Raw genomic sequence first — 288,358 nt, forward strand, 5'->3', positions numbered from 1 at the left:
ACTAGAGAGCTGAAATTTGGTACCAATATGTATATCAATCACGCCAACAAAGTGCAAAAATAAAAAATAGAAAAAAATGTTTTATTAGGGTACTCCCCCTACATGTAAAGTGGGGGCTGATTTTTTTTTTCATTCCAACCCCAACGTGTGATATATGTTGGATAGGTATTTAGACTTTCTAGGAAAATTGTTTTAAACTTGATAGGTTCAGTAGTTTTTGAGAAAAATACGGAAAACTACGGAACCCTACACTGAGCGTGGCCCGACACGCTCTTGGCCGGTTTTTTACACTGTAATTTAACGCGACTGAGCTAAGTGCTCACTTAACGGGTGCGGCTCGGTTACCGGACGGCTTCCATGTCATCGATATAACGCTGTGTACACGTCGGCATTAAAGGGGAGAGAAGACATTTTGACGCCATTTTCAGCTATTAGCAGAAAATCGGCAATTCGTTGAAAAGCTATTTTCCCCTCACTAGCTCGGAAACACGTGTTTTGTCCTTTAATACCAGCGAGTAAAAACGTATTTTATCCACTTAGTGCTAGAATATTTTTTCTATACTCCGCCTGATGGAAAGCGGTCAGGTCACCGTAACCTATGGACGCCTGCAACTCAAGGAGTGTCACATGCGCGTTGTTAACCCATTAGAAATATGACAGTAGTCATTAAATGGTTGGGAAAACTTTTTAACACAATTGAAGTTCAGTTTGTATTAAAAAAAAATCCCAAAACTGGACCTTCAGTTGCCTACTATGATACCTATAGGAGGAATGGGGGTGATTAGAGGTAAATTCTTAACCCATCACGACGCATGGAAAAATCAATAATATTTTTAAATAATATTTTTAACGACTCTAGTGCAATTCACTTCATTCATAAGTAAATTACGAATTTCCGCAATGCACTTACAATTACGATGTACCTACTCATTCACAACATGAAATTCGACTCCAGTTCCTCCTTCTGTGCAATAACATCTCCCTTTAGCTAAGCTCACGCCGGAAGGAGGAAGGCTGGGTAAACACGGGGCTTTCCCACAGTTCTAATGGCCGCCGCGCAAATATCGCGACTAATAACACTATGCTCTACTTGATACCTCTTCGAGTTTTAATGACTTACCTATTTATTTAGTTTACGAGTAGACAACTTGTCTTGCGTAGCGGGTCAAGCCGAAGGTTCTGGGTTCGACTACCGTCAATGGCATTTATTTATATGATGAGCAAAGATATTTAATCCTGAATCATGGATGTTTTATGTACTTAAGTATTTGTACATTGTACATTTGTACCTATATATTGTCTGAGTACCGACAACACAACATTTCTTGAGCTTATTGTGAGACATAGTTATTTTGTGGAATAATTTTCTTTTTATACTTATGGCCTACTTGCACCAACCGCTTAACTCAGGGTTAGTGGGCTGTCAACTGTCAAATTCCATATGGTGGGTTAACCCTCCATTTTTGTTTGTGCAAGTGCACTGTAACTATACTATTCGAAAATATCGACTAGGTCCTATCTATTTAACGATCCTGAGAGCGTTGGATTCACCGAGTTAAGCGCTCATAAATAATCAACTTAACAATCTGTCAATAGTAGTGTTTGAAAAGTGCATTTTAATTTGTAAAATCTTTTACAAACCTCATGTACACCTACATACTTGTGAATAAAATTAACCAACTTCAATCTTCTGAAGATTGTCTCAAAAGAAGTGGTCGGTAAGATATCTGTTTCTTACGCTATTTTTGAAGATGTATTACATTACAAGTTTACAACCGAATAAAAAAATATTTAGAATACAAATTGTCAGTTCTATTTATGATTTATATTCATAACTGTTGACATCCACAACTATTACTCCGCTGTTTGAAAAAAGTTTTGTGTCTACAAGATAAACACGCACTTCCAATAAATATCTATTTTTATCACACTTTTTATCGTTCAAGTACATAGAAGTGTGGCACAAATAAAAGCAATTCTAGCTCAATCAGTCTAGATCATCTCAGAACGTCGGTGCTTTTCTATTGAAACGAGCGTAATTTATGAGGCCAACGGGCGTCCTATCAATATTACTACTTGCTAAAGGTCTTGGCCCTCTACTTACGGGCCTGCTGGTGACAGTTATTGATTCACTTGTAATAAAGAAAGGGGTACAATGATCTGATGTTATCGGGAATAACCTAGTTTCTATGGGACTCTTACGTTTCCCGGTTACGTTTACTTTTGTTTTATTTGCGATTTTTTTATGTTTTTTTTTAAGAGATCAGTTTAATAAATATATTATCAAGAGTTTAGCGCTTTTGGGCACCTATTAATTTAAATTATAGAAACCTTAGCACTACTTACAACAAAGAACATGTCTAACCACTTTTTAAAAGTTATAAATCGTTGATAAACCTTAGCAATCGATAATTTTAAAAATTGCCTCCAAGGAAAGTAGCAGGAAGTTATTTTTATCACTTCCGTTCATTATTTCTGGAATCAGATTTCCAAACTTTCTGAAAACCAAGAAGAAGACGTCAATAGAAATCAAAGACACAGATACATATTGTACTGTAGAATCAATTACTCATTTCGGAAAAAAACAATTTGTAAAACTGTTTTTAAATAGGCAGATATTTTTAAATATATAAAATCTCCAACTCCTGGAAAAAAATATGATGTATCTACGTAGAGTTGTACGTTTAGACATCTTACATGTTTTGTTTCCTTTTCACGTATTTATCTTGTACTAAGAAATCCTTACAAACTATTAACGTTTATACCAAAAATAAAAACATAAACCCAAGCCACGAAAGATGGTATGTGGTAATTAGGGTTCCGTAGTCACTAGGAACCCTTATAGTTTCGCCATGTCTGTCTGTCCGTCCGTCCGTCCGTCCGTCCGTCCGTCCGTCCGTCCGTCCGTCCGTCCGTCCGTCCGTCCGTCGGTCCGTCCGTCCGTCCGCGGATAATCTCAGTAACCGTTAGCACTAGAAAGCTGAAATTTGGTACCGATATGTATATCAATCACGCCGACAAAGTGCAAAAATAAAAAATGGAAAAAAATGGTTTATTAGGGTACCCCCCCTTACATGTAGGGGGCTGATATTTTTTTTCATTCCAACCTCAACGTGTGATATCGTCCCCTTACTGCAAATACCGACTATGTGCAAAAAAGTGATTTTGAGATAATGCGATTTTAATGTTTGAAGGTACGATTTCATATGAAAACATGAAAAAAATTACTATTTGTATACAGCATTCTACAGCCCGTATTGTGTTGTTTAATACTTAATCGTAAACAATATCCAGGCTAGATTTGATTGCCGATAAAACTACGATTTAAAAAAAATAGTAGCAAACTTAGTTGGTTTTTCCTGTAGAAATAAAAATTTGTATATTTCTCTTATTAATACATATAAAGCAGTGTTTCCCTTTGATTAAGCTTTGCTTTTCATACACTTTACTTATGATTTGCAAAAAAAGAAAAAATATACAAAAGTTTTGAACTTATTTCAAAATATATTAAATATTCTCAATGACATAGGCGGTTTTAGTTGCAGGAAATATAGCTGCTCTAATTTTATGTTACAAAACTTCACTTATCATTGATAATTTAACTGGTACATTTGTAATAAAAAGTTTTTTAACATTACTAACCATTAATAATACTTTATTTATGGTTTTGAAGAGTTATTCTCAAAAAAAATTTTTGAAAAAAATCCTCTTCAACCGGTTTTAGGAGATTTTTCACAAAATACTTTAACCGATTTCAGTAAAATTTAACAAGAAGTAACGCAATAGCATTCCCTTGAAATCACAAAAAGAATTTTACAAATCGGTTAATGCGTTTTTGGGTAATAGCATAATATGCATAGGTACTTACTACATACTAGTTCACTGTCTCAGCAATCCGAAGTCCGCCATAATTTATGTTCGAAATTTCACTATCTACACTGTTACATTTAGTATAGGTAAATAGTTTTTGTACGCTCAATAACCTGAAGTAATAGTTTATTTAAAGTTTTGTAGTATTTACGCCAAAGTCACTAAAATGTAGGCGTAGCTGATGAGGTAATAAGTAAGAAAAAGTAATGTGTAACGGTAATTACATAGGTTTCTGGGGCGATTTAAAGCAATCATGTTTGCAATATTCTTACGCCCCCAGTTACACGCAGTGTTTTTCATCACACTTGCAATAAAAAGATAAAAAAGTATTTATGGTAGTCCAAAATACAAATTTAAACACTTTTTTGGGAAAAAGTTTTTTCTTTTACTCCTGATACGCCTTCGTGCGATTGCACACTTACTGCGCAAGAGTGATAAAAAGTTATTAAACAACATCTTCATCGCTGGTGGAATTCGATACAAACACGTCCGTAACACGGCTGACAATGCTAGACTAACTAGGTATTAAGTGATTGGAAGCACTCATGGTACTATTTAGTTACGATACCTTTGTCAAAAAGTCTGCGTAAGTCCATTTTCTTGAACGCAGAGATAGCTAGTTGTTTATCGAGCTTTAGACCGAGATAGAAATATGATATGATACATTAAGAGGTTTGAGGTGGTTCTACTGAACTGGAGTTTAATTTGTGGCGTTGATTTCCTTGCCTTGTGCTACGTCCAGATCTCGACATGAACTTAAGCCTAGTGCCCACTAAGCTCGCCGAGTCGAATCTCATTAATTCGCCTTCTGCATTTCTTATGAAACTACGTCCATTAGCGACGCGTCGAATCGGATTCATCGTTCATTGTAAATGTATGCAGGGCTCAATTCGACGTGCCTCGACTCCACCTAAGTGTCCTCAAGACTTTATTCAGCCTTTGTGACAGAGATTTAATACCTAAAGGGTACCATGAGTGGTTTAAACCACTTAATACTGCAGTTGGTAAAGTGGTACACAGTTGTGACATCTGAAGTCTACTCGTACCGTAGGTATGCTAGTAAGTAAAGTAAAGTAAAGTTTATTCATTGTTAACTGTGTACATAAGATGGTATGATATACAGGAAATACAGTATCAACAGTTGCCCATTTCGAGCGTACAATATTCTTAAAAACTACTGACTATATTAGCTTACTGGCTAACTTATAATTATTACCCGGTATATTTCAGAAAAAAACTCATTTAGGTTGTAGAACATCGTATGAAAAACGAAGCTTTATTTAAGACAAAAAATGGGTTATAATTATGTGTAAAGAAGAGAAATATGCAAACATTTATTTCTACAGGAAAAACCAACTAAGTAGGTATTCGACTGTTTCATTAAATCGTATTTGATCGTCAACTAAATACATTCTGAATATATATACGACAAAGTAGTAAACAAAAAAATATAGGGTTTAAAATGCCATACACATAACGTAAATTTCTTCATGTTTTCATATAAAACGTGCCTTCAAACTTTCAAACCGCATTATCTCAAAATCGCCTATTTACACATAGTCGGTATTTGCAGTAATAGACCGTTATCCTTTCCTTCGTCACATCACATGCAAAACCAATTATAGTCCCTATACAACTTTTTGGTAGAATGAAATTGCTGATGTTTGTAAACAAACATCTTCTGGAAAAACATCTTAAAGACATTTGGTGTATTTAGCCTGGCTTAAAATAAAGAATTTTGTTGATAGTTTTATTTGCAAAAATCAAATATGTACACATTAAACTTTTTTGTAGAACATAAGATGGCTACTTTAACAAAATGTTTAAATGCAAAAAAACACTATACACCATTAAAAGGTTCTACTTGGCGGATAAAGCATAAAAGTTTATATTAAATATTCATATTACATTCTGGCAGTTTATAATGCAACAAATTGACCATTAAGTAACTTTATGCGGAAGCTATCTTTTGAATGCAGCGTCGTATCAATACATGGGTTTTAACATATTGTAGCCCTTGAAAACCTTATTCTATAGGTGCTAAAAACTCGATTTCGTCAAAAAGTCACTTAGTCGGTATTTGCATTAATGGGACGATATATTGTTGGATAGGTATTTAAAAATGAATAAGGGTTTACTAAGATCGTTTTATGATAATATTAATATTTTCGGAAATAATCGCTCCTAAAGGAAAAAAAAGTGCGTCCCCCCCCCTCTAACTTTTGAACCATATGGTGAAAAAATATGAAAAAAATCACAAAAGTAGAACTTTATAAAGACTTTCTAGGAAAATTGTTTTGAACTTCATAGGTTCAGTAGTTTTTGAGAAAAATGCGGAAAACTACGGAACCCTACACTGAGCGTGGCCCGACACGCTCTTGGCCGGTTTTTTTTATACGTACCTTACTTTCAGCTTCCATTTACCCATCCCCGTGTACAAAGACGTGCCGCTGTGCGAATGAAATCACATTTTGTCGCGTCATTGCCTCAAAGCATTAGCACATTAGCTAATGGCGTGTGGCCCTAAAATGGATTTCTGATGGAGACCAAAGGTGAACAGCTTGAAAAAAATATATTTACATTCGCAGATTTGGTGACTCTAACGGTATTCAGGAATTTTAATTGAGTAAAATGAAATTCCTCGACAATACGCGACACGTTTATATTTAACCTCTTTTTTGACAGCTTACATTTTAATATTCGAAATATGTCCGCTGTCTCTTTTTGCTTTTTTTTTTAAAAAAACAACAGTATAACAGCTTTATCCCCTAAATTTGTTAACACCGTTTCATTAATTTTAGGTGTACTTTTTATGTCAGCATTTTACGTTAAATAAACTAAGAAATATAAAATAGAACTTCGACATAAATGCGACGTAAAATTAAATCCCATCAAAAACAAAACTTGTAAAAACACCAAGTCTTCGCAACTCAGTTCTTCTGGCGTAAAAAGAGTTGAGATCCCTGTAATACAAAGTCGGAAACAATTTTGTCATCGGTGTAAGTAATATGATAACTTGTGAGATACATTGTATTTTCATGCGATTGCCAAGTCAGTCCATTTTCTTTAAAACATGAAATATTTTTCATATTGATATGATCGCTATGAGTAAAATGTTATTAGGTTAGCTATAGGTAAACTACGTAATAACTTGTGGCAGAAGGTCCTTTAAGTAGGGACTGAATAAATTAACCGACTAGGTATTACAGGGATCTCAACACTTTTTACGCCAGAAGAACTGAGTTGCGAAGACTTGGTGTTTCTACAAGTTTTGTTTTTGATGGGATCTCATTTCTTTTTGTAGACTCTCTGTAGATAGTCCAACTTTTTTCTTTCTTTCCTATTTATAAGCATAATATACATTGTACATTTGAACCTCCTCATACACGTCTTAATAGGTATATGGCTTTGGGGCTGATAGAGGATATCGTGTTCATGCACCTACGACATAACAGAGTCAGAAACCCGACTTTAAATAAGAACGTGAGCGTAGCAAATGCGAAATTTTGACTAAGTATGTAAGTAAAAGATGCATTCTGTCTACCATTTGCACTTATTTCTTTATGTTCAACAAATAAAAGACATTTGGCGGAACCAGTTAACGCGAGCGAAGCGAGCGCGAATTTTTTTCCTATTATTGACTCAATTTATCAAGACTCAACCCGCTAGTGGACAAGAAGGGGGAGATTATATAAAAGCCCTTGTATTTCATAGGCCAAATATACTTATAGGTCCAGTAACTCTGCCAGCATGCCCATTTCGGTGTTTTCTTCAGTAGGTCCCTTCGGTTCCCTAGTGTGCTCACCATCACGCTTACGCTCCTTTGACTCTCTGAGACGTTTTGCGTCTTTGGCGGCTTTAGCTTTATAGAGAACTCCACTTCGGACTGTATTTTAACTATTTGGATTACGACGTAACTTTGTAACTACGTAACTTTATTTGATGTAAGGCAACACCACATAATTGATACAATTTCAATAAAATAGGTATTGTCTTTCAAAGGTTTGTCAATTACTAAAATCCTCCTTTCATGGCACCTTAGCAGCAGCAAGCGCCTTATGAATATTGTACACTGCGACATTTTGTTACATCGTTCCACAATCACTTCAATATCTGAATTAATTCGTGTGTAATGTGCGCGCCCACGCAATCTAAGTAATACTTTTTTTTTTTTCACATGTAGCTGTACGATTTTGGCGGCCCCCTTACCATTTGGCGCCTAGAGCGGTCGCTCTACTTGCTCTACGCTTAATCAGCTACACATTCTTTCACCTTAACCCATTGCAAATTAGTTGAAAAAATGTACACATATTTATGATCTCGACTGTACCTCGAAACATACAAGTTTTTTTCACATTTGAACATAATATTTAGGTACGTATTATTTAATTGTATTTTTTACAACACACTGATTTATTCACTGTAATTACTGCACATGCAACCTTGCAATCCTATATATTGATATAGGATTACAAAGTTAGTTATGCGGTTGGTGATGTAGGAAAACTGATTGTTTGAAAATTTAGTTTACAAAGATATGTATTCCTAAAGAGGGTAGGCAGAGCACATGAAACTACACTTTTCAGTGCCACCGTTGGCAAATTATTAAAGGGTTGTCAGCCTATTCGCACACACCACAATGGAATCCATATCCCATAGTTGACTTCTACGACTTCCATATGAGGAAATGGGGTTGTGAGATTTTTAACCCATCACCACTCCGGGCATCAGTATAAATTTATTATTTTACATAGACAGGTACACTGATTTAGGTATTCACTGCAAATCAACTGCAAATATAACTTGGTAATCCCATATATTGATATGAGATTACAAAGTTATTTATGCAGTTGATGTATCTAAAAACCTGTAATGAAATTGCACATTTCTTAATTTTTGTGTGATTTATATACTAAACACTTACTGTATTCTAAATTTGAAGCTTCCAAGTGTACTAGAAGTGTCTTATTATCATTGATGATCGTGTGTCAGTCAGCCAGTGAGTGACAAAACTAAGAAACTTTGGCTAGTAATTATTCCTAAACTATTGGTTCAAATTTAATGAAATTTGGAATATAACGTGTTTATACAATGACTACTTGGGTGCTGAAAATTGAGGCTTCTAGTTTTATCCAGAACGGAGTAACAGGGGGTTGAAAATGGTCTGAAATGCTTCGAGAAAAGGATGGTACGGCCGTGCCCCTTTTTGCTCGACTTGACGGGGGCACTGCCGTGCCCCCAGATGTATACTCTAAAACGCAATTTACCAGTGATAAGATTTCTAGCAAGCTACAACACGTATCCAAATGTTCAACTCCCAGATGGTGTAACAGTCCTTACTCAGCAAAAACTAATTAACATTACGATATCTAATGGACTAATCTACAATATGATTATGATCGGGCAACCCAGCTTACTGTCACATTATTACCTATTATATCGCTTAAGTACTGTGTTAATAGCCCCAGCAGGCTATCGATGAACTGATAAATACGGGTTTGTCACGTATATTACATGTACGATATGGTCAAAAGGTGAAAACCAATTACAGAACGGTCTCAGGGAAAACGTGCGCCCGTGTTACATACAGAGAAAACTGTAGATTGAGTTTTGAATGATTCACGGTTATTTTCATTAGACTTATATTGACCGGGATATAGACCGTGATTACCTTTTTGATTTTTGTCGAGCTCCCGATATTTCGACGCAGTTGCATGGTTTTCCGTGATCATGATGCATGCAACTGCGTCGAAATATCGGGAGCTCGACAAAAATCAAAAAGGTAATCACGGTCTATATCCCGGTCAATATAAGTCTAACTGTAGATTGATTGATAATTGTCAATTTAATTATTCCTTTATTCCACTAAGGACATGGTTTCGGTAAACAATATTACCTACTTACATAGCAAACATCCGCTTTTTAAATAAATTGTTTTTTTTTAGAAAAAAAAACATCAAATTGAACTTAAATCATAATAAATTAGACTGGGTAAAGTCATATGCAAATTAGTGATATGTAATATTTCTTAAATTAAAACATACATAAACTTAAACTAACCATAAAACTATGTAATAAATAAATAAATAACGTAACGTAGATATATCGCTAGTGTGAAAACGACTGAATGCTGTTAGTTAGTTATTTGTTACTGATCCTACTTAGTAAAAATAAATACTTAAATAAGAATGAAAATAAATGCAGAGAAAAATAAATAAATAACAAAAATATATTGGCGTTTGACAAAGTTATTTTACAATCTACAAGATTCTAGTAGGCAATTTATGAAAAAATCTTAAAATAGTTGGGGCTGCGGAATAAGTTACCGAATATATATTGGTCACTGGTTCCCTCCTTGGCGAGTGTCCTCACTAACTTAGGTTTGGTTTAGTTGAATGTTTGAATGTAGATATTTTTTTTTCGCTGGGGATCCCCTTTAACTATATGAATGAAAATATTATAGGTACACATGTATTATACGATGATGCATTTTTCTTTCTGTCGTGACACTGATATACTGTCACTTCTTTTTTTTATTTCAACTCCTTGTCGACAACACCCGACAATGAGGCCGTAATAATGTTATTAACAAGAGGTTTTGAATAAAGGCGCAAACAATAGTAATAATCGCTTACATTCTCATTATTTTAACTTAGGACTCTAACAATCATGGGCTGATGTCCCGATTCATAAAAATATTATACACAGAGTTTTTAATGATTCACGGTTATTTTCATAGGTCCTGTAGATCTATATTATCACATTGGTGTCGGTGTGCGAGATCGGAGTCAGGGAAAAATGTCTGTCTCAATATTCGGCTCGAAATAATCGGGAATTTCGCTCTTCCCGTTATCTAGTATATCGCAATATGACAGGAAATTGCTTTCTCCGGAAACTTTCACTCGCCATTGTGCGTACCTGACGATTTAGATCACCGTTTTATTGTATTGCCAAGTGCGAAGGGGTGCCTTCACATGCGAATAAGGAAAATCCACGAACGTGGGAAATTCCTTGGAAGTTGGGAAGAGATAGGAACTGCTGAAGTGGTTAGACTTATTTCTAGATTCAGTAAATGCGATCAGATGTTTATGCGTGACCTTTATGTAGTTTTATACATATTCGTCAATCTTTTCTGTGTAAGAAAATCAGTACATGCGAGTGCATCTTACATGACATTTGGACACTGATCGAAATCCTTTTTTATGTAAAAGCACTTTTTAAATACAAATGTTGATTATATCTGACTGAAAATTAGCATAAAAATAGGTTTGATACATATTTAGTAGTTAGTATCATTTATAACTTTTTTTTTAACCTCTTAACGAAATAATAATTTATTCACAACAACAAATTAGCCTACAAATTAAAACTAAATTAAATCTAAAAACTAAAAAACTTACATCAAGTATAAAATAAACCTACTGGAAGAGGCCTCCCTGCGGGTCTTTATTGGTTCCCATAATTTTTTTAGTCCGATTTTTACAATCCATAACGTTGTTAGTCATAATTTTTAATAGTCATATTATCATTAGTCATAAAGTTGAATGTCAGAAATTGGAGGTCAGATTTTTGCAAGTCATCATTATTGTTAGTCATAAACATTGTTTGGCATAATAATCAAATTGCATTTTGTATTAATAATATTGAAAGCAATAAACATGTTTGTCATAATTGTCGTAAAGTATATTTTCGCAAGTAATAATGATTACTGTCCACATTAACTTTAATCATAACATTCAATGGGATCTATATTATTTTTAATTATAAGGAACACAAGGTAACTAACGAACCTACCCGAGAAATGAAAATTTTCTCGTTGGGCTCACTGATTTTCCCGCCATTTCGTCTTTTACATGTATGTGTTTAATTTTTCCATGTCGCTTTTAAGAATATTAGGCCCCGCCAGCGATTCGACGGAGCCCCGCTATGCGGGGCTCCTATTTCTGCTCTGAATGAAACAAGGTAACTAACGAACCTACCCGAGAAATGAAAATTTTCTCGTTGGGCTCACTGATTTTCCCGCCATTTCGTCTTTTACATGTTATGTGTTTAATTTTTTCATGTTGCTTTTAAGAATATTAGGCCCGGCCAGCGATTCGACGGAGCCCCGCTATGCGGGGCTCCTATTTCTGCTCTGAATGACACAAGGTAACTAACGAACCTACCCGAGAAATGAAAATTTTCTCGTTGGGCTCACTGATTTTCCCGCCATTTCGTCTTTTACATGTTATGTGTTTTATTTTTTCATGTTGCTTTTAAAAGTATTAGGCCCAGCCAGCGATTCGACGGAGCCTCGCTATGCGGGGCTCCTATTTTTGCTCTGAATGACACAAGGTAACTAGCGAACCTAGCTGAGAAATGAGGATTAAAATACTCAATGAGCTCACTGATTTTCCCGCCATTTCTTCCTTTGCATGCTGATTTTTGTAGTATTCGGCTTCGTCAACGAGTAGAAGGGGGGCAGGGGTCCTATTTCCGTTCTAATGGACGCGAGGTAAATGCGGACTACCAATAAAGTCATAAGGTATAATGTATCGATTGTCCACATTTTCGTTAGTCATAATTTGGTTTTTCTCAAAAACGCGTAACTTTTCAGGATTGCCATAAAACAAACCTAACCTAACCTATCTATAGGTGACCCTAATGAAACCGTTTCAGAATTATGACTAATGATAATCTGGCTAACAAAGGGATCCGTTTTAAATGTTATATTCATCAACTTTCTTGATTCTAAGATTATAGTATTCCATAATATGGGCTGTTAACGTTAGAACTATTAAACGTTATTCGTAACAAAGATTATGACTTATGAGGTTTATGCCTTAAAACTGTATGCAGAACGATTGTTCTGCATACAGTTTTAAGGCATAAAACTTTGGACTGATTAGTAGGGCTTCAAAAAATATGCCTAGTAATATTTCTGGATAATTATTGTTATGCCTTTCAATTTTATACTCATCAACTTTATGACTTTTAAGGTTATGGCATCCAATATTATGGGTTGTTAATGTTAGTACCATTAAGCATTATTCGTAACAAAAATTATGACTAGTGATGTTTATGACCACAAAATATATGAATAACAACTTATGACTAACGAAATTCTGACCAAAAAGTTTATGGGAAAGAAAGGGGTCCCCCTCCCTGCGCAACCCTTGGTGAAAAGGTGCTCATTGCACTCTCCGCGTTACCGCGTTGAATAGCAATGGAATGATATCTAGTCGTGTGATAACATTGTACACTATTTCACCTAAATACAACCTAGATTACTTTTAAATGTACAAAATTTGAATGACATCAGGAAGGCAATCATGGTCGCGCGATAAATGATAAAACATCAGGCCGTCCCTATTGTTCTATTTGTAAGTGCGATAGGGACGGCCAGATGTTTTATCATTTATCGCGCGACCATACTTACAGGTCCTGCCAGTGGATGTCATTTTGCTATCGATGTCCGTTCGCATAGCCCTATAATAAAGTGCAATTTAGGTACTTCTACCGTCTTCAAAAGAAAATTACCCCACAGAATGAATGTTTATAACCACTCTCTTACCTAAAATTGCAACGGAATTGAGAAAAAGGCTGGCTGGCCGCATATGTCTCGGCTATTGGCATGGTTCCACTGATTCGGCTACTCCGTCGCTGCGGCTTCGTACATCAGCGCTGGCACGGTGATGGACACTTAGTTATACATACATTGCTTCGTACAATATTTTTTTTAGTTCCGGAACTGCTGCAATTTGAAAGAGTAGGTACCTTTGTGACGCATTATGTTATTATTTTCCAAGCTGAGATTGGCTACAAGTTGAACATGGCTGCGTCTAAGGTCTACTGCTTTTAATTAGCCTTGGACTTCAATGAACAAAACATTTGCATCATACTTTTATTTCTGTGGAATAATTAAGAAGAATCTCTCATTAAATTTAATTAGAAATTAGGAAAAATTTTACACCTCTATTGTTTGAAACTGCTTCAATGCACTCAAAACAATTGAAAAACTTCGCATTGCCGTAGATAAACTTAGTAAAGGGCAGGTCAAGCGGTAGCCAAATCGATTGAAGTGGAGGCCCGAGGCAGATTCATGTAGCTTGCGCCAATGCTGTTTAGGTTAGCTTAGAATTGTTTGAACAGGTTTTGAAAATAAGCCAGCCTTTGTCGTGGAACAATTTGAGGTAGTTTGTAGTACGCTTTTGTTATTCTGAGGCTTTATTGTCAAGTAAAGGCTTATAAAGTTTTGAGGACAACGTGCACTAAGAAAGTTGGATAATGGGTAACACTGTTCTAATATTGATGAACATGTTTACTTATAAGAAAAGGTATGGCGTAACAGGCAAGGTAAGCAGCAGTTCTCGAAAAGTTTGTACAAAAATTAAGGGAAAAGTTAAATTTGTTTTTATTGATTCCTATTTTGTTACCAAGATTTTGTTGATGAATTGAGATTTTATTAAGTTTTATTTCGTCATTAAGGTTCTCTAGTATCTATATTTTCTTAATTATAACAATTATCCTGTATAATTATATCTTACGAAAGTCGAATTATATTACTAAATGTTGGTAACAAAATAGGATCAATTAAAATTTGCTGACGTGTCATTGTACAAAGTTGACGGGAATTGCTGTAAGATAAACTTGTAACTAACAATTTACACGAGTCCTACGCCTGAAATAAACGTGTATTCAATAAAATTTTGTTGAGGTCTATTTTCAATTTGAAAAAGGTGCTGAAATATAATTCTAAATTTATAAATTGTCAACTTTTCAATCTAAGCAGCCATTAGTTACGCTTACGCACCGTATTTCCGTCGTTTCTCAACATTCGTCTTAAGTAACATATTTTCCTGTTCATTATTTCTGCATTTTTGCGAAACAAAAATATCTATCTGGGAATATTATCTTAATAAAACCACGGGACTGACATTGACAAATACTGGGGAGGCCAATTCCTTTATTGTAAGTTTTTATCATGCCAACTTTGACGTCATAAAGTGAAAACAAATAACTTTGAACGTGGGTTGGTCGTGAGAAACATTTTGTTTTACGCAGGGTACTGTTTCTATTTTTATTTATTCCATTTTTATTGTAAGCTTGCGTTATTCCCTCATTTCGCTACAGGTCATGGCAGCCCGAGGCCCTTTTTGACAACTAATCACAAGATTTGGCGTAGGTTTCAGTTTTACGAAAGCGGCTACCGTCTGATCTTTCAGCTCAAACGGTGGGATTCGTGCGATTTCGTTACGATTGGTGCCATCTGTTTAAACTTTGACCTACCTGCCAAATTATGAACAAGGTAATTTTTTTCTTCATTTGTCATTTGGATTAGATATACTCATAAAAAAAATGTATGGGTCAGGCATAGTGTTAAATGGTACCTACTATATAAATGTATTGTGTTTTGTATGTTTTAGCAGGAATTTCAAAAGTAGTTTTGCGTTTTCCATACTTTATTGCTTGTTTATTATTTCTCGCATTCCCAACTTGAAACGGAACCCTGGTTTTTATGTAACGAAATGAAACTAGGCATGATACAGCTACAAACGTTGACTGTTGTGAAAAAAAAGAAGGTCTTTGTTTACGCATTGAAGTGCTCTGTATTGTTTTCACAAGCGGTTAAAACGAGGCACAAAAAAAAGAAATATAAAGTAAGTAAAAGCTATGAGAAATCAAGAAATATCAAGATTTTTTATGCGAACTATCTAGTTAACTATCGCGTTCAGTTATTTTAAAATGTCTTATATTTTCAATATGTGACGAATCATAGCCTTTTGTGAGACATAAGTAATTAGGTATTCAAATAATTATTGAATATACGGTTGTACTCACGTTATTATATCGCTATTATACTTGTAACATTAGTTATATAATTTGGTAAACTAAACGTTGTAAAGTGATAAGAACAATGAAAGTTTCTATTAGGTACTATCAGCAGCAAAATTTCATGGAGAAATTATGAATTAATTCATCGATAAAATCGCCATGCACTTTTGCAGCTGCAACCTTTCTTTCGGGTGATACTACAGCTAGCCGAAAATAACCAGTGAGATTATTTCTGTCTATGTTTGAACAGGCCCTTTTCCTGGTCAAACGGCCTAATCTAATAATATTCTTACGCCGTTAAAATGGGAAAATACCTTTTTCACGGTCGTGTTACGTTAAGAATTTAGGAAAAAATATTAAAACCCTTCGAAATTAAAAAATAAAAATCATTGTTGATCTCAAACGTTTAATTATTCACGATCAAAGTGAATATTCCTATTACACGGGCTTATCAAGTTGCGATCGAATACCTAATTTATATTTGAGCTTATTCTTTTTCCTCTGGATTGTATAACAAGAAAATTGCCTCCGGGATGTTGTGACATGTAACTAAATACGAAAAATCTCGTTGGAGTGTTATATCTATGTTTTGTTGTCGGATAATTACTTTTTAGGAAATGTAAACGGATATCTTCCAGACTCATCAGCTATCAAACAACTCTAAATATAATTTATTTTATTTTTGAATACCATAGGGATAGGTATTTATAAAATTTATAATTGTATATAGGTATTTCATAAAGCATAATTCCATCATCTACATAATAATATTGTCAATAATAAATATTTGATATCACAACTAATTAATACCTTCTCTTTTTCAGTGACCATGAGATATATCGGAAATGTTGTGGTGGTCAAAAATGTTACAACACGCATTCTACATGCCTTGCCAGTTTCTAATAAAAAAAGACACACGGAGTGATGAGCGATAGAGACAAAACAATAAAATGATACAACTAGTTTGGAAGAATAAATGTGTTTGCCTACTCTCGCAAATCTCCGCAATTCAAAGTAAGTACAGAGACCTACAATGAATCAGTAATATTTGCTTGAAGAGTAGGGTTGCTTTCAATATTCAGGATTTCTGTAGCGGAGTAGCTCATATTTCGGGGGTTAGTTTATGGGCGGCGGTCCACGCCTAAACTGCCGGGGTGTCTATCGTAAAGTAAAAGGCCCATAGTGCCCGAGAGTAATATTTTTGCCGGATGGACGTCTCAATGGAGGCAGATAGATATCATGCTTTATAGCACTTTTTAGTGTTCGAACGTAAAAATTACGGCTACGCTAAGTGTAGCTGAGATGAGTTTTAAATACTTAACTAGGTATTGAAAACGTCACAGAAAATGGTACTTATTGTGAGAAAATGAACAGCGCCCCCAAACTGTTACTTACTTCCAAAAATTATGTTCATTTTTAATGACGTTTTATTAAGTAACATAGTAAAACGAATGATATCTACGCAATTCAAAGACATTTCCAAAGATGTAAGTTATTTGACTGAGCGTGATCTCTCCAGATATTCTTTTTTGATGAAAATGAACAATATTTCCAAAATAATTTTATGAACTGCTTTGATTAAATAAAACCGGAGAAATCTTTACCCCTAAAACTGCCAGTAGTGATAAAACAACCATTTTAAAACGTAAATAAAAAGTTAGAGCCCATGATATCCCTCTGAAATATCACCGGAAATGAAGACTCGAACAAACAAGCCGGACAAAGTGGGGGCACAAATAATAAGGAATTGTGGGGACCGGTCGGTTTTAATGAGTCATGAAAGAACATTCGTCTACTGACATTGCTTTTTATTCGGGTTGTCTGTAATGTGGATGAGGTTCGTTTATTTTAAGATATTTTGTAAAAGTTGGAAATAAATCAAGTTTTCTTTATGATATCTATTTTAGTTTATAAGAAATGTTATGTTTCGAACAAACTATGCAGATACTCTGTTTAATCTAGGTTATGTTATATAAGCATTTTAGTAGAAAAATAACCTTATTAGGTAAACATTTCGTAAGTTGAAAGACAGCAACGGAAATTTTTCTTAGGTGATAACTCGTAAAGGGTTAAAGAAAGGCGATACATACACCACGATTCACGAATCAACATAAAGGTGTCCAAATAGGTACTACGTAACATTTATCAAGTATTTTTAATTTAGATCTATCAAAAGTGTAGGATGATAATAAATCGCTTTCTTGATGATAATAAAATCAGAAAACATTGTTTTCCATATTTTTAATATCTGTAAGTCCTCTAGCCTGCACTGAATGAACTACTCTAGCTTTGACGTACAATATAAAGTTGCAACAAGAAAACATCAGGCGCTTCATATCAGTAAGCCCACATGACATAATCTGCCCCAGTCATTGTTATTATTTCATTGCGTTGTCCCTCTCACACATTATTGTATTACAGGTGTAAGTAGTGCGAAAAGATTTTTCTTCGTATTTTTACGGAAACTTTCGTATTTGTCATGCTAGTTCAGACAGTGTCAATGTCTTGTACTGAGACTGACTGAAACAGCAAGACACGTTCGTACTTTTCTGTAAAAATACGAAGGAAAACCTTTTCGTACTACATCTATACATTTTGTAGCCAATGTACAATTGTACACCATAACCTATCATTCATTTTATACTAAGAGCAACTGTCTATAGTACACTATGTTACCTCGATGTTGGAATTCGAGTGCCTTGTAATTTTGATAGATGGTGTGATCAATTCTAAGGCCGAATGTACATGGACGTTAATGGCCGTATGTGATTGGAGTTTATGACGTTTACCAATGTGTGCTAAGGTGATGTATCTACCAGAGGTTCGGAAATGAATCTCCCATGCAGCTCTCACTGCGTAATGGGGTTAGCAAAAATTTCTAAGGTTAAAGGTGGGTCTGTGCTTGTAAGATGTGGCTATTGTGACTTAAAATGCTGAATTCAGGGCAAAATATTCATAAAACAAAAACAACACTTTGACGCTACAAGAACTATTCCAACCGGCCATCCCTCAGTAGGCATTAATAGTTATATGTTTTACAAAGGGGCAAAGTTTTTGTTTAACCGCACGTACCAATATTGATACCCTAGCAAGCGAAGGATTCTAATATGGTTCAAAAAGTGGAATCTTGAGCATTGCGAGTGCGAGGGTTTCAAGGCACGAAGGTCAAACAAACTTTGCTACCGAGTGAAACACATTTTTCACCACACCAACACGAACAAAATATTGACTTATGAAACATGAAACTAAATGAAATCCATCAATTTATTCAATATTAGTGATTCAAAATCATCATAATACATAGGTAAAATCTACCTGTCCGCTTAAGACGCTTTTTCATTTAGAATCGCTAAATGGTAGGTAAGTGTTAGTTCATTTATTTTGTAGGTTCTCAGCGACGCAGCATTCCTAAATATAATTGAAGCAGATTTTATTGATGGTGTCGACATCTATTTAAAACTATTATTAATATGACCCGGTTTAAATATCTCAGACGACCAACCGTTAATTTAAGAACCAAAGAGTTAAAATCCTTTCTATAAAGTTTCATTCCTATGATAACATGTACATGATGTGTGGCTTCCAATTACTGCCCGAAGTATCTATTGTTGATGGTAGTAAATCTTGTTCTTCAAATGGTAATTCAACCCGGCGACTGTAATGACAAAGTACCTATCAAATTGTATATTTTTCATAAAAATGGTTCTGCTATAAAAGTAGGTATCAACCTATTATCTAATACTTACTCGTTGAATAAAAAATGGAAAAGTTTTATTAAAAGTTTACAAAGAAGTAAAACAATCGTTGAAAGGGAGAAAACAAATTTTCGTAGAGCCCATCTCCTTAATTCTGTCGAAGGCAACCGAATTCAAAAGAATGCGCACTTTTACGACAGCCCAAGAACTGTGCTCTCTCACAGACGATGTTAAAGATAACAATTTTTATATTTCTACTGTAGGCCGAGTCGTGTCCCGCGAAAATGAGCTGACTTTTCATAACGTTTACTATGAACATTGAAGATTTTTAAGTACTGCTGTAAAAAAACTTTATTTATGTAGGTACAATGCTATTTGTTATTAATTTATCGCTGCATAGTGTTTTCGACACCATTTTAACAATTTTATCATTAAAGCTTAATTTTTTTTACGTTTAATATAAAAATAATGAAATGAAACCTTTAAAATGAAATGTATTGTACCTATGACCTTAGCCTATCCAGGCTCTTAAAAAATATATTAGGCAGGACGAGGATAGTGGTATCCATACTGATATTATAAATGGGAAAGTGTCTGTGTCTGTTTGTTTGTCCGTCTTTCACGGCAAAACGGAGCGACGAATTGACGTGATTTTTTAAGTGGAGATAGTTGAAGGGATGGAGAGTGAGATTTTGCTGGCTATTGTTTGTCTCTTTCTAACGCGAGCAAAGCCGCGGGCAAACGCTAGTTTATTATACATCCTGTTTTTATTGAATTCCGTTAATACAAATTGTATTTGATGTAATGAATCTTCCCTTAAAGTTAACGGAATTCAATAATTGCCGTGAAAGACGGACAAACAAACAGACACAGACACTTTCCCATTTATAATTTCAGTATGGATACCACTATCCTCGTCCTGCCTAATATATTTTTTAAGAGCCTGGATAGGCTAAGGTCATAGGTACAATACATTTCATTTTAAAGGTTTTATTTCATTATTTTAATTTTAAACGTAAAACAAATTAAGCTTTAATGATAACTCTTGCGGTTATCGAGTTATTAAAAAAAATAGAGATGATTGCTGAACACGTGTGTCACAGCCTTTACCAATTCCTAATGTTATTTGTTTTGACACGTGCCGTCAATCACTTGACACTAACTTGAATGTTATTATTAAGGGTCTCTCACACTAGTTAATTCATTTATTATGTATTAGAATGATGAAATTGTTTTTTGTGAATTTAACTTTAAGTGATATATAGGGCGGTTCCTGATAATGAACCTAACCACTTGTCGAATTTAACGGAAAACAAAAAAAAACACGGTGTATAACTTTAGCCCGCTGTAAAACAGCGTAACATTAACTACGCTGAACCAACTAAACCATCTGCAAGTCCAATTTCTTAACACATGCATATAATCTCGTAGATCCACAGCATGAGAGTGCATATTTACACTGGGGCGAAGTCGTATACTCCCAGAGATATGCAACTCTATTCGGAATTAAAATTGGCCTGAGGCCAATATAATCGCGTAGTGCTGTTATATTTATCGCCTCAACCTAAGTGTGTTGCTAAACGATTATTAGGTTCTATGAATATTTTTGCATATTTTGAGATTTTTCTGCGCGAAATATTACAGTGACACACTCATGAAAATTACTTTTTCAGTTTTTCAGCGCTTGTGACCCCGTTCATTTGAAATATGTTGTCGTGAAACATTAAATAAAAACTGTACGGCGTGATTCAGGAGGTGTGAATATTATCAAACCTTGCGCATTCAGTAAATTATTGTTATTTTATTGTAAAAATAGTGCGATACAACTGCAGGAAAGAGAAAAAACCGGCCAAGAGCGTGTCGGGCCACGCTCAGTGTAGGGTTCCGTAGTTTTCCGTATTTTTCTCAAAAACTACTAAATCTATCAAGTTCAAAACAATTTTCCTAGAAAGTATTTATAAAATTCTACTTTTGTGATTTTTTCATATTTTTTAAACATATGGTTCAAAAGTTAGAGGGGGGGACGCACTTTTTTTCATTTAGGAGCGATTATTTCTGAAAATATTAATATTATCCAAAAACGATGTTAGTAAACCCTTATTCATTTTTAAATACCTATCCAACAATATATCACACGTTGGGGTTGGAATGAAAAAAAATATCAGCCCCCACTTTACATGTAGGGGGGGTACCCTAATAAAACATTTTTTTCCATTTTTTATTTTTGCACTTTGTTGGCGTAATTGATATACATATTGGTACCAAATTTCAGCTTTCTAGTGCTAACCGTTACTAAGATTATCCGCGGACGGACGGACGGACGGACGGACGGACAGACAGACATGGCGAAACTATAAGGGTTCCTAGTTGACTACGGAACCCTAAAAAGTAGTGCATATGGCCCTTTGAAGTTTCGATCTAACAAGATAATTATGTGTTCATACTTTGCAAACTAGTGCGGGAAAAAACATCATATGCATTGAAAAATATTTCCATTTATTTTTATTTAGAAGTTCATAATAATAACAGATGTACTTTTATGAAGCTATTCATAACTGCTTGTAAATTATAACAAGCCATTAGTAATTCTTTATCTACTTACCGATTATGTTTATATTACTTTAATGTAAATGACAACATATTATCAGAGATGTGTTAAGTTTTATGAACCACAGACCACAGCGTAAACACTAATGTCACATTGAAAGTATTTATTTCTAATGTAAACCGTGTGTAAACCTGTGTTAGATTGTATTGTGTAGGTAACATTTTATGATTATTATTGTTAATCATTTTTTATCGATATTACTTAGGTATAAAATTTGTTTAAGACAGTTATCCTGAGAAGTACAGCCGGCGTATCATGCTTCCAATTTTATCACACGTGGTTAAAACATCTGTCACTCTCATACTGACATACTTGCCAAACCGTGACGGTTGCTTTATAAGTGATAAAATTGGAAGCGTAATACGCCAGCAGCCGGCGTATTATGATTCCAATTTTATCATTTATCCACGTGGATAAAGCAACCGTCACGCTTTGCCAAGTATGTCAGTGTGAGAGTGACAGTTGTCTTATCCACGTGGACAAGTGATAAAATTGGAAGCATGATACGCCGGCAGGACTCATTTTTAAGAACAACACAAGACCATTTCAGAGAAAATTAGATTCCAGTGAAGCCTAAGTCTGATTTCAGAGCAATCTAAGTAGGATTAAAGAGCGAAACTACGGTTGTAAGGTTGTATTTATATATTATATATATCGTTGTCTGGGTACCCACAACACAAGCCTTCTTGAGCTTACCGTGGGCCTCAGTCAATCTGTGTAAGAATGTCCTATAATATTTATTTATATTTATTTATTTAAGGAGAACCGAGTTTGCTGCGGACTATTTTTTTCGACAGAGTGGGAATGCAGTGACGCACGATGTGTGGGACTCGCTGTTTTTTTCAACTCCCTAGCGGGAGGGGGGGGAAACTTGGCCCTAAATACTAAAAACCCACTCGAGCGTTTCATCCTCTTTGCCGTTCGCGAGAGCGCGTTCTGGGACCGATGTCATCATGTCATTCATTGATGCGGACCCTACATAACCTAATTCAAAATATTCCAATATGAACTAGCTACTATAAGGGCCGGTTGCATCAAACCTTCTGTCGCCGTTAAAGCGTTTGTTAAATTTTATTAAGTTCCATAGACGTCTGCTGCGTGACGATGATGTATCTGTCAAATGTGGTTGATGCAACTGGCCCTGATTGTGGTATGGAAATGGTTGTATCGAAATATCTCGTTTATACATCTCGAGCATTTAATCCTTGCAGAGGTAATCTGCCGTGGTCAAAACCGTTATTTAGATGGGGATCCACTTACACACGATATAATTGTATTGGCCCTGTGCCAACGAGTACAGTTTCATCTGTAAATGGGTGTATATATAATTTTTATTACGCCGCTTATGTCTGGGTTACTCGGGTGTGAAACGATTTTGTAAATTCATTGCAGATGAATGGTGAGATGTTATGTTTTGTTGCTAAACATTTCTGATTTTAGTACTGTATGATGTGGCCCATTAGATTGTTTAAAGGTAGGTAATTTAAAAATATTTCTTTAACATCAGAATTATTCTATAAAATTCTATAAGATACAAAAAGAGTAATTTTCCACAATTCAATGTTATTATAACTGTAACACAGCGTGTTTGTTTATTTATGATACAAATTGATCTAGCCTCTTAAGGCCCACCATAGTTAGTTTTCCTATTTTGAATTTGAACTTTGTTCTATAAGTAAATTGGTGACCATTTCGATTGTTTCATAAAGCAATGTAACAATGGAAAGTCTACTTTATTTGGGTCATGGAAGATTCAAATTAGATTGCAACAACTATGTACATTGTAATGTACATTGGGCCTTACGAGGCTATAGATAATTTATCTACACATTTAATTTTAAATCTTAAGACAAATTGAGACATAAATTTGCGATATTAATAATGAACCGTGCAAATAATTAGTAGGTACTTATCTGCAATTATTCTGTTACATGGAATTACCCTAACTGACTTTGACCGATGTGCAGCATTGCAAATTATTATAATTTCACTAATTTGTTCCGCAGCCCTCCGCATAATTACAACAGCCTTCAACAAGTAAACAATTACAATTAGCCGTTCATTAACCTAAATTGAAATTATTATCAATCGCAGCTTGGTAATTGAAATCGATTGATTGGAAAATCTGTTTAATCCTCGAATTTATCGAATAATATGGGTACTTTAGCTCCTTGTTAGAAAGAGGGAACGAATTCAAGGCATGTCATGTTTGCAAGAAAAGCTGACTATCCATAGAAAATTAGGTTTCTAATTGCGCTGTTACCTACTAACAAGTTGTATATTTCATTAAGAATAGATATATTTTATTTTATTATATTTAATTTTGACAGTCTATTCTCAGACTTTGCTGGTTCGGTCACTTACTTAGAATGGGAAACGATCGGGCTGTCAAGAGAGCGTTCTTGGGTCGACCGGCTGGTGGCCGTCCGGCGGGTCGACCCAGGTGTCGCTGGGGGGACAGTGTGGTGGCGGATCTGCGTCGGCTTCAAGTCAGTGACTGGCAAAAAGCTGCGTAGTTTCGGGACAGGTGGCGATCTCTCGTTTCGGGGGTGGGGGGGGGGTGCCTAAACGTCATAAAAAAAATACGTGAAAACTTTCAACCCCTCTTTAAACCCCTTAACAAATACATAGACATACCTTATTAGGTGAGGTGGTAATAGTACATTACGATACGAGTGCGAAATAAAGGAAGTTAAGATAAGATAAGATAAGATAAGTTTCTGCCTGACAAAGAAATGACCCACTTTTCGAACTAGTGCGTAAAAAAATACCATCTGTACTGAAATAGTACATTACGATACAAGTGCGTAAAAAAGGAAGTTCGAAACGAGTGGCGATAAATTAAAACACGACCGAAGGGAGTGTTTTAAATCGACACGAGTTACGAATTTCCTTTTGCACGCGTATCGTACGACGTTTTTCAGTACAGATGACCCTCCGAAGTTTCGACCTGGCATATAATGAACCACTTCTCGCACTAGTGCGTAAAAAACACCATCTGTACTGAAAAATAATTGTATTAAGTAACGGTTGTGTTGTCCACTTTCTCCGTACAATCTATGTAATTTTCCGTGACGTTCACGCTATCGAGTAACTTGTTTAAAACTCGGGGTAGCCACACAGGAAACTAGTTCTTGTTTATACTCATAAGTAGGTAAGCTACGGTTGCTAAGCAGTCGTTATTGATTTACGATTCAAATGACACAGGCTTTTTTTTTCATCGCCTTAGTCAGCGCGCATCCGACAAAAGTGACAGTTATTGAAAACACTCAGTGATGTTCATATTTAATTAAAGTGCATATAGAATGCTAAGACCAACGGCCATCGGTTCTTCAATCTTTTTTGTCTATTTGTAAATAAGAACCATATTTAAAAAAAAAAAACTTAAATTTTTATGCACTGAAATAGATACCATACACTAAAGAAAAAGCAGTCAATCCCACTCAACTGGTGCAAGCACAAATTGCTCGCCCTTAGAGTTGGTCAAAGGCGTCTAGCCTTCAGAGATAACATACACTAGAGAAATTTTGATGGGTACCTCGGCGCGCGGCGGTTGAGGTGGTGTAGCGGTTTATCGCGTCAGCCGCGTTAGCTGGAGACCCGGGTTCGTTTCCCGGCTTCGCAACCAGTGGACTTGATCGCTTTTTCTTTAGTGTATGGTATCTATTTCAGTTTATAATTTATATATAGTAGTGTTACTACTTAAAAAAAAAAATACATAATTTGATTTGTTCTCTACATCGTTATATTTTTATGATTTTTATAAACATGGTCTAAAAAACACTTTTATCGAAATTTGATTTTAGTGAAATATATGAAATCGACATGTTTGGATTTACCTTTAAAATTAAAATCTCTTTTATTTTTGAAAAGTCAAAGGTAGCACAACTTGCGTTCTCGCGCGCGAGCCAATACTTGAAGTCGCGGGCGAGTCTATATACATCAACCGCGAGGTTGATGTATAGACTCGCGCGCGAGAACGCAAGTTGTGCTAAGCCTACAGGAGTAACCTACTGAAACTTGAGCATATGCTAGTTTCCGATACTTCAAATAAAATATTTTATGCAGTGTACGAAATAAAGCACCACATAATTAGAAGAAACATATGGACAGTAGTTATGTTTAAACATAACTTATATTTAATAAGTCAAAGAGAAAGATATAAAGTAAATAATTTGACCGTGACGAACCAATCATTTGTTTCAGTAAATTTACACAAAATATTAATTACACATTAAATTAAACGTAAACACACACACAGACATTAATATGCCTTTATAACACATTTGTAAAAGCTAGCCGCTGATTTTCAAATTGAATTAAGCGAATACAATCTGTGAACCGACCGAATTAAAACGGATACCCTTTGTCTGTTATAACCACGTACGTATTAAATCGAAATGTATTTTAGCTATTATTATATTTGCATAGGATTCACAAGTTCTGTCTACAACACATCCATATCTACTTATTAATTAAACATCAATTTAATTGGATTAGGAAATGTTTTTTCAGGGTTGAGTTGTTTACTTTCGGAATTTTATAAATGACATTTTTTGTCAATAATTGTAGCTTTCTGTATTCTTTTCTCCTGGTAGACAGATAATACCAATCAGCGAATCGCAAAATATAAACATTTTCTAATAAAAAATATATATCACATAACGTTGAAACGCGTGTGAAATAAAACCGTATACATATTATGCAATATCGTAATTATTCTCTAGGATTATTCTTATTAATGAATACTTGTAACACCACTAAATTCACGAAAGTTAAGCTCAAGTAGCTAGAATATGTGGTTTTCTTTATAAAAGTATACCGCTTCTTATGAACTAAACGTTTTATCTAAAATCCCAACAGCCGGCCTAGCCAAAAGTGACAATCGTTGACGATACGTGGCGATCGAAACGTATTCTGGCTCCATCGCGCCACTTCAGAAGAGCAATAGGGAGGGGAAGCATAACGGCTCAGACACGACATTGGTCTAAGCGCGACCGCAATGAGCGGCGGCAATACATTGGAGCGAGACAGCGATGGGACTCTTCATTCGCACGTATGGCTGCCGCTCACCGCTGTCGCGCTTAGACCAATGTCGTGGCTGGGCCGTAAGGACCATAGAAGCATATAGACATGCAGGGCGATTTGTATCTAAATACGCCTGTCGCAAGTTCTTCAACACACAAAACGCACATCACGCTTAGGTATAGATGGACGCTCCTATTGTGCAATAGTGCAATACACGGCGTGTCATTTCCATCTCCGTGTTTTTTTTATGGGACAGGAGGTAAACGACCAAACAGGTCGCCTGATGGTAAGCGACCACTGCCGCCCATGGACACCCGAAACACCGGAAGTGTTGGAGGTGCGTTGCCGGCCTTTAAGATGCGCTCTTTTCTTGAAGGTTTAAAGGTCCTATCGTCTGTGTGAATGCAAACGACAAGTGAGTTGTGTGATCGATCACGCACGCTCGCATCGCAAACTGTATGCTCAATGAGCTAACTTCGACACGTCCGCCGGCGGTTTATTCACTGTCCAGTATTATATGCCCTGAGATGGAAGCCTGTTACAAAGAAAGCCACATATTCTAGCCACTCGTCACTATGCAATGCATGAATGCAGCTTCTCTCTCCTATCCGTAATCATGCAGCAAAGTACCTTTGTAATCCGATTTCACGGCACACGGACGCAGTAGATATTATAATAATTAACCCGTAATCAGTCAAAGCATTAATTAGTCCTTATCTAATTCAGATAAACAATTATCTAGCCTATCGAACTGATTTATCTTAATGTCAAATAATGTAGATAGTTGTATTTTGGTCGTTGTGTTGTAATCTTGTTTTGGTTTATTTCGGTACGTATATTGTAACATGATTTTTTATGTCAAATACTACAGAATACAATAACTTATTGTGCCAAATTCGAAATGAGTAGTAGCCTATTATTCAGGTAAGTATAAAACAATGTTACAATATCCAAATCTCAAAGGAAGGGGTTCTCAATTCGTCTGTTTTTTTTTTAATGTTTGTTCCTCGATATCTCCGTCGTTACTGCACCGATTTTGAATTTTTCTTTTTTTAGTTGAATGTATATGCATACAGATTGGTCCCATTTTTCTCAGAACCCAGTTCTGATGATGGGATCCTGGAGAAATCGAGGGAACTCCCCAAATCTGAAAGGCATACATATTATGGTGATTTTTGTGTTTTTAAAGGAACAGCATGCATTTACGTACGGAACAGTGACATTTGGTGCAGTGGAACTCCTGATAATGGTCAGAATGGAACTCCTCAAATCTGAACGGCACACTTATAGTGACTTTGGTATTTTTGGTATTTTTATAAGAACAGCTTACACTTACGTCCAGAACAAAGACATTTGGTGCAGTGGAACTGCTGATGATGGTCAGAACGTAACGTCATCCAAATTTCAAAATTGGTTCAGAAAATAAAAATTATACAGACGAATTGATAACATAATCCAACATTTGAAAGTATTTATCACCAAAACCCCAAAGGAAGGCGGTGTTTTTTTCTTAAAAATTATTGTTATTCCTATATCGCTGTAGGTAATTTGATTAAAATAATAATACCTTTCTGAGAATACAGTTCATTTTCGAATAATAGCTAAGTAGATTTAAGCCGTACGTTAATATCATCCATTTTAATGAGCAAGTAATCTAGTAAATGTTGGCCTGCAGAATAATATTTGAACACAATTATAGTATAGATAGGTAATTTAACAGGTCATTGCATTTATTTCATATGAATTCCATAATATCAAATTGTTTCACAGGTCAAAAAGTTTTTTCTCAAACATTGTATGAAATATTGATGTTATGTGCCTTATAATTGGCAGCGAAGTATGACGTTGCAGGTGCGGTTAGGACGATTGATAGATAATGGAATTTCATACAAACCTTGCAGGCCAAGGCCGGCAAAGTCTTCTTTTTTAATTTCCAAACACAGATAATTGTGACATAACATCCAGGTATTTAGCCAATTAAAAAAAAACTATAAGGGGCTTTATAGACGTGCCATCTGCAACTGGTACGGGCCCTAGACAATATTTGATTTTGGGTGCGCTTTCATACAAAAAAAAATTTTTCGTTTTTTTTTATTTTTTTTTAACTTTTTGTTTTTTTATAAACGTATACGGTGTACCAAAAGGGAACGAAAATTCGATTATTTTTGCGCTACGACGCACCGTTTAGGAGATACAGCCATCCAAAGTTACTATTTTCAGTAGACTTTATTTATTTCATACCATGTTTGAGAAAAGCACTATACATACCTCGGCGGGAAATGGGGTTGCCGGCCGAAGACATATAGACGGCCGAGCGAAGCGAGGCCGGATAGGTCTGAGGTCCTTTGTCCCGGCCTCCGTAGTAATGTACTATTAAGCGATCGAGCGTTTTAAACTATACTAACTGGCAATATTTTGTGGATATTATGGGCTGGCTATCTATGTAAAAAAAATGAAACATCAAATATCGAAATATCGTTCAATTTTCCCTTTCTTCGGGCGTGGTCTCCATATTTTACCGAAATGTAAGATATTTTTGTGTTCCAATGTGTATGTGTAGATAATGTGGAAATTTCCTGGTTTTGTGTTCAGTACCAGCTATATAAAACCTCCTTAAGTATTGCCGGTTATAGAAATTCAAAAAAAGCTTTTTGTGTTTTTTAGATTATTTATGTACGTGAGGTATTTTACATCATTCTCTTGCCCTTATCCCAGTCACTTGGGTCGGCGCAGCATGTCTTTCTCTTCCATACATCTCTGTCACTCGTCATCTCATCATTAACTCGTTTTAGTTCCATATCATGTCTCACACAGTCCACACAGGCCATCCACCTCTTCTTCATTTTACATCATTATAATATAAGAAACTAAGACTAAACTTAAAACCTAGCTAATGTCTAATATAGCCCCTTGAGGCATTGTACCAAGGATACTGGCGTCATTTCCTCGCTGTATCGCAATGCTGATACGTTGTGCGAGGAAGTTGCCAGCTCTTCGGTCACCGTTACCTCAAACGGACGCTTTGCAATTTCTGTGAAATGAATTGGCTTGAATTGAATGTCATATCGGTCAACTGCCCGGTTTGTCCGTAACCCGTAACATAAATAAAACACTAATGCCTGTGTGGTGACGGGTTAAGAATTTCACCACCCTTTCTTCCCGTGGGTGTCGTAGAAGGCGACTATGGGATATGGGTTAAATTGTGGCGTAGGCGAGAGGCTGGCAACCTGTCACTGCAATGTCACAGTTTCGTTTTCTTTCAACCCCTTATTTGCCAAGAGTGGCACTGAAGCTTTAGTAGTTTCATGTGTTCTGCCTACCCCTTTATGGGATACAGGCGTGATTGTATGTATGTATGAGTATAAAACACTAATTGGTCTGCCAAAGTAGGTTACTTAGGGCTATTAGCGGGCATTGTGTGGAGTAAGAACAATAATTAACAGACATTTAAAATTACGTGAATACAAGGACTTATCTTAAGCAACGGAACCATTATGTAGAATAGGTATGTAGGTACGTATTAGTTCGGTATTCGAAACGCATAATAGATGTGCACTTAATTTATTTTGTAAGGTTCATATTTTTAAATGTCTGGTACGTACCAACGTACGATGCTTGTTTCAATCATGCTTGTGGAAGTAAAACATCCGTTTAGGTATTTTGTATATGTACTTATTTACAAACATGACTGCACAATGAACACTGGACTTTAACTCATAGATAACTAAATACTTACAAGTTATTTTATCGTTAGTGCAAAATATGTATTTAAATTATTATCCAATTTATGGTGGTCACACACTGGCTGTTATATAACATTTATAACAGCCAAGTGTGGGAGCACCATTACGAGTAGAACAGTTAAATGGATGGAGAGTACATTAAGGCGCACCCACTATGACTAATGTTCATACATCCCACAATTCGATCATAAAATGAATTGTAAACCTACCATCTATTGCTTATCAGACTTTCCTTCCCTCTTTCAAACTTTGACCGTGTTTTCCTGCAGTCGCGAGCGAGATAACGCTACAAATCTAATTGTAGTGCCGTAGTAGCTAGTTCTACTCGCGACTCGCGCGCATGCCCAAGCGCGAGCGCACTTTACAACAATGCGCGCAGTTTAATAATAAAAAAAAGAAATACAGCAAAATTATTTAGCAAAATAGTATGGAGTTATGTTAATTTGTGACTTTGCATTTATTAAACAAACTTGTGCGGTCTTCGATTGTATTCTCAGTTTTGTTATTATTTTGTTCAGTGCGGTTCTCCTTCGATTGATTAACAAAGACGATTTATTAAGATTTGTTGTAGGTACGTATAAAATATACCAATACTTTATTTGAATTAAATTCGCTCGATAAATTAGAATTTATCTCATTAATGTAGTTTAAATATTTTAAAATTTAAAATCAGGGACCGTATTCGAACCGTTTTACAAATGTCAAGTCGCATCATTTGAAAATCTACTGTGGATAATGGTCGCATATCATGATCAAAAACTTTTGTGAAAATATGCTATGCTTTCAAATTTATTTCAAAGATAAGTGGCAGTTATTATCGAAATTACTAAAATTAGTTATTCGTCAAAAGATCGTACTTAAATAACAAGTACCTAAAATTCGAATTCTGTTCAACATCGTGATTACGAGTTGTTCAACCCAGATAATCTGTACCTTTATCTAAATAGCCCTAGGTCATATATAATACTAGTTAAGTACCTACTTGTCTACAGTCTCTTCTTACTAATCATTTCTAAATTACTAAGATTGAAAATATGGTTAGTACTTATACATTATAGTAATCCACTAAAGTATACCACTTTTATTATGGGACCATACCTATCAATCCATTCAATGACCCGTTCTAAACAAAACACCTACGAGTACTAGACGTTTAACGATACCTAGATACCTACTGATATAAAATGTATTTTGCATGAAATATGAATAATAAATGAATATTGCATATATTTTTTCTTAATTCAAGACAATGCCCATTGTCCTTTAGTATCGATATTTACGTCAATCAAGGCATCAGTTCAAACGTGATCTATCCGTACTGAAAGTTATGATAAGCTGCGTGTTGGCTACAGTGCAGGTTATTTTAAAAACAAATTTTTGAAGTAAGTGTTTATTACAATTTTTCTTTTACACATGTATATAATAATGGAAATAAAAAAAATAATTGTTACAGAACAAAAACAAATATAAAAAAAAAACAACAAAAGAACCGGTTTCTGGAAGTGAACCCAGGATGCTGGCGGAGTTGCCCCTGTGCACCGCCATAGTTTTTGGGCGATGAAAGACCTTGCCCTGTAGTACCCCGAGTCACTTATTTGTCTATTCAGTATTTATTATATGATATGTAAGGCTTATGATACGATTTAGACTATATCATGAAATGATAAAGAACTGGGAGGAAAGTATGCCACAAATTAAAATATTGAATGGGAGTATAATGTCGATGGAATGGGAATGGCGTTGTTAAAAGTCAGAAGTAGGTCGTGCCTATCCATTCGTCAAAAATCAGAAATAGTAACTCGTTATTGCGCACATCTTTGCATTTACAATCTTGTAAAGCACACAATGATCTTCACTGATTAATATAATACAAATAAGTCTTGACATCGAAATTATCAAACTTCCATTATAAAGACAGAGTTTTTCTCGTCAGAACTATTCTTCTAAGCATGCATTCAGACGAGTTCACAGTCTGTTCGATATTGATCCCTTTGATAATTCATTGTCTAGTCTGAAATCGTAAGTGAAACGCAAATTGTAATTGTTTTTGAACTTGTAGTATTTGTTCTGATGAATCTCTTGGTCTATTTGTATTATTTTCAAAATTTGTTCTAAATTAAAAAAATGTTTTGTACTCGAGTAATAACGTTTGTAAGTTTGTTTTTTTTACCACTCTGGGATAATCCAAATAACGAAAATTTAATTTACATAAAAAAATTATTTACAATTTTTTTCAATATAAGATTGAGAACATTAGGTAATTAAAAATATATTTTAATTTCTCATGTTCTGAACGTTGACGGTTGAAGTTTTTTAAAAAATGTAGAAAATAATACGTTTTTTGTTTTTCACTAAGCATTGAACTCTCCAAGTACGTTCTTTGTTTTGCAAGATTTTGTTAAAAGTTTGGTTTTAAAATGTCTTATACTAATTTCGTTTATCCATGTTCCACACTAATATTATAAATGGGAAAGCGTGTGTGTCTGTTTGTTTGTCCGTCTTTCACGGCAAAACGGAGCGACGAATTGTCATGATTTTTTAAGTGGAGATAGTTGAAGGGATGGAGAGTGACATAGGCTACTTTTTGTCTTTTTCGAACCCCACACTTCCCTAAAATGGGGGATGGAAGTTTGTATGGAGCATTCCGTTATTTTTGAACTTAACGCGAGCGAAGCCGCGGGCGTAAGCTAGTAATAATATATATATATATATATATATATATTTTTTTTTTTCGTTATAAACAAAGAAATATTACAAAAAAGGTTTGTACCTACTTATCTGCCAAACTGCACAGCAGTTTGTTGGCAGAAAATTATTCTACCCTCCACCATTTATGTTGAACCACTTATTTTGTATTTCATACAGTGATAAAAAAGTATGTAATTTAAACATGCAAGTATGTCCTACCCAAGGTATCCAAGCACTAATCTTATAAAAGTAAAAATAATCAACGACAGCAACTTTAATGTTGGGTTTGGAGTAAATAATTTTTTTTTAATGTTTAACTACCTATTTCATAAAAAAAACTTTACTCATCGTCATCATCCTCCTTGCGTTATCCTGGCATTTGCCACGGCTCATAGGAGCCTGGGGTCCGCTCTGACAGCTAATCCAAGATTTGGCGTAGGCACTAGTTTTACGAAAGCGACTGCCATCTGACTTTCCAACCCGAAGGGGCCTTAGGCCTTATTGGAATTAGTCCGGTTTTCCTTCACCGAAAAGCGACTAGCAAATATCAAATGACATTTCGCACATAAGTTCCGAAACACTCATTTGTACGAGCCGGGGTTCGAACTTGCGACCTCCGGATCGAAAGTCGCACGCTCTTACCGCTAGGCCACCAGCGCTTCGCAGAAAAAAACTTAACTAAAAATGTTAATTACTTAAAATTTCCCTCAAAAAATCCCTACTACAGTAGTTTGTTTATATTTAGATTTTTGCACGTGTATCTTACTTTCCTCGTGTTTGCAAGATAATGTAGAGTGCTTCATTGTATCCCTTGGTTAACAATCTACTATTAAACATTGTATCTCAGCGTCTTCCAACTTTATCAAGTAAACAAAATTTACTTTGAACATTTTATACCCGCCCTCTTTATACAACGTGAACCTGAAATACCTTAAAGCTTTTGAACACGTATTCATGACAACAGGACGAATAACTAATGTTATATCAACATTTTCTTTTGATTGTGAGTTTAGGGATTGTATGTTACATACCCAACATTATTTAATGTAACTGGGCTCCTGAATCGTTGGTTAAAATGTTAGATTTTTCGAGGGCCATGGTGTATAATATCGAGAGCCCTTTAGTTGTTTGCATTAAAATTTGTATATAGAAATTACAGACGTTTAATGGAAATCAAACAAACGTGGTTGCGCCCAAATTAGATTGTTTAATCCATTTAGCCGCTTGGCAGGTTTCGTTCCCGCTACTTCTGATGGTTAATTAATCGCTGGATTACAATCTGTGGCTGTTATTGTAACTAAGGCTCGATCTTGTTTTAAATTGTGTTTACTTTTATGTTCTTTGTATTAATATAGGATCACATTCTCTTGTATGTAAGTGTGGGATATTGTTTTGAGCACCTTAAAACACTCGATCATATATACGTATCTAATAATCCTGATCAATTATGTATGTTCTTTTGTTTATGCCCTTGCAATGCAAAAAAAGCTTCAGTGGAATAACATATTGATCATAACAGATTTATTCTAATTGTATAATATGTACAAAATACATTCAAAAAATATCTGGTATCAAGGAACAAAAATATACCGCCTACTTTCACTTTATTTTTAAATACATGACTCTAAGAAAGTAAATGCAAGTTGCAGCAAGTAGGTATGTACACCATATACCTACTATTACTGATTTATTTACACTGTTTCAGTAATTTTATATTTAACTAAGTAAACGAGACAAATTTTCATTGTTTTACGTTTTGTACATGACGTTTTCTGTATCCTTTGTAGAGTTATTGTTATCCAAATATGTGTGTGAACGGGAAAACGTCCCACTTTGTCGATTGCTATAAAACCGCTTTGTCAGTTTATTCATATAAAGATACAAGTAAATCTCGCCTTAATGGTAACCGACAGAGTGGGACGTTTTACTAAACACACTCACATATTATGACGAGTTGTTAATTGCCCATTTAGACGGTACGAGAACTCGCATACAAGTTTTATTACATTGCGGTAATTGATGGCTGTTCAAAATTGTATGTAACCTCAACAGCCCGCAATGTAACTAAAATCGCATGCGAGTTTGCACGACGTTTAGACATCAGGCCTAAGTCTGACGTAGATGGAAATTCGTTTTGTAACCCTAGGTGTAATGCTATTACCAAGTATAACTTAGTGAGGTACAATATTCATGACCTTAGACCTCAAGCCGACACCTTGTAGCTCATCACGGATGCCATACCAAATCGATTTCAATGTATTTACACTCTACAGTGATAGAGATAAGGTGGTTATCGGCTTGATAACGTGGACGATTACAAATCATTTACAGTTCAATGTAAGAATTAAATTATCGAAGCATTTCTACCTAATACCTATTACTACTGAGGAATGTTTACTTATTGTTTAGCTATTCACGTTAGGCTGTATCTTTGAGAAAGGAGTTCGAAGTAAAGAGATCTGCTTTTTTTTAATACGTAATGACAAAAATTGTAGAATATAAGAAAATCAATACTTAAATTATTCACTATCTATTATAATTAGGCATTATTGAAATTTAATCAAAAAATCTAAAATAATTATTGACATATTATAAATTGAAATAGATATCATACACGAAAGAAAAAACGGCAAGGGCCACTGGTGGCCGAGCCGGGAATCGAACCCGGGTCTTCAGCTTACGCGGCTTACGTCTTTACCACTGGACCACACGCCCGGCGGCGGCGGGGGGTGTATTTTTCTTTCGTGTATGATATCTATTTCAATTTATAATTTATATATACTTAGTTGTGTGACTACTTGAAAAAAAAAAAATCAAAAAATATTCAACAAAATAATTTGATTTGTTCCCTAGTTGTAATTGACATATTATTTAGTTATAAATCTTCCGTGAGACTCAAAACACATTTATTATTTATTTAAGGAGTACCAACAGTTATTTACACAGATCATACAACAAACATAAAAAAACAAAGCGCCAATTACAGGAACTCACAGGTAGTGATAGAACACAAATAAAAAGATGTACACTTAGTGCACACATTCGTGTCACTGCCCACGCGATTTTTAATTTAGTCTTATTACCAATATTCAACCCTTAGAACTAGGGTAAGTATAAGTAATAAACATATAAGAGTCAATATTTTCGATCTCTGTACTGTATGGATCGGATGTATAGGTATAATTGTTGAAATTGACTGTATTTCAACCCAAAGAGTTCATTTTTGACACTGGCTTATAAATATTTAGGTTGCCTAAAAATACTTGCTGTTTATTTTTGAATTTGAATTATTAAATTTGAACCTACTCATATTGCAATATTTGTGAGTGTGTTTAGTAAAACGTCCCACTTTGTCGGTTACCATTAAGGACAGATTTACTTGTGTCTTGATATAAATAAACTGAAAAGCGGCTTTATAGCAATCGACAAAGTGGGACGTTTTTCCGTGCACACTCACATTTTATTCCCACTCATTACGGAACCCAAAAAAATAACTTTAAGTACCCGATATCACCGTTATTGTCTACGTTCATAGTCGTCTCGTTTTTATAGTAAACTCCAGGAATTATAAAGCTAGTAGTAACTAAGCGAACCCACGCAACGTTTTGCTTCAATTTATTTGATTTCCTTGCAAGCAAATTGCCACAACTGAGTACGTAGCCAAATGCACGCTGACGATAATATCGTTATCGTAGCTAGCGCACCTCTATCGCTGTTCCGTATTGGAACGACAAAGCCAGACTGCGTTTCGATCGGCGTTTAGCGTCAACGATTGTCATGTCAGCTAGGCTGGCTGGTATAGCTTCGTGTCCTCTAGTATCTAAGTGCGTCCATTGTACTCCTACAATCATACAGTGTATCTCGATATAACACTCTAGCAGTAAGACCACAAGAGTGTAAACGGATGTGCGCGATGCAACAGCTATTAATTGGTATATTAAGATATACAGATACATAGCTACTCGTAAATCAATTCTTGCAAATGGAATTGAAACGATCTCCAAGGTTGATTGCGAATAGCATCCTATCTTGATTAGATATTTAAAGTATGCGTATCTACACTATCTACGCTGCAGTAACTTATTCAAAATATAAATTTAACACACATTCATATGTTACTTCATCTCTTTTAAACTCAGAAAACATAAAAAAAATACTTACATTGTAAATAAAATGTGAATTGGTATTAACAATTTTAAAACATTATTAAAAGCAAAGTTAGTAAATATAAAAAAACTCTACTAGGTACTTCTACAAGAATACCTAAGTACTTATAAGTACAATAACTTTAAGAAATATTTTTAAGAATACAGACTTCAAAACTGGTATTTCATCAACCTTTAAAATGTATTTATAAATAATTTGACATTGACCATATTTTGTATTATTATTTTCAGGTATTATGTCTTTGAAGATATAGTACGCAAAAGAACAAAATGGTGGAAATAAGCAAACCGTTGTTCGCGCAGGCGTGCCAGAATTTAGACTGTCATGTTTTACTCCATCCCTGGCATGAGAGCTGTATAAAGTCTATGCCCCATACGTACATCCATTCATTTATAGGGAGTGCCAAGTTTTACTCAATAATTTATGTAGTAAGTATTATCAAACTATTAATTTATATTTATACATCAGGGCTAACACATGATTAGCGCGACAGCATACATCACATTTATTTCTTCTAACTTAGGACATAAGGACGTGGAGTCTATGTCGCGGTGACATAATTTCGTGCCAATCACATGTTTAGTTTAATTAATAATACGTCAAAAATTAAATTTAAATACGATATCGGATAGGTCAGAGTAAAAAGTATCATTTCTTCAAATCAACACACAAAAAATATTGTCATTCGTGTGTAGAGCAAATCTTTGACGTGATTTGCAATTCGAATCAGGTTTCAGCTATATAGGTATCTAAAAATAAGCGTCGTCGCGATACGTTATTTACCACAGACCTTTTTGTAACGGGCATAATTATCTGTTTGACGTTCATCTCCGCTCCTTCATATTATTAGAAATAAATGAATATGAATTAACTAGTCAACATTTATATCATACAAATTTGAAAAATGTATAATAAAGTTATAGATTCATTTACACCATTAGATTAGAAAGAAAAGAGTGATCTTTTCTTTCTAGTCTATATATGAACTAACTAAAAATTTTCAGGCGCAAATTGTTATGCGAGGTAAAAAATTGAAGAAAAAAGAGGAGTGGTTCAAAATGGGGGAGTATTACGCCAGGTCCGTTATCCTCGGGGGAGCTATCTGCGCTACTTGTTGCACTTTTGGATGCATTTTAAGGTAATATCACAGAATATATAATAGTACAAGTACAGAAGGCTCACTCCTTTAATGTTCACAAAATGCCACCATTCTAAATTCTTACCTACATTAACAAACGAACAGCACGCGAGCAGCCAACATTGAATTTTATTGCACCTCGCGAAGGTCGTCACCACTGAATGGGCCGCGAACTCGCGGCCGCCGACACGACATGTACTTGTAGCGCGGCGATAGAATTGCGTAGTGAGCCGGCCCTGGTAATATTTGACTTTATACCTTTCCTTAGTTGACTTTGAACCACAGAGAACCTCCTATAGAGTGCCAATCTTGTAAATTTTGTGCGTGCTACAATCACCAGTGCTTGGGGCGCGAGGAGCGGGAGGGGAATGTGTTTAGCGCGCTGCGATTGGTCGTTTCAAGGACGGCAGGCAGTCGCGCCAGATGAAAAGGAACAGAAGTATGACTGTCCCTCTACTGTCGCGTAAGTGGCCAGTGTAAGTTGACCTATGCCGGCTCTGAATAAATTATAAATATGACTTATTTAAATTTGAACTTCTTGTTACCTTTCCACACCATTTCACACTACAGGTGGACATCTTTAAGGCATCAAAATACCCTTTTTCAGTTTTTTTATTGCGAAAAACACGAGCTGCTTTCGGGTCGGTTACTTGGTCGTTACTGATCGGGATCGGGCACGGCGAGCGCCCGCGCTTATATTATCATGGCAAATACAACTGAGGCTGGTGACCGCGAGTCGTCTTGTAATGGATGTCTATAGGGGTTGGTCTGTGCTTTGAACTTAGTTGCTGTGTAACCTAGAAGACTTGACATCAGATATGTATATCGTGATACCAAATTCTTATCACAAAAGTCTGTATTAGGTATGTAACAAACTTTTCAACAGTATGTAAACATAAATCCATCCATGTTTTTCACTGCCCAGTTTTCTTTATTCTGCTTAAACACATTTCACCCTTTCTTCACTGGTTCTTTGGCCAGGTGCCGTAGCCGAATGGCATTTCTGCGACGCGAAACGAAAACGAAACGCCGCCAAAAGTTAGTCTGGCTCTGTCGCGCCAATACGCAAGAGCGATAGAGATAGATATCTACGAGCGTTTCGTTTCGTGAGCGTTTGTGCATTCGGCTACGCACGCAGGACACTATAGTTCCAAGTTGCATTTAATTTCTTATTTCAGACGGATGTTGGGAAATAAATTCTACTATTATTCGCTATTCCTTATACCTAGTACAATAAATGGTATATTTATATACGTTGAACCTCCAAGCAGAAGAGGTCTGGTAATCAATTTATTTACCAGCTTGGTAAGTCTTTAACATAAAAAAATGTTGGGGTATAGGTATATGTGTGTTTGTTATATAAAATCCATAATTGTGTCGCTTAACTTCAAACCTGGGTAAATCCATTCTGCTTTAAGGTTGAATATATAAAACATAAAATATGATCTGAAAAATAATCAACCTTATAGCAGAATGGATTTACCCAGTTTTGAAGTTAATCGACACAATTGATATAATTATTTAATATCAATTCAGTTGTTGTTTTGATTTTAATTACATGTTGTAGCCACATTAGATATGATTCTTAATACAAGATAAAAGAGCGACAAATTGTAAATGTAAAATAGAAATAATAGAGTATGGTTTATTTATATTTTCAGATGATGGAATACTGGATCACGACTATGGAACGAGCTGGTTACTTATCAATGACTAAATCGAAGCAAACAATCATGTTCATGCTGGGAAGCGCTGTCCTTTTCTACCTCATGCGTTTGGAGGGAGATAAAAAGGAACGGACACCACTATTTTGGTTAGCAGATGTTTTAGTTCTAAATGCTCTCTTTAAGATACCTTTATAGACGTAGCAACGTGAAACATTGCACACGGCTAATTGTGGATAGCCCTTTCCATCTAATTCTAGTAGTAGTAGTAGTAGTAAATACTTGCACTGAACAAATTACAAGTACAGTGAAAAATCATAATGGTTATATGCACAAAGGCGAGCTTATCCCGTTAAGGAATCTCTTCCAGCTAACCTTAGAATGACTGAGAGAGGAAAATAGGAAATGGTAGACAAACACAACTAAAGTGCATCGGCATATCGTCACTACTTTTTAAAAAACTTGTATCTTCGTCTGTCAATGAAAAGAAAATTGTAGTTAGTATTGTATGGAATGCATATAGACTTACTGCGTTTTAACTTTGAGGAGCAGCGTGAGATACGAGATTTTTTCAAAGTAGTGATGATATATGGGCATTTTCAGAAATTGGACCCAAAATTAATGACAGTTGTTAACAAAAATTATCTCGATGTCAGTTGTGCGTTAAGAATAAAATTTGTCTAAAAACCAACTTTTTTGATGTTCTAAATGTAGATGATTGCTTATAGTTTATGTAATTAACACAAAAGCAATATTTTTATTGAAATTTTATGCTTAACTGTCGTAACAAAACTGACATCGAGTTAATTTTTGTTTACAACTTACACTCATTTTGGGTCCCAATTTTTGAAAATGCCCATATTATACAAACTACCTATCAACATATTTTAATTTTATATGATGAACAAGATAATCAGAATAAAGGGAGAACGATGGGTCGTCTATAACTATGTACGGAAACCATACACACGGCACGTTTTCGTCGATAGACTGAAAGTGTCAAAATATTAAATAACACATTTTGTTCCCATTTTGAGCAACATGGCATAAAGCAATGACTCATACAACACCCACTACTTCGAAGTTTACTCACGGCCAAGTTTATGAATTTTTTCGAGCGTTTGACAAAGATAAGCCGGCGTTAACGTTATCTTCTATCATTCATAGGAATAACAGTTAAGCGTAATCTTGTTGACATCATTACTCATACAGGATATGTCTTAAATGGTTAATTTTAGGGTACCGTACCACAAAAGAAAAAAAAAACAGAACCCTTATACGATCACTTTGTTGTCCATCTGTCTGTCTGTCAATCTGAACATCTGTCTGGACATCGAGTAGAAATCTCAACAAAAAAATATACTTAGGGCCGTTTATGCCGCAAAAGCCATATAAATAAATAAATAAATATTGGGGACACCTTACACGGTTCAAACTGTCCCAAACTAAGCAAAGCTTGTACTATGCGTGCAAAGCGACGATATACATACTTATATACATAGAAAACATCCATGACTTAGGAACAAATACATATAATATTATACCGCCATCTCAAAGAAATCAAATCTAATAGAGAACTTCCCATTAAACTGGAAATACGAAAATTTGCAAATAATTCAATGTTTAAAAAAAGAAAAATCCAAAATTATACACAAAACTAAAATGTGCACAGAACCCCACACAAATAAGCCGATTTTAAGTTTGTTTATTTATTTATATGAAGCGTTAATACTTAAGTTTTTGTTTTTACATAGTAAAATGTGTAGTGTTAATGTTTAATGTAAATGTAGTTATAGCATATAAATATATTGCCACGCCCTAATAGGGTCCATGAGCACACCTACTTTGTAACATCTTATAACACCATGGATGCAATAAAGAAATATGAATATGAATATGAATATTTTGTTTACAAAGCGTGGCATGATACGGCATGATAATAAACTTTAAGATATGTAGATGTATATTCGAATGCAATAGATAGCTTTGACCTCAGTAATAAATTATGGACATAAAACGTCTTAAATAAATTATTAAGTTATATATGAATAGAAGTCTAAAAAAACAATGATAAGTATTTGCTTATAATGTATTAGAGGGGTCTGCTTCAGTAATCGGTCAGGGGGGCGATTTTTGAATCGCGGCCATTCGATTTCGTGAAATTCGTTCAATAATATCTCCACCACCAGCGGTTTAAATTCTGCTAACAGAATCGAAAACGAGTGGTCATTATCACTAGTTTTATGATTACTAGCCGTCCTTTTTTTCATATATAGCATTACGTCGTTTTCCACAGACTATCGAACGGCGAATTCGTGCATTCCAAATTCAAAAATCGATTTAAGTTCCACTGGCCATAAATATGGTAAGAGACAATCATACTTTTTTATTGCGTTCCAGGTTATTTACGCCAGAAAAGGTGAAACAGAAAACAAATGATGATGACACTCCCTGTCCACACAAAGGGCCGTGTTTGCGATATATCTTAAAGGTAAGTACATTTTAAGGTAAGCCTGTGTGGTGACGGGTTAAGAATTTCACCACCCCCTTTCTTCCCGTGGGTGTCGTAGAAGGCGACTGTGGGATATGGGTTAAATTGTGGCGTAGGCGAGAGGCTGGCAACCTGTCACTGCAATGTCACAGTTTCGTTTTCTTTCAACCCCTTATTTGCCAAGAGTGGCACTGAAGCTTTAGTAGTTTCATGTGTTCTGCCTACCCCTTTATAGGATGCAGGCGTGATTGTATGTATGTTGTATGTATGTAAGTACATTTTGTACAAATAGAATTAAAAACACAATACTCATACAACTTCGGAGATGTGTAAGGGCAAGGGCACCGGAATGGTATTATTTATTACATTTTCCTTAAAAAAAAATCATTTTTTTCTAAATAAAAAAAAAATATTAATTTTTTTAATAGGATTATGTGAAATTTCTTAGAAAAGAGATATTTAAATTAAATGGATTAGGATACAAGTCGTATAGGTACTTTCCAGCTATGGACTAGATTTTGATATAAGTAGGTATTACATTTTTAGCTACTTCTGAGTTGTTCAATTAACAGACTGCTAATATTTAATATGTTTGTATTTAAATTATTACTTACTTTACTTCTAAATCATATCATATATTTACCTACTGTCCACGCATGTAGGGGTGGACAGAATATCTTGGGGTCGTGGATGAGGTGAGCTAAATGACACTCGTAGTCCAGTACATGCACGTATAATTGATTAAGTGTGATACATAGGTGTTGAATATCACTGATTTTAAGCGGACGGGCGCGGCCGTCCGTCGCAAGATTGCTGAGCGAATTGAAGTATCGCCCCCACTTCACCGCGCCCCGCACCATGCGTTGCGCCGGCGACGGCTCCCGAAGATGCCCGAACAAAGACGAGGCGTTAACATCCTCCGCGGCGTTGAAAGCATGCTGCTTTCAAGAGATCAGCTGCTGAAGACTGATTTTTAGGGATCGGTCTGATCATCCTTTGAATTATTTCCCTCGTCATTGGGTTCAGGATCAGTTGGCAGAAGACACATCTTGTTTACGGCCCTTTTGATTAGACCTTTTTCTGTTTGTATATCAGCGACCCGACAAACACCATCAGGGCCCTTGTAGAGATGAATGACACGCCCCATGCGCCATTGTAGCGGCATCAGGTTGTCTTCTTTTAAAAGCACGAGATCACCAAGCTGGATTCCTCGCTGATTGGTTTTCCATTTCACGCGCTGTTGAAGTTCAGCCATGAATTCACGACGCCATCTCTCCCAAAATTGCTGCCGGAGTAGCTCGATGCGCTTGTATCTGGTAGCTGGATTTCCCGTGACGGGTAGAGAAGGCACAGAAGAAGTCAATGGCCGAGAGATTAAAAAATGCCCTGGGGTAAGGGGATTCATGTCGTTGGGGTCTGACGAGAGAGGAGTGATTGGTCTGGAGTTGAGGATAGCCTCTATTTGCACAAAAAGAGTAGTCAACTCTTCAAACGTCAGGTTCGCGTTGCCCGCAATACGTTTTAAATGAAACTTAGCTGCGCGGACGCCGGCCTCCCATATGCCACCGAAATTTGGCGCGTACGCGGGAATGAATTTAAAATTAATGGATTCGTTAGCCGCGTAATCCGAAACTGGATGACAGCTGGACCGTAAAACTCTACCCAGCTCATTGTGCGCGCCTACAAAATTTTTACCGTTGTCGCAGTAAATAAACTCGGGCTTGCCCCGACGCGAAACGAACCTGCGTAGACACAGTATGAAAGCCTCAGTGGATAAGTCGCTTACTACCTCGAGGTGAATCGCCTTGGAAGCGAGACAGACAAAAACGCAAAGGTAGGCTTTAGTATTACGGCTACCGCGTCCTTTCTTATTAGCTATCATGAAGGGACCGGCAAAGTCAATCCCAGTAGAATGGAAAGCGGAACTTGATTCTACTCTTACACTCGGTAGGTCACCCATTATAGGCTGAATTGTTTTACCTCGTTGCCTAACACAATCAACGCACTTTTGAGATATACTCCGAGCTAAATTCCTACCACCTACTGGCCAGAACTCTTCCCGCAGTGAAGACAAAATCAACTGAGCACCTGAGTGATATAGACGCAAGTGCTCGTACCTCATAAGAAGTTTTGTAAAATGATGCTTAGCATCTAACACAATTGGATGTTTTTTATTAAAATGATAGTTTGATTTGCTTATTCTCCCTCCTACACGTAAAATACCACTGGGATCTACGAAAGGGTTAAGAGATAAAATTCTACTTCGGTTATGAAGTGGTTTACCCTGGCTCAAATTTTGGATGTCTTTCTGAAACGACTGCGCTTGACATTTTTTAACTAAAAATGCCAGTGAGTCTTTAAGCTCCTGAACTGATAAAGGTCCCTTAAGTTTAGTTTTTGATGTCTTACAGTTATTTATAAAACGGAAAACGTACGCATAAATCCTTTTTAAACGTACATAACTCGAATGTCGATCGAATGATACGACGGGATCACCAAAACTTGAGGTTTCGTCTCTGACAGTTGTTAATAACGCCTTGACTTCAGGCAAGTCTGAAGGAGCTTGAGGCATAGAAGGCCACTCCACAGAATCCTTCTTCAGAAACGAAGGACCTTCCCACCAGAAAGACAAAGACGGCAGATGCTGCGGATCAACACCCCGCGATGCTAGGTCTGCCGGATTTGAATCCGTAGGTACGTGTCTCCACTCGTGACCTTGAGTCAACTCATTAATTTTATTTACTCGATTGCGTACGAAAGTTTGCAGAGTTTTAGACTGCGATTTAAGCCAACCGAGAACGACCATACTATCGGTCCACATAACATATTTATCAATTTTAGTTTTTATAGACTGAGCTACTTTCGTGCACAATTGAGCGCCCAACAAACTGGCACACAGCTCGAGCCTTGGAATGCTTAAAATTTTTCCACTTGGGGCCACTCGGGCCTTTGCGCAAAGCAATCGAACTGTGACATGATTATTGCTATCAACCGACCGCAAATAAACACAAGCTCCATAAGCCTCTTGGGACGCATCAGCAAAACAATGAATTTCTGTGCGCTCAGTATTAGGTAAATCGGAAAGAACATGTCTACTAACATTTATATTTGACAAATGATCCAAATTGTTGACAAACTTCAACCACCTTTTTTCAAATTCCAAAGGCACTGGAGTATCCCAGTCCAATTTAGCAGCCCATAAATTCTGAAGAAGAATCTTAGGTTTTATAATACAACAACAAAGAAGACCCAATGGGTCGAACAATTTGCAAGTTGTAGATATGATTGTTCGTTTTGTTATTTTATTTGGCGGTGCAAAGTCTATAGGAAAATGCAACGTATCCGCCTGAGGGGACCATTTTAGGCCTAAAACGGAAGCATCATTATTAAAGTCAAGGCAATTTGTAGACCCTGACTGATCTTCTAAAAGTTGTGGACAATTTGTGCGAAACTTGCGCAGGGGAAAGCATGCAGAATTTAGGACCTTGACAACATTTTCGTAAATATATTTCAACTCTTCTACCGTTGACGACCCTGTGTTGAGGTCATCAATGTAAAAATCATTTTTGATAACATTAGACGTGACTTCATCCTGACATTCAAGAGCTAGTTGCTTGAGACACCTTGTGGTGACAAAAGGTGCCGAAGCCATCCCATACGTAACAGTGTTGAGCTGAAAAATCTTGACAGGCTGATCAGCCTGGTCTCTCCACAAAATGAGCTGCAGGTGGCGCTGTTGTTCGCTGAGGGAGACCTGCCTGTACATCTTCTCTATGTCAGCTGTCAGAACGAACCTATTAGTACGGAAACGCAAAAGAATTGAAAATAGGTCACTTTGCACAACCGGACCTATAGCCTGAATGCAATTCAGACTCTTGCCAGAGCTTGTCAGAGCTGAAGCGTCGTAAACGACACGAAGCTTGGTAGTTTCTTTTTGCTCACGAATAACACAGTGGTGGGGCAAATAGCACCCGAAACTTGGCCGTCCCACTTCAGTCATATGTCCCAAATCGGCATATTCTTGCAAAAAATCGCGATATTGATTTTTGACGATGGGATTTTTATCTAACTTCTTTTCTAAGTTTAAAAAACGTCTCATAGCTATAGGATATGAGTTTCCGAGAGCATCCTCGGGTTTTTCTTTGAATGGCATCTGTACAGAGAATCGACCATCAGGTAAACGAACTGTATTTTCAACATAATGAGTTTCACAAAACTCTTCATCAATAGATAAAGACTTACAATCGGAAGGCAAATTTTCCACCTCCCAAAAACGCTTCAGAGAATCATCGACATCTTGTAGTGACGTCTTGCGCCTTGTAGTGGCTAAATGACAATAAACATTGCATCGGTTGTAGCTTTCGTCCGTGCGACCAGCTACTAACCATCCGAACTTACTATCTTGTAGGATGGGTTTTCCTTCTCCTAACTCTACTTGATCAGGTTTAAGAACCTTGAAAAATTTGTCCCCTGACAACAAAATGTCGACCTCATCCGGTTTATAGAACAACGGATCGGCTAACTCAACATGGGGCAAATCCAATTTTTCAACATCAATTGCTACATAGGGAAGATCATCCGCAATTGTGGGGATCACCCAACAATTAGCATCTAATTCATACGAATTAACGCGAGACCTAACCTTTAGTTGGATACGTTCGGATATCTCCGTTTTTTGTTTATTGATCCCAGTGATATCAAATGGTTCAATTTTATTTGTGGGTAGATTTAACTTTTTCTTAAAACTCTCAGAGATGAAAGACGACTGACTAGCATTGTCTAAGAGCGCGCGAGCGAGATGAGTAGTATTACTCTTAGGACAATATACTTCGACCTGAGCCGTGCACAACATAACTTGACCCGACTCGTCATCATCTGCAGTTGACATGTTAACGGAAGAGTTTATACGTTTTGCAGTGTCGGTAGTTGCAACCTTATTATTATTATTACTGACACTTTCACAGTGTAAAAGTGAATTGTGTTTTTTCTTACAATTACGACAGGAACCCTTTAAAGTGCATTGAGAACCATCATGTCCCGCTCGAAGACAATTGTTACAAAGTTTATGTTTTGACACCTCCACGAGCCTGTCCTCCAGACTCATAGATTTAAACTTGGAGCACTGGTAAACATGGTGGTTCTGCCCACATACTAAACACGAATTAATTCGTGGTCCCTCGCCAGCTGCAACAAAAGACTTAGTATTCTTGTTTTCCTTAAAAACAGGTTTAATTTCATTTGACCGACTGCAAAACATCGTTTCTAAAACATTAGCCCGATTACGCAAAAACTCCTTAAAATGTTCTAAAGTAGGTAGTTCAGAAGAATTTTTATTTAATTCGCCTGAGGGTAGGCGTGAAAAACTGCCTTTATACTCCTCCCACTTTCCATTTGTTTTGGGATCTAACTTCGCCGAGACCAAAAATATTACTAATGGGTCCCAACCCTGAGTTGAAATACCTAACGTATCCAAAGAATTTAAATTTTTAGATACAGTATCTATTAAATACCTTAAAGATTTAAACGATTCCTTTTGTATAGGATTAATATTTATGATCGCGCTCAAATGATTATTTATTAAAATATTTTTATTATTATATCTTTCACACAATGTGTTCCACGCAAGCTCGTATCCGCTGGCAGAAAAATCAATTGACCTTATTACTAAACTAGCACTTCCTTGCAATGAATTCCGTAAATAGTGGAATTTATTTATCGGCGCAATTGATTCGTTATTATTGATTAATGACTCAAATAAATCCTTAAACTCCAACCAACGTGTGTAAGTTCCATCGAACGTCGGCAAATTTATTACTGGTAGACGAACTGACGCATGTTTTTCATCACAAGAACTAAATTTAGTTGAGTCATTACCGCCACCATTTTTGGCCGAAAACGTATCAATTATATCCTGCGCTAACGCAATTTGTGAATAAAAAAGACTTTCGGTCTGGGTCCGTTCTGCTATTTGTTCATCTAAATTAGAGCAAATATCTTCAAGTTGAACTTGTACGGCATCATAATCAACCATTATTTTACGAAGTCCATCTAATCGCAAACTCAGCTCCTTTACTACTAAAGACGAGAGCTCGGACCCTTGTATAGTTTTTACAAAGTCTTTAAAAACCGTCAATTGACTTTTAAGCCCACCGCGCCTTCTATTTAATTTTTTAATTAATTCCTCAGTCATTTTTTAAAATAAACAATGAGCTAAGTAAATAAAATGGTGCAATCAAACCAGTAACACGATCCAGCCGTCAATCCAGCACCCGCTGCCGCCGAACCCGCCAGCAGCACCGACCGCGTCAGGCGAACCCGGCTCCGCGGCGCTCGTACTCGCGAACAGCCCAGAAACCGCTTAGCAACAGGCCCCCAGTCACAGCGCGCAGCGACGAGTACACTGGAATTTACCACAACGGACTTTGAACCATAGGAATTCACCTCAATGAACTTTGAACCTATATTGCAATTGCTTTTTAAATGCAAGTTTAACTGGTCTAAACAACTAAAATATATTTTTAATGCGTCGAAGCAAATAAACGTATTAATTTTTATGCAGAAGAAAGAAGGAAAAACGAAAATATTGCATAGAAGTAGCAAGCGTGGCATAGAACAAAGAAAGTAACGGTAGGTATGTATTTTTAACGGTACAATGTACGCTTACAAAGATTTATTTAAATTGTCGAACTTTAAAATTATAATTACTAGCTTATTGTTACTGAATAAAACTTAGGTGAGACGTGCAACTTATTGATTTATATAGAAATCATTTATGGCAAGCGATAAGATTAAAATAACGGTGCACAAAAAAAAACCCGGCAAGCATTATTGAGCTAATTACCGAAAGTAAACAACTTCTTTTGCAATTTTAAATGCATTGATCTGTACGGAAACCAAGCAAAAATAATTAAGTGCTAAAAGTATAGTGCAAATTGGCTAGTACGCATAAAGCTAGATACATAACCTGACGTTTGCGAGTAGGCTAACACTAATTATAGCAAATGGAAGTTTTATAAAATTAGGGAACAAAAGGAACGGGCTTACTTTATATCGGCATTGACTTTCGATGTTCTTTCCAACTTGTAGTGTTGTAGAATCCAAAGCGCCACAGCAGTAATTCCCATCTCTTTGTTCTCGATGTCCGTTATTTCTTGACCGCCGCCATTACAGTCGCACGAACTCCAACAGTCGCCTCATGACCGTTTGATTTAGATTCGAAGATATTTCACGGTCGCCACATGTCCACGCATGTAGGGGTGGACAGAATATCTTGGGGTCGTGGATGAGGTGAGCTAAATGACACTCGTAGTCCAGTACATGCACGTATAATTGATTAAGTGTGATACATAGGTGTTGAATATCACTGATTTTAAGCGGACGGGCGCGGCCGTCCGTCGCAAGATTGCTGAGCGAATTGAAGTATCGCCCCCACTTCACCGCGCCCCGCACCATGCGTTGCGCCGGCGACGGCTCCCGAAGATGCCCGAACAAAGACGAGGCGTTAACACCTACTTATAAAAATTATAAAAACTTGGTGCAAGTAGGTACTTTACCTCCTTGGTGGTGTCCTATGTAGGAACTCCTAATATTATGGCCGTGGCAATATGCTGAGGTGGAGTCCTATTTTAACGTTTATGTTTTTTGTTTGCATGTCTTTTGTTTTATTTGTACTTACTTTGATGTAGCGTTAAATAAATGTTTTCTATTCTATTCCATTTAATTTCAATTGCTTGAAGAATACGACTATTCAAAAGTGACTATTTTTAACCCCCGACGCAAAAACGACGGGGTGTTATAAGTTTGACGTGTCTGTCTGTCTGTCCGTCTGTCTGTCTGTCTGTCTGTTTGTCTGTCTATCTGTGTGTGTGTGTCTGTCTGTGGCATCGTAGCTGCCGAACGGATGAATCGATTTCGATTTAGTTTTTTTTATTTGAAAGCTGAGTTAGTCGGGAGTGTTCTTAGCCATGTTTCATGAAAATCGGTTCACTATGTCGCGGTCGGGGGTTTTTTCAAAATTTTAATTTTATATTATTTCAGGGTGCTGCCTCGTACTTCGCTGTAGGATCAGCTTTAACCCTCGCGAGAGTCATCCTGCCCAGACTCGGATCCCCAGGGAGAGCCTTCGCTTCGGTTCAGCGCAAGCACTTCAAAATGGGCCTTTTCTTCGGTTCATATATCGGTATTTACAGAGTACGATTTGTTACTATGTATTTAAAGGTGAAGTTTGGCATAAAAAATGGTATCAGGAATGCAAGTTAGCTTAAATTCTTCACTACTAGTAAAAATTCTAATCGTTAGATCTATTTCTCCTAAATCTTTTCGTCTAGATAAATCTACGAGACTACTTGCATGCATGCTTTAATGCCTTCATTTCGTTATTTTACTAGTTATCATGGTGTGTTTCAGGACACATAGTAACGTTTTTTATTTCAAGAGTAAAAATGACCAATATTGAATATTAAACTATATATTGTATTACAGGCTGTGATATGCTACCTGTGCCGTAAACGAGGCGTAGACTCGGCGTTGTACGCGCTGCCGGCTGGATACTTGGCTGGGCTGTCGTTCCTATTCAGTCCGACCTTGGGGTTCGCGACTGCATCAATCACAGCAGCATTAAAGGTGAGATAAATAGGATAATAATCGTGTATGTGCTGCACATATTCAAGCCTTTGCAAATATGTGTAAAAACACTACGCAAAGAACTCAAACTAAAGAACCTTGTTTTCATGATAAAAAAAACTTTGAAAGCTGTTATGTCTCGAGTTTACACGCAGATACTTATATATACCATAATCAAACCTACAACCCTGAGACAGGAATTTCATAGAAACAAGAATAAAAGCATACTATTTTCCATCACTTCTACTTTTATATTGGTTGCCCACTCACTAAAAGATTTTTTTATTTTATAAACCTTTCGTGTGTCGTAATTATTTTTTTCATATAGTTTTCTTGTACGCGGATCCTCCTTCCTGCATAGGTACAAGTTATTAATAGTCCTGAGTAATAAAATAAGAATGACATGCGTGAATCATATAATTTTGACTTTAATTAATAATTACCGATGTATTCTCCTCAGTTGTACTCAACGGTTCTCTACGAGAAGAAAATACTGCCGAGCAACATCCCCCTAGCAGAGATAATGTATTGCTTCTGCCAGGGAACTCTGTTCCACGCTCGGTTCATGCACCCGGAGACTGTGCCTAGCTACATGTTCAAGCTCACGAATGGTGTTAGCAATGGAAGGTATGTCTTACAATAACCTAACCTAACCTAACCAGTTTAGGAACAGATGCCTATGAAGGGGCCTAGTCCTCAACAGAATGAAATGACGTCACGGTCCTCAGACACCGGAGCACTCAATCTGAATCTGAATCTGAATATAAGCTAACCAGTTCAGGAACAGATGCCTAATGAAGGGGCCTAGTCCTCAACATAATGGAATGACGTCACAATCCTCAGCATTGAGGGAACGACTGAAGAAGTAGAACCAGTTTAAAAATAGAAAATATGGGTTTTTTTTTTAAATTAATGACGGTAGTAAACTTATTTTGTTTCAGAACTCAATTACTATCGGACAATCTTCAAGCAGTGGCAAAAATGGCATTATCCTTATAATAACGACAATATAAAAAATGTGGTGGTCTTATACAACATGAATGACTGGTGATGGTGAAGTGGATATTGGTATTATTTTGTGTCCACAGCTGGTAAAATTTCCCACTTTGTTATATGCGAGTTGTGTTTAAATAAATAATTTATGGAAGGATACCTTACTTAGACTAATCAAAGCTGCGACGATGTATAGGTACCTACATACATATTTGATACGAATAACCTATAATAAGCGGCTAAGTGGAATTTTCTGCCGGCCGTGGACACATTTATTTGTAAAGTAGGTTACGATAAGTGCAAAAAATGAACATAAGGGATTATAAATTCTCATTGACCGCAGCGACCGCGTTTTAACTCGATTTGCTTTTTGTATGTCCGGATGTTCTTCTCTACAGGTCACAATTCACAAGTGATTTTCATGAATTTTTGTAACTAGATTCTATGTAAGATTTTTTTCTTGATATAGTTTTTAGTGTATAATGCAGAAATTTCCATAAATGGCTTAAATGCCAATTGATTTTAAAACTATCGTAACTTGATTATTTATTTATTTCATTTGTCGATACGTTAACATAACATTACAGTAGAGCTTATACGCCATGAAACTTAAATAACTAACTATCATGATAATGACTTTCCGTATAAATTTGCGCGACAGAGCCAGATTGAGTTTCGATTGGCGTTTAGCGTCAACAATTTTCGGCTTGGCCGGCTGATACCTACCTGTCCCTATTGCACTCTCCTGCAATATGTTATATTTCTTTTATATTATTTCTGCACATTAAACCGACAAAACAGTAATGTGAACAAAGATAAAATTACGAGTAGTTATACAAAATATGAACATGTCATATTATTTAAAGAGAATACTGCCCTCATAAGCCCTCAAAACATATCTCAATTTGCTCGCGTTGCCTGTCCGGGCAAACAGCTTCGAGCTACAGGCCGTCTGAGAACAGTCCCCCGTCGCATGGCACTTTCAAGAACCCGCGTGTCATCGGCCCTACTTACTACGAACACTTACCTGCCGATCTTAGGAATGAGCCATTTATGACGAAGCATTTAAGCGCAAATTGAGAAACCTTTTGTTAGATAACCCTCTATACTCTGTAAATGAGTACATGGAATTGAATTTGTGATAGCATGCATTTGATTACACTGACTACGGATTTTATTTCATTTCTTAATTTTATTGTGTTTTGTGTATTTCTATATTTGTAAATGACGATCCTTATCGGGAGAAATTATTCATTTTATTATTTTCAATTTATAATGTAATTTTCGACGATTATGATGAGAAGATAAACATAACTTTGGCATGTAACAAATTTATAGTGTAATTTTTATCATGAAATAAAGAAATCTAATCTATATCTAAGGCAATTAGGTTAGCGGTATCATAAATAAAATGATAATGCAAAAATACCTATACCTCAATATCTTGAGGTATAGGTATAGGTATGTTATCACTGACAATTACATTTTCAGTGGCATTTGTTTTTGAGATACCGCTATTTAATCAGGAGGCACACTGACATTTTATCCTGCCAGGCGGCGCCTGTGCAAGTGTCTAGGCATGTCACTTTCATTCATGTGTGTGAGAGAGAAAAAAATATCTTCTTCTCGCTCTCACGTATGAAATTTTTTATCTGTTCAATGGATTAATAAGGTGGCGCCATCTGTCATAATCTTTTAGTGTGCCTCCTCATTGCTTTACCGGGGCAGTAAAGAGGACTGAAATTATTTAAACTATACGTGGTCATATAGTTAATTAAAACACAATTTTGTTTTTGTTATACAGTTATTTTATTCCAAATCAACACAACATTGACTTTTAACGATTGGAGTCCAGAAATTAAACTGAAAGTTTCGTGTAGTAAATTGCTTCGGTTTTAAATTGTATCAATAGGTACGTCCGTACGAACTTTAGTCTCAAGTTTTTTGTTTGCCGCCTCGTGCAGTGCTCGAATCGACTGGGTCTATAACCAGTACCTTCTTTAATCTGCCTCCGTCTAAACCGTCTTTATATTCTGGTGGACCAAGATTAAACCGGCAGATTGATTCGCACTGTAATAAACACCAATTTTATTAATTTGCATAACTAATTTCACCATTCGAAAATAATGAGCCTTCGTATGGTGTCGGGCTAAGAATTTCATCACCCCCTTTTCGCTCTCTGCGTGCGTAGCCGAATGCACAAACGCTCACGAAACGAAACGATCGTAGACTATACATACATACATACAATCACGCCTGTATCCCATAAAGGGGTAGGCAGAACACATGAAACTACTAAAGCTTCAGTGCCACTCTTGGCAAATAAGGGGTTGAAAGAAAACGAAATTGTGACATTGCAGTGACAGGTTGCCAGCCTCTCGCCTACGCCACAATTTAACCCATATCCCATAGTCGCCTTCTACGACACCCACGGGAAGAAAGGGGGTGGTGAAATTCTTAACCCGTCACCACACAGGCAATCGTAGATATCTATCTCTATCGCTCTTGCGTATTGGCGCGACAGAGCCAGACTATCTTTCGCGGCGTTTCGTTTTCGTTTCGCGTCGTAGAAATATCATTTGGCTACGGGGTCCTGGGTACAGTCAGCCAAAAAGTGGTATACCACTTTTCGACCTTATGTGTTTATAATTTTTAAGAAAAAAAAACCGCCTTCCTTTGGGGTTCTGGTGATAAATACTTTCAAATGTTGGATTATGTTATCAATTCGTCTGTATATTTTTTAATGTTTGTTATTCGATATCTCCGTCATTTCTGAACCAATTTTGAAATCTGGATGATTCTGAAGTACTTACAGATGAAAATGATTATCAGAACGGAACTCTATCCAGGGGCGGCTCACTCTTCATCAGCAGTTCCACTGCACCAAATGTCACTGTTCTGGACGTAAGTGCATGCTGTTCTTATAAAAATACCAAAGTCACTATAAGTGTGCCGTTCAGATTTGAGGATTTCCGTTCTGACCATCATCAGCAATTCCACTGCACCAAATATCACTGTTCTGGACGTAAGTGCATGCTGTTCTTATAAAAATACCAAAGTCACTATAAGTGTGCCGTTCAGATTTGAGGAGTTCCATTCTGACCATCATCAGGAGTTCCACTGCACCAAATGTCACTGTTCCGTACGTAAATGCATGCTGTTCCTTTAAAAACACAAAAATCACCATATGTATGCCTTTCAGATTTGAGGAGTTCCCTCGATTTCTCCAGGATCCCATCATCAGAACTGGGTTCTGAGAAAAATGGGACCAATCTGTATGCATATACATTCAATCAAAAAAAAATTTTCAAAATCGGTCTAGTAACGACGGAGATATCGAGGAACAAACATTAAAAAAAAAAAAACATACAGACGACTTGATAACTCCTTCCTTTGAGATTTGGAAGGCGGTTAAAAATAGAGTCGAAAAGTGGTAAACCACTTTCTTGGCTGACCGTACCTATTGTAGAAGCCGATTGTGGGATACGAGTTAAATTGTGGCCAATCAACGCCTTAAATTGACTGACTATATGAAACTTGACCAGTTTCGTGTGTTCTGCTTGCTCCTTTTGGAAATAGAGGGATAAGTTTACGTAAAAATATGTGAAACATAGAATAAGCATACAACTTAATGGTAGCTGAAATTTAAAATAGGCTCCTGAGGTATTGTACCAAGGTTGCTGGCGGCTTTTCCCGACCGTATGGAAATGCTGATACATGGTGAGAGAAAGTTGCTGGCTGTAGAATTACACATTAAAAGGTTAGTAGACCTCACAGGTAGGTCCATAATACCTACTTTACAAAAGGGGCTCTTAAGTAATCGAAATAAAGCAAAACAGTGACATCCTTAAAAAATTGTTATGTCTTTTTTAGGGTTCCGTAGTCAACTAGGAACCCTTATAGTTTCGCCATGTCTGTCTGTCCGTCCGTCCGTCCGTCCGTCCGTCCGTCCGTCCGTCCGTCCGTCCGTCCGCGGATAATCTCAGTAACCGTTAGCACTAGAAAGCTGAAATTTGGTACCAATATGTATATCAATCACGCCAACAAAGTGCAAAAATAAAAAATGGGAAAAAATGTTTTATTAGGGTACCCCCCCTACATGTAAAGTGGGGGCTGATATTTTTTTTCATTCCAACCCCAACGTGTGATATATTGTTGGATAGGTATTTAAAAATGAATAAGGGTTTACTAAAATCATGTTTTGATAATGTTAATAGTTTCGGAAATAATCGCTCTTAAAGGAAAAAAAGTGCGTCCCCCCCCCTCTAACTTTTGAACCATATATTTAAAAAATATGAAAAAAATCACAAAAGTAGAACTTTATAAAGACTTTCTAGGAAAATTGTTTTGAACTTGATGGGTTTAGTAGTTTTTGAGCAAAATACGAAAAACTACGGAACCCTACACTGAGCGTGGCCCGACACGCTCTTGGCCGGTTTTTTTTACATTTTAATACTTTAATATATAACATATAATAAAACATTAGGGACATTAAATTATGTCTCTTTTGCAAACCAAAGTAACATTTTACGATTTTGCTTAACTTTATTGTTTAATATTAAACTCTCATCTAAGCTCTTTTCACAACTAGACGAATCAAAATATACAGCTTAAGACGCAACAAGATGGTGATATTTCTCCAAACAAACGCTCTAGACTGTTGTTTTTTTAGGGTTTTGAAGCTATATAATGTTTTTTTTTAACACAGATCTTATCAATATCAGTTAATTCATAATACTACTTACACCTTCTAGACTGTAAAAGTTGTTCTTGTTTCCGCCACAGCCGGAGTAAATGGTTTCCCTACAGACGTGCCATCTATTGTCATAATACCATCTCGTGTCTGCTCCGAAACAGAAGCCGTAGTCAAAACTGAGTTTACAGTACGTTGGACGTTCCGCTAGAACAACAAGCAAAGCTAGTCAGAACAACCTGCTTGAGGGTTAAGTAAACCTCATAATATCATCAATTTCAAATAACATTTGCAGCAGCTAAAATCACTGCTCAACTTAATTTGGTATGACTATATTAGAGCTTAACTGTCTATGGACTATATTAATTGGAGAGTATTAATAGGAGTCGGCGGATTCATGATGAATTTATTTCCAGTCATAAAAATACAAGCAAAAGAGCAGTGTCGTTGTCGTAAGTTATTAATAAGTTTTGCGCTATCAAGAACGTCCCGGAAAATTATATTCATCGTATAGAGAAGCCGAGCAGCGCCCTAAACGGTTACTAGGATCAAAAATGGCATAGATACCTACATCTTCAAACTGTTTAAAATTTACCTTTTTGACCAGGCTGGGTCGTGCATTGTTTGGAGCATTCGTCGGCGGTATCGAACCGGTTGCCGTTGCCTTGGCAACCGCCCCAGCGGAAAGTAGTGCAGTTCATACTCTCCGGAGAAAAGTAGTACATCATAATTTCGGCGCGGCAGGGCCCTTCGTCCGGCATCAGGAGACATACTCTGTTTATAACTAAAACATAATATGTTTAAATTTAGAAATTGTTTAGGTACGATCGATATCGTATTAGTTTAAATTTTTTGAAAAAAACCCCCGAGTGCGACATAGTAGACCGATTTCATGAAACATGGCTAAGAACACTCCCGACTAACTCAGCTTTCAGACAAAAAAAAACTAAATCTAAATCGGTTCATCCGTTCGGGAGTTACGATGCCACAGACAGACACACACACAGACAGACAGACACGTCAAACTTATAATACCCCTTCGTTTTTGCGTCGTCGGGGGTTAAAAATAGCAACACTAATCTAAGGAAGCTGTTTGTAGTTTTGCTCTGCTCTTTTTCCTTCTGTCAACCATAATTAGTATCTAACCTGAATTTATAGTAACCAATTATACTGAACAATTTAAGTGATAAATAATCTTTGTGCACTTATCTCTAAGTGTTTCTAATAATCCTAATTGATGTCATTACGGACACCAGGCACTTTGTTAATCGTCGAATATTTATACTTGTTGATGAGTACTAGGTTTTTCCGTTATTCTTCGTTTATCTTGAATAGATTATTATTTTTCATTTAGACGAGATGTCTAATGATTCGTTATAATAATTAAATAAAATGAAACTGTGAGAACAACTTTTAGTATTTGAGGTTTGAGTCTTCCCTACGGTGTCCGCAAAAATCCCAGCTTTCTTTACTCATTTACTAAATTTAAACTAACCTTTTGGTATATGCACGGTGGCTCTACTCAGTAACTTCGTTCGTACCGTATTATAGGATATTTTACCATTTGTGATGGATAAAGTAAGTAATAATGTAAACAAGAGACATTTATACGTCATATTTCACTATAATATCAAGGACTATTGCACACTTGCTGATGTTAGCGAGGTAGAAAATAGCAATAAATTTGTTTTATTGCACAGTATCGATGCAGTTGTTATTGAAAGTAATATATTTTCGCTTTCAGTTATTTTTATGTATGTATAAAATAAAACTTCTGTCAGTGTCCGCCAAATATCCGTACATAGGTAAACTTATTAAAGGTTTTTTAAAAATCGAACTACTGTGCAATAAGTCCAAATAATATCTACTGCTAAAAATATAACACCAACCAACATAATCAATGTCATTTACTTTGAGAAGACAAATACGGGTAAAACTTTTGAAGTAGGAGCATGCACCTGTACCCTAATATCACCCGCCTTTCTAGATGGTAGACGCATACCATTTTTAAAGCCTTTTACGTACCGTATAGGCAAGGCGCTGGCGTAACTTTATAATACATCCATAAATTAAAGCAGCCAAGACAAAATACTAACGAACTCCCCAACTCCGCGTAAATGAGACTACGGCTGCCTCAGCCGTACAGAAGATACAGCTGCTTAAGTCAAAATATACTGTTATTTCCTGAGTTTAGCAACTCTGTTATTAAAACATTTGAAACAGGCGCAGATTTAGAATACACATTGCGAGATATTTATGAATAAGTATTATTAAAGGAAATAACAACAAAACTGTTGGGACAGTGTCTTGCACTGTAAGCACGTGAGAAACGTAAAGTATGGCAATGTAGTAGGTACTAAACATTGAAAGGGCAGGTTTAAAAGCTTTGATACCTACTACAGTTAAAAGTATAAGAATTTTCAAGCCCATTTTTTATAGCAAGATTATTTGAATAACATTATCATAATTATGTTTGTGTAGTTGCAGAATTAATATGCTGGACATTGCTGCTTATTTATTCCTATATCACTGAGTCATTAGATCCCTCAAAAAGTATGGAGTGACAAGGCTGTGCGTCCCATCTGCTCGCACGCGCACGATGCCGAGATAACTTGAGCTCCGAGCGCCGCCAAATCTTAACGAGTTGCCAGTTCAAATCCTATTCTATGACGTTTTTCTTGCGCTAAAACTCAATTTCCATATGTATTCGCAGTATGAAATTCAGAACAGCTTTCGCGAGGCGGGTAACATTTGCATTGTTAATTGTGGCTTCAGAACTATGGGACACGCCGGCGTGGTGTTTACAAACCCGGCCATAATTAAAGTTTGATACCTACTTGCAGCGAGGACTTTCATTGTTGCAGCGGGTTAAGAAAGTTTTTGACAAAGCAACGCGGCAAGTTCGGCTGGGTTGTTTCGCGGAAATGTGGGATGAATGCTGTATTCTAAATTTTCTCAATAGAGCGGTAAATGCAGACAGTACCTACCTACTTAATAGTAGTGCATTTCGAAAGTATTTTAAAATCCTTACGAACGAACAACAATATCTCTCTGATGTACTATTTCGATGTGTCATAGAATGACTACGTTACTTTGATTTTATTTTTGGCTATAGTAAGTAACCGTTGCAGGCTCTATAGGTATACTTTTTCAATAAAATGAATCATCAGTATTTTAAAATCCTTACGAACGAACAACAATATCTCTCTGATGTACTATTTCGATGTGTCATAGAATGACTACGTTACTTTGATTTTATTTTTGGCTATAGTAAGTAACCGTTGCAGGCTCTATAGGTATACTTTTTCAATAAAATGAATCATCAGTCATTTTCCATGACGTCTATTGAGTAACGTACCTACTAAAAACTTTGGTAACCACACAGGGATCAAGGTAGGTAAATAGGTAAAACACGGTGTATAAAAATACAGGGTGAAATAAAAAGGTCCGTCCGTTCAAACTTTGCATAGTAACTTTTAAGGTCTTAATGAACAATTTTTATTATGGGGCAAATCGCGAAAAAAAATTGGCTGATCCATAGAAATGAGCGGAATCATGACAGTCGAAATGTATGTATGAAACAGCCAAAATTTGTTTGCGATTTCAGCATTGGTCCCATAATAAATTTTTCCCCTCACTAGCTCGGAAACACGTGTTTTGTCCTTTAATACCAGCGGGTAAAAACGCATTTTATCCACTAGTGGGTAAAGTAATTTGACCTTGAATAAAGTCAAATTAATTGCTTTAAAATTGATAAAAGTAGGTGAATCCAGTAATTAAGATGATTTACCACCTGTAGAACTACTGGAAGCAGTGATAAACGCATTTTTTTGCGTTGTAGTTTCCTCGCTATAGTGAGGGGAAAAGTTTTGTGTTACACTCGGGTGCAAATGTATTTTACTTCTCGTGTGTTAAAAAACTCGCAAGTTCAGGATTCTATTCTCGAACCACTCGCTTCGCTCGTGGTTCAACTATAGAATCCTTTCACTTGCTCGTTTTTCAATTCCACACTCGGCGTTAAAATACAACTTTGCCCCCTTGTATAACAAATAACTATTGTCCATTATGACCTCAAAAGTCACTATGCAAAGGAGAATGGACATTTTGTCCCATGAGTGTATACAGGTGGAACATAGCTCGTTTGAAGGGGCTTATTAATAGCATTATTTTGTTGTATGACACCAATTTTGGATCACTTGCAGGGACTAATTTAAAAAAAAATGTCCCCCCCCTCTAATTTTTGAACCATAAGTTTAAAAAATATGAAAAAAATACTTTCTAGGAAAATTATTTTGAACTTGACCTATCAAGTTTGTGTATAAACAACCTATTGTTCAAAAGTTTAACGGTCCTTTTTATTTCCTGTAGGTGAAGCACGATGTATAAGTAAGGTTATACTTATATGCACACTTGCACAGCAGCTATATAATTGGCATGCGGGAGTGCAGTTTCCTCGCACCGCAGCTCGGCTAGGCAAATAGAACCAGCTGCGGATTTGCCAACATGATGAACAAGGATTTACACTTCTCGTCAAAATTAAAAACGTTTTATATTTCGACCTTTCTTGTCTGCTTTTAACTATTTCAGGATATAAATAGGTACTTGATTACGAGACGGGACGTGTCATCTGCGGTGATTTACTCCCTGAAAGCCGCTACACGCTCTTGTGTTTTTATTTTTATTTATTTTATTTATGGGATAGGCGGCAAACGAGCCAACAGGTCACCTGATTGTAAACGATCACTACCGCCCATGGACACCCGAAACACCAGAAGTGTTGGAGGGGCGTTGCCGGCCTTTAAGATGGGTGTACACTCTTTCTCCTTTTAAAATAAGATCGTGTCTGATATTTTGCGGCACTTGTTAACCGACTTCCAAATCTCATAATGAGGAGGTTATCAATTCGTCTGCATATTTTTGTGTCATGTTTCACTAATGTTGCAGGTAACTCTACAACTGAATTACACGTATATGGGCATTTTCAGAATTTGGGACCCCAATTAGCGTAAGTTGTTAACAAAAATTAACTCACCGTCAGCTTTGTGACGATAATTAAGCATGAACTATCAGTAAAACTAATGATTCTGAGTTAATTACATAAACTTTAAGCGATATATTAACTCGCTGTCAGTTACAACAACAGTTACAACTGTCGCTGTCAGTTACAACGCTGACAATTAAGCATAAAATTTATCTAAAAATTTAATTTTTTCACATTCTGATAATCTGATTATCATAATGTGAAAAAAGTAAATTTTTTGCTTAATTGTCGTCACAAAACTGACAGCGAGTTAATTTTTATTAACAACTTACGCTAACTTGGTACGATATTTCAATAAACTAAAGTATTCAAATGGCTGTCAATGTGAAATCCAAGGATCCACCATAATAACGAAACATAGGAAAATGCACTGAACCGACTGAAAGGTATTTCCTCCCGTCTTGATTCTCGGGAATCCCTCTATCGCGGGACTTCTCAATCAAAGTCCTGGCAAGTCAGTATTTTTATTTATAGGTGAATGCAAACTTTTTAGTGGTTCTTCTGAGCTCCGAAGCTTTGTAAGTGCTTTGTTTGTCTTTTTTGTTTAAAATACTTGGCTTCGAATCTGATTCACTACTAACATTGGGTTTTATAGTTAGGTTCGTATTGATCGCTTTTGTTTGGCGATAAGTTTAAGATATAAAGTAAATAACATTACTTTTCTTTTATTGTTTGTACTATTGTGCATTTCTTGTATGTTTCGTCCAAAATAGTTACATTCAGAGACGGTTTTATTTAACTTTTCCTAGAAATATCTGTAGTTATATGCTGACGGTTCACTTTCTATCCGTGAAATATTCCTTCATAACTGTAGACGAACTTTACTATAAAGAAAATTGTTGTCAGGATGTCAAGTTCTATTGTATAATGTACTTTCTTACATTCGTGTAATTTGTTTAGAAAAAAAATTAGTAGTAAGTACTATAATTGGCATTAATTAAAGTAGCTGGTACAACCCAAGTAACATTTTAGTGCTATAATTTTGGTTTTCGACGCCAAAAGCTACTATAGATGTCGTATAAAGGTTTTCGGCGTGACTGCCTGTCGTATAAAAGCCTCCAGTAACACCTTTTAGCTATATAAGCTTATACCGCCAAAAGGTGTTATTAGGAAGTGATGTAAACGTTTATATCACCATTTTATAGAGCCGCTATAGGCCTGGTCTATAACAGGATCAAATATGACTACTATAGATCTATATTATTGTATAATAGTGTTAGGAATCACTGCTATGCAATCAATTTGCGCTATTAAGGTTCCCGACAAGCCGCTATAGTTGTTGCGTTATACAGCTAAAAGGTGTTATTAGGAAGTGATGTAAACGTTTATATCACCATTTTATAGAGCCGCTATAGGCCTGGTCTATAACAGGATCAAATATGACTACTATATAACAATATTATTATATAATGGTGTTAGAAATCACTGTTATGCAATCAATTTGCGCTATTAAGGTTCCCGACAAGCCGCTATAGTTGTTGCGTTATACAGCTAAAAGGTGTTATTAGGAAGTGATGTAAACGTTTATATCACCATTTTATAGAGCCGCTATAGGCCTGGTGTATAACAGGATCAAATATGACTACTATAGAACAATATTATTATATAATGGTGTTAGAAATCACTGTTATGCAATCAATTTGCGCTATTAAGGTTCCCGACAAGCCGCTATAGTTGTTGTGTTATACAGCTAAAAGGTGTTATTAGGAAGTGATGTAAACGTTTATATCACCATTTTATAGAGCCGCTATAGGCCTGCTGTATAACAGGATCAAATATGACTACTATCGAACAATATTATTATATAATGGTGTTAGAAATCACTGTTATGCAATCAATTTGCGCTATTAAGGTTCCCGACAAGCCGCTATAGTTGTTGCGTTATACAGCTAAAAGGTGTTATTAGAAAGTGATGTAAACGTTTATATCACCATTTTATAGAGCCGCTATAGGCCTGGTGTATAACAGGATCAAATATGACTACTATAGAACAATATTATTATATAATGGTGTTAGAAATCACTGTTATGCAATCAATATGCGCTATTAAGGTTCCCGACAAGCCGCTATAGTTGTTGTGTTATACAGCTAAAAGGTATTATTAGGAAGAGATGTAAACGTTTATATCACCATTTTATAGAGCCGCTATAGGCCTGGTCTATAACAGGATCAAATAACCTACTAAAGAACAATATTATTGTATAATAGTGTTAGGAATCACTGTTATGCTATCAATTTGCGCTATTAAGGTTCCCAACAAGCCGCATATAGTATTTTTAGTAGTCGTATTTTAACAGAAATTAAAACCTAACTATACCACTATTTTGGGATATAGTGGCTTTGGAAAACACTGCTACAGTATTTAACACTGTAGTAGTGATATAAATACCATTATAGAGCTATTTTGCTGTATAATGAAGTTTTCAGGATACGTTTATATAGCTTTGAAAAGCGTTAATAGTCGTTTTCTAATGCCTTTTATATCTCATCGCCGTATACGTCACAATGACTCTTTTATATCACAGAACTGTGAAATAATGGTTTCGGTATCTCTTTTAAAACACAACAGCGTTATAGCTGAGTTTACTATATGTTTTATAAAAAAAAAACTGTTTATAAGATCTTTCTATAGTAAAACATTGAAAACAAGTATTGTTTTCTATATAAAGAACTTATAAGTTAAACTGGATCATAGTTAAAGTCTCATGCAACCCTAATTGAATCCACAATGGCGGGCTTATGGCAGTGAATGCGTATGATAAGTGACATAGTCGAACTATAAAAGCGTATGTTTTACTTCTTGGATCCATAGTAGAAACTATGGTGCCAATAATTTTATTGTATTAAATTATATTTATTTATTTTATTCAAAACAGGTATAAATCGAGGGCGCACTTAAAATACTCCATTAAACTAATATTCTTTTAACGGTAAAATTTCCATCGCATACCTTTTTGCAGTAATGATGGAATTATACGAAATCCAAATTATTTTGATTGACACTAAACTTCACAAGTTCACACGCCACTTTTCATAAAGTTCCTCGTTTAGAACAGTTTTTGTTAAATATTACACATTAAATTATTTTAGAAATTTCATTCATTCGCATTAAAAGGGACGGCAACTGCTATTACAGAACAAAAAACCTGTATAACGGAATCTCAAATGCTACTATAGCATAAATTGATACTATAATAGCGTTACTGTGTCCTCTATGTCAACAAATTAGCACAATAGTCATCATCACATCACCATTATAGACCTTAAACGTCACGGATGATACTGCTATAGCCCTATTATATCACTAAATGGTTGCATAATTGCGCCAAATCGGCTCTACAGTACCAATATAGACTATTTATAGGACCATTCAATGTGATTTAATTTGGTGCTCTCGACCACTATAGGACCAGGAATTGTTACTTGGGAACGACACCTTTTTTAAATTGACGTACGTGCTGAAAAACTCTCATTCTGAATAGATTTGAGGGGTATTTGATTTGAAGTAGCGTTAGTATAAATAAGAATACTTAAGTGAATCTCACAAATGATTGACCCAGAATGTGGAATCTAGGCATAGCTAAACGAACGGAAGCGTGCCATAGCCAGAGCGCAGAGTACTCTAATGCAGAGCAAACGGTATTCGGATAACAGGTCCATTCCTCGAAATTCCTGGAATTTGTAAACAGCTTCAATATTTAGTAGTACATTTCAAAATTTTGCTTCTGTGAATCTCAATCTTACAGATTTAATTGAAATTTCAAAACTATATTGCTCATTTCAGATGAAGTCTAGTTAAAAATCTCATTTTGTGGCTTACCGTAATGACGAGATTAGTAACATATATTTCAATTTTCAAACGTTCGACGAATAACGATCAAAAGAACGATACATTTTTGGGTCAGATTCAGTGGACTAAGTAGTAGGAGGGGTCACTTTTGCTTATTCTACTTGAATCATTTAGCAAACTTTAAATCACAAAGTTGAAGAAAAATACTACTCTGCATGTGACCGTACATACTCTCTGCATTTCTTCCTACGCTCTCTGAGACTATGTTTGTTCATTAGAGGGGTTTTAATTTGATTTTTCTACCGTTCTAATTGCACCTCGCTTATAATTTTCTGCTCATTTATGCGGGCAAGGGCACAATTAGTTTGCACCGTTTGTTGAAAACGAGGGCGGCTATCTTTAGAGCTCTCATTGTGTTAGCGGTTTGCAGAAAACTTTTCATTTTGTTTGCATCTCATGTGGCTGTGGAATACGTTTGTTTTTATGTAAAATTATTGATGTATATTTGATAACTGCGTATTCATTTAGGCATCTATTATACTCGTAGTAAAGTTGGCAGACTATAATGATTATGTAGATTTATACATTACATTAAAACCCGCTTGAAGCTAAAATGCATTTCTCCAGTTAATGTTTCTGATTTAAAATTCTCGATTTTTCAAATTGTTATTTTTGTATCGAGACTTCATAGCATTTTACATAAAGAATGATATTTCTGACGTAGATTGTATAGTCTAAGATATTGTGATAATAGTCTCTGAGAAGGCTACTTATCTAAAAAAAGCTAGCTAAATGAAAGTTAAAAAAAGTTAAATGTTCATGTAAATAAATAGTTTTCATTTAATTATTTGTTGGATGTTTGATACATTACGAGTAAATATCATTTACCGACCTAACTACTTTTAATAAAAACTTTATTTAGGTACCTATCTAGGACAGGTATTATTCATTTATTATATTATACATACTTACATAAAGTTGACAACAATCAACTAGCTCGAGCTTTCAGAACTTTACGTACGAGTAGACCCACACTTGGTCTCATTTATCAACTTGAACATGTTGCACTCTAGGGATGTCACTCGGTCGACACACACAACACTCGAGGTGTTTGGTTTTTTAACCGGCGACATTTGTTTTATATGAGGGTCTCCATATGACTCGAAATATGTCGCCAATCGCGATATATTAACGTGAGTATATCCGTATATTTCAATATTGGAATATATGTCTCACGAAAGTTTAACGTGAAGATCATGCAGAGATAGAGATATTAACACATCGGCCCGTCCCCTGCCTCATTATAGCGTATCCTTAAGACGGATGACGTTCTGAACTGTGTATTTTAATGAAAACTAAGACACAGACGTCACCTAACGTTTAAACCTATCCTGTACACTGTTTCCTACGTAAACCAGAGTAGCGTCAAGGTGCCAATCGACATGCTGAAGCAAGCAAACCGTTCATACCTCACTGTTGTACTGACATGGATAAGTGATAGAAAGATATACTTAGGTACGCAAACGGTTGACATCTAGCTAGGCCTGTAGGCTGTAGTGCATTTCACACATTTCATTGTGACATCAGCCGACACTGACCTGCTACGACGACAACAATCGACAACAAAGGCCTGTTCCTGGATTATCTTCAATCATGTTCTGCGAACGATCTAGGATTCTCGGAATTTTTCCATATTGTCAGTTCACATTTATCCAACAACGAGAACCACGACGGGGACTATTATCAATCTCACAATACAGGACCTCTAGCCGCACTAGTATCTATATGTATACGACACGAAAAATGTATGTAATTTTAGGGAAGTCTCCATTGAAAATGTGAGACCATCCTACAAACACTTCAACATTTCCAGATCTTATTACATCCACAAAATATATGTATAAGTAAGTACGATTCACGTTAAGTCATCCTTGTTTTAGAGGTGGACAGACGATATATATATGTACGAAGAGAAATAACCTTAACTTAACCCTTAAATGCATAGTGATGTATATGCATCATGTATTTATAACTCAATTGACAGCATGTCAAAATTCAAATTTGAATAAATCTTTGTCAAGGTCATGCATTTAAGAGTTCAGGAACAAATATCTGTGTTCACAAAATATTGGGTTGGTAAGAAAGTAATGAGCGAATCATAACCAATATTGTAATTTTTATTTAATTTATTATTTTAATCATTTATCAAAAATATAACGGCCTTCGTTATCTACTACTTGTCTCCATCGTTCTGGTAAAGAATGAATAGCATCGGCGAAGAAGTTCTTAGGTTTAGATTCAAAAAACTCAGCTATGTACTGTCGTAGATGGGCTTCATCATCGAACTTTTTTTCATTCAAGGCATTGCTTAGCGATTTGAACAATGCGTAATCCGTAGGTGCCAAGTCTGGAGAGTACGGTGGATGAGGTATCACTTTCCAACCTAGCTCCAATAGCTTTAGCCGAGTCACTTTTGCAATGTGTGGGCGATCATTGTCGTGTAAGAAAAAACTTTAGCATGCTGTGGATGATTCTGACAGATTTTTTGGTTTAAATTTTCAAGCTGATTACAGTATACTGATGCGGTAACAGTCATTCCACTTGGTAGAAGTTCCCAGTGAATAATACCATGAATATCCCACCAAACGGACAGCATAACTTTTTTCGGGTGAGGCTCTGTTTTTGGTGCCTCTATTCCTTTTTCGTTTGGAGCTAGCCACTGACGTTTGCGTGTTTGATTTATATATAAGACCCATTTTTCATCTCCAGTGATAAGATGGTCCAACCAGTTGAATGTGCGGCGAAAAGACAGAAGTTGTATGCAGATATCGGCACGGCGGTTTAGTTGATGTCTATCAAGTTCGTGCGGTATCCAAACACTGTATTTGTAATTTTTCCCAACTCGTGTAAATGTGTTTCTATGGTGACATGAGAGCAGCCTAACTCGGTAGCAAGAGTACGACTCGTTAGCCTCGGATCTCCTTCAATTAAGGTTTTTAATTTGGCTACATCAATCTTCACCGGTCGACCAGACTTAGGTTGATCTGATAATGAAAAGTCACCACTACGAAACCGCTGGAACCATCGTTTCGCCGTGGCCTCAGACACAACTTCAGGAGCAACACGCTGACATATATTACGCACTGCTTCGGCGGCTGAATGGCCAGACTGAAATTCATATAGTAAGCAATGCCTTACATGCACTTTTAATTCGTCCATTTTCTTCCATATATTAGCTCGGCGACAGCTAGTGAATGACTGACGAGAAACTGTGCGACTCGCCCTTTATATACTTTCGACCATAGAAGATTCTAGAACTCTCTCAAAAATTTTATATGGAATTCAATCGATCGCTCATTACATTACCAACCCAATAAATGCCTTGACCGGTATTCGAAAAAAGAACAATCGGTGTAGCGAGGAGGCAGGCTACTACCGACTAGGCCTGACCGGCCGTCGTAAAGTTGCTGTTAGCAAGCTCGTACTAAAATAAAACAAAAGACCGACTTCAGTGACGTATATAACATGAAAGATAATTGGTTTACTGACGATTCGCCAAAAACCGTTTCCCAAAGTTTCACATCCCAAACTATTATTCCCAAATTATCATTTCCCAAATAAACGTTTGGCAAAACAACTTATCGCAAATTGACATTTAGCAAAACTTTTTTTGGCAAGTATTTGTTTAACTAGGGAACAAATCAAATTATTTTATTGAATATTTTTCGATTTGTTCTTTTTTCAAGTAGTCACACTACTATATATAAATTATAAATAGATATTGTTCCCGGCTCGGCCACCAGTGGGCCCTGTCGTTTTTTCTTTCGTGTATGATATCTATTTAAATTTATAAGTATTTGTTTCCCAAATAATTACTTGGTCAAATTTCATTTTACCAAATATTATTTAGACAAATATATTGTTAGGCAGAATTTCCATTTCCCAATATACTATAATTAAATGGCGCACTAGAAATTTGTTTGTTGATTTTATACTTTGTGTCCAAGATTTGTATGAAATAATTTTCACTTACATCTCCTGATACATTTTATTAAAAAGAAACCTGATGTTTTCAAGACCATTATGTTCTAATATTAATTATTTTATTACATTAAAAAGTAAATTCCGGTTTGCTCACTGTCAACCTAACATGCTCCTCCTCACTTCGCTCGTCGTCGCACCTAAACTGACTCTATCACACACGAGTTTTCTGTTACAATACTAATAAAATTATTACATTACATTTATGCCTTGTAATATTTGGATGCTGATAAGCAACAATGTGTCAACCCACACGCCAACCATTTTGAGAAAATGGCGTCTAAAGATTTTTTCTCATTTTTTTGTGTTTCTCTTAAAAAAAATTGTTTTTATATAGATTGTTGTGTTTTTCAGCTATAATACGTTCAGTAGTTGTGATTATTGTAGCTTAATTTCAAAACAAACTTCAATTTGACGAAATAATGCCCTTTTCTTTTATTGCGAATTGTTCGACGACGTCAAACTTTTTCAAGACTGTGTTATGATACTTAACCCACTTTTGCTAATTGTTTAAAAATATCTATGAGTCTTAAATAAACATGTTAAAGCACATAAATTGTTGTTGTAAAATACTCTACCTATGCATATTTTTAACTTTATAAGTGTTAAGTAACATATCAGTCATGGTCACTTATGTTATTAGGTATGTAGGAATCAATACATTATTTATTAATCAAACCTTTTAATGATTTTTCTACTCCCGAACTGTTATTCGTCATTTACAGGATTGTGCGTATCGAAAAAACTGAAAACGCATTGTTTGGTTCTGTAATCATGGCAACGCATTGCATTAACGATACTGCGTGCGTGCGCGGGAAGGCTTTGGGCAGCTGAGCTGACAGTGCAAACCTTTGCAATACAGGAAACAGTATGAATTTCGCGAGAATTATTAAAAAAAAACTATTAAAAACTAAGTGCATGGTCGTTGTAAAAGTATTGTATGCAATGGTGTTTAACTGACTCCAAAATACTCGTGGAAAGTACGCCACTCATATTTCTTGACCTCCTTTAAACGCCTGTTGAATAAAATACTATAAATTAACTATTAGAGTAATGATCATTTCTAGACACTCGTTACAAAAACCAAATAATCATCTTTAAAAATAAACTACTTATGTAAAATATACAACAAAATATTTTTTCACGCTAAGAAATAGACTAAGTCATTTAAATTATGAATAACTCATGACTTGTACAAGAACAAAACATAAAATATCTTTAACAAAATAATAAACTACCATTCAGTAAGTATTCAAAAATCAAACAATATTTTTATGCATACATTAACACGTCTTAATGTAATTAGTAATTATAAAAAAATAGTAGCTTATATTAGATTTTTATATAAACACGTACTTGTAAAAAATGTTTGCAAATTATAATAACGAATATGTATATTCATGACTTAAAATGTTCAATTTCGTACTGAATTTACCATTCATGTGCAAAAATATACTAATGGACTAAGTCATAACTTATTCAAACATAAATTAATATGAACAGTTATATTTTACAATATAGTGTCATGGTACTTACACCAACAACGAACAATTTATTACCCGAATATAATTTAACAATAATGACTTATGTTTTATAACACGGGTCGTAGCATAAAACAACGAATAAAATATCATTTTGCAATAATCATTCAAGTCTCATAGTGGGTAACTATGTCATTTTTTGCGTTTCGCAAGAATGAGTCAAGTGTAAAAAAATCGTTGAGTCAACCCTTATAACACATTATTGTAATTTAAATATGTCTTCTGCCAATTACTATAATAAGTTAAGGTTCTTGACACATTAATGCAAAACAGGCAACACACGATAAAGGATTTGTGTAAACCTATTTTTTTACTTTTGGGATAGTGAAAATTTTCAAAATGAAAAGGTCATTTTTGCAAATAGAAGTTTAAAAATCCAGCTATAACATGGCATTAAAATCTCATTTTTTTAGTTTTTGTGGGTTGACACATTATTGCTTATCACCATCGATTTATTGTCAAAAATGTAGTTTTGCATGGTGTAATAGAAACAATTTTTGACAAAAAAGACAAAATAAGTTTTTTCAGTAATTAATTAGACAAAAATAAAGCTGAGCAAACTTTTCTTGTCCAACTGAAGCACTTGGGAAAGCAGTTAGGGTTATACAAGTTGCATTATAACAGTTTGGGAAATTATAATTTAACAGATTTTAAGTTTGTCAAACATATGGGAAAGATTGATTTGGTAAACATGTAGTTGGCAAAATTTGTTAGAGAAATTAAATTTGGCAAAAAATCTTCGATAAATTAAATCGATACCGTAGAAATGAAAATGCAAATGTCTAAATAGTTTAGAAATTTGCGATGTGAAATTTTGACCAAACAAATTCATTGCGAAACATACCTTTTCCAAACAATAATTTGGGAAACGAAACTATTGCGATATTATCCGCGTCGGCTCTTGTGATTCGTATTTGTGTGTCTATGTATTTCTTAGAAAGGGTGCCATTTTGAGCAGAGGCATAAAATGTTAATTTTTTTTAATAAAAAAAATGAATCATATTTAATATTTTATTTCCTCGTGTCATTATATACATTTAATTAAATAGAAAAATCTTTGAAGACAATCAATATTTGCTAACTAATTCGTAATCTGAAAGGCTAAATATATTATTCCATTTACTTTTCTTACAATTAGTTTACTTAATACTAGGTAGCATTAATATGTTTTATTCCGATAGTTATGTACACAAGTTTTACTCTAAATTAGAATATTCGATTTAGACATTATTCGCTTGTTACGTGCTTATATTAACGCAGACTGAGATGTGCAAGGAAGTGGAATCTGATTTATTTTGGGAACTATTATTTTTATATAAATAATCATTAGCCAAGCCAGCATAACCATTAAAAATATATGGAAAAATAAACAAAATCTAAGAATACCAATTTAGTTTTTTAAAGTAAAATAAATAGTCTTTCCAGACCGTATAGTCAAGAAACTTTGCTAAATAACTCAACTGCTGGTGTGCTGAAACTGTATACTAAGCTTATCCTTAGCAAACAGATAAAAAAGGACATTTATCTGCTAAGCCTCCGAGGCTTAGTTGGCCAGATCGATTTTATGAGTGTTCCAAAAAGTCACAGGTTTGAGTCCTGCTAGAGGTGTGATTTTTCCATTTTCTACCTATTTATAGTATTTATTTAATAATTTGTTGGTAGTATCGCACTCAGACGTTTATGCTGGCAAAAAAAGAAGTTGGTAGCATTGCTACATTTGCTACTGGCAAGCTTTCATTGAAAATTGAGACTCTGGTCCAAGTTAAGAATGAGTAACAACACTGTTAGGGCAACTTGCACCACCCGCTTAACTCAAGGTTAGTGGATTGTCAATTGTCAAATTCCATAAAAAATGGTGAGTTAACCTTGGGTTAACCCCTTCATTTTCGGTGGTGCAAGTGACCCTTAATAAATTAATAACCTTTATAACGCAATAAACCACGTTACAATAAATTAAAAATGTAACGGGTTAAACGTACCAGTGTTTTACACGCTTTTGTCACATTCACATTTACTCTACAATAAACTACTGGCATCTTCTGGGACATGGTTGGTATTCACGGCATACTTTCCTTTTAACTAAGAAGGACTGGACTCCGACGAAGTTAATTTTGTGTAACAAAAGCAAAAAATTAAATTGTAGGCTCCTTAAACTGAGCAACATTTGTTCAGCTACTTTTAAAAATAACGTGTATTTTGATTTTTATCACCCTTGAAAGTTTTTGGTAATGTATTGCGAATTCTGTTAAGTCTAAAGTGTGACAGACAACGAGGTACGATTCTTTGTATGAAGATTGTAAATCCTATATAAATAATCGTTTATTGAAGCTAATATTTATTTTTTATGAAAAATTAAAAAAATAAAGACTTCATAATGTTGTGAAAGTCGCTGAACAAATGTTGGTCTGCTTAAGGAGTATACGATACAATCTCTAAGAAAGTACAATACGTGGCGGGGACTTTTCATATCAGGAGGAGGAAAAGATTCATGCTGATTAGCATGATTAGCATTGTTACAATTCAAATTCGTGGCTTCAAATATAAAGTGCAGTGCGCAGCTAAATGTGGCAACCATCAGATAAGATTAGCAACAACATATACATTATCCTGCATAATTAGAATTATTTTTAATAAGACTGATGCAGTGAATTTAATATTTACCTAAATGACAGACAGACATGAATCTTATCATACCTGCGATATTCTAATGGCCAATAAGTGACAAAAGCGGCTTTTTAGGAGTAGACCCTATTAAGTACAGGTTCTCATCATAGTTTTCTTCAAAGTTGTTATCATAGGCTTCTCTGAAGACGTCTTGGTTGAACATGCCGTAGTCTTGAGCCATCACGATGGGCAGGAACAGCATGAAGAAGATCAGAAGCCAGCTGGTGAAGCATCTTGAGGCGTTGCTGCCGAGTGTGACTGAAACGCAAAATGTAAACTGGTTAATACATTTGTTGGATTTAGGGCCGGTTGCATCAAACCGTTTGTCACCGTTAAAGCGTTCGTTAAATTTTATTGTATGGGAAGTTCCATAGACATCTGCTGTGTGGCGATGATGTGCCTGTCAAATGTGGTTGATGCAACTGGCCCTTAATCTAGTTAGTCTGCATTCAATTGTTTTGTATTTTACCCAATGTCTCTTAAAAACTCTATCATGAGTGTTTGACGTTTTTTAATACGTTACTCGGTACCTCGAGTTAACGTGTAAAAGTCACGTAATATGTACGTGACAGTAACTAACTTAGCTCAGTTAAAATGATTGATTTAAACGATTAGTTCTGTTTTGAATGCACGAGTAGTATTAATTCATGGGATATAAGTAAACGACTTAATAAAGTACGACTTTAAGGATGTAATTTTAAAGTTAAAGTAAAAGTTACGCAATTAACGAAAGTTAAGGTCACATTCAGAGTAGCATCTTCAGTTAGCACTAGTGTGGCGACACTGTTGATATCAATTCAGAAATTCAAACGTGAGTTTTGCTACAATCTCGGTTTCGTTTTCATTACAATCAAACTGTTCATAACTTTCAAAACTCGAATTTAATTTAAGAGACTATAATTTGGCTATAATAGAAAGAAAAGAAAGTTCCAAATTCAACATTAGAAAAATTTGACTGGGTCTTACGAAGGTATTTATCTAAATATACAAAATAAACCGCTGGTCTTAGAGATTCCAAATTTTTCACGTAGATTCCTTATAAGATGTAGAGGAGCACTAAGAAAGGATATTTCAAAATTCACCTCCTAAGGGGGATGAAATGGGGGTCCAAAGTTTAAATAAATAAATAAATATTATAGGACAATCTTACACAGATTGACTGAGGTCCACGGTAAGCTCAAGAAGGCTTGTGTTGTGGGTACTCAGACAACGATATATATAATATATAAATATTTATATACATAGAAAACATCCATGACTCAGTAACAAATATCTGTGCTCATCACACAAATAAATGCCCTTACCGGGATTCGAACCCGGGACCGCGGCGTAGCAGGCAGGGTCACTACCGACTGCGCCAGACCGGTCGGAGTTTGTATGGGGAAACAAGATTAGATTAGTACGCGGGAAAAAGCTAGTTAATTATTAAAGGCACCGTACCAGGGTTGAAGCATTGCCCGTTTCACCATTTCTATGTACTCTGCGCTGTGAAGCTAAAGACGACTTATCAAAGCATGTAACGTAGTAGGATCTAATTCACTTAGCAAGCCGGCTCAAACTTGCCAACGGGTGGCCATTCACGCGAGATTATCGGATTTGTTCACGACTAGCACTTCGCAGCACAAAGCTGATATCATAGTCTGTTGTTTATCGTATCGAGTCTCCTCATTAGCACGCAAAGTAATTTCATACAAGTTTTAACTTAAAAAATATTTTAAGCGGGTTACTCACGTATTAAGTCGATATAGCGTTCGACATGTTTCGGTCCAATTTCGAGGACCTTTCTCAAGAGTAGCGACCCGGCCTTTACATGTCGAGAGCGTGACGCATACTGCGGGCGCTAGCTCGGTGCGCGCGGCTGCTGAGGACAGGCGCAGGGGGGTCGGCGGCGCGGGCGACGTCACCGTGGCGAGATCGGAGCTACCCACTATGTTACTTTTGTCAAAAGCAGGATTGCACACAACACTTACTACTAAATACTTACTAATAAATATTTTTAAATATGTATGAGTCTCACAGGAGTTTTATAGTTAAAGTTTTAACTTGTTATTTATCTTCCGTTAGCTGGTAAAATTGGGTTGTCTATTGTTTGCCCGACAGTCATTTAACATAATATTCATTTGCCCGAATCTAACTTGCCTGAATTTCATTTGCCCGAATGATTTGTTTACCATAAAAATCATATGACATACTCGTTGTTTATCCGAATATTACCTTCCATAATCATACAATGCCATACTATTTGTTAGCCATATTATTAAGTGCAATAATATGGTTTCATAGAATATTCAAACGCCATAAGCAATTATTGCCATATTAATTGTTGCCCATATTATTACCTAACCTAACCTACTTTCTGATAGCAGTTTCATTTTCCAGGGGTCACAGTTCTAACCTAACCTAACCTACTTTTCCAGCAGTTTCATTCTCCAGGGGTCACAGTTCTAACCTAACCTAACCTACTTTCTGATAGCAGTTTCATTTTCCAGGGGTCGCAGTTCTAACCTAACCTAACCTACTGTCTGATAGTATTTTCATTTTCCGGGGGGTCACAGTTCTAACCTAACCTACTTTTCAAGCAGTTTCCTTTTCCAGAGGTTCACAGTTCTAACCTAACCTAACCTACTTTCTGATAGCAGTTTCATTTTCCGGGGGTCACAGTTCTAACCTAACCTACTTTCTGATAGCAGTTTCATTCTCTAGTCCTTCTAGTACCTATTATAGTAGTTTTCGATTCTGCCAAAGCACATTATGGAAATTGACTTTTCTGGACGCTAATTTGTATGACAAATGATGGTATGGAATGTGGTAATTACGGATTTCGATGATTCTGACAAATGACATTATGGAAACTGACTTTATGGGAAACAAAGTTTCTGGCACTAGATTAATATAGTAAACAATGATTATGGCATAAGTTGTTATGAGAAACAATATTATGATTGTTGAATAGGATGGCAAATAAAATTATGGCAAATGAAATTCTGGCAAATGGGGGTATCCCGTAAAATTGACTTTCAAATGCTGATTTTTAATATTATTCTTTTGGTTTTGATTTTATTCGATTTTTTAAAGGTATTATTTTACTCCGTGTCCGTGTGGTAAAAAGATTTGTGTTTCACTAGGTGGAAAAATTTGTTTGACCCTGATCAAGATTCCACTTTTCGAATCGCACACTAGGTTCCCGACTTTTCGCTCGAATGGTCAAACTTAAAGTTTGTCTCATTGCCAAACAAATAGCTATTAATAATGCGACTACTTAAACACAAATTAAAATATGTACTTCAAATAAAATTGTATCTAGATATGTACTGTATCATTTAAGTACTTGGTTCAGCTACTTGGTTAGCATCGATTTAAAAAATTAAAATTAAATAAAAAAGTAAAAAAGTGAAATAAAACTATAGACACGTATTTTATCGCGTATAATGAATTTACAATTCACCACGAACGCTGTAAAGTGTTCGAAACGTCGGGATGAATTGTAAATTCATTATACGCGATAAAATCCGTTTCCATAGTTTTATTTCATGACTAACTATCGCGGTAACCGAAGACAATATTATAAATAATTCGATTAGTCCCTAATTTGAATTCGTCCGGTGGCTTTTCTTCTCACAAGAAATCAATAGAGAACTGCAACTAGTTCTACCGAACGTGACTCACTTCTTTCCGGACGCGGATCAGTCTCCGGAGTAAAGAAGTCCAGCTTCGCGGACTCGTTATAGACATCGTACACCGTGGCATTGCAGGTGACGCGCAGGCGGCCGCCGGGGAAAAGGTCTGGGGAGACCTTCAGCTCCACGCCCACGCTGGCCCAGGACAGCCCGCCGTCCCACGGGTGCAGGGTGGTTTCGGATGAACGTAGCTGGAATCACATATGATGTCGAATTAGTGTGATACTTGGCTAGAGCAATTTTTTTAAATACTACCTCGGTGGCAAACAAGCATACAGTCCACCTGGAAAGCGGTCACCGTAGCCTATGGACGACTGCAACTTAAGGTATGTCACATGCGCGTTACTAACCCATTAGAAACTTGTACACTCCCCTTTGCTGTGTTAAGTACACAGCAAAAAGCAGTGTACAAGTTCTAAGGAGGATTCGGATTGCCGACGACTCAAAGGACAACAGACGGAACAAATCAAAATGAGTCTTGATATAAGGCCAAGACTTGTATTGAACGAGAGCGTGTGTTTAACTGAGTCTAAGAGCAGTATCACACCAGCTGTCGAGCAGAGCTAGCTCATAGGCACTCTATCGACCTTTATAATACGACATAAAAGTATAATACGCGAATAAGATGCAGAACGGATCAGTCAAAGGCGTCTGTGAGAGCTACCGATCCGATTCTTGCTCTTGCCGTACTGTGCAAATTCTTTCAATTAGATTATTAAAAAAATATGAATATTTGGGACCCGTTAAGGTACATTGTAATCATCAGTGTTGGTTGAACATGAACATTCTTAATTAGGTATAATATTTTTTGACAAACTACTGGATAAAAGGCCCTACTTATGTAAGTGTGTGATGAATAACTTGCTTTGGTGCAGAAACATTGTAACTATCACCAAAAAAACAAAAATAAACTTCACAACTGCCGAAAATTCCACAATCCCTCATCGTACCCATAGGTCCCATAGTGATTCGTCGTACACCTAAAAGGTAAAGAATCTTCAACACAAATTGTTCAGTATATGACTCGTAAAAACAAAACAAGTGCTTATTGAATAAATTACAACAACCTTTTATACAAAACGATGAAAAGGAACAAAAAACATCCAGGATAAAAAGCGTATCTCTATTGAACGTCGCACGACTTCTTATTAGGGGAGATTTTTTAGCAAATAAGTACCGTAACAGTTTTATAAAGTATTGTTTTATATTTAAAACAAAAAATAACCCGGTTTGGAAAGCAATTGAGAAAGAAAAAAGTTTTTGTAAATATCAACTCAATGACGGAAAGTTGAAAAAAAAGGTGGATTTGAAGGTTTAAAAAGCATTGAGCAAATTAAAACTAAAGTAAGTAGGTGGCATGCATCAAATAAAGGAATTTTAACACAAAGAGTCATACCTTAGAACACAAAACCTCTGCCGCCTGTTGTGTATAAAATTAATTGTAAGGAAATATGTTATTAAGCGTATTTGCAAATTATAAAAGTGTAAACTATAAAGTCACCAAAAAGTAAATTTTAGTTTTTTTCTTAAGATCAGGGCACTAAAACATTATTTAGCAACTATAAAATTATTATGACCAAAAGAGATCTCTAAAATACCAATAAATCTCTGAATATTTGTAAATGAGAAATAAATTATTTACGACTAAAAGTTTGTGCATTAGTCACACTATCTGAATTCTGATTGGAAAGTAACAAAAATTTCTTCATTTGACATGACAAGTTCTTTTGGACATCGGGCTAAATAGAACGTAAGTATCACGTGATTAGTTTCGTTTCAGATTCAAACTATGGGCATCATGATATTTCCTAAATATGTCCGAGAATAAGAGTTTTGAATGATTCACGGTCAGTTTCAGTAGACTTATATTGACTGGTATATAGACCGTGATTATCTTTTTATGGTCTATAGCCCGGTAAATATAAACTAATATCCGAGTTTACCAAGGATAATTATTCAGAATAGCTTGCGTGCATATTGCAGATAAATCCGATAAAGTTTTGAATGATTCACGGTTATTTCCATTACGTCCATCTTCCCATCTTTCCATGACTTATATTGACCGGGATATAGACCGATATTTCGACGCTGTTTGCATTTGCATCATGACTACGGAAAACTGACGAAGGCGGGTGGATTCACACTCGATGGTCTGTCCATACACACTACACTCAGTGTCACTACGTTTGTTCAATTCTGACTTCACCGGTTTTTTATTTACACAAACAAATCACTGGATGCCATACATTTGACAACAAAAATCAAAAAGGTAATCACGGTCTATATCCCGGTCAATATAAGTCTAAATCCGATAAAGTTTTTATACGAACCGGTTCATCGTTGATGTAAATGGTGAGGTTGGCGGGCGGCTTGGCGGGGGCGGTGGTGCAGTTGGCCCGCAGCAACTCTCCCGGCTGGTACTTCTCCTTCTCCGCTTGCAGCACTGGCTGGCTCTCTGGTGTCACTGAAATAAGCAGCGACGACATTTCAATATTCTGTACTTAACACAGCAAAAGGGAGTGTACAAGCTTCTAATGGGTTGGCAACGCGCATGTGACACTCCTTGAGTTGCAGGCGTTCATAGGTTACGGTGACCGCTTTCCATCAGGCGGGCCGTATGCTTGTTTGCCACCGACGTAGTATTAAAAAAATAACCCTATTGGTGTCGTTACGCAGGTGTCTAAGTATAAGATATATTGTAGGTATTCATACAAGGTCTGTAGTATGCACCTACTGATTTAGATGTTTTTGACCCCCGACGCAAAAACGACGGGGTGTTATAAGTTTAACGTGTCTGTCTGTCTGTGGCATCGTAGTTCCCGAACGGATGAACCGATTTAGATTTAGTTTTTTTTGTTTGAAAGCTGAGTTAGTCGGGAGTGTTCTTAGCCATGTTTCATGAAAATCGGGCCACTATATCGGGGGTTTTTCAAAATTTTTATTTTGTGGTTAGGTTAGTTTGTTACAATGACAATGTGTAATTTGTCTTGCCAGTGTTCAAGAAAAAAAAAATTATATTCTTTTCATCTATAGATATTTAGAACAGTTTTCCAAGCCCCGTAGCCGAATGGCATTTCTGCAACGCGAAAAGCCACCGAAACGCCGCAGAAATGTAGCCTGGCTCTATCGCTCCGAGATAGATAGTTACGAAAGAGATATTATCGTGAGCACTTGTGCATTCGGCTTCGCACACAGGATGCCCGATACTTGGCTACTTGCACTTAGAGCGTTCTTTTATCCGCTACTATTGATGCCGTGTGATGGGAAAGAAATACCGTTATAAACTTATTGCTACAAAACTACCCGCTAGCAAATCTAAATGGTGGTTAGTAAAGTAGTGCCTCTATTCCTCAGTTTTATCAAACTTAAGAAAAAGTAGTCCGTTCAGCAGTCTCGGCCAGAAACCAATCATATTAATTTGCTTTGCGGTCAGCTCTTTGAGTTCTCAGCACTATAACATCTAAAGTTTGACTTCGAAGTTCAGAGCTTGGTAGTTATTAAACTGCACCTTAGCCAACTTCATTACCTACTTTAATAAGTTATACTTTTACCGGAAAGAATGGGAACAGGTTAATTTGTATTCTTTTGCCTAGGTATTTGAGATACGTAACATATGATTTGTGAAGCTTAATCAAAACATTCCAGTGCCTACGCCAAATTTTGGGATTAGTTGTCAAAGAGGACTCCAGGCTCTCATGGGCCGTGAATGCCGGGATAACGCAAGGAGGATGATGATGAATCAAAACATTCCATGGCTTTTAAGTATACGGGTATTATGTTATGATGACTGTTACTAAATTACGCAATACCTACACTATGTATGTAGTCATGCAGATTTAATATTATATCTCACAATTGAAGTTGCCGGCGAGACTCGGTTCTAACCTCTGAAAACCACTTTCTTGTCAAGTGTTCATCTAAATAGAGAGTAGTTAATGAGGAAATTGGCTTACCAACGACATATGTCTGTGGGAAAAAGTTCCTGTCAGCAGTGAGCTCACCGCCGCAGTTGCAATCGAGAAAGAAGGACAACAGGTGCCGTAGCCGAATGGTATTTCTGCGACGCGAAACGAAAACGAAACGCCGCGAAAGGTAGTCTGGCGAGCGTTTCGTTTCGTGAGCGATTGTGCCATTCGGCTACGTGCCCAGAACTTATTTGCCATCACTCATCAGAGGTTGTTTATCTGTAACCAGACAATCGGCAATGCGGCATCGCTTCACGGTTAGTAAATTCCAAAAATACGCACTAAGCGTTTCGCTTCAACATTTCTTTTGCGAACCGCCAAGGAGTGGAATGCTCTGCCTGAGTCTGTGTTTCCGCATGAGTACAATCGTCTCTTTAAAGCAAGAGTAAATAGGTATCTCATAAGTAAGCGTGCTCCACCGTAGACCGCATCATCACTTACCATCAGGTATGATCGTGGGACAAGTGGCGTACTAGAAGAGAGGCCTATGCTCAGCAGTGGGCGATAAAGGGCTGATATGATGATGATGATGATGATGATCGTGGTCAAACGTCTACCTATTCATACAAAAAAAAATGTAAAAGATAGTACGGAGGAAATTGACGTACCAACGACATCAAGGAACTGCGTAGCGGTCTGCGTGGAGAAGGTGCTGTCAGCAGTGACCTCGCAGCTAAAGTTGCCGGCGAGACTCGGCTCCAACCTCCGAAGGACCACTTTCTTGTCATCGGAGTTGTTCATCTGGAATATATTGTGATTTTCATCAATAATATTGCGAAACTCTTATAGGTACGTACTCACAATTTTTTTGTTTTTTTGTTGTTGTTTAGCCTATTGTGTTTTGCCTTTCGTTTTTCCATAGGTGTTGGACTTGTGGGTTTTGGGAAATGATATTTGGTCTGAGTGATTCGCCTCATGCAGTAGTAGTTGCCGTGGTTAGAGCAGGCATTAAGTTTTGACTTATGTTTACTAAAGTGTTTAGCGTGTGAGCACTGTCTATCCGCAGTCAATGTCACACTTCGTTTTAATTTAACCCATATTCAACGCCTTATTTGCCAAGAGTGGCACTGAAACTTGAGTAGTTTAATGTGCTCTGTCTACCCCTTTATGGGATACAGCGTGATTGTATGTATGTACCTACAATTATTTTATAAGTCAAGATTTTCATTAATGCTTTATCTTAACAGAACTAAACAATTAGTTATAATTCTCATTGATATTCTTAGAAAACTCCAATGCAACATAAATCATGTTTTTTTAAAGTAAAATAGTTGTTACTTATTTATTTAAAGTTTTCTATTTCAATTCAAGTAATGAATATATTATAACGCATCACAATGTTAAGTATTACGAATATGTTAGCGTAAAGGTTTTCAATAGAAAAATTCAAGTGTTTTAAAATACTATTTATGAATATATATAAAAATAATAAATTCTAGCCACATTTCTCTAGCTAAAGCCTGTTCCGTATACACTCCCAGTAATTAAATTCATATGCATTTGCAATCCCTGTGCATTGAAAATCTATAAGTACTTAGTATTAGTATTCACTCGTATTTAAAGCAAAATTCTATGAAGAAAATGTTGGCTACGATACTCGCTATGATCTCAAAATCGCGTATTTTAAACTGTGTATAGGTGCGCGTTCGGACCAGACATTTTGAAACGACAAAGAGCTCAACAATCGCATAAAATAGAACGCTTCAAGGCACGTAAAGGCGATTCTATCAGGACGTTGTTATTTTCCGAAGCGCCGCAAAATGGGCCTTATGCTGTCAAGACAAGGTTCGCTAGTTAAATCGTTTTTCGAGCTGACAACACGTGTGGATGTAAAGAGCTCTTATAGACTTGTAGGACAGAGCACTACAGAAACGTAGCTCAGACGTCGTACGACGCCCAATTTATTTTTACTGATCCAATAAAGCAAAGGTGAGAAGTGGGCATATTCGATACGAGCGAGGCTTGGAGCTACAAAGTGATTTCACAGTGATATTGGATGCATGTCCCGTCCGTCAGTTGTTCCGTGTCGTACTGCGATATGCTGAGCTGATTTATCCCGAATACAGGTAGAATCATATCAAGTTGGCAGTGATTTTCACAGCCTTGTCGGGTACAAGTGTCATTTTAAACGTCAAACTTCGATGCATTTATAACGTTTTTTAACCCTTGTACAGACAGGCCTACCAAAATTATTGCAAACTTATCTTCGTCCTGACTCTGGTCTGGGTATGTAATTGTATTTTATATTAATTTTACTTCCTAGCTTGTACACAGAATATAAACCAAAGTTAACAGTTTCAGTTTACTACTAAAATTTTAGAGGTAAATAATGTAGACCGTTTTACTAAGAGTTTGCACATTTTGTAAGCTTTATAATATATTTAGCTCTGCTGAATATAGACTCTGTCAGAGACAAAAGTGTATCTAGTCTCTCGTATAATTATTTTTAAAACTAAGACAAGTATTTCAGACCGATTTACGATGTTTGACGATTGGAATTTTTATTCATTAAATTAAGGTGCAGTTAGCAGAAACAGAAATGGATGAAACAACGCACCCGAAGTATTTGACATGCTGAATAACTTTTATAAATATGGATAAATCCACAGAGTAGTAATAGAACAGAGGGAGTCTCACTGAAGACCGGCTGACGTTTTTTTTTTAATTTTATTTTATGGCTTGGTGGCGACCTTTCAAGCCAGCAATGGCAGACGGTTTGCGATGTGCAAACACGATTTAAAATCAAAATAATTATAATTCAGGTCAAAAGAAAATCAATTCTTCACTTAATTTATCAAAAATTAATTATTTTACTTGAAACTTAGAAATATCTTGTTTTTAACAAATAGTAATGACTGTGCGCCGTGTGCAAACACTATTTAAAAAAATACTGGTCACACTCTTCTTGTTTTGCAGTTTGTTGGTTTATGATTATGAACATTAATTAATATTGTGATTTTACGCATAATAACGTGATAAAGTATTAAATTACGCACGAAAATTGGCTCCGTATTTTTTTTTCTTTCGATTGTTGTCATTTTTACACAATTTGACAACGCATGTAGGCATATTTTCTTATTTTTAGGGTTCCGTAGTCAACTAGGAACCCTTATAGTTTCGCCATGTCTGTCTGTCCGTCCGTCCGTCCGTCTGTTCGTCCGTCCGTCCGTCCGCGGATAATCTCAGTAACCGTTAGCACTAGAAAGCTGTAATTTGGTACCAACATGTATATCAATCACGCCAACAAAGTGCAAAAATAAAATATGGAAAAAAATGTTTTATTAGGGTACCCCCCCCCCCCCCTACATGTAAAGTGGGGATTGACTTTTTTTTTCATTCCAACCCCAGCGTGTGATATATTGTTGGATAGGTATTTAAAAATGAATAGGGGTTTACTAAAAGATTGTTTTTTGATAATATTAATATTTTCGGAAATAATCGCTCCTAAAGGAAAAAAAAGTGCGTCCCCCCGTCCCTCTAACTTTTGAATCATATGTTTAAAAATTATGAAAAAAATCACAAAAGTAGAACTTTATAAAGACTTTCTAGGAAAATTGTTTTGAACTTGATAGGTTCAGTAGTTTTTGAGAAAAATACGGAAAACTACGGAACCCTACACTGAGCGTGGCCCGACACGCTCTTGGCCGGTTTTTTTCTGGAGATGTTTTCGCCACGGGCGCCTCGATCCGACTGACGGGAGATTAGTGGGTGAGGTCATAGACAAAGCTATCAATGTGGATGATGGAATCACAGGGTTTTCTTCGGAGTTATCCGTCCTTAGAATTGTAGGTTCATGGATAAATCTGTACATTCGCGGTCAGAAATATCAAAGTTTAGTTAGTATCTCTATGTGTAGATACATGTCTTTTTGTTTAGGGGTTACAGAATAGTACTTGGTAGTACTTCAGAAGCGTTGTTTGATCCGCTACTTTTGATGATGACTGTACACAATAAGGAAAACAAATATTTAAGAAAATTCTTAACTTATAAAACAAAGCATCAAACGTAAAACTCAGCAAGGCTGTTTCGTATGAAGTTATTTTTTAATTTAACACGCTTTTATTAGGTCGTCGTGTATGTAACTATGTAATGGAATCTGCGGAGGCTAATTTAACCATCTTCCAAGGATCGTAGCGTAATGAAAATTAGCAGCTGTATGTAGTTCTGATGACAATACAATAATATGATACTGTTGAACTGATCTGATGATGGAGCCGGAAGATATGAACTGGAACAACACGATGGAACATCGTATCATAGCTGTTTTTGGGTTTCTTAGAAAAGTCTTGTAATGAACTTTGACTACGATTAGGTTTCAAGGTCTGATGATGGAGCCGGAAGATATGAACTGGAACTACATGATGGAACATCGTATCATAGCTGTTTTTGGATTTCTTAGAAAAGTCTTGTAATAAACTTTGACTACGATTAGGTTTCAAGGTCTGATGATGGAGCCGGAAGTTATGAACTGGAACTACATGATGGAACATCGTATCATAGCAGTTTTTGGGTTTCTTAGAAAAGTCTTGTAATGAACTTTGACTACGATTAGGTTTCAAGGTCTGATGATGAAGCTGGAAGATATGACCTGGAACTACATGATGGAACATCGTATCATATGATAGCTGTTTTTGGGTTTCTTAGAAAAGTCTTGTAATAAACTTTGACTACGATTAGGTTTCAAGGTCTGATGATGAAGCTGGAAGATATGACCTGGAACTACATACATGATGGAACATCGTATCATAGCTGTTTTTGGGTTTCTTAGAAAAGTATTGTAATGAACTTTGACTACGATTAGGTTTCAAGGTCTGATGATATAGCCGGAAGATATGAACTGGGACTACATGATGGAACTTCGTATCATAGTTGTTTTCTGGTTTCTTAGAAAAGTCTTATAATGAACTTTGACCACGACTAGGTTTCAAGGTCTGATAATGAAGCCCGAAGATTGGCACTGGCATTCCATGATGGCATATCGTATCATAGTTGTGTTTTTCTACTCCAGCACTTAAATCTGTCAATTAGATTATTGTCAGCGGTATTCAAATTAAGTTCATTTGAGTAACGATAAGAAAGTCTATTTGTCTACAGGTTCATATGATAACTGCTGAGCAGTATTCATATGAATATAGGAGTTCTGTTAATTTTTTTTTAAAAGCACAACTTCCATTTATCAGGTATGTTTTCATTTGCAGTAATAAGTAACTTTTAATAAATAATAAAATATTTAGGTTCATAATTTAAATCAAGATGAAAAAATAAACTGAAAATACTGAAATGCGTTTTACATATTAGATATTGCAAAACAAAGGTAAAAATCATAAGTTTATCCAATAATGTTCCATTCCACATTTAAATATTCTTGAACGCAACCACATTTTTCGTAATTGAAAACCGGCTTATTTTCTATTTCTCTTGTCTATGGTATGTTTGACATTTGTAAACTTTTGACGGAAGTATTTGAACTTTTTCGGTGTTGTGTAGTTTGTTTTAATTCGACGTTATTGTGCAAAAACTTAAGTAATTATGAGTGATTCTGGTGAACAATATACTTCCGAAGAAATCAAGGCTATGGCGCTCAAAGAGACTGACAATTTGTTACCTGAAAAGTCGATAAAGCGTACCAAAAATGTTATGAATTATGATTGTTTTGCAATGGAAATTGCAAAAATATGTTTCAACTTTCTCTGTTGTTGGCATATTTTGAAGAATTGTGCAACAAGTTTTCGCCATCAACATTGTGGACAGAATATAATAGTTAAGATCCACACAAATATTCCCATTCATTATATGAAGTAGGTAAGCAACCCATTTTATTATTCTCGAACAGGTATGTATTTGGCTGTCGTAGAAAAAGTATAGTATACAATCGTAACATTATGAAGACTATAAAAGTCTCGTACCTTACTTAGGCCACTCGGCAAGCCTCGTGACCTAACCGCGGTACTCAACTTTTATAGCCTTCATAACCTTACCGTTATATAATATACTATTGCGCTTGTGAGAAAGGCCACGTAATGAACTTTGAACGTTACGTTTTCAACATTATAACAAACCTATTGTTGAAAATAGTATCAACGTAGTATTCAAAATAAGTTGGGTTCGGGTTTTCTTGTGACCTTTACGAGCAAAAAAAAGATCAACGTAATATGTAAAATAAATTAGGTTAGGGTTTTCTTGTGACCCTTAAGTGCAAAAGTAAGGGGGGCTCGGGGGGCGAAGCCCCCCGCATAAAAGAAAGATCAACGTAATATTTAAAATAAGTTGGGTTAGGGTTTTCTTGTGACCCTTAAGAGGAAAGAAAGGGGGGCTCGGGGGGCTAAGCCCCCAAAAAAAAAAAAAAAAAAAAAATATCAACGTAGTATTCAAAATAAGTTTGTTTAGAGTTTTCTTGTGACCCTCAAGAGTATATAAACAAAAGGGGGGCTCGGGGGCGAAGCCCCCGCATAAAAAAAAGATCAACGTAGTATTTAAAATAAGTTGGGTTAGGGTTTTCTTGTGACCCTTAAGAGCAAAAGTAAGGGGGGCTCGGGGGCGGGGCGAAGCCCCCCGCATAAAAGAAAGATCAACGTAATATTTAAAATAAGTTGGGTTAGGGTTTTCTTGTGACCCTTAAGAGGAAAGAAAGGGGGGCTCGGGGGGCTAAGCCCCCCAAAAAAAAAAAAATATCAACGTAGTATTCAAAATAAGTTGGTTTAGGGTTTTCTTGTGACCCTCAAGAGTATATAAACAAAAGGGGGGCTCGGGGGGCGAAGCCCCCCGCATAAAAGAAAGATCAACGTAGTATTTAAAATAAGTTGGGTTAGGGTTTTCTTGTGACCCTTAAGAGCAAAAGTAAGGGGGGCTCGGGGGGCGAAGCCCCCGCATAAAAGAAAGATCAACGTAATATTTAAAATAAGTTGGGTTAGGGTTTTCTTGTGACCTTTAAGAGCAAAGAAAGGGGGGCTCGGGCGGCGAAGCCCCCCGCATAAAAGAAAGATCAATGTAATATTTAAAATAAGTTGGGTTAGGGCTTGTGACCCTTAAGAGCAAAAGTAAGGGGGGCTCGGGGGCGAAGCCCCCGTTTTTAAAAAAGATCAACGTAATATTTAAAATAGATTAGGTTAGGGTTTTCTTGTGACCCTTAAGTGCAAAAGTAAGGGGGCTCGTGGGGCGAAGTCCCTCGCATAAAAGAAAGATCAACGTAATATTTAAAATAAGTTGGGTTAGGGTTTTCTTGTGACCCTTAAGAGCAAAGAAAGGTGGGCTCGAAAATCAACGTAGTATTCAAAATAAGTTGGTTTAGGGTTTTCTTGTGACCCTCAAGAGTATATAAACAAAAGGGGGCTCGGGGGCGAAGCCCCCGCATAAAAGAAAGATCAACGTAGTATTTAAAATAAGTTGGGTTAGGGTTTTCTTGTGACGCTTAAGAGCAAAAGTAAGGGGGGCTCGGGGGGTAAAGCCCCCCGCATAAAAGAAGATCAACGTAATATTTAAAATAAATTAGGTTAGGGTTTTCTTGTGACCCTTAAGTGCAAAAGTAAGGGGGGCTCGGGGGCGAAGCCCCCTCATAAAAGAAAGATCAACGTAGTATTTAAAATAAGTTGGGTTAGGGTTTTCTTGTGACCCTTAAGAGCAAAAGTAAGGGGGGCTCGGGGGGCGGGGCGAAGCCCCCCGCATAAAAGAAAGATCAACGTAATATTTAAAATAAGTTGGGTTAGGGTTTTCTTGTGACCCTTAAGAGGAAAGAAAGGGGGGCTCGGGGGGCTAAGCCCCCCGCAAAAAAAAAAAAAATATCAACGTAGTATTCAAAATAAGTTTGTTTAGAGTTTTCTTGTGACCCTCAAGAGTATATAAACAAAAGGGGGCTCGGGGGCGAAGCCCCCGCATAAAAGAAAGATCAACGTAGTATTTAAAATAAGTTGGGTTAGGGTTTTCTTGTGACCCTTAAGAGCAAAAGTAAGGGGGCTCGGGGGCGGGGCGAAGCCCCCGCATAAAAGAAAGATCAACGTAATATTTAAAATAAGTTGGGTTAGGGTTTTCTTGTGACCTTTAAGAGCAAAGAAAGGGGGGCTCGGGCGGCGAAGCCCCCCGCATAAAAGAAAGATCAACGTAATATTTAAAATAAGTTGGGTTAGGGCTTGTGACCCTTAAGAGCAAAAGTAAGGGGGGCTCGGGGGGCGAAGCCCCCCGTTTTTAAAAAAGATCAACGTAATATTTAAAATAGATTAGGTTAGGGTTTTCTTGTGACCCTTAAGTGCAAAAGTAAGGGGGGCTCGTGGGGCGAAGTCCCTCGCATAAAAGAAAGATCAACGTAATATTTAAAATAAGTTGGGTTAGGGTTTTCTTGTGACCCTTAAGAGCAAAGAAAGGTGGGCTCGAAAATCAACGTAGTATTCAAAATAAGTTGGTTTAGGGTTTTCTTGTGACCCTCAAGAGTATATAAACAAAAGGGGGGCTCGGGGGGCGAAGCCCCCGCATAAAAGAAAGATCAACGTAGTATTTAAAATAAGTTGGGTTAGGGTTTTCTTGTGACGCTTAAGAGCAAAAGTAAGGGGGGCTCGGGGGGTAAAGCCCCCCGCATAAAAGAAGATCAACGTAATATTTAAAATAAATTAGGTTAGGGTTTTCTTGTGACCCTTAAGTGCAAAAGTAAGGGGGGCTCGGGGGGCGAAGCCCCCCGCATAAAAGAAAGATCAACGTAGTATTTAAAATAAGTTGGGTTAGGGTTTTCTTGTGACCCTTAAGAGCAAAAGTAAGGGGGGCTCGGGGGGCGGGGCGAAGCCCCCCGCATAAAAGAAAGATCAACGTAATATTTAAAATAAGTTGGGTTAGGGTTTTCTTGTGACCCTTAAGAGGAAAGAAAGGGGGCTCGGGGGCTAAGCCCCCGCAAAAAAAAAAAAAATATCAACGTAGTATTCAAAATAAGTTTGTTTAGAGTTTTCTTGTGACCCTCAAGAGTATATAAACAAAAGGGGGCTCGGGGGCGAAGCCCCCGCATAAAAGAAAGATCAACGTAGTATTTAAAATAAGTTGGGTTAGGGTTTTCTTGTGACCCTTAAGAGCAAAAGTAAGGGGGCTCGGGGGCGGGGCGAAGCCCCCGCATAAAAGAAAGATCAACGTAATATTTAAAATAAGTTGGGTTAGGGTTTTCTTGTGACCTTTAAGAGCAAAGAAAGGGGGGCTCGGGCGGCGAAGCCCCCCGCATAAAAGAAAGATCAATGTAATATTTAAAATAAGTTGGGTTAGGGCTTGTGACCCTTAAGAGCAAAAGTAAGGGGGGCTCGGGGGGCGAAGCCCCCGTTTTTAAAAAAGATCAACGTAATATTTAAAATAGATTAGGTTAGGGTTTTCTTGTGACCCTTAAGTGCAAAAGTAAGGGGGCTCGTGGGGCGAAGTCCCTCGCATAAAAGAAAGATCAACGTAATATTTAAAATAAGTTGGGTTAGGGTTTTCTTGTGACCCTTAAGAGCAAAGAAAGGTGGGCTCGAAAATCAACGTAGTATTCAAAATAAGTTGGTTTAGGGTTTTCTTGTGACCCTCAAGAGTATATAAACAAAAGGGGGGCTCGGGGGCGAAGCCCCCCGCATAAAAGAAAGATCAACGTAGTATTTAAAATAAGTTGGGTTAGGGTTTTCTTGTGACGCTTAAGAGCAAAAGTAAGGGGGCTCGGGGGGTAAAGCCCCCCGCATAAAAGAAGATCAACGTAATATTTAAAATAAATTAGGTTAGGGTTTTCTTGTGACCCTTAAGTGCAAAAGTAAGGGGGGCTCGGGGGGCTAAGCCCCCCGCATAAAAGAAAGATCAACGTAATATTTAAAATAAGTTGGGTTAGGGTTTTCTTGTGACCCTTAAGAGCAAAGAAAGGGGGGCTCGGGGGGCGAAGCCCCCCGCATAAAAGAAAGATCAATGTAACATTTAAAATAAGTTGGGTTAGGGCTTTCTTGTGACCCTTAAGAGCAAAAGTAAGGGGGGCAAAAGTAAGGGCTTTATCAACGAAAAATGTCACGCCACGCCACTGCTAAGCACGTCGCGAAGGTCTACAGATCCCAGAGCCACTATCAGTCTTTTAGTTGCTTAGCAAACTGTCGCGTCCACGTTCCATAACCAGGTTCAACCCCACGCAAATATACTAGAGAGCGACTGAGAAAATTCAACCTTTTGTCTCTTTCCTACTCTGTAAGATGAAATCCTTAAGTTCTGTATTGCATTAATCTTCAAATTAGCGCAGCACTATGAAAAAAAGTTAAATTATAATCTATTGAAAATATTTCAACTTGTGCTGTCTTAAAGTAGTCACACTACTATGTATATAAATTAAAACCGAAATAAATTACATATATGAAAGAAAAAGTGACCAAGTCCTCTGGTGCCTGAGGCTGGTGCTCACTTTTTCTTTCATATATGTAATTTATTTCGGTTTTAATTAATGACTTTATTGCGATAAAATTGGTACCTATACATCAGGTGGTATTAATTCTTATTAAGCAATAGCAAATATAGCAATACGTGTTAAGCCACAAATGGCTTGCGAAATTCGCCTACTTGAAATAATATTTTTGTTTAAATTTTAAATATATTTCATTATTAACGACTAAAAAGTATAAAATAAATTTATAGTTTAAAAAACTCTAGAAAAACACGCTTTTATAAATGCACGTAAAAGCCAAAAATAAATTATGGATCGTTCAAGTTGTCTCTATTGCTGGGATGAAGAGTATATGTGAGTACTATGTGCTTTTAATTATAATATTTGATTGTAAAAGCGTGGGGCGCTGTAACAGGAAAAACTTTTTGTATAACTTGCTGAGAAATCAAGTTAAGCTATATTACGAGAAGCAGTTTACACAGATTGGCGCGCTAACTGGACTTGCAGCACGACTGCAGCGCCCCACGCTTTTACAATCAATTATTATAATTAAAAGCACATAGTTTACTCTTCATCCCAGCAATAGAGACAACTTGAACGATCCATAATTTATTTTTGGCTTTTACGTGCATTTATAAAAGCGTGTTTTTTCTAGAGTTTTTTAAACTATAAATTTATTGTTAGGTAACTTTGATCCAAAGAGATTCTCTGGGTACGGTTTGTCTTATTTTGGGCTTTCTGATTTACATTAAGAAATATACTTTACGGCTGAAAAGGCATTGTAACTAATTAATATTGAAATGTAATGAACATTAAATAAATATGGGGCTCCATAATTGTCTAGTTACTGGTTAGTTTACATATGTAGTGATGCATGCGACAGCAAAATAAACCCGTATGTGTTATATAATACCTAAGCATTAATTAGTCTTAACTTAATACCTACATCTATGAAATGATGACACTACTGGTATGTACCTAAGTACATATGTACAACTAGTTGCAGAAAATTCTCAAAATTATTGTAAATTTTCATCAGAAAAAAATTATGCAAATTTCCATTGAGAACATTCTTTTGAATCTCGAACGCATGAATTCGCCGTTCGAAAGACTGTGGAAAACGACGTAATGCTATTTTTGAAAAAGGACGGCTAGAAATGTTAAATCCAGTGGTAAAGACCACTCGTTTTTGATCCTATTAGTAGAATTTAAATCGCTAGTGGAGATACCATTGAACGAATTTCACGAAATCGAATGGCTGAGATTCAAAAATCGGCCCCCAGATCTGGAGAGTGATTTTTGAATCTCGCATAGGGTGAGGTTGCCAACAATGAGCCACCAAAAATTTAAATCTTAATAAGTCAGTCATAATAGGTCCAAATTCAATTTTTTTTATTTAGTGCATTTGTTATTTATCTAGCTCTAAATTTTCATCATTATTTTTTAATAAAACTGAATAGAAGTCGAGATATTTTAGTTTTTTTAAAAGATGAACAATGGCTCATTGTGTACAATCTCTGGTACAGACTGAACCGGTACTATGTATTCAATGAACCGGCCTAGTACACAATGAACCTACCATTATATAATTGCATAGTTTTTGATAAATAATTGCAAAATATACAAACTGATTTAGGTAAATATGGGGCAATTTAATAAATACAACATTTACAATGTCAAAAATGCTTATTTATTTAAACTAAGAGTAGTTTACTAATGTAATCGTCACAATATTCTTCGTTATATGAAAAATAAAGTCTTGCACTTCAAAAAACTTAAATAATATATGTATTATCATATATTTTTGTACTATATAGTAACGTTATATTAGATATATTTATATTAACTCTTAAACATGGCAAAAGTTGTACAAAATAGACCTTCCAAAGGCTAACTAGAGAATTACCTAGAGAACCTCCTGGTTCATTGAGTACTCTAGCCTTGTGGTTCAATGTGTGCTAGATATACATTTTCACTTTTTAAATTCGGTAAAAAATAAACGGCACAAGAAAACCGCATCAGTGAATGTCAAAAAGATAGAGAAATAGTCACTCCGCACAACTGATTAATTAGATAAATCAAACATAACTACATTCTGAGAAAATAAAAAAACTAAATACTTATTTTTTTCTGTTTTCTTGTCCAAAATCACAAAATACTTCACTAAACGTGCAATTTCAACGCGGACCGGCCGCCGACTGGGGAGCGAGCGGGGGAACCTTAGCGGCGCGTGCCTATGTTCGCAGTGCAGTTTGGCAACGTCGCATTTTCGAATAAAACCGTTGGTTCCTTGTGTACCACTGGTTCTCTGTTGCCCACCTTACCCTACGGGATTTTGTCACTAAAATACCGGTTGAAAACGGTGACTTGCTTATTATTTTCAGTGACAATTTTCTAAATTCGAACGCGTGCGACTCAAAAGTCGGCCCACAGATTGTATTTACACAATTTTCTCAACAGTTGTCTACTGTTTCATTTGATGTTTGAGTTACACAACTTACACACTGGCATTTATTATCAACTCTCAGTTGCCATAGATATTGACCTTAAGCTTGACAAAAATGTGCGATGAACAAAAGTTAGTCATTTGCATTTTGCAATATTGAAAACATCTCTACGATATACATATTGCTAGCAGAATAAAATAATATAGTCACTCGAGTAGAGATATTTGATTTTTATAGGTACCGTACACGAAACCGAAATGAAATGTACGACTACGTAATTGAGAAGTATAATGATAAAATAATTGATATAGTACCTAGGCCTCGCGGCGTCCGTTCGTACACCAATAATAATAAATAATGGTTGAACATCTTAAGAGACTCTCGCTAGGTGGCTGGATCAAGGGCCAGATGCAGAAGGCGGTGATCTTGGACACGGCGCGGATAGTCCGACGGTTCCTCTCTCTGCAGCCCTAACCACCGGCAGCTTGGGCCCTGCCCCGGTGCTGGCGGCACCCTAGGTTAGGTTTTTTTATAATATGTTTATATGTTTTTATATTGTTTTGTAAATGTTTTTATATTTTATTTTTATATACATATTGTAAAAAACCTAGTAGCCTAGAGAATGAAAATAAATACTGAGAATAATGGTTGTATGTATACTCTCGCTAGGTGATTGACTCAGGGATCAGATGCAGGAACAGGTAATTTTGGACAGCGCGCGTATGTGTAGTAAGATGGTTCCTTTCTCTGCGGCCGTGACCATCGACAGCTTGGACCCTGCCCCACTGTTAATGCTGCTAAATTTTATTTACCCTAATCTATAAAAAAAAATAAACAGGAAATAATGGTCAGATATGTAACTCACATCAACAAAAATCCCGGGCAATCCAAACACCCTAGTGCTGGGGTTTTCCAAGGGAGTATATCTGTAGAACTCGTGGTTCCCTCGGTACCACTTGGCTGTGTACAGTGGCGCCCCCTGCATATCGCGGAAGCAGGTCAACACTGCAGTTCCATTGCGTTTCACGATAGATGGCGTTATTATCAGCTTGACGTTGCCGATGCTGGTTACATCTGTAAATAAAAATATAGGTACATACTACATAGTCAAATATCATAGGTACATAATTAAACTTTCCTTCACCTAAGGAAAGTGAAGCCAGTCTAAGCCTAGCCTGTGGAACAAACTATCTGCACAATCACAAAATGGAATATATTTGAATCAGACAAACCGGGAATATAACCCAGGCGTATCGACTTAGCAGGCAGCTAGGTCACTACCAAGTAGTCCATTGTGGATTGAGCTTTACAACTCACAACCCTAAAATGCTCTCTACAGATCGTGGGTATTATAGTAGAAAAATACGTGAAGCCATAGAAATTAAAAGTATAAAAATTTCAATCGAGACGAAGATTTTAATATCTCATCCACATGGAACCCGGTCATTAGTAAATGCAAGAAGAAACAAATATCGCAGGTTGAAAAACCGAATATCGTGAGTGTTGTGTGTCGACAAGGTGACACAAACTGTTCAAGTGGGTAGTCAGGACCAAGTGCGGGTAGTTCGAAAAACTCGTACATCTTGAAGATATTGATGTCAACTTCAGAGTTCAGCCAGTTTGCTCCGAGACCACGGGGACAATGCCGTCCTTGAAAAGTCGGAGGTTTGTGTTTAAAACATAGTAATATGCGATTAAGTCCTGTTTGCAATTTTAAATATAGTCCATGACCTGTCTGGCCTACAAGGAGGGACGCATGTACTTATTCAGTCAATAATAACATGTATAAGATTATCATACCGAATTCCACTAGTGTATCTAGTAATACTCAGAAGGCGATCACCTACATACTCTTCGTGGTTCATTTCAGTTTTTATTACCTACCTAGTTAACATTCTCGAGGTGAAGTCACGTTGGTACCCGAGAGAATTTTCGAACCTATTTCCATTTTTCAGCCTTATCTTTTGTCTTTGCTTATATTGAAGTATTCCATTGGTTCCAAAAAGTATTAAACTTTATAATAGGACTTAATAGTTATTTGTTATACAAGTAAAATACATTTGCACCCGAGTGTAACACAAAACTTTTCCCCTCACTATAGCGAGGAAACTACAACGCAAAAAATGCGTTTATCACTGCTTCCTACTGGTTCCACAGGTGGTAAATCATCTTTATTACTAGATTCACCTACTTTTATCAATTTTAAAGCGGTTTATTAGACTTTATTCAAGGTCAAATTACTTTACCCACTAGTGGATAAAATGCGTTTTAAAGGACAAAACAAGTGTTTCCGAGCTAGTGAGGGGAAAAATTATAAATTTATGAGAAAGTTCTAGGGGATTACGAACCAATTTTTGTTTGTCATTTGGAGAGTAATTTTTCATCGGATATCGACAACATAAGTTTACGAAAACGAGAATTTCATTTATAATTTACATTCAATACCAACATTTTGTAAGCAAGGGAAGAGTTGTAACTCCATACATCAGTAAATGCAAGTTATTTGTAGTGACATCTAGCATCATTCACGCGTCAACTAGCTTAAATTATCTTGCTATAGATGTCGCTACTTGTCAATAGATGTCGCGACGAACAAAAAGTCTTATGCTCAAAAATTTTTAGCTAATATTACGATAGTATTAATCAGTACTCTGTTTTCAATTCCTTTTGCTTGTAATATAAGCTGTAAACTGTTTTAATATTACATTTTTGGCAGACGAGACACTGTTGACACCTAGTGTCGAGTAGTGGTACTGATAATTTACGCTAGTTGACGCAATTTTTACGAAAGCGACTGCCATTTGACCTTCCAACCCGAAGGGTAAACTAGACCTTATTGGAATTAGTCCGGTTTCCTCACGATGTTTTCCTTCACCGAAAAGCGACTGGCGAATATCAAGTGACATTTCGCACATAAATTCCGAAAAACTCATTGGTGCGAGCCGGGGTTCGAACCCGCGACCTCCGGAACGAAAGCTACCTTACCGCTAAGCTACCAGCGCTTCTCGTAATAATGAAGATGATGTCAGTAAAACATAATTAACTAGTACCTAAATCATCATCATCCTCCTTGCGTTATCCCAGCATTTGCCACGGCTCATGGGAGCCTGGGGTCCGCTTTGACAACTAATCCCAAGATATGGCGTAGGCACTAGTTTTTACGAAAGCCACTGCCATCTGACCTTCCAATCCGAAAGGTAAACTAGACCGGAGACCTAGATTGGAATTAGTCCGGTTTCCTCACGATATTTTCCTACACCGAAAAGCGACTGTCTAATATTAATAATATAATTAGTACCTACATAATATGTTTATTTTATTTGTAGGTATTTCTTAGACGCTAGTAAATAATATACCTACAAGTTTTACCTTTTAAAAATCGCTATTATAGTATTTTTAGTATTAAAAAATATGTAATAATAATAAAGTACTTAGAGACTTTTTTTAGCTTAGTGTATTTTGTAGGATTACGTACTTACGTAGGTATCAAAAGTATTCGGCTCACTGACGTTTACGCACCTGCTGTTTATCCTTAAATCCTTTGGATTACTTTTAGACTTTATTTTCTTTGTACAAGAATCTGCCGTAAAAGTAATTGGGGGTTTACTCATCCCCAGAGTGCGATGAGCCCTGTGAGGTACGGATCCACTTACAATTTGTCTCAAAATTTAAGCTCAAGTAAATCTCTGTTCGTTTTTATTGAAGTGTTACAAATACATAAAGATTTTACACTTAATAAGTTTTTTGCAAAAATTTTGATTTTTGGCACAAGCTTTTATCGCCGACTGTACAGTCAACCAATTTGATTCCTAGGCCACTATAGAACTTTGTCGCAATAAGTACTAGATAGTTGATAGAATGATAGGAATAACGTCAAAATAACGTGTCAAACGATTATCAGCTTTCCGATCATAACATGAAATAAAAGAAAAGAGTTTGTTAATGTTTTTGCTCCATGACATGAACAGAAAAAGAAGTAATGACAGACAGTGACAATTGACGTCAACATTGTTAACATTCTGTCATCAATTTATTCATACATTATGATTTTATTTCACCAAATATTTTGCTGATCAATTTAATGTCTGTGTTGAAACGATTAGAAAACGTTTGCATTCTTTGGGGTTCCATCACAGGCACTATGCGAAGAATTGACACAAAGACGTCAGATTAGCTTTCGCTCGGGAGTATCTGGACTTCGATTGGACGAATGTTATATTTTCGCATGAGAAAACCTTCCAATCTAGTGACACAGGTCGTCTGCACTTGTGGCGATACGACAACACTCGTTACACCGAAGATCACATTGTTCCTAACCACGGGTCAGGCTGCGTCAGTGTAAATCTATGGGGCTGAACGAGTCTGGCAGGTGAATTTGCTGATATGCCACCTCGATCAAATGCAACAGATTATCTGGATATTTTGGAACAAATCATGCTGCCAACTGTCTTAAACTTCTATCCGCAAGATAAGGTGCCTCGAGTTTGCAACAAATGTGGCAAAATGAAAATCAAATGAGAGGTCTCGGGCTGCTCTAACAGAACATTGTCAACAAGTTTGGGAGTCACTGCGGGCCTTAGACATTTGCACGGATTTAGTGGGCTCGATGCACAAGCGACTTCTTAACGTAATGCAAAGTGAGGGTGTATTTACGCGTTATTGTGCTTCGATTCATTTGTGATAAATATCTATTAAAACGTTTGCATAGTTTGTTGAAATTCTGTTTTTGTTAGTGTATACCTAATCCTGTCTGTTTTTGAGTAATTAAAGTATTTATTTCTCTAAAATCTTTTTAAGCTTCTACAAAAACATCATAGATACTACGGAATATTGAAGTTAATTTATCCAGAAAATTATACTTGAATAAATATTATTGCGAATTGAGAACTTTTTTTACCTACTTAAAATGGTCACCAGTCTCCCGTGGCCTGTTTCAATGAAGTTTTCACATAAAAGTAAATTTCCATTTCGATATTTAATAAAATAATTTATTGATACACAAGCAAGCTTTGCTTCTCTTCTGCGCACTGCCAAGGAGTTGAATTCCTTATCGGCGGCTATATTTCCGAGGTCATATAACCTGGCAACCGTCAAATCAAGGGTGAACACTTGAACAGGAACAGGCATCTTCTGGGCGAGCTCACTCCATCGTAGGCCGTCTTTGCCTTAGGTTAGTATGTGGCCAAGAGTAGGTAAGCTTATTCATAATTTAAAAAAAGCAAACTCCTTTCCTCAACCTTTCCTATTCATTATCGGTGACACATGTTCGCAAGTCGAGATGTCAATATGACATGCATTGCGCATGTCATAAACATGTCATGAAAGATTTGTCATGTAAAATGTCACAAATTGATTCATTGCGACATGGTTCTAGAGTGGCCTAGGAATCAAATTGGTTGACTGTACCTTTTTTTCAACAGTCAATTTTCAACAGTCAGTCTACTGCTCTCCAAGACAGGGTTCCTATGACCACCTTTCTCCATCCTCCATCATCAGATCATCTCCATGATACCATAATATTATATTGAATATACAATGAATATATATGTAATGTAATAGTTCGGAACCTACGAAAATAAGTCTTGTGTTTATTTTCTTACAAGTTTTATTTTAGTAAATAATTAAAAATAAATCACTAATTTAGTCCTTCTTCTGCCTGAAACACAGGAACTATCCTAGCTCAGGCATTTGTATAAAACATCTCTTATATGTATAACAATTCTTAGCCTTTAAGAACAATCACTGTACAATTATGTTTTTATTAATAAATTATTTGTATTTGTATTTGTATTGTCACGTGATTTACATAATTATGTGTGCAAAATTTCAGCTCAATCGGAAACCGGGATGTGGGTCAAATTTAGCTTCTACGTTTTGACGCACACTAACAAACTAAGGCCCACTTGCACCAACGACTTAACTCAGGATTAGTGGGCTATCATCTGTCAAATTTCATATAAAATGGTGGGTTAACACTCCATTTTCGTTGGTGCAAGTGGCTCTAACAAGGCAAGTTGAATAAAATCTTGTAAAAAAGAAGTTTAGTCTATGTGTTTACACACTTGCACCACCCGCTTAACTCGAGGTTAGTGGGCTGTCAACTGTCAAATTTTATATAAAATGGTGGGTTAGTCTCGGCTTAACCCTCCATTTTCGGTGGTGCAAATGACCCTAAGGGGGCGGCAAAGTCGTCCAACTCTAACTGACAGCGTACCTAAGTATTTAAACGATGGTATGTGCCTTTGTTGCTAATGCTGATGGCTCGTATGACGGCGATACTTATCCTGTAAACTCAACCTGCCAAATACTGTGCTTGGTAAGCAATTCCATCGTCAGGTTATGGTTTCTGACATTTACTTGATAAAGAAGTAAATATTAACTATACTATATGATTATTTTGGTACCTATTGTTACTTCTCATTCCCAATCAGTCTAAAGTATATACCTCTACATAAGTATTAGGTACCTACGAGTACTCTTTCTCGAAAGAGTACTCTCGATATTACTGCAGCCGCCTTAAGGTAGGCGCTTGTTGCTGTCACCTTCCGTGATTGATCGTTCTGATTGCAGTAGAGTTTCGAGCATCACTCATTTTGTTAAATTTATATAATATTTTTGAGGAGCCTCTGAAATTTCATAAAATTATCGTTACTTAAGAAATGGAGAGCCGGAAAGTGTATGCATGTGAATGCAATTAATATCGAATTTTAAACACACTCGTATGACTTTGAGCATACTTTTTAGAATAACAACCTTTTCAAAGCATTAAGAAAAAAATATTCAAATGGGTTTTTGTACCCACGAATTTTGTAATAGGTACGCCGAAAATACTTGTACTTCTTTCTACAAAGCTTTATCGTAAGCCGAAAGCTTATGATTTTCGATAAACATGTTTGTTCACCTGAAAAGATCGGATTTAAAAACTCTGCTCCCGGGACATTCTAACTAATAATAAAATATTCATTTCAATCCACGTTTCATACTCCAAGACAGAGCGGTCTGATGTGCCCACTACATAACAAGCGCGCCGAGGGACACTAGAAATGATTACGACCAACATGAACATTCAAATTGAATCGAGATAGCCGGATCGGATCCGAGTAGCCGATTTATATTCAGACGATATGTGGTTATTTTCTTAAAGGAAGTTTACCCTTGGGAATTTACGGTTCCAAGATTCCAGTAGGTATAAAATAAAAGAGAGAACTGTGACATTTTTCTATAACAATATTTTTTTCCAAAATTGGCTATGCATGTATACTGAACACGTTGGAACACAAAGCCAACATATTTTATTTTTTATCTCGTGTAACAAGTAGGTATAATAATACAGAGAAAAAATACATATCAGATACGGAAATCCGGTTAGCACCCTTCCTCCTTGTGTTTGTTGTTTAGTTTGTCTTGCAGTATTTACTTGTTACCTACCTACCTGTTACGAGACTCGGTGAAAATATTTGATATCTAGACACATGTTCCGTTTCAAGGATGGACTCGGGCAAAATTACGTGTACTTACAAAATCAACACAATAAAATGTTTTTGATTAGTATTCTCAGTTTGGCGTTGTTTTCAATCATTAAAAAGTTCCATTAATAGTAAGTTTACAAAGTACTACTTTCGTGAGTTGCCGTGTGCAAACTACGTAGCTCACATGTTATTTTTATTTTTTTGCTCGCAATATTTTTTGTTCACAAGAAGCATATTATACTTACTATACTTAGTTAAAAATAACTAACCTAGATGCAAAATGCATACCCACTGTATTAAGGAATGTTATTTATAAAGCGAGTAAGTATACATTTACAGCTCGCTTTTAAATCTGCGCATACCTATTGAATACCACAATGTTTTTAAATTAAACCAGAATTTAAACATATGTTAAGATTCGTCATTTACATATTAGCTCTACAAACGAGATATTGCCCAGATCTAATATGTCATAATTTTAGTTTCCTTCAAATATATATTTTATTCCTGGAAGCTTTCTCAGGTGCCGCAGCTACATTCTCGTCCTTGGAGTTTTAGCGCATGCCTATGTCAGAAATTGCACCAGACGCAACGCCCCAAATCTGATTGCATCAATTCGTCTGTCACTGTTAAAGCCCTTGCTAAATTGTACTATATTGTAAGTTTCAAAAACCTCTGCTGCGAGACAATGATGTGTCTGTTTACTGTGGTTGATGCAACTGGCCTGAAATAGGTATATTAACCGATAACTACTTTCATAGAAATTGACACGCAATTTTCATAGTGCAGTCCCGTCTTGGCCCGGCACGCTCCAGCGTGAGTTGCATTTAGTGTAGTCAGTTTCAAGTACGTCGTTTGTATATGTGGAAGGAGGAACATAAAATTGACACATAGTCCCGTCCTATCCCATCCAACCGTAAGTCATCCTTAAATCTTCATCACGTCACGACAGACAAGTATGTATCCAGCTTCATCTGTCTTATAACTGCCCGAGACAGCACTTTGAAATACCCAATTTCCTGTTCCATAATGAGACAGGTATTAATATTACTTCGGTCCATAATTTATTGACATTTTTAGTGGTTAAATAAAATTAACGTCTAAAGCTGACGTTTGGCCTATTTCCACAATTTTTAAATAGTTTATAAGTTCTGATAAGTTCCGTGCGAGTTTTAATCCGGATGTCCAGGGTCCAAACCCAGGTCGTATTCCAATGAGTTTTTAGGAACGAAATGTCATTTGATATTCGCCAGCCGCTTTTTGATGACGGAAAACATAATAAGAAAAACTGAACTAATCCTAACAAAGCCTAGTTTATCCTCTAGGTTGGAAGGTCAAAACGCAGTTCGTAGAAATAACTACTCCAATTCTCGGGATTAACTAATCTACATCTTGTCAAATGCCAAGGAAGACGCCTGGCAAAAAAAAATCAAAGCAAAGAAGATGATGATGAAATTTGATATGATCACCACCAGGGGGCCGATTTTTGAATCTGGGCCGTTCGATCTCGTAAAATTCATTCAATAATATCTCCACTACTAGCGATTTAAATTCTACTAACAGAACCGAAAAATAGTGGTCATTAGCACTAGTTTTAAAATATTAGGTCTGATTTAGACGGCGTGCGAACTCGCATGCGATTTTAGTTACATTGCGGGCTTTTGAGGTTACATACAATTTTGCACAGCCATCATTGCCACCAAATACCGCAATGTAATAAAACTCGTATACGAGTTCTCGTGCCGTCTAAGTGGGCCCTTACTATCCGTCCTTTTTCAAAAATAGCATTACGTCATTTTCCACAGATTTTCGAACGACGATCCCCAGTTTCGCAAATAATTTTATTGAAAATTGGGTAGGTACCTGAGATGACATAGGTATTTAAAATAATTGTTAATTTAGTCACCTTTATCAGGTACGTAAAGAAAGTGTATGGCGATGATGATGATGATTGACAATTGGATATTTAAAGATCGTATACCTTAAGTTCCCTTATCATTGTGGAAGAACACTTATTCTTCTTAACCTGTACCTTTATTTTCCAGGAAAGGTATCGCTGGACGTTATTGCGATGTAGATAAAACCAGAGGCATCTTTATAGCCAATAAAATTCGGAAGGTATCAAAAATGCTTGAGGTTGAAAGAAACACTTATTATACCTAACAAAATGTAAGTTAACCACAGTGCATTTCGGCTACTAGTGATATGATAACAATACAACCTGGGGCCTATTGCATAACAATTTACAACTTGTATTACAAGTGGAACTCTCCTTCTTATAAAATGAATTGGAGGGGGACTACCGCTTGTAATATGAGTTGTAACTTGTTATGCAATAGGCCCCTGTACTACCTTTTTTCAGCATAGAGGAATAAGTAAGGGAATAGTTGTAACTCCATACATCAGTAATGGCGGTTTATTTGTAGTGCATGACATCTAGCGACAACCATGCGTCAAATAGCGTAAATTATCAGTACTGCTACTTGTCAATAGATGTCGCGACGAACGAAGTCTAATGCTCACCAATTTTTAGCTAATATTGCAATAGTATTAATCAGTATTCTGTTTTCAATTCCTTCTGCTTGTAATATAAATAAGTTGTAAACTAATATTGTCTTCGGTTACCGCGATAGTTACTCATGAAATAAAACTATGGAAACGGATTAAATCGCGTATAATGAATTTAAAATACATCCCGACGTTTCGAACTCTTTACAACGTTCGTGGTCAACGGGTGACTGAGGAAAAATTAAAATGTGCAAAAGCTACCCACATACAAGAAATATTAACGTCGGGATGTATTTTAAATTCATTATACGCGATTTAATCCGTTTCCATAGTTTTATTTCATAAGTTGTAAACTGTTGTAATATTACATTTTTGTCAGACGAGACACTGTTGACACCTAGTATCGAGTAGTGGTACTGATAATTTACGCTATTTGACGCGTGATTGATGCGTGATTGTCGCTAGATGTCACTACAAATAACCCGCATTTACTGATGAATGGAGTTACAACTATTCATTTACTTATTCCTCTATGATTTCAGTGATATACCTCATGACCACATTAATATCACAATTTTCGTTTTTTCTTTTGCCCCTTAATTGCTAAGAGTGTCACTGGAACTTTTCTGAAGCATTTTGATGTGCTCTGCTGGTCCAATTTGGGAATACAGGCGTGCGTGTGTTCGTCTGTGTGTGTGTGTTTTGTACTTGTATTAGTAATATTATCTTTTTTTTTTGACAAGTTGAAAAAATAATTAAAACTTGCTTGTGGGTGAACAGGTTAGAATACTCAAAAGTCTGTGACAGGTGTAACTCTATAGTTTATAGATTGTAGAAACCCCTAGATGACGAACGAATATTGTGACATCATCATGACAAACCTTTTCCATTACGACAATATGTGATTGATAGTCAGCTCACCAGAAATCTATAAGTAAGTATATCATTTAAAAAAAGTTGGAGATAAAAAGCGGCACCACGGTACTGATTGAAGATCGAGTAGAGTAGCTATATCTGTCTCTTTCGCTATATGGTTATACTTCACAAGAGTGTACAGAATGACGTGAGATTATTTAGATTCTTCTTAAAACCGTGTTTAAATAAATAAAAAATAAATAAATAAATATTATAGGACATTCTTACACATATTGACTGAGGCCCACGGTAAGCTCAAGAAGGCTTGTGTTGTGGGTACTCACAGGGCCGGATTAAGGGTAGAGCGAGTGGAGCGGCCACTCTAGGCGCCACATGGTAGGGGGGCGCCGGAATCGAGAATGTGGAAAAATCCATACAAAAAAAATATACATTGCGTGGGCGCGCACATATCACAAAATGGCGAGAGGAGTCTGGAATTAATACAACTATTGAAAATCTAGATTTGTAATTCAGATTAAGTGGAAAGTTGCACCACATAGTCATTCATAACGGCGCTGTTGCTAGGGCGCCGTAAAAGGAGGATTCTAGCCCTTGACGAACCACATTGTTTTGCGGCCCAGTGACAAAGCTACGTCGTTATCCAAATGCAAAAATATGAGTCTATCCGATAGTCCAAAGCGGAGTGCCTCATAAAGCCAAAGGCGTAAAACGTCTCAGAGAGGCGCAATTTTGTGAGTCACAGGAGATGAGCGAACTTCAAAGGACTAAGATCCCGAAGGGCACTTAGGGGCAAAATACCGAAATGGGCATCCTGACGGTGACGATCGAGTTCGCAGTTAATGTTTTAATTATAACTCTTAAAAACAATAGTGATGGCGAAATATAAGGCCTAAAAGTCGGGAACATAGGCGCCCTGTGAAGTCGAAATACCCCAAAATATGCCAAAGATCGCAGCTCTGCAGTTGATCAAAGTGCGTCAATAGGAAAAAAAATCACGCTCGCTTCGCTCGCGCTTACTATTTATGTCAGTTCTCTTTTAGTTACTTAGAAAAAATTTCGAGCTCGCAGCGCTCGCGTTTTCATTTCAAGTTTGCTTTTCTGATATAGTACTTTTGTTTGTTATTTTATGTACATGATATCCACGTTCAGTCCCACGTAACTATATTAGGGTGCAACTGAGAAAGTTCAACCCTTGTCCCCTTTCGTACTCTGTATGATGAAATCCTTAAATTCTGTATTGCGTTAATCTTTAAATTACGGCATTACTATGAAAAAAATTTCGCGCTCGCTACGCTCGCGATTTTTTTATCTACGTTGTGGAACTTCTTCCCAAGGGCGCCGAAACTCAAACTCGCTCTACCCTGATCGAGTGCACGGGCCGGCGCTGGGTACTCAGACAACGATATATTTAATATATAAATACTTATATACATAGAAAACATCCATGACTCAGGAACAAATATCTGTGCTCATCACACAAATAAATGCCCTTACCGGGATTCGAACCCGGGACCGCGGCGCAGCAGGCAGGGTCACTACCGACTGCGCCAGACCGGTCGTCAATATCGTCGTCGTCGTGTCGGTGTTTATGTCGCAGGGAAATGGCCAAAACAGAGATTTGAACAAATCCATAACAAATCACGCAGGATGACAAAATGGCGAATCCATTTCATCATTTCTCTAGAAAGTTTCAGGCATTTGACCAAATCCCTGACTGGGTCTAGTGAAATCACAAAATCGGTCAACAAACGCGCCACGTTTTGTCATTTTACTAGATTTGTTTAGGAATTGGATAGAATCCCTGAACCACGACAGTGAGTTGACGAAACGCATTTATAAAGTCAACTAGTTTTATCATTTCACTAAACCAATTCAGGGAAAAGACAAAAATCTCAACAATAGTTCAAACTGACCACTCGCTCGCGCGATCGTTTGACCCCCGCCTCTTCCCGCTCCCCCGCTCCCGGCCGGCCGGCTCCGACGCATTCGCACGCAGCTAGTGTAATAGCGGCAAGTAAACAAAATAAACAAATATTACGTCACTAGTTTTCGCGCGGTTTCTATAGAAAAGTTCAAGTTTATATGTGAAATGGCTTCGGACCCTAGTGAAAATCAATCTCCGACCCAGTTTGTGTGTGAAAAACAGTTTAATGAAACTATTAGTGCATTTTTAGGGTTCCGTAGTCAACTAGGAACCCTTATAGTTTCGCCATGTCTGTCTGTCCGTCCGTCCGTCCGTCCGTCCGCGGATAATCTCAGTAACCGTAAGCACTAGAAAGCTGAAATTTGGTACCAATACGTATATCAATCACGCCAACAAAGTGCAAAAATAAAAAATGGAAAAAAATGTTTTATTAGGGTACCCCCCCTACATGTAAAGTGGGGGCTGATATTTTTTTTCATTCCAACCCCAACGTGTGATATATTGTTGGATAGGTATTTAAAAATGAATAAGGGTTTACTAAGACCGTTTTTTGATAATATTAATATTTTCTGAAATAATCGCTCCTAAAGGAAAAAAAAGTGCGTCCCCCCCCTCTAACTTTTGAACCATATGTTTAAAAAATATGAAAAAAATCACAAAAGTAGAACTTTATAAATACTTTCTAGGAAAATTGTTTTGAACTTGATAGGTTCAGTAGTTTTTGAGAAAAATACGAAAAACTACGGAACCCTACACTGAGCGTGGCCCGACACGCTCTTGGCCGGTTTTTAATGACAGACAAGGTAAAGAAAAACCCCTATGGACTCGTGATAGGATTGCAGAAGCTATCGGGGCTATCGAACAATTTAAATTAGCTCCAGTATTGAAGATACCACGGACAAATAAGCAGTACTATTATGGAAATAAATACGATCTCATAGAATAGAATAGAATAACATTTATTCGTGAACACAGGCAAGACAAAATACACATAATAACAATAAGACAGAAAATAATGAAGTGCCACGAAATGGCCTCATCTCAGCGTGTTGCTGGGGACTTCCAGCGCTGATCTTCCGATGAGACCATCAAGTGAGAAAGATTCACGGAGGGTAACAGACAGAAGAAATGCAAAACACATACAAGAAAAGTGTTCAAACAGTTAAAAGAATAAAAGTGAAAACGTTACAAGAAAAATAACAACAGACTGTGATCCATATAAAAAAAAAAGAATAATATCAAACAGAACACACTAAATTTAATTAAAAAGAAAAAGGGTCGTACACCAGATCATGTAGGTTGGAACTCAAAAATATTTGATTATGGAGAGAAAGTCAGTTTCTGAAACTGTTGTGAAAGTCGTTTCTATGGACGAATTTTATGACATACTTAAAACATGTCATCAATTTACTGGACATGGAGGGAGAGATAAAATGCTGCACTATTTAAAATCGAGGTACGTTATTTCGATACCTACTTCGATAGTACTAGAGTTTTTGAAACTGTGTACAGTCTGCCAAAACAAAAAGAAATTTCCTAGAAAAGGTATACCTAGTTGTTAACCCAATAATATCAAATGACTTTAATCTTCGAGGTCAAGTCGATTTAATTGTCTTCCAGTCAACTCCCGATGGAAATTATAAGTGGCTGTTGAACTACCAGGACCATACAACAAAATTCATTTTCTTACGGCCGTTAGTCTCGAAAAGGGCCGCTGAAGTGGCGCTGGAACTGCTAAAAATATCCTTGGAAGTAGGTTGCCTACATATACTTCAGAGCGACAATGGTCGTGAGTTCACGGCTTCTATTATACAAGAATTGACAAGCCTGTGGCCATCTTATAAAATAGTAAACGGTCGGCCTAGACATCCGGCCAGTCAAGGTTCCGTTGAGAGATCCAATGCATCTACGCGCTACAGCCAAGTACATCTTCATTTGCTGCAGTAGTTCCTCCTACGAAGCTTAGCCTACGGGAAATAGCAGCCAAGTTATCTTTATTCGGAGGGCAAGGTTTCAAGAAATGTTCTTGTGAAAAATCTAAAGTGCAGTGCAAAACAAATAGATGTGCTTGTAAAAAAAATAACGTCATGTGTAACTCGAGATGCCACAAATCTACAAAATGTTGTAACAAATAAGAAAATAAATTAAAATAATAGTACATTACGATACAAGTGCGAAAAAAAGGAAGTTCGAAACGAGTGGCGATTTCGGTCGTGTTTTAAATCGACACGAGTTACGAATAACCTTTTTGCACGTGTATCGTACAATGTTTTTTTCAGTACAGATGGCCATCCGAAGTTTCGACCTGACATATAATGAACCACTTCTCGAACTAGTGCGTATAAAAACACCATCTGTACCTGATGTCAGGTCGAAACTTCGGAGGGCCAGCGCATCTCTACTGAAAAACGTCGTACGATACATGTGCGAAAAGGAAATTCGTAACTCGTAATCGTAAATTTATCGCCACTCGTTTCGAACTTCCTTTTTATCGTAATGTACGTACGATACGATCGTCGTACGATACACGTGCGAAAAGGTAATTCGTAACTCGTTTTTCACGCACTTGTATCGTAATGTACTATTTAGCTTTGTTTTTCACTTTTTTTTTCTCTTATTTTCTTGTTTATTAAAAAAACTTAAAACGGATTAAGTTGTCTGCATTTCTGACGTTTCGAGCCCTTTACAATCCATTTCAGATTTATTTGTATTCATTTAAACCAGCTGTTTAATAAAGAACTTTAATATCTGTTTTGTCATTTCATTTTAACATTTCACTAATCTAGCAGTAGAGAGTTGAGACTTTATCATATCCCTAAACTTGTTTAGCGAAATGATAAAACTAGTTGACTTTATAAGTTCGTTTCGTCAACTCACTGTCGTGGTTCAGGGATTTTATCAAATTCCTAAACAAATCTAGTAAAATGACAAAACGTGGCGCGTTTGTTGACCGATTTTGTGATTTCACTAGACCCAGTCAGGGATTTGGTCAAATGCCTGAAACTTTCTAGAGAAATGATGAAATGGATTCGCCATTTTGTCATCCTGCGTGATTTGATCATATCCCTTAGGGATTTGTTCAAATCTCTGTTTTGGCCATTTCCCTGCGACATTTATATTATTCTACGTCTATGATACAAAAAGCTACCTATCGGGCAATTATCTAGTGCTTGATAAGTAATAAGATGGAATTATAATGATGATTATGATATCTTTTTGATGTCAGTGTACGTTTGATTTAGCCTGTATATTATTAATATTATGCATTTCAGAGGTTAATCCCTTTCGACGTGCATTCGCGATAAGCAGGTATTATAATGCCTATTGTTTGTATTAAGCTTCAATCGTATATAATGTATAATGGCAAACTAGCATTGACCAATTAATTTGCATGTCATGTTATTTTAGCCATTGTTCTAATCCTCAATGTGAGTTGATGAAGAATACAAATTGCCAATGGGTTTTCGTTACAGTATATTATTGGGCTTACGCGTGGTTAAGAATTTTTCACCACGATAACTGGTAAAGGCTCTCTTGATACTTTAAAAACGAATGACAAAGTTGCATCTTATCTAAAATAGTGCAAAGTAATTTCATACAATTTCAACTTGACCAAAATTTTTTTGTAGAATTGACATGGTTTTGAATCAAAAATGCTAAAAACCTTATGAATATTATTACTATAGTAATTGCTACGAAGCAATGTTGAGCCGAAGAGTTCGCCCAAAACTAAAAGCGTTGGCCCCCTGCTAGTAACATAATGTAAGTAAACAACCTATTTATTACGAGTACCCAGGAGCAGAAGATTGAACTCACGACCTGTTTATAAAACGTACGGTAAAAGTGCCCGGCCCCGTAACCGAATGGCATTTCTGCGACGCAAAACGCCGCAGAAATGGCTGGCTCTGTCGCACCAATACGAAGAGATGACACCTTTCTGTCACTTATTATTGACATTGACATAAGATTGAAAGAGGCACCTATTGGGTACTGTGTGCGTAGCCAAATGCACATACGCTCACGAAACGCTCACGATAATATGTGAGTGTGTTTAGTAAAACGTCCCATTTTTGTCGGTTACCATTAAGGCGAGATTTACTTGTATCTTTATATAAAAAACTGACAAAGCGGCTTTATAGCAATCGACAAAGTGGAACGTTTTCCCGTGCAAACTCACATAATATGTGAGTTTGCACGGGAAAACGTTCCACTTTGTCGATTGCTAAGATATTATCTCTGTCTTAGCTGTCTATCTCTATCGCTCTTGCGTATTGGCGCGACTAAGCCAGACTACAGTCTGTGGCGTTTCGATTTCGTTTCGCGTCGCAGAAATCCCGGAAATAAAATTATTTGCGAAACTGGTGGTGATCATAGCAAATTTCATCATCATCTTTTTTGCTTTGCTCATATTTTTTTGCCTGGCGTCCTCCTCCCTCGTTTCGGTTGCGTTTCGCATCGCAGAAATGCTATTCGACTACGGGACCTGTCAAGCACTGGTTTTACCTTACATCTTATCCAGCTCTACCTGCAGGTCCACCTGAAGAAAACTCAATTGGCCGAAAAATAAACTGGCTGAGTGATGGTCCTTAAAACACAGCAAAAATATTAATGCCAGAATGTTGTATTATGAGATGTGACCTGTATCTTTCGCTTTACATCGTCTAATAACCGTTTAACCAGTTACGTTTTGAGTAGGATCTCTATTATCGACGTCGTCATTATCATTTTAGATGATACACACATTTTAGATGACACGATAGAATAATGTTTTTAGGGTTCCGTACCTCAAAGAGGAAAAACGGAACCCTTATAGGATCACTCGTGTGTCTGTCTGTCCCTCTGTTACAGCCGATTTCTCCGAAACTACTGGACCGATTTACTTGAAATTTGGTACACATATGTAAACCTGTGGCCCAAAGACGGACATGTAATTTAATTAAATGAAATTTAATCATAGGGGTCACTTTTGGGGGGTAAACTTGAAAATTAAAAATCAAAGTTATTAAAACTATATTGTGTTATATATCAAATGAAAGAGCATTTTATGAGCATTTGAAATATATATTTTTTTAATTTTTAATTTTGGTACTTTAGAAGTAATTTAAGAAAATAGACAAAAAATGACCATTCCCCCCTTATCTCCGAAACTACTTAGCGTAAAATTTTCAAAAAAATACACGAGATAGCCCTCTACCTGTAGATTACAGGAAAACCTATTAGAAATCTACAGTCAAGCGTAAGTCGGACTTACGAGAAAAAACTCAAATTAAGATTTTCACTCACTGACGCTGCAAGCAGTTACTAAACGTCTTAAAATTTTGTAAGCGTGATGGACAGGTAGAAAGAAATTCATTTCTGTCTTTTTCTTTTTAGAAATTGTTCAATTTTTTTTTTTTCATTTGCCAAAATGACTTAAGTTCCTACTAAAAAGGAGGCGCTTAAGCCCGTTTGTAAGTGGACTGAGCAAAATTTTGTTCAAATCGGTCCAAAAAAAGGTCTCTGTTGACGAAAACATAGAATTTGTGCCAACGACAGCCCAAATCTGAAGTCCATTTTGCTCTATCTCTTATCGTTTCCGAGATATATACGTAAAGTCTTGAAAGTGCGAAAAGTTAACTTTGCCATCACAGTCGTTCAGGCGCTCATGAGTTCTTTGTATGGAAAAGTCGAAAACCGACTCGCACTTGACCAATGTTCATAGAACGTGTTGTGGTTTTTTACGCGGGTCCGCGACTGACGACGTTCGAATGTTTTGTTCGGAAATGTTTGAGGGTGGTTTCTTTGAAACGTCGCCGGCGGCGGGTGGTTCGACGGGCGAAGGTCACACGCCGCACGCGACGGTCTGTATTCGTTTTGTACAATAGCAACGGACGGCGGGTGGCGTCTTGATATGGAAAATGACTGACTTCACTAAAGATAATGATGAACTCATTGAGGTAATACTAGAGAGGACACTGCGAGCAAAACGTTTGCGCTACAAACATAAGTCCATTGGACTTATGTTTCTGCCTGCACACAAATAAAATGTAAAAATGCCTTCCTGCGCAACAAGATGCTGTTTAAGCCATACGAGAAAATCGAATAAAACTGACGTGTCACATTTAATCGGTTAGTATACACGCTATACGCTTAGCAGGCAGGGTCACTATCGACTGAGCCAGACCGGCCGTCTTAATATTAATATTGTACGCATACAACAGTTGCCTTTTGTTTATAAACGTTGAATATGTATAATGTATACTTGTATACACATATAGGCTACTTGCTTCTTAGTGAAATCGGCTTCTTTGTAAGAACTGTCAAGGCGAATTTGAACAACTTGCTAATATGGAGTTTGTATGATGTCGAATTGGGTGACGTCACGGTCAACTCAGTTACTTTATATATTTCTACGTGACTTATTAAATAGAAATTGGATTTAAAAATAACTTCTGTCCATGTTTTTCTTATAATTATCTGATGCTTTATTTTGTGCATGGTATAAAATATTTTGTTTTGACTACAGTTCCCTATTATAGCGCTTTTATACGCGCAATCATACGCAATAGGTTCACACGCGCGCCCACACAAACACACACGCACACACACACGCACACACACACACACACACACACACACACACACACAAACTAGTTTAGGTTAATTAGTTTAGGTTTAGTGAAGTACTTAGGGTCCGACTGAAAACCAGCGTTGCAGTAAAAAAATACTGCAACATTATGCTGAGTCGCGCCCCTTTTTAATATCCATGTTTGACCTAATTATTTTAATTTTAACATTGTGACATTGTGAAATTTGTGATATTAAATAAAGCCATTCTATGTCTATGTCTATGTTAATCGATCTTTATTTAAGTAATTATTTCAATGAAGGGACGCGCTCCTCAAACGCGAAGCTATCGCTGCCATTTTGTTGAACGAAATCATAGATTAATCGCATCATAATCGCACAGACTTGACATGTAGGTAATGAAGTATAGTAATTGTGATTATATTCTGTTTGTAATATATAAAAGAGAAATGTTAAATTTATTTCACGTTATACTTAAGAATACTACACAGTTCTAACACGAGTTGTAATCGATATTTTCATACAATAATAACTTATGATTTTTTTCAAGGGCAATTAAAGTAGGTATTCGCACCCACGACCGACAGCGTGTGGCACAGCGGCACATGCGGCTCACATCCAAACGCCGCCGGGCGCGTGTGACGGGCCAGAGAAACCAGGGCCTTAGGGCTAGGTGATTATCGCCGCGCCGCAGAGGACGCGCTGAGGGGGGGGCGGTGCCTACAGCAGTTGTAGTTGTATGCATACCTAGCTCACGCACACAGACGCGTCCGCCAGGGGCGGCTCACTCCGCTATCCTATCGCCGCGCTACAAGTATATCCTGGCGGCCGCGAGCTGTGGCCGCGAGTTCGCGGCCTACTCAGGGGTGGTGCACATTCTTACGGAATGCACGTTCGCACTTTCTATTGTTACTTTACGTCGCGAGGTTTTTTTAAGCGATGTCCGCGGGTGGAATGGCTAATAATACTTAATTAAATAGACATATTGAATAAAATAAATACCAAAAGATATTCTTATACAGATCTACTACTGATTAAGTCCCACGGAAAAGTTCAATAAGGCTTGTGATGTTGGAACCTTGAACAAAAATATATAAATACAGCGTATATACCTAGAAAGTACTCAAGACTTGAATATAATAATATAACATTTAATGTGAGTATTAATTCGTTTGGATCCATTGGTAACCCTATCACCGGACGCCGCGCACGTGCGGCTTGTTTCTTTGTAAGAATGTTGTAGGTATTTAAAAAGGCGGCATTTCGGAAACATCAAAGCAGTGGGCCTTCTTTACTTGTTCTATTATATATTCTGTGGCGCCGCGCCGGTGTCCACGTGCGCTCTCTGCAGTTTGCGCTGCCGCTGCCATGAAACGTTTACCTACTCCGTGTAATACTGATAAAAGAAAGTATTGACATGAATTCACACGTTTCGGAAATGACTGTAGGTATTTTAAATATTTTAGCACAATATGTTTTTTGCCTCTTATTGCCTAATTATACAATATATGCATACCTACTATGGCAACTCTATCACAGCGCAGAATATGCAGAAGCCACATGGTGGTCTGCGACAGAAACTCAATAGACATTTTTAGACTTTTTAAAATAAGTACCTAAGTAGGTACGTGAAGTAACATGGTAAATTAAAAAAATATCATTAGATACTTATTGCGAAGGTGTAAACAATATCCTTCGTTTTGCCACATATCAATAATTACCTATCTATATTAAATTCATTAATCCGTATACATTACAGTTTTACAGTACGGTAATACTCACCCCGTTAGTCATAAACGTACACTAAGTTATCAAGCCGATAAAGTTCGGTTGCCTTTCCGACGTATTGGTGTGACAGAAAGGGACAAACGAACTTTATCGGCTGGATAACTTTAGTGTATGTTTATGAATAAAGGTGTTAAAATTTATAGCTACAAAATTTTACATAAAACACCTTCTTTAAAATAAAATAAAAAATGTTGAATTTGGTTAACATTATAAAAGACCTCACGCAAGCTGTGCTAATTAGTTCGCGAATTCGTCGAGAGGTGGCGCTAAACACAATTATGCTCATTAGAGAACCTATACTTCTAGCCTAGCCCAGTCTTTAGACTTATGTGAGTAACGTAAAAGTACCTAATAGTTTTGTAGGTACGGAACCCTCGGTGGGCGAGTCCGACTCGCACTTGGCCGGTTTTTTTATATACATTGTCTTTCCAAGTTTAATATAAAGCATATATAGTTACAGGTAAGTATCGTCTACGCTACACGTCCGTTTTAGGTACATACATAAAAAAAAAATCTAATACGTATTGCTTTTCCTAAGGGATTTAGTTAGTAACTAATAGTCGTTGCTAGCAGTGCTCCAGATAGGAAGACCATTAAAACCTCTTTGAGCAAGTTGGCTCGAAAAAGCGTTGACATCCCACTCTATTAGGTATTACTGAGTTGTTAACTTGTTACAGACATTCTTATCGGCAAGGTTTTTGTAATGTAAGCATCAAATCCTTGAATTAAAACAAAATACTGGTTCAGACATGTGGATTGCATAGGACCCTTTCGCAAGAGCTCTTGTCCCCGTGGCTTGGTAGCCAGTGTAACTTTGGAACTCGTCACCGCGATGAGTGCGCACTTAACTGTAGATTTCATATATTATTTATGTCCTTTAACCGTTTGAACTTATACAACTGGCGGCTCCCGATACGCCTTCGCGGACCTTCGCGTTATGCTTAGAAAACGCAATTAAATTAAAAACACTAAATTGTTGATTTCAGTATAACAGAAAAGTCAGTTATTGTCTTAAGCGCCATATATTCCGCATTACCTAAGTTTCCCAAAAACATAATCGACAATAATATTTTACTCATATAGGTAATATATTTAGTATTTATTTATTTAATCAAAAAGTAACACAGCATTACAGTTTACACCAAGGCACTGTGAAACTACAAAATACAAAACAAGACTTACAAAAAAAAATACAAAAGACATACAAAAAATAAATAAATTAAACATTAGATCTGGGCGACGACGTAACAGCGTGGCTCCGTTGCGTCGTCTGACTCGGCGTAGGATTATATAACATCAATCATCTCAAGAAGCGTTTGAGAATTGCGACCGGTAGAGAACATTTGGACATACAAAAAGCAAATAGGGTGCATTGGGGTAATTTCCAAGCACAGAAATGCTCGGGTAATTTCGAAAGGGGAATCTTGATGTGACGGAAATAATGGTGATTTTTGTGTGACTGTTGAACTAAGACGACCTACGAAATTATCCCAATGCATTAGAGTTAAACGCTATCGCTCTGGTCAATAAATAGATTAAACTGCCTGATTCAAAACTTTTTGTGCCTCTAAAATTATCTCTAGACACGATATTGTAGTTGTACGAATATAGTCTATGTCAAAAGTGTCGTTTTGATTGAGTTATTCTATATTTCGAAATCAAAAGATGTTAAACAATAAAATAAACTACTTTATACTGGTTATGCTCATATTCCAGAGCTAAAGTGGGATTTTCATAGAACAAACGCTTTCATTTACGATTTACTCACTTAAGGTTCTAGCTGCTTCTCCATTGCCAACTCAGACAATGGTTGAAATATCAAACCGGTGCAGGTAAGTAGGTTAATTACTTAACAAAGATGACGTATAATTGCCTTTATATTCACGTGCTCACAGCTCACGCGAGTTAACATTCTTAGCTGCAGACAATTATTTAAAACAAAAGATTTCCTTAATTCACTTGGAAACATCGCTACACGTGTAACTTACTTAACATCAAACCAAATGGCTGAATTGGAGTTAAAAGCGTTACCTTGCTTGGCACAAGTTAGGAGTGCAGGTTGATTAAGTTACAACTTAGGAATTAAACCTTACTATGCTTCCTATTTATTTATTTAGGTAGTCTATAAGAATTAGACTAGGCCAGGGCCGGGTTGGAGTTACGCCGCGTCGTTTTATATGAGTTTTGGACCAGTGTGCGTAGCCGAATTCACAAACGCTCACGAAACGCTCACTATACATCTTTTTTGTAGCCATCTATCTCTATCGCTCTTGTGTATTGGCTCGACAGAGCCAGACTATATTTCTGCGGCGTTTCGGTGGCGTTTCGCGTCGCAGGAATGATATCCGATTGGACGCCTCTGTGCAATTATTTATAGCAGACGGAGACTCGCACCACAATATAGTACTCTTTATTATACTGTGACAAGTTAGATTAGAGGGGCATCCACAGTAAGCGACATCTAGAAAAGACATCTAAGGACTGCCTCAGCTAAGACCAGAAGGAGGACAAGTGACATTGAAGATATAACCAATATAATTCGCGTATTACATACTCCTCCTGTGTGGTGACGGGTTAAGAATTTCACCACCCCCTTTCTTCCCGTGGGTGTCGTAGAAGGCGACTGTGGGATATGGGTTAAATTGTGGCGTAGGCGAGAGGCTGGCAACCTATCACTGCAATGTCACAGTTTCTTTTTCTTTCAACCCCTTATTTGCCAAGAGTGGCACTGAAGCTTTAGTAGTTTCATGTGCTCTGCCTACCCCTTTATGGGATACAGGCGTGATTGTATGTATGTATGTACATAGGTATATTGTGTATTTGATGAATATGATGAATAAATAATTGGTACCCATTTTACTAGCTGAAATCTGAAATCACAACACAGTTTGTACCAACACCACAATGGAAAATGAATGAAAGCGAATCATGTCAGAAAATAAAATAGACGTTTATTTTAAAAGAACACTGAAAACCACATTTTATCGAGAGTAATGTTTTTATTTTTATTTTTCCAGCTTTAATTGAACTCTTGTTAAAACTGCATTGAGGGCCAACCTGTTTTTCCACTAGAGGTATTTGGCATATACGAGTATATCGTCCCATTAATGCAAATACCGACTAAGTGACTTTTTGACGAAATCGAGTTTTTAGCGCCTATAGAATAAGGTTTTCAAGGGCTACAATATGTTAAAACCCATGTATTGATACGAAGCTGCATTCAAAAGATAGCTTTCGCATAAAGTTACTTAATGGTCAATTTGTTGCATTATAAACTGCCAGAATGTGATATGAATATTTAATATAAACTTTTATGCTTTATCCGCCAAGTAGAACCTTTTAATGGTGTATAGTGTTTTTTTGCATTTAAACATTTTGTTAAAGTAGCCATCTTATGTTCTACAAAAAAGTTTAATGTGTACATATTTCATTTTTGCAAATGAAACTATCAACAAAATTCTTTATTTTAAGCCAGGCTAAATACACCAAATGTCTTTAAGATGTTTTTCCAGAAGATGTTTGTTTACAAACATCAGCAATGTCATTCTACCAAAAAGTTGTATAGGGACTATAATTGGTTTTGCATGTGATGTGATGAATGAAAGGATAACGGTCTATTACTGCAAATACCGACTATGTGTAAATAGGCGATTTTGAGATAATGCGGTTTGAAAGTTTGAAGGCACGTTTTATATGAAAACATGAAGAAATGTACGTTATGTATATGGCATTTTAAAACCTATATTTTTTTGTTTACTACTTTGTCGTATATATGTTCAGAATGTATTTAGTTGACGATTAAATACGATTTAATGAAACAGTCGAATACCTACTTAGTTGGTTTTTCCTGTAGAAATAAATGTTTGCATATTTCTCTTCTTTATAGATATAACCCATTGTTTGTCTTAAATTAAGCTTCGTTTTTCATATGATGTTCTCGTGATTAGCAAAAAGTGCGTTGAGAACCTCCTCCTTTTTTTTGAAATCGGTTAAAATACAATAACACAAACGGTTTAAGCTGAAGGAATCGAATTTAGTGTAATTTTATGTTTCATAACTTCGATGACCGTTACTAATTACAGTGTTACATTTAAATCAAATCTTTTTTGCCATTTCACCGACTGGTAAAGGCTCTCTTAGTTCTTCGAAAACGGACGAGAGAGTTGCATTTTATCCACAAAATCTTGTGGATTGCATTAGTGCAAAGTTATTTCATACTAATTGTAACCTAAGCTGGTTGGCAAATAACCTTAAATTAACCTTTGAATTACGATAAATAATACAAATCGGTTCAGACGTCTGTGAGTAATCGCATAACATGTATCGTTGTTTTAACAACTCGAAGTGGAATTGGCCTACGAAACTAAATTCACTGCGACGAAGTCACTGTATTGTAGACGTAGGTAGATGATATTCTTATTAATAAAATAGTGATAAAGTTATTAAACATCATCTTCATCGCTGCTGATTCCCATAAAGCGACATCTAGCATCTATTTTTAACGCCTTACCAGTTGAGGAGGGTAATAGATATAAGCTTAAGTTACAAAATTGGTTGATAGAAAATGTTTTCTACAACCTAAATGAGTTTTTTCTGAAATATCCCGGGTAATAATTATAAGTTAGCCAGTAAGCTAATATAGTCAGTAGTTTTTAAGAATATTGTACGCTCGAAATGGGCAACTGTTGATACTGTATTTCCTGTATATCATACCATGTTATGTACACAGTTAACAATGAATAAACTTTACTTTACTTTACTTACTAGCATACCTACGGTACGAGTAGACTTCAGATGTCACAACTGTGTACCACTTCACCAACTGCAGTATGAAGTGATTGAAACCACTCATGGTACTCTTTAGGTATGAAATCTCTGTCACAAAGGCTGCATAAAGCCTTGAGGACACTTAGGTGGAGTCGAGCCGCGTCGAATCGAGCCCTGCATACATTTACAATGAACGATGAATCCGATTCGACGCGTCGCTAATGGACGTAGTTTCATAAGAAATGCAGAAGGTGAATTAATGAGATTCGACTCGGCGAGCTTAGTGGGCACCAGGCTTAAGTTCATGTCGAGATCTGGATGTAGCACAAGGCAAGGAAATCAACGCTACAAATTGAACTCCAGTTCAGTAGAACCACCTCTAACCTCTTAACGTATCATACCATATTTCTATCTCGGTCTAAAGCTCGATATACAACTAGCTATCTCTGCGTTCAAGAAATACTTTTTTATCTTTTTATTGCAAGTGTGATGAAAAACACTGCGTGTAACTGGGGGCGTAAGAATATTGCAAACATGATTGCTTTAAATCGCCCCAGAAACCTATGTAATTACCGTTACACATTACTTTTTCTTACTTATTACCTCATCTACGCCTACATTTTAGTGACTTTGGCGTGAATGATTACTACAAAACTTTAAATAAACTATTACTTCAGGTTATTGAGCGTACAAAAACTATTTACCTATATTAAATGTAACAGTGTAGATAGTGAAATTTCGAACATAAATTATGGCGGACTTCGGATTGCTGAGACAGTGAACTAGTATGTAGTAAGTACCTATGCATATTATGCTATTACCCAAAAACGCATTAACCGATTTGTAAAATTCTTTTTGTGATTTCAAGAGAATGCTATTGCGTTACTTCTTGTTAAATTTTACTGAAATCGGTTAAAGTATTTTGTGAAAAATCTTCTAAAACCGGTTGAAGAGGATTTTTTTCAAAAAAATTTTTTTGAGAATAACCCTTCAAAACCTCAAATAAAGTATTATTAATGGTTAGTAATGTTAAAAAACTTTTTATTACAAATGTACCACTTTAATTAACAATGGTAAGTGAAGTTTTGTAACATAAAATTAGAACAGCTAAATTTCCTGCAACTAAAACCGCCTATGTCATTGAGAATATTTAATATATTTTGAAATAAGTTCAAAACTTTTGTATATTTTTTCTTTTTTTGCAAATCATAAGTAAAGTGTATGAAAAGCAAAGCTTAATCAAAGGGAAACACTGCTTTATATGTATTAATAAGAGAAATATACAAATTTTTATTTCTACAGGAAAAACCAACTAAGTTTGCTACTATTTGTTTTAAATCGTAGTTTTATCGGAAATTAAATACAGCCTGGACATTTTTTACGATTAAGTATTAAACAAGACAATACTGGCTGTAGAATGCTGTATACAAATAGTAATTTTTTTCATGTTTTCATATGAAATCGTACCATCAAACATTAAAATCGCATTATCTCAAAATCATTTTTTTGCACATAGTCGGTATTTGCAGTAAGGGGACGATATGGGTATAAAGTCCTCCTCATCGTTTTCGAGTATTCAGTAACAATACAATACAACAGTCCAATAATTCACTATCATACGTGGGTTTCGTCATTACCAAACTAAAATGGAGTTATGCGGGACATGTTGCTGTAAGGCAGAGTATGTTGCTGTAAGGCACAGTAATAATAATAAAAAAAAAGAATGGTGGCCGCTCACAGATGTAAGAAGCGCTTGGCATTCGTTAGCTCGTTGGGTGGACGACATCCGGAAAATTGCGGATCACAACTGGATGAGACTAGCTCAGGACTGGACAAGTGGCGTACTAGAAGAGAGGCCTGTGCTCAGCAGTGGGCGATAAAGGGCTGATATGATGAATTCACTATCACCACCCCTGCTGGCCCCGCCGTTCCTGTCAATGTGTCGGTTTATATGTTCGCAATAAACTAAAAAAGTACTGAATGGATTTATGAGCGATTTACACCTAGGAATAATAAAAAAAAACCGACCAAGTGCGAGTCGGACTCGCCCACCGAGGGTTCCGTACAAACTTTCTTTCAAAATACCTAGTAAAAATAATCTCATATTTTCATATTTATAGGCACTAATGAGTATTATAGTGTATAGCGCCATCTCCCGGTCAATTTGCTAACTAATTTGCGCGACCTGGTTTTTTAGGGATAATTCTTTATAATGTTAACCGATTTAAACAGTTTTTACTTTATTGGACAGAAGATGGTTTACGTAACATCTCGTATTAATTTGAAGTAGATCTACATCCGCAAGGGTGGGTAAATTGAAAGTAAAAATCTGAAAAGTTTTTTGTGAATTAAAAAAAAGTATTCAAAATACAAACACGATTATATTTTTCCTGTAATATATAGCATAAAACCAATGTTTGCTAAAATTTTCATAATTTTTCGTTGGTAAACTTCGGAGATAAGGGGGGGGGGGGAACGGTAATTTTTTTTACATTTTCCTTCAAAATTCTTTTTTTTTCCACAACAAAAAAAAATATAAAAAATAGCTTATTTACGTTCAATTTGAGCTCTTTCCAACGATACCCCACTTGACCTAGTAACTTGAAATTTACAGTTTGCCCCCCTTTCATTTTGGCCATTTTCTACAATTAAAATAATATATTTAAAAAAAATTATACTTTCTATTTGTAGAGGTTTACAATGTTCATAACTATTCCAAATTTCAATTTGACAGCATTAGTAGTTCTCGAGATATTTAGGAATGTGACAGACGGACAGACAGACGGACAGAGTCGCACCATAAGGGTTCCTGTTGTACCTTTTTGGTACGGAACCCTAAAAATTTAAAAAAATCATTTATTTCAGATTAACTTGTGTCCATAGTTTGTTAGTAACAATAACAAAACATCTTAAATAACTATATTAGTACCTAATCCTAAATGAAGTGAGGACCAATGTCTGATTAGGCCACTGTCCCACCTCTCGGCCACTACGCTCAGGATGCTGTGTAGTGTGGAGGCAATAATAAACAATTCTCGAGGAAGAACTAATTTGTTAATATTACACGTCACTTAATTGTTATAATAAGACTATAATTATTTGCTAAAGCATTCGTAAAAATCGAGCTTGTTAACTCTAATCTAAAAGGCTGCTCAAGCAGTTTGAGACATAACCACAGATCAATACAACAAGATGGCCCTTACAGGGCGACTCGCGGTCACCAAGCATACGACAAATCAGGTTTATAAAAGTTTGAACGCGTGCGACACCGATCAGTAGCGCCCAAGTATACGACCCGCTAACAGTGTCCGTGTCCGCTCGGGAAAAAATCTTAAATAATCAATTTTGGTTGCAAACAATGGTCTCTTACAGCATAAAGTGGTGTGGCAAGTCTTCTAACACTTCTACATGTAAAGAAGATGGAACAACATTCCACAGTTAAGTCAAATTAATTATTTTGTTGAATATTGTTTATTGTCCGCGGAGTTCATTTATACTGGTCAATATGGTTGTGCTGAGCGGCGCCGAGGCGCGTCCATCCCTCTTTACCGAGTTAACAATGTGATATGCTATCCCTTTCACGTAAACGACTAGGCATGGGGCCATGTTAGTTTATGTCTGTTGCGGGAACTTCGTACTGCCGTTCGTACCATGTGCTACCATTTTATGAAATATAAAAGAAAGCAGATTTGTAATAGTGAATAATTATCTAGAATCTGTAGAGTCTGTAGTGGTATTTAGTTCATTGATTAGTTTAGAATATTTAGTTGGTTATTTAACTTAGTAAACGTAAGTAAAAATGCACAGTTTAGTTATTAGTTACTAGAATGATTTTTATTGAGATGCTATCACAATTATCATCCTCCTTGCGTTATCCCGGCATCGGCATTCGCCACGGCTCATGGGAGCCTGGGGTCCGCTTTGGAAACTACTACCAAGATTTGGCGTAGGCACTAGTTTTATGAAAGCGACTGCCATCTGACCTTCCAACCCGAAGGGTAACTAGGCCTTATTATAATTTAATTATAATATTATAATTTGTTGCAAAACAAATTCACCACAGTACTGGTACCGGTACCATTGTCTATAATAGACATGTCCCATTCCCATCCCTACTGCTAATCATAAAGGCGCGCCATTATTTGAAACGACCAATGGCAGCACCGTGCGCGCCCGCCTCACCCCGCAAGGATTGGTGATTTGCGTCTCGAACAATATCGCTTGCATTTGGCTTCTAGTGGGGTGTTCTGTGGACATAACACAAAATTTGTCTCGCACACATTATTTTAATATTTAATTAGTTAGTAAAACACATTATTTTAATATTTAATTAGTTAGTAGGTAGGTTACTTTTTCAATTTATTATAATGCAATGTATCAAAAATTTTTTTTTCTTTTAAACCGTGTCGCTCGTAGTTTCCACCACAGAAATGAAACCCCCAGAGAGTTGAGCCAGCGTTTAACTAACGGTTAACTAGCATAAAGTTCTTAATAGTTTTCAAAACTTAAATTGCCATGTTACACAGTAACTAAGAGACAAGCATGTACAATTTACTAATAGTGGTAAACTAGCAATTCTTTGGAGGCCGTGGCTCATTTAAGTTTGTCTTAGTTATAATTAACTTGGAAGATTAATTAATATATTAATATACTCACAAATCAATCTAAAGTTTTCGCGATTGATCTTTGAGAGGTAATGATTGGCCAAGCTCCTTTAAGGGCCGCGTGTTCCTTGGGGTATGTAATAAGTTGGGGGGGGGGGGGGGGCAATGAGTGAGGTTTAGTAGTAAGGTGTGCGAGTTAACCAGGTACAATCCCACGGGCCACCACTTTGATAACTGTAGCTGGTATTCTGTATATAGTTATCCCTTGAAAGGAGTTAATTATAAACCACTTACATAGATCAGATACATCGAGTTATGAATATCTTGTTAATAAATAATAATAAAACATCCCAGTCCAAGGGAATATGTTTATTTATCTATTAAAGAATCTGTCTATACAGAGTGGGGCCTGTAACAAAGGCGAAAAATTGAACTCTAGGCTATTATCCTTATTACCATTTGTTCGGCGACTTTTAAAAATAACTTGTATTTTGATTTTTATCACCCTTGAAAGTTTTTTCTAAGAGGTAATGTATTGCGAATTCTGTTAAGTCTAAAGTGTGACAGACAACGTCAATGACAACAATAATGGCGTACATTGAAGCTAATATTTATTTTGTATGAAAAATTAAAAATTTAAATACTTCATAATTTTTAAAAGTCACTGAATAAATGTTGATCAGTAAAAGGAGAATAGCAGTTCAATTCTTCGCCTTTGTTACAGGCCCCACTCTGTATATCTTTATTGACGATCAAAATCTAAGCCAAGAGGAAAGATTATGAAGGTAATATTATTCAAACGTACTAAAAGTAATATTATTTAAACTTTGTACCCCCATTTCACCCCCTTTGGAGGTGAAATTTGAAAAATTATTTCTTAATGCTCCTTTGTACACCTTATAACGAATCTACTTGCCAAATTTAGAATCTCTAGAATCAGCGAGCGGTTTCGGCTGTGCGTTAATATGTCAGTCAGTCAGTTTCTTCTTCAGTTTATTCTATATCTATATAGATAGATAGATAGATGATTTATTTCACGAAAAAAAATTACAATATAAGTTTGCGTTTCTGTACAAAAATATAAGAATTCCCATCATGATCGTCATAAAATTAAAAACTTAGAGATAACAGGAATAATATTAATAATAAATAGAGATGGGTAGGGGTGGGTAAATACCAGGTAAATACCCGGTATTTACCCAAAGTACCCAGTAAAAATTCATAAATACCCGATTGGGTGGGTAAAAACTATTACGAATTAAATTTTAAATAAAATTATATTTCCTTCACTTATCTTTTCATCACGTTATATTTTATTATTAAATGGTTATTTTTGAATAATTCTAAGCGACACGAATGATATTTTTATTATAAAAACCATATAGGATGACTTCTATATGATTAGAAACTTAGTTTATACTGATATTATTGTAGTAATAGAAGACTATCTATTGAAAAATGTACAGAACAATCATAAAAAGTCGGATATCAAACAAAATATCGCTCATTAGACCACCTGGTATTAAAACAGCACTTATATTGTAAAAAAATCTCTTTATCTTATCAAACAGCTGCGTTAAACCTCATGGTATTTAAAATTGACACCTATTGTTGTTGGATCGTCTACTTCTAGCACACCTAGCAGCCAATCAGAAGGCGGGTAGCTAGGATTCTCTTAACTTGCAAAAAAATCTCTAGGATCCCGCAAGAGAGGTCAGTTGCTATTTGTCATCTGACCTGCACACAACTACTTGCTCCCGTTTTACTTAATGTGTTACATCACGTCGTACTTCGACACTTGTTTTGTTTATGGACTTTGAAGTAGTTTTTCTGTGACTTAAGCTAACGTTACCTTTTGGACTTATATGGATATTTGCCACTTGCCAGTGAAATCGATCTTGGATCAGCGGTACAAGTAAGTACAATTTTATTGTTTTTATCAAACCATGCGCCTATTTTTTACTGTATGATTTTTTCGTAATTCTTAATTTCTTGATTAGGTATGTTTCAATTACCTATATCATAAACAATTAATTTATTTCATAAATGACATTTATGTTGTACTTACCTAGTAAAAAATTATTTAAACACTCATGAAATAAAACTATGGAAACGGATTAAATCGCGTATAATGAATTTAAAATACATCCCGACGTTTCGAACTCTTTACAGCGTTCGTGGTCAACGGGTGACTGAGGAAAACACTATCAACTGTTTGTTTTACTGTTCCTGTTCTATTCTACTTATCCGGCTTGTAGTCTAAGTCTTCTTTATTACACTATCATCTAACTTTGTCCAGCACCTGGAGACTAAATTTCAATTAAGTAAGAATTCAGATAGTATTTTTACTTCATTTGAATCATAGAATGTTATACGAAGTAAATCAAAGCAAAATAATAACGAAAACCTTAATTCAAATACGTTTTACATTCTAAAAAGTTTTTACCCACTCATTTGGGTGTAAAAGGGTAAATACGGGTGGATTGGGTAAAAACCCGGTAAATACCCGGTATTTACCCGCGTGTTTTTACCCACTACCCATCTCTAATAATAAATCATCATATTGTGTCCCCCAATAAGGATCGTCATTTTCCAAAATTTAACAATAAAAACAAATTAATAAAAATTAAAATTAAAAATTAATTAACATAAGTATGTAAATTAAATACTTACAAATCAAAATCAAATATAAAATAGGTATTTAAATTAATGTCTTCTGTCTAGGTATTTATACAAATAAATTAAGTTAGTACGTTTTTGCAAACTTAGATATTAACTATGTATATATTATTTATAGGACATTTTTTACACAAATTGACTGAGCTCCACGGTAAGCTCAAGAAAGCTTGTATTGTGGGTACTCAGACAACGATATATGTAATATACAAATACATATATACATAAAAAACATCCATAACTCAGGAACAAATATCTGTCTCATCACACAAATAAATGCCCTTACCGGGGCATGCAGGACTCGAATACCCTTATTCGAACCCGGGACCGCGGCTTAGCAGGCAGGGTCACTACCCGCTAGGCCAGACTGGTTGTCGTAGTTAATTAATACCGAATATGGTTCCCTTCAGATCCCCACTATTTTCGTTACACCCCACATTTATTATTATGTACTAAGACTTCTACAAGTACAGTAACTGTAAAGTCTGTTCAGTAATGTTGCTGAGGTAATACCTTAATAGTTTTTGACACTTAGAGTTGTATGCGTCTTTTTAGTTCAAAAGTCGGGAAAGTTTCCAGTTTTCATCGTAGAAGTCGACATGAACTTTGACTTTAAAAGCGTCGTTTTTTACCTTACCGGAGAAAACTAATTTAAAGCGTAGGTATAGAGGTACTTCAAATACAATATTTTGCAGCTTGCAACTTATAGTTAAACAAATCAATTGCTTTAACCTTTTTTTTTATTTATGTTTTTAAATATTAGGTAATACATATGTTTATAATATATGTATACTATATACATACACACACACACACACATACACACACACACGCCTGTATCCTCAAACGGAATAAGCAGAGCACATGACTTCGCTCAATCAAATTCCAGTGCCACTTGAAAGAAAGCGTAAATTGTGAATTTTGTGTACATGACTTCTACGTAATACACGGGAGGAACGGGGGTGGTGAAATTCTTAATCCGTTATTTATGATTATGACATATGGACAATATAATTAATAACCTATTAATTTTAAACTGAAATAGACATCATACAATAAAGATAACGTCCACCGGCGGACCAGTTGGGAATCGATTGCGAAAATTTAATAGGTACGACTGCCTAAACAGTCTTCCCAAAAATCACCCTCTCCTATACAGTACTCCGCTTAACAGAACGATACCAATTTCCCGAAAGTATTATTACGCACATTTTTCTTTCTCGTAAATAAAAAAGTAGTTTTCACAGAACTTTTGTATAAAGTTCGTGTCCAAAATTAGATTCTAGATATAAAGAAATATGGGTGAAAATAAAAATAGACGAATTCGATAATCGGGCAATATATTATTGGGAGTCCGATTTGACGGTTTCGCCACCTTGCAGGCCACAGCGCCCTCAGTTTGACCTGTCTAATGGACCAGAAAATGGAGTTGCCGCTACGTATGTTGGGATAAGATTGTGATGAATAAGGTTACGTTGGCTCGTGGCTCAGAGCTCAACAATTGCCTTCAAAATGTAGGATTAGCTTTATCTACCTTCAGGGAAGGCTAGATTTTAACGACATGAACTTCGGCTCCTAATATTGCTAGTTTGTTTATTTATTTCATAGATTTTATATCATTCTGAAAAGAAATCCTTTATAAAGCTAATACTGGTAGGAAGTGGTAGATGTATGTAAAAAAGAGTATACGTATGTGAGTAATTAGAAGAGAAATATTTTGGCACAACATTATTTAGGTAATAGAAGGTCGAATACACAGCCGCTTAAATGAAGCATGTGATGTGGTTTGTTCTCCTTCATTATGAGAAAAGGTTGTTATTTTTCCTACTTACAAGGAATATAATAAATACCTAATGAGAAAGAAAATTGGGCTTGTCCATGTAGTCAATAAAGAAATTGTGTTACAAAAATGAAGTGTCAAAAGCTAATATACCTACACCAGGGGCGGCTCACTCCGCGATCCTTTCGCCGCGCTACAAGTACATGCCGGCGGCCGCGAGTTCGCGGCCCATTCAGTGGTGACGACCTTCGCGCGGCGCAATAGAATTCAATGTCGTCTGCACGCGTGCGGTCCGTTTGTTAATGTAGGTAAGAATTTAGAATGGCGGCGTTTTGTGAACATCAAAGGAGTGAGCCTTCTGTACTTGTACTATTATATATTCTGTGCCTACACCTTGTGATTTTCCTAGTTTCGTAAGATAAACGTATTTTTAGAAAGAAACTGGCCCAATCAAGTTAAATAAAACATTGGCCTCAAAACATAAATGGTTGTTCCATTAAATTAAGTATTTTGTCGTCTTTACACTTCTAAGTAGCTACAATAAATAAACAAAAACTAAATACTGCTTACAGACCTACTCACATTTGACCGAGTTCCTCTTTCTAGAATTTAATCACTACATATACAAATGTACCTGCATGGTTTTATATAATTATGTTAGATAGATAGATTATAATCTAACGAAGCAAACCCGTCAAATTGTAAACTGTCATGGCGTCGGAACGAAGCTAGCGCTCTGATTGGTCGGTTTTATAGTAGATCGTTCTGTGCCCATAGAGTGATACAAATAGACACTGCAATCACAGATGTCAATCAAAAACCTTTATCATCAAAATTCGATATATTATTGTTTAAAGGAAACGGTCGAACTTTCCAAAGAAAAAAATTGTCAGCTATTTTGCTTGTTATGTGGCGGCTAAATTCGTATATTTCTTGTGGTTTAGTATTCAGTTTTAGAAAAAAAGTCGTTAGTTTATAATCTGACTAGTGAGATTATGAACTGACGAGTTATTGTCAACCGTAACGTTCACAATTTAACGGATTATTTTTCGTTAGATTATAATCTGACGTAGTGAAACCGTTAAATTGTAAACTATATGCGTCAGAAGCTAGCGCTCTGAATGATCAGTTTACTTACTAGTCAGATTATATACTAACGACTTTTTTTCTAAAACTGAATATTAAACCACAAGAAATATACGAATTAAGCCGCCACATAACAAGCAAAATAAATGTAAATTTTGTTCCTTTGGCAAGTTCGACCGTTTCCTTACAATATATCGAATTTTGATGATAAAAGTTTAATTAAGGTTTTTGATTGGCATATTCTGTCATTGCAGTGTCTAACTGTCTATTTGTGTCACTCTATGGGCACTGGGCACAGAACGATCTACTATAAAACCGACCAATCAGAGCGCTAGCTTTGTTCCGACGCCATGACAGTTTACAATTTGACGGGTTCGCTTCATTAGATTATAATCTAACGTAAAAATAATCCGTCAAATTGTGAACTGTACGGTTCACAATATTTCGTTAGTTCATAATCTCGCTAGTGAAATTATAAACTAATGGTTTTTACAATTTTACGGTGACATATACATACTATCTTCTATCTACTATCTTCCCTAAAGGCATGTCAACTGAAGTGAGTGCATTCATCTCGAATTGTCGTACACGCAGTTTTGCCATGTTACGTCCATCACACAGAGTTCCAAACAGTCGACGCAATCCCAAAGAGGTATAGTGTTCCAAACTTGTATGAAGTTGAAATCTGCGCGGCAAGCCTAATTAGACCAACTCTGTCGCATCCAACTCCCTACCCTAGATTTCCCTATGAAGCAAAGTTGTTTCCGCTTATTCAGAGGTGAAAAGGAACAGATTATGAGACTGGAATAGACTTTGTGCGGGAAAATGAATTCTACTTCTTAACGTATACGGCTTCCACCTAAACGAAAATGTAAAGAGAATGTGAGAACGTCTTCTAAGTTAAGTCGAGTATGTGCTTACGCTTTTAAGTGATCGTATTTGGGGTTTGATTATTTTACTTGTTTGGTGAAATTTCAAGAAATCGAGTACTTACCAAATTATATTCAGGGAAAACAAGAAACGATCGTCTAATAATAGACCCAATTTTCTGAATAAGAGGCTTGGCGTTGGCATTATCGCAATCAAATTTACGGAATCTCATCGATGTTGCCCTCAATATGCAAAAGCGGTAGAAAATCAAGTAAGTACCTAAACGAATGAACAAACACAATGATTTGTTTCGTTCGTTTGTATTTTAAGTTTGTTACGAATGGTCGCTGTACGTTTTCGTAAATTTTAAAACAGATTTTATGGTCAAAATAAATAAAAACTGTTTGTTGGACAGTGTCAAGCAACACATAATAATTGCTTAATGTGATGCAATAATGGACATTAGTTTAATTAATACATATTTTTTAAGAAAAAAAAACCGTCGCCTTTCGGGTTCTGGTGAAACTGGTGAAAGCTACTTGCGAATGTTGGATTATGTAGAAATGTATAGGTATTTTTTAAAACTGCTTTTAATGCTTTAATTATTAGATGGCAACACAAATGAATATACGTATAACGTTAAGGTTTGAGGAGTTTCCTCAATTCCTCATGAATCCGATTATAAGAAATAGAAGCTTGACAAACTTTGACTTGAAAACTCAATATGCTTAACAAACATAACTAAATAAAGTCACTGTTCTGAACTTAAATGCATGCTTTTCTTACAAAAATACCAAAGTCACTATGAGTGTGCCGTTCAGATTTGAGAAGTTCGGTTCTGACCATCATCAGCAGTTCCACTGCACCAAATATCACTGTTCTGGACGTAAGTGCATGCTGTTCTTATAAGAATACCAAAGTCACTATAAGTGTGCCGTTCAGATTTGAGGAGTTCGGTTCTAACCATCATCAGCAGTTCCACTGCACCAAATGTCACTGTTCTGGACGTAAGTGCATGCTGTTCTTATAAAAATACCAAAGTGACTATAAGCGTGCCGTTCAGATTTGAGGAGTTCGGTTCTGACCATCATCAGCAGTTCCACTGTACCAAATGTCACTGTTCCGTACCTATATGCATGCTGTTCCTTTAAAAACACAAAACCATATGTATGCCTTTCAGATTCGAGGAGTTCCCTCGATTTCTCCAGGATCCCATCATCAGAACTGGGTTCTGAGGAAAATGGGACCAATCTGTATGCATATACATTCAATCAAAAAAAAATTTTCAAAATCGGTCCAGTAACGACGGAGATATCGAGGAACAAACATAAAAAATAAAAAATAAAAAACATACAGACGACTTGAGAACCGTCCTTCTTGAGAGATTTGAGGCGACGGTTAAAAACTACTTTAAAATGAACAACAGAACTTGCAACAGCAGAAAGTGTAGAGATAAAACCGACCAACAACCTACTAAATATTATTTTGTACTGTCAAACTTTGTCTTGATAAAATCGTCAATGATGTACGAGTATATTATGATAATGATGGAAACAATACAAGCGCAGGTGTTTCTCGCTAGTCCATAAAACGGTAAGTGGACATTTTCCAGCTTTTTATGGGTCCGCCGTGCTCCAGAATATTGGCCGAGACGGGATCGAGCTAGAGAGCAATATTGATCAGTTTTACGAGCCAATATTGAAATCGCTAGAATTTTAAGAGATTTCTGAACCAAAATACTAATTTAATTGAGCAAATATTAATCTACAAACTTTTGATACCCCGTTCAAATAAATTCTATCACTCAAGCTTCTGTTTAAATTGTCATTCTTTATTTCTAATTCTATCCAATAAACTTAGCTTACATTTTAGAGAATTTTTTTGATTTCTTGTTGTTTGACAACACATTCATTGTGTTTAAAACATTTTTTTTAATGAATATGGTGTAATAGGATCTGTAAAGACATCAGCACGGGAAGCATGGTCGCGCGATAGACGATAAAATAGCAGGCCGTCCCTATCGCACTTACAAATAGTGCGATAGGGACGGCCTGCTATTTTATCGTCTATCGCGCGACCATGCTTCCCGTGCAGGTTCCATAACTTAACCAACTTGGTACAGAGTTATGTTTTAGATGGCATTACTTTATTCGCTACTAAAAATGCGCGGTTTCATACAAAACTTGAATCAATAATAAATGGGTCACACTAAGTAATTATGTCGTTATTTTTGTCACAAGTTAATATTTTGTTTGACTTTCTACGTCTCAGCTTGATTGGTTCTCAATAATGACATATACCTACCTATACTCGTAACTTGTATATAGTTGTGAAATAACTAGCTAAGTAATTTTATATTCGTACTTTCTAATAAGACAGTTTTCGATAGAAGCGAGAACTCGCAATCAATGTCCTTTGACCTAACAATGTAATAATAATACAGCTATAGACCTACTGTGCGCGTGTTCACCACACCAAGATGTTTTTGGCTTTTCTTGATTGGTACAAACTTTCATCGCTGACATTTTTCTGCCAATGAATACCTCTATTCATCGAAACAGATTTAAAAACTGCAAACCTACAAAATAATAAATAATAAATAAATAAATGAAATAATTTAAGGTAGAAAAAAAACTACAAATACAAAAAACGATTTCGTTGTTTGATCAAAGAGTTTATATTTCCACCTTCTTGTCTTTATCATGCACGCTCAATGGTACAGTCAACCAATTGGAGTAATATATTTCTTACAATCTGATTTATAACGTCACTATGACATAGTTCTACAGTGGTCTAGGTATTAGGTAGGTCATAGTATTGATATTGTCACCCTTGTAACTTCTATGTAAATTGAGATGCGAAAAAAATATGATTTTCCACTTCAAGATCTTACCAGTACCTTCAAACATACTTAAAGTCACCCACAGATCCAACGCGAAAAGGTTGCTCATGCCAAAACTTCGTAAATCGCGTTCCTGTGTGATTTTAAATGTCTAGAAAACACGGCAACTTAGTGTTAAACGTCTGTAGATACAGTTAGATACATAAGTACATATATATATTAAAATCTATATAAAAGCTTGCAATAAAAGACCAATCCGTCCTCAAGCCCGCAACTCCCATCGCTTTAGTATTTGCGCAAATATTATTATTCTACGTCAATTTTATTTATAATATAAACTTAATTCCTTTATTTACATGAACATATTTACATAATTATATAAGAAACTAAGACTAAACTTAAAAGCTAGCTAATGTCTAAAATAGGCCCTTGAGGCATTGTACCAAGGATACTGGCGACATTTCCTCGCTGTATCGCAATGCTGATACGTTGTGCGAGGAAGTCGCCAGCTCTTCGGTCACCAGTTACCTCAACCAGACGCTTCGCGATTTCTGTGAACAACTTGTTCGCGCTGGGGCCCCATTTATAATATTAATATTGAAGGAAGAGGGAAGCATTTATAAATAAATCCGCCATGAAATGATTCGTTTAATCTCTGAAAATAACATGTTATTTTGTGTATAAAATTATACATAATATTATTCTAATTCGTGGATAGATCGTCGTTGTTACTTGTTAATGCCAAAAGTCCCTATAGTCAAATGCCAGTATGATAACTCTAAATAACGATTGTTTTATATTTATTCCAAAGTACTTTTGATCTTGGTGCTAAAGTAAACTAGATCAAAAATCACTAATAAGTATAACTACTCTCTTCTTCTTAGGCTATCCCGACAAACATGTCAAGAGCATGCATGGCAAGAGCCCGGAGTCCGATTCGGCAACTAATAGGAATGAACTCCCTGCCGAAATATTCCCAATGAACTACAGTATGGGGTTCTTCAAAAGAGGAGTGTACAAGTTTCTAATGGGTCGGCAACGCGCATGTGACACCCCTTGAGTTGCAAGCATCCGTAGGTTACGGTGACCGCTTTTCATCAGGCGGGCCGTAAACCTGTTTGCCACCGACGTGGTATTAAAAAAAACTAAACCTATAATTGAACGTAGACATAGACACCCCTAATTTTACGAAAGCGACTGCCATCTGAACAGTTCCAACCCAAAGGGCAAGCCTTATTGGGCATATTTTTATTTTCTTGTCTGTTTTACTTTTTATTCCAAGTGTGGGAATTTTTGTACTTTTTCTACTCAGAATCATGAACTCTTTCGATTCCGCAGGAGAAAAAAAATGTCTCACAATTTTTTTTTCACTGAGTTACAATTTCTCATACAACTTGTTTGATCGTAACTCAAAGGAAGACAAAAAAATGTATGGAAATTTTAGGTTATCTTTTGGTAATATCAAAAGAGCTCATTATTCTGGGTAGAAAAAGTACAAACATTTCCAGAAATTAAAAAAAAAGTGAAATTGACAACAAAATAAAAATATACCCTATTGGTATAATAAACTATCTTGAGGTTTATATTAAGCACCTAACGCTTATCAATGGAAACAGTTGCTCTTCAGAGAATTATTTTTCTCGTACAAATATAATTCGTTCTAAATCAACATTTTATTCAATCGGGCCTGTTGCCTTGATCAGCACAATCCAAGCATTTTTCTTTTACGTAAGTGTCCTTGTTACAAATGATAATGCAGAAAATAATTTTCTTTCGCTTGTTTTTTTATAAATCAGCGCCTCAGCGCTTTGTATCAATATTTACAGTTATAAAATTTTAGTTCCAAACAACTGAATAACCCGTTTAACAGTAAGGCAATAACATTCTAAAGAGGTAAGGTCCTAAAGACCCTAGAAAAGGTGATAGACAAGCATATAAGAGAGAAGGTCAACTGCAGTGGAGACCCGCTTCACGGGAATCAGCATGCATATATGGCTGGGAAGTCAACGGAGACGGCCCTTCACAACCTAGCTGTGAGGGTAGAAAGGGCACTAGAATCAAAACAGTACGCTCTAGGCTGCTTCTTCGACGTGGAGGGGGCCTTTGACAGGGCTACCTTCCAAGCCGTTGAAGAGAGTCTGGAGAGAGAAGGCATCCGACCGACATTAGCGCAGTGGATAGGCAGTATGCTTAGGTGCAGGTCTATAACGGCGGAGTTGGGAGGTATAACAAAGACGATTAGTCCCAGGAGGGGGTTCCCGCAGGGAGGCTGCTTGTCACCCTTGATGTGGTGTCTACTTCTGGACTCTATGGTAAGAGAACAACAGGGGAGGCTTGTACATGCAGGCCTACTCTGATGACGGAGTACTACTGGTGAGAGGTATGGTCCTCAGTGTCATGAGGAACATAATGGTAAGAGTTCTCAGACAGGTACTGGGATGGTGCAGAGGGAGAGGACTGGATCTCAATCCGTCGAAAACTAAGCTGGTGTTATTCACTAACAAAAGGAAAAAAGAGCTGGAACCCATAAAAATAGAGGGTGTAGAACTAGAAATGGTAGACGAGTTCAAATATCTGGGCATTACTCTTGACAGTTCACTCAGATACAAGACTCATATCAGAGAGCAGACGGCTAAGGCCATAAGAACGCTGTACCAATGTAAAAGGGCAGTAGGGAAGAACTGGGGACTGAAGCCGAGTATGATCCACTGGATTTACAAAGCCATTATAACACCCAGGGTGCTATATTAGGCGGTGATCTGGTGGCACAGGACCCATATTGGAGAATATCGGAAGAATCTGACAAAAGTACAAAGACTAGCCTGCCTCATGATGACGGGGGCTATGAGAACCACCCCGACACATGCTATGGAGGTGCTGTTAGGCTTAAAGCCCCTCTGGATTGAGGCAGAGAAGAGAGCCATGGAACAGTGGTACAGAATAAAAGCATGCAAGGAATGGAGAGGAAGTTGCGTGGACAAGAGACACGCACTGATACAAAGAGAGGCACTATCGAAGCTAGAAATGTTGATGGTCAATAATGACCTCTTAAAGAGGGAGGAGATTTTCGATAAGAAGTATAGGGTACATATAGGAGCAAGAGACAACTGGAAGGTAGAGGTCGTGCACCCAACGACTATATGCTTCACAGATGGCTCTAGGAGAAGCTCTACAAAGCTAGCAGGGGCGGGAATAGTAATCCCGAAACTAGGAGAAAAGGTGTCGATACCACTAGGGAGATACACTAGCGTGTTCCAAGCAGAGGTATGTGCCATAGCGCGCTGTGCACGTATATTAAAAGAAAGCGACAAACAAGATGGAGCCGTGGTAATATACACCGACAGTCAAGCGGCACTAAAGGCTCTGAAGAGAATATCGGTGACCTCGTCCCTGGTGAGAGAATGCAGGGAAGAGCTCAACTCGATAGGCAAGCATAGAAGTGTAACGGTTGCGTGGGTACCGGGACACCAGGGAGTCACAGGTAATGAGAAAGCGGACGAGCTGGCAAGGGCGGGGGCGGAGACGGAATTCTTGGGTCCGGAACCGGCTCTGCCTATTGTCAGCTGACGTCACGAAAGGAGTCATTGAGAGGATAAAAGAGATGGAAGCACAAAGAGCCAGGGAAAGAGAGACCAGTTGTAGACAAACGAAGATGATGATAGAAGGTAGAGACCAAAGGAGAACTAAGTATCTTCTGAAACTAGGTAAGAACAGTCTAAGAATTTTGACCGGTATCATAACGGGACACAACACTCTTAACAGACATATGAAGATAATAGGTATCAGTAGTGACGAATCCTGTCCACACTGTGGTAAGGAGGAGACTAGTTTGCACCTACTAGCAGAATGTATCATGTATGCGGCACCGCGACATGAAACATTCGGTAGAGACAATTTGGGAGAAGATGTACTCAAGGATGTCAAACTTAAAGATGTCCTTCTGTTCTGCAGGAAAACAAGAAGATTTGAGGAGAGAAGTGTGGGAGGGCAGCCGGGACAGTAACCTGCAGCTCCAACTCCAGGGAATTGGGCTGAATGAACGCACCAGCGATCGACAGCCCGCCTGTATCCGGCCAGGCGTCCCTACACTACATCTACATCTACATCTAAGGCAATAACAATAAAAGTACCTGCTTTTGTTTAGAGACAAAAAGTAGCCTATGTCACTCTCCCGACTATCCGTCCCTTCAACTATCTCCTCTTCAAAAATCACGACAATTGGTCGCTCCGTTTTGCCGTGAAAGACGGATAAACAAACAGACACACACACTTTCCCATTTATACTATTAGTATGGATATCTATCTAGTGAAACTTGTAGATGAAAAGAATTTCAAGAGTTTGAAAGGTTGTAGGCACTAAACTTGTTGGCTGGTCCACAAGTTCAAAGTCGCTCAGCGGGCTATGGAAAGGGCTATGCTCGTCGTCTCTACGGGATCGAATCAGAAATGAGGTTATCCGGCAGAGAACCAAAGTGATCGACATAGCCCACCGTATTAGCAAGCTGAAGTGGCAGTGGGCTAACCATATTAGCCGTAGAATCGACAACCGTTGGGGTAAACGAGTTCTTGAGTGGAGACCGCGTCTCGGCAAGCGTAGTGTAGGACGCCCTCAGGCAAGGTGGAGCGACAATTTGCGCAGGATGACTGGCAGGAGCTGGATGCGAGCAGCCGAAGATCGGAAACGGTGGTGTGAAATTGGGGAGGCCTATGTCCAGCACTGGACTGCGATAGGCTGATGATGATGATGAGGCACTTGTACCTATTTAAATTTAAGTACCAAACTAGCTACTATTTATAAAGTTGTCGCACACAGTTTGAAATTTGAATTACATTTACAAAATCAGTAAGTGAATTAACTGAAACGCGTTTTAATTTGTGACCCTTTTTAGGATTATTCAATTTTGTTAATTGTATCGTTATACGTGATTTGAATGTATAGTAACTTAAAACTCCATGCACACTTTCAAATACTACAATATATCCTCTTGGCGCCCAATGTACTTTCTGAAGTACATTTGGTTTCAATGGAATTTTAACTTTCACGTAAACATTTTATGAAATTGAATTCAATCTCAAGTACAATGAGAATCAAAATTCCCTAGCAAAAATTCTGTATGGTGGGCGTTACGAGGATATAGGTCAAATAGAATATACTTTAATTAACATCAACAGATGGCAAAGCCTGACGCCGCGTCGGCGCGACGTCGACACGGCGTCTTTTTCCATAATACAGTTGGCCCGAGGCTACGCTCGCGAGACGCTAGATGTGGGAGGACCCTAAGTATATTTGTAATGTGAATAAATAAATAAATGAATAAATAAATATTGGGGACACCTTACACAGATCAACTTAGCCCCAAACTAAGCAAAGTTTGTACTATGGGTGCTAAGCGAGGATATACATACTTTAATAGATAAATACATACTTAGGTATAATGTAAAATACCCTATAATGGACGGTGATGCCATTATGGACAAAAAAACACAAATACTTAAAAATAAGTATCTAAAATTAGTTTCTAAAAAAACCGGCCAAGAGCGTGTCGGGCCACGCTCAGTGTAGGGTTCCGTAGTTTTCCGTATTTTTCTCAAAAACTACTGAACCTATCAAGTTCAAAACAATTTTCCTAGAAAGTCTTTATAAAGTTCTACTTTTGTGATTTTTTTCATATTTTTTAAACATACGGTTCAAAAGTTAGAGGGGGGGGGACGCACTTTTTTTCCTTTAGGAGCGATTATTTCCGAAAATTCTAATATTATCAAAAAACCATCTTAGTAAACCCTTATTCATTTTTAAATACCTATCCAACAATATATCACACGTTGGGGTTGGAATGAAAAAAAATATCAGTCCCCACTTTACATGTACCCTAATAAAACATTTTTTTCCATTTTTTATTTTTGCACTCTGTCGGCGTGATTGAAATACATATTGGTACCAAATTACTGAGATTATCCGCGGACGGACGGACGGACGGACGGACGGACGGACGGACAGACAGACATGGCGAAACTATAAGGGTTCCTAGTCGACTACGGAACCCTAAAAACGATCTTAGTAAACCCTTATTCATTTTTAAATACCTATCCAACAATGTATCACACGTTGGGGTTGGAATGAAAAAAAATATCAGCCCCCTCTTTACGTGTAGGGGGGTAGGTACCCTAATAAAACTTTTTTTTTTTTCATTTTTTTTTTTTAACTTTGTCGGCGTGATTGATATACATATTGGTACCAAGCTTCAGCTTTCTAGTGCTAACGGTTACTGAGATTATCCGCGGACGGACGGACGGACGGACAGACAGACATGGCGAAACTATAAGGGTTCCTAGTTGACTACGGAACCCTAAAAACGGACGGCAATGTACCATAAACTAGAGTTTTAGAGCTGTTTCATTTTGAAGTTTCAATTAATTCGGTTATTTCTGAAGGATTTGGCGACAAGATAAAATTCACCAGTTTACTGAAAAAAATATCAAGAATTCTTAGTAATGCTGCTAAGAGAGTTGAGTTCATGTATAAAATAATAAAAAATAATAATTTAATTTGTTAACTATGAAGAAACCAATAGGAGTATCTATTCTGCAATACGCTTGAAATGTAAAAGAAGGATAGGACATTCAAGATTTAACACGCTTAGCGGTAGAATTTTTACATTTATCAGTGAAATATCAAAAACAAGCGAATTTTTTTCTTAACTTGTCCATGATTGGGTCCGTTACCTTATACACAGAAAACATCCATGACTCAGGAACAAAATAAATATCAGTCCCAGGACCGCGGCTTATTTAATTAGGCAGGGTCACTACCTACTGAGCCAAACCGGTCGTCAAATAAATGGATAGAACATTCTATATTTTACTTTTTATTCTATAATTTATTTTCTTGGAAACAAGACAACCGGTGAGCGGTTCTCGCTTGGGTTTGTGAATAAATACAGTTGTTGGTTTTCATGTGTCAGGCGGTATTTGTCTTGTTACTACCTGGTAGTTTAACCAACTCAGGTTTTTAATTACATTCTCCATAAATATTCATTGAAATAGAGAAAAAAAATAGAGAAATTAAATTAAATTAATCGTCTGCTTTACCTGGTGGCTGAGGTGTGTAATAAATTGTTTATAATGAGAAGGCACACTCAAAGATTATGACGGATGGCGCCACCTTATTATCATTGCACAGATAAAATTTTCATACGTGAGAGCGAGAAGAAGATATTTTTTTTTCTCACACACATATGAAAGACGAAGTGACATGCCTAGACACTTGCGCAGGCGCCGCCTGACGGGATAAAATGTCAGTCTGCCTCCTCATTGGTGGATTTACATGAAAAAACAAATAAAGTATCTAAGTAACTAAAGAAAACTTAGGTACCTTACCTAAGTTTTCTTTAGTTACTTAGACGTAAAGTTCATACGTTCATCATTTGATTATCTTAGTTGGTGTAAAAAGCCTAGGAGTTTATATTACTACAGGTCAACATTACTGGACACTGCCCACTTAACAAACATTTACATGTTATAGGTAAGACCGACAGCCCTCTATGTCGAGGATGCCTGTCGGCCGAAGAAACGGTCGCCCACGTCATCCTGGAATGCGAGGGAGTGAACACACAACGGGCTCAAATCCTCAAAACGACGAGGTCACTCCGAGAAGCCTGTGGAGACACCAGGAGGATCCGGCGCTTCTGGGCGGAGTTAGGCTGGCTAGACCCCTAGCTGGCAAATACAGCACGCACAATGGCCTCTATCTTTGAGGCTAAGTGCGGAAACCGGAGCCCATAACCATAACCATAACAGGTTAACATCCTTCCTTAAACGCGTATACATCTACAATTCTCAAGTTAATCAAAGAGCTTCAAACAACAACAGACTCACGTCTGAAACATCGCAATGCTCTCGAAAAGGATTGCGCAAAATTCGAGGAATTCGAACAAAGCAAATAAGCTTCCGTTTAAAAAAAAACTTTCTGTAAAGACCGCGATGCTTCATCAGAGGATCTTAATTAAAAAGCCGGCAACAATGGCTGCTGCGGTAAAATATGGCTGCATTTACATGAATCTCCATGCAATACCAGTTTCCTTTGATTATTTCATGATTATTCTCATTTTTTATTTAACTATTTTATCCGTTGGAGAATTCTTCCTTTTACAGTGTTTATTATAATACAAGCTTGAAGATAAGAAATGGCTACACTAGCGACTCAAAATGTTACTTAAACTTCGTGAGCGATATTTTATACAGAAACGTTTGGAACCATAATACTTCATTACTCTTAAAAGATAGATATTGTCCCCACCTTTTTACGGATCAAACGTCAATTTGACAAAATTAACAGGCACCGGTCGGAGTCATTTCAAAATTGGCTGCGCATTCCGACGAGAAACAACTGCAAAATTTTCTTCTACGTACTACGTACATATACATATAGTGCATAATAAGTTTTCCATCGCATAAAGGCGTTAGAGATCGTATTCAGATATTTTTGAGTACCACGGGCGTTCTGAAATATATATCAGGTGGCAACTGTATACATTAACCCCTTATTCATAAACGTACTCTAAAGTTATCAAGCCGATAAAGTTCGATTGTCCCTTTCTATCACACCAATACGTCGGAAAGGGACAAACGAACTTTATCGGCTTGATAACTTTTGTGAACGTTTATGAATAAGGGGGCTAAGGGTATGAAGCCACCTGTTTTATCTGCATAAAATATCTTCAAGTGTTGAGTTCAAGGCTGGCAAGTAATTAGTAAAATGGAACACGAATTAAACTGTAATTGATGGTTAAATTAATGTGGTGTTAAATACGGGCTTGTCTAGGGCACTTCAATATTTTAGCGAAATGTTCTTCTTTTATTTAGGAATCTAATAATGATGGCTTCTTTTGTCTATCGTGTCAATCAAATTCTCAAACTTGCTTAGGGCCACTTTCACCAACGAAAATGGAGGGTTTTTTACATTTTATGTGGAGTTTGATAGATGACAGCAAACTAACCCTAGTGTTAAGTGATTAGTGCAAGTGGGTCTTAGTGTCTTCAGCAATAACATGTTACATTACACAACGAAAACGGCAAAAATATATGACACAATTTTATTTATGTAGCCTTATGGCGTGTAACATATTTTTGCAGTCTTTGAAAAGTAGGTTGTAACGTGTCACTGCTGATGACAGTACACAAAACAAGTTTGATAATGGTTATAAAAACACGAATATCGCTTTCAACCATATTATGTTTGAGATATGATAAAAGAGCTTTCTAAAAGAGTTGGGTATCGCTTTCAACTAATGAAAAAATGATAAGGTACAGCGGGACAAATCCCGACTAGGGGACAAATGTAACTGATTCATTTTTTTCATGTTTTACAATGTTTTCATTATTAAATAGAGTGTCCACAGGTTATATAATGGTAGGCTTGTTCAGTGGGTACGTGTAGATTTCAACATGATAGTATAATAATGGAAATGGATCAGATAAAATTGACCCCCAGTCGAGATTTGCCCCGCTGTACCTTACACTGTTTTTAATAAGTTACCTCCTGCCTCCCTGAATCCCTCAATAGACCTTACCTTATTTATTATAGTATATATATATATATATATATGGAATTTTAAAAATCCAATTCTTATTTAAGTTTTCAATATCTTGTTTAAGTACATAAGTTACTTATATCAGTTCGAGTGGTAAACACGTACCAATACATACGTACTACAAGGACCTACAAATATCTGCTGAATCGTAAAGCGAATTAATCTACTACGTTACGTCGTTTGCCACTTCCACGTGAGTTGTGGTTTTTGTTTCCCGAGGCACACAGCGAGTTAGCCATTTGGATGAGCAAATTTATTTAGACCCGTTTTGTATGCTAGTTACCTTTTTGGGTTCGATATAGGTACAGTCAATAGTGGATGAAATAACTCTCCAAAAGTATCCCGAAATTCCTGAATAAATTATCTAAGTAATATATAATTTTATATAGTCCGTAGCCAGGGTAGGTACATAGCCAAATGCACAATCGCTTACGACAGATCCCGAATGTTGTTCTGTCGGCGTCTATCGGCGACGATTGCCATTCGACAACGCCGGCAGATGAGTCAAATTTTAATTGTTTTTTTATGTATAGACACACAACTTTATTTTTTTTTAGCGGTTACAGAATGGTAGTTACTTCTGGAGCGTTATTTGACCCGCTTCTTTTGATGCTGACCGAGCGATAGTAATAGGGTCCCAATTTATTACTAATACTTTGCTGTTCGTTCTTCCGTATGTTTGTCCGACTGCCACAATGGACTAGATACACATAGACCGTGATATACATTTGAAATGTTCACAGAATTATTTTTGTAGCCGATGTAACAACAAATAATAAAAACAGAATAAAATATAAATTGAAATGGGGCCCTAGAGCCGTGATATTTTTTTCGTTTTATAAGATTATTTAGTGATACGGAACCAAACGTGCGCGTCCAACTCGCACTTGGCCGGATTTTTACTCGACTGCCTCCTAAAGCAAACATGGCATCTACATTAATATATTTTATGAATAAACTTTTATTAGTATTGAATTTTGAAGACCTTGTTAATTAACTTTGGCGGTAGACTTCGTTTTTACGCCAAGTTCATTTAAAAGTTTTCCCCTCACTAGCTCGCAAACACGTGTTTTGTCCTTTAATACCAGCGGGTAAAAACGCATTTTATCCACTAGTGGGTAAAGTAATTTGACCTTGAATAAAGTCAAATTTACTGCTTTAAAGTTGATAAAAGTAGGTGAATCTAGTAATAAAGATGATTTACCACCTGTGGAACTACTGGAAGCAGTGATAAATGCATTTTTTGCGTTGTAGTTTCCTCGCTTATAGTGAGGGGAAAAGTTTTGTGTTACACTCGGGTGCAAATGTATTTTACTTCTCGTGTGTTACCTACCTCGCAAGTTCAGGATTCTATTCTCGAACCACTCGCTTCGCTCGTGGTTCAACTATAGAATCCTTTCACTTGCTCGTTTTTCAATTCCACACTCGGCGTTAAAATACAACTTTGCCCCCTTGTATAACAAATAACTATTACTGTATTGTTAAGTGGTATACTAAATAAATAAAAATATACTTTATCATTAAGACGCAGTCGCACCAAAAATAAAAAATAATAATTCTCGTGCAGATTTTAATTTAACAGTGGGAAAAAAACACAATATAAATGACAAATGAACAATGTTTGCATAATGGAGGCGTTTGCTAAAAAATCCTGTTATCCTCGATGTTACTTTTGTTGACAAGAAAAATTTGAAATGACGAAGAAAATGAAATGATTTATACTTTCACGTGTACTGTTTTGTGCATTATAATCAAATAAAATTATTTTTTGATATATCGTACCTACCAAATAAATCCAAATAAATAAATGTTTTTATTCCATTCGTGGAAAAAACACATTTATTTATTTTATTCAATTCATGATTTTTCAATTTATTTTTATCATAAGTTTTCAGTATCGGAAAGTAAATAGATACCTACGTTCCAAAAATATATGTAAAAAATATTGGTAGTAACATATTTTTTTCCCGATTTAAGCTTGTTTAGATACATGTAGAGTATCCATCCCATCACGTAAACTTTAAATTTACTTTTTATGGTTCTACGAAATCATTTAACAAATATAATTATTTTGAAATGTTAAGTGTTAAGCAACATGACATTCACTAGGGTCATTATTCTAGCTTTAGCTAGAGATAGAACATTTCATAAAAACATTATAAAGCAATAGTTTTACTATACAATAACGGGCTAATTCTCATTCAAACGGATATCTTTAAGACATTTAAAACATGACAACCATCAGCCATCGCGCGTCTCGTTTCCGCCAACACTCGACGGGCAAGCACAAGCGAAATAACTTCTGTCCATGTTTTTCTTATAATTATCTGATGCTTTATTTCGTGCATGGTATAATAGCACATTACATCAGAGGCCGGGAAAATGAGGATTTCCGGCCAAGTGGGTATATACGGCCGAGTGAGCGTGCGAGCGAGGCCGGATAGGGATACGAGGCCGGGAATCTGTTTTCACGCCGAGGCATGTATAGTTTTCACTTTTCTCAAACATACAATGAAATAAAAAAAAATGCTCTAAAGGACAATATTTTATAAAAAAAAAAGTTACTTTGCAGGCCTAGGCCTAAAAAATAATATGAAATCCCTTTACAGTCCTCTCGAGTTGTTGCGCCCAAAAAGCGATACTTCCCAGCCCATTTTAAGGAACGTAAAGACAATATTTCATTGCATGTTTGAGAAAAATATTTTGTTTTGACTACAGTTCCCTACTATAGCACTTTTATACGCGCAATCATATGCAATAAGTTCACACGCGCGCCCACATAAAGTGTACTAATGGTGAGAAATATTTTTCGTTCGTGTTTTCACGGAAACTCACGAACGGCGTCATTGTATTTCAGTCAGTCGCAGTACAAGAAGTACTAACGTTGACCGAATCAGCACAAATACAAACTTTTCCGAGAAAATTCGAAGAAAAAACGTTTCGCACTACATCTGTAAGTTAGAACAGCTCTGTATTCTGTATGTACCTATGTATACATATATAGTTATAGTACATATAATGAAAGAACTTGCTCTCGCAGCCATAGCCCTGCAGTTGACATGAGGAAAACCCCTATTACCCAACCTCTAGGGTACACATAATATATTACCCCACTATTACTTTCTAATATTGGGACAGTCTATTTAATACGCTATTTGATTATCAATAGAACCGCCCCAGGATACATCTTTTTACGAAAATACCTACGTATTTAATTTGAAATATGTCATTCTCAGTGTGGAGAAAGGATATAAATAATTTGATTTCCTCGAAGACCTTGTGGTAAAATGCTAAGAAACGATTGATTGTAAGATTCGGTCGAACGACGTCTACTATAATCGTTTGATTTTTAATATTTTTTTCTCCTGTATAGTAGTAGATACCTACACGTCGTTAAATATACGAATTTTATGCATGTTCTGTCTAATTTTAGGGATGAATACGAAATTATCGTCATACCTTAATGCAAAATTTTGATTCCTCATACAAAATGTTGTTTTAGTGGCTTAGAATAATTTAAGGGTATGAGACATAGAACATTTTTAACTTCGATAAAATAAGCAACATTCTACAAATGTCGCGTGTCGCACACAAGGTGGTTCGGTATATATCGCCATACTCTCAGGGGTGCATAATATACGTAGATTATACTGAGAAACTTTTACAAGGGCATAATATATCAACCCCACATCGAAATAATTTTTTATTTGACTTAAATGATATGCATTATCATGGGCAGATAGTTTCAAAATTATCCCTGTCTTACACATATACCTAATAGAGGTCAAAATTTACGAAATTTAGTCAAATCTAATATTAACATTTATATTAATTTAGCAAATTATTATTATTTCATCAACTCGAAACTAATGTTTAATCTAAATCTAAAACAGTCACATATTTTGATAAATGTTTTAATTTGTCACAGGACTATAGTAACTGTGGGTTAAAAATGGCGTTCTAAACTACATAATAAAGTATTTAATTGTTTAGAACACTAATTCGAATAAATTTTAACGTCAGCTGATAATTTAATAAAGTTATTTACTTTAACGAGTAGCATATCAAATTTAAATCTAATTTATCACATTCATTCAGCAGAGTCCGTTTACAAATTGAGTAAGTACAGTTTATTCAGAAATCGTGTACACAAAACAATATAAGACTCTACACAAAACAAACATTAAAATGTACTCCAAAATCTAAAATTACCTCTACACGCAATAAGTGTAAACGACCTAACGTCTTTTCAACGCCCGCGTCAGTCTATTGTGATCTCTTACAATGGAGAAAGAGCGCCATGTCCAGTTGTAGACAAAAGGGAACGTGATATTTGAGTTCAGTGACACCTGAACAAGTCACAACAAAGGCTGACTTGCTAATGGGTCATGCACATGCTAAAAAACAAAAGCTAGCTCACGAGAGTTGACGATACTAGAAACGAACGCTCCGATTCCAACTTAACACTTGTCAAATATTAAGTCTAGATGCGATATGGATCGGATGTCAAGGACGGATTTTTAATAAACGTCAATGTTGACATTGCCATGGATAGATCGGTATCATATCGCAGTTATAAATATCTTACTCATTTTATACAAACAAAGTTTCATTACAGCAGTGAAGTATTTCTATGATTTTATGTTAATCAATCAGAACTTCCAATGTATTTTTGTGAAACATCAAAATGTGAAGGATTTTATTTAGTGTAGCATAGTTTATAAAACGTATTATGTCAGTAAGAAGGGTTTTCTTCTGCAACTTTAACTTAAACGTCCATCTTCATGGTCCCCTGACCACCAGAGGATCCTCGAAAAGTTGATCGAAAAAAACTTCGGCGTCGTGCAATACTTCTACTTAATAATCTGATACTATTAGCAAATACTTAAAGGTAGAGTGAGCCTGAGTATAAACGTATATAAGTCGGTATAAAATATAAATAAATACTTAATGTAAAGCATTTATAGTGACCCTACAAAGTACGTTGGTAGGTATCCTACCTAGTCAGATACGGTTTTGCATAAAATTAATATATTTTATATTAAACCAAAACGAATAAAATAATTGAAAAGGACTATCAACTTTATTTACTTTTCAATTTTATTGTAAGCAAAGAATTTGCTAATTAACTAGCACGGCTGGAACTTGCAGCTTTAACATTTTACAAGGGACTTTATTTATATTTTACTTGCTTATATTGAACTTTCTTCAAATTTATCAATAATTAAATGAATTGTCTGACACCTTTCGAGAGTGAATAATACGAAAAATCCAACAATATGTCATCATAAACATTCAGTTTCGTTACCGTGTTTTCATGAAATTCAGTCAAGTTAGTCATATAGGTAGATCCAGTATAGGAAATTGAATAGCATAATTAGTTTTTCTATATTCGTTTTTTTTTCTAAAAAACACCATAAACCTGCGATAGATGTTACATCAATTGCTGTTGAGAAACGGGCTTTATGTGGCTTTGTGTATTCGATAACTATGAGATTGAGATGTCATAGTTTTGACACTCACTTATTATTATTTGTATGTCTTTCGTTTATCTCGGGACCATGGGGTCCCGGACATTTGGAAGGCTTGCGTCGGGCCGAAGAGCGCAGAGACCCTTTAAGACAATTTAATCTAAAAGGTGATGTGACACCAACCGACGCTTATCCCTGTATGCACTATAGTAATGCACCCAAGGACAAACCCCGGTTAGTGTAGAACTATTGCAATGAAAAGAGACAAAATAAACTGGGCTATTGGGTTGAGATGCTAATGTACAAACATGAAAAAAAATATTATTATTATTTGTTTGTTCTTTCCATATCTCGGGACCATGGCGTCCCGGACCTTTGGGAGGCGTACGTGGGGCCGAAGCTGACAGCGCAGAGGCCCTTTTGAACAATTTAATCTAAAAGAAAGGGTTATTATTATTGAGAGCCTGTCATGTCCCATTGCTGGGCAAAGGCCTCCCCCCGCTTCTTCCACTCTTCCCTGTGTTGAGCAGTCTTCGGCCATTCTTCCAAAAAGGAGTCTAGCTCGTTCCGCCATCGCATACGTGGTCTGCCGGGTCCCCATTTTGGTCAGGGCCAGTAGAGTTAATTGTAAAGCCCGTTTTTCAACACCAATTTATGTGACATCTATCGCAGGTGTATGTTTTTACGAATTTAAGAAATGGACCTAACTATATGCCGAAGTTAACGGAATTCAGTAAAAACATGGTGTATACATAATAAACAATGTAAATGTGCGTTCAAGTCATTAATCGTTTTTCATTAAAAAAAAAATTGTATCCTTTAAAAAATCTTAAAAGAAAGCTTCCTAAACTTAGTTTACTATACAGTAAGTTTATAAACTAAAACTTCTGCTTGCATCCCAGATCCCTTAAATCAACTTGCAACATTTATTTTTCCAACTGAAATCCGTTTTATTTTTGTCTAACTTTTTAAGGATATTCCTGTACAATTTTTACTGTTCAAAATAGCAATGCTATTTTCTTCACAAAACATAAAAACAGATACGTGAAAGCACTTCTCTTGTATCATTCAGCGGACAAAAGCGTAAATTCCTTTCAATCACCAAACAACGCAACAATTACTCGGAATCCCATCGAGTTGTTCTTTTATTTTGTGCGCATTGTGTGGTCATGTTTTATTCAGCCGCACTAACCCGACATTGTGGAGCAAACGAGCTGTTTGTGTGCTTGCTCGTTTCCACGTTTTGGGGTGAAAAGAAACATAGAATACGTGTCGATAGAAAGCGCTTGAAACACCATGCCTGTTCTAAATATTTACCTAGTTACGGCCACGTAGCCGAAGTAAATTGTACCTATATTTTCGCCCTGTTTTCCCAACGAGTGAAGTTCCTCTATCTAGATGAATCATATAATCATAAAAAGAATATCTAGAAAAAACTACTTATATCCTCATTTCTTTTATTCACACTATTCTTTACAAAGTGTTTTGTAATTGTAAAATATAAACAAAATATATGAACCCACTAATGCTATAGCATAACTTTATAAGTACGTCTTAAAACGGATTGACACTGTCTAAACCAAACTAAGTTTCCATTTTTCACGAGAGTTTGAGCTAAAAGCATCTCAATATTTTATATAATATAAAATGCCTACCTACATTTTATAGCGTCATTAAGAACGAAATTTCCAATACCCTACTAGACTAAGTAAGCAGCTTTACTGATTTCTGTACCTAGTTCGAGGATTATAAATGAAAACTTCTGACTTTGACGCCACAAGCTTACATAGGTTCGTTGGCATGGCGTGAACAACTTAATATTTGCCTAAACCACAGATTATACCTACAAGGGTAAAAAGTGTAACTTTTCTCACTCCTATCGGAAAAGACAAGATTATTTTCCAAAGTAATTTATCAAATTAATACTTATTTACAAGCATTGTCCGTTGTACCCAAAATCCAAAAAAATATATATAAAAATTCAATATTAAATATTTTACAAAGTTTACCTACGGGCAGATTGTTAATTCTCTTGTACGTCCAGGGAATGAAAATATCCCGGACCAAAAAAAAACTATTATAACCGATAATCGATTCCTGCGTTTTAACGAGGACAAGCGTTAATAAACTCTGAAACAATCCAGTTCCAGTCCGTTTATTTCGTGTGGTTCATTTATGCAAGTAGAGTACAGTCAACAACACAGCTGTGAATACAGACAATGTGCCAAAAACATGTATATACAGAACTTTATTGCCTGTACATTAAGGTGTGTATACATATTTTTGCCACTTTGTCTGTATTCATAGCTGTGTTGTTGACTGTACAGTGGGACAATTTCGACTGGCGGGTAACTTAACGAGGCAAGTAACGAAACGTCACAAAGGGAATTATGGGTATACTTAAATAAAAAAAATGTAATTAAATGTGACTCAATGACAAACCTGCAAAATGAAATTTTCAGTGCATAATATGGTATTTTTTTCCCGCACTAGGAAGTACCTAGTGAGGTCGAAACAGCAAAAAGGCCATAATGTAAAGGTACCTACTGATAGATAGATAGATAGATAGATAAATAACTTTATTCGTATCCACAACACAACATATAAAGGCTTACAATAAACAGGAAAAAAGAAATGTGAGTACACCGCTTAACTTAACTAACCAAAGAACTGAAAAACGTCATACACTTAAAACATGTGCGAAGAGGTAGTTCATAATTTGTGTCAATTAAAAACACTCCCTTTTCGGTCGTGTTTTAATTTATCGACACTCGTTTCGGGTAACCTCTTTTCCGCACTTCTATCATAATATACTGATACTTGATTTCCCTAAAAACCAGAATCATGGCTAACTTAGTCATCGGCTCATCGGCATATGCCGAGTGGCATCCATTTTGGTGTGTTGGAACTGTTACTATAACTGTAGTACTAAGTGTTATAGACTAAGATCTTCTTCTTCTTCTTCTAACATAAGAGCTGTGCTCTTGTCGGTGGAGCAATCTCCAACTCGTCCAGTCCTCTGCCAACTCCTTCACCTTCTGGTACGACACGACCTGAACCTTTTCTTTAATTTGGGTGAAATAGTTTCTCCTAGGTCTTCCTCTTCCCACTTTCCTTCTACTTTTCCTTCTCCGATGTTTTTGAGGAACAGGTCGTGTCGTAGCAGATGTCCAACTAGTACGCCTCTTCTGTTTTATATTGTCTTTAATAAATTCTCCGCCACTCTCCTTTTTTCTTTACTGTGTGTGTTCTTATATTTGTACAATAAAGTGTATTACTACTACTACTACTAATATTATAGACTAAGATGTAGATACTTAATAGGTCAGGTTTTAAAACGCCAAAGTTTTTTTTTTTCTAGCTACATTGACTAAACGACTAGTTCCGGGTCATATCAAGTTAACATGAATATAATATAAAGCTTACAAAACGTTCCCGTAGAATGACGTAAAGCTGCTAATACATAGCAATTTAGGTAATGGTTTGTGGTTAGCAAAAGGAAAAGATTTATTGCTGGTAAAGCTCAAGATAGCCTGCCGCATTATTCTATGTCACTCTTCGTTGCGGACCCAATGATAAAAGTTCTAAACTATCTATCACATGTTTCCGTTGAAGGCAGCACTTGTCAAGACAAAAAATGTTATAGTCAATTACCTATTTGTCATTTCTTTTTAGATTTTATTGGTTTGGGAGTATCGGGAGCTCGATCAAAAATAAAATGGGAATTACGGTGTATTCGTAGGTATACCTAGGTCAACATAAGTCTATAAGTATGCTGATAAAATTGAACATCGGCAGATTACGTAATAATTAACATTCATACCTATGTAATGGTATATGTCAATAGTTAATGCCATATATATGCACACAGGGGTCAATCTTAACTGCTGGATAAGAAAAAGTAATCAACATATACTCTAGTTAATAATTTACAACAAAAAAAAGTTAAAATCTATCTCTGCTTTGCCCAAAGCTTGACTGGCTTTTTACACAGATTTTGTTTTTGTTTTGTACATAATTTGTAAAAAAAAATATTTCTTTCGTGCAATAAGGTACCCCTGACAATATTGAAAAAGAGTAGAACCACAATAATTTTCTTTACATTTTGATTTGTAAAATACCTGCTTTTTAAAATTCAGATTATCTTATTCAATGTATATCGTACCTCCAGGTAATGGATTTCGAGTTCAATGCACATCCAACGTTGTTAAGGTTAGAGCTTGCCGACGCAGGAAGCGTAAATAGCTCTGGGTTTAGTGCTCTAAAATAGGTATTTACGCTTCCTTTATTCAAAAAAATTATTTTAATGGTTCAACAAGTAAACCTTTATTAATTTCTAATCTTTCTAATATTATTTATTTTGACATCTGCCATCAGATATTTGACACTAAGTGCAATGATCAAGAGCTCAGGGTGTTAGGGAAGGGGTGGGAGGAGGTTACCCAAAATGCCCAAGACCAGAGTAAATGGAGAAATATGATTCGAGCTCTGCACCCCAGCAGAGGGTAACAGGATGTAAAGATGATAAGAAGAAGTGTAATGATATTCTTAAGGGTCTCTAATTTTCTCTCGTTTTAATCGAATTTAAGAAAAGGCTATATACCTACCTACCGCATGGTTCCTGTTAATGAGCCTAAAGATGTGTCTACAACTTCACTTGACAATTTTTTTTTTTTTAGCCTACTGTAGTGTCCCACTGCTGGGCAAAGGCCTCCCCTCGCTTCTTCCACTCAACCCTGTCATGTGCGTAATTTTGCCAGCTTGGATAAAATGCGTTCAAGTCGACCCGCCATCTCTTTTTCGGTCTGCCTGAACCCCGGCCTGCACCCTCCACGGTGTTCCGTGGGTCCCACTCGGTAACCATTTTGGCCCACCGTTCAGGGTGCATGCGGCAGACATGTCCAGCCCAGTTCCACTTAAGCGTAGCGGTCTTGAGACCTACATCTGCAACTCGAGTTCTGGAGCGCAGTTCCGTGTTTCTGATTCGATCAGTTCTGCGAACACCCAGCGCTCCATCGCTCGCTGGCAAACCTTGAGTTTGGACTTAAGAGCTTCTGTTAGTGACCACGTTAGGATAGGCAGGATACACATGTCGATGAATTTGCGCTTGAGACACAGAGGAAGGTTACCCTTCATTAGCGCCTTCATGGACCAGAAGCTCTTCCAGGCGTTATCAATACGTCTATTGACTTCTATGATTTGCCTGTTTTCGAAGGAAGCTATCTGGCCCAAATAAATGTACTCATCAACATACTGTATATCCTGCCCATCTACCGTGACCCCATGTTTTGCCCGATTGGTCATTAACTTAGTTTTTGCTCTATTGTGAGGTGTGTGAACGTACTTGACAATATTTAGTACAAAAGCTAAGTTATGTATTCTTTTTTTGTAAACTTCAGACATCATTCTGACATAGATTGTGACCTAAAGTTTCCTCGCAGTAAAGTGTGTGACTTTCATCTCGCAAAAGATTCGTCAATTAAGAAAATTGTTTTTGAGATGATAATTATGTTCATCGTCTAATATTTATAAGCTGTTTTTCAGTCAAAGAAAACATCGAATGGAAACTAGACTATCCCCAATAAGCTCTAGTTAGACCGTCTCTGTAGATTGGAAGGTCAAATGGCAGAAGTTTTTGTAGAATAAAATTAAAAAAATATTGTTTGTTCTAACGAAATCAAATTCAGAATTTATCTTTATAATAAACACCTTTTTTATTCTCAGTATTTATTTTCTTTCTTAGGCTAGGCTGTTTATAATATGAATATAAAAGTAAAATACAAAAACACATACAAAACAATATAAAAAACATATAAACACATTATAAAAAACCTAACCTAGAACACCTTTTTAGGGTTCCGTAGTCAACTAGGAACCCTTATAGTTTCGCCATGTCTGTCTGTCCGTCCGTCCGTCCGTCCGTCCGCGGATAATCTCAGTAACCGTAAGCACTAGAAAGCTGAAATTTGGTACCAATATGTATATCAATCGCGCCAACAAAGTGCAAAAATAAAAAATGGAAAAAAATGTTTTATTAGGGTACCCCCCCTACATGTAAAGTGGGGGCTGATATTTTTTTTCATTCTAACCCCAACGTGTGATATATTGTTGGATAGGTATTTGAAAATGAATAAGGGTTTACTAAGATCGTTTTTTGATAGTATTAATATTTTCGGAAATAATCGCTCCTAAAGGAAAAAAAAGTGCGTCCCCCCCTCTAACTTTTGAACCATATGTTTAAAAAATATGAAAAAAATCACAAAAGTAGAACTTTATAAAGACTTTCTAGGAAAATTGTTTTGAACTTGATAGGTTCAGTAGTTTTTGAGAAAAATACGGAAAACTACGGAACCCTACACTGAGCGTGGCCCGACACGCTCTTGGCCGGTTTTTTATTATTATTATTATAAATGGGCTTACTCAATCGTGGCCACAGACTAGCCGAGGCGAAGACGTGGCCTACGATGGAGCGAGATCGCCTAGATGGTGCCTGTTCAGTATTCACTCTTGATTTGAAGGTTTCTGGGTTTTATGAGCTGGGAAATATAGACGCCGGCATGTAATTCTACTCCTTGGCAGTGCGAATTGGTGGTGATGTGACCAACACATAAAATTACAAATAGTGCGATAGGGACGGCCTGCTATTTTATCGTCTATCGCGCGACCATGCTTCCCGTGCAAGTGATGATGGAAACCAGTCCTACGTCTATAAGTCCGATGGTAGAATGGGGACTGTGGAATAAGTCTCGTGTAGCTCTTCTCTTGAGCACACTCCCCGAAGTGAAACACGTAGAATACCGACTATTGTTACAATCTAACAATTAAACTCTTGTGGTTCGTACGCTTCAGAGCCGTTACGTTTCGGTGTCGAATTAACCTGTGTTTCCAAAATGTCCTGCTGGGCGCGCACTTAACATGAGCCTTAAGCTCCAGGGTGCGTAGCCGAATGGCACAAATGCTCACGAAACGCTCACGAAACGAAACGCTCGTAGATATCTATCTCTATCACTCTTGCGTATTGGCGCGACATAGCCAGACTAACTTTCGCGGCGTTTCGTTTTCGTTTCGCATTGTAGAAATGCCATTGGGCTACGGGGCCAGTTTCTTAGTAGGTACAAAGTATAGACACGGCCGCTATATGACGGCACCGGTATCCTAGGGATTTCGAGCATTACCGAAAAGTTCACGTTATGTCACGTTTTTGAAAACGGGGTACATGACAAAAGAAACGTTATTTTCATGTAACTCTCGTAACTGTGATATTTCCAATTGTACCGTATAGATATAATAACAAATAATAATAACCTCTTGGTATACCTGCAACCTGTAAAAACTTAACTCATTTTACGTACCTATTACTGCAAGCCACAGATAACCCCGTATAGAAACCACATTTTATTCGCGACGGAAAATACAAACTGAGGTGCGGGCTGCGATTGTTTGTTTCAAATAATGACGCGCCTGCACGTGTAACCGTAGGCATGTAACATATTTTATTGCAAGCAATGTTACTGATACCAGTGGTACCGATATTTACGGTGGTAAAATTATCAGTAAGTAAGTCACATTAAAACTATTTTTAGTCAGTCATCATTCTCTTACCCTGTTCCCATTATTTGGGGTCGGCGCAGCAGATTTTCCTCCTCCATTCCTCTCTATCAGCCGTCATTTCCATACTAACACCTTTCACTCTCATATCATTGTTCACACATTCCATCCATCTTTTCTGTGTGTACTTAAAATGTATAAAAAAAAAACTTATCGTATCAATGAAAGATCCTAAACAATGTGTAGGTATGAAGTTAAATAAAAACTCGATGTCGTTGTACATTTTGTAGTGAAATTCACAACTCAATTCTAAATAACCTATACACTATATAATACCTGATGGCCAATAAGAGGATCTTTTATAATGACGGATCCAGACGGTTGGTGACTGGTAGTCACTCTATAAGATCAGTCTATAGGGGTTGATCTGTGACTACAGGCTTAACCAAAGTGACAATCGTGGACGCTACAAGGTGAATGAAACGCAACAGAGTCTGTGACGTCAACACGGAAGAGCGATAGAGAGAGCTATACGATACGCTACGGAGTGTAAACGATTGTGACGGTGGCTAAGTACTCTGGAACCACATATCCGGCGAAAACTTCGATTAAAACGTATTAACGATTTACATTTCAATGAACTCATAGTACATTCAAATGAGAAAATATATCTCTGACGTTTAATTGCGATTGATGTTTTGGATTAACATTGAACACTAAAACTTTTGTTATTAAAATTGTGATTATTATTTTATTAATAACACCAGTTATTGGTAACTGTCACAGACCTACTAAATAATATACCTACTTATGTTATTTGATTTTGTGTAACGTGCACTAGTACAAATAATTGGATATCATCACCGACAAGGTTGAGAAATCTCACCGCAAGTTAAAAAGTCGGTCAACATTATAATAATATATAACATTAACAATACAAGTATTCTCCCTACTCAACACAGCTTTTAATTGTTTTATATTCCACCATAAAAGTGAATCAACGCAGTAATAGAACTTCAAATTTCGTTCTTTAAATAAATATTACCAAGTCAGTCTGCGGAACTCTAACCCCGCCGGAACAAAGCCTGAAGTATATTTCACTCAAACAACAGTGTCAACAACAGAGCTGTTGACAACATTATTAATGACAACAGTGACGTTTCCAACTGTGAAACTGAGCCTTTGTCTGGATTGGCCCGTGTCGTCCATGATTATTTTCATTCGCAACTGTTTTTGTAACTTAATTCGGTGGAGTATTATTTTATTGCTTTTTGTAATATTGCTAACTCGCCCGGAGCAAAAAGGAATTGATACTTATTTTTCGCAGAAATTAAAGTCGATTTTAAAACAAGATTGCTTGTTATGCCTGAAGTGTATAATTGATAAAGGCAAAAACAATTTTGGGTATTACTTGTTATATCTCCTTCCTCATAACCTTCGTATTTGAAATGGAGTACATTTTTTTTTACTTATATAAACTCGACTGGTGACTAGCTGGCTACCTAGATAGGACAATAGAAACTATAGACTGACAATTGACATACTTGTCAATCGCTCTTATGGAATAACTATATTAAAAACATATTCTGTATTGATTCCGCTATTTATAATTTCGCTGAAATGATAAATGCCATTTAATATGGCAGCTCGCCTCTTCTGGCACAAACAATATTATAATTGTGAGCCGAAGGACAACCTGGCCAACGGAATTATGTAAGTTACCTTCTAATGTAATTTTACTTTAAAATACCGCAGTATATCCGTCAACTCGCGTTGCATACGATTTTTTCGAATTTCTAATTGTAAGCATTTTACTAAAACGCTTCAAATATAATAATATATTTGTTTATGTATATACAAAAATGTGGAGTCAGTAATTCAATATAATACTTTTTGATGGATATCGGTAAATCCTTGATAAGAATGCGAAAGGAAAACCTTCAATAATAAAATCAACGAAGAGAAACCCGGCCAATCATAATTGTAAATGACAAAATTCATTTTGTATTCTTATCACACAACGAAGGCCACGGTATTGGTAACATCAATTTGTTATCTTTACTTAACTTATAAAAGAGAAAATTACCTTATCTATGGGTCTGTTACTTCTTCAGACTTACAACACTTAATCGCTTAAAGTAAAAATTGATATGGAGGAGATGTACCTACCTAGTTCTTAGTGACTTTCTTATGAAGTTATCTTCACCTTTTTACGCAGAAGACTATGGTAGAAGCTTAGCTTCTGAGTTGAGATAAATAAACTACCCGCGTTTATTTAGCTCAAATTTTGTTTTTTTGTTTTAGGCCCGACCCCAAATAACGGGAACAGGGATAGAAGAAGAAGAAATTTTGTTTTTAAACATTAAACTAACCTACATCAAAGTATGACCGTTTTTAATTCTTGCATCAGTGCTGTCCCTAGTTTATGAGACTTATTATAGCTCATGAGAGTCTGGGGTCCGCTTTGGAAACTAATCCCCGCATTTTCTGTAGACACTATTTTTTACGACAGCGACTTCCATCTGACCTCCCGACCCAGACGGTAAACAAGGTCCTACTGGGATTAATCCGGTTTCCTCACCGAAAAGCAATTGGCAAATATCAAATGTCATTTTGTAAGTTTCGAAAACTTATAGCTTTAAAATGGTACAGGTATTCCATTTCATTTGTTATCGAACCCTAATCCTAAACATCTTAGACAGAATAGAAAGTAGGTACTTTCTTAAAAAGTCTCAGATTGTTAAGCAGATAGCAGAAAATGGATGAAACTTTCCTAAGACAAGAATTAATTAACTTCTGTAAGATTTAATTTTCAAATAACTTGATACTCTTAATTTAAGTGGAAGTGATTAGGTAGGCAAGTATTTTTCGCATAACCAATTATATAAGTACATATTAGGGTTCCGTACCTCAAAGAAGAAAAACGGAACCCTTATAGGATCACTCGTGTGTCTGTCTGTCCCTCTGTTACAGCCGATTTCTCCGAAACTACTGGACCGATTTACTTGAAATTTGGTACACATATGTAAACCTGTGGCCCAAAGACGGACATGTAATTTAATTAAATGAAATTTAATTACAGGGGTCACTTTTGGGGGGTAAACTTGAAAATTAAAAATCAAAGTTATTAAAACTATATTGTCTTATATATCAAATGAAAGAGCATTTTATAAGCATTTTAATTATATTTTTTTTAAATTTTTAATTTTGGTACTTTAGAAGTAATTTAAGAAAATAGACAAAAAATTACCATTCCCCCCCCCCTTATCTCCGAAACTACTAAGCGTAAAATTTTCAAAAAAATACACGAGATAGCCCTCTACCTCTAGATTACAGGAAAACCTATTAGAAATCTACAGTCAAGCGTAAGTCGGACTTACGAGAAAAAAACTCAAATTAAGATTTTCACTCACTGACGCTGCAAGCAGTTACTAAACGTCTTAAAATTTTGTAAGCGTGATGGACAGGTAGAAATAAATTAATTTCTGTCTTTTTCTTTTTAGAAATTGTTCAATTTTTTTTTTCATTTGCCAAAATGACTTAAGTTCCTACTAAAAAGGAGGCACTTAAGACCGTTTGTAAGTGGACTGAGCAAAATTTTGTTCAAATCGGTCCAAAAAAAGGTCTCTGTTGACGAAAACATAGAATTTGTGCCACCGACAGCCTAAATCTGAAGTCCATTTTGCTCTATCTCTTATCGTTTCCGAGATATATACGTAAAGTCTTGAAAGTGCGAAAAGTTAACTTTGCCATCACAGTCGTTCAGGCGCTCATGAGTTCTTTGTATGGAAAAGTCGAAAACCGACTCGCACTTGACCAATGTTCATAGAACGTTGTGGTTTTTTACACGCGGGTCCGCGACTGACGACGTTCGAATGTTTTGTTCGGAAATGTTTGAGGGTGGTTTCTCTGAAACGTCGCCGGCGGCGGGTGGTTCGACGGGCGAAGGTCACACGCCGTACGCGTCGGTCTGTATTCGTTTTGTACAACAGCAACGGACGGCGGGTGGCGTCTTGATATGGAAAATGACTGACTTCACTAAAGATAATGATGAACTCATTGAGGTAATACTAGAGAGGACACTGCGAGCAAAAAGTTTGCGCTACAAACATAAGTCCATGGACTTATGTTGCCTCAGTCAGTCTCTGCGCGTAGCGTGAGGAGGTTGTTTCTGCCTGCACACAAATAAAATGTAAAAATGCCTTCCTGCGCAACAAGATGCTGTTTAAGCCATACGAGAAAATCGAATAAAACTGACGTGTCACATTTCATCGGTTAGTATACACGCTATGTTAATCGATCTTTATTTAAGTAATTATTTCAATGAAGGGACGCGCTCCTCAAACGCGAAGCTATCGCTGCCATTTTGTTGAACGAAATCATAGATTAATCGCATCATAATCGCACAGACTTGACATGTAGGTAATGAAGTATAGTAATTGCATAGCTGGGCATTAACTCGTTAATCCGTTAATCGTTAATTAACGAAGTTAACATTTTGGTTAACGGATTAACTTTTAAGTTAACTTTTAAAAATGTTAACGGATTCGTTAACTTCCGTTAAATTTCTTCGAGTCCGTTAATCGTTAATCTAGTTCCACACGCGCCGAGTAAAACTTGCTCTGACCGCTACTGTAAAAGGCCGGAGTACGGTGAAACCTAGGATTTTCCCGAAAATTCACAGTCTACATATCAATTGGTGCCTTTGGATCACTTGTTCGAGACCTGCTAAAGTTTATTAGTCCTACTGCACCCATCACTAACCGCGAAACAGAATGTAAACCATCAGGCACGACGCATGGCACATAAATCGCGCAACCGACGCATCAAGCCAGAGTTCGGCGGACCGCGCTATCTACCAAGTTACCGTGGATCGTGCAGCTGGGATTTTTCAAGAGATTTTGGCGATCTTCGGTCTTTTACAGTTAACATAATAAACTTACCCAAAAACTTAATAGTTAATAACTGATGCAACTAGCTACAGTAAAATATTTTTTTATCACGATTAACGGATTATCGATTAACTTTAACTTCCGTTAAATTTGTTGAAATGTATCGCTTTAACGATTAACGAAGTTAACTTTTATAGTAACGGATTAACGATTATCGAAGTTAACTATTTGATTAACGGTGCCCAGCTATGAGTAATTGTGATTATATTCTGTTTGTAATATATAAAAGAGAAATGTTAAATTTATTTCACGTTATACTTATGTTACTACATAGTTCTAACACGAGTCACGATATTTTCATACAATAATAACCTATGATTTTCTTCAAGGGCAATTAAGGTATATGAAAAAAATCAATAATGTATTTTTGTTTCACTTAGTAGAACTTAAACATAGCACAATGTATGATAGTGCTAAAATTAAACTACTTAGTATTTTACAAAAAGTATAAAAAAAGGTCTACACTAAGAGTGTCGCGTCTAGGTGGTCATTGGTCAAGTCTTACTCTATGACACGGTACCTCCCCACGCATGCGCCGCGCGCTGCCGGCCGGAGCACAGACTTTGTTTGGGGTGTCATTTCTAGTATGTTAGTACATAGTAATTCAATGGATGAATTGTACTTCTGTGAACTGTTTTCGATATAATCGAATATATGATGTAAATTTTTCTTTACTACAATGCAAGTGTTTGAGTACAAAGTTAAAAATTTTACTTTCTTTTTGCCGGTTTCATACAAAAATATCGTTTGACTGTCTCTTTTTAGGGTTCCGTAGCCAACTAGGAACCCTTATAGTTTCGCCATGTCTGTCTGTCCGTCCGTCCGTCCGTCCGTCCGTCCGTCCGCGGATAATCTCAGTAACCGTAAGCACTAGAAAGCTGAAATTTGATACCAATATGTATATCAATCACGCCAACAAAGTGCAAAAATAAAAAATGGAAAAAAATGTTTTATTAGGGTATCCCCCCTACATGTAAAGTGGGGGCTGATTTTTTTTTTCATTTCAACCCCAACGTGTGATATATTGTTGGATAGGTATTTAAAAATGAATAAGGGTTTACTAAGATCGTTTTTTGATAATATTAATATCTTCGGAAATAATCGCTCCTAAAGGAAAAAAAGTGCGTCCCCCCCTCTAACTTTTGAACCATATGTTTAAAAAATATGAAAAAAATCACAAAAGTAGAACTTTATAAAGACTTTCTAGGAAAATTGTTTTGAACTTGATAGGTTCAGTAGTTTTTGAGAAAAATACGAAAAACTACGGAACCCTACACTGAGCGTGGCCCGACACGCTCTTGGCCGGTTTTTTATTTATAAATATTTGACGTAGTAGATTGGTTCAACAATAAAAATATATATAAATACCCTGTGGAAGTGTTTAGGTAAATAAGTATTAGGTATTTATAATTAATATTTATGAATAATTTACTCAACAGATTCGTTTCACAATTACAAATTGTACCATGTTTTTCTACATAGTTATTCTTTGATTTTTAACAAAATGTTATGCGATAAAAATTGAGTTTCAAATCAAAAAAGTTGAAGACCCAGTTTGATTCCCGGCTGCGTCACAAGTGGATTTGGTCGGTTATGGTGTATGGTATGGTATAAAATATATATCTCAGTTTTTAATTTATATACAGTAGACTACATTGGTACCAAGTAAAAAAATAATTGATGAATTGTACCTTAGTAAGAAAACAGTATTAAATTATAGGTCATATCGCGTTACATCCGTCTACTTCACTAGGTAAATACCTAAGTCCGTTTATGTATATCCAAGAAATAACAGTTAACACATAGGTATATGTATATACTGCTTACTTTTTCACATTCATTACATAGGTATGTAATATTTAAACACTAACCCCCTTATTCATAAACGTTCACTAAAGTTATCAAGCTGATAAAGTTCGTTGGTCTCTTTCCGACCTACTGGTGTGATAGAAAGGGACAAACAAACTTTATCGGCTTGATAACTTTAGTGAACGTTTATGAATAAGGGGGTAAATCATCAAGACCTCCGAGAGTCTTCCGTGGCGGTTTGCGTCATTCTTCCAGTCTTGCTTGTAAATTTTGAAAGACTTTCGTTATTAAATAAATAAATTGACAAAGTTGCGGAGATATTGATTAGATTTCTTTACGAACATTCTCCTTTAATTCTTCTGTGGTTGCGGGATTATTGGAGCAAAGTTTACTCTTCAAGTAACTCTACAAAAATAAGTCTGCCGGAGTTAAGTATTCACCCCGCCTCGATATCAGCAACGTAAGAACAGTAACATAAGAATTATTGTTTAAAAAAAAAAGGCTCAGATGCAAAACGCAAGGCACCATTTTGATTAATAATATGTTTTTTTTTTCTTTCATTTGACACATTCCTAAATACCAACATTTTATAATAACTAAAAGAGGTGGATACGAAAAGATAATTAAATTTTGTCACTGGTCCACTCCACCTTAAGATTATACTGATTCCAGGAAATGATTATCAGAAATATTTCAAGCATTTTAAATCAGGTATTGAATTTTATGCTTTTATGAATGATAAAATGAAATATAAAATATTGACAACTACAAAAACAAGCACGTAGTCTGAAACGTTAAATTAACAAGAGTGGCAATAGCCGATTGATTGTTAAAAATGAAAATCAATCCTCGCTAAGGCCGTTTCTTCGGAATCCTTCTTTCATGTCATGCTCTTATTAATAGAATTTTATAAAAACCTAACTACTACGTGACTAACACGTGTTACTTTTCTAATATTCCCTTGACACTTGATGTTCAAATTACATCCATTACAAAAAGTGTCCATAATTATTCTTTATTAACTTCATCACCCGAAGTTTTTTGAGGACGTCCAAGAATAAGAAATTAAAATTCTTGTCAACGTCAGCCTGACGTGATTAAGTCCCGGCGCTGTCGGCTCATTTGTGACCGTTTACTTAAAGCCTCTCGCACACTACGCAGATACGGTAAGATCCACGGATCTTTGCGCGTATCTTTCAATCCAGCCAGCTAAACCAGCGTTAAACCAGCCATTGAAAACCACTTAAGACGATACGATACAGGTCAATTCTCCATACAAACGCTCTCGACTATTTCCTCCCTGGTTTTTGAAGATAGAGCAATGTTTTTTTCAACACTGACTATTATTATTTTTGTCTGTGTCTGACCGTTTTGTTTTTTTTTACTATTTTTATTTTATAAGACGCTAGACCCAATCAAATATTTCTAAAAACTGCCTCTTTCAATATGGCTCAAAAAAGGTGTACTAAAAGGATACTCAAGATCGGTAACAATTAGCCAAAAAATCTAAAAGATCCGACACAGATTATTTCATTGTTATTCCGATTCTCACATTTCGTTCCGTTTAAATAAGTTTTGAAGGAGGAAACAGTCGAGAGCGGAACCTCGATTTTAAAGATTTTTTCGCAATATATTTTAACTGAGTTGTTCTTAATGGACATTTTTTTTTTCGATAAACCTAGTTAATAACACTAGTATATTTAACTGAAATTCCCTAATTGAAAGGGGGACTCCTTTCAATTTTAGCATTTTCGCTCCCGTAGCGTCTTAATACACTTTGGCTGTCTGATCTTTGACATGTATGGGAAAGCTATTTTTGTTGCGCTTTCGGGGGTGATCCCATATTGAAAGTTCTTTAGTAAATATAGGTGAGTTGCAGGCGTCTATAGGTTACGGTGACCGCTTTCCATCAGGCGGACCGTATACATGTTTGCCACCGACGTGGTATAAAAAACATACCTATGAGGAGTCTGAGGTTTTCAGTGGCAGATTAATAGAGGTAGTGATAACCTGTAAAATTCATTGAACTAATAGACTGCGCAGATATTCTATATTTTATCGTAAAATATACGAGTATGTGGGCTTTGAAATATATCGACAGATGAAAATTTTAACTTGAAATTCTAACTGCATATTATATAAGTATTACGCTGCAAAATGTTTTTGAATAAAATAACACTATACTTACACAATCCACACCAAAACAAAGTCTAGTAGTTAAAAGAACAGAGCGAACGTTTTGACGTTTTTATATATTTAAATAACATATTATCGTAAGTATCTGTGTAGTGTGTGGGAGCCGTTAGATTCGGCCATCCGAACAGTGGCGCACTCATTGGCAGGATTATGTTTTATAATAAATCAATTATTTTGTGTTATTTACTAAACGGCGGGCGACGGTGACTTTCCCGTTATAGACCATAGAAGTATTAATTGATTTCTCGACTCCACAGTCAAACTTACCGCAATTTTGTGGAGCACTGTATAGTTATACTATTTATGTTACCTTAGATTGTAATAATTAAATAAAAATAAGGCGGTGATCTTGGACGCAGCGCGGATAGTCCGACGGTTCCTCTCTGCAGCCCTAACCACCGGCAGCCTGGGCCCTGCCCCGCTGCGGGCGGCACCCTAGGTTAGGTTTTTTATAATATGTTTTTTTTTTTCTTGTTTTGTAAGTAATTTAGTATTATAAATAGCCTAGCCTACGACTTAAAATAAATAAATAAATAATAATAATAAGTAATGTGAAGCATAACGAAAATTAAACTACTTATGTGATAAAGACTAAAAGTGGGTAATTCTAATTAGTAGGGCAACAATGTAAAAGAGTGATTTGTTAAAACCCCCTGTTTATTAAATGCCCAAACTTGTCTATGACGGCACCACTGGAGGACGACTGAGTGTTATTAAGCTAAACTATCCTACACCAATAAGTAGAATATAATTACAATTTTTATAGAGCTCTAATGAAATTAATGATTTGCCCAACAGACCGATACCAGGCTATAAAAATGTTTTTGGGCGATTTAGGAATTTATGAGCTTTTACTTTTACAGCGTAAATGATTTTACTTATAAATACTACGTACCTAAGACTTTTCTAATTTAAATTAAGAGTTCCTAATATGTATACAGTCCTAATATGTATTCCGCTTATAGATGTCCCAAAATTCCACTTATAGAGGTAATTCGGTTCTGAGGGACTGGGACGGAGAACTTGGGTCCACTTAAAGAGGTTTTCCACTTACCCAGGTTCCACTTATCCAGTTTCCACTATATAATAATATAAATTTTAAGTATTAAATGATGAGCACTAAACCATTTTTCAAAAATTTTATTACTCATTGAATTTTATAAGCACGTTCCTAACTAGGTAGTGCGGAAAACGTCTTGATTGCAAATTAATAATATCCTAGTCGGTATAAAGTCGAGTAGTAGTATTGTAATTAGTTCGACTGTGACACGATAAGAAAAGGAACTCCGCACAGTCAGACTTTTTGTTTCCGGCCATTACGTAGTTAACTGTGAAGTTTTCGAGATAGGATCAGAAGCGTTTTTAAAGGAACAAGTTAATTGGAAAAAGTTTCTATTTTATTAAGGGGCTTAACAGCGTAACAAATAATTATATTCTAAATTACTTTTTTTAAGAAGAACGTAATTGAATACCTACAAAATAAATTTAATGTCTATATAAATATAAAGGCATTCAGTTTCGTAATATAATTGGTATTTTCATTATTAACTGTTTTGGTTACCTCCTCAATTTAAAATTATTTCGCTAGAAATACTAATTTGTAAAAACGTATAATAGATCACTCCTACTCATCCTACACATAATTATTAAAGAAAAAAATATACTTCATATTTTAATTATAATTAACTTATTAAATATAACTAGTAAAGACAACAGAAACTTCCAGTATTAAAACTACAGCTTTATAATAAATCATTGTTCACGAAGTCTCACTTACCTCCAAAACAATGCAAGAAAATAAACAAAAACGTCGACTTCAGGCGTCCTATCATTTTTGAATCACTAACCCACTATTTTCACAGTCTTAAACTTTTTTCAGTTCCTTAACTTCATACATATTCACATACAATACTACATGTCGGCTTTCAAAACTCTACCTGTGACCATTGTATCGTGTAAAATAAAACAAAACCGAAATTTAAATTTAAATTTCAAATAATGTTCCAAAAATCTATCCGAATCGGATACGTTTACTCTCTCGGGAGTCCCGCTGAGCACTGAAGAAAACAACCTGACTGGGGAAACGTCAGATTTAAGCGGGAAAGCTCGTTTGAAAATAAATATCCATAGAGCGGTTTTATATACCGCCAGATCACACAAGTATTCTGCGCTTAGTTTGCTAAGCTGTGGCATTGTACCTCTAGACCGTTTCGTAGGGAAATCATTGGTAGAATTTAAATGAAAATTGTCGGCTGGACCGTCAGTTATATCCTTTGAATCGCACCACATATTTCCATTATTTATCTACTTTGCTTTATACGGCTCACACCTGCTCACCCTGAATCTTTTATTATCTTTTGTCATCAATAAAAACGGTTTGAGTAAGGATTAATGTTCGATTTACAACAAAAGAACCCTTGTGTATTCTCGATCTTATGAAATTGGATTGTAAAGAGGATTTTAATGATATGTACATGATACATACATTATTTTATATGGACATACCTAGTTATTTATTTCTAATTTGAATTACCTAAAAGAGGTATTCAGGTAAGCCGTTACGAACATAGTATATAGGGTATTGTGTTGCCGTGTTTGTGTTTGCTCGACACGTGCTTACAACTTTATATTATTTTCCCACCCTCGTACCTTGTACTAGCTCTAGGTACGATGTAACGTTTATGCAAATTTTAATGTATTGTAAAGGCCATTGTGGCGTTAAATTAATGTTTTGTCTTTATTATGATATACCGACGGGTTATCGTTTGAGTACAAAGTGTAGGTTGGATAAGAACTTATCGTTTAGGTACACAGTCAAGGTATTAAAAATAGATGCGGATAAAGTTCCAAAAACAATATGCATTTGTTTTTATATGTTTATGTATTTGTAAAGTTTAATAAATATGTTTTGTGTTTATATTTTATGTTTTTTTGCCAACTAAAAGTAGCTCGATGAGTTTTTTCAACTGAAATAGTATTCACAATAAAAATAACTTACATTAGGTCTTCGGTTACCGCGATAGTTACTCATGAAATAAAACTATGGAAATGGATTATATCGCGTACCTAAAATGAATTTACAATTCATCTCGTCACCCGTTCAGTCACCCTTAAGTGTTAAGGTAAGCGCTCCAGTAGCCTAGCGGTAAGTGCGTGCGACTTTCGTTCCGGAGGTCGCGAGTGCGAACCCCGGCTCGCACCAATGAGTTTTTCGGAACTTATGTGCGAAATGTTATTTGATATTTGCCAGTCGCTTTTCGGTGAAGGAAAACATCGTGAGGAAACCGGACTAATTCCAATAAGGTCTAGTTACCCTTCGGGTTGGAAGGTCAGATGGCAGCGCCTTTCGCCTACGCCAAATCTTGGGATTAGTTGTCAAAGCGGACCCCAGGCTCCCATGAGCCGTGGCAAGTGCCGGGATAACGCAAGGAGGATTATGATGACCCGTTCAGTCACCCGTTGACCACGAATGCTGTAAAGTGTTCGAAACGTCGGGATGAATTGTAAATTCATTTTAGGTACGCGATATAATCCGTTTCCATTGTCTTATTACATTAGGTACTTTAACTTATAAAAATATGCCCACAAATGGATCTCCCGTATAGGCGGCCGTATAAGTAGATACGATATATTATTAATTACGACCGGTCTGGCCTAGCGCGTAGTGACCCTGCCTGCTAAGCAGCGGTCCCGGGTTCGAATCCCGGTAAGGGCATTTATTTGTGTGATGAGCACAGATATTTGTTCCGTATAAGTATCTGTATAATTTTATATTATATATATATCGTTGTCTGAGTACCCACAACACAAGCCTTCTTGGGCTTACCGTGGGACTCAGTCAATCTGTGTAATAATGTCCTATAATATTTATAATTAAGTATATTTATTTAAGATAAATTTAATAAAGACTAAATTAGATCTAAATTGCGCAGTTTATGCGATTTATACGTATTTAGCGTCAAGCGTATACGATTACCGAATGTATAAAAATGACAGTGATATTATCGCTGTGTTCACCGCGTGAAATAATTATGCCGTCATTAGGTTATATTTTTTCTTACATTCCGTTGATCGTATTATGTCTATTTATGTCCTGTGGGTAGGACAAAAGTAGGCACAAGGTTAAACGTGAAAATGTAACAAACAGACATAGCAGAGCTACTTACATACTTTTGCATATATTTTTTATTACGTACCTATGTGTAATTATACACAGCAAAAGCCAACCCATGTCCAGCATCCTCAAAATATTCTAACACATGTCCAATACAAACCCTTTTTCAAAACATACAATTCCGTACACCGCTTAAAAGGCAGTTAACCAATTTTTAACAGAATCAGATAAACTTGGACACATGCCATTTAAGGCAGGCACAATTTGGCGCGTTAATAGGGGTACCCGCTACCCGAGGTACCCTGACAGCGCTGTAGATTTAGGTAAAGGTCCCAAGGTGGCCATAATCGCGCGGTAAACGATAACATGATCATAATTTAAATTTTGTTTCGCAGCAAGATTGATGAAAAGGGTTTACGAGTTTTATTGACGGCACTGACACGTCTTTTATATAGGTGTTATATTTGCTTATTTGTCTATTTGAGCTTACGTATTTTTACTTGGTAAATAGCTACGGTAAAAAGCTTGAGCACAAATGGATAAATAGGTTAACTAATAACAGCCCATTTTGATCAATAACTATAAAGAGATTATGAAAAGTCGGGCTTATGTTTATTTAAAGTGGGGTTTATCTGAAGAAATATCTCACTTTTGTCACTGACAGACAGGTATCTTACTCATATCGTATTACTGTGACATATTGTATATAAGCAGTCTTCTACTTAAGCCGCATTTTAACTGAAATAATCATGTAGTACGAGTATTTACTGAGTATTTTACCTTTTTACTTTTAATTAAACACGCGTAGAAGTAGTCTGTGGAGGCTTTTACATTTACTTAGTTTATCAGTTATTTTTTGCGTACTAGTAGGTTCCTGGTTTCCACGGGACTAAAAAAATTTTCACCGCACCAGTTGATAATTTCTCTCTTGATTATTGAAAAATTTTATGAGAAAGTTGCATTTTATCAAGAGTTTGGAATCATGAAATGTTAATAAATTGATGGATTTGATTTCGTTTCATGTTTATTATTTTCCTTGTTTTGATGTGGTCACAAATGTTTTGTTTCACTCGGTGGCAAAATTTATTATATTAATCCTTCCTAACTTGAAACCCTCGCAACACTCAATATTCCCCTTTTCGCTAGCTCGAGTAAATGCTCAAATAAATGGAATATTGTTTCAGACTATTCGTCGCAATTTACTGTTTTTAGTGATGGTTTACAAGCAATTAATTAATTAATAGCAAGTAGGTAATTAATATTCATTTCATTTATAATATGTTCAAAAGCTAATTCCAACATCATTCCTAGAAATATAATTTATTACCACAAGGACCTAATAAATAAACTCGACATAAAGGTGGGTAGACGTAAACGCACAATATTTCCTCACATTTGAAGTAATATTTACTTCAAATGTGAGGAAATAGAAAACATTTTTTCTCAGAACCAGCAATGTATTTGTCCAAGACCAACATTCAATTAATGATTATTTATTGACCAAAGTCTTAATACTGATTTGCCCAGAGTGCATAGCCAAGGCATACCTATTAAGAGATTGGTATAAATACGGTAAATACCAATCACTTAGGTAAATATGCTTCGATATTTTTGTAACACGAATAATATGAAAAATGATTTGTCTTCTTCTCGTGTCGATGGTCTCAGACTGTGCGGGCCCAAAAGGTAGCGACATTTATCGCCCTGTCTGTCGCATCACGGAGGTCCTATTGAGAGCAGGCGTACACTGAGAGAAATTTGCATTGTGAATTTAACAAGTTCGACTTGTTGCGGTTTATCCGTTTGAATCAGCCAAACGTATGTTTAAAACAATATGTGTCAGGTTGTTTTTATAAAATCGACTTGTTGATTCAAATATATTGCCGATTCAAATGACAAGTAGCTTGTTGTTTGAACCAAAGAGCACGTAGGCGCTATTTTAACCAAAAAACTTGTTGAACGAATATGAAAACTGGTTGTATTTTTTCTCAGTGTACGGGCACGCTGGACAGGACAGCATGTGCTCCATCGTTTGTGGAGCCATCCCACATGAGCATTGGGTATCTGAGCCGTGTAAGGGCGCCCCACAAAATTGTTTGTGAAAAACTACCTCATCCTTCCTCACGGATTTTACTTTATATATAAATATCAGCAGTTTCGAGTAAGTATTCAATATCCTTATTTGGTTGCCTTGATGAAGTCATCTATCTGGTTTGCTGTTATATTGAAATGTGTTTTATCTTTATTAATAATATATGTTCTTATGTGTATGATTCCAATTTGGTCCTTGTATTAGGTCACGTTCTCTTTTAAAATAGCATAAGCTAAGAAAGACACCTTATAAATGATACCTATAATTTTACACAAACGAAAAAAATGTTTGTCGGTTAACGCTGAAAATGCTTCGTAAAACAAAATAAGGCATTTCAGACATTTAAGAGTTTCAACGATCATTTTTATCCAGTAATTCTGTAGTTGGTACGTCTAATAAAAAGCTCGAAGCCGAGGTTTAGGCACGTTTTTCGACACGATTTACTGAAAACGAAAACGTTGTGAAATAAATTGTCAACAAAGCAATGTTGACCGTCTGGCGCAAGCTTCTGCAATAAATTTAAGACTTAACTATATATTTTACCATGAACTCTAATTTCCTGAGCGGAAATGAATATCCACTCGTACCTATGCGATGCGAGGAAATTAAGGTTGCCAGATAATACGATCGACACACCGGCTGGACGCATGTTCGATCGCTCTTTAACGGAATATGAGGATGATTTGAGCTTCTAACCTTACTGAGTACAAAATTTACTCGTGTAAGGTCAAGCAATAACTTAAAATAGGTATATTTACAAATAAAAAATGCTCTCCAGGTCTTCGTCGGCCGTAATGATGCCCAGTAGGCTGGCAGCGTTGCCTTTTTGAATGGCCAAGCTTAATTGCTGGCCTAAGTAGCTACCAGCCCTCTGGTCACCGGACGCGTCAACCAGGGGTTGGGAAATTTCCTTAAATAAGATTTTAGCACTCGGGCCCACGGTCCAAGTGTCTCGACCCCAAAAGGTGCAAATATGTAGCCGTATTTAATTTGAACTTTTATTATATCGAGTAAAAAAATGTTCCATATTCAAAAACAAAACAATAGCTTCCAGAACTCAGGAGTAGACCCCGTTTTTACTTTTCGATACATCGAAATTTCGTATTCATTTTAAAATTATGCGTTGGAATATTCTGATTTTTTTCACAAACAATAAATTTTTCATAAGTCATACTCTCGTAAACCTCATTAGTTTACATATAAGTAGCTTACTCGTATAATATAAACAAAGCAAAAATAATGTTTACTATACGCAAACCACAGAACTAAATCAAGATAGAAGGAAAAAGTGTATCTACTTCGCGTGCGGAAAAGTTAAATAGCGAGCAACATTGTTCGCCGCGCAAGTCAGTCTGCTCCCGACCGCTGCCCGCGAGTGACATACAGTGAAAAATACAAAATGGGTCGGTATTCGATAATTAACTATTCAAACACCACCAATAAAAGCAAGGGTGTTAAACAAAGTGTTTCCTATCATCGGTAAGTACCATTTGTCCTAAAATATTTTTTATTAAATAAAAAACACGATTTTCCTATTTTTATCATCAAAACATTAGCTGACGTACGGCCGTCAAACTAGTTTTCCATTGCGGCTTTAATTTGACGAGTCCGACTTGGCGTGCGTTTAAAACAAGCGATATAAAAATAGGCTATTCAAACTGTCGAGACAAAGTGAAGGTAGATTTGTTATTTTGTCCGTCGAACTCACGTCGAACTTAAGAATAGTGGTGCACCACGGAACTATATCGTCATGTATGCTGCGATTTCCTTATTCGATTTAAATCGATTTTGCGAAGCAGTGGAAATTATAATTATGTTTTTATATTGTTATGAAACTATACATATAAAGTACGAGTGAAAAGTAAATTTAACTTTAAAATAGGTTACAGTTACGGTATTAACGTTGAATTTGTGGTCGGCAAAAAAACAAATACAAACATAATACGCTCTATATTTATTATGAATAAAAATAACTCTAAAAATGTGTTAATGGTTAATTATATTTATATATTACTAAAAGTTGTAACAAATAACATGAGGATAATGAAGTGAGTACATGGTCGATTTTCTTAAAAATATTACGAAATATTAACTAGTATTAATACCTACCTACTAAAATCTTTGTTCCTGGCCTTAGGCAAATTATATACCTACTGGTGAATTGTTTGTCATCACACGAATACAGGTATATACTTACTTCATTTCACAACGAAGATGAACATCCGATATTTTTAACTTCGGCGGGCATCTCGCACGCAACCTCCACAATCGATCGAATGGGTTACGCGACGACAACGTTCCCATCACTAAAGTACACTCGTGACGTCATAGGCTCGACACAAAACGTTACACGCTCGGTTTCGCTGTTAATCGCCGAGCATTTTCCTTCTATCTTGATTTAGTTCTGTGACGCAAACCTTTAAGTTCGCTGTATTTCATAACTATAAATATTTATAACTCTGAAATTGCTTTAAATAATTTCAGGCATAGATATCTAAGTAAACAATATTCTACTCTTCTACTTCTTAGAAAATTGTATTCAAATGGACTAAAGAGGCATGCTGACTATCAGCCTGGCCTAGCCGAAATGATAATCGTTTATACTACGTGGTGGTCGAAACGCAGTCTGGCTCTGTCGCGCTACTACAGAAGAGCGAAAGGGACAGCTAGCTACGATGCATACGATACGCTTACGAAGCGTATGTGATTATAACGTTGGCTAGGTACCCGTTTCGCATTGTAAATATATGTATGTTTATCGTCAGTTAAGAGCAAACAGTGGCAGTTCATAACTGATAGACCGTTATGGTTGGTGCACTGATAGTCAATGGGCCCCTTTAGCGTTCCGTACTGGGGTCATGACTAATTGATGTAAGTACAGATACATCAATTAATGGAAACAGGGTTATATCATATTTTCTTGGCCATATTCATACTCATGAAGAGGGAAAAGAACTTTTAGGTTCCAAGAAAACGAAAATGACTTTGAACGAAAATGATTATTTTTTTCCTGTTCAAAGTAATTTAAGTGTTCAAGTCATGACTATTTGCTGTATCTCGTAGTATAGTTGAAAGTGCAGCAAAACGAACTCTGCAAATTATATCTAATCTGTGCATTCTATCCTTCGAGTTCTTAGTACAGATGTAGTGCAATAGTTCTCCATTGTATTTTCTCGGAAACAATCGTATTTGTCATGCTAGTTCAGACAGTGTCAATACGACTTTTACTGATACTTACTGACTGAAATAGCAGATGACACGGCAGCGTAGCTAATATTACCGGGGTATGTATTCCTAAATATACTATATTATTATGTTATTTGACCGAGTTTAATACGTTGGAAAGACAACCGACTGAAAATACTTACCTGCTTACATAAGATACTAACATTACTAAGCCCTTAATACCATCTTGATACACATGTTTTCACTTACGATAAGTTCGAGGAAGGTAAACACAACAAACACGGTGAAGTATATTGAAAGGGATATCTAAAACGTGTGCACGAGTAGGTCCAACATTATTGTAACAATAAAACCATCCCCCATGATGAGAATCTCGTGAAAGCCGAGAAGGACAAGTCCAGTAAGTACCTATACTTGGCTCACGAGATAACCGCCACCACCACCGGCAGCTTGGGCCCTACCCCGCTGCTGGCGGCACCCTAGGTTAGGTTTTTTATAATGTGTTCATATAATTTGTATTGTTTTGTAAGTGGTTTTGTATTTTACTTTTATACTTAATCATATTATAAAATACCCTAGCCTAAGAGTTAAAATAAATAAAGAGAAACGTGTATAATGTATAATTTTATGATGAAAGTGATGAAAATCATATTATACTAAACTAAACGTTATGAAATTCAACTCCTTGTCATTCTCTATTCTGTGAAGATAATAATAATAGTTATTTGTTATACAAGGGGACACAGTTGTATTTTAACGCCGAGTGTGGAATTGAAAAACGAGCAAGTGAAAGGATTCTATAGTTGAACCACGAGCGAAGCGAGTGGTTCGAGAATAGAATCCTGAACTTGCGAGTTTTTTAACACACGAGAAGTAAAATACATTTGCACCCGAGTGAAACACAAAACTTTTCCCCTCACTGTAGGGAGGAAACTACTACGCAAAAAATGCGTTTATCACTGCTTCCAGTAGTTCTACAGGTGGTAAATCATCTTTATTACTAGATTCACCTACTCTTATCAACTTTAAAGCAGTTAATTTAACTTTATTCAAGGTCAAATTACTTTACCCACTAGTGGATAAAATGCGTTTTTACCCGCTGGTATTGAAGGACAAAACACGTGTTTCCGAGCTAGTGAGGGGAAAAATATAATATTTTAGTTAAGAAAGGAGCCTTAGAGTTACAACAACACAATACAATACTAAAGTAAAGTAAAAAGTATTAATAATACACACCAAAAAAACTTAAACAGAAATTGAGTTATCTGGTCTTACAACTAAGTGACAGTCATGTAGGTACGTTTAGGCATTATCATTAGGATTTGCTGGTTCCTACACTAGGCAAAGCCTGTCTCGTAGGTAACCGTTTCAGATATGATATTAAATTGACATGATTTGTGCGAAGGCCAATAATTAAGACACTAATGAATAAAATGAAAATAGAAATTAAAGAAAACAAAAAAGAAGATTACAAAGGAGTGACACATAATACAATAACCTTAAATCTATTTGAACTAAACTTAATCTTAAAGTGGATAGTGGGTTACGTTACTTGCGTGCGTGTTGTGTTGTTAAGTTTGTTTTTCTGTGCATTAGTGTGTGTGACTACTGTAGTTACTTAAATCTACTGCGAATCTTACAATAGTTTTCCTATAATTATTGGCCTATGCTGATTTATCACTAGGCAATAAACAGGCAAGAGAAATTCCAATTAATTCGAGACTTGTCTGTATCACATGTGTGTCATGTGACACTTGAAGTAAACTTGACGGCTGACGCGTGAAATTACCATTAATTGCTTTGAGATCATGATCAAGTAAATTTATTTTAAGCACTTACTTTAACCTCATAGAGGAGGCATAATGGGCACAATTTTAGAGATACAAAGTTCGCTTGCACCTAATCTAAAGTGTGACGCACTCACATCTTGGGGTCCATGCAGGCAAACATGGTCGCGTGATAAACGATATAACGCCACCAGGCCGACCTTTTCGCACTATTTGCAAGCTATAGCACTTGCAAATTTTGGTTTTTTTTTTTGTAGGCCAGCAAACTAAATACGAATATACTTAGTTCATTTTATTTAGTTTAAGTCGTTAAATTTGCTTTTAATTTTATTGTTTTAATATATTTTTTTAAGTGTCGTGAAATAAATTTTGCGTTTTAATAAAAAATATTTTATAAAACCGGCGGAATGTTCAGGCAGCATTGACAATGCCTAGCTGATCTGACCATGTGTCAAACTTACATAAAATATCAAAAATAATACCTATTCACATGAAATAATATTAATAAACCTTGTAAAATACCGTTAATAGTTTAATCGTTTGATTTTTATGTTTTTTTTATATTTTAATACTTACTCTATTTTTATAAACTTTTGTTTTTTATCTTAACAGCAGCTAGGAGCTGGAAAGAGATTACTATTATTATACACACACACACACACACATACACACACACACGCACACACACACACACACACACACACACACACACACACACACACACACACACACACACACACACACACACACACACACACACACACACACACACACACACACACACACACACATTCACGCCTGTATCCCATAAAGGGGTAGGCAGAACACATGAAACTACTAAAAGTCTCAGTGCCACTCTTGGCAATTAAAGGGTTGAAAGAAAATGAAAATTGTAACATTGTAGTGACAGGTTGCCAGCCTCTCGCCTACGCCACAATTTAACCTATATTCCACAGTCGCCTTCTACGACACCCACGGGAAGAAAGGGGGTGGTGAAATTCTTAACCCGTCACCACACGGGCACATATACACATTATTATACATTTACATAAATGTCGTCTGAAGACTGAGTTTCCCATTGACTCAACAAGATCTCTAGGTATATTCTTTTTATTGCTGAATCGGAAATGTATACTAAGTACCATCTACATAATATAGATAAAAATACATTTTATCGATGTGGCAGCGTTCGAAGACATTCGGTAAATAAATCGTATCTATTTTCTTTGTTATTGACATAAAATTGCTATTGGATTTTACGAGGACGATAAGATTGATAAAATGTAGGTACCTTCTTATGAATGGTATCTACAAATGATTCGCAGATATCGCAGAACGTGTATCTTAAATTAAGTGAGTATATAGTGGTATGAATAAATCTATATTTATATTTATTAACTTATTTAAGATACTCGTTCGTGAATGCTAAGATAAGTACCGGTAGACCGGGGATACTTTGATTCGTGGGGTAACATTGATCATCGATTTTTGAAGAATAGGGAGATGAGTTTTGAACGCGAATTTAAACAATTCATGATGTGATTGACATGCTTAAAAGGAATAGACAATGAAAACCTTTCGAATCGAGTTAATTTTAGTGCAAAATTTAACGATGATGTTACCCAACGAATCAATGTAACCCCAGTTGACATACGTGAAATTGATCATAAATAATTGGTATGATACCTATAACAAATATGACAAGATTACATAATTATACATTGAATGTTAATTTAGTAAGTTTGCTAATGCTAAATATATAAGTTTTGTATAAACTATACCTATGTTGAACATGAGAATGTTATGAAATGTATAATATTTGTGACATATTTTCCTGCTGCTATATTACTGATATAAATGCATATATTTTGCAATATACGTCACTTGCTGTTATTAACGGCGTTTTGATTGAAAATGTGAATTGTGAAATAAGAACGTCATTGCTCATTAATCCCAAAAAAGTTTGAAACTCTTCTCACAATTATAAAAAACCTCCAAGTCGTAGAAGAGTTTCACTTTACCGAATTCATGAAAATAGATTTGTTTATTTTTTTATATTTATTTAATTTAACTACTTATTAATTTATTGACATTATGAAAATAACCTTCCACGTTTCAGGCGCGCTTGTTCATACATCAAGCGCGACTTCAAGTATGGACACGCGAGCGACAAGGCAAGTTGTGCTAAAGGGTCTGGTCCAGTTTCAAAATGTAAGTAAAGGTACGCGATTAAGTCCCGTTTTTTTCAAGTTATGATTTTTAATGATATCGTGAAAGTTTACACTGCGAACACCCGTTAATTTTGTTGCACAGTAATTGATTCTGTGTATATAGAAATTCGACAATGTTTGGCATGCCACTGCGATAAATAAATTTTCATTTTTGCACCTACTATAGGTTTTAAAATAAATTTGGACACGAATTAATCAAATAATAATTATATTTTTACATTTAGAATATAATCGGTTTTCGTTACTAAAATAATATATTAAGCCAAAGCACGGTACAAGTTCAGATATTTGGATAAAATATGAAAACTTGAGACAAACAAATTAAAACTCTCAGTCAAAATATTTATGCAGCTTGTCTTTTTACTTTGATTTAGGTAGTTATGTTATTTAAACCTGATTATTAAAATCATTTGAAAGCTTTAGTAAGTAGGTATTTAAATATATGAGTGTGCATGGGAAAACGTCCCACTTTGTCGATTGCTATAAAGCCTCCTTTTCGGTTTATTCTTATAATGATATAAGTAAATCTCTCCTTAATGGTAACCGACAAAGTGGGACGTTTTACTAAACACACTCACATATTTTCGCCGCCACTCTATTAAAGTAATTATGTGAAATACTTGTAAAAACTTGCACGCGTAATCAATCCATCATAGTTATCAAGTCATAACAAATAAACTGTAACTTCATGTCTAGTGAGTGAACAAAGTATAAAACTATAAAGTCGTGCAGAGAAATACGATGGTAATTCAGTAGTGCTTAATTTTTCTCTGACCGAAAATGGACTATACGATCACACTTTAATATTATTCCATAAATACTTCAGTGCCCTTATTAACGAGATTGAAAATGGTCGCTGTGAGAGCAAAGCTTAATTATCAATTAATTAAAAAAGTCACTCCTAATTAAGGCAGCTTTCGCTCCATTTGAAATCCGCTTAGCTGTGTCGGGCGATAATTGAACAATCTAACTTATGACGTGTCATTCATTTTACGCTTTTGCTAAATTTTACAAAGAATGTAGATTGAATTAGATGCAATTATACATCAAATTAAAATCTTTTAAATTTAAATAAATACTTATAATTACAGATACCAGAGAAGATCGAGTATTATAAAGAGTTACTGTCAAAGTAAAATGTGTAATCACAGTGCATAGATTGCCATCTCTTGACACAGGCTTAAAACTTTTGAACCTCAGTTTTGACAATTTGGCCAATAGCTTGATATTTGTGTTAAAATGTCAAATATTAATATTAACGACCGACATCTAGCCGAGCGTCCCCCAATGGTGTTTCGCCATCACCGTACTTTTTTCTGTATGCTTTTGAGGTAGGTTTTTTCTTAGACTTTATCTGTCTATACGGAATTACATGTCTTTGCAGACACTAATGGCAATACTGTTGTGTATTTTCGAGAAGATTCAGTTTTTTTTTAAATAGGTAACTTTAATCTTTTTTCTACTCAGTAATCTCAGTATCACAATCTATCAATTCTACTTGGCTTTAAGAAGCGCCCCGAATTTCGTTTTTCTTTGTTTTGTAAGGCGGTTACAAAATGTAGGGTATGTAAAAGGTCTGAAGAATTTAGGAAATTGTTTAAAATGTGTACATTAGAAAAATACTTGTTTTAATTGTTTTTTATTAGGTACTTATTTACTGGGGCGACGGGGTTGCGAAAGCTCAAATTTTCTCAATAATGATATACTAATTAACTTTTTAGTCAAAGAAGCAGTGACTGAGAACCCTTAAAAACTCTCAAACCCCCGTAATAGTGTCACAGATGTAGTGCGAAATGTCTGCCTTTGTATTTTCACGAAAACTCACGAACATGTCATGCTATTGCAGTCAGTGTCAGTAGGTACAATATGTACAAACATTGACCGAACTAGAATGATAAATACGAACGTTTCCGAGAAAATATTATAGCGAAAAAAAAAGCGCAATTGTTAGAAACAGGTAAAGCATTTATTTGACTACAACTTCAACTAAAAGTGTTGATGAAGTCTAGGACGAAGCATGTTTACCTAAAAGATATTCACTATTGATGTAAAAAGATCCAAGTTAGTGTGCTGGAACTGAATGTGCAGGAAGTGAGTTCCGATCCTTGATGATAAAGGTTGGTGCAAAGCGTCAAGTGCAAATCTGTGCTAGAATAACGACGGGGCGAAACGAAATTCCAAGTCTAGCTCCAAGTTTAGTTCCGGAAGGTGACGAGTAATGACGGGAAAATAAATGTACCTTTATGGAAATAAACCTGTGCAGTCGTAGCTTTACACTAATTCACTGCTTCCTCTTCCTAGATAAAAGTTAAAACTTTAACATTTTTTTACTAAAAATTCGATAAAATCCATTTGCTCTTTGGAACATTTCCGGAGTGAAGTTGGATAATTAAAACAATTTTCATAAAACCCCGCTCTGAAGAAGTGCCAAAAATAAAACAAAAGTGCTCTATTACGGGAGATCGGAGGAATTGCACGTTTCCGCTGTAAGTGCTCGGCGAAGCATCTACTTTGTACTTTTCGCTTACAAATAAATAGACTCATGTAAAATCATTTCCAAAAATCTTCTCTTGACTTGATCAAGGAGTTGCAACACTGTGGGAGGAGCGAAATTTAAATTGAATAAAAAAATGAGTAGCATATTTTTGTGCGGCTCGTGCTTTTAAAGTTAGATGACTGTTGTCCTGAATAGAAGTTATATACTTAGATGGAAAAGCATTCAGAATTGTATAACTTTATCTCATTTTAACGTCACTGGTACTGCATCTCAGACTGTCGACCGATTTTCGACTATTTACACGCGAGTGACCCGGTTTATATGTCAAAGTCATCAATTTTTTTACCACCCTTCACTCTGATATACGTGTCTAATTTCCACGGTAGGTACGTAAAATGTCTATGACTTATTTCAATTCAAGGATCACCTAACCCTACTCCGCATTGTTACACCACGTTGTATAATTATGACAGTATAAAACAAAAGCTCACAGTATGGAGTTGATTGTCACGCGAGTCGGCAATTACTCGCCAAATACTCGCGCACACGCTATGCGTTACAACCGCAAATGAGACGCTTAGGTGGGGCACATTTAAAATCATAACATCACACTTAGAAACATGAAACATTTAGTTTAGACTTAATACTAATGGAATAAGGTTGGTCATGAAAATTCATTTCAGCTCCTAAAGCACTACTTTTCAGTGATAGGTATTAGGATATTTGCCGGTCACCCGGGCACGTTTTAAGTGATATGGGCGCGGTTACTGTTAAAATTATGATATTGTGATGAATTCCATAGGTACTAGCGTTATAAATGCGAAAGTCTGTGTGCTACTTCTTCATCGTTTACCCCATTTGAAACAATTTATTTGAAAGGTACAGAGATAGCTTGTGACCCAGGATGGAACATAGTATATCTAGTTTGTATTCAGAAAATCATCCCTTAAGAAAGTAAAACATATTGATTAGAATGATTTAATTAGGAAACGCCTGGTAACTCATGTAACCAGTTTGCCCGAATTGACTTATTGACTATTAAGTCAATATTTTATACCATTTTTGTCAGGCGCTATTGAAATTACTTATTCGACGCTGAGGATTTCTCCGGCCAAAATCTAGTTCTAAACAAATGAAAACTGTTTAATACAAAACTATTTTCATTAATGTAACGGATATTACAGTCTTACGTAGACGCCCTTATTGCGTAAGAGCTCTACATCAAAGACACGGTTGGTTACAAAGATTGCATTCACGGCGGTATTTCCTTCATCAAGAAGATTGCACCAAGTTTCTTGTTAAATTCGTCTCGACGAAAATATGTGAGGCAACTATGAGTATAACAGCATGGCTGTGACCACATTTCTTCGTAGCATCAAAGATATAAATATGTAACTCCGTATAGACAGATAAAGTACGTACAAAAAAACGTACCTACCTCGGAACCACAGAGAAAAAGGTACGGTGGCCTGATAGCGATACACCTTTAGGGAGACTCTCGGCTAGATGGCGCTAATAATGATATTTAAGATTTTAACACATATCAAGCTAAGAATATAGCCCAAATTGTCAAAACTGAGGTTCAAAAGTTTTAAGCCTGTGTCTAGAGATGGCATTTTTCTTTGGCAGTAACTCTCTAGAAACTTGATCCTCTTTGGTAGAATGGATTCAATCTCTCAAAATAAAATTGATAAATATAGTATTGGGTTGGTAAGAAAGTAATGAGCGATCGATTGAATTCCACATAAAATTTTTGAGAGAGTTCTAGAATCTTCTATGGTCGAAAGTATATAAAGGGCGAGTCGCACATTTTCTCGTCAGTCATTCACTAGCTGTCGCCGAGCTAATATAAGGAAGAAAATGGACGAATTAAAAGTGCATGTAAGGCATTGCTTACTATATGAATTTCAGTCTGGCCATTCAGCCGCCGAAGCAGTGCGTAATATATGTCAGCGTGTTGCTCCTGAAGTTGTGTCTGAGGCCACGGCGAAACGATGGTTCCAGCGGTTTCGTAGTGGCGACTTTTCATTATCAGATCAACCTAAGTCTGGTCGACCGGTGAAGATTGATGTAGCCAAATTAAAAACCTTAATTGAAGGAGATCCGAGGCTAACGAGTCGTATTCTTGCTACCGAGTTAGGCTGCTCTCATGTCACCATAGAAACACATTTACACGAGTTGGGAAAAACTACAAATACAGTGTTTGGATACCGCACGAACTTGATAGAGATCAACTAATCCGCCGTGCCGATATCTGCATACAACTTCTGTCTTTTCGCCGCACATTCAACTGGTTGGACCATCTTATCACTGGAGATGAAAAATGGGTCTTATATATAAATCACACACGCAAACGTCAGTGGCTAGCTCCAAACGAAAAAGGAATAGAGGCACCAAAAACAGAGCCTCACCCGAAAAAAGTTATGCTGTCCGTTTGGTGGGATATTCATGGTATTATTCACTGGGAACTCCTACCAAGTGGAATGACTGTTACCGCATCAGTATACTGTAATCAGCTTGAAAATTTAAACCAAAAAATCTGTCAGAATCGTCCACAGCATGCTAAAGTTTTTTCTTACACGACAATGCTCGCCCACACATTGCAAAAGTGACTCGGCTACAGCTATTGGAGCTAGGTTGGAAAGTGATACCTCATCCACCGTACTCTCCAGACTTGGCACCTACGGATTACGCATTGTTCAGATCGCTAAGCAATGCCTTGACTGAAAAAAAGTTCGATGATCAAGCCCATCTACGACAGTACATAGCTGAGTTTTTTGAATCTAAACCTAAGAACTTCTTCGCCGATGCTATTCATTCTTTACCAGAACGATGGAGACAAGTAGTAGATAACGAAGGCCGTTATATTTTTGATAAATGATTAAAATAATAAATTAAATAAAAATTACAATATTGGTTATGATTCGCTCATTACTTTCTTACCAACCCAATAGTTGCCTAGCAACAGTTAACGTTAACACGCCAAGAGCGTATACAGAGTGGGGCCTGTAACAAAGGCGAAGAATTGAACTGTAGGCTATTCTCCTTATTGGCAGGGTGCAAAGCGGGTGGAGGGGGTAGCTAAAACGATCACAGCGCTCACTACGGCCAAAATTGACATCTTAGTCGCTGACTTGCGCTGTCAAATCCATATTGCAGTAAACATTTTCATGTCGTTTTTGAGATAAATTTAATACGGGCCCAGTAAAATTTGTTATGGCGAATTGTAATAACTCCAAGAAAAGTAGCGACTAAATTCTAGCTATTTCCAAGACCGTGGTGGAAACGAAACCACCGTTTAAGTGAATAGTTGCCGTAAGAAGAAAAGTGTCTTCCAATCTCTGAAGTTTTACATAAAGTGCGTAATCATTTGATACAAGTATTGAATTGAATTTACGTTGAATTTATAGTGCAAATTTTATTGGCGGTAGAAAAACCGACGTGGAAGCCAATCCCAGTTATGTTCGAAAATCATTTTATTTGTTTCCTCATCTGCATGTGCTCCTGTTTACAAATCGAAACGGATTGACTAAAATGCGTAAACATCGAGGTTTCAATGGGAAGAAGGAGCACGAGAACAATAGAAGCAGAAGCAGTCCATCCACTGAAGGCTTATCACATTTTAAATAAAATTCCTGAGAACTTATTTCATCGCATTGATGATTACATATTTGATGTGATATCTGCTAAACCTCCAATATTTTCAAGTAAATGAAACAAGTTTTTGTAATGTATACTATAATTAAAAGTTATCATAGCTAGTTTGTTTTTATTTTACAATAAACCCTGTACCCTGTAAATTATATTTATAATACCTATACCTATAGTTAGCCTATGAAAGTGACATAGCATAGCAATGAACTGATCAACAATTTCAAAAGCCAATGATTTATTAATACTTTATTGCACATAGGTACAAATGGTGGAAAAAAGTCTTCAATCTCTAGAAAATGCCCAGCTAGCGCCAGTTTCTTGTCTTTATTCATCGTCTTAGGTTGGAAAATGATTTCGTGAGCGATGGCACGAAACCCCGTTTTAGTCACCAGTTTGTTAATTTCTCACTGAAAACAACAATTTTAATGTTATTGGCGATAATGTTGTAACCACCATCGTCCAAAATTGTCTAATATAGTAAAATAACACAAGATTTCATAATTTTTTTCAGAATGTTTACTTACTTCTCGCTTGAAAGCGGCGACAATATTGTCCATAATGGTCACCTGTCACGTGGCGTGTCGTCGCGCACGGTCCCAATACTGATCAACATTTGTTCAGTGACTTTTAAAAATTATGAAGTCATTAAATTTTTAATTTTTCATACAAAATAAATATTAGCTTCAATGTACGCCATTATTGTTGTCATTGACGTTGTCTGTCACACTTTAGACTTAACAGAATTCGCAATACATTACCTCTTAGAAAAAACTTTCAAGGGTGATAAAAATCAAAATACAAGTTATTTTTAAAAGTCGCCGAACAAATGTTGATCAGTATAAGGAGAAATAGCCTAGAGTTCAATTCTTCGCCTTTGTTACAGGCCCCACTCTGTATATTGGCACCGCAGCTTCAACGCCAATGACCTATTAATCGCTCACAGACCACAGGTTTGTGTTTGACATGGCGTCGAAAAGGTTAACTAATTTAACTATGACTCGTTCTATATCAGGATTATCGGGCCTGTGTACCTAGCCAACGTACAATTACTTGCGCTTCGTAAGTCGGTCGTAGTGATTTAACACATCAATAACTTTCCTAGTGATTTAACACATCAATAAATATAATTTTCTGTCTCATTGAGCGTCTTTTAACAAGCTTTATCTAATTATATTATACTAGCTTTTACCCGCGGCTTCGCTCGCGTTAGAAAGAGACAAAAAGTAGCCTATGTCACTCTCCGACCCTTCAACTATCTTCACTTAAAAAATCACGTCAATAAGTCGCTTCGTTTTGCCGTGAAAGACGGACAAACAAACAGACACACACACTTTCCCATTTATAATATTACTATAGACTATTATGAGACATGCTAATGTGTACTGATTACCTACTAGTATATAGTTTTTACAGTTAACGTTACATAATTTATGGGCATTTTCAGAATGTTGGACCCCCCAATTAGCGTAAGTTGTTAACATAATTTTTACGAAAAAAAAAACCGCCGCCTTTGGGGTTCTGGTGAAAGCTACTAGCGAATGTTGGATTATGTAGAAATGTGTAGGTATTTTTTAAAACTGCTTTTAATACTTTAATGATTTGATGGCAACACAAATGAATATACATATACCATTAAGGTTTGAGGAAATTCCTCGATTCCTCATGAATCCGATTATAAGAAATCGAAGCTTGACAAAATTTGACTTGAAAACTCAATATTCTTAACAAACATAACTAAATAAATGTCACTGTTCTGAACTTAAATGCATGCTATTCTTAGAAAAATACCAAAGTCACTGTGTAAGTGTGCCGTTCAGATTTAAAGTGTTCCGATCTGATCTTCATCAGCAGTTCCACTGCACCAAATGTCACTGTTCCGTGCGTAAATGCATGCTGTTCCTTAAAAAACACAAAAATCACCATATGTGTGCCTTTCAGATTTGAGGAGTTCCCTCGATTTCTCCAGGATCCCATCATCAGAACTGGGTTCTGAGAAAAATGGGACCAATCTGTATGCATATACATTCATACAAAAAAAAATTTCAAAATCGGTCCAGTAACGACGGAGATATCGTGGAACAAACATTGAAAATAATAAAAAAAAAACATACAGACGAATTGAAAACCACCTTCCTTGAGAGATTTGAGGCGGCGGTTAAAAAATTAACTCACTGTCAGTTTTGTGACGATAATTCGAAACCCAAATTCTGAAAATGTTCATATGTACAGTCAACAACACACCTGTGTATACAGACAAAGTGCCAAAAATATGTATACCTTTATGTACAGGTAATAAAGTTCTGTATACATATTTTTGGCACTTTGTCTGTATACACAGCTGTGTTGTTGACTGTACTAACTAGCTTTTGCCCACGACCCACGAAAAGGAGCCTATGTTACTCTCCATTCCTTCAACTATCTCCACTTAAAAAATCACGTCAATTCGTCGCTCCGTTTTGCCGTGAAAGACGGACAAACAAACAGACACACACACTTTCCCATTTATAATATTAGTATGGATTTGGGTGACATTTTTCGAAGAGTTTAGATGTAGGTCATATATCATACAAACAATTTATACCTAACTATGTAAACTACTTACACTGTCTGGGCACAGTCCGATAACAATGAGTTATGAAATTCTATTCAAAATACGCCTGAATCCTAAGTACCCTTGGCCAAGGGAATCTCTAAATAGCATGAATAAACTGTTCCACAAAGGGCTAAGACTCCTAGTGAAAGTGTTTTAATCGCCGGGATAGTTAAAATATGCAGGACGTCTATTGTAAACAGGATTTTCACGCTCGAAACGCAAGTTGTCCCCTTTAGGGAACAATGAGAGGTTTGAGCAAACAAAGGTATTGTGAAAGTGTGGCACGCTCTGTGGTTCCGTATGAATGTTTGTTCTACTGACTTCGTGTATTTGTTTCGCATGAGTAGTTCTACATTTCAAATTGGTGAACAAACTATTTCAGTTTATGAAAAGGAAATGATTTTTGCTATTAAGAAAATGCTTCAACTTGATTTGTCATCGTTTATTATTTCAGTAAACAAATAGCAAACTTAATGGTTTGGAACTTACCGGTCGAAAAATAGCTACTTAAACTAGAAAGAAAAATTTAAGAATATACCTATAGGCCGAGTTGAACAGGGCAGGGTTTCCTAAAAATAACCACATGTAATATAATAATATGATTCGATTGACAACCATTCATCATCATTTCCAGTTTCGTCCATTTTTACTCCAGCCATCCATATTCACCCCGGTTGACGGTAAATATTCTCTTTCGTAAATGCTAAACTAATTATGGTGCAGTGCAATATGTATTAAATCGGTGTATAACATTTGGTTGTCAGCTGCAGCTGCATTAAACTCACGCTATCAGATATTAGACATGTTTATTTTCTTAGATACGGTATAAGCGTAAGCGGCAACCGCCAAAAGCTACTAATAGGGATGTTACATTATAATTATTTTTGTGACGTCCCGCGTCCCACTGGTTTTAGCGATTGGCGCTTACGCTAGTATTCATGACGCTGACGCTCCAACGTGATGTGATATTCGACTGCTGCTACTGCTAACCGTCAGTAAGGTACTTTTTTCTGTGAAAGACCCCATTTAAAGATGTACTGTGCATTTTGCGGGCACACAAGTGTGAAACTCAAAAAATTCTTAAAAATACAATTTCAAATAAAATAACATAAAACAACTCTACATAAAATGACACTAAAACGTGACGAGACGACGTGTCAATCGTTGTCTATATTAATATAAATAAATTCAGCAGTAATAACAATGATGATTTGATATCGCATTTAAAATAACGACCTGTAATAGCAATAAATTCATATTATAAAGGTAATAATATTATGATAAAATAACTGTCCTTTATCAAACCACATAAAACCTGGAATCCCGCGGCATATCCATACTAGCCTAATGTTTGAGGTCATTCACCCCGAGTGGCATCCAAATCCCCGAACACTGAATATCACGAAAACTGGCACGAATGGGATGAACACAACATTACTTGTACGAATGACATCAGTTATCGGTATACAATCACGGCTATCTTGAGCCATTATGATGTACCACGTGTTCATTCACTCATTCGTGACAGCTGTTGTGAAATACCTGCACAATGTAAGGGCCAAATCAATGTATTATTTACGTAACCCCATTTCACTGCACTACAAATTCAGAGAAGCGAAAAATGACATTCAACATAATCCAGTATCAACATTCTGAACACGAATGCATTGAAATGCCACAAAACCTGTCCATTCCAAACAATTTAACACATTCGCTTCGGCGTAGTAAAGTGCTACGCCGCCCGTAGCTCGTAGACGGTTTATAGCGCAGCACTTACATGCTTCAAGGCTCGGAACTCCTACAAATTTGTAAACTGAACTCGAGATAGGCAACTTCTATCTTTAGATACGCTTCAAATTTATATGCTTCATATCTATTAAGTATATACCCGTTCACCTTGGTAACTTATAAGTTATAACAATATTTCATAAACACTTTAAGAAGAACCGCCGCCGGGTATTATACAAGGTGAAATATAAAGAACCGTTCAAACTTGTCATAGTGACTTTTGAGGCCATAATGAACAACTTTTACTATGGGAGCAATGCTGAAATCGCGAAACAAAATTTGGCAGTTCCATGGAAATGAGCAGCATCATGACTGTCGGAATGTATGGAACAGCCAAGTTTTTTTTGTGATTCCAGCTTTTCTCCCATAATAAAAGTTGTTCATAATGACCTCAAAAGTCACTATGCAAAGTTTGAACGGTCTTTTTTATTTTACCCTGTATTTCTGTACACCGTGTCCAATAAGTTTGAATACAGCACAAATAGCCAATAAAACAAAATGAACTAATAGTTACTACATTATTATTATATTTTATGAATGGCACTCTTATTTACTACATTCACAACAAATGTTTTGGAATAACTCCAGCATTAACTTGTTTACCAGCCTCAAACGCTTCTTAAACGGATCACACGCGGCACGCACCGTTTTCTTCACATTTCATCCCAAATACTCTCAATAATCTTTTTGAAATGATCTAGGTTTATGATTTTATAAAAATTTAGTCTTCAGAGCATGTATGACCATACAAAGTAGTCTAATACGCCTAAACCTGGAGGCCTGGGTGGCCACTCATGTTTCGGATAAAAAACTGCCAAATTAGTCTGAAACTACGCTAGAATACCATTTGCCGAATGTGCTGCAGGTGCGTCTTGTTGGGACACATGATACTCATTCCCAAGCATCCTTTTTAACTTTAAGGCATTTTTTTCTCCAAAACCTTGGTTTTAAAGAAAAAAACGTTGATTTTAACGCTTTTATCTGTAAGTACTGAAGGTAGTTTACCTCGCTTACATACTGCATCCCACACCCGGGCCGATGGTGAGCTCTGGAACCTAGGCACATTTTTCTAGTTGCCCGGAACGTTATCTATCCTCGGTACCCATAATAGTTTATTTTGGACACGTGGCGTCTGTTTTATCACATACAGATTCTGCTTATAAAAAATAACTCGTCACCTGCGTGCCGAGCAAGTATTTTGTTGGCACTTTACCTCTTTGTTTTTCTTAGACACTTCGGAAATTTCATGAACTTTGTGCTTGTATTTTATTAAAAGGAATATACTCTTCAGTTTAAATAAGAATTTGATGGCCTGTGATCCCTATATCTTTAGAACTGAGGTAAAATGTGAGTATTCGGACTTATTGGACACGGTGTATTTAAAACAAATAAAACTTTTTGTTATCTAATGTGCATGTCATCTATCATATCTGTTGTAGGTATATTCTGTATTTAATACAATACCTACATAGAGTAAATACTTAGTTTCATTGAAACATGGTAAAAACGTTCGTAACTCTTTTCAACATACTATTTTCATGTTGCTTGGGTCTCGCGAAAAGTTAGCGGACGGCACATATTTTTTGGAGTTAGGTGCGGACTTTCTAACAAAAAAAATGTTAATGAATGCGAAACATGGGCACTAATTTGGACTTGAATTTTTTTGAGGATTCTCTAAAAATGTAAGATTGAATTGCAATTTCATATATTAAATAATTAATATTATTGCCCCAAGTTTGGACTTTGCAATACATGGAATTTCCTTTATATGTATATATATACTCGTCAACTTACATAATAATGCTATTTCCTCAGGTATATTGTGTACCTTAGTAATAATTTCATTTACATACACCGTGAGCCTGAATAACGCGAAAGATTTTAATTTTAACCACGCATGTTTGATGTAAAAATAAAGAAAAAATAATATTAAGTGTCATTTTTGGAGATTTTACCTATTTTTGAATGTATTTTCACATAAAAAGTAAATGTTATACGTAATACTGGCACTTAAAATGAGTTTTAACGTTTTTTTTTTAAACCTCATTTTTGAAAGGTTTATTTCTCACTTTTTTACATTTATCAATAGGGATAGTGAGACTATTCTCCATAATGGCATCAACGCCCTCAAAAAGGCCTTTTGTACTGAACTGAGTATATGATATGATTTTTTTTTTTTCAATTTGTAATAACTCTGAAACTAGACGACATCCGGAAAAGTTTTTTTGACATTATTCTCTTAATAAGCTAAGTTTATATGATATTAGTCTCTAAACGTCATACTTTGTCGATTGCTATAAAGCCGCTTTGTCAGTTTATTCATATAATAATACAAGTTAATCTCGTCTTAATGGTAACCGACAAAATGGGACGTTTCACTAACACTCACAAATGTGGTCAGGAATACACTGTTAAAATCTTTCTGGTTACTCAAGCGCACGGTGTATACTTTATTTATTTTACGCATTCAGATTTTTTTCTAACTATATATTATTAACCTTTAAAGTAACCTTAGTTTAAAGAAAAATAATAATTTTATTTCACAATTTGTATGTCTTTAATTTAAGCCTGTTCTTTGTTCTAATTAATTGATTATATTGTATTATATTAGGTATCTGATATAATAGTTATTTTAAAACAATCTTAATTAGTGTACACAATTAGACATATTTTATAATCACAGGAAACGATCTATCCTATCATTACATATTAGTAGACGGTTTCCAATTACGAGAGCGAATCATGCTGCGCATTGCAATATGTTTACCTTTTGTGCTGGGCATTCATCACGCAGAGTTGTTTGTTCCATAAAGTAGCTGAACGATCGGTCAGAACTTTTATTAGAAAAACAAATGATAAGTAATAAACTGAAATAGATATCATACACGAAAGAAAAAACGACAAGGCCCACTGGTGGCCGAGCCGGGAATCGAACCCCTTCAGCTTATGAGTCTTGACCACTAGACCACCCGCCCGGTGGGCCCGATATGAGCCTTGTCGTTTTTTCTTTCGCGTATGATATGGATATCAAATTAAATATTTCTTGATTTGTTCTTTTTCAAGTAGTCACATTTCTATATACACCGTGTTTTTTTTTTGTTTTCCGTTAAATACGACACGCAGTTAGATTCGTCATCAAGAACCATTCTGTATATTGCTTTTCGCGTACCGCGTGCGTCGGGCTTCGCCCGACACTTTAAGTTAGAGGTTAGGGCGGCGTGCGTCGGGCTTCGCCCGACAGTTTAAGTTATGGGGCGCCGAAGGCGCCCGGCCTAGGACCGCGTGCGTCGGGCTTCGCCTGACACTTTAAGTTAGGGGGCGCCGAAGGCGCCCGTTTTAGGACCGCGTGCGTCGGGCTTTGACCGACACTTTAACTATGAAGGGCGCCGAAACGCCCGGCAGGACCAAATGTGTCGAGCTTAGCCCGACACTTTTAGTTAGAGGGCGCCGAAGGCCCCCGGCTTAGGGCCACGTGACTCTTTAAGTAAGTTTAGGACCGCGTCTACGGTATGTACACTCTCATGAAGCATACCGTATACTGATTTAGAAGGTATAACTGTCTATCATTTGTCAAATTCTAATGAGTAATTTAGAAGTTATGAGGGAACAGATAAACATACATACATACCCACATACATACCGGTCAGATCATAACCCCCCTTTTGCGTTGCCGTAGACGGGTAAAAACAACTAACATAAAGAGTAAGGGATGCTATTCATGTGTTCAGTAATTAAATCTATTTTTTTAATAATTCGATAACCTTAAGAGTTAGGACGCTAGTTTCTTAGGTAAATTAATTGTATTTTACCTAAACAACCTTCCCTTAAAGTTAACGGAATTCAATAAAAACACGATTCATAAATTATATACTGACGTGAGCTTCAATTCAAATGTATTTTTAACCCCCGACGCAAAAACGAAGGGGTGTTATAAGTTTGACGTGTCTGTCTGTGTGTATGTCTGTCTGTCTGTCTGTCTGTCTGTCTGTCTGTCTGTTTGTCTGTCTGTCTGTCTGTGTGTGTGTGTCTGTCTGTGGCATCGTAGCTCTCGAACGGATGAACCGATTTTGATTTAGTTTTTTTTACTACTGGATTGTGTTTAACCTCCGACTTCACTATAACCCTAAAAGCAACACTGCGAAGGCCGAAGGCCGAGCTCCGCGTAGGGCCGAAGACCTTAAGCGTCACACGATTGGCTCCAACGCCTCCAACACGATACAATCTACTCTAGAGGTATAATATATTCTTATCTAACAATTTTAATTATTAATATAGGTACGTTTTTCTACCATAACACGCTCTAATCAGGCCCGCTGAGGTTTGGGCGCTCTAATTACTTCCTTCTTTTACGCATCACCAATTGCTTTTAATGGGCACTCATTTTCTGGTCCAAGAGTGGAAGTAACACTTCCTATGACATCTGTATAATATGTTTTCTTCTTTTGATAGGCATATTTAAAGTATAGTTAAGTACACGAATATTATTACCGACCGACCAATAACATTTATATAACGTCAGTAATTAATTATAAAAGGACTTACCCATCGCGAATAGTTGAAACGTCCCGACGACTTTGAAGGTGCGACAAACTGACGTTCCTTCAATAGATATTGTTGGGACAGTACTATGAATTAATAATACAATTCGCTACAGGGCTGCGCCATGGATTGTTGCGGATTAAGTGGGCTGATGAATATTTTAGCGTTCTTCTGTAGTTTTAGTAATAACGTTGTTCTGTATACAGGGTGTCCCAAGACTATGAAATGAAGAGAAAATACCTACCTTAAATATCGTAGATAGGACATAAATAATAAATACAGAGTGTAACAAAAATGGTGGTGATCCGTTTAAGGGCGTACTCAGTATCGTATTCTTATCAGGAAAAAGAAGAAGAAAATTTTTTTTTCGCTAAAAAAATTTTCACTTTTGTATTAGCCGGGCCGCGCGAATCGGTCGAATCTCCATACAAAGATAAAAAAATTTTTTGCGAAAAAAAATATTTATCCTACTTTTTCCTGATGAGAATACGATACTGAATACGCCCTTAAACGGATCACCACCATTTTTGTTACACCCTGTATACCTAAAATATTTGACGTTGTTACTTTCTTTTAAAATACTAATAAAAAGAGTTATTATTTTTTGTACATTCTTTCGATTTGCGTCATAACATAGGGCTGTATTTTTTCACATCTATTTAAGTCGGTACGATTCCCAGACAAAGCTAGTTATTATTTATAGAAAATCTTAGAATGCAGTATTACTGACTTTTAAAAACAACTTAAGTCTTCATTGAGCAAAATATCATATCTACGATATTTAAGGTTCGTACTTTCCCTTCGTGTCTAATAGTCTTTCGATGCTATGTATAGCTGACTTTTGACAGCATTATCAACCATTCATTTGTACAAAGAATGTAGTTTGCCAAAAACACCACAAAAATAGTTAAAGAAAAAGTTGCACACTGCACGTATGAACAGACACGTACAGACAAGATGTCATTATCTCTGTCGTACTAATAAGGATGAGAGATAGAAAGATATAACTACGTTACGCTAGGTAGCGTGAACGATTGACAAATTTAGGGTAGACTGGGTACGTTTGTGACAATTTGGGTTTAAACACCTATAATTTTGTAAATTTACCATTTAGCTGGGACTAAAGTGTCTAAAATCGTAATTTGAACATTTGTCTACGTAAAAATACTAAGACATTATTCATAACAGCGCTGTATTCTTCATAAGAGCAAATAAATAACAAATTAAAGAGAAAGTGTCACAAACGACCACAACCCAAGGTCGGTTGTGACAGTGGTTAGGGTCGGTAGTGACAGGCATACAACATACACCCCTATACTAGTAGTTTGGAATGACTTTACTTGACGTAATACAATATTTTCTTATTCTAGAAACAAAGTTACCAATTAGTTTATGTCAAATAACCAAATTTATTGCAAATGTACCGCAAGAGCGATATACGATTTTTAAAGTTCATAATTATGTTTCCACAGTTCCCCGCAGTGAAATACCTACTGCGTTTCTCCACTTCGTAAGCATTTTCATATTTGCTAATATCAGACAGACCTCTCTCGGTCTTCCGCACGCATTTTCTAGGCATCTAAAATAAAATACTATCTAAAATATAATAGGAATAATAATATATTTTATTTTGGACTAAAGGGCTTGCTTGAAAATAGGTAATATTATCATGTTACAACATCTTTGGAACAGAAGCTGGTCTGAAATTTGATAGTTAGCCAAATAGAATAAAAGCGGCTAAAACCGAAACGTTCTGTCGGATGCCAAGGAGTATAGTGGCAGCGAAATTAGTTTTGTCGTACTAACAAATACATTTAGTTGTTTATACGGCAACATAGGAACAAAGGGTTTGTATTATAATTATAAACATTTGGATAACTTACAGTTTGGTGGTAGGTATTAAAACGCCTACGAAGTACCTCCTCGGTCATGGAAGATGGTTTACTAATTTTAGACTCTGTTGCCAAAACCACATTTAACAGCCTGAATATTATAATAATGGAATTTCAGAGAACTCTTTAAAGCTGTTACATGGTTTAGTAGAACCAACCCCTTGATAATATTTATTTGTATTAAAGTCAACACTAATATATTGTTATTGGGCATTTTCAGAATTTGAGTCCCCCCAATTAGCGTAAGTTGTTAACAAAAATTAACCCGCTGTCAGTATTGTAACGACAATTGAGCATAAAATCTGTCTAAAAATTCACTTTTTAACCGACTTCAAAAAAAGGAGGAGGTTCTCAATTCGACTGAATGTTTTTTTTTGTATGTATGTTATTCGATATCTCCGAGAATCATGGACCGATTTTCAAAATTTTTTTTTCATTCGATCAGGTATAACCCCGAGATGGTCTCATTGGCACCAAGTTGGGGTCTGATGATGGGATCTTGGAGAAATCAAGGGAACTCTTCAAATGTTATAGGCACATGTAATGTTTTTAGTGTATTTTTCAAAGGTACACCAGTATTTACGCCTGATGGTGATAACTTTATGTGGCTGAGCTGATGATGGAAGGTCAACTCCTCAATGGTTAGGAGTTAAAGGATAATTCTTTCACTACTGTACATATATTCGGACTGATACATATAATATCAATAGGAACCACTAAAAATCAACAAATAAATAAACTTTTTAACAAAAAATAAAACCGCCTTCAAAAATAAGCGCGTTACAAAACACGGAGAAACTAAAAAGCAAAAAATAATAAAGCTTTGAATTCAGATTTCTTATCGGATTGCAATAATCTAAACATCCAAATTATAAACAAATCAATTATTTTTGGAGTCGGGGCCAGCCTGCGTATGGTTAGGTGGTGCAAACAGGAAATAGCAAGGCGACGAACAGGTCTGGTACCGACTACAAAAATAATTGATTTGTTTATAATTTGGATGTTTAGATCATTGCAATCCGATAAGAAATCTGAATTCAAAGCTTTATTATTTTTTGCTTTTTAGTTTCTCCGTGTTTTGTAACGCGCTTGTTTTTGAAGGCGGTTTTATTTTTTGTTATTTCACATTCTGAATGTAGATTATCGATTAAAGTTTATGTAATTAACACAAAAACAATATTTTTATTGAAATTTCATGCTTAGTTATCGTCACAAAACTGACAGTGAGTTAATTTTTGTTAACAACTTACGCTGATTGGGGGATCCCAAATTCTGAAAATGCCCTATTACATTATTGTACAATATTTTTTTATCGTGAAATGACTCAGACGTGATATAATTTTCAAGGTTTCACAGAGTTTGCTAAATATTACCAACAGAACATACATCGTGGTTTTAAAACAGTAACATTACTCCAGAAAATATCCAAAACAGGAACATCGACAGCCCTTTAACCTGCTACCATACCGTGCATAATCCAATAATGAAATGTGTAGGCGTGGTTCAAGTCCCCCGTCGCAACTAACAGGGGGCACCTTGCGACTGCGGGTCTGTACTCAATTAATGGCGGACCAATATGTGTGACAACTATTAACTATTCATGATCACGATGAGACGGAACACATACACTAAATTTAACCTACCATCTTTGACCTATTCGACGAAAACTGACTTGTGACATATGAGCATTTTCAGAATTTAGGACCCCCCAGTTAGCGTAAGTTGTTAACAAAAATTAACTCACTGTTAGTTTTGTGACGATAATTGAAATTTCAATAAATATATTGTTTTTGTGTTGTAACAGAAACTTAATAAGTATCTACATTTAGAATGTGAAAAAAGTAAATTTTTAGACATATTTTATGCTCAATTCTCTTCACAAAACTGACAGCGAGTTAATGTTTGTTAACGACTTACGCTAATTGGGGGGACCCAAATTCTGAAAATGTCCATATTAAGGTCTAACTATGTTTAGAGAGTAACTATGTTTAGATTGTTCTTGAAAGTAATTAACATTTCACTAGAACAATCATACTATCGACAATCTAGCGACCAGTTCCAGCTAAGCTCTCGACGAATTGAGAAACCTCCTTTTTTGAAGTCGGTTAAAAATACACCTAAACCTTGCAAACCGCATCAAAATTGATTGAGTAATTATATGAGTTTCGCGCAAGCATACACACTACAGACAGACTCAAAAAAAAAGGTCCATTCAAAAATCAAAAAGGTCAAAAGGTTCATTTCGTCACTACTTTTAAAAAATCTCCTATCTCACGCTGCTTCTCAAAGTTAAAATGCAATAAGTCTATATGCATTCCATACATACTTACTACAATTTTCTTTTCCTTGACAGACGAAGATACAAGTTTTTTCAAAAGTAGTGACGATTTATTTTATGTCCTACATATGTTTTTTTATGGTAGGTACATATATGAATAATACATAATCGAGGTTCATTATTTATAATAACAATTCGTGCAGCCGGATCAATCGAGACAACACATTCCTATTATCATTCAGCTTATTGTTTCATATTTGAAGCGTTAAACGAAAATTAATTTATCTCCTCTGAAATTCAATTCCGGCATGAGAGGTACTAAATTATGCACCATTTGCCTTTACCGTATCAACCTATATCATTGTTTGAAATGTAAGCAATGCGCAACTAATTACAAAGCTTTGAATAAATAAGTTATACATTATAAACATAACCCTTTTAACCTTTAACCATGGACGCAACGATACTACTTATTATAATACTTATCAGCAATGATTTATGTTCTGGATTGGATATCTCATACGAAAGTTTTTTACTGCGCAAGTCGCGACACGGCACAAGGGCCAGTTGCATTATCCATTTATAGACACAATCGTGCAGCAGAGAGCTATGGAATTTCCCATACAAAAAAATTGCGAAATGCGAACGCTAAATTCGGTGACGAACGGTTTGGTGCAACCGATCCTATAAGCGCGCTTAGCGTCAATCAGAAGGATTTTGACGCTAATCAATCGGCACTATTCATAGGCTCTAGCATGCCCTTACTAAGTACCTATATTACCTATGTATTTTTATAAGGTGTTTAACAAATTAGTCACGGATATTTTAAGGAACGTTAATTAACATTAAAACAATTAACTTCCACTAGAAATTTAAAAAACTTTTCATATGATTTTTTTGTTTTCATTTACCGAACAAAAAATTTATTGTAATTTTCGTCTAAAAATAACCACCATGTACATTTAACCTGACAAGACGTTTATCACTAGCTTGTCACTCATGTCAATAACTGTTTGTATTAAATGTCATTATGCGCTGAACCAGCGGAAAAACTGGCCAGTTACAGTTAAAAGATACTAAAACCTGTTCAATGAGTTTTCATTAAATGATTACATTAATAGAGGGTGTTTTAACGTAGCAAATTTGTTTCCTAGTTTTCTTCTAAAAAACATAACATAACCTATGATGTTTCATACATAAATATATTCCAGGAACGGAGTACTATCAGCCGTAAAAATATCCGTGACTATAATATTGTCTTCGGTTACCGCGATAGTTACTCATGAAATAAAACTATGGAAACGAATTAAATCGCGTATAATTAATTTAAAATACATCCCGACGTTTCGAACTCTTTACAGCGTTCGTGGTCAACGGGTGACTGAAGAAAAATTAATTATGTGCAAAAGCTACCCACTAGCTAAGCTAAATGTGCAAAATTTTTTGAACATTGTATAACTGGCTTTATTAATAGTGTGTGAACCTGCCTTAGAAATCTATATTATTTGTGGTCATGGTTCGTTAATATTTCTTGTAAGTGGGTAGCTTTTGCACATTTTAATTTTTCCTCAGTCACCCGTTGACCACGAACGCTGTAAAGAGTTCGAAACGTCGGGATGTATTTTAAATTCATTATACGCGATTTAATCCGTTTCCATAGTTTTATTTTATCCGTGACTAATTTGTTAACATCCTATATATAGTTAGGTACCTAGGTATTAGTATTTAACCGGTATGTTCAATGTTAATTTAATAATCAAATATTGTAGTTTGAACTGTCTTACCTAGTAGTTATTCAGTATGACTATCAGGAAAAATGTGAATGTATAATGAGATGAGAAAGTGAGCTTTTCCAAACAATAAATTTTGGATTAAATCCTAACTGAATTGGTTTTAGCGTGAGAGTTCACTTAGTGGAAGGCAGAGGCTTAGTGGAAGGAGTAGTCGGAAAATTGATAATTATAGAACTAGATATTGTAGAGGTAAGAAATAGTTTTTTTTGTTTGATATTTGGGAGTTTGAATTAAATTTTTTCCTCATTATTTTGGACAAGTATTGTGAAATTTTACACATATAAGTTTGGACTTAAAAATAATAGCATTCGCATAATTATGGTAAAAGCCATAATTCATAGTTAATACCGTCGTGTGACCACTGGCCACCCACTAACGGGTCAGAAAGATGACATAGGAGTAACAGCTGGCCCAAGAATTGACAATGGAGCGGGGAGTGTTAGATATACCTCTATTCTATAATTGATGACTCCTCCTCCATGACTCCTCTGGGTGTAGCACATACACTAGTGTGATAAAATTTATCGCATGGGTGCGTCCCTATCGCACTTACAAATAGTGCGAAAAGGACGGCCTGACGTTATATCGTTTTCATCACACCCGCACTTTAAATGTGCTATTGCACGCAGGCGGAGCGTGAGTTATAGAAAAATCGTTCTCCCAAGGGAATAATGAAATTTCTTGTACCTTACTTAACTTTTTTACATCTATTTACATATTTTTTACATCGCGAGTGTGATGAAATACATAGTGTGTAACTCGGGGAGTATGAATATTACTAACTCGAGTCTTTAAATCGCTCCGGCAAGCCGTCGCGATTTAACTTACTCTCGTTAGTAATATTCAACTTTCTCCCCTTCCCCCCTCCCCTTGTTGCACAATGTATTATTATCACGCGACCGCACTAGTGCCATTTAGTTTGTACTCGTACCTACCGCAGTATGAGATATGATAGGAACCCTCGTATTTCGGAAAACAAGTGAATGCCCCTAGATTTCAGGCCCCGTAGCCGAATGACATTTCTACGACGCGAAACGAAAAGGAAACGCCTCGAAAGGTAGTCTGGCTCTGTCACGCCAATACCCAAGAGCGATAGAGATAGATATCTATGAGCATTTCGTTTCGTAAGCGTTTGTGCATTCGGACGCAGGTCAGCCAAATCCTTGGTAACTAAAAACCAAAATAAAAAAAAACTAATTATATTTTATAATTTATTTTAAAATGTTAGTTTTTTTCGTAAAATGCTTATAGTTTCGGCGTAATTGCTAACATTTGGACCACATCCTAAATGACACATTTGAAACACGCGAAAGGGTGTGGAAAATAGATATGAAATTCAAGGACTTTCAAAATTTATTTTCCAGCCATTAGCAAACTACAGTTTCCATCAGATACATCAGAGCGGGCAAGGTGCGCAAAAATATCAGAACACGCCTCTGTTTGCGAAGCATTAGTTCGTTTTCACATTATCCGATCCGATATCGGATGTAGGAAGGATTTGAAGGAAAAAATCAAAGATGGCGGCGTAAATATATGGGATTATGTGAAACCTACTTAAAGTGCGTGTTCCGATATTTCAATTTTTCCTGCCTCGACATATCAGATGGGGACAGTACCAATTTACATGGTATCACTGCGAATACTACCTGAGGTATATTTAAAAATATTTTAAGCGGGTTACTCACGTATTAAGTCGATATAACGCTCGACATGTTCCGCTCCATTTCCGAGGAGCTTTTTCTTGTCGAGCGTTATATTGACTTAATTCGTGAGTAACCCGCTTAAAATATTTTTAAATATGTCTTGAGTCTCACGGAAGTTTTATACTTTTAGGTAACTAAATATATAGTTATATTTTCCATACATTCGTCAATTATTTAGCCAAAATGTTAACCGAAATAACGGACTGCTGATGATGTTAAGTTATAACTAATCACTAATAGATATGTGAGGTGTGCAATAAAGATTATTGTATTGTATTGTACCAATGTACTTATGATGGGTAAGCTTAAGAATCGAGCCAGTGTCACATTCACATTAAAAACTATTGTAGTCTTAAGCAAGGAATAATAAAGCATAAAATACAATCCTAGGCGATTCTTCAATTTATATTTTCATCAATCAAAATTACTAACGGCATATCGGTAATCACTTATTTTTTGAATTGGATTATCCAATACAATAACAGTAGATTGTTAACCAAGGGATGAAAGGCACTCATCTCAGTCGAGCTCTCTCGCTGCGTTCGAGCACCAATAACAGTCCGTGGTTGAAATGATACTTTTATTACGAGTATATACTCGTAAGTATATAGTCTGATTTTCATTTCATATACTTACGAAGAAAGAAAACTACATTTGTATTTAAAAACTTTGCAGAATCGTAGCATTTTTTTTAGGGTATTAGTTATTTTGGTAAACGTACTTACCGTTCACAAGGGAACGAATCAAATTGTTAACAATTTGTAAATGTATTGTACAAGTTTTTGTATTGGCATTATACTCCTCGGAAAAACACCCACGATATGATGAAAATAAACCGCAAAATTCATTGCTCGCTCGAAGTCATACTCGTATTCTGCACCTAACCGCTTGACACCGCAGAAGCGCTTACAAAATATTATATTCAAAATTCATCCCCACAATACCATGCAACATACTGGAATTCCAAGAATTTTCACCGTAAAATTACTTGTAAGGTCAGTGTGGGGAAGACCGTCTACCCGGAAAGTCCGTCTATTGACTATAACTTTTGTGTTTATATATCTACGCCTCTCACACCTCCGAAGGTATACCAGTTTTTCATCCTCAAGCCATTGGTCTTCAATACATATCCCTAGGACGAACACTAGTTTACAATAATCTTGATTTGTGTTTCGAACTCGAACACCGAGTTCAACATGGTTCCGCAAAAAATTCAAATAAAATAGAAGCAGTCGGAGTACATTGTATATGTAACGTAGTCATTTAATAACCGTTCTTTCTGACTAGTACTATTAATCTACTCAAAACGCGCTCAATTTCTAGTTTTATGTTCTGAAATATGTAACTTAGAAATTGTGCCTACTCAGAAAGTCCGGCATAAAAGAGAAAGGCAAGACCGGCATATGATAAACAAGGAGTTGCAAACCTTTTTTAGGCTTTATTGGAAATAAGTCGAGTGTAAACGATATCAAAATATAAGTATGTTTTTGGCTTATGGTAGTTGTACCGTTTTTTAGGGTTCCGTAGTCAACTAGGAACCCTTATAGTTTCGCCATGTCTGTCTGTCCGTCCGTCCGTCCGTCCGTCCGTCCGTCCGTCCGTCCGTCCGTCCGTCCGTCCGTCCGTCCGTCCGTCCGTCTGTCCGTCCGTCCGTCCGCGGATAACCTCAGTAACCGTAAGCACTAGAAAGCTGAAATTTGGTACCAATATGTATATCAATCACGCCAACAAAGTGCAAAAATAAAAAATGGAAAAAAATGTTTTATTAGGGTACCCCCCCTACATGTAAAGTGGGGGCGGATATTTTTTTTGATTCCAACCCCAACGTGTGATATATTGTTGGATAGGTATTTAAAAATGAAGAAGGGTTTACTAAGATCGTTTTTTGATAATATTAATATTTTCGGAAATAATCGATTCTAAAGGAAAAAAAAGTGCGTCCCCCCTCTAACTTTTGAACCCTCTGTTCAAAAAATATGAAAAAAATCACAATAGTAGATCTTTATAAAAACTTTCTAGGAAAATTGTTTTGAACTTGATAGGTTCAGTAGTTTTTGAGAAAAATACGGAAAACTACGGAACCCTACACTGAGCGTGGCCCGACACGCTCTTGGCCGGTTTTTGATTTTAACTTCGAAATACAGTTTTGGTAATGATTCGTATGGTGTTACTAAAATCATTCGAAAGTATTAAGTAAAAATAAAATATATGTGATATGGTTGTGAAGAATGATAAGAGGTGAACAGAAGTAAGCCTACACGGCATTATTCATCATCATATTTAAGTTGGTAGAATGACAAACTTTGACACAAAAGTCGTCATGGGTGACATCAAATATGTTTTCGGGGGTGCTGATTTAAAAATTAAACACCACTTTGGAATCTGACATTGCTGACTGTAACTTTGACACAAAAGTGGTCATGGGTGTGGTCAAACAGGTTCTCGGGGGTGCTGATTCCAATAACCATTACAGTCAAAAAACTGTTTGATGACACCCATGAAAACTTTTAAGTCAATGTGACAGTCAACTATGTCAAATTCTAAATTGATCATTAATTTAATAATCCACACCAGACGTCTTTTGTGTCAAAGTGAGAGTCAGCAATGTCAGATTCCAGATTGTTTATTAATTTTGAAATCAGCACCTCCGAAAACTTATTTGACGACAACCATGACGACTTTTGTGTCAAAGTGACAGTCAGTAATATCAGATTCCAAATTCGTCATTAATTTTGAAATCAGCACCCCTGAAAACATATTTGATAATGTCTGGGACATTAATAAGAAATGTTACCAAACTATTTCACGTACCTAATATCCTATTACCTTTACTTAACAACAAAGTTTCAAAAACAAATAAGTAGTTGGATTTATATGAGCCTGTAATATCGTGACTAAATTGGACCTGAAAAGAAAAGGTTATGAACCCCGTCTACGGGACATATGCCGGTCTTGCCTTATAAATGGAAAAATGCTTATATGTTTAAAATTTCAACGTTATTTTATTAATTATCTAGCATATTCTGCCCTGTTATTACGTACAATAACAATGATCATGGTTTTGGAACCTAGTCTCATATGAAATTACGGGACAACAAGCACTAGACGGTCTTCCCGTACTCACCGCGGGGGGACGGTCAACCCGCCGAGCCTTAAAAAATGTGATTTTTATCACTTAAAATTACCATATTTCGCCAAAATATTATAAAAGCTTTGTAAAATATAATATTTGCTATCCCATAGGACCATGCGCATTACGCCAGACTACATTAATTATAGAGTTTTATCCACTCAAACTTTATTTCAAATAAACTATGCCGGTCTTGCCCGCACTGACCTTACTATAATAAGAAAATCAATATTAATCACAAATAATTATACCGGAATTACTCGCAAATGAAAATTAAAAAATTCTCATCCGCTCTTGAGCGCAATCACAACACACAAGTGGATGCTGATAAGCAACAATGTGTCAACCCACACGCCAACCATTTTGAGAAAATGGCGTCTAAAGATTTTTTCTCATTTTTTTGTGTTTCTCTTAAAAAAAATGTTTTTATATATATTGTTTTGTTTTTCAGCTATAATACGTTCAGTAGTAGTGATTATTGTAGCTTAATTTCAAAACAAACTTCAATTTGACGAAATAATGCCGTTTTCTTTTATTGCGAATTGTTCGACGACGTCAAACTTTTTCAAGACTGTGTTATGATACTTAACCCACTTTTGCTAATTGTTTAAAAATATCTATGAGTCTTAAATAAACATGTTAAAGCACATAAATTGTTGTTGTAAAATACTCTACCTGTGCATATTTTTAACTTTATAAGTGTTAAGTAACATATCAGTCATGGTCACTTATGTTATTAGGTATGTAGGAATCAATACATTATTTATTAATCAAACCTTTTAATGATTTTTCTACTCCCGAACTGTTATTCGTCATTTACAGGATTGTGCGTATCGAAAAAACTGAAAACGCATTGTTTGGTTCTGTAATCATGGCAACGCATTGCATTAACGATACTCGTGTGTGCGCGGGAAGGCTTTGGGCAGCTGAGCTGACAGTGCAAACCTTTGCAATACAGGAAACAGTGTGAATTTCGCGAGAATTATTAAAAAAAACTATTAAAAACTAAATGCATGGTCGTTGTAAAAGTATTGTATGCAATGGTGTTTAACTGACTCCAAAATACTCGTGGAAAGTACGCCACTGATATTTCTTGACCTCCTTTAAACGCCTGTTGAATAAAATACTATAAATTAACTATTAGAGTAATGATCATTTCTAGACACATATTTAAATTATCTGTGCTTTTTCAACAAAAAATCGTTACAAAAACCAAATAATCATCTTTAAAAAAAATAAACTACTTATCTAAAATATACAACAAAATATTTTTTTACGCTAAGAAATAGACTAAGTCATTTAAATTATGAATAACTCATGACTTGTACAAGAACAAAACATAAAATATCTTTACAAAATAATAAACTACCATTCAGTAAGTATTCAAAAATCAAACAATATTTTTATGCATACATTAACACGTCTTAATGTAATTAGTAATTATAAAAAAATAGTAGCTTATATTAGATTTTTATATAAAACATACTTGTAAAAAATGTTTGCAAATTATAATAACGAATATGTATATTCATGACTTAAAATGTTCAATTTCGTACTGAATTTACCATTCATGTGCAAAAATATACTAATGGACTAAGTCATAACTTATTCAAACATAAATTAATATGAACAGTTATATTTTACAATATAGTGTCATGGTACTTACACCAAAAACGAACAATTTATGACCCGAATATAATTTAACAATAATGACTTATGTTTTATAACACGGGTCGTAGCATAAAACAACGAATAAAATATCATTTTGCAATAATCATTCAAGTCTCATAGTGGGTAACTATGTCATTTTTTGCATTTTGCAAGAATGAGTCAAGTGTAAAAAAATCGTTGAGTCAACCCTCTTAACACATTATTGTAATTTAAATATGTCTTCTGCCAATTACTATAATAAGTTAAGGTTCTTGACACATTAATGCAAAACAGGCAACACACGATAAAGGATTTGTGTTAACCTATTTTTTTACTTTTGGGATAGTGAAAATTTTCAAAATGAAAAGGTCATTTTTGCAAATAGAAGTTTAAAAATCCAGCTATAACATGCCAGCATTAAAATCTAATTTTTTTAGTTTTTGTGGGTTGACACATTATTGCTTATCAGCATCCAAGTGTGCAAAGGGAGGATTGATTTTAATATTTAATTCAATCGGTACTCCAATCAATGGTGCCAACTGGATTTTGTTCCTGAATAAAACTTCATTCAGCTAAGGCTCAGAACTGTACATTTTTAAACCCTGAAGTAGCCCAATATTTGTGACATTTGTATTATTTTAGACTCTTTGCGTAAGACTGAACCATGTACGATTTAGATGAAAATCTTCGTATTATCAGATTGTCTTAAATAATAAAACAAACAACGTAAAAGCTCGCAATAAAACCAACAGTTTTTGAATGGAGAAAAATTCTTGCATTCCGCTGTTTCAAATATAAATAGTATCAGTGGTATCAACTTTGCTACTTTAGCCAATATATACAAAAGTATCTATTCAATAAATACATTTCTTTTCCCCTTTTTCATCAAGCGCTACCACACGCTAGCAACAGATCTCTGCCACGGATTAAATTATATTATACCAGATTTGCCATTATTTACACATTGAGTCTTTTCCAAAACTACTTAATAACACCGTCTTCCAAACGTCAATGATTTTGAAATTTAAGTTTTACGATTAGGTACGTCTTGTTTTTGTTTGTCTATGACCTGAGGTTGAAAGCCGGTAAAATCCATACTAATATTATAAAGGGAAAGTATGTGTGTGTCTGTTTGTTTGTCCGTCTTTCACAGCAAAACGGAGCGACGAATTGACGTGATTTATTAAGTGGAGATAGTTGAAGGGATAGAGAGTGACATAGGCTACTTTTTGTTTCTTTCTAACGCGAGCGAAGCCGTGGGCAAAAGCTAGTATAATATACATATACTCGTATAATCATCGAATTATTTACTATTTGTCTTCGCATTGCGGGTAGGTACTTGAAGGGAAGTGAATACTTGAAGAACAATGGTGAGTCTGACATTAGCGGCCGTCATCGAAATAGAGTTTTAACAAATGTAAGTTTACTCGTATTAATCATTATTTAAATAGTAGGTAATATGTTGTTGTGAGCCACCCGTATTTTGATGTTATTCAATAATAATAATTTTCGAATTTTCTTTCACACATCATTGTCCCTAGGAAAACTTAACATGAGCGAATTTGGGCATATTTTTATTTCAGATGGTAGTTTATCTCCATTGCTGTAATCCGTGCCGCTTGCTTCTCTGTCACCGCCCGAACCCCGAGCAACTGTTACCAATCTCCCGCTATTTGACGTTTCACTCGGCGAAAGTAATTCGATCCCAGACGCATAGTTCGCCCGCAATGGCTCAATGTACGGAATTTCCTTTGTGCCTCGAGTGCCAAGAAGAATCTATCACGCAATATATGTGTGAGCCTCGTGCAAATAATCCGGCGGCAGCGTTTGCGAATGCTGTTGACGTTGATAATAAAAAATACTTTTTACAGGATCCAAATCTGTTTAAACAATAGATATTCAGAACAGCAGCATATTCTCGTATATGTACGGTTGTACGCATCAGACTTTAACACACATATTAATTTTTATATTTTTTTCTAGTCAGCAATAGCCAAGCAGTTGCTTTTAGTAGAAGTAGTTACTGATCAGGTGGATGATCTTTTAAATTCTAAGCGCTAGATTTTGCGACCAATATTGTGTACTGAATTGTATGTAATTGGAGTTTGCACGCCGCCTAAATGAGCCTTAATACAACATCCAATAACACCTATGGCAGTTTGTATTTCACTGTGACTTCCTATGAGTAGCAAACTGTTTTCCCAACACCTCTTGACACAATTTCAGTGGCCTTGTTTGCATAAAATAATATTTTGGAACAATTGGAGCATCCCCAATCCGAATGGAAATAACAATGCTTAAAACAAATAGGTACTTTATAGTCGTGAAGCGCGACCTAACTTTATCACATAGAGAAATCGCTTCGACTGTTTTATGGCTTACTTTTTCGTGAGATACATTCTTATTGCTATAAAAAGTAGCTACCTACATACATGTTATGACAGTGAGATAACATTAGTCATTTGTGTTAATTCAAAATAAATATGAACCTTCGAGAAAAGAGCGTACATCCATCCAGGCCGGCAACGCACCTGCAATGCAACCGTTCTGGTGTTTCGGGTGTCCATAGGAGGCAGTGATCGCTTTCCATCAGGCAACCTATCTGATGGTTTGTCTTCTATCTAAAAAAAACACAATTTGTGATTTAAGTAACCGGTTTTCTTTTTTTCTAACCCAGCCTAACCTTCGTTTCAAAAGCTCTCATGTAATTGACGAATAAAGTAAACGCGATACTTAACGCTGTAAAAGCAAAACCACACTAACGAAAATGAAACGTATCAGTTTTATTTTTATTCTTAGAGTAAATCTCCGAAAATCGCAGCGCGCCCTAACTTCAACTCGCTCCATTCGTAATCACTTAGCACTCGTTTTCCTAGTCGGTTAAAACGAATTAATTCAGACGTGCGTTGTCGTGCGTGCGGCAAACGTAAATCACGACTCGGGTGCGGTCCGAATAATTAAAACAGGAACCTCGCCCGGCCCTAACCCAGTTGTGGCAGACTCATTTTAGCATCGATCACTCTAACTAGTAGTAAAATGTGGTTTTGACATGACTGGAATGTCACTGCATGAACCGCTCCACCCTGACCTGTGGCACCTTAGGCGCCCAGTCCAGCACTTTCCTTGAAACTTCCGTGGTCCGTACCTATAAGAGAATAGAGATTTCGTGACCACGGTTATTTGAACGAGAGTAGCAACAATATTATAACCTAACCATAAAATAACCTAACCACAAAATTAAAATTTTGAAAAAACCCCGACCGGAACATAGTTGACCGATTTTCATAAAACATGGCTAAGAACACTCCCGAATAACTCAGCTTTCAAACAAAAAAAACTAAATTGAAATCTGTTCATCCGTTCGAGAGCTACGATGCCACAGACAGACATACACACAGACAGACAGACAGACACGTCAAACTTATAACACCCCGTCGTTTTTAACCCCCGACGCAAAAACGAAGGGTTGTTATAAGTTTGACGTGTTTGGCTGTGTGTATGTCTGTCTGTCTGTCTGTCTGTCTGTCTGTCTGTCTGTTTGTCTGTCTGTCTGTCTGTCTGTGTGTGTGTGTGTGTCTGTCTGGTCTGTGGCATCGTAGCTCTCGAACGAATGAACCGATTTTGATTTAGTTTTTTTTTGCATTGGGGGTTATAAACTGGATAGTAGGTACAGTCTGACGACCAGGCCCCGTAGCCGAATGGCATTTCTGCGATGTCAATCGCCAAAATGCAATCTATTCTATCTCTATCGCTCTGCGTATTGGCGCGACAGAGCCAGACTGCATTTCTGCGGCGTTTGGCGTCGCAGAAATGCCATTCGTCTACGGGGCCAGAAAATGTACAGCAAAATGTTTTGCACACACTTAGGTTGGTTTAACCCTTAAATGCATAGTGATGTATATGCATGTATGAATTTTTGACTCTATTGACAGCATGTCAAAATTCGAATTTGAATAAATATTTGTCAAGGACATGCATTTGAGGGTGAAAAATATAATTTAAAATCGCCGTCAAATAGTAAGTTGTCAACGATGTAAACAAACCATTCTATAAAATATCAATATTCTAGCACAATTTTATTATCTTAAAGGTTGAAGATTGTAATGTGATATGAATTGATTAAATAACACATGGATTTAGCCAGTATCTGATAAGTTAGAAGGGAAATTAAAGACATTTTGACTGCAAGGTTTGTTTACATTGTTCACAAACTCTATTGACGGCGACTTTAAGTTAATTTAAGTGTGAGTAACTTACGAGTAAATTATTGACTTTTTGGTACAATACTTGTTTAATGTTTATTATACCAGCAATTGTGCCGGGTTGAAATGAATAGCAATCAATTTTCATCAAATTAAAGCAAACAAAACGATTGAATTCGAAATTACTCCGCATTGATTATCTCAAATTTCGTAAATTCAAAGAGAGTTAATAGTTGAGAATTACCTACAGTATTTTTGAGGACCATAATTGTTATTATCGTAGGTACTATATGGTCGCGTGAAATAATAGATATAAAACTTATATAATAGCCTAGCTTTTTATTAAATTATATAACTATTTATAAGTTAAGTACCGTAGAATCCCGACGAACAGCAAAACCTAATACTTACCTGGGTTTTACCAAAGCCAATTGTTAAGTAATTATTCTTCACAACTGGGGAACAAATCAAATTATTTTATTGAATATTGTTTGATTTGTTCTTTTTTCAAGTATAAAAATTATAAATTGAAATAGATATCATACACGAAAGAAAAAACGACAAGGCCCACTCAAACAGATAGAGAAAGAGTCAATATTCTATTCCTAACTCAAAAAGTTTCTGATTGAAAACTCTTTTTATAATATAAAGGAGTATCATACTAATACGTTTTAATATTTTTTCTACTCCCGTGTTGTTATTCGTTATTTACCGTGTCGTGCATAGATAGTTAAAACCCTACATAAAAGATGCCCGCCCCCGGCCGGCGCCCCGCGCACCCACGCATACGATATAGCTCTTACAGCATTGTTAGGTAGCTTTTAAGGGATATAGCGGGCCGCGGGGCGCCGGCCGGGGGCGGGCGGCGGCGCGGGGAAGTGCGAGCGACAGGGTGAGTGCAGAAACATTGCAGAGGACAAGTCAAAATACTTGTAGGAAACAGTGCGAATTTCACGAAAGTTATTCTAGAAAACTATTCAAAAGTATGTGCATGGTCGTAGAAAAAGTATTGTATGCAACGGTGTTTAACTGAGTCAAAAAATACTCGTGGCGTCTTAATAACAATTTTCGGCTTCGCCTCAAATTGTTACCCACGCCACTCGTCTTTTTTGACCTCCTTTAAACGCCTGTTGCATAAAATACTATTACTGTGTGCTAGTTTTTAAGTCCTAGTCTGTAAGTGCTTACATTGCTGTGCCCTAACGGGGTTTATGCTGGAACCTAAATATGTGTTATAAAATCTTGTAAAACCCATTAAAGCAATAAATGAATTATGAATTATATTTCAATTTATAATTGTTCTTCACTTCAGGCTTTTACCATGGCATAATTCTAGGTTTTACCATGGCGACTGAGTCATACGGTTGTGGTCGTGCTGCGTCTCTTTTAATTCAAACATCTCTAAATTGTGATAATGCCCTTCACTGTGCCCTAATATGGCGGAGTAAAAACTTACTTTATTCAAATATCGACGAGTCAGTAACTTCAGAATGGTGTAAACAACTTTTATCACAGCCAGGCATCGAGTGAGTTCTGCGTTTGTATTGCCAATGCAATGCTTCTCATTGTTGGTGTAAGAATTTAGGGTGGGCCAGCCATCTTTGATATACAACATATAACAGAAATTAAAGTGAACTAATGTTTGAAAATGATCACGTGATATTTCGTTGCTTCTATAATCGTGATATTGTTTTTATATTAAAGGAAAAAATGGAAAAATTTACGCCTCCGGCGGGACTTGAACCCGCACCATTTTTGCAATCCGTGCAATGCTCTTACCAATTGAGCTACGGAAGCCACGCCGGACCTCGCAAATCTTTCCATGCCTTTCCTTTTTGTACACACGTCGTCACGTTTAGAATCGATAGCAGACGTTTCTGCTTAATAAAAATTAATTTCGTGATATTGTTTTTTCGATCAGCGTTTTTGGCTACTTAGGCTTTAAAAGTGCAGTAAAATCAAACAGATCATTACTACCAATTTTTCAGGTAATCGGCATAACTGACTATCTCACTCCGTAACTATGCGAAATTACATCAGACACAACGAATACGGTGTATAGGTTGGCGGACGCTATTCTTAACATTAATGTAATTTGAGGTTTGAGGCCATGAAAAGCAGACTGACAGGGTCGATATGTAATTTTTATAAAGGTCCTTTAAAAATAAATTAAAAAAAAAACTATGCGAAATTGTAGGATATCTTTATTAACAGTAAGTGCACCATCGACACGTTTGTGATGATACATGATACTAATAATATCATTGTTCAATGATATTATTAGTATCATTAAGTTCACTTATGATGGTAAGCAATCGCGATAACACAGCTGATACTAAACTTTACCGCTCAACAACTCGCCTATTGAAGAAATATCGAGCGTAAAACTCCATTTCAGCGTGGGCCAAGGCGGCTGATATTAAATTTATTTCAGTCACCTTTGGCGCAAGCTGCTTAAATAATAAAATGTGACATGACCCCGGCAGCTACAAGGCCATTCATTTAAAAAAAAAGTGCAATGGATTTTAATTTGGGTATATACAACCTGTTTTTATTGAATTCCGTTAACTTTAAGGGAAGATTCTTTAGATCAAATACAATTAATTTCTCTAAAAAACTAGCGTCTTAACTCTTACAGTTATTGAGTTATTAAAAAAATAAAGATAATTACTGAACATGTGTGTGACAGCCTTTACCAATTCCTAATGTTATTTGTTTTGACATGTGCCGTCAATCACTTGACACTAACTTGAATGTTATTCTTACGGGTCTCTCACACTAATAAATTCATTTATTATGTATGAAAATGATGAAAAATTTGTTTTTGTGAGTTTAACTAAAAGTGATATACAGGGTGGTTCCTGATAATGAACCTAGCTACGTGTCGAATTTAACGGAAAACAAAAAAAAAACACGGTGTATAGATACTTTAAAATAAGAACTTAACACGCTTCCTGCGGCAAGTTAACTCGCAGTTGACCATACTTTATATAAGGTCTTTCGGCCCGTAACGGCGGCGAACGTGTTAAACAAATAATATTCTTAATTGATATTTGTATTTAGGTAAATGAATGAATGAAATTCATTACCATATATTTAAAAAACGTTGAATATGAACTAAAATATGATACTGATGCTGTTCTATCAAGTGTCTGGCAAATATACACGTTATACTTTCGTGGAACATATTCAAATAATTAATTGACATTGAATTTGTGTGACAAATACTGCAAGCCAAGGCGTGATATCTCCTGAAACGTAACTTCATTATAGCCGTGCAGTGGACGTTGTCAGCTGAGTCATGGCATGGTAATTTTCATCACACCAGCTGGTAAAGGTTGTCTAAAACGGTTGAGAAGGTGGCCGTTTAATCACATATGCGCAGAGTAGTAATTTTATACAAATTTTACCTTTTTATCATTTTAAATGGCTGGTATTTGATTTTGTTTGACGTTATCATTTATTTATTTCCCTCAGTTTGGTGTGATCAAATTGTTTGTGTTTCACTCGATGCCAAAAAGCAGCAGAGGTCTGGTGTTAAGTTTTTAGTCGCACTAACACTGTGTCAAGAGGTAAAGGTCGATAGATAGATACCTGCAATGTACTGGCAATTAAACAGAGATTACATGCCGTTAGCTGAGGACGGGTGAAGGGTAGCGGTCAGCTTCAAACACCAGGCGTTTAATAAGTTAGATTGCAGTTGTGGTAGTTCCTTTATTTGAGCAATTACGAAACAGTTAGGGTCATACTATCACGACTGTCAGAATAGATGGTTGATAATGATGTCTTTGAAGAGCAAAAACGAATTTTCCTTTCGTTGGCTCAAATGTTCATTTAATTGAATTACGTGTCTGTGATACGAAGAACCATCAGTTGCGAACTTATATGTAGATAAATACTTAGAAATATATTTTTGTGCAACAATCAATAGGTACTTTATGTTAAAGATACCGTAAAAAGTCAAAAATAAGCCATTTTCCCAAGGCACTCATATTACGAGGCAGTGCACGTAGACATAAATTTACAGCGTTCTATGTCTATAGATAAAACAATAAAAGGTGCAGCGGTAAAATATCTTTAGTGGTTTCTGCACTCATAACGTTCAACTATTTGTTTCTACGAATAACAACTTTATAAAGTACTTGTACAACTGTGTAAAGTATTGTGTAGTACTTTTTGCCCTTTAAAATGTTTTCCATTTTATTTGTAATGTTTTTTTATGCTTCTAACATCTATTTTTGGCTTGAGTATCATAAGTTTCCTAACCTCCTCGTACCTCTGGCAAAACTTACAACTACTGGTTAGCCTATATAATATTGTTATACTCGTACTGAGTATAAAAATATATTCATACGGACAGATAGAAAAGCAGATCGTACTTACTATTTCTTTTACAATCTATTACCTTTTAATAGTTATTTGTTATACAAGGGAGCAAAGTTGTATTTTAACCGAGTGTGGAATTGCAACACGAACTAGCGAATGGAGTCTAGGGTTGAACTACGAGCTAGCGAATGGATTCTATGGTTCGAAAATAGAATCCTGAGCGAAGCGAGTAGTTCAAAAATAGAATCCTGAGCGTAGAGAGTGTTGCAATACACATGAGGTAAAATAACTTTGCATCCCGTGTGTAACACATAACTTTTCACCTCACTAAAGCGAGGAAACACGCAATAAAAACAACTGGAACATAATTGCACAGAAATAAGTCAATTTGCGTTTATTACAATTTCCACGATGCACCGACCGACACCACAAAAGTTTCAAATTAAGTAAAAAATCTATTTGGGTGCGTTCCGTTTCACGCGTTTTGAGATTGCAATGTTACTTAAGGTGCGTTCTGAATAAGTACAATGGTAGAGTCAAAAATACAATTTCTTGTACGATTTCAAGTGTTTTATGGTAAAATCATAATATAAAATTGTTTGAATTTAATGTTTTTAGTCGGATATAATTCAATATGAAATTATTTTTACGTTAGCATCACATGATTTGTTAAGACAATTTAAGCACAGGGAGAAAATTGTCCTGTGTGGGACATGCCTTTACAAGAAATTATATTTAAAAAAGTAACTAATGACACGTTCGGATTTCAAACATTTTTTGCACTCTTGTGGATAAAATGCGATTTTGCTATCTGTTTTTAAAGAATAAAAAAGTCCTTTCCGAGCTAGTGAGGTGAAAAATTATTTGTTTATACTTATCCGTTCAAAATGATAATTATTATATTTAATGAGTTCTACATTTTTGTATCCCGGAAAAGCGAATGAAAGAATCAACATAAAATAAAACTTCCCTTAACAAATTACAAACACCAAACTGATCCATCAAAAATAAGGTGCAAAGCGCTGTTGTTCCGGAATTATAAAACGTAAATGCAATGTCGAAAGCAATAACTTCTTTCCAGACACGGAGATTAAACTTGGCACAGATATCTTAGAAACAGCAGAATTCTTTTACAGGATTTGCTTAGGTGCCTTATAAAAGTGGTCATATTATTGTTGTTTTTAGTTTTGCAAGAAAATATTGAATGAGGTCTAGAATGTCTTGATAGACCAATTTGGTATAACCCGAACCTAGTTTCTATTAATGAACCTATTAATGATTTACCTATACAACTATACTCTGTATTTTTTAGACAAACAAATAATTTCTACATTTTTGGGTAGTTACAAAATTTGTAGGTTAACCAACCATATACAAAACCAAATGGATCAGTCACTGAGCGGCCTGTTTTCGATCTCCTTATTTGGTTGTGTAATCGTTGCATTTACCCTCACCTGGTTTAAAGAGCCTTTTGAAGTAGGTTTTATTTATTCAAATACCTAATGATAGTAATGATACAGACTATAAGGTTGCTAATAATTTTGTGTGTAAATTATGATCTTGATCGTCAACTACTTTATCTGGAGGTTTAACATAACTTGCGTATTCGCACGCGAGGCCATCCTAGAAGCACAGAAGTCGACTTTTTATAGACCCCTATGGCATCTACGTGCGAGATACAAAACTATCATTAAAAATAAAAAAAAATATTATAGTGACATGACTTTGCTAACTATAAATCATGAGATACTGTGTGACGTAGGCTCATCAGCTGAAAAGCTGCTCGCCTATAATTGAATAATAATAATAATTAAAACTCTATCTGTAATGTAACACACAAATGGCACTTAAAATTTCGCCTTTTTAGTGAATGCTCTGTATTTTCCTAGGTACCTATTCGCGTGTTCCCAGGAACTTCTGAAAAGTAGCGCAGCATCAGTCTCCTGTCAAAATGTTTCGCTCCCGTAGAATTGTCGCGGCGGCGCGCACGTCGTCTATTCCCGATAAGTGGGTGTGGGGACCGCTCACTTACAGGTCGGAGGTCAGCGGCAAGTCACGGCTTTTAATCTGTTTCTTACAAGGGAACAAATCAAATTACATTGTTTTATATTTTTCTATTTGTCCGATTAAGTCACACTAGTAACAATACTTATAAACGAGAATAAGTGATTTTCATCTTTTAACAATCCATCGACTATTGCCACTGTTGTCATTTAACGTTCCTGACTACGTGCTTGTTTTTTGGTTGTCAATATTTTATATTTCATTTTGTAACATATAGCAACCGAAATAAATTTGTATGAAAGATATTTATAAACTTAAAAAGATACCAAGATTACCAAGCTTTAAGAAAAATCGATCAAGTTCACCGGATCACTACACCACTCGACGGTGCCCGCGCTAACCGATCCGATGTTAGGTAACTGATAGACGCGTAAGTCAGCTTACTAGACTCGGGTTCGATTTTCCATTCAGCCACAAGTGGATCGATTTTTCTTTAACATATGGTATTTATTTCGCTTTATAAAATAGTCTTTATTATTGCAATACCGAACTTAATCACGTGCGTCTTCTTTAAAACCACGGTACAACGACACGACGTCCTCGAAACGCAGAGATTGGCTGCAAATTACAATTATACCCAATGAAGCCCCGTTTTTAACCGTCGCCTCATATCTCAAGAAGGACGGTTATCAAGTCGTCTGTATGTTTTTTTTTTTTATTTTTTATGTTTGTTCCTCGATATCTCCGTCGTTCCTGGACCGATTTTGAAATTTTTTTTTTTTTGATTGAATGTATATACATACAGATTGGTCCCATTTTTCTCAGAACCCAGTTCTGATGATGGGATCCTGGAGAAATCGAGGGAACTCCTCAAATCTGAAAGGCATACATATGGTGATTTTTGTGTTAATAAAGGAACAGCATGCATTTAGGTACGGAACAGTGACATTTGGTGCAGTGGAACTGCTGATGATGGCCAGAACGGAACTCTTCAAATCTGAACGGCACGCTTATAGTGACTTGGGTATTTTTATACGAACAGCATGCACTTTCGTACAGAACAGTGACATTTGGTGCAGTGGAATTTCTGATGATGGTCAGAACCGAACTCCTCAAATCTGAACGGCACGCTTATAGTGACTTTGGTATTTTTATAAGAACAGCATGCACTTTCGTCCAGAACAGTGACATTTGGTGCAGTGGAACTGCTAATGATGGCCAGAACCAAACTCCTCAAATCTGAACGGCACGCTTATAGTGACTTTGCCATTTTTATAAGAACAGCATGCACTTTCGTCCAGAACAGTGACATTTGGTGCAGTGGAATTTCTGATGATGGTCAGAACCGAACTCCTCAAATCTGAACGGCACGCTTATAGTGACTTTGGTATTTTTATAAGAACATCATGCACTTTCGTTCAGAACAGTGACATTTGGTGCAGTGGAACTGCTGATGATGGCCAGAACCGAACTCCTCAAATCTGAACGGCATACTTATAGTGACTTTGGTATTTTTATAAGAACAGCATGCACTTTCGTCCAGAACGTTATTCTGGAACCCACTATCTGAACTGCTCAAATGACAACTGAAAGAAATGGACTTCATTGTTCTTTTTACACCTTGCTATTTTAAATATTACTTTTGCAAGCAAAATTGCTAGGCAGGCTTAATATAATTTCCACTGCTCAGTACAATCAAAATTCGCTTCGAAGTGCTTTTCACAATTCATTTTCGAACATGCAAGGTTTCTTATTATCCAACTAAGTCAAAAGAAATTAATTTCCGCTTATACGTTCTAGTTAGAAGCCAAACAAAATAAACGCGGCGTAGTTTAATGGAAATTATAATTTTCACGGCGCCAAGCAACCCAAGATATTTTATATAAATGCAGGCGATATTTCTCGCGCAAACACCGAAGTTTTCATTTCATGAATAATGCTCTCCCTCACACCCCCCACATTACAGAAGTTGATGTTCGTGGAACTTGGATCTGCATTTAGTTGTTAACCTGCTCACTATTTAAGTGTTGGAAATCCATTTTATTTATTGTCGCAGCTGAGAACAAAATGTCAACTCCAGACTTCCACCCACAGAACTATATTTAGATAGAAGAAACAAGTTCATCTATTTGTATAGGGGCCGAGCGTGTCAAATTTTGTACTGAAGTTGTTTCTTGCCTGTAATTTTAAATATGTCTCAGGCTCTTGATTGTTCATAATTTTTGTGTTGTTGCAATTGAATATCACGTAACGAGGCATTTTTTATGTTTTGATTGACTTCAACTTACAAAAATTGACGCCCGAAAGCTGCAAGCTGCGAGTAAAGCCGGACAACTCAGTGGATTTCACTGACTTCATTTGACACGCTAAGTAGATACGTTTGCTTGATCTATGGTATATATGACATCTGTGCTTCCACCCATGTATATTTAGTAGATTGTAGGTATCACAAGGGAGCAAGTACAACCATGAACGAAGCAAATGATTCTTTAATTGAATCTTGAGCGAAACCAGGGATTCCGAAACAAAATTCTGAGCTTGTTCTTCTGATGATTCTGAAATTCAGATTTTTGTTAATTTATTTTGCTATCATGTGCCACAAGCCGACTACTTTTCTTTCACATGACCTATTGATTATTGTTACATGATTATTTTTATTAAGCCAAAAAATATGCAAATAAGAATAAAATTGTGTCAAACACAAAATGTACTTTTTATTCCCGCCTTTGATCCATTAAGCGGGGAAGAAAAGATATCTTTCCGAAATGGTGAAAAGAAATATGTAGTACATTGTGCAACAAGGGGAGGAAGTTGAATATTACTAACGAGAGTAAGTTAAATCGCGACGGCTTGCCGGAGCGATTTAAAGACTCGAGTTAGTAATATTCATACTCCCCGAGTTACACACAATCTTTTTCATCACACTCGCAACGTAAAAAATATTATGTAAATAGATGTAAAAAAGTTAAGTACAGTACAAGAAATTTCATTATTCCCTTGGGAGAACGATTTTTCTATAACTCACGCTCCGCCTGCGTGCAATAGCACATTTAAAGTGCGGGTGTGATGAAAACGATATTTTGAATAGATGGTTCAAAATGTGACATTCCTCTACAGATGCCGACTGACATGGATGGCGTGAGACGCGGCACAATAAAGTTTGATTGGATACTCTGCTATCGCGCGCGGTACAATTTCTGTTCATTCCGGCAGCCGGGATAGGTTGCTGCTTTGAGGCGCATTCCAATTAAGGTCAACCGGGGTAATTGCATCAGTTGGTGTTAATAGGCTTTCTTCAGACTTCGAAGAACATGGATAAGTTTACACAAAATGTAAGTAGTAAACAATAAAAACAATTTTTTATAGGCTCAGATAATACTATCCGCCAAAGATACACACTATTACTAGAATTTACCATGATTGGAAACCGTGACCGATGGTAGCATTTTGCCCAATTGCGATTTTAAAGTGATACGCGCAACGGTAGGTTGAATACTTTGCCACGGGGCCGGGATTTTTTCATTTTATATTAATATATATTAATTAACAATTACAGTCAAGACTTATAAATAATTAGATTAGATTTTGTTTCAGTCACATTTTACTTCAGTGTAAATTTTAGTATTTTCTTATTATTTGCACCTGGCATAGAAGAAAAAGGGCGCGATATATAATACCTTTGTTCTTCCCGTGACAGCTTGTATTCAGCAAATCGTATCTTTAAGTACGTCTTCAGTGTGTGAAGAGGCCTCTTCTCCGAGAAAATAAGCAGAAGCTTATATCATGACCGAGTTTAGTTTCACGCTTTTATTCAAATCAAGTATTATGTGTCTGCTATTTTTAAACACTCTTGAATGTAGGTACTTTTTACAAAAAACCTGATTTAACCTCGATGCCTCATAGCCAATCGTATATAGCTTATGTGTGCGTGTGTGCGTGTGTGTGTCGTATTTAGTGTAAGATTTACAAAATTTCAGTGAGACAAAGTTACAAATTACCTGCGCAATGTGAAGGTTATGCGAACACTTCTGTGTATGAAACAGAGTCTGACAAAAGTCGTTTAAAAAAGGTGGCCCCATAACCAAGAAGACGCGCCAAATTATACTAAAGTAGGACAGAGAAATAAAGGAGGAAAGCAAAACTTCGGCCTTTATTTGGCACGCGTATAATTATTTTAAACAAGATAAGAAAATACAGATTTTCAAAGAAAATAAATATAAGATATATTTATTTTCCTTTTGGTGTAATGTGTAATTAATATTCTATACATATACCTATTAAAAATATAATAACACACCTACTGATATTGGGAGACATGTCCGCTGCCCCGCTGGCTGCAGCGTTGGCTTGCGATCGACTCTCTATAGTCTCGATAATAAATAAACAATTACAGAACTTGAAGAGAAGAGATCCCTTAAAGGGATAAGCTCGCCTTTGTACATAACCATTATAATTATTTACTGTACTTGTAATTTGTTCTGCGCAATAAAGTGTTTACTACTACTACTACTACTAACTAGGTACTACTTGAATCTACAAGCATTTATTATTGAACCTACAAAACAGCTAAACGCGACATATTTATATGTTTACAAGTTTTAAAAAAAGTTAAATGAAAGCGCATTACACAAGTTGTTAGTTACAACTGAAAGCATTCCATAGCAATATCTGCTCAGTCCCAACATTCCGTGACTAGGTATAGCTCGGCCACGGGGTAACTCAATAAAACGTGCCCAACAGTTCCACAGTTATGAAAACTAAAACGAAAACTTTTTAGTTTCGCTTTACGAGGCTTGGTTAGTGTAGCCTGCGGACATAAATAGCAGCTATATCGTCGACGTATGCGAGAACTTGGGTTGAATACTTTAAATATTAGCGAACTTGTCTTGTTTTGACACAATGTAATATTTTTGTAATAATTTCTAGAGTATTGGAATAATACTATTTATTGAATAAATAGATAAGTCGAGTAGTGATGTGCAAGTTCCGGAAACTTTCCAAAAAAAATCTTAAATTTCTTGAAATATTCACGAAATTTTCACGAAAAATAAAGGGAATTTAAATGTATGAAATGGAAAGTTTCCACCCATACAATTGTCCATACAAAGTATGAAAAGTTTCCGAAGGCTTCCTATGTGAAAATTTCAGAATTTTGGAAACTTTCCTTCGGCACATCAGTAAAGCCGAGTCAAAGAAGCGACTTTTTCCAAATCGTAAAAGTTAGGTGCGACGACAAACAAAGCGATAAAAAAATGTTCAGTAACTGTAAGTACTACTAGTAATTTGACATGATTTTAGTCAGTCAGTATCAAATAATATACATATTATGATATGTGTGACTATATTATGAATGTTAATTGAATGAATATGTTAGTATCAAAACTATCGTTACTGTTTGAATAAGAGAGTCACCATTCCAAACATAGCATGTCTTGGAGTATTACAGGAGTAGGGAAAAAATTGAAACGGCTCGCTCTCTTAACCAACGTATAATGTCCAAAAGTGACACGTACATGACTTGACTTAAAATTAAAAAAGCGCCTGCGCCCGAGTCGCAGCAATCTTGCGTATCGGTGACATGGACGAGGACTTAAATGAGTTAAAATTTTAACATGCCCCCGGGGTTGAAAGGAAGCCTTTCAAGCAGATTCGGTAGCCACAGGAAGCGGACATATCTTGCTGAAAGCCCGTCGAACGACTCCTCCAGATGTCTTCACATCAGCCACTCGAGATATGCCATCTTTACCAGGGTGAGTGGCTATAATGCGTCCAAGTCGCCATTTCAACGGAGGCAGGTTGTCTTCCTTCAAGACAACGAGGGTGTTATTCTGCAGGGAATCTTGGTTGAGTCTCCATTTGATTCGATGCTGCAGTTCTGGGATATACTCCTTTGTCCACCGAGCCCAGAAATGTTGACGAAGCTGTTCAATTCGGTGGAATCGTGAAAGATGCTGATATGCGTGATCTCGCAGGTCGTGCACCGGCAATGACGTGAGTGAACGTCCGACAAGGAAATGTCCAGGTGTGAGCGCTGAGAGATCATCTGGGTGTGATGACAGAGGTGTTAGTGGCCGGGAGTTCAGAAGTGCTTCGATGCTGATGAGTGTAGAGTTAAGCTGTTCATAAGTTAAGTTACAATTGCCCAACACTCGTTGCAAATGATATTTGACAGACTTAACACCGGCCTCCCAAATGCCTCCGAAGTGAGGTGCGTAAGCAGGAAGAAAGTGAAATTTAGTCTTTTCACTTGCCAAAGTTTCAGCCAATGAGTTGCAGTTATCCCTAAGAAACTTGGTGATTTCATTATAAGCTCCGACGAATGCAGTGCCGTTATCGGAATAAATATTGTCTGGCTGTCCGCGTCGAGACATGAATCGAGACAGTGCTAACAAGTAAGTTTTACTAGTTAAATCTCCCACCAATTCTAAATGTATTGCCTTGGTTGTGAGGCATATGAAAATGGCAACATAAACTTTGACCAATGTGCAACCACGACCTTGGCGGCTGGCTGCCATAAGTGGACCTGCGTAGTCCACGCCCACATTCCTAAACGGATAGCCTCCAGGTGATACCCGAGAACTCGGCAAATTACCCATCAATGGAGCCATTGTTTCTCCTTTCATAATTGTGCATCGTATGCACTGATGGTAGCAAGCTTTTGCCAAGTTACGGCCCCCTATGGGCCAATAGGTCTCTTTAATCGTTGATAACAACATCTGAGGCGGTGCATGCAGAAGCCTCTTATGTTCATAACTGAATAATAATTTGGTAAATCGATGTGTGGACTGTAAAATAATGGGATGTTTTTTATTATACGTAAATTCAGAATTGGAAAGGCGGCCTCCCACGCGCATTAAATTATCGCTATCTAGGAATGGGTTGAATTTTAAAAGTTTACTCTTTTTAGTTAAACTTTGTTTTTTAGCTAAAACTTCATACTCAGGAAATGATTCGACCTGGCTACATTTGGTAATCAATTTCAATGAGGTATTTAGTTCGTCGTGATTGAGGTACGTCGACGACGTAGACGTTATACTTTTCCGACAGTTCGTAATGAAGCGCAGAGCGTACGCAATAACACGAATGAGCCGTGACAGGTTGGAAAATCGGTTGAAGTTTATCAATGACTCTTGAGTCTCTTGAGTTTCGTTGACGTGCAAGGAAACCTCAACGCGGGTTTCAGGTAGCTCATTGCATTGTTTTGTGGCAGGATTCGACGGCCACTGAGACGAGTCCTGTTGTAAAAAACTAGGACCCGACCACCACATGTCTAACGAGTCAATAACGCTAGCATGCGTTCCACGGGAAATTAAATCCGCGGGGTTTTGATCTGTTGGAACATGCCTCCAAGAACAACTGCCGGTGATTTCTAAAATGTCTGACACTCGGTTTCTCACGAAGGGTTGCAACCTACTCGGCATCATCTTGAGCCAACCTAACACAATCGTTGAGTCAGTCCAAAAAGTCGTGCTTCTGGCCTGACCTCGAAGTGAAGACGTGACCTTTTCATACAGATGAGCACTAACGAGAGCTCCACACAGTTCGAGTCTAGGTATGGTTGTAGGCTTGATTGGACTAACTCGACTTTTCGCAATCAACAACCTAACTAACACCTGACCTTCCTTGTCTACACTACGCACGTAGACACAAGCGCCGTACGCGCGTTCAGATGCGTCTGAGAAAATGTGCAGATCAAAGGCAACGTGTGAGCTGCAAATAACATGACGAGGGACTCTAACGTTATTCAGTGCCGGCAATCCTTCCAAGAGTTCTACCCATTGCGTGGTGATCTCTGGAGACAGTTCGTCCTCCCATGAAACCCTCTGAAGCCACAGCCGCTGCAGTAGCATTTTCATGGTGATTACGAACGGAGATAGAAGCCCTAATGGATCGAAAATCTGAGCAATCACTGAAAGCATGTCGCGCTTGGTATTTCCCTTAGAGACTATCTTCCCTATTGGAAAATACAGCTCGTCAGACTCAGGGTGCCAGCCTAAGCCTAACGTTTTGCTGGGCTCATTTGATCCTATATTCAAATCCACAGAGGATTGAAAGGGTTCACATAATAGGCGAGCCTCGTTTGACTTCCACTTACGCAGGTTCATTCCTGCGGAAGAAAGTGCTTGAGTCACTTTATGGCGAATAGTTTTCACCTCAGTAAGGTCATCTCCTCCTGTCAGCAGGTCGTCAACATAAAAATCGTGAACGATGGCTTCTTTGACCTTATCGTCCTCACAATCTAAGCCTATCTGTTTGAGACACCTGGTGGCCAGGAAGGGAGCACTGGCTGTCCCATATGAGACAGTGTTGAGCTCGTGCACTAATAGTGGCTTGGTCTCTGAGCTGCGCCAAAGAATTTTCTGCAGATGGCGGTCGTCAGGATGCACCCATATCTGACGGTACATTTTCTCAACATCTGAAGAAATGATGTACCTGTGCTGCCTGAACCTAATCAGAATAGACAGAAGGTCGTCTTGCACAGTGGGTCCGACCATCTGAATGTCATTCAGACTGACACCTGAGGTAGAAGGGCTACTAGCATTGTACACCACTCGAAGCTTTGTAGTGGTGCTTTCGCGCAAAATTCCGAAATGAGGTATTATATAACCCCTTTCCTCATGTGCGATCTGTCTACCTTGTGACATGTGACCCAAGCTTTCGTACTCTGCCATGAACTCATGATATAAAGCTTTAAATGAAGGCTTGGTTTTAATTCTACGCTCCAATGAGAGCATGCAGTGTTTTGCGCGTTGAAATGAGTCGCCTAGGACACTTTCGCTTTGTTTTAAAGGCAGCCTGACGCAGAATCGTCCGTCGGCTAGCCGCGAAGTATTTTCAACGAAGTGTTCTTCGCACATTTTTTCCTCAGGTGAATAATGTGACGACTTATGGCTAACTTCTTCGAGCTGCCAAAACCGCGTTAATTGGAATTGGATGTCGTCGTTACATTTTAAATCATTATCACCTGTGTGCGAAAGACCAGAAGCAAAGAAACACTGAATGCTGGAAGGTAGACTGTCGGTAATTTCCCGACCAGCAACCAAATAGCCAAAGCGAGTTTCACAGAGCATCGGAAGTCCAATACCTAGTCGAATGATCTGAGGACGTGTAGGAAATGAGTCCCAAAACACCTCAGCGCCTAATATAATATCGACAGGTGCGGGTTCATAGAAGTTTGGATCAGCCAAACAAATGTCGCTTGGGATATTAAGGTCTGCCAGATTAATTTGACGACAGGGGACGTCATCAGTTAAGGATGGCAGAACATAACAGTTAACTGTTACTGAATATGTGTCGTTTAAAGATTTAATAGGAGCAAGACACATTTCTCCTATTTCACTAGGTTGTTTATTTACACCTAAAATTGTAGTGTTAATTTGACTTGTAGGTAAATTTAATTTCTCACAAAAACTCTGCGATATTAAGCAAGCAAAACTACCGTTGTCCAACATGACGCGAGCTACCTGCTCTTTATTATTACCATCGTAAACCTTGACTAGCGCAGTCGTGTGATGTGTAAGCATACCTAATTAGATTAAGTAGGCTAGATGCTTTATATATGGAAACTGTATTACTCATAATGATCAGCTTATTCTATCTGTATTCTAATCGAGATTACATATTGATGCCTTGGAGAGTCAACATGTGTTTCATTTATTAAACTCTACTACATCCCTACCGAATAGAACATGCACAAATAGCTTCGACCAATACATGGCGACCCTGCCAAAGCGTGTCAGCGTGTTGAGGAACTACGACCACTAAGGCTTCTCTGCAGCATTTCGTCGGTTTGCTATTTTCAAGATGGGGAAAACTGTGTCTAGAGTGGAGAAGGAAGAGGTCATCATAGCTCAGGCCGGTCAGGGCAATAGCGCCAGGACGAGTCAGGACATCAGCCACGCGGATGGGCAATCATACATAACGATGGCTATGGGAGTGATGATCACCGTTATCTTCGTCTATCTCGTCTGGAAAAGGATCCACAAGTGTCTGACGCAGAAGATCGAGCGCCAGGCGGCTGCTATGGTGATGCGCAGGCGTGCGTCCGTCTAAGGTGGCGGGCAGCGGCTGTCGTGGGGATTCCTGGAGCGCTGCGGATCGGCAAAGCAGTGTGAGTGTCCTACCACGAACTAAGTGACAAAGACTTTCATCGGACTACCGGAAAAATCATGTAAGTGTAGTGAAGTGACAAAGACTTTCATCGGCCTGCCGGGAAATCATGTAAGTGTAGTGAATTATTTTCCTATGGACTGTAGACCTTATCGTGTGGCGTTATATTAGCTTAAGGCTCGTTATAGTTATGCCAGATGTTTTAGAATTTTATAAGCGCATTAATTATTTTAAGGAATATTTGCTTAAGCTTGGGCCAGTTAGAAGAAGCGAGAAGTTAGGGCAGGAAAAATTTTCGGAAGCAAAGTCGGTTTATAACGAGTATAATGCCTATTTAGAGATTTATATTTCAAAGGTAGAAAAGGGGGAAGTGCCCCTCGACAATAAGGTACAACAGTATATTGCGGAAGTCGAAAGAGCATATGCTAAAATATTGCAACTGTTCGGGGAATCGCAACAATTAATTAATTCAAACATGGGTTCCAAATCGAATTTCGACTTGAAGACGGCAGTCTCTCTTTTGCCCGTCATGGATGATACTGAAAAGGTTTCTTTGCAATTAATCGACGCCATAGAGTTGTATGGGACAATGATAGTCGAAGCTGACATCCCGGTGTTGATAAATTTCGTTTTGAAAACACGTTTGTCTTACAATGCAAAACTGCGGTTAACAGGTACCTATACCACAGTAGCGAGTTTAATTGCAGATATGAAACTTCATCTGCTAACTCGGAGGTCGGATACCGCTTTGCAGAAACAGTTGCAGACGGCTAGGCAGGCGGGAAAGAGTATAGAGCAGTTCGGTAGAGATTTAGAGGATATTTTTGTCAAGCTGACAATTTCACAAGCCAATGGTGATTCGAGTGCTTACAGTGTTCTAAAACCCCTTAATGAAAGGCAGGCTATTCACAGGTTTACCAGTGGTTTGCGAAATGACCGGTTAAGTACGGTAATATCGGCTCGCAATTACACGTCTCTTAAAGACGCAATACAGGGTGCTAAGGATGAAGAGATTGCGATGACACCAACACCCTCAGAGCAGGTGTTCGCGGTGCGCGGTAGGGGTGCAAGAGCCCAAATAGCTTCGGGTCGTGGAAATGTATATTTCAACAGTAGGGTAGGTGCAGCGAGACACCCGCAGTACGAGTACAGGAAAACCGAAGGACGCGCTTCCTACTTGCCCAGAGAGGCAGAGGCGGTGGCGCTTTCAGGGGTGGTTTACGCGGCCATGGATATCGTAAGAGCTACGGGCATAATGGTAACGGTTTCGGACCCCGTAAGCCCCATAATAAGCAGTACGTAAACACGGCTCGTGAGTGCAATGACACGAACGAGTCACCAGCCAGATCGTCTGATCTTCAGTTTTTTCGTAACTAACACCTTACCTTATATTATGGCCTTCGGTAACGTGAATTCAGTTCAGCTTCACGTAAATGGAAAGTCGTTGACATGGCTATTGGACACCGGAGCGTCATTGAGTGCAGTCAAATATGGTTCGATAAGACCAACAGCTCCGATGATTCACCCACACACAACAAACGTAAATGGGCTAGGCGGTGTAATTACATCTGTTGGTTACAGCTATCTCGATTTATTTTATGAGACAAATGAATCATTTAGTCACAAATTTCATGTTTTTGAAAATTTACCGGTTGACGCGGACGGGATCCTGGGTCAGGATTTCTTAAAAAAATATAGAGGCAATATAGATTTTGAAACGGACGTTTTGAAATTGAAAAACGGTAACCGCACATCCTTTATACCGGTACGCGTTTACTCTACACATAGCAGTAACGAACAATCATTCATTGAGTTACCTTCGCGAAGTGAAATTTTTGTAAAAGTTCCCATTAATGTCGCGGGAGATTTTGTTGTTTATGCCAGCGAAGTATGCGAGGGTATTTTCATAGCAAATTCTTTGTCTAGAAGTACGGATGGTAATTTGACTGTTAAACTATTGAACACGCGAGAGCAGGTTGTGAGGATTAAGTGTGTTACTCCCGAAATTAGGCGACTGGAGGAATTTGACGTTCTTAATTTTGATGAATGTCCAAATAACGCCGAAAGAGTGAAACTGTTGCTTTCTTTGTTAAAATTGAATTATTTAAATTCGGAAGAAAACGCCAGCATCTCAAGTATTTGCGCTAAGTTTGCCGATATTTTTCACCTACCAGGTGATAAGCTGAATACCATGAACCTTTACGAACAAAAAATCCATTTAAAGCCTAATGAATCTCCAGTTTACAGTAAGCCATACAGATTGCCTCACTCTCAAAAAGCGGAAATTAAAAAACAAATCGATCAAATGTTACGAGATGACATAATCGAAGAGTCCTATTCGGAATGGGCTAGTCCTTTGTTAATAGTACCTAAAAAAGCAGATTCCAGCGGGGAAAAGAAATGGAGGGTCGTAATTGACTACAGAAAAGTTAACGAGCGTATAGAGAATGACAAATTTCCATTACCGAATATTACCGAGATATTGGATTCACTGTCTGGTGCAATTTATTTCAGCACCTTGGACCTTAATCAAGGATACTATCAAGTAAAACTCGACCCTAAGAGTAGGCAATACACGGCATTTTTGGCTGATAAGCACTACCAAATGAAGCGCCTCCCAATGGGTCTAAAAACGAGTGCTAGTGCGTTTAGCAGAGCGATGACAGTTGCAATGACGGGTTTGAATTACTTACAATGTATCGTTTACCTTGACGATATTATCGTCATGGGACGAAATCTTCAGGAGCATAGCAAAAATTTAATAGACGTATTTTCGAGGCTGAGGAAAGTCAACTTTAAACTTAACCCACTAAAATGTACGTTTCTAAAAAAGGAAATTTTATATTTAGGCCATTTAGTTACGTCAGATGGAATCAAACCAGATCCAAGCAAAATTTTAGCGATTAAAAATTATCCAACTCCAAAAAATGAAGATGAAGCTAGAAGGTTCGTAGCGTTTGCGAACTATTACAGAAAATTTATTCCGAAGTTTGCCGAAATAGCTCAGCCAATAAATAATTTATTTAAAAAAAACGTAGACTTTGTATGGACTAATGAATGTTCAGATGCATTTAATACCCTAAAAACAGCAATGAGTAACCCACCATTGCTACAATATCCTAACTTTTCAGAAGATAACGAGTTTAGAATACACACCGATGCGTCAGGGATAGCGATAGGCTGCGTTTTATCAAACGGAGATGGTTTACCTGTTGCTTACGCCAGTAGACCCCTGAACAAAGCGGAGAAAAATTATCCCACCATTGAGAAAGAGCTTTTAGCTATTTTGTGGGGAATAAAATATTTCAGACCTTATTTATTTGGACGACGTTTCAGAGTAATTACGGATCATAGGCCGTTAGTCTATTTATTTAACATGAAGGATCCCTCCAGCCGCCTAACCAAGTTCAAATTGTATTTACAGGAGTACGATTTTGTGGTAGAGTATTTGAAAGGTAAAGATAATGTGGCTGCAGACGCATTATCAAGGGTTGAGATAACTAGTGAACAGCTGAAAGACATGAGTGAAAGAGTTATGTTCGTAACAACACGTGGGCAAAAGAAGCGAATGGAAGAGAAAGAAAGGCAAAAAAATGCCGGCACTACGGATTTCCAAAACGGTTGGATTGATCACCCAAACGTGGCCGAAATTCTAAAAAAACCTAACAATTCAACACAATTAAGTTTTAATTCAGAAGAGTATCGCAAGTGTGCGAAAATGAATGATTGTATTTATAGCAGAAACAATACGTTTGTATATACACCCTCATTGTCACTTATTAGCGTTGCACCAGTATCCCTATCATGTATGAAACGAGCTTTCTTCATGAGGGAATTGGAAGCTTTCTGCAATATTATAAACATTAACGAAATATGCGTTATTAAAAACAAAGACAATGAAAAGATTATCAAAGAGCTAGCTCAACATATAAAAAATATAAGTAAGTGGTCCGGGCCACGACTATGTATTATAAAGGGTGCAAAAGAAGTAAAGAATAAAGATGACAGGCGAGTCATCATGAATGATTTTCATATCTTACCCACTAGCGGACACGCGGGTATGCGTAGGATGACGAATAATATAAAACGTCACTACTACTGGCCAAGCATGGAAAATGACATAAAAGCTTTTGTAAAAAAATGCGATAAATGCCAAAAGCAAAAATTCCATAAACACATAAAAGAACCGATGTCTATTACTACCACAGCCACATCGGCATGTGAAAAAGTGTATCTAGATCTAGTTGGCCCTTTAACTAAAGATAACAACGGGTATAGTTACATATTGACGATACAGTGCGAGCTCACTAAGTACGTATGGGCTTACCCATTACCCAATAAAGAGACCGAAACGGTCGCGCGAGCATTCGTTGAAGGTTTTATTTTACATTACGGCATCCCGCGCGAGATAGCAACAGACCGAGGTTCTGAATTTATTTCTTCAACTATGCGAAATACGTGTAAATTGTTAAAAATAAATCAGATACAATCCACGGCATATCACCATGAGAGTCTCGGTTCTTTGGAGAACTCTCATAAGGCCCTGGGAGCTTTCCTCAGAATCCAGACGGATAACCAGGCTCACGAATGGAGCAACTGGCTTCAATTCTGGTGCTTCAGTTATAACACGACTATGCATTCTGAAACTAAGTATACTCCCTTCGAATTAGTATTCGGAAAACTTTGTAATTTACCAACTAATATAACTAATAATAATATAGATCCTGTGTATAACTTCGATGATTATCCGATAGCTTTAAGGTATAGATTGCAAAAGGCTCAGGAAGACGCCAGAAATAATTTAATTATGTCAAAGCAGTTAAGAAAAGAAAGATATGATAAAACATGTAATCCAATTAAGTATAAAATAGGCGATTTATTATTAGTGAAAAAAGAAGGACGTGAAAAAATGGACCCAGTGTATTTAGGTCCATACTCTGTTATTGAAGACATGGATGTTAATGTAAAAGTTTCTATAGGAAATAAACAAAATGTAATCCATAAAAATAGAACTATTCCTTATTTTATGTAACGAGTTATGCTAGTAATAAGTTAGTCATAATCATTGACTCATCGGTGCACCAGGTGTGCGTCACATTTCATTATATTATTGTTATCGTAACCTAAGAGAGTAATCACCTCACCATAATTATGAGCGTGTCGTATTATACAATAACACATAAAAGTGATTGACCTGTATTTTTATTGTAGGTTAATTTGAAAGTTTGTTAAACATGATTTTTTTTTAGTGTAATATTTTTTTTTCTTTTCTAAAAAAAAAAAAAAAAAAAAAAAAAATAGGGGGAAGGTGTGATGTGTAAGCATACCTAATTAGATTAAGTAGGCTAGATGCTTTATATATGGAAACTGTATTACTCATAATGATCAGCTTATTCTATCTGTATTCTAATCGAGATTACATATTGATGCCTTGGAGAGTCAACATGTGTTTCATTTATTAAACTCTACTACATCCCTACCGAATAGAACATGCACAAATAGCTTCGACCAATACAGTCGCAAGCATGCCATGTTTCGCTGGTGGCGAGTTAGACATAATTTGAGCCGATAGTGTTTGTACCGAGGCGGGCGAGACATCATGCGAAATATTCCCTAAACCAGAATGAGATGCAACGGGCGCGGCAGGTAACGATTGATTAACAGGAAAAATCGATTTATTATTTTTAGTTGCATTTTCCTCCTCGCCGCGGCCGGACGCGCAGGCTCCGCTCGATGTAGGTTTGCTATCGGTAACATGCACTAATGTGTTATGCTTTCGCTTACATAGCTTGCATCCTGGCTTTTTGCAATGATTAGCATAATGTCCACCGCGTAAACAGTTGTAACAAACCTTTAAATTCGGTAATAATTCCAATCGCGCGGCGTTACTAAGGGCGAGAAACTGTAAACAACTAGGTAAATAATGTTCACCGCTGCATTTAGGGCACTTAGCCACAGTGTTTTGTTTAGTGTCCTGTACGGACAAAGTTTTCAACTTCGGAGTGTTTTTGTGAGAAGTGTTATTTCGACCGACAGTGTTATTAGTGGACAGTTCCAACGTTTCCAATAAATCAGAACGATTTCGCATGAATGTTAGAAACGCTTCGAGAGTTATTGGCTTATCTTTATCTAAGCGACCTTTGTACTCTTCCCATTCCCGGTACGACTTAGCATCTAACTTATGTGACACAATGTAAATAAGTAATGTATCCCATTGTTTTACGGGTTCGCCTAGTGTTTCCAATGCGAGCAAGTTTTTGTTCAATTGGTCGATCATACGTTTTAACGCAAATGAAGACTCCTTGGTGATTGTTTCGATGTTAAATATTGCTGAAACGTGATTCTGCAGCAATAAACGTTTGTTATCGAAACGATCACACAGAAGTTTCCATGCAGTTTGATAATTTTTAGAACAGAATTCGACCGATTTAACAACTACTGCCGCTGAACCTTCTAGTGACGATCTTAAATAGTGAAACTTATTTATTTCATCGATTTCGTCATTTGAATGAATTAAGCTTAGGAATGTGTCGTGAAACTCGAGCCAATTCTCATATGAACCTGAGAACTTTGGCAACTGTATGACGGGAAGTTTAACAAGCCTATGATTGCTAGCACTAGAATTACTTGCACGTTCGCTACCCAGGTCTTCTTGCTTTTTATTAAATGAATGTAAAATATCCTGTGCTTTAGCAATTGCACTGAAGTACTGGGCTTCGAACTCAGCTCGCTCAGATAACTGAAGGTCAATGCTAGACGACAAGCATTCTAACTTTAACTGCACTTCATCGTACTCACTAAATAATGATTCCATTCTACTGACTCTTAACTGCAACTCATTGGCGGCCACAGAGGTAAGTGAAGTACTTTCCAAAGAATTCATGTAGTTTGAGAAGTTAGTTAGCCGACCCTTATAACTGCCACGTTTTTTGATCAAATCCTTTTCTTCGGTCATTTTGAGAGGCGTGTGTTGTCAACTGAAATGTTATACAATGCAAGATTAACTTAAATGTATAAGTAATGTGTAAATGTACAGTTGTCGCCTAAGTTTATTAACTAGTTTACGTCAACAGTTAATATACGTGTAAATTTATTTTATTTACTTAGATTTAAGTTTTAACAGTAATAATCGTATATAAATTTAACGTTTTGTAACAAATATTTAATGAAATTTATGATGAAAGCTAACTTTTCTAACCTGCTGTTTTATTTAACAACTACCTAAGTCTATCGTCTGGTTAAATAATGATTTACTAACTTCACAGTTCGTATTTTTATAAGTTAATTAAAAGCCTTAGCATATATCAGTGAATAACTAATACAAATTAACTAATTACGAAATAAAATGAAAGTGAAGTGTTAATCTGACGATGACGTGACAAAAGTTGACTTTGCGTACGTGGTTAAGTTAAACAATTAAATGATACTAACCGTATTAAATTGTATCCTTACACTTAACTACTACCTGTATGACGAGTGAAGGGTGAAATTAAGAAAACTGAAAGCTTAACTCTTCTTCAACTTTGTCAAGTCCAGCAATCCAACAGGAACACGATCTTCTCTATACCTCTTGCTCTTGTCGGACGAATTTCTTAATTTATCGTTCACTCGTCAGCTCCTTTTATTATTAAATCTGGATTATTCCTCAATCTGGCTCGATCCAGGACCATGTCTTGGAGTATTACAGGAGTAGGGAAAAAATTGAAACGGCTCGCTCTCTTAACCAACGTATAATGTCCAAAAGTGACACGTACATGACTTGACTTAAAATTAAAAAAGCGCCTGCGCCCGAGTCGCAGCAATCTTGCGTATCGGTGACATGGACGAGGACTTAAATGAGTTAAAATTTTAACATAGCACATTGAAAACCATACGAGCTTTAAACGCTTTCGAATACCCAGCACTCTACTTATATCCTTAAGTCGGTGTTCATTACCACATTCGTTCTGACCAACATAGCAAGACCTCTGTAAGTATACCTTCGCTCCCCTGCCATGTCAATTTTCTGGCGTTTCTGCAGAGAGGCGGAGGTTCTACAAATGTGAGTGGATGCTTCATAGACAAGATAGTAACTATAGTTATAAGTAAGTGGTAGTGGAAATTAATGCAGTCGCGGCAGCCTATTTTCCCGACGTATAATGTTACTACTCGCGCTAGTTTGAGCTCAACGTGTGTCTATAAGAAAAGCGGAAACTTAAAAGAAGTTAAACTACCGGGGTGTATAATAGTTGTAAAGTAGGTAATAGGTACCTTTCAAACTTAGGCTTCAATCAACCTTTCTCAACTGGTGCGTGGAATATCACCATCATTATCATAATAATCAAAGTAAACACTGAAGTAAGCTGCTGGATGTTACAAGTGGTTATTTCTAGTAATTTGTTGCAAATCAACCCGTTAATGTCTACTTTAATACTTGACAAGTTGTCAGGGTACGCATCACACACAAATTGCTTTTGAAACTCGTTCTCAATCCGGGTCAGTTTAAACCGTTTTACGTATTTGATGTTTCACGGTTTCATTGGGATTCGTGAGCGTATCGTAGCTTGCAATCGTTCACAAGGGCTTACTTTAATTCTGAGAAATCGCAACACAACTTTACAATTATTCCTTTTAAGCAAACCTTTGGATTAGCCCCTTTATGGGATACAGGCGTGATTGTATGTTATGGATTAGTTCCAGCATACGTCGATAACTTCATCTTATTCCTTAGTATTTCCATCAGGGATGTCTGTATACGTATTTTTACGGAAGAGATTAAAAGTGAAATATTTATAAAGTTACATAGGCAAGTCGTGCAACAATCGTTGACTTTATAGCCAAACGGAGATATAAGAAAGGTGATATTTTGTGTAAAGTAAATTTCAAAGGGTGTTTTATAAAGCATGACGGGAAGTGAGAACACTTGACGTGGGTACACTCGCCCTTCTCCGAGGGAAATACAATCTTAGAAGCAACCGACATAGATTTTGATTGATCGTTACACGGGCCATTAGGTAGGTATCTATTTATACGAGTATTGGCTACGTGCACGACAATTACGCCCACTACCATGTGAACTTGAAGTGGAAAATGTCAAAAAATGACATGTAAACAAACATTATATTTTAACGATTTTTCGTTAATTTAAAATAAATCGAATAACAAGAGCTACTATTTCAAGTGTAATTTAGGTAGATAGATTATAAAGACATGGATATAATACCAAAAATCAGTTTCCAAAACCATTACTCACGGTATAAACTTCCAACCCCAGACTACAGAAAGAGTCAATAAATTGGTGCTGGCAGGGCATTGCCTCGGCGCTGGGCAATCTGCTGCCCAACTTGGGAGGGCCGAACGCCCCCTGCAGGCGGCTGTTCGCGGGGGTCGTCCGGAGTATGGCGCTCTACGGAGCGCCAATCTGGGCCGGAAGGCTGCGAGAACGCACCAAGGCGTTACTCCGTCGGCCCCAGAGGGTCGTGGCCCAAAGGGCAGTCAGGGCCTACCGCACCACTTCCCATGCCGCAACCTGCCTCCTCGCTGGCACGCCCCCATGGGAGCTGGACGCGGTGGTCCTAGCCGAAAGGTACCAGCGGAAGGTGGCAGCGAGGAGCCGGGGAGAGCCGCCGGACCCCGAGGAAGAGGAAAGAGCGGCGCGGGCAGCTGAGGAGCACCTGCGCCAACAATGGAGGGACGCCCTGGAGGATAGCCTCTATGGAACGCGAACCATAGGAGCCATCCTTCCTGTCATGGAGGACTGGCTAGGAAGAAGGAGGGGGGTCCTCACGTACCGGTTGACTCAGGTGGTGACCGGGCACGGGTGCTTTGGACACTACCTGCACCGGATAGGGAGAGAGCCGAGCACCCAGTGCCTGGACTGCGGTGTGGAGGACGATACGGCCCAGCACACCCTTGAGGAGTGTAGTCGCTGGGCCGTGGAAAGGGCTGCGCTGGTCGCAGCCACAGGACTGGTGGACCTCTCGCTGCACAGCGTCATAGGGGCGATGCTGAGCAGCGAGAGAAGATGGGATGCGGTGGCCTCCTTCTGTGAAGACGTCATGTCACAGAAGGAGGCGGCGGAGAGAGAGCGCGAAGCTGCGGCTGACGCGCTGCCTCTCCGTCGAAGACGGCAGGGTCGAAGGCGACGAGCATTCTTGCGCCACGACCCTTAGTGGGGCTAGCGGGTACGGGACCCGCATTGCACCGGCCCCACTAACCTCGTCGAGGGAGGGATCAAGCGTTTCTGATCCCTCTCTCCCTAACCTGTGCGGATGCCCTGTGACAATTCGGGGCTGCCGGAGGGCGCCATGGTGGACAGAGGAGACCCGATGATCCCATGACGCCCTCGCGAACGGCACAGAGGGCGAAACGCCGGAGTGGGGTTTAGTGGGTAAACCTCTTCCTCCCTCTCGACAAGAGAGGGGGCCGAAGGAGGGAGTCCCACACACCCCCCCTTCAAGGCCTTCCCGCGGCTGGGGGGACGGTGCGTAACGCATTCCCCACTCCGACAAAAAAAAAAAAAAAAAAAAAAAAAAAAGGGCATATAAGGAATCTTGAAGAACATAGGAGTAATGTTACAAGTTCTTCGAGCTAGTGATATGGTATTCGCTAAACCTCCGTCCCGTTAATGCCACATAAAACAAGTCTAAACGTAAGTACCTAGTCATGTCCGCGGCCGCAGAAATATCCGACACGGGCCTATTCCCAGGCTAGGCCTGAATCTTTAAGCATAATCTTTTACGGTAGGAAAAGTACTAACAGCGTATTGAACAATATTAGGTAAACAAAGCTTAAATATAATTTATTATAATGTTTTGTTTTGACATGTCACTTACGTTTTCTTTTCACCGTAGCTATCCATTTAGTTCTTTGATCCAATTTCCAGTGTGCTCTAAGAAACAATTAGAACGTGCAACGACTATTTATGCCATTATTTTTACAATTAACGAAACAACATTGATGCCCCATATCAAACATTACACATTGTATTATATTTTATGAGTTTTGATAGATGACAACCACAATCAGTGTCAATTTTGACCACCGCAAGCACTGCGATCGCTTTGATTACCCCCTCCATGCACTTCGCACGAAGCCAATATGGGTTTATTCCAGTTGATTTTAGCAGAGACTTTATTTTCTTACAACGAGAGGCCAAGAGGGTACTTATCAACCACAAAATAAGCTTATTTTTGTACTTAAATATAGATTCCCTTGTTATGCGAGGATGAAAGGGGATTACGTGTGTTATATAGTAGTAGTAACTCTTTATTGTACAAAAACACATTTAAATAAAAAAAACATACATTGAGATGTGAAGTACAAAGGCGAACTTATCCCTTATATTTGTATTTACCTACGTTATTTAATGTTGGGGGTTGGACGCAATTATATTTGAATATTATTTTACTTTTTTTCCGACAATTCGACCAGAATTGCACTGACCTGATTGCTCTTTTTAAGGTTAGGTAAAATAATTCTGTGCAATTTACAGCGCGATTAGATTTTTACAATAAGCGCGGTTTTGTACTATGTCCGATCCGAATCCTATCCGAATCTGTGAAAATAAGTTACCTACGTCATAGCCGTAGGACTATTTGTATGGTAGTTTTCGCACCAGATCTAAAGAATGACGGAAAGACATCGGATGATGGAGATTTTCCCTATTCGTATTTAGGGTTCCGTAGTCAACTATGGTTTCGCCATGTAGGACAGACATCTCAGTGACTGTTAGCACCAGAAAGCTGAAATTTGGTACCAATATTGTGTATTATCATTCACGCCGACAAAATGTTTTATTAGAGTACGTATACCTCCGCTACACGTAAAGTGTGGAGTGATTCTTGTTTTTTCATTTCAACCCTAACGTGTGATATATTGTTAGATAGGTATTTAAAAATGAATACACGGGTTTAGTAAAAACATTTTTCGTTATTGTTCATAGTTTCGGAAATAATCGCTCCAAAAGTTAAAAAAATGGGCCCTTTCCCTTCCCCCCCCCCCCTCCCCTTTAACTTTTGAACCATATGAAAAAAATCACAAAAGTAGAACTTTATAAAGAATCGATGGAATCAGGCTTTATAAAGACTTTCTAGGAAAATTATTGAAAATTGTTCAACTTGATAGTTTGAACAGATTTTGAAAAAAAAAATACGGGAAACTACGAAACCCCACACTGGGCGTGGCCCGACAAGCTCTTGGCCGGTGTCTTCTAGATTCCTTTTTGATGTCTGAAAGTTAAAAATATTTCCTTCCTCATGTTACTGCTCGTATTCTTTGTTCGACACAGTTAATATAAACGCACATTAGGTACTGCACTGCATTCACTCTTGGCGGAGCACTACCATTTAAAAGTAACTGTTTTTTTAACCCCTGACTCAAAAACGACGGGGTGTTATAAGTTTGACGTTTCTGTCTGTCTGTCTGTCTGTCTGTCTGTCTGTCTGTCTGTCTGTCTGTCTGTCTGTCTGTCTGTCTGTCTGTCTGTCTTTCTGTATGTCTGTCTGTCTATCTGTCTGTCTGTCTGTCTGTCTGTTTGTCTGTCTGTCTGTCTGTCTGTCTGTCTGTCTGTCTGTCTGTCTGTCTGTTTATCTGTCTGTCTGTCTGTCTGTTTGTCTGTCTGTCTGTGTGTGTGTCTGTGGCATCGTAGCTCCCGAACGGATGAACCGATTTAGATTTATTTATTTTCTTTGTCTGAAAGCTGAGTTAGTCGGGAGTGTTCTTAGCCATGTTTCATGAAAATCGATCCACTATGTTGCGGTCGGGGGTTTTTTCAAAATTTTAATTTTTTTCTTTAATACTTTGCCTGAATCTACATATGAAGGGGAATGATGGATTCATAAACATTTGCTTACCGAACCACACCTCCAAGCTTTTCAAAAATAACAAGAAATATTACTTTAAAATTCTGCAGCGGCAAATACGGTAAAGCTTTCAGAAATAAAATGAATAAGTACTTATTTTGCAATGATATTTTTTATATGTTTGTAATGTAGAGTTATTACTCTGAGTGGTTTGAGCATATTGTAGGTAGGTAATAAGAAAATTCCAGACTCGTAATGTAGGAGTTTCTATTGTGAAGGAAAAGTCTGAAGGATAATAAAATACTCTTCGCACCCTCATACAATGTGTGCGCATGTATCTGTCTGACACTGAATCAAGTTACCTCAAATGGACAACATGATGTGGTATTACACGAAACATGCAGTAACGGGATCATGCTGTAGGTCAGCAATTCCCGTCAACTTTGTACAATGCCACGTCAGCAAATTTTAATTGATCCTATTTTGTTACCAACATTTAGTAATATAATTCGACTTTCGTAAGATATATACAGGATAATTGTTATAATTAAGAAAATATAGATACAAGAGAACCTTAATGACGAAATAAAACTTAATAAAATCTCAATTCATCAACAAAATCTTGTTAACAAAATAGGAATTAATAAAAACAAATTTAACTTTTCCCTTAATTTTTGTACAGAGTTGACGGGAATTGCTGAGGTACATTACTATTTCTAGTAAAACGTTCTCTCCGCTTGAGATCTGTAATAACACTGAGAGGAAAAACAACCAGTTTTCATATTCGTTCAACAAGTTTTTTGGTTAAAATAGCGCCTACGTGCTCTTTGTTTCTAACAACAAGTTAGATTTTGTTAAGTGTAACTAGTACATTATACAAGTTACTTGTCAACATTGTTTGAATCGACAAGTCGATTTTATAAAAGCAACATGACACATATCGTTTTAAACATAATATGTTTTTATGATTCAATTAAATATATTTTTTACTCGTCGACAGTAATCTGTCAATTAGGACACCACAGACTAAACTATAAGTGCTAACTTTTCAGTGTTGGATACTCTATGGCAGTTCCGACTCAACTATAATAATCTCATTATAGTTGACTTTAGTTAACTGTAATAATTTCAAAAATAGAACTTCATACAATTTCTATACTAATTTGCGATACCTGGCAAATTTGTCGGCATCTGAAACACATTTTTTTTTTATCTGTCGCGTTATCGGCCAATCAGAGACGGTTATTACAAACAATTGGTTGCTAGGTAATTCGATGTTGATACAACGGTGAACGACCCTATTAACATTAATTTTAACTTGCATGAATGATGATATTTCCGTCCATTGATGATGAAGATGATGACTCGTAGAAAAAGTGGGCCTAAACATGGTAAGTACTCGACTGAAAAGCTTTGTATTATATCACGATTGTATAAAATACTATTATTTTAAACGGATTAACCCGCAACAAGTCGAACTTATTAAATTCACAATGCAAATTTCTCTCAGTGAATAATTATCGTTTCAAGTGAAAAATTGTAATTGATATTGAGAAGTGTTTCGTTAATTTTTAAATGAAATATTTACTCATAACGAAAGGAAAACCAAATATTTTAAGAATAATGAATAATAGAAGGTTACAGAATCAGGCTCCGTAAAATTTATGAAGATAATCCTTCTTCCATGAAATTCATATTTTTCCCACGCTGTGCATTGTTGCCGTTAGTCCGTCCCCACCACGCGTCTCACATATAACCAATATTATTACGAAAAAATTGCAGCATCATAAAATGCACTTTGACTTTATTTGGAGTCTAAAACCATCCGAGCAAAGTAATGAGGGTATGCATTTTAAATCAGGCGCCTGTGACGACAATATTTTCAGTGAAATCGTCACTAACGCTCTGCTATCTCTAGGCTGCTTAGAGAAGAGGAGAATCTTTCACACTCCGTAGCGTATTATAATTATCTCTCTACCGCACTCAGACGAGTACGAAAGAGCGATGGATAGTACTGTCTACGCAAAATTTAAACCTTATCCCTGTTAAACTCATATATTATTATAAATAATACAAAAGCAACTCTTCGTCTGTTATTCTTCATACTGTTGAACGCATGTGGATGTACTTTTAGAGGTTTTTGAGACTCAGACAAGAACAGGGCAGGTTTTATGCATTCATCCTCATTCTACGCAGATTACTGGCGCGCAGAAGCTAGTAACATTACTGTAGGTTAATTAGTTTAGGTTTAGTGAACTACTAGGGCCCGACTGAAAACCAGCGTTGCAGTAAAATTTACTGCAGCATTATGCTGAGTCGCGGCCCTTTTTAATATCAACCTGTTTAACCCAATTATTTTAATTTAACATTGTAATATGATATTAAATAAAGCCTTTCTATGTCCATGTCTATACTTATCGGTCTCCGTCAGTCGATCCTAAGCTGTTCAATATTATGTATTCACTAGATAAAATGACAAATAAAGTACTCTACAAGTTAGTCCGTAAATACCGTTTTCATTTATTAGAAAACGAGACGAGTAGGTACCTAACTATGTAAACAATGATTTTACCATGAACCTATTGAAATCGGAGCTTTTGCGTATGTTCAAAACTTTCCAGGAATTATACGGGACTCTCCGAGGAATTTGAATTCAAAAGCTCCCCTTTTATTAGTACAATGCTAGTAATGGGATATTTCTGAATTGTTTTGTTTTTAGACGACGTTTATTGTTACAGAACGTTGACTTGTGAAGTTAAATCATTTATAGTTGCTTTCAATAAATCATCTTTATTATTGAAGTAATTAAACAACTAAACTGAAATGTAAGTTTTTAAATAGTACAAGATATTAAGTTACCTAGTATTATTTTTCTAGATGTTAACTTTTAAGAAAGGTAATAGGTATTACAATAAATCCACAAGAAAGAAGGATGTGCACATGACGTGGTAGTGTGTATTAAATAAAACTGTGTTATGATGTGTCGTGGCCAAAGTATATTGGCTGGGGCAGCTGCGGAGGCGGCTGAAAGCAAAAAGGTGGCAAAATATCGGGGTCTCGGACACCAATACCACTTTAGTATATAAGGCAGTTGTCATCGAGACCAGTCAGATTTTTAAAGATCTGAGCGCAAAGCTCATAGAAGCTACCGGTGACCAGAGAGCTGCCAGCTTTCTCTCGCAACGCATAAGCATTGCTATTCAGCGAGGGAATGCTGCCAGCATCTTTGGCACAATGCCGCGGTGGCCCTATTTAGATGTATTTTAGTTTTTTAGATTAGTTTTTAATTTAATTTTAAATTGTTTTATTATTTTTTTACAGTTAGTCTATTATTTATTTGTTATTAAGTTTTATTACCTTAATAAAGATTCAAGCTTCTTAGAAAAAAAAGTATATTTTCATCTTCAACTTTAATCCGTGAGTACTGCCATTCTACAGGCAAGTGGTCAAAATATTCTTGCCGCAGCTTCCATGACAAATTTACATACACTTGCATATAATGCATATGTATCGCAGTGTTAGCAGGATCGGTTCGCGTGAAATGAACACCTAATTGCTGACTACAAGGTACTAGCCAACGTCGCAATCGCTTATACTTCATAAGCGAATCGTAGCTAGCTCTCTTTATCGCTCTTCGTATAGTGGCGCGGCAGAGCCATACTGCGTTTCAATAAACACGTAGCGTCAACGATTGTCATTTCGGCCAGGTCGGTCGACAGGACCCAAAATGGGCAACAGTTTGAGATACATGTATTTTGCAGCTTGGTTTATGTGGAAATCCTTGTGTTATCATGGATGATTTTCACAAGCTTTTTTTATTCAACTTGCCTTGTTAGTATGATAGTTTGGGTCAAAACGTAGAAGCTAAATTTGACCTACTTCCCGGTTTCCGATTGAGCTGAAATTTTGCACACTTATGTAAATCACGTGACATTATAGTATCATGGAGCTGATCTGATGTTGGAGCAGGAAGGTGGTCCCCCCCCCCCTAGGGTGCCCACCTTGCCGTGGTGGGGGGGCTTAGTAACCGTGGACTGGTCACCCACGGTGAAGCTAAGAGGTACCCAGGGCCGGCCGGTTTGGGGAGCTGGCTGGCCCGAGGCGGTCGCTCTAAGTGGGCTTGTAAGGCCCTCTTAAGACGCGTCTGGGAGGACTGCGGTGGGAGGGAAGATCCGGCAGTATGGGATGCCGCTCTGTGCCCTCCCACGGTAGCCGAGGTGGGATCGCAGGGGGAGAGGCGTGATGGTATAACGGTGCGCCACTCTCCCTACCCCCTGCGACCTTGGCGGGGCCGCTCCGCTGTAGCGGCATTGGTGGGGCCGCAAGGGAAGAGGAGTGCCGGTATTACGGTGCGCCGTTCTCCCTATCCTTTGCGGCCGACTTGGTTAGCGGTGGAACCAATGACCATTTCCACCGCTGGGCGCCGGAACATTCTGGCGCCCATGGCCTCTTTGTGGCGGACTCGAGGGGGTCCGTCACTGTACCTTTAAGCGGCCGAGGAGGAAGGTGCGCCCTGTCATCTGGCGCACTCACTGTGGAGGGCCTTTCGGCATCCGTGTCGAAGCCGCATGTGTGCGGCTGCCGCCGGCGGGGTTGCGGATGTGAGCGCAAGTGTACCGGTAACCCCGCCAACAAGGCGGCGAGGTGGCATGTGGGGGGGTTTTTAGTGGGTATACCGTGGGCCTCATTAGCTAATACGGGAGTCCCACATAACCACTAGGGTCCCCCCTCGCACCCTAGTGGTATGCGGAACGCATTTTCCCCCCCTAAACAAAAAAAAAAAAGGAAGGTGGTCATAGGAACTCTGTTATGAAACGTCCTATCCCCAACGGGTAAGGGTTTTTTAGAAACGTTTCTGGGAGCAGTAGATAACTGTTGAAAGAAAGGTACAGTTGGCGATAAAAGCTTGTGCCAAAAATGATTTTTTTTGCAAAACTTACTGAAATTATGATGAAATGTTTACGGTCCTGGGTTCAAATGCGTAAGGGCATTGATTTATATTTAAGCGTAAGGGCACAGATATTTGTTTCTGAGTCATGCATGCTTTCTTGTTAATTACACACAGACAATTATTTTCACTTAATTATGATGCTTGGTTGTAAAATGTATGATAAATAATATATTATAATCTATTTTGTGTTATTTTTTCTGATGGAGACGTTCGTTGTTCATTAATTTCCGCTTAATATTTAAGTGCAAGCGAAATGTCATAATAACAAATATCCTCTCGTATAAAATATCATATCAATACATACTTGTATATACATGTGCACAGTTCGCATGCTATGTCAACTAACTAGAACTACATTTTATTAAAACGTAATTTTGACAAAAGTTCTACTAATATTCAAAACCTGTTTATAAATTCCCAAAACAAGTCCTTTGACATTAGTCGGGAACTCTGTTACAGTGATGATGCGCCGTCCGCTTTTGTAACAATATTATTATTCAGTTTAAAGGTACAAAGTTCCGTTATGTATAATGTTGTGGTCGTACCTCGCTATTTTTACACGACTGCCCCAAAAAAAGAGTGTATTGTTTTTACAAAGTAGGTACCTGTTTGTATGTGGGTGTTATATTACATTTTTAGTACAGATAGTGCTTTTTTTACACACTAGAGCGAGAAGTGGTTCATTATATGTCAGGCCGAAAGTTCGGGGGGCCATCTGTGTGGTGAGGACGTTAGCCGCGTAAGCTGAAGACCCGGGTTCGGTTCCCGGTTCGGCCACCAGTGGGCCCTGTCGTTTTTCCTTTCGTGTATGATATCTATTTAAATTTATAATTTATATATAGTAGTGCGACTACTTGAAAAAAGTACAAATCGAAAAATATTCAATAAAATAATTTGATTTGTTCCCTAGTTGTACAGCTAACAAAAATGATCTCAGTTGGTCCTTGAAATAAATTAATTGAATATATTTGAATTGAATAAACATATTGTTGCAGACCGCGTCCGCAAAGCTTCCTATCGACGGCTCGAAGTGGAGAGAATGTGCTGGAGCTCGTGCGACTCACTCTTTCGTCCCGGGCCTGTACCTTGAGCTTCGATGTCGTCCTCAGCAATCAACCGTACCGATTATGATTTTGGAATAAACTAACTAAAAAACGAATCAAATCAAATGGTTTATATTTACAAAAATCAACGACTCTAATTTTAACGCGGTTATAAAAATACTCCTAAGCTAATATCCTAACGAAACGCTCGGTACGGACGATACGTCGCGATGCTGTCGTTTTCTGCTGCTGCCGCTACCCGTCGTGGAGGGTGGCTGGCTGCTGGCTGTAGGCTGCTAGCTGCTGGCTGTAGGCTGCTGGCTGCTGGCTGTAGGCTGCTTGTAGTAGGCTGCTGGCTGCTGGTTTTCCTTGGAGGCTGCTGGTTCTTCTTGTTCCGGTCGAATTCGAATGTCCCATACCGAGCGATCGTTCCTTTTATACCCCTTTTCAGAATGCGCCTACGCTTCACGGAAAGAAACATTTCAATTTATTCGCCCAATCACGACTCGGCTGAGCGCGAGGCTCCGTGCGATAGAGAGGTAAATAATTGCGCCCGATAGGCGACGGATGGCGCGTCGTGATTGGTCGAACGTGTTACGGCGCTCGATTACGTGAATTTAACGCTATCATTTTTCGTTCAAATCCTAATTACTTATAAACTAATTAGGCTATCGCTTCGAAATTACGTAACAATGCACCTGACACTAGGGTCATTCACCTCGAGTGGAATGCACCTGCGTTTGTTTACGTTTTTACACAATAGAAGAGGTGATTAGCCGTCCGGGCCATACAATAGACTGGTTTCTCAGCTTGCCTTGAGCTCCATTGTTATCGATAACGGAATATTACTATGGAAATGTAGGTTATCGTGTTACGTAAGTTCCCAGCTACGTTTTAAAACTATTTACATCTTCATATGTCTTATAGTTATCGAGTTATTGGCTTGGATTCGAGTAATCCTAAGGCAATTTTCGGGTGAAAGGAAAATGATTTCGGAACTTTAAGGAAATATTTTTAGCCAATCAGAGGAGAGTTCGGTTTTCTCGCTCTAAGCCTCTCACGTTAGTGCTTATTGGCTATTAATCGTAGTCCAATGGACAGTCTGAGTTTAGATTGAACTTTGGACTCGGTTTCCGCGACTTGGGAAGGAAGGAATATGGGAATTGCCTGCTATCGAATACATCACATATGAGTCTTATTATCATACTTAATAATCGGAATTGACAAAATTAACTTAACTAACGCAGTTCTACCCGTTTCCTACCTACGAAATAATCTTTATTGCGAATACAGTCTTAATCGAATTCTTATGCTATTTTACATATATTTCGACGCGTCGCTAACATTTTGTCCCCGCAGTCGAAGACTCCTGGTGCATGGGTTGCGACGCGATGACCGCCAGCCTGCAGCTGGGCCTGCGTAGCGTCCCGTGTCTCGTTCTGATGTCAGCGGAGCGGACCCGTCCATCGGGTCCCGGGTAGGTAGTCTCGACGACGCCTCGGGGCCACACGCTGCGTGGACCATTGGGTTCAGCGACGATGACCACATCGCCTGGTTGAAGTTGCCGCCCTCCGTCGTGGGACGACTTCCTCGGTGCCAGTAGAGGAAAGTACTCTTTGGTCCAGCGCCGCCAAAAGTGGTCGGCAAGCGCTTGGGCCATCTTCCATTGCTTCTTCTCGTTCTCGTCGTAAACGCCAATCATCGGTAGGTTAGCGTTATGAAGAAGTAGAAAGTGTGCTGGAGTCAAACTTTCTTCGGAGTCTGGATCGACGTTGACATGTGTAAGTGGTCGTCGGTTGACGATATTCTCTATCTCGGCGAGTAGAGTTTCGAAAACTTCGGGTTTCGGTGCTCGTTCGTTGAAAGTGTAGGACATCGCTATCTTAACTGTCCTTATCATTCGCTCCCACGCGCCCCCGGCCGAAGGATTGCCAGGTGGGATGAATTTCCACTCCATTCGGTTCTGAGTGGCGTAAGTTTGCAGTACAGGCAGCCATTGCCGGTACGCCTCACGTAGTTCCGTCGCCGCCGCCCTGAAGCACGTCGCGTTATCGCTGTACATCGCCCTGGGCCATCCTCTTCTCGCGGCGAATCTTCGTAGTGATAGTAGCGCGCTGTCGGTTGAAAGACTGTGCACGCTTTCAAGGTGAATAGCGCGCGTCACTAGGCACGTGTATAGACACACCCAGCGTTTTTCTCTGCGCCGTCCGATCGTGACGAACATCGGTCCCATGTAGTCTTGTGCGGTGTGAGTGAAGGGACGTTGATACGCCTGTAGTCGCTCGGGCGGGAGATCGCCTAAGGGCTGCGCTCTCGGTGTTGCTCGTCGTAGTGTGCATAGCGCGCAGTTTCGAGCTACAGACTTCACGGTCGGCCGCAGATGTAGTATCCAATATTCTTGTCGCAGTTCGTTGATTACTGCTTCGTTGTGAATGTGCGCTGATCGTCGGTGAGCTCGCAGGATGAGTAGACGGGTGAACGGCTCGCGGCCATCCAGTATTATCGGTTGTAGCGCGGTGTACAATACTGGAGCGCTGCCCAGCCTCGTCTTCATGCGTAACACGCCGTCATCGCCTAGCTCGGGTGCCAGGTCGTATAATCGCGATTTGCGATCGATGAGCCTATTCTGGCTTAAGGCTCGAAGCTCTTCGGGAAAGCTTCGTCGTTGACTGTATTGCAACCACATGTGTTCTGCCTTTCTCAAATGTCTGACTTGTAGCTGCAAGGCTTTATTCTTCGTTCTCATTTTCTCGATGAATAGCAAGACGTTCGCTGTCGCGTTCAACAGTCTGTCGTAACTGCTAAACCGTCTCACGTCTGGCAGTACGCTCGAAGGGTCTGGCTTCGCTGAGATGATCGCCAGTGATGTCGCGGTTGACGGCTTCGCCTTCCTCTCAGGCAGGTCGTCTGTTCGATTCGATGTGTGACTAGGCCATGATGTCTCGGGTCCATAGAGAAAGCGCGGTCCTTCGTACCACTCGTCCTCGATGCGCACGCTCTGCGCTGGTTGACATCTCGTCGCTCGATCTGCGGGGTTCTGAGCGGTTGGTACATACCTCCACGCGTCTCTATCTGTTTTCTCGGCGATCTCCGCAAGTCGGTGTGACACGTACGGACGATAGTTTCGCGCGTCATCGCGAACCCATCCGAGAACAACCATGGAATCTGTCCAATACGTCACCTTTGTCACAGGATAACGCTGCTCGCGTAAAATTGTCTCCGCCAGCCGCACGCCGACGACTGCTGCGGTTAATTCGAGCCTGGGAACTGTCATTACCTTTAGCGGGCAAACTCGGCTTTTCGCTATAGCTAAGCTCACTTGCGTTTCCTCCTCGTCGTTCGATACTCGCCAATAGGCCGCCGCGCTGTAGGCCTCGGTCGATGCATCACTGAAAATATGCAGTTCTCTTCTAACTGCACCGGTGGGCGTGGCGTATCGTCGGGGTATTCGCAGCGCGGACACGTCGCTCAGTGCCCTCAGCCACCGGAAAAAGTCCTCCGCTTCCTCCGCCGGCAGCCGCTCGTCCCAGTCCGTGCCCTTTGTCCACACACGTTGGAATATGATCTTAGCGCTTATCATATACTGCGCTATGAGGCCTAATGGGTCGTAAACTGACATTACGGCACTCAAAAGTTCCCTTTTAGTGGGCGATCGCTCGTACCTTTTCACGTCGTCTGGTACTCGTAGCATTTTCGTGTTGTACCCCAGCGTATCCGTCTCTGGGTCCCACGTCATTCCGAGGACGGTCTGTTGCTTTTCTCCGAGATGAGAAGGTCCCGTCGCTCGCTCCTCCGGATCGATGTTTCGCATTAACAACTCGCTGTTGCTAGCGTAGCTGCGCAGCCGAAAGCTAGCCTCCGCGTGTGCTAGTCTCACCTGTGTCGCTGTTGATATGAGTTCCCGTTCTGTCTCATATGATGCCACATAATCGTCCATGTAGTGATTATTATGGATATCGTAGACCGCGTCCGGATAGCGATCCTTGTTGTCCGTCGCATTCCTATTCCGCACCGAGTGTGCGAGAAAAGGAGAAGAGATGTTACCGAAACATACCCGGTTTAGCTGGTACGTCCACGGTGTCACGTCACGCCGCGATCCCCTCCAGATGAAGAGCTGACTATGCCGATCCTCTCTTCGCAGCTGTATTTGAAGGAACATTTCCTGTATGTCCGCGGTGACGGCGAATTCCCACTCACGGAATCGAAGTAGTATCCCCAGCAGGCTCTGTAGTAAATCCGGTCCCGCGAGGATGAAATCGTTCAATGCACATCCCTGACTTTTCGCGGCGCAATCGAATACAGCGCGATACTTTCCTTTATTTAGATTGTAGACGCTGAAATGGGGCAGAAACCACATCCGATCTGACTGCGGTGGTTCCATGATGCGCTCTGCGTACCCCTTTTCCAGAAGCTTGTGTATCTGTGCTTGATACTCGTTGGCGAAGTCAGGATCTCTCGACATGCGGGCTTCTAGATTGCGTAATCTCGCCTTCGCCATGTTGAAACTCGGTGGCAGCTTTATGTCGTCGGCAGCCCATAGTTGGCCGACTTCGTATCTCTGTCCTACCTTTTTTACTGTTCGTTCGAATGTATCGATCGCTCGCTGGTCGTCGGGTCGAATGTTGTCCTTTGCCGTTATGCCAAGCGCCTCGACTGCCCAGTGTTTCTTGACCTGCTCCACGAGATCACTGTCGTCACTGTGGCAGTGCATCACGACCTGCTCGTTATTTGGTACATACCTCGGCATTCGCCCGAAGAAAACCCATCCTAACGAGGTTTTAACTGCGCACGGCTCGTCCTCGCCGCCCTGCCTCACCTCCGTCGGGTTTATAAGATGACTGAAGTCTCCGCCTATTAACATCTGCGGCACGCCCATGCCCGCGTAGCACTCGTCGCCCAAGTCCGCCAGATGTTCGTATTCCAATAGACGCTTCTTATTTAATGACTGCGAGCGTATCCCTAGTCCGTCTACCGTTTTTAGGGATATATCGTATGTCAAGCCGCCACGAGCGGGGCTTACTTTAGCCTTGACCGTCTGTGTCACTGAGCTAAGTTTCAACCGCTGAATACCTCTTATGCATAGCGGCTCGTCTTGACCGACCGCGCCGATCTCGTCCGCGACGTCCTGGTCGATCATTGACAAGGTGGATCCATCGTCAAGGAAAGCGAAGATATGCGCCGTTCCCTTTGGACCTGATACGGTTACGGGTAGTACCTTTAGCAGCACGCTGTAGTCCGGTGTTGACGACACGTACACGCGGGCGTCGTTCTCGTCGTCCGCAGCTCGCGGCTCCGTCGTGTCCGCTGGCTCGGCCGATGACGTCACTGCTGACGATGTAGGTACTGACCTGATTTCTTGTGTTAGCACCATAGCCGTATCCTCACGCACTTCCTGCGGCGAGTCCGCATGAAGCAGTCGATGGTGTACGTGAGGACAGCCTGCAACGCCGCACGCTTTGGCCTTGCATTGTGTTTTCATATGCTTCGCGTCGATACAGCGATAGCATATACGATTTAATTTCGCCCACTCCCATCTAGCGCCCACGGATTGGGCGGCTAACTTGCGGCAGTCCGGCGTCAGGTGACCGCCACCGCAGAACAGGCACGTCGTCGAACGGGATGTTGTGGCTTGACGTGTCGCGTACGTCACTTTCTGCACCTCGTGTTGACGTCCTGTGGGAGCTCTCGGCGGGTTGTGCGTTGCGGATATTTTCACGCGAGCGCCGGCTGCGCGCGCGCGGCACTGATAACGGCGCCTGCGCTCGCCTCGGGGCGGCGCGGGCGTGACAGAAGGACATCTCCTGTTCGCTCTCCTCCATGAGGAAATCCGCCAACTGCAGAATCTCCGGGTCCTTGCTGTCTCGATGTTTCTTCGCGTAGTCGCACCATCTGCTTCGAAGATGCGGCGACAACCTGTCCGTAACCTCTCTGATGAGCATGGGGTTATCGGCATAGTGCCTTCGATCGATATCCATAACTGTAGATACCACGTTCATTATTTTTATCGCGAAAGTGTTGAGGTCGTTCGCGGTAGGCCCCAACTGCGGCAACTTTCGCAGGTCGTCAATCGCCTTGTCTAACAATACCTCGCTGCGTCCAAACTGCTTTTTCAGTATTCTCACGATCATATCGGGTCTGGTGGCTGTCGATAACACGTGAGACACACACGTCTTTGCGTCCCCGCGTAAAGCCATCCTGAGCCGCGCCACGTTCTCGTAGTCAGTAAACTTATACCGCTTCGATGTCTCTGCGTAGGTATTGTAGAAACTTCTCCACTCGCTGACGTCTCCGTAGAAATGCGGCAGCTCGAATATATCCTTCGGGGCTGGACGGGCCGCCATCTGCATCCTCTCGAACAGGTGCAGCATGGACTCTGCTACAGTACCTTCGGTGGCGCGCGTGTGCGCCGTGTGCGGAGTACGCGCGTCCAGCTGTGGCGACGTCGATCGCTCGCGACGCGCCGGCGGCGTCGTCGATCGCCTGCGTCGCTCCGGTGGCGATATCGATCGCCTACGCGACTCCGACGGTGGCGATATCGATCGCCGATATACCTGGCGGTCCGGTGAGAGGCCTCGAATATGCCGCTCCGCCTGCGCAGGTCGTCTCGGAGTCTCGTACTTGGGTAGAGGTTCGTCGGTTAACCTCTTACAAATGGGTTTTGACGTCGCGTCTCGCGAGTTCTCTAGCCATTCGTCTAATCGATCTTGATTCGAATTCCGCACGCTACCAGCAGATTCGTGCTCGTCTGCGCTATCCGCATTAGCGCGGATCTGCAGTTTTCTGGCGTCTAGCCGTTTACGTACCATGTCCGCTTCTAGCTGCAACTCCCTCCGGGATATCTCCGCTAGCCGTTCGCTGGCCTCGAGCTCCGCCTGAGACAGCTGCGCTTCTATCACAGTGCGACTGCTCGCATGTGATCTGACGGACTGAGCTTTAATAATTGGTTTATTTACCTCCTTGGTAGTTTCCTGCAGCGACTTTCGTTTCTCGGTAGTTCTGTCTATGACGGCAGCCTTGGGATGTCTAGCTGGGATCGGCGTGGGTCTGGAACGACGCCGTAACCGCTTGGCTAAATCCCTTCGCCATAGCAATGTCGTGTCGTAGGACGGTGACCTCGGTGTCTCTACGGTTAATCCATACCTGAGCGTGCTGTTAGCTGTCGCCGCGCCCATCGGTTGCGCGCCGGCGACGCTAAGCCCTTCCGTTACGCCAGCGGGTCCGGAGGGAGGTGAGGAGGGCGCGCCGCGTCGGCGCCCATCGCCCTCTCAGCGCTTGCGCGTGCGGCCTCTCGTTCGCGGGCCGCCGACGCGCCTTCGTCGAGTAGTTGCTGCCTCTCCTCTTCGCTCGTCACTGACGCAGCTCGGTTGGACCTGGACCTCGTCCTTACCATCCTGTCGTCGCTCATGACAGGTACGTCGCTGTAGACCCGTAGTCCGCACGAAGATCCGGCTCGAAGGACCAGAAACTGTTGCAGACCGCGTCCGCAAAGCTTCCTATCGACGGCTCGAAGTGGAGAGAATGTGCTGGAGCTCGTGCGACTCACTCTTTCGTCCCGGGCCTGTACCTTGAGCTTCGATGTCGTCCTCAGCAATCAACCGTACCGATTATGATTTTGGAATAAACTAACTAAAAAACGAATCAAATCAAATGGTTTATATTTACAAAAATCAACGACTCTAATTTTAACGCGGTTATAAAAATACTCCTAAGCTAATATCCTAACGAAACGCTCGGTACGGACGATACGTCGCGATGCTGTCGTTTTCTGCTGCTGCCGCTACCCGTCGTGGAGGGTGGCTGGCTGCTGGCTGTAGGCTGCTAGCTGCTGGCTGTAGGCTGCTGGCTGCTGGCTGTAGGCTGCTTGTAGTAGGCTGCTGGCTGCTGGTTTTCCTTGGAGGCTGCTGGTTCTTCTTGTTCCGGTCGAATTCGAATGTCCCATACCGAGCGATCGTTCCTTTTATACCCCTTTTCAGAATGCGCCTACGCTTCACGGAAAGAAACATTTCAATTTATTCGCCCAATCACGACTCGGCTGAGCGCGAGGCTCCGTGCGATAGAGAGGTAAATAATTGCGCCCGATAGGCGACGGATGGCGCGTCGTGATTGGTCGAACGTGTTACGGCGCTCGATTACGTGAATTTAACGCTATCATTTTTCGTTCAAATCCTAATTACTTATAAACTAATTAGGCTATCGCTTCGAAATTACGTAACAATGCACCTGACACTAGGGTCATTCACCTCGAGTGGAATGCACCTGCGTTTGTTTACGTTTTTACACAATAGAAGAGGTGATTAGCCGTCCGGGCCATACAATAGACTGGTTTCTCAGCTTGCCTTGAGCTCCATTGTTATCGATAACGGAATATTACTATGGAAATGTAGGTTATCGTGTTACGTAAGTTCCCAGCTACGTTTTAAAACTATTTACATCTTCATATGTCTTATAGTTATCGAGTTATTGGCTTGGATTCGAGTAATCCTAAGGCAATTTTCGGGTGAAAGGAAAATGATTTCGGAACTTTAAGGAAATATTTTTAGCCAATCAGAGGAGAGTTCGGTTTTCTCGCTCTAAGCCTCTCACGTTAGTGCTTATTGGCTATTAATCGTAGTCCAATGGACAGTCTGAGTTTAGATTGAACTTTGGACTCGGTTTCCGCGACTTGGGAAGGAAGGAATATGGGAATTGCCTGCTATCGAATACATCACATATGAGTCTTATTATCATACTTAATAATCGGAATTGACAAAATTAACTTAACTAACGCAGTTCTACCCGTTTCCTACCTACGAAATAATCTTTATTGCGAATACAGTCTTAATCGAATTCTTATGCTATTTTACATATATTTCGACGCGTCGCTAACACATATGTTTAAAAACAATATGTGTCATGTTGCTTTTATAAAATCGACTTTGTGATTCAAATGACGAGTAAGTTATAGGATGTATTGTACTAGTTTCACTTAACAAAATCTTACTTGTTATTTGAACCCAAGAGCAAGTAGGCGCTATTTAGACCAAAAAACTTGTTGAACGAACTTGAAAACTCGTGTAGTTACATTTAACAATTTACCAAACACTCTTCTGACTAATAAAAAATTGTCCATACCGGCCTTACGCATACTGTGCTATCAATAAAAACCTTTTTCCCCTCTCTAGCTCGGAAACACGTGTTTTGTCCTTTAATACTAGCGGGTAAAAACGCATTTTATCCACTAGTGGGTAAAGTAATTTGACCTTGAATAAAGTCAAATTAACTGCTTTAAAATTGATAAAAGTAGGTGAATCTAGTAATAATGATGATTTACCACCTGTGGCACTACTGGAAGCAGTGATAAACGCATTTTTTGCGTTGTAGTTTCCTCGCTATAGTGAGGGGAAAAGTTTTGTGTTACACTCGGGTGCAAATGTATTTAACTTCTCGTGTTTTAAAAAACTCGCAAGTTCAGGATTCTATTCTCGAACCACTCGCTTCGCTCGTGGTTCAACTATAGAATCCTTTCACTTGCTCGTTTGTCAATTCCACACTCGGCGTTAAAATACAACTTTGCCCCCTTGTATAACAAATAACTATTCCTGATGACTGTTTTTTTATAACTACTTACTTAATAGTTAAACCTTACATTTTATTTTAAGTAATGTGTTACTCTTGATAAAGTATAAAGACTGAAATATTGAATATCATGTTCGCTGAAAATTTACCTACATACATTTGGGTGTTGATATATTGGTGTATAAATAATTTTCGTGAAACTGTGCGATCCCGTGTTAGGCGATAAATGCAAGCAATGGCCGCCATGGCCCACAAATTTGGCAAGCGAGCCACTGTTTATAAGTTGGTGATGTTGATTGTAAATCAGCGGCGGTTTTGATTTTATAGTCGCTACGGAATATCGTAGTTGATGTAAACTTAAACAGTAAAGTTTACAGCTTTTAAACATATACCTATGTTTAAAAGCTGTAAACTTTACTGTTTAAGTTACAATCGAATTCGTGTACATCTATCTACATACTTAAGGGAACAAAACTAGGTATTTGAAACATTGAGGTATAATGTACTAGAGAGGACACGGCGAACAAAACATAGACAACAACAAACAAACAGTTTGCGCCACGAACATAAGTCCAGTGGACTTATGTTGCCTCAGTCAGTCTCTGCGCGTGGTGGGAGGAGGTTGTCTCTGCCTGCACACAAATAAAATGAAAAAATGCCTTCCTGTGCTATAAGATACTGTTGAAGCCATACGAGAAAATCTAATAAAAGTGACGGTGTCACATTTCATCGGTTAGTAGACAAGCTATTTTGATCTAATTTAATTTAAGTAATTATTATAATGAAGGGATGGGCTCCTTAAACGCGATGCTATGGCCGCCATTTTGACAACTGGAATCATAGATGAATCGCGCAGACATGACATGTAGATAATAAGGTATAATAATTGTGATCATATTCTGTTTTCAATATATAATATAAAAATATTTATTTCAATTTATAGTTTTGAATATTACACGGTTCTAATACGAATTTTAGGCGATAATATTATACAATAAGCATGATTTTGAATTATTTCTGAATTATAATTTTCATTATTGACGAAAAATAGTGACACTAAAACTGAAATAGTATTATAGTATTTAATGCAACCGGTGTTTAAGGGAGGTAAAACAAGGTGAATGGCGCTATTATTATTCTGAGCGACAGAAACAAACTAATTTTATTCAAAGGAAATTAAAATTTATGAAAAAAACAATTACTTATTTTTAGTTCACTGAGTAGAAATTAAATATAACACAATGTATAATAGTGCTAAAAATAAACTACTTAGTATTTCACACACAAAGTATAAAACAAAGGTCTACACTAAAAGTGTCGCGTCTAGGTGGTCAAGTCTTACTCTATGACACGGTTCGCTTCACGCGCATGCGCCTCGCGCTGCCGCCGCTGCCGGTCGGCGCACAGAATATGTTCGAGTTGTCATTTCTAGTACGTAGTACATAGTAGTTCAATGATTTGAAATAGTACATTTCGTTATAAGTGCGAGAAGTATGTCATTACTTCACGAGTCCCGAGACATTTTGCCACGAGCGGCACGCGAGTGGCAAATCTCGGGACGAGTGAAGAATGACATTCTCGCACGTGTGATGAACGACGGTTTTTAATACAGTTGCGAAAAAACACTACTACTTACAACGAAATAAAACAATCCGAACTATCAATTTTCCCATGGACATTGACGGATAATTTGACAATTCAAAGGCGTATTTTTGAAGCTTTTAAACTTGCGTGCATATTTTCGAGTTTGCTATTCATCTAACATAATTTATTTCATTGGGTGCCATAAAAACATAAACATTTACGATTTGGGACGATTGTTTAATGTACAACTACATTTTCATTTAATCGATCCATTTATGCCCCGACGTATTGCAAATAACGTAAAATAATTATGACAAATCGCGTAACATATTGAGGTTTTTTGAACGTGCATTAAGTTAAAACATGGTAGACGCTTCTACTTTGACAGTAGAAGACGCGTTTCGTTCCAATCATGTTCTGTTTACACGACTCATTATGACCGATTTTTCAAAGTATAAATCATTTTATAAATTATGTTTAGTATGACTAAAAGTAAACAATTACATATGAAATATTTACGTTTTAAATATAACATTAATCACTTACTAGTATGTTTATAGTTTTATTTGTCTTAGTAAACTAGACTAATATGAAAACAGCTCGGTAAGTAGTCGTAAAATGGAACGTATATACTTTTTACGCACTAGTTCGTAAAATACAACTTCTCACACGCAAAACAGCCAAAAAACGGGCACTTTTTGAGCAACTGTATTAAAAAAAAATATTTTTACGCTTTCATGTTCAGAGTTCACAATTTTGTTCGAGAATGTTTGTACCTAGATATAAACAAACATGACTGTAACTCGGTTGTATTTAACTACCAGAGTTTGTTAAATATGTAATTTTGTTATCTCGTATATTTTATTACAAAACATTATTCGATAATATTGTCAGAAATAAAACTGAACGTAAATAGTATCATAAGTGAAATAAAGCCAAGTCCAGTGCAGGTATTTACGGCAGGAATAATTAATTAACGATAATATTTTACTAAGAAAGTTCACTTTATTATCAAATCACGATGACGGGTATAATGTACCTACCAAACAACACCGCTGTAATCTGTAATTATACTTCATATTAAATTTTATTATAAACGGGTAAAACTTTATTCATCAAATTTATTCAAGCGAAAAGTCGTTCGAGAGAATTACTTTTTATATCCGCTATCTTCTTTCTGGGATAATTAATATTTTTGACAAGTATCACCATCCACAATGCAGCGTCGTAAGTGAATTAATCATTCAGTAACAATGTAAAAATGAATCCGGTATCAAATTCCTTTTTAAAAGTATTCGTCCTTGTAAGAAATCTTTGATTCCTTATTTTCTCAGCCCTTGTGATTTTTACAATACATTAACTAGAGTTTCATATTTACCAACTTGTGGTTTTGAACTGGTGTTAAAACCTTGAAAATGGCTGGTGAGTGGAATGAGGACCGATTCGTCTTCCAACAAAGACCTCAAGCCTTTAGACATCTTTTAGGTTGTAGGTGTCAAAACAAGATCATTATGGTCAATCGGTGTAATAGAAATAAACTTTCATGTGACATTTTTGAAATAGGTTCCTATTGAAAAAACATGTTTGTTGACAAATATTAAAAGGTGAGACTAACCTTGTTTTTATTAGCATTGAGGTATAATGTACTATAGAGGACACGGCGAACAAAAAGTTTGCGCCACGAACATAAGTCCAGTGGACTTATGTTGCCTCTAGGCTTGTGCCGTTTCGTTCGTTGATCGGAGCGCTCCGATCTCGTTCAATCGCTCCCACGAACTAGTTCGCTCTTTTAGGTCTTTGCTCATTTAGTTCAGTCAGACCAGCGACCACTACGGTCGGAAAGATCAGAACGAATGGGACCGACTAGTGTCAAAATGATACGAATATTCCACAGACAATAACAATTCCGGGCCGAAAGGTTGTAAGTAACCGAAGCTTAATATGAAAACTTGATGTTTTTGTGTCGCTTTGCTAAATACCTCGCTCCCGGTCGGCGCAGTCACACACTCTTTCTTGAAGCTAGGAACACACTACGCGGACGTCCGTCGTAAATCGACCGCGGACGGGAATCTGGACAATCATAATCATAATCATAATCATAAATCGTTTATTTGCCAAAAAATATCTATATAGGTACATTTCCAAGCAGAACTTAACATAATTACATTTTTGCCATTAAGGTTATATCCGTCGGCCCCAAACTAGGCGCAGCCTGTATCTCGGGAACCGAAAAAATAGATTTAACTGTGGGACTTTGTCTAAACGGAATATGTTGGCCGTTTTGTTTTTTGAAAAATATTTTTACAAAGGTAATACAAATTACATTAAATTCTAGAAAAGTGCATGCACAGAGACAATAAAAAAAAAAAGCTATTTAAACTAAGTAAACAGGGCAGACATGCATAATTATGTGGAAGTGACATTTAATGAGTGTGCGCGTGTGTGTGTGTGTGTGTGTGTGTGTGTGTGTGTGTGTGTGTGTGTGTGTGTGTGTGTGTGTGTGTGTGTGTGTGTGTGTGTGTGTGTGTGTGTGTGTGTGTGTGTGTGTGTGTGTGTGTGTGTGTGAGTATACGCAACTAAATATGAATTATTTCTTCTGTTTGATCGTAGGACTGAGAAAGAAGCCATTTTTTAGTTTTTGATTTTAAGATAGAACAAGAGAAGTCATCAAAGTTACATATCTTGGAGACCCTGTTGTAGACTGTAGGGTGTAGAAAGAATGGAAAGCGTTTGGCGAACGCAGTATGGGCTCTAGGACAAGAAATAGTAAGGTGATTAATACGCTTCAGACGTCGCCTGATGTGGTCAACAGAAGATACAGCAATTCTATGAGATTCTGTAACAGCTTTTACTATGAAAAGTTGACGAACTCTAAGAACTGATGTTTCTCTGTACAACTCGTCGGTGGGATAACGAAAAGGTTTCCTCAACATTACCTTCAGTACGGCTCGCTGCGCCCGTTCTAATTCTATCATTACGCTTTTGGCGGCGCCACCCCAGGCTGCAATACAGTACTGAATAATAGATTGGCAGAGTGCAAAATATACTAATTTTAATACAACTTGGGACCCTCCGCCTCTTAGAAGTTTCATGATATAAATAATTTTTCTAACCCTGCCTGACAATATTTTAATGTGTGATCTAAAGGACAGTTTTTGGTCAATTGCCACTCCGAGATACGTGACCGTTTCCACACGGTCAATGGAGTCGCGTGAACCGAAACTGGAAGACAAAGCCAAAGTATTACAAGAGTGAGGCGCAGATGAAAGGGTTTTATGAAAAGTTAAAAATTTAGTTTTTTTAGTATTCAGAGTAAGTAAATTTCTATCTAACCAGTCAGCTACACGCGATATGCCAGTCTCTGTCAACGACTTTACCTCAGGCCACGACCGACCACTGAAGAGGACCACAGTGTCATCAGCGTAACATATCATCTCAGTGTTCTGCATCTGGATTGATAGAATGTCATTCATATATATAAGAAAGAGCGTTGGCCCCAGGATGCTGCCCTGTGGGACACCGAATTTGATAGGCAAATCGCTACTTACGGTATCGCCGACTCTGACATGCTGCGCACGATTTGTGAGATAGCTTTCGAACCATCCCAGCGCCGAACCTCTTATGCCAGTGTATTCAAGTTTTTTGAGAAGAATCGGCGCTGAGACAGTATCGAAGGCTTTTGCCAGATCAAGAAAAACTCCGATACAGTGTTTTCCCCGATCAAGCTGTTTAGCGATTAGGTCTGACAGTAGTACGACGGCATTCTCAGTGGATCTACCCTTTCTAAAACCAAACTGTCTGTCAGATAAAAGTTTATATTTTTCTAAGAAACTTGTAAGGCGTTTGTTTACAACTTTTTCTAATAATTTGGAAAAAATGCAAAGAAGGGATATCGGACGGTAGTGGTCGGGATTATTTTTCTGACCAGATTTAAATATTGGTGACACCACGGACCTCTTCCACGCCTCGGGGAATAATCCTGAACGCAGACTTAAATTGAAAATATGTGCGAGCGGTACACAAATGAATTCCCTGATACCTTTTATTAGAGCAGGCCTGTATCCGTCTGGCCCAGGCGCACTCTCGTTTTTTAAGTTTTTTATAAAACAACTTATTTCATGAGGATCCGTTGGGGCAAGAAAGAAAGATGTAGTGGGGACTCTGCCTTGTAAACAAGAAGACGCGAGACTCTGTTGAGTAGTATTGAGCTTCTTCATGATTTGACCAGCTAAATTTTCGCCTATAGATGCAAAATGGCTATTACAAAAATTCAGAGATTCCTGAGTAGTTGTGGAAATTTTTGTTAGTTCACCGGCATCGGAGTTGCTATTTGGATATTCACAAATTCTCTTTATTGATTTCCAGAGCTTTTTCGGGTTGTTGCTATTGCGGGTAAGGTCTGCGTTGTCATATTGATTTTTAATATTACGTAGTAATTGTCCGTAAAGATTCCTGTAACGAGTATATTTAGCTTTCAGAATTTCGTTATCGGGATTTCTTCTTACCTGTAAGTGGAGGCTATCACGATGTCTCATACATCTTATTAAGCCAGGCGTCATCCACGGCTTTAGGTTGAACCTTCTGCGGCTAAGTTTGACTATGCTAGTGTGTTTGTCTACTGCGCTAGAAATAATATTATTGAAGGCTGAAACAGCAGTGTTAACATCTTCGCAGCTTGTTACAGGCTCCCAGTCAGTATCACGTAGCTCAGCTGATATTTCTTGGATGTTGGTCCGGCAAGCGTTACGGTCGCGACCGCAACCAGTGATGGCACGAGATACATTCACTATAGTTAAGTCGTGATCAGTTATCGCACTTTTGCATACCATACCCGCAGCACTGTGATCGGTTTTTATGAAGATGTGATCCAGGCACGCTCTTCCTCTTGTAGGCGCCGTTATCGCAGGTAGCAAACCATGAGAGGCCATCAGGGCAAGGTAGTCACCTGTTATGGAACTCTGACTCTCAGAGAGCAAATCAATATTTATGTCTCCTGCAACAATTATGGAGGAGCTGTTACTTACGCTCTTTAATGCTGAATCCAGGGAACGATTGAATGACTCAAAATCAGTTAAAGACGGCGAGCGATATATTCCTAGAACAGAGATGTTCTGAACCCGGACTAGTAAGAAGTCAGCCCCCGACACAGTTGGTTCCTCAACAACGGCGCACAGAGAGTTACTTACATAAATGGTTACACCACAGCTTTTATTCAAATGATTAGTAGTATGGAATGAATTGTAACCTGGAAGTTGACCAACAATCGAGTTATCCTGAAGCCAGCACTCCGTTAAAATAATCATGTCAAAAATCGTATTAAAACGTTTAAGTGCGATAGCAAAATCGTTAAAGTTATGTTGAATACTTCTTATGTTAAAACAAAGTAATTTAAAATGACCATTTGTTAGTACCTGGGAACATGATTCAATACTGTTGAATGAGTGACATTTAATGGTAAATGAATTATCTAAATGTGACCCTAAATCATCGTTGAATGTGAATACCGAAATTAATTAAATAAAGCACAATGCAGTTGTCAATGTCACTCAATAAACAAAACGTGAGGTACTCTTGAGAGAAGAAATGAACTCGTCCGCCAGGCATCATTATCGCCAACAAAAGTTCCAGGGGATTAAAGTATGCGTATACATATGAGGTGTATTTGTGTATATGTGTAGATATAATGATATGGAATGAGTGCGTGTGTAGATATATATAAATATATCTATATCTAAACAATATTTTATAGATAATTTGTGCAGTTTCCGGAAGGGTTGGCTGAAGGCTCTGCCAGCGGGGGCAGACCAATACGAGCATCCAGGTCTGTTTGGCACTTGATTGCAGAAGCATGAACACCTTCCTTTTCTCTGACGAAAATTGTGCCATTTTTGATCCAGCAGAATTTAAAATCATAATGTTTAGCTCGCAGGCGGGCCTCACGAAATAACTGGCGGTTCTTTTTTGTGAGATGCTCGTTAAAGAAGATTTTCCTAGGTGGACCTGATACTTCTAGGTCGGACGTGGACAAGTTACGCCTTAATTTAGCTAAGCGAATGAATGAGTCCCGAGAACTTTTTCGTATTAAACGAAGTGGTGTTAAACAATGGAAATACACATAACCGTGCAAACTATCGGTCGACGGACGCGGACGTGGCCTTGAGCGCACGGACGTCCGATCGAAATCTGGCTCTCTGGATGTTTTGTTCCGTGCACACTGATAGGTCGCGGTCGCGGTCGTTTTACGACGGACGTCCGCGTAGTATGTTCCTAGCTTGATCCAAACCGCTCGCGCTCGCCGATCCTATACTGAACTAAATGAGCAAAGACCGATTCACAGAGCACGGAAAGATTCAGTTCATTTCAGTCATTGATGGGATTTTATTCCTAACAGTTCATAGTTCGTGAACGACACAAGCCTAGTTGCCTCAGTCAGTCTCTGTCTCTGCGCGTGGTGGGAGGAGGTTGTCTCTGCCTGCACACAAATAAAATGAAAAAATGCCTTCCTGTGCTATAAGATACTGTTGAAGCCATACGAGAAAATCTAATAAAAGTGACGGTGTCACATTTCATCGGTTAGTAGACAAGCTATTTTGATCTAACTTAATTTAAGTAATTATTATAATGAAGGGATGGGCTCCTTAAACGCGATGCTATGGCCGCCATTTTGACAACTGGAATCATAGATGAATCGCGCAGACATGACATGTAGGTAATAAGGTATAATAATTGTGATCATATTCTGTTTTTAATATATAATATAAAAATATTTATTTCAATTTATAGTTTTGAATATTACACGGTTCTAATACGAATTTTAGGCGATAATATTATACAATAAGCATGATTTTGAATTATTTCTGAATTATAATTCTCATTATTGACGAAAAATAGTGACACTAAAACTGAAATAGTATTATAGTATTTAATGCAACCGGTGTTTAAGGGAGGTAAAACAAGGTGAATGGCGCTATTAATATTCTGAGCGACAGAAACAAACTAATTTTATTCAAAGGAAATTAAAATTTATGAAAAAAACAATTACTTATTTTTAGTTCACTGAGTAGAAATTAAATATAACACAATGTATAATAGTGCTAAAAATAAACTACTTAGTATTTCACACACAAAGTATAAAACAAAGGTCTACACTAAAAGTGTCGCGTCTAGGTGGTCAAGTCTTACTCTATGACACGGTTCGCTTCACGCGCATGCGCCTCGCGCTGCCGCCGCTGCCGGTCGGTAAGGTCCGACCGAGAACGATATTTTTGTCTCGGCCGAGAACGAGACCGAGACCGAGATTCAATTTGATTCTCGGCCGAGACCGAGACCGAGACCGAGAATTTATAAAACAGTGAAAAACATGCAATTTTTCCAAAAAATATTTTCATAATCAAAATTCGCCTATTAATCAGGAAACCAATAGCATGTCGGGCCGTGTTTAGTGTTTAGTTCCGTAACTACCCAAACCTACCGCACCCCTTACTTTTCTACCGTAGCAAAATAAACTACGTTAGTGACAAACAAGTATACGGCAGGTGCCATAGCCTATAGAGAAATATCGATAAAGAACCTACCAAAATCACTAAAATCGGGATACCAAACGGGCGATGTAATCAACGGGTAGCTAAAAACGACGCGAGTGCGCAATAAATTCAAAATCACAGTCTCGGTTTTGCCGAGAATCTCGGCCCATTTCGGCCGAGAACCGAGACCGAGATCTCGGCCCGATTTTCGGCCGAGAATGCCGAGACCGAGACCGAGACCGAGATCTCGGTCGGACCTTACCGGTCGGCGCACAGAATATGTTCGAGTTGTCATTTCTAGTACGTAGTACATAGTAGTTCAATGTTTATTAGGAATATTTAACTACTATGATGATCACCAATTTACTTAATATCTTTCTTTGCAGCGTTTGATTCATTTACTTTTAGATTTGGCATTCCCAAAATATCGCAAACGTGATTGTGATAGTTACGAAATTGAGGCAAAAAACTTTTATTCAGTTTCAAGGTGACCTTACCCGAAGTTCCACAACATTGATTTTCTTTTATAGACGAAGAAAAATGAAACTTTACAGTTCGGGTCCAAATGCCCAAATAGAACCTTGAATAGAAATGTTAGTTTATTGAATTTGCTTATATGGAGAAGTTTTTTCTTGTTTGTACTTGAATGCTTTACGTAGAACTAATGCTAGCCTAAAAATTGTCAAAAACCTCAGGGTTGACACAATATTATTATACCTAATTACCTGAATGAATTAAGGAAGAATAATTATTTTTTGTTAATAATATTATGTAGGTACTAAGCGCTGGTGGCCTAGCGGTAGGAGCGTGCGACTTTCAATCCGGAGGTCGCGGGTTCGAACCCCGGCTCGTACCAAAGAGTTTTTCGGAACTTATGAGCGATATATCATTTGATATTTGCCAGTCGCTTTTCGGTGAAGGAAAACATCGTGAGGAAACCGGACTAATTCCAATAAGGCCTAGTTACCTACCCTTTGAGTTGGAAGGTCAGATGGCAGTCGCTTTCGCAAAACTAGTGCCTACGCCAAATCTTGGGATTCGTTGTCACAGCGGACCCCAGGCTCCCATGAGCCGCGGCAAATGCCGGGATAGCGCAAGGAGGATGATGACATATGTAGGTACTTATTGGTTACTGTTACGGGTGCAGGTAAATACCTACTGATTATTAATGAGATGATTTTGATATCATTTTATTGTTTGTCAGAATAAAAGCTTATTTAATACCATTATAACTAATAATCGGTAAATAACCAAGATTAATTTATATTTATAATTTGTGTGTATTTTGCAGGTACAAATTATGTTACACAATGAAATATACGTATATCTCACGACGAACCTACCTAGTATGACGACTGTACTTCACACCCAATATTTAGCATCCGTAAGTAGGTATCAAAACATGCAATGCGCGTGCACAACCGGTCTGTATTAGCGGCAACCCACACTCAGGCGACGCATGTCTTAACACTCGGGCGGCGTGGCGCTGACGTCTGTTCCGCGTCTTAAGACATGCGTCGCCTGTGTGTGGATAGTGCCTTATAGGCACGTCAAAACAAACATGGTACAGTCACCGGTAACAACATCGCACAAAAAGAAGGCGCAAAAATATTTGACACAATCTTATATCTAGAGCCATAAGAGTATGTCATATATTTTTGCACAGTCACCGGCATAAATAAATAAGTGATGATTTCTGTACCTTGTCGCTTTAAATCGTTTGACAATTTCGTATGACATTTCAAACAAGACATTAATGTGACAAGGTATAGAAATTTAATGTTTATTTATTTATTATATTATTGTTTTTATTGAGTAATAATCCAGCTTTTGTAGATTAACAAATAATAGTGATGTCTATACATATATAGCAATGTATATATTTTTCTAATTTGGTATTTGGTTCTAGCAACTGAAGTTGACTAAGATATTTTAGAAAGTGCCTCAATCATGGTATCTAAAATAATAAAATACGTATTTTAGACAAAAATAAAAATTACATAAATAAGTAATTTTGCAATAGAACTGAATAATTTTTAAGAAAAAAAAACCGCCTTCCTTTGGGGTTCTGGTGATAAATACTTTCAAATGTTGGATTATGTTATCAATTTGTCTGTATATTTTTTAATGTTTGTTATTCGATATCTCCGTCATTTCTGAACCAATTTTGAAATTTGGATGATTCTGAAGTACTTACAGGTGAGAATGATTATCAGAACGGAACTCTAACCAGGGGCGGCTCACTCTTCATCAGCAGTTCCACTGCACCAAATGTCACTGTTCTGGACGTAAGTGCATGCTGTTCTTATAAAAATACCAAAGTCACTATAAGTGTGCCGTTCAGATTTGAGGAGTTCCGTTCTGACCATCATCAGCAGTTCCACTGCACCAAATGTCACTGTTCTGTACGTAAATGCATGCTGTTCTTATAAAAATACCAAAATCACTATAAGTGTGCCGTTCAGATTTGAGGAGTTCCATTCTGACCATCATCAGGAGTTCCAGTGCACCAAATGTCACTGTTCCGTACGTAAATGCATGCTGTTCCTTTAAAAACACAAAAATCACCATATATATGCCTTTCAGATTTGAGGAGTTCCCTCGATTTCTCCAGGACTGGGTTCTGAGAAAAATGGGACCAATCTGTATGCATATACATTCAATCAAAAAAAAATTTTTCAAATTCGGTCCAGTAACGACGGAGATATCGAGGAACAAACATTAAAAAAAAACAGACGAATTGAGAACCCCTTCCCTTGAGATTTGGAAGGCGGTTAAAAAAGTAAACAACATGATAACCGCACTGCACATGTATAACTATTTTAAGAACATAAAACCCGTTATTTTAAAATGAAATGTCCAAGATCAGGACGAGGCAGTGTGGGTGCGCGCGCGCAACGGAACCAGTCCTCGGCGCACTCTGACAAAGCTAACAGGAAAACATCATGGCCTTCTGTGTGATCTTGCTTTTAGGTGAGTTTATTTATGAACATAAATAACGATTAAATAGCTTATAGATTCGCCAGGTTTTGTTTATAAATCACAAAATGTTATATTGTTATAACATACGTAAGTACTTTTATATTTACAAAAGTAACTTGACAAGATTATTTTACGCGATTATTTTTAATATTTTTACAAAAATGCCAGAATCCAAAGAAACTGTAGAGTTCCTTTACTTTTTCTTACTATGAAACGGTATCTTTTTAAATATTATTGGTACTTACATTATTTAATACAAGCAAAGTTCTAACAAGTAATTATTTCATTGGCATAGGTATTCTTCTCAAATGCGAAGGCCTCGAACAGTCAAGAAGTCAAAACTGGTATCATCATCCACCAGCATTATCTAACTTGTCTATTAATTCAACCAATTCAGGAGAAAACGATAAGGTGACACGAAACAGTGAAACAAATGTAACCCAAGAACAAATCAATAAGACAGGAGAGCTTTGGAAGATGACTACAGAAGAGCTTTGGAAACTTCGTTTTCCACAATGGACACCAGAAGACTACGACTTTATGCTTTCAGACAATAAGGCAGATAATAATTCAAATCAAAATTATGAATATCCGCAGAACATTTCCACTACAGGAAGTACTTCAAGCTATGACAATTTTAATATAACTATACAACAACATCCTGTAGCTGATGGTATATCGGTTTCTGGTGACAATTGGGGCCTTCCTCCAGAGTTCTCAAGTAGATCCGTCACAAACATTCTAATAGGAGATAAACTAACATCGCTTCAAGCTCCTCTTCTGCAGTTTCACGTGGGAGTATACAGCAAGGCGTTTGAACCCTATATGCAGATATGCGGTGGAACACTAGTTACTACTGAAGCAGTCATATCAGGTAAGACGAGCTTCTAAATCTAAATATACATATAAATAAGAGAAGAAACTGACTGGCTGACTCACTGCCTGACATATCAACGCACAGCCGAAACCGCTGGTCCTAGAGATTTCATATTTGGCACGTAGGTTCCTTATAAGGTGTAGAGGAGCACTAAGAAAGGATTTTTCAAAATTCACATCCTAAGGGGATGAAATGGGGGTCCAAAGTTCAACGTTTTAAAAAGATTACTTTTAGTACGCGGGAAAAAGATAGTTTTTTATGAATTAATCTGCTTTTGAGTAACTGAGTAATGGATTGTTTGAACTCTGAATATGAATGTAACGGCAATATTTTGTTAGCGGCACACTGCTTTTGGAGTGACGTGGAGGGTGCGCTGCCTGCCTCGCAGTTTGTAGTAGCGGCTGGCAAACTCTACCGTCCCTGGAACGACAACCACGATCTTTATGCGCAGAAATCTGAAGTAAGTGTCCTGAGTAAAACAACGTTTATGTAGGTAAACACTGAAAATATTAATTAAATAATGCAAAATTCCTGGTGATTTTTGTCTCGTTCGACAGCACTCTCTCCACCATTAAAAAAATTTAAAATGTCTGTTATAGTAGCAATTTTCTAAGATGTCCGAATGGTCATAAAACCCTTTTTCTGTAGTATACACATTATACGTAGTGTACGTCACGTTTTAGTAAAAACTTTTTTTGACGTGCGGTTTCCATTAAAAAGTATGATACATTTTTTTATCATTAAGACCGAATCTGCTAGTGATTATGTAGAACGAGGCAAGCAATACCAGGATCTCAGAGAGAGATCTTACTTTGGATGTAATTGCAGGTATTCTCTATAAAACTACCGCCGAGATTCCACGGAGCGGTGACCAGCTTCCAAGATGACATCGCCGTGGTGTTGTTGGATACCCGGTTCACGCAGTCACCAGCCATCCGCCCGCTCTGCGTGAAATTCGACGAATATCTTGAACAGAACCATCTGCGAAGTGGAAAACAGGGCGTGGTAAGTTCTATTTACAAAATAAACACTAAAAACTATAACTGAAATAAATGTCATACACAAAGAAAAAGTGACCAAGGCCTCCAAGTGTTCAAAGCTGGATTCGAACCAGCATCCTCCGTTATCGCGACGGATGCCTATACCACTCGGCCATTCGGACACGGTGGCAACACAAAAACACTGTGTGTGTGGAAAATAAACACTGTCTTGTATGTTCCATTTTCACTCATCAGTAACTATAGTTAAAACGATTTTGCTTTTGTGGTAGTGCGCTTGTAGTAGTAATATACTTATATAGAAACTATATTCGAGTGAATTTATCCGCGCCGTGCATTTTTGTAACACGTGTACAAAGATTTTAGTATAAAGTTTCCATTTAACTCAATATTATTTAGATTCCTAGACCTATGTTACCTCATGTATAGAGACTACAATCACGTCCTGCGGAGCCGAACGTCTTAATAGTGTGGGTATTGTGCGCAGGTGCAAGGCTGGGGCCTGACTGCAGAGAACGGGCCGCCCGCGCAAGCGCTTCAGTACCTGTACATGCCGTATGTGCCTATCGAAGAGTGCATTGCCAGCTCCGAGCCCAGCTTCCTCAAGTACATCACTAGCGACAAGATCTGCGCGGGAGTTACTACCGGTAGATTTTATACCGTTCCATATTTATTTCTTATTTTCCAAAATTAATCAACTCTCATATCTTCATTGGTTCCTCAATACTGAGAACCGTCAACGAGGTTCAGCAGGTCCTAATATTAGTCGTCATTGGTCTCGATCTCCCTTACTGTTTGCTGGACCTTGCCATAGGATGTCCATTTTGAGTTGGTAGGAGGTTTAGGTTGGTTGGTTGGTTGGGAGGAGGAGGTAGATGGAGAGCCCCTAGGTCTTTTGCGTTTCATTTTTCCACGGATTATCACTTCTTCCAACTTTGGTACCAGCTCATCTGAATACATATTGGCAAATACCAGGACTAGACAGAAACAAATGTTTATATGTAGTTCTCTTACTTCTTTTTTATTTTACTATCAGGAAAGGCGCTGTGCCGGGGCGACAGTGGTGGTGGACTGGTTTTCTTCGACTATTCCACCAGCGAGAGGGTACCGTTCCTATTCGGGATAGCATCCACCGCTCCGCGTAACGCGCACCTCTGCAACACCCACACACGCGCCACGCTCACGCGCGTACTCTCACACCGCCTGTTCCTGCGCACACATATACCGGACATAGAAGAAGCATGCACTAACAACTACGTCACTTTAGCGAAGGATACCGAAAATGGTTCGTCAGAAGATAGAACTGCAGCAACGCAGCCACCACCAGCGAACATTAAATTAGTTTGTAACTGCTACTGCAATAATACTTCGACATCTTAAATACGTAACAAATTCTTCTAATTAGTCTTTAATTCTTCTAGTTTTATTTCACATGCTGCAGATAAAATCCGTTTTTAAACAAGTTTTCATGTTTCTCTGGTTAGATTAATAGATTGTTAACAAATGGATGAAAGGCACTCATTCCAAATCAAAGACACATAATTAAACACCGTGCTGTTTTGGTTTCCGTTAAAGTTGAATTGAATGAATCAATAAATGTGAGAAAACCTTAAGAATAATATAATAATAAAATAATAAATATTGGGGGACACCTTACACAGATCAACCTAGCCCCAAACTAAGCAAAGCTTGTACTATGGGTGCTAGGCGACGATATACATACTTACATATACATACATACATACAATCACGCCTGTATCCCATAAAGGGGTAGGCAGAGCACATGAAACTACTAAAGTTTCAGGGCCACTCTTGGCAAATAAGAGGTTAAAAGAAAACGAAACTGTGGCATTGCAGTGACAGGTTGCCAGCCTCTCGCCTACACCACAATTTAACCCATATCCCATAGTCGCCTTCTACGACACCCACGGGAAGAAAGGGGGTGGTGAAATTCTTAACCCGTCACCACACAGGTACGATATACATACTTATATAGATAAATACATACTTATATACATAGAAAGCATCCATGACTCAGGAACAAATATCAGTGTTCATCACACAAATAAATGCCCTCACCGGGATTCGAACCCGGGACCGCGGCTTGGCAGGCAGGGTCACTACCAACTACGCCAGACCGGTCGTCAAAATATAAAAATTAGTTTCAAGTAGGTATCTGAAGCACCTGTCTTCAGATACCTACTATGTACTTAGTAATAAATTGTATTTGACCTAAAGAACCCTCCCTTAAAAACGGAAACCAATAAAAACAGGTTGTATATTTCAGTAGGTAACAAGTTGTAAAGAATCCAATATTTGCAACTCAGGACTCTTATTCGAATGCAAAAATGGAGATGTGTTTGTTTTCCTCAATTGAGCACCGCAGAGCAGGTAACTGTGACTTGTTGTTACACATCGTCACTACTTTTAAAAAAACTTGTATCTTCGTCTGTCAATGAAAAGAAAATTGTAGTAAGTATGTATGGAATGCATATAGACTTACTGCGTTTTAACTTTGAGGAACAGCGTGAGATACGAGATTTTTTAAAAGTAGTGACCTACAGTTAAGGTACGAAATATAGATGCGGACAAAGGGCCAAAAAAAGGTAAGGTGGCCTAGATGGCATTACACCTTTGGGGTACGCTCAGCTAGATGGCGCTAATACTAATATTAGAAATTTTAACACATATCAAGCTAAGAATATGGGCCAAATTGTCAAAACTGAGGTTCAAAAGTTTTAAGCCTGTGTCAAGAGATGGCAGTCTATGCACTTTGATTGCACTTTTTCCTTCGACAGTAACTCTCTATGATACTCGATCCTCTTTGATATTACCAAAGACATATATAACTCCGTATAGACAGATAAAGTCTAAGAAAAAAGCGTACCTCAGTACCATACAGAAAAGGTACGGTGGCCTAGATGGCATTCCACCTTTGGGGTACGCTCAGCTAGATAGCGCTAATATTAACATTTGACATTTTAACACATATCAAGCTAAGAATATGGGCCAAATTGTCAAAACTGAGGTTCAAAAGTTTTAAGCCTGTGTCAAGAGATGGCAGTCTATGCACTGTGATTGCACTTTTTCCTTCGACAGTAACTCTCTATGATACTCGATCCTCTTTGATATTACCAAAGACATATATAACTCCGTATAGACAGATAAAGTCTAAGAAAAAAGCGTATAGTATGAATTTTTTGAAACGAACGTTTCTAAACAAAGGCATTGTTCCTTTTGTGTTGAGCAAGAGCTTCTGTTTTAGGCCGCGCTAAGACAACAAGAAGCAACTGTATCCTGATAATTGTAAGGTTCAAATCTGTGCAGCAGCAAATTTGAGATAGATTGTTTTGGAAATGTGAAGCGATAGACCACACCGGTATAGTTGCAAAACTTGCAAATACACAGCGCTTCTAATACTTTGATACTTGGTGGTGGTGGTGTAAGTAATGAAACACGTAGGTATATCACTGTTATTTTTTTATTAATGATTTTGTTAACAATCAACAATTGTATATAGCAATATATAAATAATTAATTACATAAATATTAGGTAGGTACAAGTCTATAGACATACATATTTTTTTCGTACTGTATTATTTATACTTTGAAATTTAGATTTATTGTAACTAAAGTATTTATTTTATTTGTTTTTTATAGTAGTTATTACAATTTAAAAATGTTTATAAATTTTTTTATATTCCTAATTGTTAGACAAACATTCCTAATAATTTAAATTACGGTTTGTTTAGTTACTTATGTTATTTTATGTATCATGTATAATACATTTTATATTTAAAGTTTATGTTTTTAGATTACTCATAAAATGCACTTTTTAACAGTATTTTTTTTAAAACAAATTTAGTACAAAAATATGGAAATATGAGGATTTGTTTACATTTCGTGGCTACTAAAAATTCATTATATTAAATATTGCGCTATATTTTGCTATGGAACCCTAAAAAACTAGTATTGGGAATAAATTAAGCATTATCTAGTTACATAAAAATGACACCAAAATTAACCTAAAAGTTCTAACTAATCGGCCAGAAATTTTTTTCTGAGCACCGGGAGCTCCATACTTTGACCCCCCCTCCATCCCTTCGGACACGGAGTTCAAAGTGGCTACCGGTCCTATTTGACTCAGGAGGACGTGTATAATACACATACCAAACGCCAATGCTGTACTCAAAAATTCATACCTTTTCCCAATAGAGAACGGACTATTACCTACCCTTTGGGTTGGGAGGTCAGATGGCAGTCGCTTTCGCAAAACTAGTGCCTACGCCAAATCTTGGGATTAGTTGTCACAGCGGACCCCAGGCTCCCATGAGCCGCGGCAAATGCCGGGATAACGCAAGGAGGATGATGACATATGTACCTAGGTACTTATTGGTTACTGTTACGGGTGCAGGTAAATACCTACCGATGATTAATGAGATGATTTTGATATCATTTTATTGTTTGTCAGAGTAAAAGCTTATTTAATACCATTATAACTAATAATCGGTAAATAACCAAGATTAATTTATATTTATAACTTGTATGTATTTTGCAGGGACAAATTATGTTACACAATGAAATATACGTATATCTCACGACGAACCTACCTAGTATGACGACTGGCCCCGTAGCCGAATGGCATTTCTCCGACGCCAAACGAAAGCGATACGCCGCTGGCTCTGTCGCGCCAATACGCAAGCGCGATAGAGATAGATATCTACTAGCGCTTCGTTTCGTGAGCGTTTCGTGAGCGATTGTGCCATTCGGCTAGCCACCCTGTACTTCACACCCGATATTTAGCATCCGTAAGTAGGTATCAAAACATGCAGTGCGCGTGCACAACCGGTCTGTATTAGCGGCAACCCACACTCAGGCGACGCCTGTCTTAACACTCGGGCGGCGTGGCGCTGACGCCTGTTCTGCGTCTTAAGACATGCGTCGCCTGTGTGTGGATAGTGCCTTATAGGCACGTCAAAACAAACATGGTACAGTCACCGGTAACAACAACGCACAAAAAGAAGGCGCAAAAATATTAGACACAATCTTATATCTAGAGCCATAAGAGTATGTCATATATTTTTGCACAGTCACCGGCACAAATAAATATTTAAGTGATGATTTCTGTACCTTGTCGCTTTAAATCGTTTGACAATTTCGTATGACATTTCAAACAAGACATTAATGTGACAAGGTATAGAAATTTAATGTTTATTTATTTATTATAATTATTATTGTTTTTATTGAGTAATAATCCAGCTTTTGTAGATTAACAAATAATAGTGATGTCTATACATATATAGCAATGTATATATTTTTCTAATTTGGTATTTGGTTCTAGCAACTGAAGTTGACTAAGATATTTTAGAAAGTGCCTCAATCATGGTATCTAAAATAATAAAATACGTATTTGAGACAAAAATAAAAGTTACATAAATAAGTAATTTTGCAATAAAACTGAAAAAAGTAAACAACATGATAACCGCACTGCACATGTATTAACTATTTTAAGAACATAAAACCCGTTATTTTAAAATGAAATGTCCAAGATCAGGACGAGGCAGTGTGGGTGCGCGCGCGCAACGGAACCAGTCCTCGGCGCACTCTGACAAAGCTAACAGGAAAACATCATGGCCTTCTGTGTGATCTTGCTCTTAGGTGAGTTTATTTATAAAACTAGAATGAAAATAAATAACGATTAAATTGCTTATATATTCACCAGGTTTTGTTTGTAAATAACAAAATGTTATACTTATTGTTATAACACACGTAAGTACTTTTATATTTACAAAAGTAACTTGACAAGATTATTTTACGCGATTATTTTTAATATTTTTACAAACATGCCAGAATCCAAAGAAACTATAGAGTTCCTTTACTTTTTCTTACTATGAAACGGTATCTTTTTAAATATTATTGGTATTTACATACATTATTTAATACAAGCAAAGTTCTAATAAGTAATTATTTCATTGGAATAGGTATTCTTCTCAAATGCGAAGGCCTCGAACAGTCAAGAAGTCAAAACTGGTATCATCATCCACCAGCATTATCTAACTTGTCTATTAATTCAACCAATTCCGGAGAAAACGATAAGGTGACACGAAACAGTGAAACAAATGTAACCCAAGAACAAATCAATAAGACAGGAGAGCTTTGGAAGATGACTACAGAAGAGCTTTGGAAACTTCGTTTTCCACAATGGACACCAGACGACTACGACTTTATGCTTTCAGACAATAAGGCAGATAATAATTCAAATCAAAATTATGAATATCCGCAGAACATTTCCACTACAGGAAGTACTTCAAGCTATGACAATTTTAATATAACTGTACAACTACGGCCTGTAGCTGATGGTATATCGGTTTCTGGTGACAATTGGGGCCTTCCTCCAGAGTTCTCAAGTACATCCGTCACAAACATTCTAATAGGAGATAAACTAACATCGCTTCAAGCTCCTCTTCTGCAGTTTCACGTGGGAGTATACAGCAAGGCGTTTGAACCCTATATGCAGATATGCGGTGGAACACTAGTTACTACTGAAGCAGTCATATCAGGTAAGACGAGATTCTAAATCTAAATATACATATAAATAAAAGAAGAAACTGACTGGCTGACTCACTGACTGACATATCAACGCACAGCCGAAACCGCTGGTCCTAGAGATTTCATATTTGGCACGTAGGTTCCTTATAAGGTATAGAGGAGCACTAAGAAAGGATTACATCCTAAGGGGATGAAATTCACATCCTAAGGGGATGAAATGGGGGTCCAAAGTAGGGCTTGTGATATACGTGTTACACGCGGAACCGTAGCTACGTAGCCTTAGCACCGGCGGTGCTAAGATCCCGTACTACACGGTCACGTCAAAGATACGTATCCGTTTCTGGATTCGGCTACGTTCCCGCGAATCTCGGCTTCGGCTCCTCTCCGCTCGGTTGTTGAAAGAGAGCTTGTAAGTGTCGAACGGACCCTTCGCATTATGTGTTATACTCGTGGTCTTTGCATTGATTTGATTCCAGATGTTTTTTTAAGTAATTACATATTGGTATTATTCTGTTCTCTGATAACCAGACATTATGAGTTTGTACAAAAAAACCAGAGGTGGTATTGGTGGGATTTTTGAATCTCACCGGTGCCTTGTTTTGTATGCAGCCGATGACTATTTAGTACGAAATAAGCCACCCGATGAGAATCAAAAATCGCACCTCAGGTAGGTACAGTCGCCATCAGATATAAAAGAGCGCCCGAGGTACTCAAAAATATCTGAACACGCCTCTAACGCCTAGGCAATAGAGGCGTGTTCAGATATTTTTGAGTACCTCGGGCGCTCTTATATATCTGATGGCGACTGTACTAGGTACCTACTTGGGGATGTCGATGAATATGAAAGTCCATCCAAATAAATATATTAATATCTCTAATTAATATTTACTCCCTAGTAAGAAATGCTACAGGTAGACCAATGCAACAATTTAAAAGTATTTTAAGTGAAATAATAATATACACCGTTCTTCATAAATATTATTACTGGCTGGACAACCGTCTTTCGTCGGTGAAAATACTAAGAAATAGTTGCACGTGCAGATAAAGATAACAAACAATAGTTTGCGGGCCATTGATAATAATTACCTTCAAGGCTTTTGGATTTACCTGTTAAGTACCATGTGTTCCTATTGTTTGTGAAGTTAAGTGAAAGCAAAAATAACAAACTATTTGACTACTTCGGATACTACCAACTATAAGACGCTGACTGTACATGTTAGATTATTTAAAAAAAGTTGATTAATTATAGTCTGTGTCATGTGAATGAAAATTAGAATTTTACCTATTTTTTTATATGTTGATTATACGCGAATTCTTTTGATACACATCTTTTACAATTTGTACTGGTCTATTATTTTTGCCTCTCAAACTTTATTTAAAATGCAAAAATATGGAAACTGAAATTAAAAACTCGCCCCTTGCATTACATTCGGGAGTCTTAGTGACACGCATAAAATCTACACTAAACGTCACGGTCACGACTGGATCCGATCTACGTATAAATAAGATACGTATCTCCGTGTACACGTAGCTACGTATCTTAATTACACGTAGCCGAATCACACGGAGCAAACGGAGCGGATCTCCGTTGCCGAGTAACACGGCAACGGAGATTCGGCTACGGGTACACGAAACACGGTCACGACCAGGAGCTCTAGTCCAAAGTTCAACGTTTTAAAAAGATTACTTTTAGTACGCGGGAAAAAGATAGTTTTTTATGAATTAATCTGCCTTTGACTAACTGAGTAATGGATTGTTTGAACTCTGAATATGAATGTAACGGCAATATTTTGTTAGCGGCACACTGCTTTTGGAGTGACGTGGAGGGTGCGCTGCCTGCCTCGCAGTTTGTAGTAGCGGCTGGCAAACTCTACCGTCCCTGGAACGACAACCACGATCTGTATGCGCAGAAATCTGAAGTAAGTGTCCTAAGTAAAACAACTTTTATGCAGGTAAACACTGAAAATATTAATTAAATAATGCAAAATTCCTGGTGATTTTTGTCTCGTTCGACAGCACTCTCTCCACCATTAAAAAAAATTAAAATTTATGTTCTAGTAGAAATTTTCTAAGATGTCCGAATGGTCATAAAACCCTTTTTCTGTAGTATTTACACATTATAATATATAGGTACACTACGTCACGTTTTAGTAAAAACTTTTTTTGACGTGCGGTTTCCAATAAAAATTCTGATACATTTTTTTATCATTAAGACGGAATCTGCTAGTGATTCTGTGTAGAACGAGGCAAGCAATACCAGGATCTCAGAGAATTAGGGAATTCCTTTTTATGAAAACGAGCTGAAAACGAGCTATAACCTATGCCTTATACTTACTTTGGACGTAATTGCAGGTATTCTCTATAAAACTACCGCCGCGATTCCACGGAGCGGTAACCAGCTTCCAAGATGACATCGCCGTGGTGTTGTTGGATACCCGGTTCACGCAGTCACCAGCCATCCGCCCGCTCTGCGTGAAATTCGACGAATATCTTGAACAGAACCATCTGCGAAGTGGAAAACAGGGCGTGGTGAGTTCTATTTACAAAATAAACACTAAAAACAATAACCTGAAATAAATGTCATACACAAAGAAAAAGTGACCAAGGCCTCCAAGTGTTCAAAGCTGGATTCGAACCAGCATCCTCCGTTATCGCGACGGATGCCTATACCACTCGGCCATTCGGACACGGTGGCAACACAAAAACACTGTGTGTGTGGAAAATAAACACTGTCTTGTATGTTCCATTTTCACTCATCAGTAACTATAGTTAAAACGATTTTGCTTTTGTGGTAGTGCGCTTGTAGTAGTAATATACTTATATAAAACTATATTCGAGTGAATTTATCCGCGCCGTGCATTTTTGAAACACGTGTACAAAGATTTTAGTATTAAGTTTCCATTTAACTCACTTAATATTATTTAGATTCCTAGACCTATGTTACCTCATGTATAGAGACTACAATCACGTCCTGCGGAGCCGAACGTCTTAATAGTGTGGGTATTGTGCGCAGGTGCAAGGCTGGGGCCTGACTGCAGAAAACGGGCCGCCCGCGCAAGCGCTTCAGTACCTGTACATGCCGTATGTGCCTATCGAAGAGTGCATTGCCAGCTCCGAGCCCAGCTTCCTCAAGTACATCACTAGCGACAAGATCTGCGCGGGGGTTACTACCGGTAGATTTTATACCGTTCCATATTTATTTCTTATTTTACAAAATTAATCAACTCTCATATCATCATTGGTTCCTCAATACTGAGAACCGTCAACGAGGTTCAGCAGGTCCTAATATTAGTCGTCATTGGTCTCGATCTCCCTTACTGTTTGCTGGACCTTGCCATAGGTTGTCCATTTTGAGTTGGTAGGAGGTTTAGGTTGGTTGGTTGGTTGGGAGGAGGAGGTAGGTAGAGAGCCCCTAGGTCTTTCGCATTTCATTTTTCCACGGATAATCACTTCTTCCAACTTTGGTACCAGCTCATCTGAATACATATTGGCAAATACCAGGACTAGACAGAAACAAATGTTTATATGTAGTTCTCTTACTTCTTTTTTATTTTACTATCAGGAAAGGCGCTGTGCCGGGGCGACAGTGGTGGTGGACTGGTTTTCTTCGATTATTCCACCAGCGAGAGGGTACCATTCCTATTCGGGATAGCATCCACCGCTCCGCGTAACACGCACCTCTGCAACACCCACGCACGCGCCACGCTCACGCGCGTACTCTCACACCGCCTGTTTCTGCGCACACATATACCGGACATAGAAGAAGCTTGCACTAACAACTACGTCACTTTAGCGAAGGATACGGAATATGGTTCGTCAGAAGATAGAACTGCAGCAACGCAGCCACCACCAGCGAACATTAAATTAGTTTGTAACTGCTACTGCAATAATACTTCGACACCTTAAATACGTATCAAATAATTCTTCTAGTTTTATTTCACATGCTGCAGATAAAATCCGTTTTTAAACAAGTTTTCATGTTTCTCTAGTTAGATTAATAGATTGTTAACCAATGGATGAAAGGCACTCATTCCAAATCAAAGACACATAATTATACACCGTGCTTTTTTGGTTTCCGTTAAATTCGTCACGTCGCGTTGAATTGAATGAATCAATAAATGTGAGAAAACCTTAAGAATAATATAAAAGTTAGTTTCAAGTATCTGAAGACACGTGTATGTTTTTTCGTGTAACAACACTAGTTGCATGTAGGTACTTAGTAATAAATTGTATTTGATCTAAAGAACCCTCCCTTAAATTTGACGGAAACCAATAAAAACAGGTTGTATATTTTAGTAGGTAACAAGTTGTAAAGAATCAAATATTCGCAACTCAGGACTCTTATTCGAATACAAAAATGGAGATGTGTTTGTTTTCCTCAACTGAGCACCACAGAGCAGGTAACTGTGACTTCTGTTGTTGCACATGTACAAAGTTGTACAAGTTGCACGGACAAAGTGCCAAAAAAGGTACGGTGGCCTAGATGGCATTACACCTTTGGGGTACGCTCAGCTAGATGGCGCTAATACTAATATTTGACATTTTAACACATATCAAGCTAAGAATATGGGCCAAATTGTCAAAACTGAGGATCAAAAGTTTTAAGTTTCAAGAGATGGCAGTCTATGCACTGTGATTACACTTTTTCCTTCGACAGTAACTCTCTATGATACTCGATCCTATTTGATATTACTTATGAAACATTTTTTTTTTTGTTGTTTACCCAAACTTCACCTATATTTAAACATCAGCTACTCGTAATTGATAAATCTGTCACGACCGACCCGAATAAGCTAATTTCACTAGTAAAGCACTTATTCAAAGTTAACCACACACGGCCTGTCCCTCCTAATGGCCTTATGTTGTTTGAGGCAAGTTCTAAGCCCTAAGTTTCTGAGATCAATGAACCTTTTTGTTGGGGCTTATTTGGGTGTGATCATTATACTCGCAGTATTGTATTGTATACAATGTAGGACTTAAGTGTTGAAGTAATTTTGGAGACTCGTGCAACTCAAACCCTTGCAAGGTTGCTTAAACTTACTAATAATGTAAGCGGAAATAAGCTGCCTAAGCAGCCTTGGAGGAGGGCCCGCAAGGGCAACGCTGACGGGGTATCGGAGGCCTACAACCGAGTGCCCGAAACCCCGTCCAAGCAGCGAGCGGCGGAACGCCCCAGCGGGTTTAGTCCATGCGAGTCGGACGTACGCACTAGCTCCCTCCCGGGCCGGTGGGATCCATAAAGGATTCCCCCTCTCTCTCTTCTTAGTCGTATACTCTTGTCAGAATAGTCGTGGTCATTGGGGTCGTTATGCTGCCTTTTTAATGGTTTCCCGCCATATTGCTTTATTTGCAGCGTTCCGCGCGCAGAGATTTAAGGGTGACCCGGTGAGAGCCCTCACTTGGTTTGTCCATCGCATTGAGGGGCACAGTCTGGGTCCTGTACCGCCCACTCTTCTCTGAACAACTGCAAGTCTCTCTATGGTCATAAAAAAGGCATGCAAGTTATGGGTTACAAACACTTAAAACTAACAGCAATAAGCTTATATGTAACTAAAATCAATTAATATTAAAAGATGTGGGAGTGGATAATGGACTCGAGGTAGCGGGCTGCAGTGGCTAAGATTAGGACCTTAAGCTCTGTCAGCGAGAAAATTTCAAGAGTGGGATTATATAACATTATAAATTATGTTGTTAATATGGTTAAGTGCAACATATAGAGGACTAGAATGTAAGTACTAGATCCGAAAAGTAAAGAAAATTACGCGATTAATTGTAAAATTAAAAAAATGTAAGAGTAGGTCTGTGAAATACTCGTATCTTACGCTGTATTATGAAAACATGAATATTAATGCTCTCCTGGATCTCACTGAAGAATTACTCGTCTGCAAAATGTGTGCATTAGATACATTTTGGCCTACGAAAATTTGACCACGTCTCTGCTTTCCGCTCCCAGCTTAAGTGGCTGCCCATCCGTCGCCGTAGGGACATCCATATTCTGTCTCTTCTTTATAATGTTTCGTTTTCTCCCTCGTCCCCTCCTTATCTCTCAGAACGTTTTAAATTTTTGGCAGATGGCAGTGGGCACCGGTTTCGTTCCAGTGCGAATCTCACTCTAGGTATCCCACCCCACAAACATCGGTCATATAACAAATCGTTTACGGTGTACTCCGGTCAAACTGTGGAATTCTGTACCACCTCCTCTTCGACAGTGTCAATCGGTCGCATCACTGAAGTCGAATCTAAAGAAACTGTGGCTATCAGACGAAAACTGAGATAGGGATGGTATGCGGTTTTAGAAAGTATTATAGATATAAAAGAATAATATGATAATATAATATTTATTGATTATTTATATATTTATTAATACATTGTATACTGCATGTTAGAGTAAGAAATGAAAAATGTATAGTTATTATTTTGTAGTTTTTGGGCCGTTTTTGTATTTTGTGGATGTCTACCGTCCCAAACTCTCCCTCAATTCCTCAAAGCTTAACTGAAAGAGATCCCTTAAAGGAATAAGTTCGCCTTTGTACTGGAGTTTTTTTTTTATATATTATGTGTTGTATTTTTTTCTTGTACAATAAAGTGTTTACTTACTTAATTAAAGTTGAAATTTACCCGCAAGTAGAAATTTTCCTACCCGTAATTTTTGTAATAAATGTAATTTCATTTTCCTTCTTGCATTTTTTTTATTTCTCATTCCTGTTTGAAGTAATTCACGAAATTACAAAATAAACTTTTTAACAAAAAATAAGACCGCCTCCAAAAATAAGCGCGTTACAAAACACGGAGAAACTAAAAAGCAAAAAATAATAAACCTTTAGATTCAGATTTCTTATCGGATTGCAATAATCTAAACATCCAAATTATAAACAAATCAATTATTTTCAATTATTTTTGTAGTAAAAAAAAAGGTAATTTTATTCGTTCACCATTTCATCAATATTATATATATAGTCCTCCACATCGATTTCGATGACGGCGACCTCAGCAGTCAAGATTTTTCCCTCTTGTGAGCTCTTATGTGGCTTATGTGGTCATCAATATTAGCAACCAACGCAATAAGCTACAGGAAAAAGGTTGTTGATTTGGCAATTAAGTGATCTCTAGCTGCAAACATGGGCAGTGCCTCGAAGCCTGGGGACAGTGGGGACCCAAAGAGGAGGCACGAGAGAATTCATTGTGGCTGAATGCGTAACAGGCATGGCCTATCGCAGGCACATGATAATTATTAATTGATGATAAAGTCAGAAAGTCTATCACACTTTTGCAACAATTAATGAATTATAGTTGTGATGATGATTGCGTTGCCTTAATATGTTACTATGTTTTACTATTACTATTGTTACTATGACGACCGGTCTGGCTCAGTCGGTAGTGACCCGCGGTCCTGGGTTCGAATCCCGGTAAGGGAATTTATTTGTGTGATGAGCACAGATATCTGTTCCTGATTCATGGATGTTTTCTATGTATATAAGTATGTATTTATCTATTTAAGTATGTATATCGTCGCTTAGCACCAATAGTACAAGCTTTGCTTAGTTTGGGGCTAAGTTATTGATCTGTGTAAGGTGTCCCCAATATTTATTTATTTATTTATTCACTGGAATACTACAGCAGAGGGTCTACTGCGAAAACCGAAGTGACAGCATCTTTCTCTTTCACAACATATCGCTGTCTAATTAGCCTTTTTGCGAAAAAATCGCTGTGCTCTCCCGGCGTCGCTCCTCCGCCGCGCGGAGCCAATGTCCCGCATGAGCGGCGACTGGCCAGAGTGGCCGGTGAGATAAAGGGTTCGCGGTAATCTGGCGGTAATGCTGCGGAATCACACGCGAGCGTCCCGTGCCGTGGTAGGCTACTCGTTACTAACGATAGCAATAACAATAATAGGGTCTGCTTAAATTAAGTTTATTATTTTTTAGGTGCAGTGGATGGGTTAGCACACGGATGCGATAGGATAAAAGCGAAAAGAGAAAGATGGAGGCGTGTTGTAAAGCTAAACCACGACCACGACAGCTCGATTTAGAGTGAAACGCCTATGAATAAGTAATTATTTTGTGCTAGGTAATTTTGGCGTTCATGCTTAGCGGCCTAGGAACGGAAAACCTGCTTGACGGATCGTTGCCAGTGAATGTGTTACAATTTTATTTATTACAGTTTACAGTTGAAAAAATTGTGGAAAGTTCCTCGTTAGCGCGTTTACGATAATAAAGCAACAAAAATCTAGGTATGTGCATATTGTTAAGTTTAAATAGTGACAAAGAATATAACATGTATCTACCTATTTATCTCTTTTCCCGCCATAAAAATAGAAGACAATAATTCAGGTCAGCAAAAACTCCTTCCTCAACACTGTTTTATCTTGGAAAGTTCACCAGTTTCCTTGTAAAAGTTCATTTTTACAATTTCACCGCTAATTGTTCTATCCGGTGCAATTTGAAATTCTTGGCGCTTCACGCTGAATTATTCTTAGCTGCAGTTTAACTCAAAGTGAACCTCTAAAAGAAATTATAAGTGATGAAACCTTGTGTTTAATGAGTTTCTTTTGTAACCTGCGAGAAGTCGTTATTAATTTATAATATAATGTCTATATAGATTGTAGAATATTCAACGCACAATATTCATGGAATTACTTTTTATCTTTATAAATCGTTTTCACCACACCATCTGGTAAAGACCAATTTTGCTAGGTATTCGAAAACGGAGAGAAAAATTGCATTTTATCCACAAGATTGCAAGGTAGTTTCACACAAATTTTAACTTGATGTCTTAAGACGATACGGTAGGGGTCAATTCTCCATACAAACGCTCTCGACTATTTCCTCCCTGGTTTTTGAAGATAGAGCAATGATTTTTTCAACACAGATTGTTATTATTTTTATCTGTGTCGGACCGTTTTGATTTTTTTGATATTCTGCTTTTTAAAGATTCTAGAGCCAATCAAAAAATTCCAAAAACGGCCTTTTTCATTGTGCCGCAAAAAAAGGTGTGATACTTAAGATTGGTAACAATTAACCAAAAAAGCTAAACGGTCCGACATAGATTATTTCATTGTTATTCAGATTCTCAAATTTCGTTCCGATTGATTAAGTTTTGAACGAGGAAAGAGTCGAGAACGGAACCTCGATTTTAAAGATTTTTTTGAAATATCTTTTGACTGAGTTGTTCTTAATGGACAATTTTTTTTCGATAAATCTAGTTAATAACACTTGTATATTTAACTAAAATTCCCAAGTTGAAAGGGGGGCTCCTTTCCATTTCAGCGTTTTCGCTACCGTATCCTCTTAAGGTGGCTCGCCTAGGTTACCCGAAGCTCAGGCTGCGTTAGATGGCGTTAATCTGCAAATTACCAGTCTTATTTTTTTTGTGGAGTCGTACAGGCATTTATATACTTTCAATTATGCTTCGCGAACATTTAATATTAAAATTGACGTATTACAACAAACATTCAACTTTTCATTGTAACGTTAATCCCCTTAATGTAAATAAATTTACTATTTTACACTATTTTTAAGTACCACTCACACATACAAACAGTGTTTTTGTATTCCTTCTAGTCGATAATTTCACGCGGCGACAGCTTGTTTAAATAGCCTTGCGGTAAATACGTGCCATCGCATGATTTGCATGGAAGTACTGGGTTCGAATCCAGGACTTTTTCTCTTTTTTTTTTAATACTACGTCGGTGGCAAACAAGCATACGGTCCGCCTGATGGAAAGCGGTCACCGTAACCTATGGACGCCTGCAACTCGAAGAGTGTCGTATGCGCGTTGCCGCCCCATTAGAAACTTGTACACTCCCCTTTGCTGCGTATGCACAGCAAAAGGAGTGTACAAGTTCAAAGGAGGGTTTGGGTTGCCGACGACTCAAAGGACAATAGACGGAACAAATTAGTTCCGTAAGTCCTCCCGTCGTCAGCACTCCGCACCCTCGTTGAGCTCTGGCAGCCTTACTCACCGGCAGGAACACAACACTATGTGACACTATTTTTTGTTTTATTATTATACATAAATGTATATGTACCTACTCGTACAGTAGTTACTGAGCGTTTTCCACAAAAAAGATTAAAAACCTATTATCTTACATGGTAATAATTTTTGGGTTCGTCGAACTCAGAATTTCTAACATAATTATCCTAATCTGATATTTTTAAAAATTCCAAAAAGTATAGATAAATTTTAGTTTTTAAACTACGATCCGAATGATTTTTTTTTTCTAATTGTTTATTTTGGATGGAGCAAGGGTATTCAAATCGCTTTTGAAATCTTAAATTAGTAAATGAAAATGCAATAGTTAACTGAGTAACGTAATGCTTTAAAAACTCAAGTGGACTTTTTTTATCTAAGGAGTGATTTCGATAAAATATTATATTTAGCGAGGGTATTAAAAGTTGTGTTTTATATCTCAACTTAATAAATAGAAAATCAAAATGACAATAAAAAAATCAATATGTTCTCTAAGATAAAATTGATACCTTCGGCTCTCCATTCTTGCTCGGTCAATAAAAAAAACGAAATTTATATCCAAAAAAAATACAAAAAGTTTATAGAATCCTGGGAATCGAACGCACCTTCACGGCGTGACAGACGATTGTTCCCCAACGACGCCATTACATAACACGCTGTTACCGACGAAATTGGGCTATACATATATAATTATTTAAATATAAATAATAATGTCAAATCCATACCAATCCAAACTAATATTACAAATGGGAAAGGGTGTGTGTCTGTTTGTATGTCCGTCTTTCACGGCAAAACCGGAGCGACGAATTGACGTGATTATTTAAGGGGATTTAGTTGAAGGGATGGAGAGTGACATAGGCTACTTTTTGTCTCTTTCTTACGCGAGCGAAGCCGCGGTCAAAAGCTAGTTTATTATAAATGGGAAAAGCTGGTTACTCTATAATCTGAAGTGGAAGAATTCGTTGTTTCACCAAAGATAATGTGTGTTTGTTTGTTTGTCCGTCTTTCACGGCCAAACGGAGCGACGGATTGACATGTTTTTTAAGTGGAGATAGTTGAAGGGATGGAGAGTGACATATGCTACTTTTGTCTCTTTCTAACGCAAGCGAAGCCGCGGGCTAAAGCTAGTACAGCACGGGAAGCATGGTCGCGCGATAGACGATAAAATATCATGCCGTCCCTGTCGCACTATTAGTAAGTGCGATTATAGGGACGGCCAGATGTTTTATCATTTATCGCGTGACCATAATTGCCTGCCTGGACCAGATTATATTGATGATAATTTGATGATAATTATTATTTGTAACCATTTAGTTAATATTGTCTTCAGTTACCGCGATAGTTTACTCATGAAATAAAAACTATGAAAAGTATGAAAACGGATTAAATCGCGTATAATGAGTTTAAAATTCATCCCGATGTTTCGAACACTTTTACAGCGTTCGTGGTCCGTGGTGACTGAGGAAAAATTACAATGTGCAAAAGCTACCCATATTCTTGTATATAACCATTTAGTTGTTGAAGAAAAACATTCACACAACAATAACATAGGTCAACCAGCTCAGTAAATGCAATACATTACTAATACTATGCCCACACTTTGACCTATGTATAATGTATTATACCAGACGTGTAATATTTTATTTTATCAACAAAGGCATAATAAAGGATTGTATTGTATTTTTGTATGAAAATAAAAAATAGGAAAGCAATATAGTAATAGTCAAATATTCCATTTAAAAAATATATAAAAAAAATCCAAAAAAAGTTCAAATGATTAAAAAAAACTGCGGGATGGAACTCAGAATCACCTGCTTCATAATCGGTGCATTTGACCAAGACGCCATTTCGATTTACATTAGCAGTGCCGAAATATACGATATGTATCTTTATTGACAAAATGCGTCATTATTTCTGAGTCTGCT

General features: G+C 37.3%; 7 protein-coding genes across 10 annotated transcripts; 3 read left to right on the plus strand and 4 right to left on the minus strand.

Moving 5' to 3' along the window:
- Nucleotides 1-27,825: 27,825 nt before the first annotated feature.
- LOC125237540 (transmembrane protein 135-like) lies at nt 27,826-53,566 on the plus strand. 3 transcript variants are annotated; one of them, XM_048144682.1, is made up of 10 exons: nt 27,826-27,844; nt 37,844-38,041; nt 38,618-38,751; nt 39,930-40,056; nt 40,413-40,564; nt 42,816-42,906; nt 50,944-51,096; nt 51,388-51,528; nt 51,989-52,155; nt 52,470-53,566. In XM_048144682.1, the coding sequence occupies exons 2-10, from the start codon at nt 37,883-37,885 to the stop codon at nt 52,525-52,527; spliced, it is 1,182 nt and encodes a 393-aa protein (XP_048000639.1). In that variant the 5' UTR covers nt 27,826-27,844; nt 37,844-37,882; the 3' UTR covers nt 52,528-53,566. The 3 variants fall into 3 exon arrangements, with proteins under 3 accessions (XP_048000639.1, XP_048000625.1, XP_048000631.1); XM_048144668.1 differs by lacking the exon at nt 27,826-27,844 and adding an exon at nt 31,073-31,329; XM_048144674.1 differs by lacking the exon at nt 27,826-27,844 and adding an exon at nt 32,065-32,140.
- A 429-nt stretch (nt 53,567-53,995) lies between these two features.
- On the minus strand, nt 53,996-58,869 carry LOC125241449 (BPTI/Kunitz domain-containing protein-like). The gene is made up of 4 exons (XM_048149950.1): nt 58,710-58,869; nt 57,810-57,998; nt 57,267-57,421; nt 53,996-54,591 (listed from the first exon to the last, which is right to left on the minus strand). The coding sequence occupies exons 1-4, from the start codon at nt 58,828-58,830 to the stop codon at nt 54,457-54,459; spliced, it is 600 nt and encodes a 199-aa protein (XP_048005907.1). The 5' UTR covers nt 58,831-58,869; the 3' UTR covers nt 53,996-54,456.
- Nucleotides 58,870-73,924: 15,055 nt separating this feature from the next.
- LOC125242313 lies at nt 73,925-194,566 on the minus strand. Of its 2 annotated transcripts, none has more exons than XM_048151082.1 (6): nt 194,539-194,566; nt 95,597-95,805; nt 82,542-82,674; nt 80,299-80,432; nt 77,958-78,159; nt 73,925-74,549 (listed from the first exon to the last, which is right to left on the minus strand). In XM_048151082.1, the coding sequence occupies exons 1-6, from the start codon at nt 194,540-194,542 to the stop codon at nt 74,332-74,334; spliced, it is 900 nt and encodes a 299-aa protein (XP_048007039.1). In that variant the 5' UTR covers nt 194,543-194,566; the 3' UTR covers nt 73,925-74,331. The 2 variants fall into 2 exon arrangements, with proteins under 2 accessions (XP_048007039.1, XP_048007038.1); XM_048151081.1 differs by lacking the exon at nt 194,539-194,566 and adding an exon at nt 167,832-168,088.
- Nucleotides 194,567-223,074: 28,508 nt separating this feature from the next.
- LOC125238223 lies at nt 223,075-234,815 on the minus strand. Its single transcript, XM_048145500.1, has 2 exons — nt 234,422-234,815; nt 223,075-223,556 (listed from the first exon to the last, which is right to left on the minus strand). The coding sequence occupies exons 1-2, from the start codon at nt 234,576-234,578 to the stop codon at nt 223,153-223,155; spliced, it is 561 nt and encodes a 186-aa protein (XP_048001457.1). The 5' UTR covers nt 234,579-234,815; the 3' UTR covers nt 223,075-223,152.
- A 12,923-nt stretch (nt 234,816-247,738) lies between these two features.
- On the minus strand, nt 247,739-253,571 carry LOC125238846. The gene is made up of 2 exons (XM_048146311.1): nt 252,951-253,571; nt 247,739-251,614 (listed from the first exon to the last, which is right to left on the minus strand). The coding sequence occupies exons 1-2, from the start codon at nt 253,569-253,571 to the stop codon at nt 247,739-247,741; spliced, it is 4,497 nt and encodes a 1,498-aa protein (XP_048002268.1).
- A 14,354-nt stretch (nt 253,572-267,925) lies between these two features.
- On the plus strand, nt 267,926-271,381 carry LOC125240139. The gene is made up of 6 exons (XM_048147989.1): nt 267,926-268,034; nt 268,339-268,917; nt 269,259-269,380; nt 269,749-269,925; nt 270,406-270,565; nt 270,955-271,381. The coding sequence occupies exons 1-6, from the start codon at nt 268,007-268,009 to the stop codon at nt 271,296-271,298; spliced, it is 1,410 nt and encodes a 469-aa protein (XP_048003946.1). The 5' UTR covers nt 267,926-268,006; the 3' UTR covers nt 271,299-271,381.
- Nucleotides 271,382-275,453: 4,072 nt separating this feature from the next.
- LOC125242213 (coagulation factor IX-like) lies at nt 275,454-283,141 on the plus strand. Its single transcript, XM_048150939.1, has 6 exons — nt 275,454-275,576; nt 275,900-276,478; nt 278,265-278,386; nt 278,820-278,996; nt 279,481-279,640; nt 280,030-283,141. The coding sequence occupies exons 1-6, from the start codon at nt 275,549-275,551 to the stop codon at nt 280,371-280,373; spliced, it is 1,410 nt and encodes a 469-aa protein (XP_048006896.1). The 5' UTR covers nt 275,454-275,548; the 3' UTR covers nt 280,374-283,141.
- Nucleotides 283,142-288,358: the final 5,217 nt, after the last annotated feature.

The sequence above is a fragment of the Leguminivora glycinivorella genome, chromosome 2 (assembly GCF_023078275.1).
Source record: "Leguminivora glycinivorella isolate SPB_JAAS2020 chromosome 2, LegGlyc_1.1, whole genome shotgun sequence".
Taxonomy (NCBI): Eukaryota; Metazoa; Arthropoda; class Insecta; order Lepidoptera; family Tortricidae; genus Leguminivora; species Leguminivora glycinivorella.

Bases quoted from the DNA above. Each gene is read 5' to 3' on its own strand.
- LOC125237540 (XM_048144682.1), top strand. From the start codon at position 37,883: ATGGTGGAAATAAGCAAACCGTTGTTCGCGCAGGCGTGCCAGAATTTA. The intron at 38,752-39,929 runs GTAATATCACAG...TTCTTATTTCAG, and splicing joins ACTTTTGGATGCATTTTAAG to ACGGATGTTGGGAAATAAAT. The intron at 40,057-40,412 runs GTAAGTCTTTAA...TTATATTTTCAG, and splicing joins TCAATTTATTTACCAGCTTG to ATGATGGAATACTGGATCAC.
- LOC125241449 (XM_048149950.1), bottom strand. From the start codon at position 58,830: ATGACGTATAAATGTCTCTTGTTTACATTATTACTTACTTTATCCATC. The intron at 57,999-58,709 runs GTTAGTTTAAAT...ATTATGTTTTAG, and splicing joins CACCGTGCATATACCAAAAG to TTATAAACAGAGTATGTCTC. The intron at 54,592-57,266 runs GTAAGTAGTATT...TGTTTATTACAG, and splicing joins ACTTTTACAGTCTAGAAGGT to TGCGAATCAATCTGCCGGTT.
- LOC125242313 (XM_048151081.1), bottom strand. From the start codon at position 167,886: ATGATAGGACGCCTGAAGTCGACGTTTTTGTTTATTTTCTTGCATTGT. The intron at 95,806-167,831 runs GTAAGTGAGACT...TTTTATTTACAG, and splicing joins TTTCTTGCATTGTTTTGGAG to ATGTAACCAGCATCGGCAAC. The intron at 74,550-77,957 runs GTGAGTCACGTT...TTTGCGTTTCAG, and splicing joins TGATCCGCGTCCGGAAAGAA to TCACACTCGGCAGCAACGCC.
- LOC125238223 (XM_048145500.1), bottom strand. From the start codon at position 234,578: ATGACCGAAGAAAAGGATTTGATCAAAAAACGTGGCAGTTATAAGGGT. The intron at 223,557-234,421 runs GTGAGTACGATG...CATCACACCCAG, and splicing joins TAGAATGGAATCATTATTTA to ATGATCTCTCAGCGCTCACA.
- LOC125238846 (XM_048146311.1), bottom strand. From the start codon at position 253,571: ATGGGCGCGGCGACAGCTAACAGCACGCTCAGGTATGGATTAACCGTA. The intron at 251,615-252,950 runs GTATATCGGCGA...GTGCTGCTAAAG, and splicing joins GCCTCTCACCGGACCGCCAG to GTACTACCCGTAACCGTATC.
- LOC125240139 (XM_048147989.1), top strand. From the start codon at position 268,007: ATGGCCTTCTGTGTGATCTTGCTTTTAG. The intron at 269,926-270,405 runs GTAAGTTCTATT...TATTGTGCGCAG, and splicing joins GAAGTGGAAAACAGGGCGTG to GTGCAAGGCTGGGGCCTGAC. The intron at 270,566-270,954 runs GTAGATTTTATA...TTTTACTATCAG, and splicing joins CTGCGCGGGAGTTACTACCG to GAAAGGCGCTGTGCCGGGGC.
- LOC125242213 (XM_048150939.1), top strand. From the start codon at position 275,549: ATGGCCTTCTGTGTGATCTTGCTCTTAG. The intron at 276,479-278,264 runs GTAAGACGAGAT...ATATTTTGTTAG, and splicing joins TACTGAAGCAGTCATATCAG to CGGCACACTGCTTTTGGAGT. The intron at 279,641-280,029 runs GTAGATTTTATA...TTTTACTATCAG, and splicing joins CTGCGCGGGGGTTACTACCG to GAAAGGCGCTGTGCCGGGGC.